This window comes from Psilocybe cubensis, chromosome 1 (assembly GCF_017499595.1).
Source record: "Psilocybe cubensis strain MGC-MH-2018 chromosome 1, whole genome shotgun sequence".
Lineage (NCBI taxonomy): Eukaryota > Fungi > Basidiomycota > Agaricomycetes > Agaricales > Agrocybaceae > Psilocybe > Psilocybe cubensis.
In genome coordinates, this window is record NC_062999.1 from 16154 (window position 1) to 259946 (window position 243793).

Genomic DNA, 243793 nt, shown 5'->3' on the forward strand with positions numbered 1-243793 from the left:
TCTTCAATGGGTATGGACATCAGGTGAGAGTACACTGGGGGTTGTCAGGACCAGCTCTGCTGGATACGCTCCTGGCAAGTCGGTTGCAGCCGGCGACACTACCGAATTGCTGGGACGTCCTAAAGCTTGTGGGTACCGCCGACCGCTGGAAACAGCCTAGGCACCGGTGGCGACCGGGTATGGTAACAATCCCCAAGATTCAGCGAAAGCTGGAATGGATAATCAGCAGCGAATCCGTAACGGTCACGCCGACGGAAGCGTTCAACGACTAGGTGGTAGTGGGGTCTTCGGATCTTAAGATATAGTCTTGGGAGTGGGGAAACCCACATCTGGTATCTAAACCGCGCCTCGCTGCTTACGAGGACGGCCCGAAGTCCAGAACCGCTTAAAACGCGGGTGACCCGGCCTCCCCTTAGTAAAGGGAGTTAACACAAGGATGGACAAATAGTTCGTCGCCGGAAATGAACCTGTGGCTGTAATGGCTGATGTGGCGCCCCTTGGTAAAGGGCTTAAAGGGTATTAGCCTGCCATGTCCAATGGCATGAGAGTGTCCCTTGGTAAAGGACTTAATAGGCAATAGCCTGCTCTTTTGTCATGAGCGGTATGTAGTGATCGTTTGCCTGTACGGTAGCGCCCATTGCTTGCACTGGTCCACGCCCGTAAAAAATCACGAGCCGCTGGCCTTCTTTCCATTTAACTCACAGTTTAAACAAGTCGCTCGCACCTCGCTTCGCTCGGTGCTCGCTCCCCCCCTAAACCCAACGACTTTGCTATTACCCAACAGCTACTATGTCTTCCACTTACTCTGCTGCCTTCTCTCGTGCCATGTCCCCCACCCTGGACGCACTCACCCAGGCTGTCGTCAACAACACAGTTTTTGGCGTCAACGACGAAGCTGGCCGCCACAACGCCCTCATCGACGAGTTGGCCACTGTCGTCATCAAGAAAATAGCTGAGTGCCGCTCCATTGACCAGATTGTAGACTGCGTCTTTTTTGACTATCGTGCTACCCTTAGGGAGTTTCTCCTCAACCTCGCATCGTGGTGCGATAAGAGGGAAACAGTCAAGGCTAGCCTCGAGCGCCTTGAACTTGCCGTTAGCGCAGGCAACACCCCCAATCGCCTTCGGGTAAAGGCTCCCGAGTTCCAACTTACGAAGGAATTCGCGGATGCCGGGTCAGCGGAAGCTCTTCGAGTTTCCTCTACGTTCTCCACCGCTCGTGATGTCTTCCAAAAGGCAATCAACGACGGCGCCATTCAGGCGAAAAAGGACGAACTGGCCTTTTGGGATGATAAATGCGCACTCAATAACTGTTATGAAGCTGCTGCCCTCATCGTTAAGACAACTTACGATGATCGCAAATCCAGCTATAAGCTCCCCGTTTTCTCTACAGACAACAAGGGAGTTCGTCGAATAACAGATTGGGTAGTGTCACCGCAGAAGAAGGCTGAATGCAGCGCATTGCAAACCATTTTGCCAGCCATCTTCTCTCATATCAAACAGATTGTCAACTTGCGCCACCGCGCTTTGGCAATCAAGATTGAGAAAAAGCGGTCGACTGCGGCAACAGCCGATGTCGAGATGGCCGATGCGACCAAACCAGGTCCATCGATTCAATCCCTTATTGATAAGGGCTTGAATGCACGTCTCAAGAAGCTCAACCTTGGATCTGTGGGCAAGAAGGCAAGTTCTCGTAACCCTTCACCCATAATTCTGGATACTAATTACTATTCTAATTACCCAGACTTTGTCTGGCCAGAATTCGTCCAAGGCTCCTCAACCTCAGGCCAAGAAAGCTGGCCCTTCGAAATTCAAACCCTCGTCGACGCCTTCGCAGAAGAAGCCCCAAACCAAGGCTTCCAACAAGGTCGACAACAAGAAGAAAGGGAAGGGGAGAGCTCCCGTCAAGAACGATCCAAAGGGAAAGGGAAAGGCAAGAGCCTAGACGCGCGGTCTAATGTAGTACCTTTTACGTCGGTAAGACCCGCCTTCCCCAACTCTATTCCTGACGATATACTCACCATGACTAAAACAGACGCAGTTTCTTTTGTACACTTACATACGCCGATCTCATTCTTGTTGGCTGGCCAGTATCGTAGTAGTGTACACTGTAGTCCTGGTGTGGTGGTCCCTGTAGATATAGCAAATGATTTGTCACTCGGACTCAATTATATGTTTTTTACTCTGCCTTCTCAAAGTCTGATCATGCAAGCATGGAATGATTTTCAACGAAGAATAAGATGGCGTATCTATTTTTTGTTTAAGGAAGGCATGAACAAACCTTTTGATCCAGATTACGGAGTAAGCTCAAAAAAGAAAGAGAAACCTCCAGTATTACCGCAATACATGGAACTTGGCCTTTCGATGGGACGTCGGTACGTGCAACGCACGATCGCAAGTATCCCGGAAGAAGCCCTTACGGAGATGCGAAAGCACGCGTTCTCTCCTAAAAGGGACAAGATCCGTAAGTTTCTTATCGATAACAACTATGTTATTACGATGACAGATAAGAATCTTGGCCTCGCGGTGTCTGAACGCGACTGGATATTAAGGAATGAGCTCAATCTTCTTGAAGATGAACGTAACTATGAAGAGTTAGAATTCGAAGTTGCGCAAGAAGTAATGAAGAGCAAAATGATCCAGATGCAAACTCTTGCACGTACCGTCGAAGATGAACATCTGTTTCTATTTGAACTTGGGTTGTCTCGATTCTTTCTATCGAATGTACCGGAAGACGGATCATCGTTCAAGTATCCTCAATTTCATGGTATACCTAAAATCCACAAAAAACCTACTGGATTTAGGCCCATAATTCCGTGTCACTCTGTAGTATTTAATCCTGCAGCCAAGTTTGTATCAAAAGAGCTTAAGCCGATTATTAAATCGACTCCTTCAATCATTCACGGAACGAAGGATCTCTTTACGAGATTAAGCCAATTGCGTATAGACCCCAAACGACAATGGTATTTTGTCACCGGGGATGTAGTTGCTTTCTATCCCAATATTCCGTTGGACTTGTGCATCGAAATCGTTTGTAATATGTACGAGGAATGGTTACTCAACGCTTCGGAAGAAAACACTGCATTAGCCCATATTAATCCAAATTCGTTAGAGAATAACTTGGTTAAATTGGGCATCTTTAAACGTGCTATCGAGATTGGCAATACGCAATTGATAACACAACATGGGTCTAGATATTTTAGACAAAAAAATGGCCTCGCAATGGGCGTCGCGGATTCTCCGGACCTTGCTAACCTCTTTGGAGCCCATTTTGAAATAAAGTCAAAAATCTTAGACCACCCAAACGTGGCCTTCTATGGAAGGTACATCGACGATTGTTTCGCAATTGTTTACGCCGAGTCCGAAGCACTTGCACTTAATCTTATTAAAGAAACAATAAAGTTCGATGGTTGTGTTATCGAATGGGCTGTTTCCTCGTCGGGATGTCAATTTCTCGATGCTTTCATATTCAAGGAGTCTGGAAAACTTCATTGGAAGCCATTTGTCAAGACAGGAAACAACCGAGAACGAGTTCCATGGGTATCACATCATCCTTTGGACGTCAAACGTGGCGTCTACATTGGAGAGTTATCCAGGTTAGCCGTGCTATGTAGTACCAAGGAAATCTACATCGGAGCAATTAGAGACCTTAACGCTCTCTATTTGATGCGCGGTTATCCCGAAAACCTAGTCATGTCTTGGTGTAAGAAGAATATACAAGAACGTTGGGAAAAGCGATTCGCTTTACGAGTCGCAGAGCACGACGAATCCATTCTTGTACTTAAAACCAGATTTGATCAGGTATGGAATTGGTTTTCAGCTGCTGAACTTGGAAAAACTGTTACCGAGTACTGGTCGGCATGGTATGAACATGCCGAGAAAGGTTTGTATAGTGCAGACTCGTCCAGACCCCTTATCAAACCAGATCCAAATTACGTTCACGACCTCGATGATGTTCGCCCGGAGCTGTTCACACAGATCCTCGTGGACGGAGAAACTGAGTTCGTACCGGATTTGAGGAAGATAGGACTACTCGGAAGTCGTTGGATAGTATCGCGAAAACGCAATACTAATCTTTTCGACCTTGCAAATGTGTGGAAGAAAACAGTCTTTCGTAAACTGGATGAAGACATCGCTGAAAAAGGTGGTGTTGTTCCCGAAACTCAAAACGTTAATGAAACTTATCATTCTGCTTTAGTTGAAGCTGCTGAACAGATAAGTATCGAAAGTGATAACGAGATAATACTTCATAGACGTTCAATCTCACAAGAGAGGGAACATCCAGAATTCGGCAGAATATCCAAATCTTACAACCGATGAAAAGAATACTAGCGCGTAAGGCGTAAAGCATTAGAAAAAAACCCTAACCGTAAGTATTCCTTGCTACAAAGTAACAAACATCTACTTACAAGCAACACATTGGATTAAATAGCTAAACCTAAACCTAAACCCTAAACCCTAAACCCTAAGCCCTAACCTAACCCCAACCCTAAGCTAACTAAGTCTAACCTTAGTAGGAAGTAAGGTAGGCGTGTGAACTTCCGAAAGGCATGTGATTGTGAAGGGCCGGATCTAATTTAGTACATGGGAAAAGTTACTTAGTACCTCGGGAAAAGTTCCTTAGTACCGTGGAAACATTTTTGATGGACCGGATCATGAACTGTCCAATTAAGATTCACAACAATCAATCAATTGATTGTTAGGTAAGGACCCAGGTAAGCTATTTATACTCTTGACATGAGAATATTCCCATGTCACGGTTACTCGGAGCCACGTAACCAGAGTATTTTATATCCATGTGATTCACATCACAGTCAATAACCCACGATGTCAAAGAACAAAAGTGTTGGATCCACTTTTGACAGGTTACCATGTGCCACATCGACCCGTGACACTCTGTTCATCAGAGATCTGTCTAACTTGACAATAAACATTGACAGATTTGTGATAGTCGGTAAGATACATGACAGCTGCGCAGCATCACTTCACGCGCTGTCATCGGATGTTCCAGAACATTCCTTTTAAGAATAGCCACTGAAGAGTCTATAAAGACGAAAGGGCTGGCTGCTGATAACAATCAACAGCCCTCTGGCCTTCTTTCCATTTAACTCACAGTTTAAACAAGTCGCTCGCACCTCGCTTCGCTCGGTGCTCGCTCCCCCCCTAAACCCTAAACCCTAAACCCTAAACCCTAAACCCTAAACCCTAAACCCTAAACCCTAAACCCTAACCCCTAAACCCTAAACCCTAAAACGCTAACTAAGTCTAACCTTAGTAGGAAGTAAGGTAGGCGTGTGAACTTCCGAACGGCATGTGATTGTGAAGGGCCGGATCTAATTTAGTACATGGGAAAAGTTACTTAGTACTTCGGGAAAAGTTCCTTAGTACCGTGGAAACATTTTTGATGGACCGGATCATGAACTGTCCAATTAAGATTCACAACAATCAATCATTCTATTGTTTGATTGTTAGGTAAGGACCCAGGTAAGTTATTTATACTCTAGACATGTGAATATTCCCATGTCGCGGTTACTCGGAGCCACGTAACCAGAGTAATCTATATCCATGTGATTCACATCACAGTCAATAACCCACGATGTCAAAGAACAAAAGTGTTGGATCCACTTTTGACAGGTTACCATGTGCCACATCGACCCGTGACACTCTGTTCATCAGAGACCTGTCTAACTTGACAATAAACATTGACAGATTTGTGATAGTCGGTAAGATACATGACAGCTGCGCAGCATCACTTCACGCGCTGTCATCGGATGTCTAGAACATTCCTTCTAAGAATAGCCACTGAAGAGTCTATAAAGACGAAAGGGCTGGTTGTTGGGATCCCCCAACAGCCCTCTGGCTACTTTCCATTTAACTCCCAGTTTAAACTAGTCGCTCGCACCTCGCTTCGCTCGGTGCTCGCTCCCACCCTAAACCCTAAACCCTAAACCCTAACCCTAAACCCTAAACCCTAAGCCCTAACCTAACCCCAACCCTAAGCTAACTAAGTCTAACCTTAGTAGGAAGTAAGGTAGGCGTGTGAACTTCCGAACGGCATGTGATTGTGAAGGGCCGGATCTAATTTAGTACATGGGAAAAGTTACTTAGTACTTCGGGAAAAGTTCCTTAGTACCGTGGAAACATTTTTGATGGACCGGATCATGAACTGTCCAATTAAGATTCACAACAATCAATCATTCTATTGTTTGATTGTTAGGTAAGGACCCAGGTAAGTTATTTATACTCTAGACATGTGAATATTCCCATGTCGCGGTTACTCGGAGCCACGTAACCAGAGTAATCTATATCCATGTGATTCACATCACAGTCAATAACCCACGATGTCAAAGAACAAAAGTGTTGGATCCACTTTTGACAGGTTACCATGTGCCACATCGACCCGTGACACTCTGTTCATCAGAGACCTGTCTAACTTGACAATAAACATTGACAGATTTGTGATAGTCGGTAAGATACATGACAGCTGCGCAGCATCACTTCACGCGCTGTCATCGGATGTCTAGAACATTCCTTCTAAGAATAGCCACTGAAGAGTCTATAAAGACGAAAGGGCTGGTTGTTGGGATCCCCCAACAGCCCTCAAGTACTCGTCCTCTCCCAAACTCCTGCCGCTTGTGCCTTCCCAACTCATCCGGGAGCCCTTTCGTCACTGATCTTGCCCTTGACTCGGGGACGTTTCATCGACATGTTGGCTGCCTCACGGCAAGCGGGGCCCTTTTTCTTTCACTCGCTCACGCCTTCTATGTTGGGTTACGGAGGTCATACAAACTCGTTTTAGTCTAGCTGCGGGGATATCCAGCTATGATGACTTTGTAATTCGAGGGCGCGCAGTTCTTCAATGGGTATGGACATCAGGTGAGAGTACACTGGGGGTTGTCAGGACCAGCTCTGCTGGATACGCTCCTGGCAAGTCGGTTGCAGCCGGCGACACTACCGAATTGCTGGGACGTCCTAAAGCTTGTGGGTACCGCCGACCGCTGGAAACAGCCTAGGCACCGGTGGCGACCGGGTATGGTAACAATCCCCAAGATTCAGCGAAAGCTGGAATGGATAATCAGCAGCGAATCCGTAACGGTCACGCCGACGGAAGCGTTCAACGACTAGGTGGTAGTGGGGTCTTCGGATCTTAAGATATAGTCTTGGGAGTGGGGAAACCCACATCTGGTATCTAAACCGCGCCTCGCTGCTTACGAGGACGGCCCGAAGTCCAGAACCGCTTAAAACGCGGGTGACCCGGCCTCCCCTTAGTAAAGGGAGTTAACACAAGGATGGACAAATAGTTCGTCGCCGGAAATGAACCTGTGGCTGTAATGGCTGATGTGGCGCCCCTTGGTAAAGGGCTTAAAGGGTATTAGCCTGCCATGTCCAATGGCATGAGAGTGTCCCTTGGTAAAGGACTTAATAGGCAATAGCCTGCTCTTTTGTCATGAGCGGTATGTAGTGATCGTTTGCCTGTACGGTAGCGCCCATTGCTTGCACTGGTCCACGCCCGTAAAAAATCACGAGCCGCTGGCTACTTTCCATTTAACTCCCAGTTTAAACTAGTCGCTCGCACCTCGCTTCGCTCGGTGCTCGCTCCCCCCCTAAACCCAACGACTTTGCTATTATCCATCAGCCACTATGTCATCTCAATACTCTGCTGCTTTCTCTCGTGCCATGTCCCCCACCCTGGACGCACTCACCCAGGCCGTCGTCAACAACACCGTTTTCGGCGTCAACGATGAAGCAGGCCGCCATAACGCTCTGATCGACGAGCTGGCCACTGTGGTCATCAAAAAAATAGCTGAGTGCCGCTCCGTTGACCAAGTCATAGACTGCGTCTTTTTTGACTATCGTGCTGCCCTTAGGGAGTTTCTCCTCAACCTCGCATCGTGGTGCGATAAGAGGGAAACAGTCAAGGCTAGCCTCGAGCGCCTTGAATCTGCCGTTAGCGCAGGCAACACGCCCAATCGCCTTAAGGTGAAGGCACCCGAGTTCCAACTTACGAAGGAATTCGCGGATGCCGGGTCAGCGGAGGCTCTTCGAGTCTCCACTACGTTCTCTACCGCTCGTGACGCCTTCCAAAAGGCAATTAACGACGGCGCCATTCAGGCGAAAAAGGACGAGCTGACTTTTTGGGATGATAAATGCGCACTCAACTCTTGCTACGAAGCTGCTGCCCTCATCGTTAAGGCAACTTACGATGATCGCAAATCCAGCTACAAGCTCCCTGTTTTCTCTACAGATAACAAGGGAGTTCGACGTATAGCAGAGTGGGTAGTGTCTCCGCAAAAGAAAGCCGAATGCAGTGCGCTGCAAACCATACTGCCGGCGATCTTTTCTCACATCAAACAAATTGTCAACATGCGCCACCGCGCTTTGGCAATTAAGATTGAGAAAAAGCGGACGACTGCGGCAACAGCCGATGTCGAGATGGCCGACGCGACCAAACCAGGTCCGTCGATTCAATCCCTTATTGATAAGGGCTTGAATGCACGTCTCAAGAAGCTCAACCTTGGATCTGTGGGCAAGAAGGCAAGTTTTCGTAACCCTTCACCCATAATTCTGGATACTAATTACTACTCTAATTACCCAGACTTTGTCTGGCCAGAATTCGTCCAAGGCTCCTCAACCTCAGGCCAAGAAAGCTGGCCCTTCGAAACCCAAGTCGTCGTCGACGCCTTCGCAACGCAAGCCTCAAACCAAGGCTTCCAACAAGGTCGACAACAAGAAGAAAGGGAAGGGGAGAGCTCCCGTCAAGAACGATCCAAAGGGAAAGGGAAAGGCAAGAGCCTAGATGCGCGGTCTAATGTAGTACCTTTTACGTCGGTGAGACCCGCCTTCCCCAACTCTATTCCTGACGATATACTCACCATGACTAAAACAGACGCAGTTTCTTTCGTACACTTACATACTCCAATATCATTCTTGTTGGCTGGCCAGTATCGTAGTAGTGTACATTGTAGTCCTGGTGTTTCTGTCCCTGTTGATGTAGCAAACGATCTCTCTCTCGGACTTAATTATATGTTTTTCACTCTGCCTTCTAAAAGTCTGATCATGCAAGCATGGAATGATTTCCAACGAAGAATAAGATGGCGTATCTATTTTTTGTTTAAGGAAGGCATGAATAAACCTTTTGATCCAGATTATGGAGTAAGCTCAAAAAAGAAAGAGAAACCTCCTGTATTACCGCAATATATGGAACTTGGCCTTTCGATGGGACGTCGGTACGTGCAACGCACGATCGCAAGTATCCCGGAAGAAGCCCTTACGGAGATGCGAAAGCACGCGTTCTCTCCTAAAAGGGACAAGATCCGTAAGTTTCTTATCGATAACAACTATGTTATTACGATGACAGATAAGAATCTTGGCCTCGCGGTGTCTGAACGCGACTGGATATTAAGGAATGAGCTCAATCTTCTTGAAGATGAACGTAATTACGAAGAGTTAGAATTCGAAGTTGCGCAAGAAGTTATGAAGAGCAAAATGATTCAGATGCAAACGCTCGCACGTACTGTCGAAGATGAACATCTGTTTCTATTTGAACTTGGGTTGTCTCGATTCTTTCTATCGAATGTACCGGAAGACGGATCATCGTTCAAGTATCCTCAATTTCATGGTATACCTAAAATCCACAAGAAACCTACTGGATTTAGGCCCATAATTCCGTGTCACTCTGTAGTATTTAATCCTGCAGCCAAGTTTGTATCAAAAGAGCTTAAGCCGATTATTAAATCGACTCCTTCAATCATACACGGAACGAAGGATCTCTTTACGAGATTAAGCCAATTGCGTATAGACTCCAAAAGACAATGGTATTTTGTCACTGGAGATGTAGTTGCTTTCTATCCCAATATTCCGTTGGACTTGTGCATCGAAATCGTTTGTAGTATGTACGAGGAATGGTTACTCAACGCTTCGGAAGAAAACACTGCATTAGCCCATATTAATCCAAATTCGTTAGAGAATAACTTGGTTAAATTGGGCATCTTTAAACGTGCTATCGAGATTGGCAATACGCAATTGATAACACAACATGGGTCTAGATATTTTAGACAAAAAAATGGCCTCGCAATGGGCGTCGCGGATTCTCCGGACCTTGCTAACCTCTTTGGAGCCCATTTTGAAATAAAGTCAAAAATCTTAGACCACCCAAACGTGGCCTTCTATGGAAGGTACATCGACGATTGTTTCGCAATTGTTTACGCCGAGTCCGAAGCACTTGCACTTAATCTTATTAAAGAAACAATAAAGTTCGATGGTTGTGTTATCGAATGGGCTGTTTCCTCGTCGGGATGTCAATTTCTCGATGCTTTCATATTCAAGGAGTCTGGAAAACTTCATTGGAAGCCTTTTGTCAAGACAGGAAACAACCGAGAACGAGTTCCATGGGTATCACATCATCCTTTGGACGTCAAACGTGGCGTCTACATTGGAGAGTTATCCAGGTTAGCCGTGCTATGTAGTACCAAGGAAATCTACATCGGAGCAATTAGAGACCTTAACGCTCTCTATTTGATGCGCGGTTATCCCGAAAACCTAGTCATATCTTGGTGTAAGAAGAATATACAAGAACGTTGGGAAAAGCGATTCGCTTTACGAGTCGCAGAGCACGACGAATCCATTCTTGTACTTAAAACCAGATTTGATCAGGTATGGAATTGGTTTTCAGCTGCTGAACTTGGAAAAACTGTTACCGAGTACTGGTCGGCATGGTATGAACATGCCGAGAAAGGTTTGTATAGTGCAGACTCGTCCAGACCCCTTATCAAACCAGATCCAAATTACGTTCACGACCTCGATGATGTTCGCCCGGAGCTGTTCACACAGATCCTCGTGGACGGAGAAACTGAGTTCGTACCGGATTTGAGGAAGATAGGACTACTCGGAAGTCGTTGGATAGTATCGCGAAAACGCAATACTAATCTTTTCGACCTTGCAAATGTGTGGAAGAAAACAGTCTTTCGTAAACTGGATGAAGACATCGCTGAAAAAGGTGGTGTTGTTCCCGAAACTCAAAACGTTAATGAAACTTATCATTCTGCTTTAGTTGAAGCTGCTGAGCAGATAAGTATCGAAAGTGATAACGAGATAATACTTCATAGACGTTCAATCTCACAAGAGAGGGAACATCCAGAATTTGGCAGAATATCCAAATCTTACAACCGATGAAAAGAATACTAGCGCTTAAGGCGTAAAGCATTAGAAAAAAACCCTAACCGTAAGTATTCCTTGCTATAAAGTAACAAACATCTACTTACAAGCAACACATTGGATTGAATAGCTAAACCTAAACCTAAACCCTAAACCCTAAACCCTAAACCCTAACCTAACCCCAACCCTAAGCTAACTAAGTCTAACCTTAGTAGGAAGTAAGGTAGGCGTGTGAACTTCCGAACGGCATGTGATTGTGAAGGGCCGGATCTAATTTAGTACATGGGAAAAGTTACTTAGTACTTCGGGAAAAGTTCCTTAGTACCGTGGAAACATTTTTGATGGACCGGATCATGAACTGTCCAATTAAGATTCACAACAATCAATCATTCTATTGTTTGATTGTTAGGTAAGGACCCAGGTAAGTTATTTATACTCTAGACATGTGAATATTCCCATGTCGCGGTTACTCGGAGCCACGTAACCAGAGTAATCTATATCCATGTGATTCACATCACAGTCAATAACCCACGATGTCAAAGAACAAAAGTGTTGGATCCACTTTTGACAGGTTACCATGTGCCACATCGACCCGTGACACTCTGTTCATCAGAGACCTGTCTAACTTGACAATAAACATTGACAGATTTGTGATAGTCGGTAAGATACATGACAGCTGCGCAGCATCACTTCACGCGCTGTCATCGGATGTCTAGAACATTCCTTCTAAGAATAGCCACTGAAGAGTCTATAAAGACGAAAGGGCTGGTTGTTGGGATCCCCCAACAGCCCTCTGGCTACTTTCCATTTAACTCCCAGTTTAAACTAGTCGCTCGCACCTCGCTTCGCTCGGTGCTCGCTCCCACCCTAAACCCTAAACCCTAAACCCTAACCCTAAACCCTAAACCCTAAGCCCTAACCTAACCCCAACCCTAAGCTAACTAAGTCTAACCTTAGTAGGAAGTAAGGTAGGCGTGTGAACTTCCGAACGGCATGTGATTGTGAAGGGCCGGATCTAATTTAGTACATGGGAAAAGTTACTTAGTACTTCGGGAAAAGTTCCTTAGTACCGTGGAAACATTTTTGATGGACCAGATCATGAACTGTCCAATTAAGATTCACAACAATCAATCAGTCTATTGTTTGATTGTTAGGTAAGGACCCAGGTAAGCTATTTATACTCTAGACATGTGAATATTCCCATGTCGCGGTTACTCGGAGCCACGTAACCAGAGTTTTCTATATCCATGTGATTCACATCACAGTCAATAACCCACGATGTCAAAGAACAAAAGTGTTGGATCCACTTTTGACAGGTTACCATATGCCACATTGACCCGTGACACTCTGTTCATCAGAGATCTGTCTAACTTGACAATAAACATTGACAGATTTGTGATAGTCGGTAAGATACATGACAGCTGCGCAGCATCACTTCACGCGCTGTCATCGGATGTTCCAGAACATTCCTTCTAAGAATAGCCACTGAAGAGTCTATAAAGACGAAAGGGCTGGCTGCTGATAACAATCAACAGCCCTCTGGCTTCTTTCCATTTTAACTCCCAGTTTAAACTAGTCGCTCGCACCTCGCTTCGCTCGGTGCTCGCTCCCCCCCTAAACCCAACGACTTTGCTATCACCCATCAGCCACTATGTCATCCCAATACTCTGCTGCTTTCTCTCGTGCCATGTCCCCCACCCTGGACGCACTCACCCAGGCCGTCGTCAACAACACCGTCTTCGGCGTCAACGATGAAGCAGGCCGCCATAACGCTCTGATCGACGAGCTGGCCACTGTGGTCATCAAAAAAATAGCTGAGTGCCGCTCCGTTGACCAAGTCATAGACTGCGTCTTTTTTGACTATCGTGCTGCCCTCAGGGAGTTTCTTCTCAACCTCGCATCGTGGTGCGATAAGAGAGAAACAGTCAAGGCTAGCCTCGAGCGCCTTGAATCTGCCGTTAGCGCAGGCAACACGCCCAATCGCCTTAAGGTGAAGGCGCCCGAGTTCCAACTCACGAAGGAATTCGCGGATGCCGGGTCAGCGGAGGCTCTTCGAGTCTCCACTACGTTCTCTACCGCTCGTGACGTCTTCCAAAAGGCGATTAACGACGGCGCCATTCAGGCGAAAAAGGATGAGCTGGCCTTTTGGGATGATAAATGCGCACTCAACTCTTGCTACGAAGCTGCTGCCCTCATCGTTAAGGCAACTTACGATGATCGCAAATCCAGCTACAAGCTCCCTGTTTTCTCTACAGACAACAAGGGAGTCCGACGTATAGCAGAGTGGGTAGTGTCTCCGCAAAAGAAAGCCGAATGCAGTGCGCTGCAAACTATACTGCCGGCGATCTTTTCTCATATCAAACAAATTGTCAACATGCGCCACCGCGCCTTGGCAATTAAGATTGAGAAAAAGCGGACGACTGCGGCAACAGCCGATGTCGAGATGGCCGACGCGACCAAACCAGGTCCGTCGATTCAATCCCTTATTGATAAGGGCTTGAATGCACGTCTCAAAAAGCTCAACCTTGGATCTGTGGGCAAGAAGGCAAGTTTTCGTAACCCTTCACCCATAATTCTGGACACTAATTATTACTCTAATTACCCAGACTTTGTCTGGCCAGAATTCGTCCAAGGCTCCTCAACCTCAGGCCAGGAAAGCTGGCCCTTCGAAACCCAAGTCGTCGTCGATGCCTTCGCAGAGGAAGCCCCAAACCAAGGTTTCCAACAAGGTCGACAACAAGAAGAAAGGGAAGGGGAGAGCTCCCGTCAAGAACAACGATCCAAAGGGAAAGGGAAAGGCAAGAGCCTAGACGCGCGGTCTACTGTAGCATCATTTACGTCGGTGAGACCCGCCTTCCCCAACTCTATTCCTGACGATATACTCACCATGACTAAAACAGACGCGGTTTCTTTCGTACACTTACATACTCCAATTTCATTCTTGTTGGCTGGCCAGTATCGTAGTAGTGTACATTGTAGTCCTGGTGTTTCTGTCCCTGTTGATGTAGCAAACGATCTCTCTCTCGGACTAAATTATATGTTTTTCACACTGCCTTCTAAAAGTCTGATCATGCAAGCATGGAATGATTTTCAACGAAGAATAAGATGGCGTATCTATTTTTTGTTTAAGGAAGGCATGAATAAACCTTTTGATCCAGATTATGGAGTAAGTTCTAAGAAAAAAGAAAAACCTCCTGTATTACCGCAATATATGGAACTTGGCCTTTCGATGGGACGTCGGTACGTGCAACGCACGATCGCAAGTATCCCGGAAGAAGCCCTCACGGAGATGCGAAAGCACGCGTTCTCTCCTAAAAGGGACAAGATCCGTAAGTTTCTTATCGATAACAACTATGTTATTACGATGACAGATAAGAATCTTGGCCTCGCGGTGTCTGAACGCGACTGGATAATAAGGAATGAGCTCAATCTTCTTGAAGATGAACGCAACTACGAAGAGTTAGAATTCGAAGTTGCTCAAGAAGTTATGAAGAGCAAAATGATTCAGATGCAAACGCTCGCACGTACTGTCGAAGATGAACATCTGTTTCTATTTGAACTTGGGTTGTCTCGATTTTTTCTATCAAATGTACCGGAAGACGGATCATCGTTCAAGTATCCTCAATTTCATGGTATACCTAAAATCCATAAAAAACCTACTGGATTTAGGCCCATAATTCCGTGTCACTCTGTAGTATTTAATCCTGCAGCCAAGTTCGTATCAAAAGAGCTTAAGCCGAGTATTAAATCGACTCCTTCAATCATACACGGAACGAAGGATCTCTTTACGAGATTAAGCCAATTGCGTATAGACTCCAATAGACAATGGTATTTTGTCACTGGAGATGTAGTTGCTTTCTATCCCAATATTCCGTTGGACTCGTGCATCGAAATCGTTTGTAGTATGTACGAGGAATGGTTACTCAACGCTTCGGAAGAAAACACTGCATTAGCCCATATTAATCCAAATTCGTTAGAAAATAACTTGGTTAAATTGGGCATCTTTAAACGTGCTATCGAGATTGGCAATACGCAATTAATAACACAACATGGGTCTAGATATTTTAGACAAAAAAATGGCCTCGCAATGGGCGTCGCGGATTCTCCGGACCTTGCTAACCTCTTTGGAGCCCATTTTGAAATAAAGTCAAAAATCTTGGACCACCCAAACGTGGCCTTCTATGGAAGGTACATCGACGATTGTTTCGCAATTGTTTACGCCGAGTCCGAAGCACTTGCACTTAATCTTATTAAAGAAACAATAAAGTTCGATGGTTGTGTTATCGAATGGGCTGTTTCCTCGTCGGGATGTCAATTTCTCGATGCTTTCATATTCAAGGAGTCTGGAAAACTTCATTGGAAGCCTTTTGTCAAGACAGGAAACAACCGAGAACGAGTTCCATGGGTATCACATCATCCTTTGGACGTCAAACGTGGCGTCTACATTGGAGAGTTATCCAGGTTAGCCGTGCTATGTAGTACCAAGGAAATCTACATCGGAGCAATTAGAGACCTTAACGCTCTCTATTTGATGCGCGGTTATCCCGAAAACCTAGTCATATCTTGGTGTAAGAAGAATATACAAGAACGTTGGGAAAAGCGATTCGCTTTACGAGTCGCAGAGCACGACGAATCCATTCTTGTACTTAAAACCAGATTTGATCAGGTATGGAATTGGTTTTCAGCTGCTGAACTTGGAAAAACTGTTACCGAGTACTGGTCGGCATGGTATGAACATGCCGAGAAAGGTTTGTATAGTGCAGACTCGTCCAGACCCCTTATCAAACCAGATCCAAATTACGTTCACGACCTCGATGATGTTCGCCCGGAGCTGTTCACACAGATCCTCGTGGACGGAGAAACTGAGTTCGTACCGGATTTGAGGAAGATAGGACTACTCGGAAGTCGTTGGATAGTATCGCGAAAACGCAATACTAATCTTTTCGACCTTGCAAATGTGTGGAAGAAAACAGTCTTTCGTAAACTGGATGAAGACATCGCTGAAAAAGGTGGTGTTGTTCCCGAAACTCAAAACGTTAATGAAACTTATCATTCTGCTTTAGTTGAAGCTGCTGAGCAGATAAGTATCGAAAGTGATAACGAGATAATACTTCATAGACGTTCAATCTCACAAGAGAGGGAACATCCAGAATTCGGCAGAATATCCAAATCTTACAACCGATGAAAAGAATACTAGCGCTTAAGGCGTAAAGCATTAGAAAAAAACCCTAACCGTAAGTATTCCTTGCTATAAAGTAACAAACATCTACTTACAAGCAACACATTGGATTGAATAGCTAAACCTAAACCTAAACCCTAAACCCTAAACCCTAAGCCCTAACCTAACCCCAACCCTAAGCTAACTAAGTCTAACCTTAGTAGGAAGTAAGGTAGGCGTGTGAACTTCCGAACGGCATGTGATTGTGAAGGGCCGGATCTAATTTAGTACATGGGAAAAGTTACTTAGTACTTCGGGAAAAGTTCCTTAGTACCGTGGAAACATTTTTGATGGACCGGATCATGAACTGTCCAATTAAGATTCACAACAATCAATCAATTGATTGTTAGGTAAGGACCCAGGTAAGCTATTTATACTCTTGACATGTGAATATTCCCATGTCGCGGTTACTCGGAGCCACGTAACCAGAGTAATCTATATCCATGTGATTCACATCACAGTCAATAACCCACGATGTCAAAGAACAAAAGTGTTGGATCCACTTTTGACAGGTTACCATGTGCCACATTGACCCGTGACACTCTGTTCATCAGAGACCTGTCTAACTTGACAATAAACATTGACAGATTTGTGATAGTCGGTAAGATACATGACAGCTGCACAGCATCACTTCACGCGCTGTCATCGGATGTCTAGAACATTCCTTCTAAGAATAGCCACTGAAGAGTCTATAAAGACGAAAGGGCTGGTTGTTGGTACCCCCCAACAGCCCTCTGGCCTTCTTTCCATTTAACTCACAGTTTAAACAAGTCGCTCGCACCTCGCTTCGCTCGGTGCTCGCTCCCCCCCTAAACCCTAATAACCCCTAAACCCTAAACCCTATGTACGAGGAATGGTTACTCAACGCTTCGGAAGAAAACACTGCATTAGCCCATATTAATCCAAATTCGTTAGAGAATAACTTGGTTAAATTGGGCATCTTTAAACGTGCTATCGAGATTGGCAATACGCAATTGATAACACAACATGGGTCTAGATATTTTAGACAAAAAAATGGCCTCGCAATGGGCGTCGCGGATTCTCCGGACCTTGCTAACCTCTTTGGAGCCCATTTTGAAATAAAGTCAAAAATCTTAGACCACCCAAACGTGGCCTTCTATGGAAGGTACATCGACGATTGTTTCGCAATTGTTTACGCCGAGTCCGAAGCACTTGCACTTAATCTTATTAAAGAAACAATAAAGTTCGATGGTTGTGTTATCGAATGGGCTGTTTCCTCGTCGGGATGTCAATTTCTCGATGCTTTCATATTCAAGGAGTCTGGAAAACTTCATTGGAAGCCATTTGTCAAGACAGGAAACAACCGAGAACGAGTTCCATGGGTATCACATCATCCTTTGGACGTCAAACGTGGCGTCTACATTGGAGAGTTATCCAGGTTAGCCGTACTATGTAGTACCAAGGAAATCTACATCGGAGCAATTAGAGACCTTAACGCTCTCTATTTGATGCGCGGTTATCCCGAAAACCTAGTCATGTCTTGGTGTAAGAAGAATATACAAGAACGTTGGGAAAAGCGATTCGCTTTACGAGTCGCAGAGCACGACGAATCCATTCTTGTACTTAAAACCAGATTTGATCAGGTATGGAATTGGTTTTCAGCTGCTGAACTTGGAAAGACTGTTACCGAGTACTGGTCGGCATGGTATGAACATGCCGAGAAAGGTCTGTATAGTGCAGACTCGTCCAGACCCCTTATCAAACCAGATCCAAATTACGTTCACGACCTCGATGATGTTCGCCCGGAGCTGTTCACACAGATCCTCGTGGACGGAGAAACTGAGTTCGTACCGGATTTGAGGAAGATAGGACTACTCGGAAGTCGTTGGATAGTATCGCGAAAGCGCAATACTAATCTTTTCGACCTTGCAAATGTGTGGAAGAAAACAGTCTTTCGTAAACTGGATGAAAACATCGCTGAAAAAGGTGGTGTTGTTCCCGAAACTCAAAACGTTAATGAAACTTATCATTCTGCTCTAGTTGAAGCTGCTGAACAGATAAGTATCGAAAGTGATAACGAGATAATACTTCATAGACGTTCAACCTCACAAGAGAGGGAACATCCAGAATTCGGCAGAATATCCAAATCTTACAACCGATGAAAAGAATACTAGCGCGTAAGGCGTAAAGCATTAGAAAAAAAAACCCTAACCGTAAGTATTCCTTGCTATAAAGTAACAAACATCTACTTACAAGCAACACTTTGGATTAAATAGCTAAACCTAAACCCTAAACCCTAAACCCTAAACCCTAACCTAACCCCAACCCTAAGCTAACTAAGTCTAACCTTAGTAGGAAGTAAGGTAGGCGTGTGAACTTCCGAACGGCATGTGATTGTGAAGGGCCGGATCTAATTTAGTACATGGGAAAAGTTACTTAGTACTTCGGGAAAAGTTCCTTAGTACCGTGGAAACATTTTTGATGGACCGGATCATGAACTGTCCAATTAAGATTCACAACAATCAATCATTCTATTGTTTGATTGTTAGGTAAGGACCCAGGTAAGCTATTTATACTCTAGACATGTGAATATTCCCATGTCGCGGTTACTCGGAGCCACGTAACCAGAGTAATCTATATCCATGTGATTCACATCACAGTCAATAACCCACGATGTCAAAGAACAAAAGTGTTGGATCCACTTTTGACAGGTTACCATGTGCCACATCGACCCGTGGCACTCTGTTCATCAGAGACCTGTCTAACTTGACAATAAACATTGACAGATTTGTGATAGTCGGTAAGATACATGACAGCTGCGCAGCATCACTTCACGCGCTGTCATCGGATGTCTAGAACATTCCTTCTAAGAATAGCCACTGAAGAGTCTATAAAGACGAAAGGGCTGGTTGTTGGGATCCCCCAACAGCCCTCTGGCTTCTTTCCATTTTAACTCCCAGTTTAAACTAGTCGCTCGCACCTCGCTTCGCTCGGTGCTCGCTCCCCCCCTAAACCCTAAACCCTAAACCCTAAACCCTAAACCCTAAACCCTAAAAACCGTAAAGCCAACAAGTCACTACTCAAAATACGTATTCCTGGTAGGAAGACATTGTAATTAGTACTTATCTCTTTCTCTCAATGTGTATTATTGTTAAAAACGGCGTGGAGAAATGTGCTGCCCCGCAGGGAGAAAATTTCCTAATTTGGAAGGACCCTGAGGAGGTCTGTCCGGTTTCGCGGATTTGAGGCCCCAAATCTCGCGGATTTGAGGGCCAAATTCGGGGTCGAGGCCGGACAAGGCCTTAGGGGAGCTTCCCGGGTCCTGGAAATACTGAACAAAGATGTCACTTCAGGGCCTGATTCCGACCGCTATGGTTCTACGCCTGGTGCTTACTGGAATACGTACTTCCTCTTGATGTCAGTCGATACATAATACGCCTGTATTCGCACGTAAGCCGTAAAACACAAAATCCATTCTCTGCCCGCCCCCTGTACTGAGGCGTGAGAATTGTATCATATGATGTGTGGGACTTCACCGAATGCCGTCGGTATCTCTTCGACCGTCCTCCATTCCATTCCGTCACCCAAAGAAGTACCATTTTACCACTCATAGCCCCCTTGCGCTTCTGTGTCGACACGTAAAGTAAGATACAAAAGCAGTTCACTCGATACACCACTTGGAGCACTATTAGAAGGGATATATGTGTTATGGAAGTAGCACTACAGTGTGTATCTGAATCAGTATATCAAAACGTTTACATGATCCTGAAAAGACCCAGATCATTGACGGATAGACCGTTAAACGCTCTCCAAGCTTATCCGGCCGCTAAACAAAATCTAGCAACTCTACCAACCACTCATATCCGTACGAATTACCTCGTCCAAACCGTGCGCGCGCTTATAATAGCGCTTCGATGTTAAACTCCTAAAGCCTGAAGCTGAAGTCGTCCGTCTGTGCATCACATACCGCTTTCTCTCTCGCTTACTTCGACTTCGACCTCGCCTCGCCACTTCAATCCACTCGTCTTTTCTCGTTTCGTCTCGTCTCGTTCATTGAACCCGTCTCATCACGGCGTACGCGCCGTCTCGTCTCATCTCGCGCCTTCCATCTCGCCTCGCCTCATTTAAAAAATTCATCGAGGTTTGATCCTGAGACATTTACACAGCACAGCACTCGACTCTCGTCTCGTCTCGTCTCGTCTAGTTAGACTAGTGGCGACAAATTGACCTGAACGTGTTGGTTAGCACGTCCACTGTCAAGAGTCGAGAGTCGGGACTCGATAGTCGACCACCTATCCTGATCGTCTTGCCGTGCTTGCGTAGAACATTGTGGTGTTCGAACTAAAGCCATGTTCAGATTCAAATTCAGAGAGTCAGAGTCAGAGAGTGGGAGAGTCAGAGAGTCGGAGAGTCAGAGAGTCAGAGAGTCAGAGAGTCAGATGGCACAGGGGTCACAACTGGGAACGGCATCCTAAACACAATTGGATAGAATTGGATAGATAGATAGAATCGGATAGATAGATAGAATTGGATAAAATAAAATAAAATAAAATAGCGATGAAACAGACCAAACCAAACGTCACTCACTCACTAACTAACTAACTAACTAAGTATGCAAGTATATACACAAAAACGGAGTAATGAGACCTTTAACAACTAGATAAGCGTGTAGATCGACCATACGACCGACCGACGGGCGCATATATGTACAGTATACACGTATACTCGTCGCACAAGTGTGCTGGGATCACGACAACTGAACAACATAATTCAGCACAAGAACAGGTGGGAGGGGGGAGGGGGAGAAAGGGGGGAGGGGGAGAAGTGGGAAAGGGGAAGGGGAACAGGAAGGGACGTACGAAATCGGCGTTTTTGAGGTAGTCCCGCAATATACTGTCTTTGACTATACATAAAACCGCACGTCAGCTTAGTAGCATAAGGTGGATGGAGGAGAGTGGTGCTTACCAGCTTTTATAGTCGTCGCTGTCGCTTTTTTGTCCTGCAAATTAATCCATCAGGGATGAGAGAGAGAAGGGGGGAGAGAGAGGGAGGGAAGGACGTACGACGACGGACGTAGCGTAAAAGTAGCTCGCGCGCTGTGTAGGCAAGTGTTCCTTCAACTGCTCTTTAAACTTTTCTCTCAAATCTACCAACACCATCAGCAATCAAAAATCCAAAAAACGGCTCCAACGCACATTTCACAACAGTATTCACATCATTCGCACGTTCACCATAACTAGGCAGATACTTGCGCACCTGCACCCCCGCTTTCAGCTTCCTCTTCAGGAGATCGCATTTGTTAAGGAAGAGGATCATGGTCGTGCTGGCGAGGAGCTTGGAGGAGCAGACGGTGCGCCAGAGGAGGAAGGAGTCTTCGAGGCGGTTGACGCGTGCGTCTTCGGTGAGACGCTCGTCGAAGCATGATACAGGCGCCACTGGGTGTATTAGCTGTGTTAACGAATGGGAAAGGAGGGGGGGAGGGAAGGGGACGCACGGAATATGATAGCTTGGACATTATCAAAATACGGCAACCACGCGTGGCGCTGTGACTATGTGAGCCAGGGTCAAAACAAGTCGGGAGAGGGGGACATACCACAGTCCGCGATCCACCTACGTCGTACAAGATCCACTCTTTACCTGCGTCTCCGCCGATACCGCCCGCAAAGATGCTAGTCGGGCCGTCATCCAGTCTGATGCGGTACTCTTGCACGCCAAGAGTTCGGAGTCGTGCGCGGACGACGTCATCGTCTGACGGCGAGTAATCGCGCTGGGCGATGCGGTCGAGGTCGTCCAGGAAACTATGCGTCTATTAGCACACGGGTATGCAGAGAGAAAGAGCGGACGTACAAGCCAGCTGTATCCTCGATCCTTATCCTCCGCTTTTTGAGCACGGCACGTACGACATCGTCCGTCCACAGCGCCTTCATATCCTCCAAACAACTAGCCAGAATCTCCGTCGCATCGTCCACCATCTCCCCTTCCCCCTCCCCATCCTCACCAACGGGCGTCGCACGCCCACTCCCCACCCTCCCCTGCCTCCTCACACTCTGCGCCGAGCCCTTCCGCACTAAGCGCTGCCCGCGCTGCAACGCCTCCTGCAACCGCGTCACTCCAAACTCGCGTTGCGCTGACGCAGCACCAAGCGGGCGCGCCAGACCCTGCGGTTCCGTTTCGAGACTTAACGGGCCGAGACTCGTTCCGCCTAACACATTCGTCGCTGCGCTATCACCCGTCGCAGCAGCAGCAGCAGCAGGCGCTGGCGATGGCAAGGGCAACCCCATATCCTCATCCGACCCCGCACCAAGCCGCCTCTTCAGATCCGTCTCCACACGGCGTAACGGCCCAAGCCGCATCTTCAGCACCTGGTGTTTACCCGTCAACAGCGTCGACAACTGTTTACTCCCTTCCCTCCCCGTGCCTCCTCCCACACCACTCCCACTCCCACTCGCTTCCCCCCCGCCACCTGCACTGCTACTCCCCCCAGGACTAACAGACTGCTGCAGATCGCCCTCGCCCTCGGGCTCCCCGTCCATCTCAGCCTGCAGCGCCTCTACGATCGTAATGATCGAGCGGATCACGTTGAGCTGGATCACAGCGCGCCACGACGCGCGCTCGGCGTCCCAGTCTGCGCGTGCGTATTTCATGCGAAAGTCTGTGTCGGTGGGTGGGTGTGTCGCGTGGGTAGGTGGGTGGATTGAGTTGGGAAGGGAGGAGAGAGGGACGGAAAGTCAGTATAAGAACACGGGTAAGATAATACAACGCACTTTTCAACGTCGTCGATTTGCCTAACCATCACAACCCACGTCCACGAGCACGAGCGCGCATTGAATCCCAAGTCCCAAGTCCCAATTCCAATCCCAATCCCAATCCCAGTCGCAATCGCACACCATATCCAAAAAATTCCCAAAAAACACAAATCAAAGAAAAACGTCAGCTTCCCCTCCCCCAAAACCCCCCAACCCAAAACCCCCCTCAAAAAACCCAAAAAACACTCACCACTCTCACTCTGCCCCAACAAAAGCACCCTCACAACCCCCCTCTCCCTCCGTCTCCTCTCAGCCCTCTCAACCTTCAACTCCTCATCAATCATCTCACTCACTCTCCTTGCCGCCGCCTCTGCTTCCAGGCGGGTGGTGCGTTCAGTGGGAGTTTCGTTGGGTGGGGGGAGGAGGAGGGTTGATAGGGGGTCGTCGGATTGGGATGTGGTGGTTGTGGTTGTGGTTGTGGATGAGGTTGTGGATGTTGGGAGACCCATTTTTGGTTTGTGGGTTGGGTGGGTTTTTTGGTGGGATTGGGTGCGGGTGGAAAGCGCTGGTGCTTTGTTTGGTGTAGATCTATAAGCAGAAACGTCAGCTACGTTCAAATCCAGCTATGATACGATGGGGGTGTGGGGTGAATGGAACAGTGCAATGTCAAATGAGTGCACGAACGAACACAAAACAAGAAAAAAAAATAAAGATTGAAAGATTGAGAGATTGAATCCAATAAAGATACGTGAAAGGTAAAGGAAAAGGAAAAAGTGAGCGTAACAGTGGAAAGGTATAACCGACCGACCAACCGATGCTCGAGCAAACTCAACCTAACTCTACCAACCAACCAACCAACCTAACTCAACCAACTCAACCCAACCAACGGCTAGCGGCCAACGATGGACGATGAACGATGAACGATGCAGACCGAAGACCACTACCGATACACGACTGATGTTGTATGATGCGTCCTCCATACATCCCCGCACGTCTGCATGCTGACCCGCTTCCAAAATGACACGTTCTTCCGACGTCGAAGGGACTAGAGAAGGTCAGTGATCCGTCAAGTTGATGTTGATGTCATACTCACCAACGTTGCGAGCATTGAACAAGGTCTACTGACGCGTGCACCATACAATCCCGCATACTCGCCTGTGTACCGCCTCCAAAACAACATGATGGAATCCCTTTGAACCTTTTCACACACCATCCCGCCTCGACAGCGACCCGGTTCCAACGTTGAAGAGACTAGAGAAGGTCAGTTAGCTGTCAAGTTGATGTTGATGCCATACTCACCAATGTTGCCAGCATACCCCGCTGCCCTATGCCAGCACTGAGCACGCTCCCATCCCACTTGCATCATCATACTCCCGCATACTGTCCCGCCTCAACAGTGACGTGTAGCCTAGACACTGTCAGTGGGCTATCAACATCACTTGATGCCGTACTCACCGACGTGGCCAGCGCACTCGCCTCATCGGGTGTCGCACACACTCCAATGACACATCCCCCGCGATTCCCCACGTGTCGTGCGCGAAACACCATGCTTGCTAGATGTCAAAGGGTCTGGAGGAGAGAGGGATATGATTTTGAAGCCGTACTCACCCTAACACTTCCAGCATAGCCACTGTGAGACTATACGCACCCCCTTGCGCATCAACGCTGTCCGGCAAATGTATGCAAGTTGGATGGGCTGCGCGTCGCCATCTCTGTGCAGCTTGATTGAGTGCGGGGTGGTGCTGGAACATGGATACATAAGTCAACGTGCTGGTTACTATGATTCAGGCAGAACTAACCTTGACACGCAGATTCTCTGCACTAGACTGCGGCACATAGTCGCCGCCACGTCGATGTCATCTGTGTGCTAATGCACGGCATGGATGGCAAAGGGAGGGGGAGGGGGTTATGGATGATTTGATTCCAACCACTAGAACGCACAGATTCACATTAAACAGCTCACCAAAGCGTTCCCCATCCTCCAAGACACCTTAATGGATGATTATCGACACCCTGGATCCTCTCCCCGCGTTTACGCAATTCCAGCCTTGCGATTCATACAGCACGTTGCTTGGTTTAGGGACCTATGGGGAGAGCGTAAAGATGGCCAAGCGGGGGGTGTTGTACTACTTGCAGGTACGCATCTGCTTCTTTCATGGCCCCCGAAGTTGTGTCTTAGCACATGAATATTTTTATCCTCGACAAGCAGAGACAACGTAGAGAATATGTGTGTGTAGAATTGTGAATTAGCCATCAAGCCGATTGAAAACATCAATGACGATAAGGCAGAGTGCGGGAGCGGCGCTGATGTCAAGTATGTGCCAGTGTAATGGGAAATTGAGGGTGATAGCGGTAGAGAGGGTTGGGTTGTGGGTGACCTCGAGTTGCGAAAAAACATTTAAAAAATCAAGTGCGAACCACTCGCCTAGATTTTCCAACTCCTCTGTGCATCTACCTTACTAGCCTGCATCCCCTCTCAACAGTCACGTACTCCTGGAGTCCCACAATGTTTGTGTTGCCGTTCATGTGGTTGGGAAAGAGTCTAGAGATGGTAGTGGAAGACAACAAATGTCGCGTTGTTTGTCCCTGCTGTTGTCAGGGACATTCAAACTCCGCGCATGGCAATGAAGATGGAGAGCGACAGACCGAACACAACCACTCACACTCTCATGATCACCGACAAACACGCGTACTCCGCCTATCATTATCCACGAGATTGAAAACATGACTCATCGGTATGTCTACATTTTTAGCTTTGCCGATACTATACACTAACACACGATTAATATAATCTTCAAGTGTCTTTGGATCGTTGAATCCATCGTGAAGACAGCCCCGCACCTTGTGTGAGATTGCACTGGCAGGACGGACACTACGAGCGTGTACCAACCACCAGGTGAGCTATCTTACATTATTGACATCCTTAAGTGGTCTCTAAGAAAATAGCAATTCAGCATTTCAGGGACAGGAACTCGCCGGTTTGAACAGACGGTCATGACGTGTTGTGTATGTCCTTTTGATTTTGCTTTCAGACAACATTTAGCTTATACACATGAGATCGTATGTACGTCCGCGCGAATGGAATGTCAATTTGTTCTCCAGATTCAAATCAATCCGAACAGGCATTGGAGAACAACAAACAGAAGCAACTTTACCATGCCAATTTCGCGACGGAGCGTTTATCAAATCAATATGCCGCTCCTCGTCTCCCCATCCGTTTTTATACCACTTCTCAAATGTATGTATTCAGCTTGATTCTATATATGGACTAGTGCTAATTAGCTGCGTAGCGTTGCCTTGAGAAACTACTTGGATTATGGAGGATGTCTTGTTTGAAGGAGATACGTGGAGGCTCTCCCGAGCCGTTTCACGCAATTTACGGGCTTTTGGAGAGTCAAAAGACGTTGAATTAGACACGCCCCTATGTCAGTATGTAATAAAAACTGATGTAATGTTCAGAACTTGTGTTATTGCTCGCGTTTTCATGCGGACGGACATGCAGGTACACACCCTTTAAATGTGTTTCTGTGTATGTATTTCCGTTTAAACGATCATGCTGTCCTTTGTAACCCTCTAGTTAGGTACTTGTGCACTTTTTAAGACGTGAGTGTTGCCTTGAGAAACTACTTGGATTGTGGAGAATGTCTTATTCGAAGGAGATACGTGGAGGCTCTCTTGGGCCATTTCAACACATTTTGGCGACTCAAAAGATGTCTAATTAGCCATGCCCGTATGTCAGTATGTAATAAAAACTAATGTAATGTTGAGAACCTTCTTTATCGTTCGCACGAAAACGCGAACGGACATGCAGGTACACACCTTTTAAACGTGTTTCTGTGTATGTATTACCATTTCAACGAACATACGGTCCTTTGCAACCGTTTAGATAGATGCTTGTGCACTTTTCAAAGCATAAACATATACAATTTAGTTGAAATTCTGCTAATGAAATGATAAGCGCCCAGATGCGTCCTGGGCTTTATATTTGACTTTCCAGGTATCAAAAGTGATAATACACTGCGATTGATGTCTTAAATCATACCATCACACTCCTATACATCCTTCAAAGATGCCCGATACCATCGATGTCCACCCACAATGGCCTAATCTCACCATAACGTATGCACACATCCTCCTCCCCAAATTCCGCATTTTGCACCCATTCCAGCCGCTTCCTTTTCTCTGCGGCACCCTTTCCCGATAACGTAAGACTAAGCGGCTCGGACACAGCCTACTTTGAGACCTAGAAGCACGCTGGAAATGAGCTGCGACGAGATGCTCTTCGACGGAGAATACTTACGTGGCGTGCGTTTCCGCCTTGTGGGAGCGTTTTTGACCGGGTTTGTTTGTATCTTTAGAGTTTACAGGGGTTAGATGGGATGTATCTGTTCTCATATGGTCACAATTTCAGGTGCTGGAATGCAATTTGTGAAACTGACGACATATTGCTGCTGCGACTTGTAGATATCAAAATACGTCGTTTGGGACAACTTCAGAGATGGATACGTTGAATATGGGTATGTGAGATGTAATTTCTACTAGTATGTATGTGAGTTCACTGTTCTGGATGCATCGAATTGAATGCAAGGACCCACAACGACGTTAAGCGCCTGACAAAGAAACAAGGAATAGGATTGAAAACCGTGAAATACAAAGACATAGTACAGGACAGGGTTACCCAATGAGTGCATGCTAATCCCTCTTTACAGTCAGATTGACCCACACGGGTCAATTTCTTCAAAAAGCTCACCAACAATTGCACCTATGCACCTATGCACATCCTCCCCGCCTCCCGATTCCCGATTCGAGCCATCCCAATCGCCTCCATTCCACACGGCACATCCCGCTCTTAGCACCTAACTACTCGGCTCCGCTAGCGAGCTTTAAATTTTTTTTCTTCAAATCCCTAGAAGATTTGTGAAATGAGAAACAACGACACTCATTGCAGCATGGTACGTACGTGGAATGTGGTTCTGCACTGTTCTAGGGGATTGGAGGGGTGGGGCGTTTTGGATGGTGCATTTGGGTGGGTGTGAATAGGAGATCTTGGTGTGGATGTGGGGTTAGTGTAGTGTAGAAGAGATGCAGGTGTCTTGTACGTGCCCTCATCGTCTAATCGACACTCTTACTCCAATATGCTGATGTTCAGGAGCCCCTGAGGGATGTTGTTTGCTTGATTCAGTCTGTGAGTGAGTGTTAAAGCTGTACTGCAGCTGCTAATCCGTTGTGGAAATCAATATCGTGGAGTTGCATGCAGTTAAGCGCCGAAATAAAGGAGTTCTATATACATATAATTGAATGCACAAATCTCGTATAAAGACGGTCCATATACCTACCAGCATACCAAAGATTTTCAAACACTCCAAGGCATCCACAAAGCACAACTGATTGTGCAATTCCATCCCATGTAACCGGATTCTCTCCTCCTCGCCCAAATCGCCGTTACACAACATTTCAATGCATTTTTTTTTTCGATTTTGATCCGATATGGTACTAGGCTCGGCTATTCATAATGTCAGAGCGCACTAGCGGGGACACTGTGTTCAATTTTCTGCATCCAGAAGATGGAATATGTACGCACTGCAACGAACACGAAATGTGCAAAGCATCAATTTCTGTTCGTAGTGTATGTACGTACATACGAGTCTTGAATGCGTGAATTGAATACCGCATTCCACAAATCGCAGTAAATCAAACATAGCAGTTTACCAACTGCACCAGAACGCCGTGAAATGCACATTGGATAAATTGGTACATACACACCAACCCTAACCTGCTACATATATAATTGTATTTACCAACCCTAACCAGCCTAATCTGTGCTTTTATGGTATTATCAAATCCCAACCAACCCTAAAACCTAAACCCTAAACCATCCTAATCTGTATTTTTGTGGTCATCACCAACCCTAACCAAGGCTAATATGTGCTTTGTGGTGTAGGTGTTACATTGTGTTAATTGTATGTTTGTGAATGTGAATATGGATAGTAGATAGATGACACTAAATACTTGAATATGTATTGACTGTGAATACGTGCATTGAATGCAACTATACAGACGGAGCGCATACTTTAATGCAAATGCAGTCTGTGATGTCATGCTATTGACCGCCATTTCAGAAGACTTGACGAGACGTACTTACTTCAAAAGTCACAATCTCGATGCTGGTCAACACCAAACAAAAGTAGAACCATCGAAATCTGCACTGTTCAAATCTCAACATTCGTGCACACGGAGGGTTTGCCGCAGTTGCGTAACGGTTGCAACTTGCGTATCGGGACTAGCAAAAGAGAAAAAAGAGGATGTATTTTCGAATGTTGGATGGTAGAGTGTGGCTATTATACGTAACACCCAGAAGGTATATAAAGGGTACTAGCCTTACTCTTACGACTTGCACTCCCATCTCATGCCACGGACGGTGTGTTGAGCCAAAAAGGTCAGTGGTGTTTCTGGTCAAGGACGGATACTGACAGCGCACACCACAGGCCCGTCTATGCGAGTGTAGCTGGAGAATGCACGGTGAGTGAGGCCAAGCATGCAAACAATGAGTGTAACTGTACTCACCGCCTTCTTTGCCAGACGAATACATGTGGTGTGTTGAACCTGTTTCTTAATGTGGGACGCGCTGCTGATGTGTGTTTATGCAGTCACTGACGCGGGTGTAAATGGTATGTTGAGTTTGCGCGCCTGAACAGGCCTCGTATGGCATCTGACTGTAAGCCGTGCAGCTGATATTGAAGTTGACGACGGCGCTGACGGTGTGCTCCACTGCACAGTCGTGAGGATGCGAAAAGGTGAGTGAACGTGCTCGTGCTGACTCCCCGCTCATCGTTGCACAGGGCTCAGCAACAGTGCAGCTGACGACGCACCGTGACATTGCTCCCTTGTTGGCAGAGTGCCCGCAGAACGCAAGGCTAAGGTGAGTGTTTGTTGATGATATGCGGGGTTTGAGTTGATGGTGGATGCGTAGAAAGGCGACACCCCAGCACGATTGCGACTGAGAAGAGGTAAGCAAAAACCTGATGTCTCATACAACAGCACTGATGCACCTTGCCAGGACACCCCCGGAGCGTGTCGCTCGTCGACCAGACCCTCGCGACCTGTCATTGATGGGGCAAACGATGGTAAGTAACGCACGAAAGAGAAAGAGTTTTACTCACGGAATGCTCCTGTCGCAGATTTCCCTCATCCCAACACGCTCAATCCAGCAAACGACCCAAAAGATATGGCGACTGGAAGACGGTGAGTAGCGGGGTGCGGAATGCTAGGTGTTTCGTGAGTGTTGGTTGCAACAAGAGATGTAGGGTTTGAGTTGACGGTGGACGCGCAGAAAGGCGGGCACAATTGCGACTGAGCAGACAACGGTGAGCAGAGACCTGATGTCTGATACCAACAGCACTGACGCACCTTTTCCAGGACATCCTCATGATGTGTCGCTCGTCGACTAGTGGAGTTGCTTGCCATTGCGACCTGCCATTGCTGGAAGGCAAATGTTGGTAAGTAAAGTACAAGGAATAAGTGGTTTACTCACGCAATGCTCATGTAACAGGTCTATCCTGTGTTTGCCTCAATCCAACACACTCGATCCAGCAAACGACCCAAGGGAGATGGCGACCGGATGACGGCGAGTAGCAGGGTGTAGGATGTTTGATGCTGGATGCGCAGAAAGGCGGAGACGCTGGCGCGAATGCGACTGAGCAGACAACGGTGAGCAGAGGCTCAATGTCTGGTATCAACATCACTGACACACCTTGCAAGCACACCCCAGGATGTGTTGCTTTCCATCAAGACCTGCCTCGCAGCACGCCCATCGGTCTTTAGTATACATACGAGATGTGGTGGACCTGTAGACCAGAAATGTTGGTAAGTAAAGGACAGAGGAGTAATAGAGTTACTCACGGAATCCGCTTTGCAGATCTATGCCGGGTTTACTTTGATCCAACAAGCGACAGGAGGGCAATGGGAGGAGACTGGAAGAGTGTGAGTAGCAGAGGGCAGGCTGTTAAAAAGACAGACCTCTTTGCTTGCAGTGGCTGTGACACGATGAAGTGAAAAAGGTGAGTTGAAAGTACAATATTATCTGTGTGTGCAACTTACAAGGAATTTGCCACGCGACAGCCTTTGTTGTTGATCCCGAAGAAGGAATGGAGGTGGTGAGGCTGAAGGTAAGTAAGTCAACACAATGATTACGACTGATAAACAATACTAATGCACCTTGGCAGGCCATTTTCAACACTGACGCAACCACTGGAATTGCAACGCACGCTCGCGGTTGCCCCAGCTGGACAGAGGGCGATAGTGGGGATTGAGGATACCGGGGTGAAGGAAAAAACATTACTGAGTGACAGGGAGCGAGGCAATCAGAGAAGTGGACGGGATGTAACAAGAGACGACAGGGAGGGTAGTCAAGTTGGGTATTATGGGTGAATGGCAGGGAGGACAGAGTGGGATGGTCCAAACGAGAGGAGAGGACGGTAACGGTAACGGTGGCGCACGCGGATACCCGACCAGGTACCGTGCGTGTTTGTGTTTGAGAATATTGAAGGGGCTTCAAACGGTGAGTAACTATGTGCACATCATATTAATATTCTACTCACCAATATGGCCAGCATACCCGGCTGATGTCGTGTTGGACACACTCCGCCGACACAGGCTGCATGCATCCCGGCACATCCGCATGCTGTTCCTCCTCAAAAACGTGTCGAACGTTGAAGGACCTTGAAAAGGTCAGTGACCTGTTAATGTTGTCATGATGCCGCACTCACCGATGTGGCCAGCGTACTCTCACCATGCGGTGCCGCCCACCCACTCATCCACACTACACCTTTCAAAATCGCCTAATATTTGCGCAGCCACATCTATCCCCCTGCTCGCCTTGGCTCTCGTTGCTCTCACCACTACAACTGCACTTAGCCTTGCAACACCAGTGAATCCACGGTAGGAGGATCTACCATCTCCATCATGTTCACGCACTGACATTGAACGTCCCAATCCGTCGCGTTTGTGATCATTTAGTGAGCATTGCTTGCCCACTGTAGGGGGTTTTTCATGTGTTACACCCGGTCAAGATGAGAGGTATCTGTGTTTACCTCTTCATTCCTCTGGTCATAGTACGCTTATGCCTATTTTGTCCAGTCTTTAGCCCGATGACAGTTATAGTGCGCTGTAAATTTGACATTGAAGGAGTAATGCGTACCTCTTGAACAATTAAACAGTTACATGATTAAATTGAACGAAAGCCATGCGAAAAAGATATTTCCAGTACACTCGTGTTAATGGGTGCTTCAGTTTCCACCCCACAACACGCAACAAGCCCACGTCTGCACTCCGTGAGTTAAAGCATACATAGATCAAATATTTTTAATCACTCAATGTATAACATTTTGATATGCTCTAGAAAACAGCAGTGAAGTGATAGCAATGCGCCGCCGTGTGTGTCAGAGCGGAGTTTGAATGTCCTTGACAACAGCAAGGACAAACAACTGGACACTTGTCATCTTCCACCACCGTGAACTCTCTGTTCCCCCAGCCACTTAAACAACAGCATGAGAATTGTAGTACGTGACTGGGCAGATGGGACGCAGGATAGCAAGGTCAAGGCACAGAGGAGCGAGGAGGGGCATCGAGGTGAGTGGTTTGCATTCAATGTTTGTTTTTTTTTGCTTTAGCGCCTGGAACCGACACTCGGAAATCCCTGAAAGCCTCCGCCTCCATCTCGATTACCTTTATCCCCCTCGCTTCCACACTACTGGAATACACTCTACATCGATGCCAGCACAGCTACACAGGGTCCATTTGACATTTTGTGTGCTGCCTGTGTCGTGTCGGATGATCGAGTCTGTAGTTGTACTCTCTAGTGCAGTGGAAATGTAGGTTTTGCTATATTACTTTCCCTATGTTATTTCCTGTACAAGTTTATAGAGACATTCATGCGTTATGTGCTACTCCTTTTGTATGACATCGAGCTTGACACGGACGCCAAGCATCTCTCATCCGGTTTCATCCATTTGCTGGAACCTGTGGGTGTCTCAGTGCCGTCGAGTCAGGTTGTACCAAAAACTTCACACCTGCACAATACAGCACCCTCACTCTCTCGACTACAATACTGTCGATATCAATGCGGATGCACTACCCTCAATTTCGTGTTTCCCCCCGGAAGGTCTCGGTCGAGCACACTGTACACCGTCATATGCCTCCCACATCTGCACTCTAGTGCTATTAGGACATGTAACCCCCAACTATTGTTTGCTTCATTGTGTGTTGTGCACTTTCCGTCACCTCTACCAGCATCTGTCCATCCCCGTCAGCGTCTCCATGCTCCTCTGTGATTGTTTTGCTCTTCACACCCTCTATACCGATTGTACATGTGTAGCATTGTCTTAAACGAGAACAAAATAATAGTATGGCTCGCAAAATCAATGCACAGGCACAAATACGGGTAAGATCACTGGCAATACCGCGCGGGGAGACGAGGGTACTATTCAAAAGACTCGCTTACCTCAAAATATGCGCATATATGCGCTTCAACATCAAGGGAAGTATATATACAATGATTCTTACGGGTTCGATTGACGTGGTCTGGTTTAAACGGAGGTGAGGCTGATCAATCCTGTCGAGAAGCTGGGTGTGCATCCAGGAGGGTTGTACAAAGGCTTTGCGAGTGAGTGGTTCGACTCGCATGCACATTATTGCTGGCCTTGAGGCACCCCTCTCGCCATATCATTCGCAGTTGTCATTTCCTGTGGTGCGATGCGTTTTTTTGTAAGGGCTGAACAACCCAAGGCCGCGAAGGAGGAGGATCGCACTTTTTGCAGTTCATTATCCTGCGTGCTTGTACATGTTCGCGCACCATCGTCCAATATACCCTAAAGCTCAATTCTGGATTACCCACTACAACTCTACAAAATCTGGACTGCAGTACTGTAACTATTTAACATGTAGCTTGCTCTGAGCGCCCAACCGCCGCTTTGTCAGGTCAGTTCCAGTGTGCGTTGCAACCTATTTGTTAAATATATGCGCGATTTGCTCGGTGTTTATCTCTAGACATGTAACCCCTGTAGAGTTATGGATATGAAACTAAATGTTAGAGCCAAACTGCAACAGGTGTATCAACATTTCCCTCGCTTAGAGCGCGAAGGTGACTTTAACAAGGTCAGCTCTAATGTACGTGGCAGCGGGGAGGCAGCGGCAGCGGCAGATGCGGCAGCAGGGAGGCAGTGGCAGCGGCAGAGGCAGCGGCTACGGGGGTGGCAGTGCAACGACATGCAGCAGAGTGCATGTCGTTGTTGGCGGCGAGCGAAGGTGGGTTATAATATTGTTGCTGTGGTGCGCGTCAGGAGTCAATGTAAAAGCGGAGTTTAAATGCAATGACCACAGCATGGACAAACAACTCTGCCGGCGGGGAGGCGGCAGTGGCAGCAGCGGCCAAGGGGTGGCAGTGCAACGACATGCAGCAGCGAGGGAAGGTGTCGGGGACAGCGAGCAAAGGCATTGGGGGCGGCGAGCAAAGGCGTTGGGCGTAGCAACAGGCGGGAGGCCGGCCTCCAGTGGCTGCCGCGTATAACGCATGTACAAATTGAGGCCGGCCTCAGGTGGCCTCGACGCCTTTATTTTTAGACGGAGGCCGGCCTCCAGTGCCTGTCACTGTTTATTTTTAGACGGAGGCCGGCCTCCAGTGACCTCCATCAATTTGGAGGCCGGCCTCCAGTGGCCTCCATCAATTTGGAGGCCAGCCTCCATAAATTACATGTTTAATTATGTAGCACCTCCGTATGTACAAAATAAAATATTTTGAAAATGGATTTGGGGGTTTTTGAGGTCAAGGAATCCGAATCTGGCATCAGATTTCAAGAATTCTGAACAGGAGGCCCAATGCAACGAAGCCCCCCCTTTGGGGGGGAATAAGCCTAGAACTACAGAGACAATGAAAATATGTGATGTACCCGAGTTCACATCTCAGCGTGAACATGTCCAATTTTCAACCATTATTTCTGCACCACGCACCGCCAAGTCTTCAAACGGACATCACAGCACCCAATTGTGTACACCGATGCCCTTCAAATGGCCAAAATGCATCAAACAGCCGCGGTACATACACCACGTCGTTCTTACGAGCCTGTGCTGTATGACATTGAAAACTTCTTGCAGCCGGCTTCTGGGTTCTGTAGCACCAAATCAAAGTTATCTTTGGTATCCGAGTAGTCTATAATAAGATATTTAGTGAATGGAAACGTTTGAAACATTGTAAATCAATGAATCAGGGGAGGAGGAAATCGGCATTGGTTTGAATATTATGTGAGTTCAATTGTGTTGGGATCAGTTCTGAAGATCAAAACAATATTATTACACTCTCGTAGGCTTATCTATCTGGTAGGTACACTGTCCAATAACGCAATGTGGAGAGCCAGGCTTCCGGGATGTATACTACGTTTAAATGTACTTAATCTGATTTCATTCAATTTGATTTTCGTAATGACAAATGCATTGACTAATATTATCTACCGTATACACTCTGTATTGATATCTACAGCTACTGAACCTCTAATGGAGGTCCAAACGTCTTGAATTTGCATGCCACGTCATTGTATTTTGTATAGTCGTCTCGCAGTTTTACCCCAAAATGAAGCTCTAGTGGCTCTGCATGGGCTTAAAATTGTTTACATTGAGGCCGGTTGCTTGTGCATTTATCTCAAAATCATGCCTATCGCAAGCTCTGTCTTGCACCTATCCATTCTGCATCTTACTCAATCCGCCGTGAAGTTGCCTGCCCACGTATTTATAGCTTATGTTCAATGTTTAAATGGTGTTAGACATGATATCATCAAACATAGCAATCTACCAACTACACCAGAACACTGTACTGTGACATCCAAATACATTAGTACATACACTCCAACCCTAACCAGCTAAATATTTACTTGTAATTACCAACCCTAACCGGCCTAATCTGTGCTTTTGTGGTATATCGAGTCCCAACCAACCCTAATGCTAAACCCTAAACCATCCTAATATGTATTTTTGTGGTCACCACCAACCCTAAACTATAAACCCTAACCAACGCTAATATGTGTTTTGTGATGTAGGTGAGCTCGAGCTGTTGAATAGCGCGCAGTCACTTACCACGTCGTTCTCAGCCACCCGACATTCTCCAAAGGTGAGTCGACACGCCCAGCGACCTCACCCTATTGTTCTAAACAACCCGCTATAGGTACAGACGCGAACGTAGTTTAGAACCGCGCCGAGGGTATAGGTGAGCATATTTTCCAACTTGAACCACTTACTGACGCGTGTTGTAGCCTCCTACACATGCGCCGGCTGATGATGGGTCACAACTTGTTGTGGACGGACGGATAAGTAAGCTTAGACTTTGGCATGGTGAGCAGAGACATACCACATCTCTCTATAACCACCCTGCCATTCTGTGTACGAGTTCTCCTGCTTGCTGACATGCCTAAGCACCGCACAGGTGAGCCCAAGCTGCTTCATAGCGTTAGGGTTTAAACCGCTGCGCTGAGCTCAAAGAAATTGGTCGAGATGATCTGTAATTCAATGAATTAGCTTGTTTCCATTGAGAATTTCATTATACGTACCTTTCTAACGCGATGGGAATAGTATACCATGTAGCAGAATGAAGTGGGTACTCTGACCAGAATTTCACGGTATGAGGAACTTAGTTATCATTGCATGAGCTGCCCAATTTTAACTCGAAACAAAACATCGAAATCAACATGAAATGAACAAACTCTGTGCTCAACAAAACATGAAAACATATCTATTCAAGATCTACAGACAGACAGGAGTGTAAGATACAGAAGCACGGTGTACATACACTCGGCTAACGCTCGGTTTGCGCTCAAATTGTCTGTTGATCCCAAAATTGGACCCTGAAAACAGCACGGTACAACCAAAAAATGGATAGCGTAGTGGGTGTATGTACAGCGGGACCGTGAATCGACTCACTTTTTCTCATCTCGCTCCTCCTCCTCTGCCCAGCTCAGAGGGTCTCTCCCCTCTCTCCTCTGCTCTCCAATTTTTTCCTCTTCGCTCCGCGTCCTCTGGCAACCAACATCATCATGTGAGCTGGGGGTTTGCCGCAGCGACTGACGACTTTTTTTTGTTTGAATGCCAGGTCATCACCTGTGAAGACCCAAGGTAAGCAAACCAACACAGACACGTCCAGCGACTCACCTTGACACCCACACAGACCCCTCGACACGACGATGACTTCACCCAAATGCGCCGTGTCGCCGTCGTTGGTGAGTCCTAGTCATAAGAAGTGCACACTCACCTCATCCTCACGTGTCTCTTCCAGTCAGCGGCATCTGTGTTGTCTGACACCCATTGGAGGTAAGTAATCGTGCACAGACGTGTCCAGCTACTCACATTGACAATCCCACGTTGACACATGCAAGCCTCTTTGAAACACACAAGACCCTTCACACGACACCTTGACTATTACCAACCGCGCTCGTTGGTGAAGATGCGCTGGGGCGCTGTTATTGGTGAGTCCAAGTCACAGTAAACCAAACATGCTGACTGACTCACCTCATCCGACGTGTCTGTTCCTCCCAGGGTCTTCTTGAATGCCAGGTCATTGTGTTGTATGAGGCCTAGAGGTGAGTAGTCCACGACAGTCGTATCCAACGCACACAAAACCCCTCGAAACAATGACCTCGACTATCACTGACCCGTGTTCGCTGTTGAAGATGCACTTCGACGGTGTCATTGGTGAGTGCCAGTCACAATCAAACGGACACGCTCACTGACTCACCTCATTCCAACGTGTTTCTTCAAGCCAGTCGTCATATTACTGAACCACAACACCCTTGACGTCTCCACCAGCCAGTCGCTATCGTCTGTTTTTTCAGCAGGTGAATCTTGAAAATGGTGAGTAGTCATATATCTCTGTCTACATTGGTACTCACAGCTTGCCTAGTTCCATTTCACTCAATGACATCCTCGGGACCCTCCACACTCATACCCTGTTGTGCTCATCGTCCATACTCCGTGTCATCGTCGAAAACCTGTCGGGGGTAGTCCGAAGCGAGTAGGGAGGGGGGGGGGGGAGGCGCAATCTTGTGGTGGACAAGGGGAAGCGGGGTTGAGCAGGATTGGATGGTGGGCTCAGGAACAGACACATCGCGATGAGGTGAGTTAGTGAGCGTGTTCCGTTTACTGTGACTTGGACTCACCATTAACAGCACCATGGCGCATCTTCGCCAGCAAACGTAGGTCAGCGTTGGCCAAGGTTGTCGTTTGAAGAGTCTTGTGTGCGTCGAAGGGCTTGGATGTGTCAACACGGGATCTGTGTGTTCAGGTAAGTAAATAGACGTGTCTGTGCTAGACTACTCACCTCTCAGCACATTTTGCCAGCGAACACGGGTCGGTAATAGTCTAGGTTGTCTTATCGAGGGGTCTTGTGTGTGTTGAGGGGCTTTTATGTGTTGACGTGGCGTTTGTGTGTCAAGGTGAGCAACAAGACATGTCTGTGCTGGACTACTAACCTCTAGGTGTCAGACAACACGTTTGTGTGGGCCTGTGAAGGGTGGGAACGTGGTGGTGCTGGGTGCGAGCGATGGAAGAGGGAAGAGAGTGTGTGGTCGTGGTTTATGTGGTTCCATGAGAGAACGGTGAAGAGAAAATTAGATCACTCACTGGACATTTGAACCCATCATCCCCTCCCCAACTGATCCTGCTTCGCTATCCACCAAGCAACCCACACATCTTAAGTGTTTCAAGCTTCTTTTGCCTTCTGTTTGAATTGTTGTATTCAAGGTAGAGTTGGGTTGAGATGGCTAAAGGGGAAGTGTGATGTTGGGGAACAGATTTGCTGTATTATTTGTGAACCCTGAAGCGCACGATTGACACGAGAGGTTCGGAGTTTGAATGTCCTTGACAACAGCAAGGACAAACAACGCGACTCTTGGGCAGCGAGTATTGGCGGCGGCAGCGGCAGCGACTGCGGCTGCATGGAGGTGGCGGCGGCAGCAGCGGCCCGGGGGTAGCGGCGCAATGATGCAAAGCGGCGAGCAAAGACGTCGGGCAGGTAGCAAGGGCATGCGTCGGGACGGCAAGCGCAGGCGTCGGGGGCAGTGAGACAGGCGGGAGGCCGGCCTCCAGTGGCTGGCGCGTACGAGTGGAGGCCGGCCTCCACTCACACGTACGACGCGCGTACAAATCGAGGCCGGCCTCAGGTGGCCTCGACACATTTATTTTTAGACAGAGGCCGGCCTCCAGTGCCTGTCAAAGTTATTTTTAGACGGAGGCCGGCCTCCAGTGACCTCCATCAATTTGGAGGCCGGCCTCCAGTGGCCTCCATCAATTTGGAGGCCGGCCTCGGTAAAATACACATTTAATTATGTAGCACCTCCGTATGTACAAAATAAAATATTTTGAAAGTGGATTTGGGGGTTTTTGGGGTCCAGAAATCCGAATCTGCCATCAGATTTTAGGAATTCTGAACAGGAGGCCCAATGCAACGAAGGCCCCCCCTTTGGGGGGGAATAAGCTTAGGGAAGTGACCTTTTCCTCCGTCGTCGTTGACTGCTTCTCCCTGCGCCGCGAGTCGTCAGTGCTTCAGCACCCATGGTTTGTCGTGGGCAAAGTAAGAGGTGACGCCATGTTTGTTCTTGTTGTGCAAGAAGTGGATGAGCGGATGCAAACACAGCGGCGTTGGTTCCTACACTCTACACTCATTGCGTCCATATCAGAACACATGTAGGAGAAGCGGGAAAACATACCAATTATCATATATATTTTGACGAAACTCGCCTTGATGTTCCCCGGACTGTGTGAATTTGGGCCATCAAGACAGTCAGAAAGTGGTAGTAATGCTGTGCGAGACAGAAAGTATGGTTAGTTATGACTTTGAGATGGATGTCAGCTGAGGGATAATCAGAACCGAGACACTTACCAATGGTGCGTTCTCCTCATCGACTTCATTTTCCCGGTTTGCGGTGCGATGGTGGTGGATCGGACTGCCCACACACCCTGATACAATTGTGAATGGTGTTGAACCGTTTTCTGCTGCCGGAGGTTGCTACCGACAGCACAATCGAGCGGGGACGGAATTCACTGAAGAACAATGATGTACCTCAAATCTTGGATTACTGTATAAGTGCACTCCTATCCGTTTACTGCAACAGATTTAGCGGTTATTGGTGAAGCTCCAGATACGTTTAAAATCATCGAGGCAGGGTTCATTGACCGCCAACTTCGACGATCGGTCAGTGTTTCTCCTTCAACTTTCTATCTTGTCGGCATTGTCTCCTTGATGCTTCCAGATAGCAACTACTCTTCGAAACCAATTATCTCAGCGTACATTCTGTGGGAGACGGGACCTCTCTATCAGGGTTAGTACCTCAGACGAGCGGCAGATGGATCATGGAGCTGTGTGAGCCTAGCTGTAGTGCTTTCACAAAGAAAGAGTAAGCAATTGACACATACATGCATATCCTCTTCTGTTCCCTCCAATATTCATGTCTCCCAACTTCATCGTTTGACTCTGCACACCTTCCCTCTTTGTGATCCCACTTTTTCTTGCTCTGTCAATCTCCCCCGTTCATCCAATTCCCACATAATTCACAAAGGTACCCATCATTGCATCCATCCCCCCGCACTCTCCCAAATCCAGATATGCAAATGTTAAACCTCAACTATTTCATCTAGACGAGTGATGGAATTATGACACGATTTTCCGTTGAAAAAGCAAACATTGAGAAATAGAGTTGTACTCACTAGTTTTGGGCCTTTCTTTATGTTGTAGTGCTTACATTCTGAGTGTGCGAACAGCCTATTGGATGACATTCTGATAAAATTAGCACAGACCGTGGTAAATTTAAACTCGTGTCGTGGTAAAGCTGTGGTCAAGTCGTGGTTTCATCAAAACCAATGGTGTACGTGTTGGTATTATCCTAGGGTGGTCTCTCTAAAGATGGTCTTCCGTAAAGCAGTTATTTCAACAGATGGTTAAGGGCGCAATTCTTCCAGATAATCTGAAATTTAACTGAGTTTATATCGGCCTATCACGGCAAAGCATATTTTGTCTTGCTGTGGGTGTTTCCAGCACCTTTACTTAGATTATTTTGATGCAGAAGGAGCCGAGATAAGTTGGAAACAAAAAAATCTGAGAAAAAATGACAAAAGTTGTTTGAAAGTGAACAGGACTTGGTATAGGTTCATATAAACCGGGTATTACTGTATCATTGATAAGAAAACCATTTGATACAGCAATGTATACCTAGGTCACAGTACGACCACACCAAAGTACGTTGTTCAACCAAGGGTGTATGTACTAATGACTAAGTCCTTCATTACAAAACCTGACATAAATGTACGTATCAAAGTTCTAGTCTTGCTATTTTTGTAGCGACCAAATCCTGAAGCCGGACACTTCGCATTTTCAACGGAAAATCGTGTCATATGGAATGGACATTCCACTGCGACTCCTCGTGAAGGTTTCGTTGCGGCGCAGATCAGATTCACCATCCCTTACTCCCCGTTCAAGCGATACACATATCACGATTATTTCAAGTCCGACGAGATCAGGTAGGCGTTTGTGTGCTCTCTGCCGAGGTCGCGGTATCTCCCGCTGCTTAGAAGCGCTTTTAATCTGTATTCATGTGTGTTGAAGCGCAGGTATCAATATGTACTTGTTATAATACTCGCTGCCTTGACAATTTGCGTTTTAAATTGTGCTCACTCTGTGCTATCACTTAGAACGAAAAATCTGGTTGCATGTCTCCTGTATTGCTCTCGAGGCAATGTCTCAACTATCTTGAGGCTAACTAAACAAACTGATTCCGGGCACGATATCGAGCGCTTGGATATCAGAATCAAGATCTACACTCTGCAAGCGGTCCAGCCTGAAAGCTACTCTGATACACGTGCCGCCTTGCAACGTTTCCATCACTTCAGCTCAATCTCGCTCTTATATTACAGTGTATTCTCGGACATGTCACATATCAGAGGGCCCTCTGCAGTGATATCAATTAAAACTCGACGAGACACACGGAGACTCGGCCCATCTCCCTCTCGTAATGCCTCTCCCAGGCGCAAACCCTGCACAAAAAACAAATTTCATTATTCGTGCTCCCCCAAAGCGATCCGAGAAAGTCAACGTAACACGTGTATATGGGTACGTGCTTTGTTTGTTGACTGCATCTCCTCATCCCCTCTCCGCTGTCCCCTCCTCTCCCCTCCTGTCCTCTGCACTGCTACAGCGCAACAGCATCCCAAGTCGTCGCTTTCCACCCTCAATTTGATGTCGCGGATCAGCTCCTTGTATGGTACGCAGTGGACTGCATGACGGATGGGTGAGTCGGGCAGGGTTGCATTTGACAGTGCGCTGACGGTGTGTTTTACAGATTCGGACGGGTCGGTGAGTCTTACACGGTCTTTTCTCGAACAACTCCAACATTGAATTTGACATAGAGTAACTCCAAACACATTGACAGCCTCCCAACATCTCCAAACCTCACACGACAACGACTCATTTTCATAAACCTTCCAAAGTTCGCAACCCTCTTTTACTTGTTTTCACCCGTTCACTGGATTTACTGATCATCTCAGTGCTGTGCACAGATTTATATCGGGCCTGTCCATCAAGCACCACTTGGCTCAGACCACCACCATGTACACGTTGATTGAAAAGCGACTCAATCCGGACGGTGAAAGACAGAAATGTGAAAGCTTCAGTGGGATAACCAAAGAGATATTTGTGGTTGGAGCATGTATACAAGTTCTCCTCGCAGGTTCCGTACTGATTTCCGAGAGCACAGCGACGGGTTCTTTTGCGAGACGAGCACGCCACTACACGGGACACACCTACATGTGCAGAGACGAGTCAGCAATACAACTCGCTAGGCATGTACAAGTTGGGTATGGTGAGTACAGCATTAGATAGAGGCTGTCAACGACACTAACCTTGACAGGAGCCCTACACACGGATCTGCGGGGAGGGATGGAGGACGCGTCGGCGCAGCGTGTTCAAGCTCTTCATGAGTAGCTCGCCATGAACAAGCTGGCCACGCTGGTGAGTATGTCAGTAAAAAGAGGTTTACGGGGTCACCAACCTTGAAAAGAGACCTCAACGGAGCGGCGTTTCGAAGCAGCAAGGGCGGCGACGACTTCACTTTGGGAGGTGGGACACATGTCGAGACGAGTCGGCAAAACGTGGTTGATGCGACTTGCTAGGCATGTACGAGTTGGGTATGGTGAGTGCAACATCAGATGGAGGCTGTCAGCAAAACTAACCTTGACAAGGGCCCTCAACAATATTCAAGCGCGTCGTTGTCGAGTCAGCAAAGCGTGTTCAATTCAACAATAACCCTCAACGTCACGCGAGCGCATCGTTTTCGAGGTGGGTTGCACACCGTTTAGTCTTGACAAGCGCATCGGAAACGCGTGTTCAACCCATTTTCTGGACGCGGATGTGTTGAGTCTGGTGAGTACACTGTCGAAAAGAGGCTGTGAAGGACACTAACACTTTGCAGGCCCGTCTACAACACGTCGTTTCGAGGGGGATGGCATGCGGAACCGCTGATGGAGGGTCCTTCAACGTCAGGCGAGGGCGTCGTTTCGAGCTGGGATGGACGGTGGGGCGTCCGCGTCATTGTTGGTGTGTGTTGATGAGTTGGAGCGCGCGGAAGACTACATACTTGGGGGTGAGTACCACACCCACCTTCAACGTAGCAAGCTCACTGACCTTCCCAATACTTTCAGCATGCAGTCACTGACCTTGTCGTGGTATACGCATGCTGTCGCAATGCGTGAGCAACATAGTCAGCAATTCCATTCCAAATGAACGCGTTGTGAGCCGCTTACCTTGCTTGCAAGGTGGATGGTCTGCCGCTCGTAGTGGTTGCGAGAACGCCCTGCTCGGCCTGGAAGAGGTGAGTGATAATGTGTGCACCAGCAACAAGGTACTTACCGCAATGCGTGCAATACGGCCACGTCAGTCCTAACCAACAGAGCGCGCTGGTGAGCTGGAGGCCGAGTGCGAATGGGAGAGGGGGATGAGGAAAACTCGGTCAGTCCCTACCCTCCTTTTATAAAGTCCGTACCTCCCTGTGTTGGCATGTATATCCGCATTCGTGTCTACGTTGAATAAAAAAATAAACGTGACGCCCATGTTTGAAAGGGTAAAGACGCGAACGAGACAACCGGGCGCTAAGCGAGAGGTTGCGCAACATGTTTGGTTCGACTTTCATTCGACTTGCATCTCCCCGTTCCTGTTTGTTAGATTTCCATATCAAACTCGCGTGCTTCCCTCTCAATCATTGTCCACAAGACTGAGAACGCCGAATAATGCCTTGTCGAGTTAAAAAAAAACACAAAACACAAACCAAATCACGTAAAACGCACCTGCTCTCAACACTCTGCCTCTCCTGTCCAACCTACTCCGCATGATACCCAAATTTGACGATGGAGTAGGGCTTGACAACGCGCTTGATGCTACCTTTGAGGAGCGCCTCGTACAGCTTGGGGAGGTGCATGGGGATTGTTGGGTCGGATTGGAGTTCTGTTGGTGGTGTTGTGGGAGGGGTGGTATATGGGTTTGGGTGTGTGACGTGGTATTGGAACGTGGGGTGTGTGTGGGATGTGTGGTGTGGGTGAGAGGATGAGAGGAACGACATGAGGAGTGGGGATGGACAAAAAAGAAAAGGTCTTCAGTAAGTGTACCGCATCATAGTCATAGAAGATGGAAGAAAAAAGCGAAGCAGCACCCAACCAACAAAGTACGACAAACCGCGAGAACACAATAGCACGATTACCTGCATCGAAGCACACACAGCATGTTCCACTGCGCATACAAGCATCCATGGGAACCATTAGTGGGTTAGGTGCATTGTGTTGCATGTTGCAATTGTGTGTTGCGCTGTGTACGTTGCATTGTGATTGTGTTTTATGCATCATTCACTGCACGCATAAACACACTGGATCTGCATGTATGATATGCTGTACGATACGCAACGGAGCAGCCTCATGGCGAGGGGTGTGATAGGGCCAATGATGACGATGGTGAGGAGATGTTACGTGAATGCCCCCAGAAAACGAAAGAAAAGGAAGCAATACACAACAAAAAGAAAGAAGAGAAGAGACGAAACGACGGACGTACCATTGCAATACACCCTCAACACCTCGCCAAACTCCTCAGATCTCATCCCTGATGCCCACGTGCTACGACGTGTATGGTGTTGACGAGTTTGAGCGTGAGGAGCGCGTTGACGTCTTCCGACTTTCATTTTCATGGGTGGGGTGAGCTGATAAAGACGTGAGGCGATGGAAAGAAGGGACTTACAAAGTTGAACATGACTGTTTAACATGTACTTCAACGCTGAACCAATTTATCCCTGCTCATTCTTCGTGTCCCCTCCAACCTCCTTCGCCCTAGCCTTCTCTTCTTTATCCTGAACTTTGCCACCAGCCGCGGAAGAATCTTTCATGCCCGCGGCGCTGAGATTCTTGAATGCCTCAAAGAAGGAGGAGGAGACGGTGCTGTAGTCTTTGCCTTTGGCGTGCAGGATGCAGGATTGCATGTCGGTTTGGGATTGGAGGTAGGGTGGGCCATAAATTGAGCTTGCGGCGGTGCTGAAGGAGGTTAGGGATACAGATATGTGCCTATGTGTGTGCGTGTGTGCGTCGGAGGGTGGATGAGGGAACGAGGGAGAAAGGCTGAGCTCTGTGAGAAGTGTCTTGATGAGCGCGAGTTGACTGTCATAGTTGGCTTTTATGTCGCGTCAGAGCCCTCTGGCTACACAAACGAGGTCAGAACGCATGAAAAATACCGCAAGTTGACGTACTTACCAACTCTCCTTTAATATCTTCTAACAGGTCACCTCGCGGGAAGTCGATACATTGCGTCCGAGCATTCAGACTATGGAATAAAGGTCAGAATGTGCCCAAAGCACTTACCATATTTTGATATACAAGTTGGGTAGATGGCAGTTTGCGGGAAATTGATACATTGCGTCGGAGCTATAAAATAGCAGATGGACCGCTCGCGGGAAGTCGATACGTTGCGCCAGAGTATTCAGACTATAAAGTAAACGTCAGAAAGTGACCAGAGCACTCAAAGTCAACTTACTTACCACTCAATGTACAAGTTGGGTAAGTCGGCAGCTCGCGGGAAGTCGATACGTTGCGTCGGAGTACTCAGACTATAAAGTAAACATCAGAAAGTGACCAGAGCACTCAAAGTCAATGTACTTGCCATATCTCGATGTACAAGTCGAGTAGATGGGCAACTCCCGGGAAATCAATACGTCGTGTTGGAGTATTCAGTCTTTAAAAGACCCGATGGACCGCTCGCGGGAAGTCGATACATTGCCTCTGAGCATTCTGGGCTGAAAAAAAAGGTCAGAACAACTCCCTAACCCTGCAAAGTGATGTGCTTACCAACAAGTCACCCTCAATACGACACCAGCTGTCCACACAAATGCAAAAGTCAGTACAGTGATCAACACCAGATGTAAACTACATACCTTTCAGTCACCAAGCCTCTTTGCTCAATGTTCACCGGCCGTCCAAATCTCAAATCGAACCCTGAAATGCATGGTCAGTACCGTGGAACTCTGATGACAACTGAAAAACTTACCCATGGTGGTGGTTCATAGTCAAAGTGTGATGCGACGGCAGTGTCCATGTTTGGCATGGCCAAACAACGGATAGCGGTGGTGGAACATTCGCCCAGCATCAGGGCATAATGCACGGCTGGAATTCAGCAAATGTACTCCCTCTTTATACATTTTTTTGCCAAGGGGTGTCGAAAGAACTGCGTTGAAATGGAGACATTGCACAAAAACTACGCAAAATACAATGACGTGGCACTTGAGTTCAGACAATTTGAACATCTACGAGGCGCCGACTGTACTGAAACCCTAAACTCTCTCACATTTCGAGCGGTGCTTGCTAGTTAATCTGACGCTTGCTAGGTTGATATCTACCGCAAGTGCGAGGGAGTACGATAAGAGATTGGGAAAAAGGCAAATGAGCTGATGCAAAAGATGGTGGGGGTAGAGGTGTAAGAGAGCGACGAACCGGTAGGAGCTGGTTCGACGTATTTGAAGGGTAATATCTCACACTCGTGTGCTTGATGCTCGCATTTCCGGTAGAATGCTAAAGTCTTGCAACAGGAGGAAAGTAACCTCTTCTTTCGTCGTGTGGCTGCTTTACCCTGTGTCCAGACTCGTTGTGGGTGGCCGTGGCGGTCTGGTGGAAAGGTAAGAGCTGACGTTGCGTTGTTGCCGAGTATAGATATGTGATTTCTGATTAAAGTGTTATTTGCGTTGTATGCAAAGATGTGCATTCTCGGTGCTTAACTGATGTTCATAGTCAATGTAAAGTTGAATATCGCACACCGGGCACAGTGAATCCCAAAGTCATACAGACAGTCCAGGTAACAATTCCACTTCCAATCAGGGGCTACTTTACATTGAAATAGACGTACACTAGGTAAAAGTGTTATTTGAATGAAGTGGGCATTCCAATCATGACTCCGCACAACGGTACGCGATGAGAACAAAATTTCCGACATACCAACCATTAATCCGGGCACAATCAGCAGTCCTGCACCACAACCAACGTACTCAGAAGCTCCAAAATCCAGGAAAGACACGGAAACGACGCAGAATGGCTCGCCACGTACGTCGAATCCTCCAAATGCAATGGGGCCGATGTCGTTTTCCCTCACTTCTTCTGACCTTGTAGGTCGTGTAACGGCACTGTAGCCGATCCGAGCAGGTCTCTGCTAGTGCCCGAGAAGACCCGTAACGAAAGGAAAAGTTGGAAACAGGCTGGAATTGCAAATTAGGGGAGGGAGAGGATGTGGACATGTACGTGAGTTGGAAATTTTGAAAAATTTGTTGTGATTGTTCACGGTACGAGTACCGAATGTTGTACTGCGTAGTCCAACTGTACAGGGGAGTCTGCGAAATGAGTTTAACGTTCAGGTATTTCTTCATTTTTGTTTGATTTCGTTGAGACTATATTCGGGCGCTTATCAGTTTTTGACACCTTCAACTTTGCTCAGCCGCACTCAACTTTAATGAGGCACCGATTCAGGTACATTACATACTTTTTTGCGCCTTTAAAACTCTAATAGTCCTATAGAACTACAGAGACAATGAAAATATGTGATGTACCCGAGTTCACATCTCAGCGTGAACATGTCCAATTTTCAACCATTATTTCTGCACCACGCACCGCCAAGTCTTCAAACGGACATCACAGCACCCAATTGTGTACACCGATGCCCTTCAAATGGCCAAAATGCATCAAACAGCCGCGGTACATACACCACGTCGTTCTTACGAGCCTGTGCTGTATGACATTGAAAACTTCTTGCAGCCGGCTTCTGGGTTCTGTAGCACCAAATCAAAGTTATCTTTGGTATCCGAGTAGTCTATAATAAGATATTTAGTGAATGGAAACGTTTGAAACATTGTAAATCAATGAATCAGGGGAGGAGGAAATCGGCATTGGTTTGAATATTATGTGAGTTCAATTGTGTTGGGATCAGTTCTGAAGATCAAAACAATATTATTACACTCTCGTAGGCTTATCTATCTGGTAGGTACACTGTCCAATAACGCAATGTGGAGAGCCAGGCTTCCGGGATGTATACTACGTTTAAATGTACTTAATCTGATTTCATTCAATTTGATTTTCGTAATGACAAATGCATTGACTAATATTATCTACCGTATACACTCTGTATTGATATCTACAGCTACTGAACCTCTAATGGAGGTCCAAACGTCTTGAATTTGCATGCCACGTCATTGTATTTTGTATAGTCGTCTCGCAGTTTTACCCCAAAATGAAGCTCTAGTGGCTCTGCATGGGCTTAAAATTGTTTACATTGAGGCCGGTTGCTTGTGCATTTATCTCAAAATCATGCCTATCGCAAGCTCTGTCTTGCACCTATCCATTCTGCATCTTACTCAATCCGCCGTGAAGTTGCCTGCCCACGTATTTATAGCTTATGTTCAATGTTTAAATGGTGTTAGACATGATATCATCAAACATAGCAATCTACCAACTACACCAGAACACTGTACTGTGACATCCAAATACATTAGTACATACACTCCAACCCTAACCAGCTAAATATTTACTTGTAATTACCAACCCTAACCGGCCTAATCTGTGCTTTTGTGGTATATCGAGTCCCAACCAACCCTAATGCTAAACCCTAAACCATCCTAATATGTATTTTTGTGGTCACCACCAACCCTAAACTATAAACCCTAACCAACGCTAATATGTGTTTTGTGATGTAGGTGAGCTCGAGCTGTTGAATAGCGCGCAGTCACTTACCACGTCGTTCTCAGCCACCCGACATTCTCCAAAGGTGAGTCGACACGCCCAGCGACCTCACCCTATTGTTCTAAACAACCCGCTATAGGTACAGACGCGAACGTAGTTTAGAACCGCGCCGAGGGTATAGGTGAGCATATTTTCCAACTTGAACCACTTACTGACGCGTGTTGTAGCCTCCTACACATGCGCCGGCTGATGATGGGTCACAACTTGTTGTGGACGGACGGATAAGTAAGCTTAGACTTTGGCATGGTGAGCAGAGACATACCACATCTCTCTATAACCACCCTGCCATTCTGTGTACGAGTTCTCCTGCTTGCTGACATGCCTAAGCACCGCACAGGTGAGCCCAAGCTGCTTCATAGCGTTAGGGTTTAAACCGCTGCGCTGAGCTCAAAGAAATTGGTCGAGATGATCTGTAATTCAATGAATTAGCTTGTTTCCATTGAGAATTTCATTATACGTACCTTTCTAACGCGATGGGAATAGTATACCATGTAGCAGAATGAAGTGGGTACTCTGACCAGAATTTCACGGTATGAGGAACTTAGTTATCATTGCATGAGCTGCCCAATTTTAACTCGAAACAAAACATCGAAATCAACATGAAATGAACAAACTCTGTGCTCAACAAAACATGAAAACATATCTATTCAAGATCTACAGACAGACAGGAGTGTAAGATACAGAAGCACGGTGTACATACACTCGGCTAACGCTCGGTTTGCGCTCAAATTGTCTGTTGATCCCAAAATTGGACCCTGAAAACAGCACGGTACAACCAAAAAATGGATAGCGTAGTGGGTGTATGTACAGCGGGACCGTGAATCGACTCACTTTTTCTCATCTCGCTCCTCCTCCTCTGCCCAGCTCAGAGGGTCTCTCCCCTCTCTCCTCTGCTCTCCAATTTTTTCCTCTTCGCTCCGCGTCCTCTGGCAACCAACATCATCATGTGAGCTGGGGGTTTGCCGCAGCGACTGACGACTTTTTTTTGTTTGAATGCCAGGTCATCACCTGTGAAGACCCAAGGTAAGCAAACCAACACAGACACGTCCAGCGACTCACCTTGACACCCACACAGACCCCTCGACACGACGATGACTTCACCCAAATGCGCCGTGTCGCCGTCGTTGGTGAGTCCTAGTCATAAGAAGTGCACACTCACCTCATCCTCACGTGTCTCTTCCAGTCAGCGGCATCTGTGTTGTCTGACACCCATTGGAGGTAAGTAATCGTGCACAGACGTGTCCAGCTACTCACATTGACAATCCCACGTTGACACATGCAAGCCTCTTTGAAACACACAAGACCCTTCACACGACACCTTGACTATTACCAACCGCGCTCGTTGGTGAAGATGCGCTGGGGCGCTGTTATTGGTGAGTCCAAGTCACAGTAAACCAAACATGCTGACTGACTCACCTCATCCGACGTGTCTGTTCCTCCCAGGGTCTTCTTGAATGCCAGGTCATTGTGTTGTATGAGGCCTAGAGGTGAGTAGTCCACGACAGTCGTATCCAACGCACACAAAACCCCTCGAAACAATGACCTCGACTATCACTGACCCGTGTTCGCTGTTGAAGATGCACTTCGACGGTGTCATTGGTGAGTGCCAGTCACAATCAAACGGACACGCTCACTGACTCACCTCATTCCAACGTGTTTCTTCAAGCCAGTCGTCATATTACTGAACCACAACACCCTTGACGTCTCCACCAGCCAGTCGCTATCGTCTGTTTTTTCAGCAGGTGAATCTTGAAAATGGTGAGTAGTCATATATCTCTGTCTACATTGGTACTCACAGCTTGCCTAGTTCCATTTCACTCAATGACATCCTCGGGACCCTCCACACTCATACCCTGTTGTGCTCATCGTCCATACTCCGTGTCATCGTCGAAAACCTGTCGGGGGTAGTCCGAAGCGAGTAGGGAGGGGGGGGGGGGAGGCGCAATCTTGTGGTGGACAAGGGGAAGCGGGGTTGAGCAGGATTGGATGGTGGGCTCAGGAACAGACACATCGCGATGAGGTGAGTTAGTGAGCGTGTTCCGTTTACTGTGACTTGGACTCACCATTAACAGCACCATGGCGCATCTTCGCCAGCAAACGTAGGTCAGCGTTGGCCAAGGTTGTCGTTTGAAGAGTCTTGTGTGCGTCGAAGGGCTTGGATGTGTCAACACGGGATCTGTGTGTTCAGGTAAGTAAATAGACGTGTCTGTGCTAGACTACTCACCTCTCAGCACATTTTGCCAGCGAACACGGGTCGGTAATAGTCTAGGTTGTCTTATCGAGGGGTCTTGTGTGTGTTGAGGGGCTTTTATGTGTTGACGTGGCGTTTGTGTGTCAAGGTGAGCAACAAGACATGTCTGTGCTGGACTACTAACCTCTAGGTGTCAGACAACACGTTTGTGTGGGCCTGTGAAGGGTGGGAACGTGGTGGTGCTGGGTGCGAGCGATGGAAGAGGGAAGAGAGTGTGTGGTCGTGGTTTATGTGGTTCCATGAGAGAACGGTGAAGAGAAAATTAGATCACTCACTGGACATTTGAACCCATCATCCCCTCCCCAACTGATCCTGCTTCGCTATCCACCAAGCAACCCACACATCTTAAGTGTTTCAAGCTTCTTTTGCCTTCTGTTTGAATTGTTGTATTCAAGGTAGAGTTGGGTTGAGATGGCTAAAGGGGAAGTGTGATGTTGGGGAACAGATTTGCTGTATTATTTGTGAACCCTGAAGCGCACGATTGACACGAGAGGTTCGGAGTTTGAATGTCCTTGACAACAGCAAGGACAAACAACGCGACTCTTGGGCAGCGAGTATTGGCGGCGGCAGCGGCAGCGACTGCGGCTGCATGGAGGTGGCGGCGGCAGCAGCGGCCCGGGGGTAGCGGCGCAATGATGCAAAGCGGCGAGCAAAGACGTCGGGCAGGTAGCAAGGGCATGCGTCGGGACGGCGAGCGCAGGCGTCGGGGGCAGTGAGACAGGCGGGAGGCCGGCCTCCAGTGGCTGGCGCGTACGAGTGGAGGCCGGCCTCCACTCACACGTACGACGCGCGTACAAATCGAGGCCGGCCTCAGGTGGCCTCGACACATTTATTTTTAGACAGAGGCCGGCCTCCAGTGCCTGTCAAAGTTATTTTTAGACGGAGGCCGGCCTCCAGTGACCTCCATCAATTTGGAGGCCGGCCTCCAGTGGCCTCCATCAATTTGGAGGCCGGCCTCGGTAAAATACACATTTAATTATGTAGCACCTCCGTATGTACAAAATAAAATATTTTGAAAGTGGATTTGGGGGTTTTTGGGGTCCAGAAATCCGAATCTGCCATCAGATTTTAGGAATTCTGAACAGGAGGCCCAATGCAACGAAGGCCCCCCCTTTGGGGGGGAATAAGCTTAGGGAAGTGACCTTTTCCTCCGTCGTCGTTGACTGCTTCTCCCTGCGCCGCGAGTCGTCAGTGCTTCAGCACCCATGGTTTGTCGTGGGCAAAGTAAGAGGTGACGCCATGTTTGTTCTTGTTGTGCAAGAAGTGGATGAGCGGATGCAAACACAGCGGCGTTGGTTCCTACACTCTACACTCATTGCGTCCATATCAGAACACATGTAGGAGAAGCGGGAAAACATACCAATTATCATATATATTTTGACGAAACTCGCCTTGATGTTCCCCGGACTGTGTGAATTTGGGCCATCAAGACAGTCAGAAAGTGGTAGTAATGCTGTGCGAGACAGAAAGTATGGTTAGTTATGACTTTGAGATGGATGTCAGCTGAGGGATAATCAGAACCGAGACACTTACCAATGGTGCGTTCTCCTCATCGACTTCATTTTCCCGGTTTGCGGTGCGATGGTGGTGGATCGGACTGCCCACACACCCTGATACAATTGTGAATGGTGTTGAACCGTTTTCTGCTGCCGGAGGTTGCTACCGACAGCACAATCGAGCGGGGACGGAATTCACTGAAGAACAATGATGTACCTCAAATCTTGGATTACTGTATAAGTGCACTCCTATCCGTTTACTGCAACAGATTTAGCGGTTATTGGTGAAGCTCCAGATACGTTTAAAATCATCGAGGCAGGGTTCATTGACCGCCAACTTCGACGATCGGTCAGTGTTTCTCCTTCAACTTTCTATCTTGTCGGCATTGTCTCCTTGATGCTTCCAGATAGCAACTACTCTTCGAAACCAATTATCTCAGCGTACATTCTGTGGGAGACGGGACCTCTCTATCAGGGTTAGTACCTCAGACGAGCGGCAGATGGATCATGGAGCTGTGTGAGCCTAGCTGTAGTGCTTTCACAAAGAAAGAGTAAGCAATTGACACATACATGCATATCCTCTTCTGTTCCCTCCAATATTCATGTCTCCCAACTTCATCGTTTGACTCTGCACACCTTCCCTCTTTGTGATCCCACTTTTTCTTGCTCTGTCAATCTCCCCCGTTCATCCAATTCCCACATAATTCACAAAGGTACCCATCATTGCATCCATCCCCCCGCACTCTCCCAAATCCAGATATGCAAATGTTAAACCTCAACTATTTCATCTAGACGAGTGATGGAATTATGACACGATTTTCCGTTGAAAAAGCAAACATTGAGAAATAGAGTTGTACTCACTAGTTTTGGGCCTTTCTTTATGTTGTAGTGCTTACATTCTGAGTGTGCGAACAGCCTATTGGATGACATTCTGATAAAATTAGCACAGACCGTGGTAAATTTAAACTCGTGTCGTGGTAAAGCTGTGGTCAAGTCGTGGTTTCATCAAAACCAATGGTGTACGTGTTGGTATTATCCTAGGGTGGTCTCTCTAAAGATGGTCTTCCGTAAAGCAGTTATTTCAACAGATGGTTAAGGGCGCAATTCTTCCAGATAATCTGAAATTTAACTGAGTTTATATCGGCCTATCACGGCAAAGCATATTTTGTCTTGCTGTGGGTGTTTCCGGCACCTTTACTTAGATTATTTTGATGCAGAAGGAGCCGAGATAAGTTGGAAACAAAAAAATCTGAGAAAAAATGACAAAAGTTGTTTGAAAGTGAACAGGACTTGGTATAGGTTCATATAAACCGGGTATTACTGTATCATTGATAAGAAAACCATTTGATACAGCAATGTATACCTAGGTCACAGTACGACCACACCAAAGTACGTTGTTCAACCAAGGGTGTATGTACTAATGACTAAGTCCTTCATTACAAAACCTGACATAAATGTACGTATCAAAGTTCTAGTCTTGCTATTTTTGTAGCGACCAAATCCTGAAGCCGGACACTTCGCATTTTCAACGGAAAATCGTGTCATATGGAATGGACATTCCACTGCGACTCCTCGTGAAGGTTTCGTTGCGGCGCAGATCAGATTCACCATCCCTTACTCCCCGTTCAAGCGATACACATATCACGATTATTTCAAGTCCGACGAGATCAGGTAGGCGTTTGTGTGCTCTCTGCCGAGGTCGCGGTATCTCCCGCTGCTTAGAAGCGCTTTTAATCTGTATTCATGTGTGTTGAAGCGCAGGTATCAATATGTACTTGTTATAATACTCGCTGCCTTGACAATTTGCGTTTTAAATTGTGCTCACTCTGTGCTATCACTTAGAACGAAAAATCTGGTTGCATGTCTCCTGTATTGCTCTCGAGGCAATGTCTCAACTATCTTGAGGCTAACTAAACAAACTGATTCCGGGCACGATATCGAGCGCTTGGATATCAGAATCAAGATCTACACTCTGCAAGCGGTCCAGCCTGAAAGCTACTCTGATACACGTGCCGCCTTGCAACGTTTCCATCACTTCAGCTCAATCTCGCTCTTATATTACAGTGTATTCTCGGACATGTCACATATCAGAGGGCCCTCTGCAGTGATATCAATTAAAACTCGACGAGACACACGGAGACTCGGCCCATCTCCCTCTCGTAATGCCTCTCCCAGGCGCAAACCCTGCACAAAAAACAAATTTCATTATTCGTGCTCCCCCAAAGCGATCCGAGAAAGTCAACGTAACACGTGTATATGGGTACGTGCTTTGTTTGTTGACTGCATCTCCTCATCCCCTCTCCGCTGTCCCCTCCTCTCCCCTCCTGTCCTCTGCACTGCTACAGCGCAACAGCATCCCAAGTCGTCGCTTTCCACCCTCAATTTGATGTCGCGGATCAGCTCCTTGTATGGTACGCAGTGGACTGCATGACGGATGGGTGAGTCGGGCAGGGTTGCATTTGACAGTGCGCTGACGGTGTGTTTTACAGATTCGGACGGGTCGGTGAGTCTTACACGGTCTTTTCTCGAACAACTCCAACATTGAATTTGACATAGAGTAACTCCAAACACATTGACAGCCTCCCAACATCTCCAAACCTCACACGACAACGACTCATTTTCATAAACCTTCCAAAGTTCGCAACCCTCTTTTACTTGTTTTCACCCGTTCACTGGATTTACTGATCATCTCAGTGCTGTGCACAGATTTATATCGGGCCTGTCCATCAAGCACCACTTGGCTCAGACCACCACCATGTACACGTTGATTGAAAAGCGACTCAATCCGGACGGTGAAAGACAGAAATGTGAAAGCTTCAGTGGGATAACCAAAGAGATATTTGTGGTTGGAGCATGTATACAAGTTCTCCTCGCAGGTTCCGTACTGATTTCCGAGAGCACAGCGACGGGTTCTTTTGCGAGACGAGCACGCCACTACACGGGACACACCTACATGTGCAGAGACGAGTCAGCAATACAACTCGCTAGGCATGTACAAGTTGGGTATGGTGAGTACAGCATTAGATAGAGGCTGTCAACGACACTAACCTTGACAGGAGCCCTACACACGGATCTGCGGGGAGGGATGGAGGACGCGTCGGCGCAGCGTGTTCAAGCTCTTCATGAGTAGCTCGCCATGAACAAGCTGGCCACGCTGGTGAGTATGTCAGTAAAAAGAGGTTTACGGGGTCACCAACCTTGAAAAGAGACCTCAACGGAGCGGCGTTTCGAAGCAGCAAGGGCGGCGACGACTTCACTTTGGGAGGTGGGACACATGTCGAGACGAGTCGGCAAAACGTGGTTGATGCGACTTGCTAGGCATGTACGAGTTGGGTATGGTGAGTGCAACATCAGATGGAGGCTGTCAGCAAAACTAACCTTGACAAGGGCCCTCAACAATATTCAAGCGCGTCGTTGTCGAGTCAGCAAAGCGTGTTCAATTCAACAATAACCCTCAACGTCACGCGAGCGCATCGTTTTCGAGGTGGGTTGCACACCGTTTAGTCTTGACAAGCGCATCGGAAACGCGTGTTCAACCCATTTTCTGGACGCGGATGTGTTGAGTCTGGTGAGTACACTGTCGAAAAGAGGCTGTGAAGGACACTAACACTTTGCAGGCCCGTCTACAACACGTCGTTTCGAGGGGGATGGCATGCGGAACCGCTGATGGAGGGTCCTTCAACGTCAGGCGAGGGCGTCGTTTCGAGCTGGGATGGACGGTGGGGCGTCCGCGTCATTGTTGGTGTGTGTTGATGAGTTGGAGCGCGCGGAAGACTACATACTTGGGGGTGAGTACCACACCCACCTTCAACGTAGCAAGCTCACTGACCTTCCCAATACTTTCAGCATGCAGTCACTGACCTTGTCGTGGTATACGCATGCTGTCGCAATGCGTGAGCAACATAGTCAGCAATTCCATTCCAAATGAACGCGTTGTGAGCCGCTTACCTTGCTTGCAAGGTGGATGGTCTGCCGCTCGTAGTGGTTGCGAGAACGCCCTGCTCGGCCTGGAAGAGGTGAGTGATAATGTGTGCACCAGCAACAAGGTACTTACCGCAATGCGTGCAATACGGCCACGTCAGTCCTAACCAACAGAGCGCGCTGGTGAGCTGGAGGCCGAGTGCGAATGGGAGAGGGGGATGAGGAAAACTCGGTCAGTCCCTACCCTCCTTTTATAAAGTCCGTACCTCCCTGTGTTGGCATGTATATCCGCATTCGTGTCTACGTTGAATAAAAAAATAAACGTGACGCCCATGTTTGAAAGGGTAAAGACGCGAACGAGACAACCGGGCGCTAAGCGAGAGGTTGCGCAACATGTTTGGTTCGACTTTCATTCGACTTGCATCTCCCCGTTCCTGTTTGTTAGATTTCCATATCAAACTCGCGTGCTTCCCTCTCAATCATTGTCCACAAGACTGAGAACGCCGAATAATGCCTTGTCGAGTTAAAAAAAAACACAAAACACAAACCAAATCACGTAAAACGCACCTGCTCTCAACACTCTGCCTCTCCTGTCCAACCTACTCCGCATGATACCCAAATTTGACGATGGAGTAGGGCTTGACAACGCGCTTGATGCTACCTTTGAGGAGCGCCTCGTACAGCTTGGGGAGGTGCATGGGGATTGTTGGGTCGGATTGGAGTTCTGTTGGTGGTGTTGTGGGAGGGGTGGTATATGGGTTTGGGTGTGTGACGTGGTATTGGAACGTGGGGTGTGTGTGGGATGTGTGGTGTGGGTGAGAGGATGAGAGGAACGACATGAGGAGTGGGGATGGACAAAAAAGAAAAGGTCTTCAGTAAGTGTACCGCATCATAGTCATAGAAGATGGAAGAAAAAAGCGAAGCAGCACCCAACCAACAAAGTACGACAAACCGCGAGAACACAATAGCACGATTACCTGCATCGAAGCACACACAGCATGTTCCACTGCGCATACAAGCATCCATGGGAACCATTAGTGGGTTAGGTGCATTGTGTTGCATGTTGCAATTGTGTGTTGCGCTGTGTACGTTGCATTGTGATTGTGTTTTATGCATCATTCACTGCACGCATAAACACACTGGATCTGCATGTATGATATGCTGTACGATACGCAACGGAGCAGCCTCATGGCGAGGGGTGTGATAGGGCCAATGATGACGATGGTGAGGAGATGTTACGTGAATGCCCCCAGAAAACGAAAGAAAAGGAAGCAATACACAACAAAAAGAAAGAAGAGAAGAGACGAAACGACGGACGTACCATTGCAATACACCCTCAACACCTCGCCAAACTCCTCAGATCTCATCCCTGATGCCCACGTGCTACGACGTGTATGGTGTTGACGAGTTTGAGCGTGAGGAGCGCGTTGACGTCTTCCGACTTTCATTTTCATGGGTGGGGTGAGCTGATAAAGACGTGAGGCGATGGAAAGAAGGGACTTACAAAGTTGAACATGACTGTTTAACATGTACTTCAACGCTGAACCAATTTATCCCTGCTCATTCTTCGTGTCCCCTCCAACCTCCTTCGCCCTAGCCTTCTCTTCTTTATCCTGAACTTTGCCACCAGCCGCGGAAGAATCTTTCATGCCCGCGGCGCTGAGATTCTTGAATGCCTCAAAGAAGGAGGAGGAGACGGTGCTGTAGTCTTTGCCTTTGGCGTGCAGGATGCAGGATTGCATGTCGGTTTGGGATTGGAGGTAGGGTGGGCCATAAATTGAGCTTGCGGCGGTGCTGAAGGAGGTTAGGGATACAGATATGTGCCTATGTGTGTGCGTGTGTGCGTCGGAGGGTGGATGAGGGAACGAGGGAGAAAGGCTGAGCTCTGTGAGAAGTGTCTTGATGAGCGCGAGTTGACTGTCATAGTTGGCTTTTATGTCGCGTCAGAGCCCTCTGGCTACACAAACGAGGTCAGAACGCATGAAAAATACCGCAAGTTGACGTACTTACCAACTCTCCTTTAATATCTTCTAACAGGTCACCTCGCGGGAAGTCGATACATTGCGTCCGAGCATTCAGACTATGGAATAAAGGTCAGAATGTGCCCAAAGCACTTACCATATTTTGATATACAAGTTGGGTAGATGGCAGTTTGCGGGAAATTGATACATTGCGTCGGAGCTATAAAATAGCAGATGGACCGCTCGCGGGAAGTCGATACGTTGCGCCAGAGTATTCAGACTATAAAGTAAACGTCAGAAAGTGACCAGAGCACTCAAAGTCAACTTACTTACCACTCAATGTACAAGTTGGGTAAGTCGGCAGCTCGCGGGAAGTCGATACGTTGCGTCGGAGTACTCAGACTATAAAGTAAACATCAGAAAGTGACCAGAGCACTCAAAGTCAATGTACTTGCCATATCTCGATGTACAAGTCGAGTAGATGGGCAACTCCCGGGAAATCAATACGTCGTGTTGGAGTATTCAGTCTTTAAAAGACCCGATGGACCGCTCGCGGGAAGTCGATACATTGCCTCTGAGCATTCTGGGCTGAAAAAAAAGGTCAGAACAACTCCCTAACCCTGCAAAGTGATGTGCTTACCAACAAGTCACCCTCAATACGACACCAGCTGTCCACACAAATGCAAAAGTCAGTACAGTGATCAACACCAGATGTAAACTACATACCTTTCAGTCACCAAGCCTCTTTGCTCAATGTTCACCGGCCGTCCAAATCTCAAATCGAACCCTGAAATGCATGGTCAGTACCGTGGAACTCTGATGACAACTGAAAAACTTACCCATGGTGGTGGTTCATAGTCAAAGTGTGATGCGACGGCAGTGTCCATGTTTGGCATGGCCAAACAACGGATAGCGGTGGTGGAACATTCGCCCAGCATCAGGGCATAATGCACGGCTGGAATTCAGCAAATGTACTCCCTCTTTATACATTTTTTTGCCAAGGGGTGTCGAAAGAACTGCGTTGAAATGGAGACATTGCACAAAAACTACGCAAAATACAATGACGTGGCACTTGAGTTCAGACAATTTGAACATCTACGAGGCGCCGACTGTACTGAAACCCTAAACTCTCTCACATTTCGAGCGGTGCTTGCTAGTTAATCTGACGCTTGCTAGGTTGATATCTACCGCAAGTGCGAGGGAGTACGATAAGAGATTGGGAAAAAGGCAAATGAGCTGATGCAAAAGATGGTGGGGGTAGAGGTGTAAGAGAGCGACGAACCGGTAGGAGCTGGTTCGACGTATTTGAAGGGTAATATCTCACACTCGTGTGCTTGATGCTCGCATTTCCGGTAGAATGCTAAAGTCTTGCAACAGGAGGAAAGTAACCTCTTCTTTCGTCGTGTGGCTGCTTTACCCTGTGTCCAGACTCGTTGTGGGTGGCCGTGGCGGTCTGGTGGAAAGGTAAGAGCTGACGTTGCGTTGTTGCCGAGTATAGATATGTGATTTCTGATTAAAGTGTTATTTGCGTTGTATGCAAAGATGTGCATTCTCGGTGCTTAACTGATGTTCATAGTCAATGTAAAGTTGAATATCGCACACCGGGCACAGTGAATCCCAAAGTCATACAGACAGTCCAGGTAACAATTCCACTTCCAATCAGGGGCTACTTTACATTGAAATAGACGTACACTAGGTAAAAGTGTTATTTGAATGAAGTGGGCATTCCAATCATGACTCCGCACAACGGTACGCGATGAGAACAAAATTTCCGACATACCAACCATTAATCCGGGCACAATCAGCAGTCCTGCACCACAACCAACGTACTCAGAAGCTCCAAAATCCAGGAAAGACACGGAAACGACGCAGAATGGCTCGCCACGTACGTCGAATCCTCCAAATGCAATGGGGCCGATGTCGTTTTCCCTCACTTCTTCTGACCTTGTAGGTCGTGTAACGGCACTGTAGCCGATCCGAGCAGGTCTCTGCTAGTGCCCGAGAAGACCCGTAACGAAAGGAAAAGTTGGAAACAGGCTGGAATTGCAAATTAGGGGAGGGAGAGGATGTGGACATGTACGTGAGTTGGAAATTTTGAAAAATTTGTTGTGATTGTTCACGGTACGAGTACCGAATGTTGTACTGCGTAGTCCAACTGTACAGGGGAGTCTGCGAAATGAGTTTAACGTTCAGGTATTTCTTCATTTTTGTTTGATTTCGTTGAGACTATATTCGGGCGCTTATCAGTTTTTGACACCTTCAACTTTGCTCAGCCGCACTCAACTTTAATGAGGCACCGATTCAGGTACATTACATACTTTTTTGCGCCTTTAAAACTCTAATAGTCCTATAGAACTACAGAGACAATGAAAATATGTGATGTACCCGAGTTCACATCTCAGCGTGAACATGTCCAATTTTCAACCATTATTTCTGCACCACGCACCGCCAAGTCTTCAAACGGACATCACAGCACCCAATTGTGTACACCGATGCCCTTCAAATGGCCAAAATGCATCAAACAGCCGCGGTACATACACCACGTCGTTCTTACGAGCCTGTGCTGTATGACATTGAAAACTTCTTGCAGCCGGCTTCTGGGTTCTGTAGCACCAAATCAAAGTTATCTTTGGTATCCGAGTAGTCTATAATAAGATATTTAGTGAATGGAAACGTTTGAAACATTGTAAATCAATGAATCAGGGGAGGAGGAAATCGGCATTGGTTTGAATATTATGTGAGTTCAATTGTGTTGGGATCAGTTCTGAAGATCAAAACAATATTATTACACTCTCGTAGGCTTATCTATCTGGTAGGTACACTGTCCAATAACGCAATGTGGAGAGCCAGGCTTCCGGGATGTATACTACGTTTAAATGTACTTAATCTGATTTCATTCAATTTGATTTTCGTAATGACAAATGCATTGACTAATATTATCTACCGTATACACTCTGTATTGATATCTACAGCTACTGAACCTCTAATGGAGGTCCAAACGTCTTGAATTTGCATGCCACGTCATTGTATTTTGTATAGTCGTCTCGCAGTTTTACCCCAAAATGAAGCTCTAGTGGCTCTGCATGGGCTTAAAATTGTTTACATTGAGGCCGGTTGCTTGTGCATTTATCTCAAAATCATGCCTATCGCAAGCTCTGTCTTGCACCTATCCATTCTGCATCTTACTCAATCCGCCGTGAAGTTGCCTGCCCACGTATTTATAGCTTATGTTCAATGTTTAAATGGTGTTAGACATGATATCATCAAACATAGCAATCTACCAACTACACCAGAACACTGTACTGTGACATCCAAATACATTAGTACATACACTCCAACCCTAACCAGCTAAATATTTACTTGTAATTACCAACCCTAACCGGCCTAATCTGTGCTTTTGTGGTATATCGAGTCCCAACCAACCCTAATGCTAAACCCTAAACCATCCTAATATGTATTTTTGTGGTCACCACCAACCCTAAACTATAAACCCTAACCAACGCTAATATGTGTTTTGTGATGTAGGTGAGCTCGAGCTGTTGAATAGCGCGCAGTCACTTACCACGTCGTTCTCAGCCACCCGACATTCTCCAAAGGTGAGTCGACACGCCCAGCGACCTCACCCTATTGTTCTAAACAACCCGCTATAGGTACAGACGCGAACGTAGTTTAGAACCGCGCCGAGGGTATAGGTGAGCATATTTTCCAACTTGAACCACTTACTGACGCGTGTTGTAGCCTCCTACACATGCGCCGGCTGATGATGGGTCACAACTTGTTGTGGACGGACGGATAAGTAAGCTTAGACTTTGGCATGGTGAGCAGAGACATACCACATCTCTCTATAACCACCCTGCCATTCTGTGTACGAGTTCTCCTGCTTGCTGACATGCCTAAGCACCGCACAGGTGAGCCCAAGCTGCTTCATAGCGTTAGGGTTTAAACCGCTGCGCTGAGCTCAAAGAAATTGGTCGAGATGATCTGTAATTCAATGAATTAGCTTGTTTCCATTGAGAATTTCATTATACGTACCTTTCTAACGCGATGGGAATAGTATACCATGTAGCAGAATGAAGTGGGTACTCTGACCAGAATTTCACGGTATGAGGAACTTAGTTATCATTGCATGAGCTGCCCAATTTTAACTCGAAACAAAACATCGAAATCAACATGAAATGAACAAACTCTGTGCTCAACAAAACATGAAAACATATCTATTCAAGATCTACAGACAGACAGGAGTGTAAGATACAGAAGCACGGTGTACATACACTCGGCTAACGCTCGGTTTGCGCTCAAATTGTCTGTTGATCCCAAAATTGGACCCTGAAAACAGCACGGTACAACCAAAAAATGGATAGCGTAGTGGGTGTATGTACAGCGGGACCGTGAATCGACTCACTTTTTCTCATCTCGCTCCTCCTCCTCTGCCCAGCTCAGAGGGTCTCTCCCCTCTCTCCTCTGCTCTCCAATTTTTTCCTCTTCGCTCCGCGTCCTCTGGCAACCAACATCATCATGTGAGCTGGGGGTTTGCCGCAGCGACTGACGACTTTTTTTTGTTTGAATGCCAGGTCATCACCTGTGAAGACCCAAGGTAAGCAAACCAACACAGACACGTCCAGCGACTCACCTTGACACCCACACAGACCCCTCGACACGACGATGACTTCACCCAAATGCGCCGTGTCGCCGTCGTTGGTGAGTCCTAGTCATAAGAAGTGCACACTCACCTCATCCTCACGTGTCTCTTCCAGTCAGCGGCATCTGTGTTGTCTGACACCCATTGGAGGTAAGTAATCGTGCACAGACGTGTCCAGCTACTCACATTGACAATCCCACGTTGACACATGCAAGCCTCTTTGAAACACACAAGACCCTTCACACGACACCTTGACTATTACCAACCGCGCTCGTTGGTGAAGATGCGCTGGGGCGCTGTTATTGGTGAGTCCAAGTCACAGTAAACCAAACATGCTGACTGACTCACCTCATCCGACGTGTCTGTTCCTCCCAGGGTCTTCTTGAATGCCAGGTCATTGTGTTGTATGAGGCCTAGAGGTGAGTAGTCCACGACAGTCGTATCCAACGCACACAAAACCCCTCGAAACAATGACCTCGACTATCACTGACCCGTGTTCGCTGTTGAAGATGCACTTCGACGGTGTCATTGGTGAGTGCCAGTCACAATCAAACGGACACGCTCACTGACTCACCTCATTCCAACGTGTTTCTTCAAGCCAGTCGTCATATTACTGAACCACAACACCCTTGACGTCTCCACCAGCCAGTCGCTATCGTCTGTTTTTTCAGCAGGTGAATCTTGAAAATGGTGAGTAGTCATATATCTCTGTCTACATTGGTACTCACAGCTTGCCTAGTTCCATTTCACTCAATGACATCCTCGGGACCCTCCACACTCATACCCTGTTGTGCTCATCGTCCATACTCCGTGTCATCGTCGAAAACCTGTCGGGGGTAGTCCGAAGCGAGTAGGGAGGGGGGGGGGGGGAGGCGCAATCTTGTGGTGGACAAGGGGAAGCGGGGTTGAGCAGGATTGGATGGTGGGCTCAGGAACAGACACATCGCGATGAGGTGAGTTAGTGAGCGTGTTCCGTTTACTGTGACTTGGACTCACCATTAACAGCACCATGGCGCATCTTCGCCAGCAAACGTAGGTCAGCGTTGGCCAAGGTTGTCGTTTGAAGAGTCTTGTGTGCGTCGAAGGGCTTGGATGTGTCAACACGGGATCTGTGTGTTCAGGTAAGTAAATAGACGTGTCTGTGCTAGACTACTCACCTCTCAGCACATTTTGCCAGCGAACACGGGTCGGTAATAGTCTAGGTTGTCTTATCGAGGGGTCTTGTGTGTGTTGAGGGGCTTTTATGTGTTGACGTGGCGTTTGTGTGTCAAGGTGAGCAACAAGACATGTCTGTGCTGGACTACTAACCTCTAGGTGTCAGACAACACGTTTGTGTGGGCCTGTGAAGGGTGGGAACGTGGTGGTGCTGGGTGCGAGCGATGGAAGAGGGAAGAGAGTGTGTGGTCGTGGTTTATGTGGTTCCATGAGAGAACGGTGAAGAGAAAATTAGATCACTCACTGGACATTTGAACCCATCATCCCCTCCCCAACTGATCCTGCTTCGCTATCCACCAAGCAACCCACACATCTTAAGTGTTTCAAGCTTCTTTTGCCTTCTGTTTGAATTGTTGTATTCAAGGTAGAGTTGGGTTGAGATGGCTAAAGGGGAAGTGTGATGTTGGGGAACAGATTTGCTGTATTATTTGTGAACCCTGAAGCGCACGATTGACACGAGAGGTTCGGAGTTTGAATGTCCTTGACAACAGCAAGGACAAACAACGCGACTCTTGGGCAGCGAGTATTGGCGGCGGCAGCGGCAGCGACTGCGGCTGCATGGAGGTGGCGGCGGCAGCAGCGGCCCGGGGGTAGCGGCGCAATGATGCAAAGCGGCGAGCAAAGACGTCGGGCAGGTAGCAAGGGCATGCGTCGGGACGGCGAGCGCAGGCGTCGGGGGCAGTGAGACAGGCGGGAGGCCGGCCTCCAGTGGCTGGCGCGTACGAGTGGAGGCCGGCCTCCACTCACACGTACGACGCGCGTACAAATCGAGGCCGGCCTCAGGTGGCCTCGACACATTTATTTTTAGACAGAGGCCGGCCTCCAGTGCCTGTCAAAGTTATTTTTAGACGGAGGCCGGCCTCCAGTGACCTCCATCAATTTGGAGGCCGGCCTCCAGTGGCCTCCATCAATTTGGAGGCCGGCCTCGGTAAAATACACATTTAATTATGTAGCACCTCCGTATGTACAAAATAAAATATTTTGAAAGTGGATTTGGGGGTTTTTGGGGTCCAGAAATCCGAATCTGCCATCAGATTTTAGGAATTCTGAACAGGAGGCCCAATGCAACCAAGGCCCCCCCTTTGGGGGGGAATAAGCTTAGGAAGTAAGGTAGGCGTGTGAACTTCCGAACGGCATGTGATTGTGAAGGGCCGGATCTAATTTAGTACATGGGAAAAGTTACTTAGTACCTTGGGAAAAGTTCCTTAGTACCGTGGAAACATTTTTGATGGACCGGATCATGAACTGTCCAATTAAGATTCACAACAATCAATCAATTGATTATTAGGTAAGGACCCAGGTAAGCTATTTATACTCTAGACATGTGAATATTCCCATGTCGCGGTTACTCGGAGCCACGTAACCAAAGTACTCTATATCCATGTGATTCACATCAGAGTCAATAACCCACGATGTCAAAGAACAAAAGTGTTGGATCCACTTTTGACAGGTTACCATGTGCCACATTGACCCGTGACACTCTGTACATCAGAGACCTGTCTAACTTGACAATAAACATTGACAGATTTGTGATAGTCGGTAAGATACATGACAGCTGCGCAGCATTACTTCACGCGCTGTCATCGGATGTCTAGAACATTCCTTCTAAGAATAGCCACTGAAGAGTCTATAAAGACGAAAGGGCTGGTTGTTGGGATCCCCCAACAGCCCTCTGGCTTCTTTCCATTTAACTCACAGTTTAAACAAGTCGCTCGCACCTCGCTTCGCTCGGTGCTCGCTCCCACCCTAAACCCTAAACCCTAAACCCTAAACCCTAAACCCTAAACCCTAACGCGCTGTCATCGGATGTTCCAGAACATTCCTTCTAAGAATAGCCACTGAAGAGTCTATAAAGACGAAAGGGCTGGCTGCTGATAACAATCAACAGCCCTCTGGCTTCTTTCATTTTAACTCACCAGTTTAAACTAGTCGCTCGCACCTCGCTTCGCTCGGTGCTCGCTCCCCCCCTAAACCCTAAACCCTAAACCCTAAACCCTAAACCCTAAAAAGCTTGAGGTGGACGGTCAATATCCCACGGTTTCAGCTCGTTCGTCTTCAGCGCGCATGCACCATCGGGGCCCCTGCGTATCCCTGTGCACTCACCTGTATCAAACCGCCTCGAAAGGAAACGCAGTGTTCATTTTTAACGGCTCTTTGTTGTCGGGAGAGTGGTGGGCGAATTGTCTTGAATAGCAGAAAGGGTGTTGTAAGGTTGGTGACGAGAAGCCTAAGAACGGCAGCGGGCAGCGTGTAGGTGCGTCAGAGCCGCGTAATCATGAGCCAGCACTAACTGCATTTTTGTGTCTTATATCACAACAGTCATGTGGCAAGGCGTATTTAACCACGTTCTGGTATTTCGCTGAATGTTTGAAACTTGCTCGAGGCCTACATACACGTTTAGGCCTGCCGTATTGGAGATCAACGCTGGCATAGCCTGGTTATGCATCGTCATTCTGAACAAACGATTGCTTTCAATCTCCGCTTGGTATAAGTTGCGACACAATCTGACAAGGTGCGTTGATCTTCTTCACGTGCAACTGCACCTGCATATCCAACGCCCATACACCATGCTCAACCCACCACTTTCCCGCTCATGATCAAAACTACCCCCTCCACCTCCCTTAGATTTGGCCATCGTTCCGCGCCGTTTATAATCCAAAGATTCCCGCAGCGGGCAGTGCGTAATGGGATCTCGATACTCTGTCTGATGCTGTCTTTGATGCCTCTTCGATGGATCTGGGATCGAGTACCGGCGTAACTGTGGGATCGAGGGATACGTAGAATATCGATGCCATCTCACCGCTGTCCAGTCGAAGGCCCTATGCAAACTTTTCTCGCTGCAACGGGCTGTAAGAGAGTGCGTCTAACAATGGTATACAAACTCACCGCCCCCCACCCTCTTCTACAAATTCCGCCTCCGCCAATGCAATTACTGACACGCTTGAGACGCACGGGAAAGCACCTGACGACGGTGGACAATAAAAGGCATTGTGGAAAGGTAGCCACACTGGTGCTGGAAGGGACGAAGGTGGGGGAGCTGGCCAGAGCTATGCGAGATCTGGCTCGCCAGGGCGAAGACCGAGATGTTGAGCAAGAGATCTACAAGATAAAGGGTATACCATCAAATTTGACAATGACGCTGAGCACGTCGACGATTCCTCAACCTTGCACACCGACAGCTGATCCCGCCCATTCCTTTATCGACCCCTTTAGTTCCTACAGTACCCTTCAAACAACTCGAACACAATATACCACGACCGCTCGTCGTCTGCGCCGCTCCCGAACGTGTGGAGTTCAACACACCAACGCTGCCACAATTTACATCCTTCTCTCACCGTGTCTCACGTGTAGGTTCAATCGTGCAGTTTAAGACGCAGTCCACAGACTCCCTATTCTCATTTTTCCACTCAGTGCATTAACGCGAATACGAACAATGGCGGCGTATCCCACAATTCATACTCGTTGGCCCCTCGCTCCCATACTCCTCCCTTATATCATCTCCCTTCCGCCTGGCGATCTCACATCACTACCATCCACACTCGTACACCCGTCCCCCCGCGCTCCTATTGAAAAACGTGCACTGAACTCAACTTTTCTCCACAGCCACAACATCAACGTCAAATTCACCATTCGCTCCCCGTTCATACTCCTCCCAATCACGGCTCAAACCATGCCTCGCTCCTCCCTTAGCTTGAGCCAGCACCCTGCGAGCTTCGCGCAGCATGTTTCTATATGCGCGTGAACTCCACTCTCGATGCAACCGTCAACGGGGGTGACGCAAAGCCTCCCCCAATTCACACTTTGCCTCGCTGTCAAGGATAAAGACATACCTCGTGTAACTGAGACCTTACCTTTCCACCACTTCCCTCAATACGACCTCCTCATTCATATTCTCATCTGCCGACACCTCCCAGATCATTATACAAGGTGCGTTGTCACACTCTTTGGTCGAATTGGCCTTGTGTAGTCGTCGTCCAGCGCGGTTAAACAAAAACGAGAAAAAAACATTATAATCCCTATCCAGCTTCGGATACCGATGCCCAACACAATGGCTTATATGCACATAGACATCGATGTAGAGGCAGTGTACGCGGGTGTCGATAAATTTTAGGATAGGTTCGAGGGGCATGGATATGTAGATGGAGATGTGGTTGCTTCATCTACGTCGAGAAGAAGAGCGGGGTTGAAGCATGTTTTCGAAAGGCGAAATTTCGAAGAGCACACGTGCGCACAAGCCGCGTGTCGAACGCGCTATGCTACCTCGGTGTCCTCCCCTTTTTGACCTCCCCTTATTTCGCTTCACCTGCCTTCATAAAATCTACATCTGGTCCCCTATTCCTCCTCGCTCGGTCCGTTTGTCAATAACGCGCGGTCGTACTTACAGAACTCTAGCCAATCAAATGTATAACATGCAATATTCTCGGTGCTTTCCACTGGAATCTACACATTGCCGTACTCTTATTCCTCGACCCACCTGACCCGTATGTCCTCGTCTTGTATAACTTTGGCACTGTTTGCATAAAGATTTGATTGATTCTTATCTTAAACCCGCAGCATTTAAATGGTCGAGGCTGTTCACATCTCGTTTACACAGAAACATCCTCCTATCGCAATCTCTGCACTACCCCGTACGTCTCTCGTACACATTCGCAACTTCAGTCCTGTTTCTTCTAACGGCAGTCTGCGTGTGCCAACTATCCGTTATCACTGTCCCATAGCATGCATGGATACAAATGCAAGCAGCCAATTATCACTCTCTAAATCATATCTCCCGATACCCATCGGTCTGATTGCTGATAGCGGATTGCAGATCGGGTGAACCTAAAGAACATTTATACCCCGCTGCGACTTGTTCGGGTGAATTGGACGTGAAAAGTCCATAGCGAGGTCGGTCATGCGCCAAAGCACGGGTGGTCAAGGGCCGACGTTGAGGAAGTTTATGATTTTTGGAAGATGGGATTTTGAGATGGGGAGAAAGGATACGTAGGAATATTGTCATAACATCCACCGCTCTCACTTACCTTTAAATGTTACGGACCAGCCAGCGCAATAAGATGTAATTGTTTACTCGCTAATTCTGACACCGTCCCACCCGTAGAAAGCACCCATAACACACCATTCGTGCAATAAAACCGCCACCTTAAATGGAAAAGTTAACAACCCCGCTCAGTAAAGCATAGATATACCTGTACATCAAATGTCAAGCAAACGTTACAAGTACAGGTATATTATCGTGAGCATCCCAACACAGGTTGCTAAATACGGTAATGTATTTATGGTTGTAACCGGTGCAGCGAGCAAACTACTTGAATGGCGACAAGGAAGCCTTCTCTCTGATCACCTCTTTGTGTAGACCTGAACGGGCAATACCTTTACTCTCCTGTCCAGCCTTTCCAAAATTCCAGAAACAAGCACCTTAGATAATTCGATGACTTCAACAGGTAGAGTTTTAACTGAGCACGCTGAAGGAATTTCGCACTTCTTACAGACTCCTCCTTTGCAGGCCATTCTGAAGTCAAACGCCTTTTAACCGTACCCGGCATACATGTCAATATAGGTAATGAACCCAGTTACACATTGATTAAAGTCACGTATACTGGTGGAATTAGCGACGATTCCAACTGCGAATTTTTTATTCAAAGAATTTATGTTTTGAGCATAGCCGAATCGCTTGCCTACGACGTCTGCTGCTGGTCACAGCTATATTGTCATACTAAAATATATTTTAACAGGTCCAGAATCAAATGTTAGCGGAACAGATTCCGCTGGATTTACAGCTCTCATACATGCCTCGCGAGATGGTAACCGTTCTACCGTGGAATCCATCCTCGGTTTGCCGGATGTGGATGTAAATGTTCAAACCAAATACGGAGAGACAGCACTCATATGGGCAGCTTTGAAAGGCCATCTTCACATTGTTAAGCGGCTTTTACTTGTCCCAGGAATCAAGGTTAATACACAAAGTAACGTCGGATTCACGGCTCTCATAACCGCCACGCGAGAGGGTCACTATTCTATTGTGGAGGCCATTCTCGGCTTCCCGGAGGTGGATGTCAATATCGAAACCCAATACGGTGAAACAGCACTCATATGGGCATCTTTGAAAGGCTACCTTCACATCGTTAAGCGTCTTTTGCTTATCCCAGGGATCGGGATTAATATACAAAACAACTCTGGATTCACTGCTCTCATATGCGCTTCACTACATGGTTACCTTTCTATTGTGGACGCCATCCTTGGATTTCCTGGAGTAGATGTGAATTTGCAAAACCACAAGGGCGAGACGGCACTCATGTCGGCAACTACGAAAAACCATCTTCACATCGTTAAGCGGCTCTTACTTGTCCCAGGCATCAAGGTTAATACACAAGATAACACCGGATTTACGGCTCTTATAATTGCCTCTGGAGGGGGTCTCCAGTCCATTGTGGACGCCATACTCGATTTTCCGGAGGTTGATGTCGGTATCCAAACCCAATATGGCGAGACCGCACTTTTATGGGCATCTTCTAAAGGCCACCTTGACATTGTCAAACGACTATTGCTTGTGCCAGGAATCGAGATCAATACGCAAAACAACTCCGGATTTACAGCTCTCATATCCGCTTCGCGACATGGTCACCTTTCTGTTGTAGACACCATCCTGCGGTTTCCGGGTGTGGATGTAAATATCGAAAATTATCAAGGCCACACAGCTCTTACATGCGCTTCTTCAAATGGTCATGTTGAAGTTGCTCAGCGACTTTTGTCTATCCCAGGGATTAATGGTAGAAGTGAGGCTGTCCTACCTGCACCCGATTCCCAGCGTTGGTGGTCTGCTAGTAATCTGCAGCTTGGATTCAGAGGGGGTAAAGGAGGATTATTCAATGCTATACGTAGGAATAATAAGTAAGGAATGAGCCCGTGTTCGTGTAGCAGCGGTCCATGATACATATGCGTAATATTTCGTAATGATGCAATCAAACAGAAAAAGAGACAGGTTATCTGGAATGTGAGCGCTCTCAGCAGAGTGGGGAAGCAGTAGCAAAATGAATTTTTCAAAAGTTCAATCGAGCAACGCTCTGCTTGAGGAGAAGTGTTTGAAGCCACATACAAAACTCCCATCATTGCTTCCGCCGTGTCCACAACACGGACAAACACGCCCACGGTACTTTTTCATTTCTCTCTTCCACCACCATCCTACGACGACGACAACGACTCGAAGCACGGATAGATGCAGCCGACAGTCGATGAGGAAGAGGAGGAGAGTGCGACAAGGTTGCATGTTGGGTTAGCTAGACCCGTTCGTCATCTCGACTGGCACATCACCCCCACTCGAACGCGGCCTCCCAGGCGAGTATGAATACATCCATCTTCTTCCTTTCATCACGACCTCCATTAACAATAAATTCGTTGACAGATGGGATGTCCCCATGCATCAGCTCTCGCTGCGTTCCGTGCGCGTTATCGCACTAACTGAAGGGCCTAAAATCATCGTCTACTCAAGCGTTACGCGCTGCGCACCAAGATGATTAATGGCGTGTTGGTCAACAAGGTCATTACCCACCCGCACATACCGTGGAACATCATCAGTATGACAAGATGAACGAATAAACCAATGAACTTGGATCTTACCAATGAGGAAGGGTGGGAGCGCGCGGACATTGGAGAGGATCAGGTTTGGAGGTTATGGCTTCTGGTTCGTTTTTTTTTTTTTTCTTTTTATTCCGTTCCTTTTTTCTCGCTCTCTCGCTGAACCATTTATTTTTTCATCCAGACTTGTTGCAGTATGTGCCGTTAAAAAACAAAATTACCATCTTGCTCCTCATGCGCAAGTCGAATAGCAACAAAACTCAACCCATTGTGCTGATCGTCAGCGCTTGTATTGTCAACCTCATCGAAGGCATCGGGGAGAGTGGCGTCGGAGATGGGTGCAGAATGTTCAATAGCTATGCGATCGACGATGAGTATGTTTCTTTTTTTTCTATTTCACGAATCAGTTGTCATTTACGCCCCCTTCTAGGTACGTCAACCGACTTCCATCGAATGCACTTCTTCGAAATTCTGCACCATCCTTTCGCGCATATCGTCCAAAAACATCCTGAACGAAACCGACAGGAACATCGCATGCCTGGTGGCGGCACAAGCAAAATGTCTGTCACCACCACCAAGCTTCACAAGCGCGCGAAGAGTGTGAGCGAGACTGGGAAGGGTCATAGCTCGACGGCGTTCCATAGGGTTGCAGAGGTGCTCGAGGTTATCCCATGTGTGTTGATGTAGAATACGGTTGGGAATATCGTCAGAGCGAAGGTGCGTCGGCGTTGTTTTTTTTTTCTCCCCTTTTTCCGTTGCACTGGATAAAACTTACAGGTTCGATAGGTAAAACACGCCACAGCAAAAATTATGGCTTGAAACGGTATGGATACACCAATGCCCCAGTATTGAAACTGAAGTTCGTTCCTTTAATTTCCCTTCTTCGCGTCTTACTATAGTTACCAAAGTGCATGCTCACCTCAGATATGATTGCGCAAAACTGAAGATGCGGGACTTGGTCGAGAAAGACGATCATGAGCGTGGGTTGATGGGGTTGGCAGCACGAGGGTACCCGTTAGAATGGGGATGGGATGGGATGATGAGTGTGCGAAAGGGGTTTTCGAGACCTCTGCTGTTCTTGGAGTTGGTACTCTTCTGCAAATTTACCGTTCAGCTCCTTTGCGCCTGTCTCTGACTGTAATTTCAAAACCTCTACTAGCACAACCTCCGTCTCTGCAATGTTCTCCCCATTTCTGGCATTGTCAGTTATATTTCCTTCCGAATCCTCGCACTTGCATCCGGCCTCATTATCGTTGTCGTGGTTTGTGCGGAGTTTACGTACTTCACGACCTAGCTTCCACCCGACTCTACACTATTCACCGCCCGCTGCCCCCATTCCTTGTCTGATATGTGCATAATCATCTTGACCAGCATCTCACTCGAATGCGCCTCCCAGACGAATATGAGTATGTACACAACGTTACTCCTCCGGTCTTCCACCTCTGCACCTTTGACGCCCGTGCACCAACCACAACTGATCCCGGCGCGAGCACATTCCAAGTCATATTAATACTTTCGTAAGTCATGACCTCTGAGTCTTGATTGCCATCAGGTTGATTCAGCGATCGTCTACTCTTCGATAGATCTAGTGGTACGTATCGGCCTAGGCATGGTCATGGGAATGTTCAAATGGATTGGAACCCTTTTTCCGAGGTTTTTTAATCAGGCCTCTTTCCACAGTTTCGTTTAGTGGCGTGTGTGTACAAACTTGAATAAATAGTATGGCGAGATATGGTGGAGCGAACCAGACGATGGAACAACGTATGTGTCCGAGATTCATTAATCGTTCAATATCGATTCCCAGAAGAGGAAGGCCAAGCTTAGGGGAATGCTATCTCCAGTTATAAATAGTTACTGAGCTAAAAGCAGCCTGCCTGAACCGCATTTTGAATAACGCCGGAGACAAATATGTGAAGGGTTTGTTTGATGGGTTATCGTGGGTGCACTATTTGTGGTATGTGTGGAGAGTTGAGAATTCAGCCTCATGAGCAAAAATACGCTGCTGCCCTGGTGTGTGTGGGGTTTTCTGCTCTCACATTGTACACCGCCAAGATTATTATCGGGTTCATTTAACGTATTTGTGCACTGATGTATCTAGGCTATGGTGTTGTTTATATTTACATACCAGCCATGTCGGTGGGTTATTGCTTTGCTTGAGAGGTATATAAGGAACATGAAGTGCCCGTTAGAAATGATCAGCCAACATCTGCTGAACTTCTCAACCTCCTTTGAACCTCCAACGTTTCAACGGTAGCTTCTCCCTTGCTCAAATAGTACAATGTCAGCACCTCCATACCTCAACCCAGGAAACTATGTCATCTTTGCAGAGAACACAACGGCTACAACCACCACCTCACCTCTGCAAAACGGACGATCCAACTTTGCAGTCACTTGCCCACTGGCTGCTGGAGCAAATTTGACAATCACGCCGCTCACGTCCGCGGCTAATGCGACACCTGCTCAGATTGTAAGTCATTAGCTTACTTGTTCAAAATCCTCTGCCTGGTAATAACATTGTCGCCGTTATTTTTCCGAATAGTGGCTTGTTACGGGGGATGGTATGATTTTGTCAAAGACTACGGCTACGGGCCAGTTGGCCCAGTCCCCGATCTTTTATGCGAGCTACACCAACAACGTTCCCAACATCGTCACGAGCAGCGGGTCTACTAACCCTGCCCCCAGCACCAAGTTTGTGTTCAATGTCTCGCAGTGAGTAGATAGTTTGATATGTGCAACATGATGAAGGGACATGCATTGATTTTTTTCTCTCTCTTTCACGATTAGGGTAGCTAAGACTGACCAGGGAGACGCGCTTTCATACCTTGCTACGGTTATGACTGCTGATAATGCCGACCAATTCTGGACCATCGATTCGGTGGTATGTAATTTCTTTGCTTTGCGGTGTGGTAAAGAATAGAGAATGCTCATCGCAGTTTTATGGCGGATTTTAGCGAACCGATAGTGTTGTACGTCAATTTCAACGATGATGGGGTTTGTGAGACTGATTTGGTGTTCTTTTAGGTCAAAGCAAATCTCAAGAGTACCTCGAAGAGGTTTGTCTTTGTTCCTGTTTGATTAGTATAAGCTATAGCTAGGTAGGGATGACCTAGAATGTGGTCAGGGGGCAGTTAAGCACAGTATGAATAAGTATCAAGATATTGAATTGTTTGTAACCCCTTGTAAACAGAGATTGTGTACTTTGAATACTCATTATTGAAAATCAACAATGATTTTGGTCGAATGAGGGGGATCTGTATCATTCTCTTATATCCGTAGTTTCTAAGACAAGCTTCATCTTTCTTCGATCACCTGCAAAATCAAACGAATAGGTTGGGCTCTGGTCAAATACCGGCATTTGCCGGAGATCACTGCACTTGGTTTGAATGTGAAAGAGGTGGACATAGTCCAGAGTGCACGTCCAAGTCAATGGAAGTCGTTATACATCTTCTGGAAGTATTAATAGACTTCTAGGCGACGTTTCTGAAGGCTAGACATGAATATTGCAACAAATATCGTGCTGTCCAACAACAAGAACAACACTGCTTTCTACGCTTATGAAGCTTAGATTTGGCATAGCGGCTGTATTGGATAATCTTGACATGTAGAAATTATCATCTTGGGTATAATAACATTCTGTATGGGAATCGTTTCCATGTCTATTCTTTCATTCACAAAAAGTGTCGTTTGTGCTCTGTTGCAAGTGTTGAACTTTCCAAACAAAACTGCCTTATCGCCACAACGAATTACGCCAGAAGGAGCACTATTTATTTAGACAATAGTAGCATTACAAAAGCATCATTTTTTATTGTACATGATTCAGAGCTTTCTCCCTAACAAGTTACTCTGTTCAAGGAAATAGCTTGACTATATACTAGCGACAGGATTCCGACAAGTAACCCTGCCATATCGAGATTTGGTCTGTGATGTGATTCGTCGTTGCAGAACGATATTGTTTGTTAAAACAATAAGTGTTTTTTTATACTCAGAGTATATAAGGCCCCATAGAATACTCAATAACCTCACAACCTACAACTTGAATCCTTCTCTTAGTGCGCCTCAATACAATGTCGGGACCAACTAGTCTTGTTCCAGGAAATTATGTAATCTTCGTAGAGGATCCCTCTGACACGGATTCAACGACCATTGGACGATCTAATTTTGCAGTAACGTGCCCGCTGTCAAACGGAGGCGCCTTTAGCATCACAACACTTATGACACCCACAAGCGCAAACCCCATGCAGATTGTATGTGTTGCTCGGAGTAAAACCCGAAAACGACTCACGTTGGACATTATAATAGTTCCTGATCACTGGAGATGGAATGATGCTCTCAAAGACGTCCAGCAATGGCTCTTTTGCTCAAACTCCTACCTTCTATGCAAGTTTCACCAACAACTCTCAGAGTATCGTGACAAGGAGCGCCCCGGCGCCGGCAGGGTCGGACACTAAATTTGTGATCCAAATTACTAGGTGTGAATCCATTGTACTCGATTCCACAGGAATAAAATCATGATCGTACCTATCTTCTTACAGGTCCGGCCCTTCAAGTCGTGGAGACGATATATGCTACCTTGCGAGTGTGATGACAGCCGACCTTACCGACCAATTCTGGACAGTCGATGATTTGGTATAGTATTTCACATATTGTTATGTCTATGGATACAACGAGCTTATAGAAACCTTTGTCAGCAAAATAATGACCACGTAATTCATATTGCAGTTAATCTGAGTTGAAGCTAACGGAAGTATTTTGCAGGTGAAAGCAGATACAATAAAGAGTGCAAAAAATTGGGTCTTCATCCCCTCTCCGCCGAATCCTGGGCCCCAAATCAAGGTCTTATCTACAGGGATTATGAATCTCATTGCGGGAAACTACGTCATCTTTGCAGAGGACCCTTCCGGAACAAACGCAGCATCCAATGGTCGATCCAACTTCGCCGTGACTTGCCCGTTGTCCAGTGGGGGAGACATCTCTATCACTACACTTTTGGCGGCTTCTAACCCGAGCCCCACACAGGTCGTAAGTCAGATGCGGTCCCCAGTGATCTCCGATTCTGAAAAGACACGTACTTTTTCAATTTTACTCGTAGTGGCTTGTCACAGGCGACGGTATGATACTGTCTAGGACCTCATCGACTGGCTCGTTAGCTCAGACGCCAACATACTACGCCAGCTTCACCGGCAATTCACAAAACATCGTCACAACTCTAGCCCCTGCTACACCTGCGCCAGACACTAAGTTTGTGATCCAAATTATGCAGTGAGTGGAAAGACGAGTCTGAAGTGATAGCGCCATGATAGAGCTAACAGTAGTTTGCTGATGCTCATAATATAGGGTTGCAGGATCTGATCACGGTGACACCCTCACTTACCTCGGGACGGTTATGACAGCCGATCTCACTGACCAATTTTGGACCGTCGACGACTTGGTATTGTTCTATCTTTCCTTCAATATGCATGAATCTTGGAAGCTGATGGCATATATCATGAACTGCAGAAAAACAATGATGCTGTACGTTGCAATGTATTAGCATCGGTAAAAGTGGATAGAAACTCATCCTTTACTTCTCAGGTTAAAGCAGACACCAGTAAGAGCGCCAAGAAATGGGTATTTGTACCCATTTAGTGGGATAAAGGACTGCATGCAGTGTGACATTGCAAAACGGAGATAGGGAAAATACCTGCGTGTGCATGACCGTCTTGGACATATTTATTGGCTATGGTCGTTTTTATCCGTGATATCAAATGCGGGAAGATGTTTTTATCTCATTGATATGAATTACGAAGTATCCCTACTTGATGTCATTATGAGGTTGCTTTTGAGATTTTTGTAGCGCAGAGCGTCAATGGTGTATCTTTTTCAAGATATGAATGGAACGCAGTCTAGATCTTTTGTCGGTCAATTTCGGACTTCATCAAACCATCTTCCTCCGATGTTTGCCGCAGTACGCCGTTTAATGGATTCGGAAATAACCGGGTGGCCTGTCAGTATGCGTCGCTCATGTGCGACTTTTACTCTTTACAACGTCCTTCATTTGTGAGTGAAGATTTTCTGGCGTTCATGTAATAACTTATCAATCTACTGAAATGTTAACTCAAGTCTAAACTTTATAGATGAGCAATCACCTGTGGAAAGTTGTTTCTGTCGCTGTGTATTTTACCAGCAAAATCGAAGACTTCATTCAGCCGTAATTATGGTCAAGTTCTGGGATCCAGGAGAAAGCAACAACCCCAAATTCGAAAATTTGGTATGTAGCAATATGTCATACTATGATTGTTCTTCAATGTACTACCAAATAAGTGATGCGAATGGAAGTCAGGTAAATTCTTGAAAGTTCTTGCCCCATGGAGGGCTGGCACTATAGCTGATGTTCAAGTCGCTCACTCTAGTACCTTTATTCTATAGATTGATAAACCGCATCTAACCTGATAAAAATAGATGATGCCGCTCCATGTGTGATTACACCAGCTTCCGGATTAGAGCACGGTTGAAGTGCGGAAGCGGCCCTTGGTTTATTATACTTAAGGAGCCGAGGCATGGGAATTACAAGAATCCACCGCAGTTGACAAACTCCGGAGACAAATACTGATGTGTTTTGACGTGGTGGGTTGATTTCGTTCTCACACCAAGATCTCCTCATTGATCTGGTCTGCCGCTACAAATGAATACATGCTTCTCTAGAGCAAAGAGGATGGGGCCTTGTGCATGATATATAAGGACGATGTAGATTTCGAATAAACACACAACCAGCATCGTCCAATACCTCACTTTTCGCACTTCAATACAATGTCTGCACCCGTCAGTCTCGTTCCAGGAAACTACGTGATCTTCGCAGAGGATCCCTCTGGCACGACCTCGAGCGTCGTAGGACGATCCAACTTTGCAGTAACATCCCCACTGTCGTCTGGAGCCTCCTTTACTCTTACCTCTCTTACGGCTGCCTCCAGTGCAGGCCCGACGCAACTTGTATGTCGTGCCTATTGTAGAAATGGAGTAGATGCTCATAATAGATCTTTAGGTCCTGGTAACTGGAGAAGGAATGATCTTATCGCAGGCCAACGGAAGCGGGCAACTCGGTCAATCCCCGACATTCTACGCTAGCTTCAGCAACAACTCTCAAAACATTGTCACGACCAATGCGCCTGCCTCTCCATCTCCCAGCACTAAATTCGTGATTCATGTTAATCAGTGAGTAGCGTGTTTATGTTTGGTATACTATCTGGTGCAGTAATAACATACCTTGTGTCTTGCAGGACCGGCCCCTCGAACCACAGTGATGCTCTCTGCTATCTTACAACTATCATGACGGCCGATCTCAGCGACCAATATTGGACTGTTGATGCTTTGGTAGGACCCTTCAATTTCTCATTAAATGAAAGGATCTGATTGGTATTTCCTTGTATCCTAGAGAGCCAATAATAATGTACGTCAAGTTGAGGCATATTTAGTTTATTGAAAACTAACAAGGTCAATTCAAGGTCGAAGCAGGAACCAAGCGAAGCGCCACTAACTGGGTCTTTGTCCCAGTTTAAGGGGATGAATAACTATTGCTTACTTGTAAAGCAACCAGTGTTTGAATCTTATCTACGATGATAATGTACTTTGAATTTGAATGAATGTTGTACACGTGAATTTGTGAAATGATGCATCGATCCTACCTTTCATTTAATCGCCTCTCTACACGAGATTCAAGGGAAGCATGTCCTCGTCAAAATACAAATGATATAATGGAAAAAATGTAGAGACTAAGCTGTTCCTTATCTGCCTGAATCTCCCTTGACGAATTTATCATTTGTCCCTTTACGCCCAGTTCCCAGGAGAGGTAAAAATTATTACAATGCATTTAAGCGTGTCTCCTTATCCGTTTATAGCTATAAACCTCGCAGAGTGCAACGAGTGCACAACGCATTGTAAGTCATTGTCAAACCTACCTCAATGTCCTTCCTCGGACAGATGCAGCAAAACTAGTTTTTACATTCAAAATATACAACTCGCAGGATTTCAGACATGTAATGAAATATCAAAAGAGTGAAGAGGCTTCCTCACCCATTATTGTCGCTCGTGGGTGTGTGAAAGGCGGAACGGACCTATCAACACATAAAATAAGCCGCTCATTGAGAAGAAATGGAAACGATAATGATGTCAGGGTCATAATTTCCCCATATCCTTTCCCCGTCTCGTAAGATTCCAATTTACTCATCTCACTAATTAAAGAGCCAAGCATTTTGAAGGTTTGATAAGATCTCGAACTTTCATAGGAGATAACATGAAATGACGAACGCAATGTAGTAAAGAAGAAGTTTAGCGATAAACTAAATACGCTATGCAGAATCTCACCGCTCTCTCCTGAGAGAATGGAGGTTGTGTGAGTTCTTCAATGAAACACCTGTTGAAATTGGAATTCATCCAAGCTTCGATGATCAGCTATCCGTGCTGTGCAATTATCTCCTCTATCTCGCACCGCAGAACTGGGCGACCCTTCACGCCGATGGAGCTGATAGAATCATCATCGTCCAAGCTGTATTATTTGGACAAGGAGAAAGATAATCCCGGCCCCACCACCCTGCTGATTCTCGAACTGTCCTTGATCGTAGCGCAGCCTTTGTCAGGTTAATTACCTACGAGATTCCGTATAGTTCCTTCCATGCATTCTCAATGGAATATAATGTTCACATCTTTCATCTAGGACAATGGAGCTGACGGGAGAAAACACGGAACAAAGTATCTCAATACATACCTGCAACAACATACATTAATGATTAATCGAAACCACACCGCCGTGCATGTTCTCTCCGACTCGTGGGAGATGATTAACACGCCAAGAATAAACGACTGTGTGTTTGTGTAAATATAGTCTGTTTGGCTATTTGTCTCCGGTGCTTTCAAGCAGCGGTAGGCGTTGTGTGTTGTGGATACCAGTTTTCATTTGATAAGCGGGTGATTAGCGTACAGAGTTGGGGGATTGATATATGGAATGCTAGGAATGACTATTGCAGGCTACGGTACCGAGGCAGACTTCGAAATCTCGAATTTGATGTGTATGTAAAGGTTTTTCAATTTTTTATGCTATGTTTCTCGACGATAAAATGAAGCTTTCAGAAAATATTATAAAGAAGTGTACGGTGGAGTAGAACCAAAACATGGAGAATCGCATGCGTACCTGATCCAAGTCTAGTTCGCCAATTCCCAGAAGCGGAATTCGAGGGCGAGCCGTCTGGTTATAAATAGTCACAGCTAAATGAGGCAGCTAAAATCAGCCTCTCCTCCGCATCTTCAAAATCGCCGGAGCCAAATATGTATGTATTGATCACAATGTATGTATTGAAAGCAAAAGCGTCTGATGAGATGCTGTGGTTGCAATGTTTGTTGTTTGTGGATTTGAAGGTGTTCAGTAAGATTTTGGGTGTCGGCACTCTGAGTCGGGTGTGTTTGCATCTTATCTCACATCTCACATGGTGCACCGCCCAGAAGATTTCGTTGTAATTGTGCTCGTGCGCCGAAGTACTCATCTAGATTATGGTACTGCTTACATACCAGAGATATCGAAAAAGTGACCTGCTTCAGAGGTATATAAAGCCTACAAAATTATCCCCAAAATTCACCAACCAGCTAACCAGCTAACCAGCTAACCACCTGAACACCTCTTCTACACACTCAACTTTCAACCTTCAAACACAATGTCAGGACCCACCGCTCTCGTCCCCGGAAACTACGTTATCTTTTCTGAGAACCCCTCTGGCACATCCACCACTGCGCCTGGAACCAATGGACGATCCAACTTTGCAGTCACCTGCCCCCTCTCCGCTGGAGGAAATTTCACCATTACGTCGCTTTCGTCGGCAGCCAGTGCGCAGCCTACCCAAATCGTAAGTCACCAGTGTAACTTTTGTAAACGTTTCGCAGTGATAACTTTGTTTTGCTTTTTTGGGGGGAATAGTGGCTTGTTACTGGGGACGGTATGATCTTGGCCAAAACCTCCGCTTCGGGCCAGTTGGCGCAGTCTCCCACGTTCTACGCGAACTACACCAACAACTCGGCCAACATCGTCACGATCAGCGCGCCAGCTACACCTGCACCCAACACCAAATTTGTGTTCCATGTTTCGCAGTGAGTAGACCTTCCGGATGTGTGCATTATGATGATGATGATGCAGGAATTGACTTTCTTTTGGTTCCTCTTTTCCGATTAGGGTAGCAAAGACTGACCAAGGAGACGCGCTTTCCTACCTCGCCACCGTCATGACCGCCGACCTCACGGACAGCTTCTGGACCGTCGACTCTGTGGTACGTCATTTTCCGGTTTGATTCGCGTTTAAAGATACAGAGAGCTGATGATCATGATGGTGTATACAGCAAAACAACACCATCGTACGTCGATTTCCACCAAGTGTGGTTTGCTTGTGAGACTGATTTGGTGTCGTTTTCTAGGTTAAAGCGAACGTTAAGAGCAGCGCAAAGAACTTTGTCTTTGTTCCTGTTTAAACACATAGCATAAGCAATGCTCACTAGCCGGGACGTAGCCCTGGGAGCTTGCGCGCGGGTGGATGTGTATGAAGATGTTGAATGTTTTTGTAATCGCTTGTAAATGGAGATTGTGTATCTTGGATATATTCATTGCGAAAAAAATCAACTTTTTGAATACTGATATTGATTGTATGAGGGAGTCTGCATCTTTACCTGATATCCGGAGTTCGAAGGAGATGGCAAAGGTGAAGAATAGGTTCGTGGCACAATGGATAGAATGTGAGGAGATGTAAGCAAGGTATGAGTAAAAGTGCTTGACTAGCCGAATATAAGGCGCTATAGCTAAGTGGTTAAAGCGACAGATTAGAATTGTAACAAGTTCTACAATCTGTTCCTCTTTGAGGGCGCAGGTTCAAATCCTGCTGGCGTCGTAGCTTTTTGCCTTTTATCCTACTCGGAGTTGTTTGTGCACATTGATTGTCAATGTTTCATTTATTTTTCTGATACTTTCCAAGCTCTGAAAGTCTGTGCAGACAAGGAGATAAGCAGTGGGTGCCCGTGGGAGAGGCAGATGGTTGACGCAACGGTGGGATCAATTTGTCGCGTACTGTCACCTGGTGACAAAGCGTGACATTCTTCCTTCCTTGGTCCCCAACCACAACACTTTTGTGCACCATGAGCGTACGTGCGGTACCTCTCCTGCTACTTTGGACACCAGACATGCTGATATCGTGATGAACTGTGTATAGGCATTCACCGTGGGCGAAGAGGATATCCTGAGCGATGTTGTTCCGAGCAACATTGTGTCGCGCCAGGTACGTATGCCGTGTTTGTGGAAGGTCATGTTCTGATGCGTAATATTTGGACATAGCCTAGTCAAGGAGCGGAGGCGGAGAGCGAGTACGACGAGGGCGCGGATGTGGAGGAGGAGGACGAGCTGATGAGCGAGGATGATACCGTACGTTGTCTTTTGGTTTTTGGCTTTTACGCATCCTTGACTGATGGTGTTCAGGCTGGCAATGCTGCGCGGGCGAAGAAGAAAAAGCAGGAGGCTACGGCGGACAGAAAGATGAAGCGTCAGAAGCGCAAAGCGGACGAGGGCCAGCTGCAGATAAAAAGGCAGGAGATGGACAAGGCAAAGGTCCCGTATCTTCTCTCTCTTTCTTTGGCTGGCTGACTTATCCTTGTTGTGATAGATTGCGGATGCTGTGAAGAGATATTCGTATCTACTTGGACAGACGGAGCTGTTCAAACATTTCGTGGATATCAAGGTGTGTTTCTTTTTCGTCTTTTTTGTTACTCTTTCACTCATTCTTTCCTTTAGAAAGCATCAGACCCTGAATATGCGGCTATCATGGACGCGGAACCCAAGCCCAAAGGCCGTGGGCGGAAGAAGCAGGTGTATGTATGCGCCTTGTAGTGCCATGATATGACGTGTCTGATCAGTTTTGTGGTCACAGCGACAGCAATGCCCGCCACCGCAAGTCTGAGAAGGAGGAAGACGAGGAGCTGCTCAAGGACGGCGAGGCTGGGTTGAGTGGCGACGACCAGCCGTTTGTCTTCGAGTCCTCGCCCAGCTGTGTGTTTTTTCTTTCATGTCAAGCTTGTGCCTGGTGGCTGATGTATGCGCATGTGCAGTTATTAACGGAACGATGCGGCCTTACCAGCTGCAGGGCCTCAACTGGATGGTCTCCCTACACCACAATGGGTTGAATGGTATCCTCGCCGATGAGATGGTACGTGTCGTCTCTCTATGCTCTCTACCTACTCCCCTCATTCACTTGCCAGGGTCTGGGCAAAACTCTGCAAACCATCTCCTTCCTTGCCTACCTCAAACACTATCGCTCCATCCCCGGCCCCCATCTCGTCGTCGTCCCAAAATCTACCCTCCAAAACTGGGCACGCGAGTTCCAACAATGGGCACCCTCTTTCAACGTCGTCGTCCTCACAGGATCCAAAGAAGAGCGCGCCGACCTCATCGCGACCCGCCTCATCCCGCAAGACTTCGAAGTCTGCATCACCTCCTACGAAATTTGCCTCATCGAGCAATCCGCGCTCAAAAAGTTCTCCTTCGCATACATCGTCATCGACGAAGCCCACCGCATCAAAAACGTCGACTCCATGCTCTCGCAGATCGTCAGAGCGTTCATGAGCAGAGGGAGGTTGTTGATCACCGGCACGCCGCTGCAGAACAATCTCAAGGAGCTCTTTGCCCTGTTGAATTTTATCTGTCCCGAGATTTTTGTGGATTATAAGGACTTGGATAGTTTTTTGCATAAGGATGATGCGAGTACCGGTGGCGAGGGTGGTAAGGTGGATGAACAGGAGGCAAACAAAAAGGTTGTCGAGGCATTGCATAAGATTTTGAGGCCGTTTTTGTTGAGGCGTGTCAAGGCGGATGTGGAGAAGAGTTTGTTGCCCAGTACGTCTTTGTTTTTTGTGGCATTGTTTTGCGTTATTGAATGTGTTGTTTTGCAGAGAAGGAAGTGAATATCTATGTCGGTCTCACGGAAATGCAGCGCAAGTGGTATCGCTCCGTGTTGGAGAAGGATATTGATGCTGTGAACGGGTTGACGGGCAAGAAAGAGGGAAAGACGAGGCTTATGAATATGGTCATGCAGGTTCGTTTTATTTCATTGCTACCTCTCTCTTTTCGATTGCTGTCCTGTGGCTAATTTTGGTTTGCTTGCTTTTGCCTGCTCCGTCGCGCATGCACACTCCCACCCATCCAGCTCCGCAAAGTGACCTGCCATCCCTACCTCTTCGACGGCGCAGAGCCCGGCCCGCCCTACACCACCGACGAGCACCTGATCCAAAACTCGGGCAAGATGATCATCCTCGACAAACTGCTAGCAAGTATGAAAGCTAAAGGCTCGCGCGTCCTCATCTTCAGCCAGATGAGTCGCGTGTTGGATATTTTGGAGGATTATTGTTTGTTCAGAGGGTACAGTGCGTGTTTTTCTTTCGTTCTATTGGTGTGGATTTGCACTGCAGATTCTGATGATGTGTAACAGAGTACTGCCGGATTGACGGAGGAACTGCGCATGAAGATCGAATCAGTGCCATAGACGAGTACAACAAACCCGGCTCCGAGAAATTCATCTTCCTCCTCACCACCCGCGCTGGAGGACTAGGCATCAACTTAACAACCGCCGACATCGTCGTGCTCTACGACTCGGACTGGAACCCCCAAGCCGACTTGCAAGCCATGGACCGCGCGCACCGTATCGGGCAGACGAAGCAAGTGTACGTTTTCCGGTTTATCACCGAGGGCAGTGTCGAAGAGCGCATGCTGGAGCGGGCGGCGCAGAAGTTGAGGCTTGATCAGTTGGTTATTCAGCAGGGAAGAGCGCAGATTCAGGCCAAGGCGGCTGCGAATAAGGAAGAGCTTTTGGAGATGATTACGCATGGGGCGGAGAAGATTATCAATAATGTGTCAGAGGAGTGAGTACTTTTTTACTTTTCTGATGCTACGGGGAAGTGGTTGACCGTTTGTCTCTTTATAGGCTGATGGTGAATGAAGATATCGATGCGATCATTCAGAGAGGAGAGGAGAGGACGATGGAGCTGAATAGTAAATACGAAGGGTTGAATCTGGAAGATCTGAATAATTTCAAATCGGACGCTTCAGTGCAACAGTGGGAAGGCGAGGATTTCCGGGCAGGGGTGCGTGCGGCTCCTCTTTCTCTCTTACGCCTCAGAGTTTATTAATGTTGCATTTGGATCTTTAACAGAAAAAAGCGCTTAATTTCAATTTACTGTCCCTGTCGAAGAGGGAGCGGAAGAGTAATTATTCGGTGGATAACTACTTCAAGGATACGCTCCGTGCTGGTCCGTCGAAAGTGGACAAGGCGCCCAAGATTCCAAGAGCGCCGAAGCAGATTGCTATGTGCGTCGTTTCCCCTTGTTTTCGCTGTGGATAGGCTGATTTGAGCTGACTTTGTGTGTATAGTCAGGACTTCCAGTTTTTCCCGGATGAGTTGGCGGCGTTGCAGGAGCGCGAGATGGCTGCTCACAAGGTACGCGTTTACCCCTTCAAGTTATATTATCTGAAGACTGAACAACAACAACCTACCACCTACAGCGACTGAACGGCATCCCAGCTGTGGCGCGCGAGCCCGCCGGCCCTGAAGATACTCCTGAGGTTCTCGAAGCCGAGCGACAGGCGGCGCAAGAGTTCATCGACGAGGCGGAGCCGCTGGACGACGATGATTTGGAGAGGAAGGAGGAGTGTATTAGGCAGGGCTTCCCGGAATGGAGTCGACGTGATTTCCAGCAGTTTGTGAGGGGGTTGGAAACGCATGGGTGGTATGTGTTCTTTTTTTGATTTTTAACCTTATTTGACGAGGGATGGCTTACTAATGTATGTATGCGTTGTAGGGGCGCGGATGCGACGTTGCTTGCTCAGGAAATTCAGGACAAGACGCCTGAAGAGGTGGAAAAGTATATGAAGGTGTTTAACAGAAAGTGCAAAACGCTTGCTGGTACGTCGTTATCACACACACACATCATCGAACGAAAATATCTAACGACCACACAGAGTACCCGCGCATCAAAGCGCGCATCGAAGAAGGCGAAGCTAAGCGCATCAAGCGCGAAAACCTCGAACTGCTGCTCTCCCGCAAAATCTCGTCGGTGCGGTACCCAATGCAAGAGCTCGAGCTCAACTACCCAACCACAAAGGGCAAAGTCTACAGCGAGGAAGAAGACAGGTATCTGCTCTGCCGGCTGTTCCACTACGGGATGCAGGCGGACGACGTGTATGAGCGGATCAAGAAGGATATCACCGAGTTTCCTGTGTTTAGGTTTGATTGGTTCTTCAAGAGTCGGAGTCCGCAGGAGTTGCAGAGGAGGTGTAATACGCTTTTGGGCATGATTGAGAAGGAGGAGGAGACGAGGGCGTCTGAGGAGGCAAAGTTGAAGCCGACGAAGGGAAAGGTCGGTATTTTTCTTTTAAAAATGACGTATGGGATGCGGTGCTGATGTGTTTTTTTTTTTTTTTTCTTTTTTTGCGTTTGGTAGAAGAGGGGTATTGAGGAGGTTGTTAAAGTTGAGAAGCAGGAGTCGAGGCCTGCCACACCCGTCGAGTCGGCATCTGCCAAGAGGTCGAAGAAGAAGAAAACATAGATGTTGCTCGTATCGAGTATGTGTGCGTGTGTTGGTGTGAGGGCGTTGTGTTGCTGTTGTTGTTGTTGCTGTGGGGAAGAGTCTGCTGTTGTATCTCTAGTTTCTTGTTTCCTCTATCTCTCTCTTTTTTTCTATGACTAGGTACAGGTGTCTCCTCTTTTTTGAATGTGTTAATAGAGTATATATATATATTCCTCCATCTCTCTCTCTCTCTTTCTCCTCCTCTCTGCTCGTAGATCGGGTTTTGTGTCCTTGGTGTGTATGTTGTTTCTTGGTTCTTTGATTTTGGGACCTGGGTTGTCAAGTTTTGTACTTGTTACGACTCGTTACAACAACGACGACGACGATGACTGACGTTGTTTGTGACGATGACATGCCTCTCATGATCAGGTAAATTCACCCTGACTATATTCCGAATCATAAGTACAGATTTCAGTTGTGCCGCTGCGGTGTTCGACAGGGTGTTGGTTAGTTCGTGTATGTGATGGTGGTGTCAGGTGTACATAATAACCCTATGAGATGATTCCAGATGTGCCACGTTCATAATTTTCTTACCTATTCAATTGAGCGGTGTTCGACGGTCACCTTCAGTTAAGCTTGTGGCGGTCCCGGGTCACGAATGGATTGTCTATGTTTAATTGCTCTGAACCAAGGTCCGGTGTCAACAATTGAATCTCTTTTTTTCTAAATCTACTACATTCTGTGCATTTCAAAAATGCGGGGGTAGATATGATTAAGTTAAAGGCTAATATAAACTTGTTCTGTTCGGTGTACGGAGTATTCTAAACGAAGGATAGTGTCGGACGGTGAATAAATAGTAATAGTGCTAGTTAGTAGTAGTACTAGTACAACAGCTTTTTACTGGTCGGTGGACGCGGCCGAGGTGAACTTTGAAGGTAGACCCAATTGAGAGAGCTGGAGGGAGCGCCGATGGCATGACGGAGAGACAAGGACAAGGGTGGGCTTTTACAGGTCGTCGTATTGTATGCTTCGTTCGACGTTGACTTCGAGCTGTGTATGTGGGTGATGGACGGGAATGTGGCGAGGCGGGTTGGTGGGTGATTAAAATTATTTGGAGTAACGAGGATGCGTTCCGCCGATGTCGGGGATATAAAAGGTAAAGAAGTGTGTTAAGGTTTGAAAAAAAAAGGTGAAAAAATAAAAGCATTAGGTTGTGAATGAAAGGGCACTACAAAGCGGCGAGACTAACCGGGATTCCTTTTGAGCTCATCTTTCCGTCAAAAGGGATAGAACCAGCGGAGACGAGCTATAGTAATGTAAAAATTATTCATGGCATTGGAAGAAGAAAAGAATAACGCCATGAAGTGGATTAAGGAATACGAAAAGTCGGGTTATGACCCGCAACAAGTTGTAAAGAAAACAAGGAATTTATGCAGGGGAAGAAAGGGAAGGGGAAGAAGACAGGTCGGTGACGGTGGCCGTTGTCAGCGCCTGTACATCATTCGGGGTGTTGGCAACATTGCGTACCGCGAAATGGTCATCGTTCCCAGATGCAGCGACGCTCCCGCGACGCCTCCGCGAGTCGAGGATGTGGCGCACATGCACGGGATTTTCTCCTGCAAGCGCGGCCTCTTTGGATCGCTGGGAACGTACCCGTCGAATCGTTTCACGCATGTTCAGTCTAGTGAATGATGGGTTTAGTTTGTAGCCCATGCATGATACAGAGTGCGGGTGTGTGGGAATGTGACCAGGGAAGATGGGGATGCTGCACTTACGTGACGAGCAAGGAGTTTGCGTAGACTAGAAAAGAAAGTTATGTATGGTCAGCTGAGTCTCATTGAACAAGAACGATGATATTTTTAGCGCCCGAAATGAACTTACATTTTCCAATAACAAAATGAAGACCCATGAAGATGAGGTTCGTGGGCATTGTCAACCACTACAATGTCGCGGATATATGTGTAAGATTAATTCACAATTCATGAAAGCGAACTTTGGTGCAATAATAAAAAGACATACGCAGATCATCGAGATGACAGTCCCCGCACTTTGAAATCCAGGAAGATTAGTAACTTCACTTATCGATCAAACGAACAACTCACCAGGTAAGCAAACCAGTTTCGAAAGAGTACTTGATCAAAGAGTCGATGACCGCGTTCAAGCTAAACACCATACTGAGTAACTGTACCCGACAAACTCCAAAAAAATAAAAAGCACCTCGCAGCCTCAGTCCTGCTAAGATGCAGAAGCGTAAAGAGAGACCCGGTAATGATGATGTCCACGGAGGTCGAAAGGGCCAATCCCGTCGTGAATATCCACTATACACACCACATGGCCGGAAATTTTAGCGTTAGCTTCTAGCTCTGATGGCAGAGGCACGTATGGAAGCTGAGAGTCCGTACCTTGATTTCGTCTCTGAAACGCGAAAAAGTCCCATAGTGAAGCCTATACGAGATGGAAAAAAGGAAGTGGGTGTTAGCATTGCAACTTTATTACCCTATAGCTTGGAGAACAATGGAGCATGCACATCCACGTTCGAGGCTCATGAGCCCAGTGTCTCGAATCTCGAGAGTATAATAAAAATAGACTCGGGGATGTGTGGGGAGAGGCGTGTGTGGGAGCGGAGAAAAGAAGTTACGTACATTTCTGCAGTCGTGACTGTGATGCATTGGACGTTGTTCAGTTGACATTATTCGAGAAAAGTGAAGGAAGAGCAAAAAAGAAAAGAAAAAAAAAGTCAAAAACATGCAATTCGGCATGTCAGCGACGAAGGGGTTCTCTTCGCGTCACCGACTGTCGAATTCAATGCCGATAACATACGAAAGTGGATGGCTGTGTAGTTTTTACTCACTGGATGCGGAGACTGTAATGAAAAGACAAAAAAAAAGCATGTCAGTGTCAATGTCAGAGGCGGTGATAGAAAAAGGTGAAGATTGTTCTATGAACTCAGTCCAAGTTTTTTGGATTGCCAAGAGGTAGTAGGAAGAAAGAATGTGTGAAATTTGACGGTTGAAAAAGTGGATAATCGAAGACCAAAAAAATTGATAGAGGCATACTGACCTAGGCGTAAAACGGCAAGAGCCACCTGTGATTTCGGAGCATCCGGATACCAAATTGGAAGGTGATGGGAAAATGAAGTTGGAAAAAGGCGGTCAGTTAGACTTTTCAAGCTGAAGACGAAAGGAGACACAAAGACAATTCAAATTCAAACAACCTTCTCGCCGCGAATTGATTTCGCGGCACGAACACTGCGGGCTCCGATACATGTTTGATGTCAAACATCGTCAATCAAACACATATTATGTAAGAAGACGATGTTTGATGTCAAACATAAGTTGTGTTTGCTGACAAACAAGCATCAAACATAAGTTATGTTTGATAGGCATGTGATATCAAACACAACGTATGTTTGACGCCTGTTTGTCAAAGAACACGGGCTTGACAGAAAATCTGTCAAGTTCGCTGTAAGATAACAAACGTACATTGTGTTTGATAAATAGTGTTTGATTCCAAATATAACTCCTGTTTGATAATTTGTGCATGAAATCATCCGTATATTCTGTATGTTATCGACCATAAACATCAAACATAAGTTGTGTAAGAAATCAAACATAATATCTGTTTGAAATCAAACAGATTGTCAAACAGACATCGACACGCTCATCGTGCCGCTCAGCGCGCGCCTCCTCGCGCGATCAGCGCGCGCTTGACGCGCGATCGGCGCGCGTTGAGCGACACGCCCAGCGATTTTACGGCTATTTTGGCGTCTCGGTGATAAGCGACACACCTCACCAACGCTACTTAGGCGCTTGTGTATTCAGCGACGAGAACACGCTCTTCATTCAATAACGCTGTATCAGTGACGCATGTTTATTCAGCGAGAAAAAACGTATTTTCGAGTGAAATATATGTATTTTTGGGGCTCGGGTGTGTCCTACTACCATACACATAAATTGACAAATGCTACACAGTCAAAGCTGCTTTTCTCCCTTCTTATTTCTAGAACCTGAGTCTCTATTTCACTGTAGTAGCAATGTATATACTCACATCAATGTATTTTATTCGTTTGCCATCGTTTGCCATTGCCTTCTATGAATTGATGTCTCTCAGAACAACTTTCTCGCAGTCTCTTATCACTCACCACACTCCCACTCACTCACCACACTCACTCACACTCACTCACCACACTCACCACACTCGCTCTCACTCGCTCAAACACATTCATTCATCGTCCTCGCTCATCACGCCCTCTATCAACATCGATATTCGTACCATGTCCACAATAGTCTCCAACATCTTTTCCACCATCGTTTCCTTCGTCAACGGCATCAAATACGGATTCGCGTCGGGATGCGAGATCGTGGAGTGGTTATGCACGTACGGAGGGCCCGCCTTCGGGGCGATAGCTCGCTACATCAACAAAAATAGCGAAGCGCCAGTTGTTCTGCGAAATCGTAGCGGTATGCCAGTGAGTATTTGTAGCTTTGAACAGCGTCTTACCGCTCCTTTCAGGAGGAAAGTTGATCAGCGACATGGAGGCTCAACACTCACCAGCCAACGACGCCGATTTCGAGGAACTCATCCGCGTTCGCCAGGAGATTAAAACCCTGAAAAAAATTCTCGACAATCGAAGCGCACGTACTCGGCCTGGTACATCGGAAGCGCACGAAATTCAGCTCGACCGCTTCGAACTTGAGCGCAAGAAAGTTCTCAACGATATCGCGATCGAGGCCCAAATACGTGCCACCTACCCTGCGCGAGCCCTGTATCTCGCAATGTGCGAGACATACGATGTCGCTCCTGTCCGCACCGACTAGGCGCCCCGGCGGGTTTTTCTTGTTGTTATCTTTTCTTCATTTTCTTGTTGCTTTCTTGTTGCTTTCTTGTTGCTTTCGGTTTATCGCTATCGCTTCGTATTATTGTACATATATCCCTGAATTTTACCATTTGATTCGCTATATTTGTATCATACTCATTGAAGACTCATAATCTCATTTCTGAATAATAAAACTCCTTAACATTCGCGGACATCTGTGGCCTATGTTATTTCATGAAGCTTGAAACAACATTTTTTTTATTACCAAACAAGCGTCGTCAGCACCTTTAGAGGCAAATTAACGCGCGTTTGCCGTTTGGATACCTGCTGCACCGGCACCTGCTGACTCAGTCCTGCCCTTGTCCCTGCTGCAGCTGACTCTGACTCTGTACCATGCGTATCGACGAGCTGCGCGACTGCGACGGCGCCGTGTTTGTCTCGTACCCTTCGCCATCCGTGCGGTCCGCGTCCGTCTGCGGCTTCTGGTAGGTATCCTGCTCCTGCTCGAGATCCTCCTCTGTGAACTCTCCCAGTACGGGTTCCGTGTCCAGGAAGGTATCCTATTGAAAAAAAAAAGACTGTCAATGTCAATAAAAACACGCACATAGAGAAAGAAGTAAAAAAAAGAAAAGGAAAAAAAAGAGATAAAACACGCACCATCACCAAAAACAAATTCTTCTTATCATGGAAACTCCACTCACAGCGGTCCTAACAGAAATCACACCACGCATGTCGTCAACACAAGCAACTCAGCAAGAAAGAGACGTCAATCTTACAGATGTTCTCCGGGGGCCACTACAATGCCAAAGAATTGAGCGTCTGCGGATGGGGCGAGAATGGATGCAGGACAATGGGCTAGCTATGGAACGTTTGGTATCAGTTACGCATGCCAGGAAAGCGAGACGCATCAGGCTCCGATTTCGGGTGTATGCGGATGCGCAGGACTTCAGGGCATACGCAAACAGCAGAGCGGCGATGACGGGTTCCACACATCGGGCACTGATAGAAACAAACAGCGCCAGATTCAGCGTAGCCTCCTGGAACTGCAACGGAGGACTCGCGGCATCAATCCATACGCCAATGTATAGGGATCTCGTACTATCTAATGATGTTACCTTCTTCCAGGAAACACACATGGCGCCAGGGCAAGAGGATATTCTGGATCTACCTCGCGGTTTTCATCCAGTGGCACGATCGCGACCATGGCGGCACCCCCTGGGCGGCGTCACTGTAATTATACGGGACACTGTAAAATATAGAATATGCGACGAGATCATGCACCCAGATATACTGGTCCTTGAGCTCCCATCCCTAATCCTAATCTGCTCGTATCTTGTGCCAGAGAACTCCAGATGGGAATCTTGGACGCATGTGGACCCTAAGACATGGCTGGGGGAGGCTATCGAATATTTGTGTCTTGCGATCCAAGGCATACATGATTATAGGCGACCTGAACGCGCGTATAGGCCTGCAACAAGCAGCGGGATCGCACTTAGTACGAGTGTCTCCAGATAATACCTGCATTGCTAGAGGGAATCGCCTACTGGAAATCATGGGGCAGAATTCTCTGCATGTCGTGAATGGGACACCAATCGACCGAACGCCGTTCCCACAGTGGACCTCCAGTCAGGCCAACGGAGGCCGCTCTGTCATTGACTACATCATCGTCTCGGAAGACGCGCTCCTGTCGTTGGAAGCCATGGAGATAACATGGGTTGGAGGAAGAGTGGATGACCATGCAGGGATACATGTGGAGATGAGATCTTCTCTCACTCTTGGGCTGATCGTCTCAATAACGCCGCTCACGCGTTCATAAACCGCGAACACGATCGCCTGCCCGGGTGCCACGCGCAGCACGCGGGGGTGATGCCCTTGTAGAATGACCGCACGCCCTCCATCTTCCACATATCTGCCGCGATCGCGAATATGCGCTGGAAGGAGGATTGGCCTGGAGTTGCTTTGGCTTTTTGTAGACCTGATATAATTGATTTGAGTAAGAGAGGCTAAGAAAGTGTAGTTAAAAAGGGACGTACGAGTTTTGATAGTGTCTATTGGTGCATTTGAGAACGGACCCATAGCTCCAGAGATAAGACCAATCATCATGTGTTGGTAGGATGGTAGCTCGACCAAGTCTGGCTGGTACTTATGCGCGAGCTTCTTGATTTCTTGGTACGCGGTGAAGTTGGCACCTAAGGTGGACACACAAGCCTTAAGAAAGGCGTTCTTCGGCTATTCACGAATGAAGACGTACCCTGATTCGTAGCTTGTCTCAGTGGCGTCAAAGAGACACCACGATACAATGTCGAGATTCCTTCCTCACGAATGATGGTGTACACAGCATGACCAGCATTACGGTACCGAGGCGCTTCAAGAGGATCGGCCAATGAATGTTGTTGAGCTTGCAGAGGAATCTTCACCACTTCCATGGGCGTCACGATGGCAACAGCTTCCGTCACTCCAGCCCCAAGACCGGCTATACGCAAGTAATTAAAAGATGACATCAGCTCAACACCTTCGCGGCAAGAGAAAAGAATTACATACCAATGAAGATATTCCCAATGCTCGTCTTCCCTGTTTGCTTATCGGCAAGCCGACGATGGTACATCTCCTCTCAACTTTTTAATAACCCTTGCAGTATGTTTTTCTCTGTCTATTATTTGGCAATACAATTAACACACGATAGACTTTGACGATGCCAGCGGGAACATCTGTGTCTATATCCTCCCCAAGTGGGATGATCAATCTTGACAAGGTACGGGGAATTCAGGCTCCAAGAAATGCTGAGGAAACGACACGACCCAGACATCGAGGAATGGTATGCCATTGACTACGAAAGTCTTGCAAATTACCCGCCTTAACTCAAGCATAGGTTTGGACGTCTTCGGCTGAAGGGCCCATGGGCTCATCCGATGCAGCGAGGTTGCACTGGTGGAACGCGCGCACCTGGTCAAGGGCATGCACCGACGACAGTGTGCAGAACTCCACGGTTGTGGAAGACCACAAAGTCATCTTCGCGCCAGTCGTGTGGATACACCAGCTGCTCCAAAATTCAGCTTCGAACAAAAAAGCGCAGACAATATGCGAACTTACAGAAGGAGCGATCGCAGGTCATTGCTACGACTCCTGGAACAGGTGCAGATCAAGTGTCTGCGACGAATACTGGGTTTGGGTCCGAGGTCGATAACGGCAGTTCTTTATTCTGAAACAGGAGTACTTCCCATTAAATATAGGCGGTTAATCCTAGTACTACGTTACGACATCCCTCCCCGGAGAGCGATAGTTAGGATGGTTGAGAGACCTAGTCCGGGCACTGGATCTACTTCCCTGCCCGGCGCAAGTAACAGCAAGAGAACTGTGGGAATCGGAGGGCACTGCGAAGGTGATCAACGCATCTACGCCCGCTCCTCCCGATCCGATCCCGATCCTCCCGCTCCAGCATCCGCAACCGCAACAGCATCCGCATCAGTGTCCGTATACACACTAATCACATTCTCTGCCTACACATATACACATTTCTTAATCAGATAAAATCAAACTCCCACAACGAAAGAGAAGTGACGTACCATCTTCATCTTCATCCCCACCTTCCCCTTCATCCGTCGAATTCGAATGCGAAACGGGAAACACCAGAAACAGAGCTCAAAGCAGGCGATGGCGCTCTCTCCCCTGCACCTCCTTGTTCGGAACCCTCACCCGAACCCTCAACGACCCAACTACGACTCACAGACCCGTTGTCCGATACAAACGACGACGATATCTCCTGCGTGTCGTGCGAGATGGAAATAGACTCTGACTCTGTCCCTGAAAGCGAAAGGTACGGCGAGTGCAAAGAAACAGGCGAACGGGTACAACGACGCGGAATGCAACGACGCGGCGCGCGGCACGAACACGGGTGCGGGCGGCGAGAGTGTGAACGGTGCGGGCGCTGGTGTGGGTGATGGTGAGCAGGTGCGTGAAGCGTTTGATGAGGCTGGGGCTGAGCCTGAGCCTGTTGTGGAGGCGTTTGACGAGGCTGGGGCGGAGGTGGAGTGGAAGGGTACGGTGCAAGTGGGTACACACTCCTCTTATTCGCCGGTGCTTGTGCTGGTGTATTCCCATTCCCAATCCCCAACACCTGCTGCTCCCTATTCCCTTTACCCACCCGCGACCGTGCCTGCAACTCCCGCTTCACCGCATCCACATCCATCGCGCGCAGCACCTGCTCCGAGAGCGTCGGGAGCAGCGCGAGGAGGATGTTGCGATGTCTTCGTGTGTTTGGGTGAATTGAGTGCGGAGGCTTGTAGGTTGTAGTAAGTTAAATAAGTGTAGGGGAAGGGAGGGAAAAGAGGAAAAGGGGTGTTAGTTGTGTTTAGAAAATTAGAGATAAGAATGGGAATAGAATAGGATAAAAAAGAATGGGATACAATAAAAGCAAAGAAAATAAAAGTAAAAGCAAAAGCCCATCCGACGGTTCTTCTATCCATCCTGCTATCCGTCCTGAACCATCTATCCACCCGTATCAATCAACCCGTACATGCATGCATCGGCCAAAACGATCTATGCGAAGATGAAGACGAAGGCGAAGGATACACCCTCGAACAAACAACAACATGAACAAGAACCAGAACCGTGCTCGTTCAAAGTACCTCTGCAAGATGGATGGAATAGAGAACCTCCGAAACTGGAATCTGTCCATTCCACCGAAATCTATCCAAATAAACCCACAAAAAAAACAATCCAAAAAACATACTCTCTAAAAACCACACTCCAAAAACAAAAAACCCCAAAAACCAGAAAAGAAAGAAAGAAAGAAATAAAAAAATAAAATAAAAAAACACTCACACATCCCTCGCCTGTTCCTCGGCGTCCATCTTCTGCCTCACCTCATCAAGCCGCACGCGCATGAACCCGCGCGCGTCCTATAGGCCGCCGATGATGGTGGTCGTTTTGAGTGCATTATTCAACTTTGCCAGATGTTGCTGACGTTGCGAGCTAACATTCTCCACCTCCATTTCATCCTCTTCGATAATACCGCCGGCCACACGACCATGAGCGTCCTCGCCTTCCGGGTGATCAATAGTCCTCTTTCTCTCTGTCTGTCGAGATGACCCCATCCCTATCAAGCGCGTCAGTGGACAACGCAGTCGACGCTAGATTCGTCATGGACGGCGCGGCAGACCACCCATTCACATCCCCTCCAATACTCCCACTAACACTCCAACTAAGCGTCATCGCACCAAACGAGCCAAACGGATCCGGGCCCTACTTGGCAGGAGCCATCACAAGCGGTGTATTCCCCCCTTTCTTCCCGATCCCAATGCCCATACTCATCCCCATCCCCTTGCCACCCCCAGGCGACGCCAGCCGCGAAAGCGTGTTCAAAAACGTCGACTTTCGTTTCTTCTCCTTCCCCTTCTTCTGCTGCGCGAGGGGCAGACCGGCGGGGTCGATGGGCAGCGATGGGATTTTGAGTCCCGGGTGCGTACTGCGCAGTTTCACGTCGAGTTCGATGAGCTCCGCGGCGGTGCGTATGAGCGTGAGGTTGTGTGTGGGTGCTGGTGTGTGCAGTGTCGTGTTTGTTATCACAGGTGATGGTGGTCGGTGCATGGGAGTAGGTGCGCGGCGGCCGTGGTGGTGGTGGTAGAGATAGAAAGATCGGCGCGGGTGGTGGTGGTGGTGGTGGTGGTGGTGGTGGTGGTGAGAGTCGACGAGCGGGGGTTGGATTCGACGATGTCGGCAGCGTGGATAGCGACGCGGACGATGCAGCGGATGAAGACGACGACGATGACGTCGGTGTGGGCGGGACGAAGTGAATGGTTAAAGTAGACGCAGACATCATACAGTGGGGAAAACCAAAAGCGCCACGATGAGATGATGAGATGATGGGAGTGTACAGGTTCGTGTCTAGTGCTTTCATTTCGTCTTGATTTCGTGTTTGGGTTTGGGTTTATAAGTCGGAATTCGAGTTTGTCTGGTGGGTGTTGTGTAAGATATGCTATGCTATGGTGTGATATGTGGTGTGTAACAGTGTAAGATGTTCAGAGCGTACTGCAAGTCGGTGTGAGGTAAGATGAGCTGAGGCGCTAGTGTCAGCGTCGGTGTAGGCGTAGGGTGTAACCGTAGAACACAAACTGGGTTGGCAAACCAAAAGCCAATGTGAAGGTCGATAGTCGATAAACGGTGTTGGTGTAGGTGTAAGTGGGCAGTGGGTATACCACGCCATTCTCCCCGCTTCAGATCGAAAGGCAAAGTCAAACAAAGAGTCAACAGTCGAATCGAAAACCCGCAAAAAGGGGTTGGTGGTGGTGGTAGCACCCCACTGCACAACTTTGCCTGGTCTTCCTCGTCGTCTTCGTCGTCTTTTTCTTCTTCGAAATGAGGCCGTCGGAGAGGATGTGGACGTCGATGTCTACGCCCGTTTCCATGCCCATGTCCCTCATTGTCGACTTCATCGTCTTCATGGAAATCGTCCTCATCATCCTCTGTATCGTCCGATTCGCTGGGACTTACTAACCCAGGCTCGTCCCCGTCCTGCGCCACTGTAACATGTTGGTTGAATTTTTTCTTCCTCGCTTGCTCTAATTCAAATTGTACATCCTCCTGGTCCGTTTCTCCCTGGTTTTCATCGCGTACCGTATGATGTGGGTTGAAGCTTTTGGCATTCATCTTTTTCTTCCTATCCCTAAGAGCGGCTATTTGGGCGTCTGCTCGCCATCTGTTGGGGTCCACGGCGATGTTTGTGTCCAGATTCTGACGCATTGCCTCCATACGTAGAGCCTCGATCTGACGCTCATTGAAAGCGGCGCGTTCCCTCCACGCTCAAGGTTCAGGCTGGCAGGGTCGAGCGGCGCAAAATGGCGGACGAGCCTGGGTTGATGTTGCAGTTGTGGTTGCGGTGGAGGCGCGTGAACGGGGGGCAGATCGGGGAGCTCTTCCTCTTCGAATACGCCCAGGCGAGCATTCTGCGACATCCATTCACGGAGGAGGAAGACGGCAACGAAGATGAGTACAATGAGCGATGCGATGATCAGGCCGGTGAATATGTCTGCCGAGGGCGCTAACCATGCCGGATGTGAAGAAACCTTGGAGAAAAAATGCTGTTGGATGGCGGCCCAGGGGCTTCGTAGCGAATTCTATCGATAGAGGAAGCTATCAGAAGTGGATATTAGATTGAGATCCCGGATGAGTACGTACGCGGATTCTCCCATGGAAAAGACGTCCACACTGTTATGCATGGCAATATTCCTAGCCAGATTGTAGCAACAGCTATAATACGAACAACAGGGAGAAAAATAATTGTTGTAAAAGCCGCCGAATTACCCGTCTAACGTCACTGTCCGCAGTCCCTAAGCCTAAGTCGTAAGTAAGAGGGAAAGGATACAAAAAATACCCTCGAAAAATCTCGCATGCCCGAGGCATGGTGTTCATGGTATCATCTGGAATACAACTTCCAGATCGCAGTTTGATGTAAGCCAATTGGACAGGAATGCTGCTTAAGCCGTCCGTTCGAGTAGTATTTGGCCAGATCACTGAGGAGACCATACGCCAACCTCACTAGAGAATCAGAGCGTTCCTCGTCGAAGGCAGCGGTGAACAAGCTCCAACTTAAGTAGTCGAGCACGCCAAAGATGTCGCTGAGCGTCCTAGTGAACTGCGTCGTGATGGGCACGACTTTTGCCTGGCGAGGTGACGCACATGGACGACAATGCTCTCGTCTTTTCTGTGCCGCTCCGCCGCGAAACGGAGGTGAAACAGTTGTAGAAGTAGCCTAAGTGAAGTGGCAGCCAACCAGAGATGTCAGTAGGAATCGTTAGTGTTCGGGATAGGAGATGGGCTATACTATGTAAGTTACTACAGAAAATTAGGTAGACAGAACGAAACATACCTGTGTAGAACAAGAGGAAGGAAATGGTGAAACGAACGACTTGAGTGAGAATCGTGTGCGTCTAATCGCATGGTTAGCAAACGGCGGGTACACTGGAGTTGCGACTTACCAGACATGCTTCGAAACTTTTGCGATGTCTTGTTCGCTGACCTGTATCTGCGCTGAATGACTGACCCAATATACAACACTGTGCAGAAAATTGTGTTACTTACGGCGAGCGTAGAGATCTCATACGTGCTTAACATCTGTGTTGGCACTTCGATTACACCTCACGCACAATATCATTCGGTCCCCATTTCGCTCCCTGTAGTAGTATTTGTATTATTTACATGGTACACTACGCTAGACTGCCTACATGGATAGCAGCACTACTCGGTCTATATGTGCTACTTCACCCGCTAGATGAGCATGGTTGGAACAGAAGAAGAAGAAAGCGTGAGAATATGGCCAGCACGCCAACAAGTACCGCAGAAGTTCGATGCCGCTCATGCCGTCGCCAAATTGGTGATGCGCGTGATTGGTGGCACGGCATCAGCGGCATCAAACTTCTGTCCTGTATCATGGCGATTTTGTGACGGTGTGACGCCTTTCCACCTCTCTCTCAACACTCACTCCTATGAAGCACGTCGTACGTAGAGATGGTTCGCATACGAGCTTACTGTAGTAGTAGCACTTTAGTGTAGACTCTAATACCATAAACTTAGCTAGCTGCGTACTCTAGTAATACAATTTTAGTTCAAGTGACATAGACCCGGCTTGGAAGGGCAGAGGAAATAGTCGGGTGAGCGACACAGAACGAGGAGAAACTACAATTCATTTGGATAGTGAATTACGCAGAAACATAGGTGCGAATAGTATTTGTATTTACTATCAGGCACAAAACACAAGCCAAAAACACATTCTACAGCACACCCGCCGCCTCTTCGCCTGCCAGACCCGTATTCGAGCGTCACAAACATAGGTGAGGAATCATCTTTGCTATCAGTGCAGGAAACATATTCTACAGCACATGTGCCGCCTCATTGCTTTACAGACCTCACTTATTCAACGACGCACCCACCTACATTCAAGAATTGAACGTTGAATGCTGCCATAACTTTATGTTTTGTACGACGCTGCCTACTGTAAGCACCCGATCTGCGAGGTACCCTCTTTGCAGGTTGCCGTTTTAATTTGGATTTCACGATATCGGGACTTGTGTAGGATGTGCACATGGCTTCCGTCGACTCTCCTGCTAATGCAACTATATGCAAGTCTATTCTCATCTGACACGAGTAACGTAAATATCTCATTTACCCCCCCCCCCCCCCCCCCGTTGCTCTATTGAACCCCACAATTGGGATGACAGCCAGCGCTTTCACATGTTATTTACAACATCCTGATTTAATCAGGGGCTGCTAGAATTTTCGCTCATTCCGCACCTCGACTCGAGCCATATTTTTGAGAAGTAAGTTCAACCTTACACGCGTGTAGGCAACGCTCGTGTCCTTTCTGCCTCCGTACTAGTCTCTTGTTTGGTAAAGACCAATTTTTCCATTGCTCCTCTTGCGTGTTATCATTCTGTCCTCGTTTCATAGGGACTACATCTAGTATGTAGACTACATGTTCGACGCCGCTCATGCCGTCGCTTGATTGGTGATTGCGCCAGCATCACATGTCGCCCAATTATCTTATCTTATCGCTGTCAGAATAGACAAAACAGCAAGAGATCCCTTAAGACTGCCGGCGCAGCGCGATGGCAGGCGCAGAGCGAGACCTGTACTCGGATAATCCAAGGTGGCTTTACAATACGGATTGGTTTAACGGGCAGCCTATGATCAGATCAGAGTGGTGAAAGTGTCAAAATGAGTGAAGGCGTTAACAGCCGTGATTCATACGAGTTCTGAGAACACACCCCCGAGATTGTGTGGTTCAGCAAAGAAACAAAAAGATGATTGAGATATCTGGATATGAAGAGCTGTTTGAATTGCACCAATGCTAACGGAAGGCCACAACATATGTGCTTGTGGGACTCGATGAGAGCCATGAGCAATTCACATAAGATAAACACAGTCCGGCTCGATATGGTGCAATCCAATTAAAACAGCACCTGCAAAGGGGGTACCTCCTAGACAGAATGCTTATCGTAAGAAGCATCGCAGAAAAAAATATGGCAGCGTTCTGTGAGTGTGGCGTCGTTTATTAAGTGACGTCTGTCAGGCGACGAGGCGGCGCATATAGAATATGTTTTCCATACTAGTGATAGCAAGATGATTCTCACCTATGTTTCTGTGTAATTATGTGACCTCGAATGAAGGACTGGTGGGAGAAGAGGCGGCGCGTATGCTAGAACATGTTTTTGGTTTATCTTCTCTGTACTGATAGCAAAAGATGATTCTCACCTATGCTTTTGCATAATTCACCAGCACATGAATTGTCATGTTCACCGGTCTTTGAATTAAAGTTATTATGGTGTTAAAATCTACGTTAAAGTATCCCTACCGCTAAGCTAAATATTTGAATCGAATTTACATTCGACCCGCCGCATTGGAGAGTGGGGGTTGTCAGAGAGGAAGAAAGGCGTCACACCGTCACAAAATCGCCCTGATACAGCACAGAAGTTCGATGCCGCTCAAGCCGTCGCAACATTGGTGATGTGCGTGATTGGTGGCACGGCATGAGCGGCATCGAACTTCTGCGGTACATGTTGGAGAGCTGGACATATTCCCACGGTTTTCCCTTCTTTCCTGCGCACCATCCTGGCCACGACGTTCGGCGGGGCTGGTGAACCTGAACCTGTCGAAGCAGCACGTTGAGATTGAGTAGCGTAGCAATTTATGTACATGGACTAGCGTAGTGTGCAATGTATATAGTACTAGATCAGAGGAAATATTCTGCTACGAGATGAGGACGGTGACGCGTCAGAGGCATGGGGATCATATAGACTCTACCACCCGGTGCGATGTCTAGCGTACGCCCTGGTTTTGTAGGAGGTATGATGCTGCACATTTGGTCAGTTATCCACACAGATCCACCTTTAGTGAACAGAACATCTCTTGGTTGGTGAGTCGCAACTCCAGTCTACCCTTCAATAGCAAAGCACACTGACTGCTTGCGGACCGTCCCGACCGTCCCAAGGAAAATTACAGACTGCTTGCTGAGCGTCCCTGGAAAAACTACACTCACTTATTTCTTACCGAAGGTGCTCGTTGCACCGTCTGCTTCGTCTTGCTTCACTTAGGTATATTCGGTACACTCTACATGCAATTTCTTACAACTATAAACTTAGATTGAGTGCGTCGCAGCAAAGGAGGCCACAGGGCAGCTCTTAGCACCCACAAGACAGCTCACCTCCTTCCTTATGTTTTTACTCCAAGGTAAGCGTTCATCTCATAGCCGTTTATTAGCTGAAATTTATCGTTTCCGTAACAGTACTGCCTAATCCCTACTGTCTATTCTGCATCATTGACTCCTGCGATGTTGGCAAGGGCAGCTCGAACCCGAGCGCTTTCCCTCCTCCCCTCGACACGACGATGTGCCTCCGCCCTATATTTCAGCTTCAACTTCAACACGCTATGAACTGGCCAACATTTATCGTAATCCCTGAGAACCGGCCAACGCCTAGTTGCCTACCACGTGTGTCAGCCTTGCTTTTGAGTAGTAAAACAAACTGGTAATTACCTCTTGACATATTGCTTCAATTTTTTCCTTTTTCTGAGATCTGTAGCTTTTACTCATATCCAGCGACCTCCTTGCTTCTCGGGTGATGTATCCCTACGGACAAAATCAAGGCATCAGTCAAGTATGGTGAGCCACTATTGATTTACATACCACCATATCTCCTATATCTTCCTCAGACCAGTGGAAGTCGTCCCTCAGGACTGTCTGGATATTAAACCCACCACTTCCCCGACGGCCAGGTTCTCCCTTTGGCTTCTTATACATTTCGCCTCCTGGGACCGGCGAAGTCACGCGAGGATGAGAAGGCCCCGCCACTTGGAGGATCATAGCGGGATCAATGGGTTGCCCAGGATCGACCTGCACATGAGTTGCTGGTGTTGCAATTGAAGGCCCGATTGGAGGGACAGGTACGGTGTCCTGGCCTGAAGGTCCCTCTGCCTGTATGAGCTCTTCAGGCCCTGGAGCTGCGACGGATGATGGCTGTGGCGCGGCTCCACGCGGAATGGCGTGTCGCTGTAGCAGCTCTGGAGTCCATTGGATACGAGGGGTAATCTTAGGTAGAGGTTCTTGACTGGGTAAGAGGAATTCGATCCGGGGAGTGATGAGGGGGAGATGACGAATGTATTCGTGTGAAGGATGCGAGGATGACATGGTATATGTCGAGGAAAGATTGTGCGTTTTTCTTTTCATTCACTATTTGTAGTTTCGTATTCGTCGCTCAATCATCCCCTTTGTTTATTCTATGTAACGTCTCGCTCTTCCGCAGACACTCATCCTCAGTGTGCACGTCAAATCTCAGTGCACGTCAAATACGCACCAATTGTTTCGCAAAGTCGCTCTGCTAGTGTCAAAGATTGTTTGATCGATATCTTCTCACCGTAGGGGTAACCATTGATCGCTACCTATCATTCTTTCATCAATATCTATTTCAGGGAGGGCTCAAGAAAGCATCATTTGTCTCTACAATGAGTGAAAACCCCAATGACAATATTATCAGACATTGAGCCTTAGTTATACTGAAAATGAGCCTTAGTTCCAATATGAATACGGTTTGGCGAAAACGTGACAAAAAGGCGACACGACTCAAAGGGAGATGTTATCTTTGACGAGTTATCTGTGACTCGTCAATGGCCAGTGCCAAGGGTGTCACAATGACTTCCGGCGGCGCTGGCGGTAAAGTACTTAAAGAGCAGGAGTTATCACCAGTCGTAAACGATTCAAACCATCAGCACCCGCCATGGCAAGTGTAAGCTTTGCATCCTGTAGTTGTCGCCCGCTGACATGTTCGATAGGAGAATTTCGCAATATTCAGAACATATAAGTTGCCATCCATTCTGCCTATCAACACTTTATTGTTCTCAGAGGACGCTAGACTCTTAATATCTGGCGGTGAGTCTTTTCCTATCGTCAGTGTTAGGTAATCTTTAATAAGAACAATATCATACTTAGGAGATGACGAGACGGTATATGTCTTGGACACAAAAACGGGGGAATGCATTCAAACTCTTGAGGATGACAACTGGGGACAAATCACCACAGTTGTCTGGGGACAACAGGAGTTACCCAACAGAGAAAACGGCGTTGTGTTATGCATTGGCACGGGGAGAGGGTGTTTGGCGTTGGTTGCGCTAGACTATGATGCCACCGAAGTACTTCTCTTTCTCGTTTCAACTTCCTGTGTCCTTACATTCTGTATATCATTCCTTAGCCATTCCCAGTAGGCGCGAACACATCTCCTGTATTTGCGTTCAATGACTCTGTCGAGAAAATGGCTTTCGACAAGCTCAACAATCGATTAGCCGTCACAAGTCACTCCGGTGAGATCAAGGTTTTTGCAGTAAACAACAGTAAGTACTCTTGTCAATCGCCCTAGCACTCAAACCACACGAATATGGTACTCCTAGCTTCCTTGAGGTTATTGTGGGCCGATAATATTGGCAAAGTGATCACCAGCGGCCTATTCTTTTTTGGGGGGTCGAATCAAAGCCTCTTGACCATCGGGTTGGAGACATCGGAAATGTGCGTTGATGTTTCTGTTTCCTTGCAATATATTCACGAATTTCTACCACAGGAAGTGCCTCGATGCTTCAAAGAGAGGTCCGCCATTATGGACGAAACATTTGATTGGTGGGATGTACGTGCTACTTTATGGAAACCCTCCATTATTTTGATAAATTTTTGAATATTTGACAGTGGAAGCGCGTCTCTGTCCAGCGATGAAACGTTGCTTCTTGTAGACAACCTTGCTACCGGTAACTTCGACGTCTATCAGATCGCCGACAACTCCCCTCTTCGTTCCCTGCCAATAGGCTCGACCCGTCGATTTTCCAAGCAATGCGCCTTCTTTGAAGGTTCGAAAATAGCAGTTTGCGGCAGTGACACCAATAAAGTTTTCATTGTGGATGTCGCAAACAACTATGTTGTTCAGACACTGACAACATGTCGAGGTTCGACTTTTCGCTTACCCCCGCATTTCAGTTTATTAATTTGTGGACTTAGGTACTTACATGACACAAACGGTCTGTGTTACTCCATCGTCATCGCGCAACGTCTTTGTCGCCGCCGCATGTCGTGGCTATGTATATATCTGGGAAAAATCAACTCCTCAAGTCCAGGTAAATGTTCGCGCAGATGACCCTCCCCCTTCGAGGTACCGTCGCGTTGGATCCGCTATTTTGCCTTACCTGGGATTTGCTGTCGCTGGTACTGTCGGCCATTGGTTACCACACGCCTGGAAGGTGAGCAGCTTACAATCCTTTTGGCATTTGACAAACTAATGATATTCAAGTTGGGCCAAGACATAATCATGAAGACTGCTGATTATCTCATCCAGAATGGCGCAGATAGGACGATGGAACTTCCAAGAGAAGCTGTTGACAAAATCTTCGAGATGGCGGCAGCGGCCTCGAGGGCTTTGGATATGTCGTCGGCACTGGTGTCGTCGAGGACTCTCGACATGGCTGCTATTGCTACAACAACATACACGGCTGCTACTGCGACTGCTACGATGACATCCCCTTCTGCTACCTCTCTTTTTGACATGGCAGCAGCAGCGGCTGGCCATTAGAATCTGCATCTGCGTATCCTTCTAATTTGAAACGTGCCCTAGATTTCTTTTGTACATTTATGATATCGGATAATGACATTTTGCTGAGTAACCTGACTACATGCATCGAAGCTATGATCTACACAGTTTTCCATTATGTTCTCAGTGGTCAAAGAATTTGCCTATCTACAGGTCGGAGTCGGGATAAAGATACACATACAGCGACGTCTCTATCTTCCCATGGGATGATACATTTGGCAAAGTGTCCTTCTACAGCTGAAAAAGGAAGGACTTCGAGGATATCTTGGACGTCGGTTCCCCATAGTTTGGCACGAAAATGAACCCACGGGATATAAGGATCGTATTTGACCCCCGCTTCTTGGTATCGATTAACCACAAACCATATATCATCCCTAAGTACTTTTTTAGGAAACTTGAGGACATTCTTGATACGGTAGGGCACATTTGACGCATTGAGGACCCCGCTATTGCCTTCATGTACGTCCCAAGATGTATAAGATATCCGACCAACGCGATAACGGTTTGTATACATTGCCCGCGCGGGCACGGTTGTCACACCATACCGTAAAAATGCCCGAGTAATGTCCATCTTTAACACCACCGCACGTCGATCATCGTATGGGATGGCTTCTTCTTGAAGATCTTCTTCGCTTTCCTCGTCGTCTGTCTCAGTGTCATCGTCGGCCTCAGCATTTGCGACATCGATTGTCTCTGCTTCTCCTGCGAGTATGTACCGTCCTTGGGGCATCACCAACTTGCGAAAGATCGGCCAACAGTCCCGAATAGCTTGTGGACATCCTGGTCTTTGAAAAATTGCCATAAGTTTGGACCTTCTGTGCCAGGAAGTCGCAATTGTTTCCTCGTACTCGCCTACTATAGATCAGTAACCATGAAAGAGCAGGCAACAGGTAAAGCAAATTACCTTGCTTGTAATTTGTGGGAATTCTTTGCAGCATCCCAATCATACGTTCGAAGGGAAACGTCCACCAACCATGAACAGGCCCATATTCGATGATAAACTCCCTCATATGCATAGCCATATGATGATTAGGAACACACTGGTAGCTTGGAAACAGCCTTGAAAGCTCGGAACGGTATTGTACCATCAAATTCAGGTATTCATTGGCCATAGCTGGTGATGCGACCCGGGAAGTGATGACAGATATGGCCTCAAAAAGAAGCATCGTGAGGCGCAAAAGTTCTCGACGTGTTTGGGCAGGTTTCGAATGGTCAATTCCCGACCATATTCGGATGAGGGTAACTGGGATGTAAAGTGCTGCCGCAATGCGCCATTGGTCTGATTTGAGTTTTCCACTCTTTGCGGACATCGACCAGGGTAACGACGAGACCCATGACGGTTTTACCATAGCTGCAATGTCTCGTCGGATGGATTTCATGTCTTCTGCTGTAAGTATCTTTCCCTGCTTGCCATCCACTTCTGAAGTAGCCTGGCTTGACTGTGACTGGCCGAAATTTTTAGTTGTTAGAAGAATTGAAAAATTTAACAACGTACGGATCTTTCTTTACGCTATTCACCGCGTATTAAACTATCAGATTGATGTTGAGGTAACGACGATGCAGACGTACCCATTGAACAAGCATTTGGGCCAGATCTTCTTTCTTGACTCGCATCATACCATTTAACGTGTCCCGGCCACGATTGGTGATGGTAGAGGGTATACACCCCAGATGTTTACCAACAAAAACAAGGGCTTCTGCTGCGGTCTTCTTTGCCAACTCGTTTGCTACGTCGGCATCTTCGATTGGAAGAGGCTCTGCCAACCATTTTCTGATGATGCGTATTCCTTTTTGACCAGACTCTGAGGTTGGCAAAGGATTACTTTCATTGCCCTCAATGTTTTGTAATATAAAGCTATCGCTCGATATAGGTGTTTGTTGTTTCTTCTTCTGCTTGGGTAAATCAGAACCGTCACCGAGAATGTGCTGAAAATGCTCTTTGATGAGTCCAAGAAAAAGGTTATGCATCGGGTCTACAACAAGGCTCATGGTTGGCCGATAATAGGGCAATCGATGAAATTCTGACGTGCGCAATCCGGATTTGTCGAAAAGGCTTGCAGCGGCCTTTTCGGAGGGGGCTGCCTGGTATTTCCAGGCACCATCTCGACATTCGTCATCGGTGCGCCATGTCCATTTTTCATAATCGAAGTTGTTGAATGTATGCACAGTTTTACTACACCAGCACATCGAACAGAAATATTCCTGATTGTATGAAGAAAATCCACCAGCCTTCCGTGCTGCAGGAAGATCGGCGATGATTGCAAGAAGAGCACAAAGAATAATGCGCCCCATAGCGTAAAGAGCGGTGCGCGTAAAAAAAACACCCACCCAAAACAGCAGGAAAGTGTCAACAATAGGGCGGAAGTATGGGTTTGCTGCTTCTAGACTGGGTTCATTGGGACCCGGAATAATACCCGCGAGAAAGATGTTTTCAGGTTTATATCGAGTAGTTATGGGAAGGTTGAGGCATGTTAATGCGATAACTCCAATTGAAATCTTCTTTCCAGCCGTAAGATTACGCAAAGGATTAAAGAAATCAAAGCCGAGTGAAAATAGATAACGTCCAGTAGTTTCATTTCCGGATACACCGAAAAATTTCTTATCGCATCCCTTGAAGTTACGGATGCTGGAAGACTGAAAAATATCGTCCATGCGCCCATTTTCTTGAACAGGTTCGAACGTTTTCTTCCAAGCACCGTCCATTGCTTCCTCGTATCCTCGACGCGATAACATGCCACCAAGCCAGTCCTGGAAATCGAATGATAGGAAGGGTTTGATGGGTACATTAATGGTCTTATTGCTGTATCTCTTTGGCAGGACAAGAAGTTCCCCACAACGATTACCGAACTTCCGGGCATTGCATCGTTCGCGATAGGTAGAAATATCGTCCTCTAGGGTTGGCTTGTAGATTTCATTGCACTTTGGACAAGCGGCATACACGATGAACTTCGAATCAATGTCAAAACGCTTGATTGCCGCTCGAACGTCTAGAGGAAACGAACGAAGAACTTGCTCGAGCCAACGAGGAAGGATTTTGTCGACAAAGATAGCCTCTCCCGTTCTTTGAGCGATATATTCGCACATGGAAAAGACAAAATAGCATCCACGTCGAGGAAACCTCAATATAGCGTAGCAAGAAACAACCATAAGGTTGATCATCTGCATCGCGTCAATTATCCATGGGGGTAGCCAAGGCATACTGTATGCATAGGGAAGGAAGGGAAGGAAGTGGTGCCCTAGGGTCGATAGTTGATAAATAGTTCATCGAATACAAAGTGAAAAATAAACATGCTCGCTCACTTGAATCGTATAAATTAGGTACGCTATCCTGAATAGAAACTCGCTGGCGAGATCTCTTCGTTTGCCTCTCCTTCCATGTTGCCTCTACACGGTCTACATCTTCATTAAGTCGCTCGATATTTTGGTGTGCATCATGTCGCAAAGATTTGATCGAGGCTTCCTTGCGCAAAGGACCGGATTTCGTAAAGTCTAAATCTCTCGATGCGTTGGAATTAAGAGCTCGTACTTCATGGCAAAGTTGAATTGCCTTATCAATTTCCCCATTGCTGAAATATTTCTCTCCTGAGATGTCAATGGTGTTGATTTGTTGGGCACGAAGTCTGGTATTGTCTAGAATATCTGCAATCAGAGCCACGATTTTTTTCTTCTGTTCGTGCTTGTACTGCACTTCCTTTTCCTTGATCGTCTCGGTGTCCGGGTCCTGAACAGATAAAAGTTGCATTGCTTTCTCCAAGGTGGTTTCGACCTTCTCCATGGCCCTTTGCTGCTCAAGGATCGCCCGTGATTCAAGATTCCTCTTCATCTGACCCACGCTTTCCTCGTGTTGGTGCTTTTTATATGTAGATGGCGACAATTGAACACCTGGCTGTCCTGTGACAGGATCGCGTTTCGCGCCGCACCCATGCACAGTGCACAGGCAAAACTTGGCTTTCCAAACCGGCATAGGTCTGTCGAATCAACCAGAATATCGATATCAATGTGGTAACGGTTAAGCAATGATAAGAGAAATTTTACCACATGAGAAATTATTATGCGATCACGCAGCTGCAGCTGCAGCGGAGGCAATGACCCGGAGGAACTCGATAAGGTGATGTCGCCGAAACGCCGAGGCATAACAAAGGGACTGAGCGATGAAAGACTAGCGTTTTCTTTTAAAGCGCTTGTTCAGGAACTTTCTTCATTACCCTCACCTTCCAAACACCCAGCACAACTGAGTCTAGTCGTCCAACTAAACTATGTCTCAACCTTCCAGGAGTCGTAGTAACAGCAAATCATCCGTAACAGGGGCTACCCCAATATATACCGCGATGCTTTCCCGCGAACACTATATAAAGGCTGTTAGCGCGAGATCAAGAAAGAACGCAGGGGTAAGTTGTCTAAGGATTGATTGAGGCGCATTTTTCAATGATACATTACCTTCTGTTAGAAGTCTGCTTCGAGGCAACGCCGGTCTCCTGAAGCAGGGGACGCTAGCATGGTGGCAGGGCCATCGAGATTCCAGGAAGTTGATGATGACGACATGGACCAATCCTTTGAATCCAATTCAACTGCGTTAGTCACCAACACCTTGACGTCCAACAAAACCCAGGCTGCGGTGCGCTTGAGTATAATGATTTATGTATTTCAATCTGACAGTACATACTTTCACCAGGGGAGTATTCAAAGGGCCTACACGGCCCCAATGGTCTCGTCCTTTGCCGAGAACCGTGAGGTTTCCACCGAAGGTCCATCGACAGAGATTGCGAATGTGTCGGTGGATGCTGGGAGAGACAATCTTATGACCAGACGTCCTCCTATACAGGTGGCCAACGTGAATGCTATATTAGCCATACTCCCAGGCCGGAATGAATTGTTTCCCGCCGTTCAACATAACCGATCTATTGCCAATGGATCGTATGCAGCATCCACCAATGTCCAGAATGATCGAGGCATAACCAATCAACAAAGCGGAGTGGATGCTGGGATAGACCAAGTGATCATTAGTCAAGTACGCCACGATCATACGCCGTCGACTTTAGCACTAATCAACTACTTTCGATGAACAGGATGAATATGACAGGCTGAAGTCCACTTCAAATGCTGCAAGGTTGAGAAGTGATGATATAATAGCGACCGTAAGAATAATGAAATGATTCATAAGGAGGCGACTTACATCTGCATCCATTTTCCAGGTTAGAGAAGTTCAAGCCGACAGGGAGCGCATTGCCGCCCTTGAGCGAGGTCTAACCGAGCAGGGAGAGACGTTTAAATGGGTTAGTTTGGTTTCTTCCCTCACATAACCTTATGACGTTTATCCGAGACCGTCACACTTTTTAAACAATTATATTATAGGAAATTGACAAAGCGAGCAAGATGTATACTGAGCTCTTGAAGGAGAAGGTGGCCCAGGAAAACCTGTACCTTGAAACGAAGAGGGTAAATTTACAATATGACCGATATCGATAATGTTAATGACAAATTTAAATAGGAAAATGACAGGTTGAAGGAGCTGGAAGAGACAGTACTTGGATTCGCAAAATGCACAATTTGCTATGAATTTATGGAGCAAATTTGCGTGTAAGCCTTTTCGAGAACTGTGTTTACAGATCAAAGTGACCTCAGAACATTATCACAGCTTTGCTTGTGGTCATGTTTGCTGCAACGATTGCAGGACAAAGCTCGAGTTATTTGACACACTGAGGTGCTGCTTTGTATGCCGCACATTTGTTCCAGATGAACAACCCCTCTCGCGTTACCATCCCCTCAGCCAGATTCTGTCCAATGTAAAGGATAAGGCTAATGCAGAGGGTGTTTAGAGTAATCCTACTCCCTCTGCACGCTGCAGCTTCTGTTCGAGGTGATCATATAAGTATATAGCAAATGAAGAATGTCATGTTTCATACCAGAATTTATATTATCTTCACAAGACGAGGTGATGGTAGAGAAATACCAAAAACAGGTCACAGTATCTTTTTCTTGTACTGGTCTTTTAACTGAGTCATAACATTGGAGTTGAGGTCTCTGTCTTTCTTGGACTCGGGAACTGAACACAGGAAATCCGTGCTGAGTATAAATCGCTCGCCAGTTAAAACGTCTACACGATCTTTAGATCGGGTGACTACAGCGACCAAGACAGTTGGATTATCCGAGGTGCCTTCATGATGAATGCGACGAACGAATTTCCCGCAATGTTCCCCCTTGATAACCACTAGAGGCCCATTGTCATGTATTCGATTTGCATACTTCGGAGTGACCCAAGCGGGGTCCACCATAGTCCATGAACTGTACTTTTTGCACCTGAGTACGAGGTTGTTTGCATCCCAAACCGTTGAGGCGACTAATGTTTTATTGCTGAACTGTCCGCCGTTGACTACCACATTCAGGCTGATGTCCACCAGTTTGGGGTTTAAGAGAACATGTTCGCACACAGAAGAGGAAGTCGTATGACAGTTTGTTTCAGATGAGGAGGAAACAGATGTAGAGACGTCTGATAACGCAAGACTTGTTGGCGAATGAGCAGTTGGGTCAGGTGTCCTTGAGGAGGGGTCCCAAGCTGGAGTGATAGATTGCGGTGTACCGATGGGTGTCCTTGAGGAAGGATCCCAGGCTGGAGTTGCAGTGGGTTCTGAGTACATCGGTGTGCCGCTCGCTGACGCAATCGTTTGCGGTACGCCAGGGAGAACGCGGACGTGCTTCATGGAAGACTTAGGTATAGGACGGAAAAATTTTGGCCCAGGATCAAGGAAAAGAACGAGCTCATTGAACGTCCTTGCGTACAAGTTAGACAGAGGGTACATGCAATGACAACACACTTACAAAAGTTCGACGACATCGTCATAGTCCACAACGATTGTTTGGAACGGTGCAAAGGGATTAAAACGGGTGAGTTGAATAACGAGCTGCAGTCCGGCGTTGTCTGTATGATGAAGGACGTCTTTGATTCGTCCAGTCTCACCCTTGCGTGGGTGAAGATGCTTCTGTATAATGACCTCTAAACCAGTCCATGGGTGTCTTAAAAACTTGGTGTGGACTGGGTCTGACTCCGACAATAATGTCACATCGACAAGAGGTAGGGGCTCAGTAAATGAAGTGTCCAAGAGATTGACGTGTACCGCAAAATGCTGTTGAAAGGTATAGCCACGTTAAGAGAAAAACCGGTGAATATGTCAAGCTGCAAATTTACTCACTTCCACAATCTCAACCTTGTTATCATCTCCTACCCCAGAATTAAACTGGTTAGATGCTGCTGTTGTACTGACCACAGCGCCCTGGTTGTACGACTCCTGAGCTGCTGTTGGTTTTCCTACTCCTGTGACACACGAACTCCCTCCCGGCATCGACATTTCTTCTTCATCTAACGTTGCTGCTGATTCATCCAAAGTTAGAGCGATATCCGAATGCACCATTATACCCCCTGGCATCATTTGCGCTTCTACCGCCGTCCCCAGATCTGTCTCCGCCGAACCTTTTCTCAGATCATCGTTCCCTGTCGGCACGGGATATTGTTCTTTTCCGTTGGTGGGCGTCGAAGATGTTTCAGCATTTGTTTCCACAATGGAAATGCGACCATGCACCGAACTTTTCGTTATTAGTGCATGGTCTCCATGGATTCCAACGACCCAACCTCTGTGATCGAAATAGGGGCCGCTCACAACTCGAACGAATTGCCCGATTTTTGGTGACTTGAGAATGTCTAGCCATGTTCCCCTAACACTGTAGCGGATTTCACGTTCACCTTCGATTGTTGATTGTTCTGCTTCAACGTCGTATGTGTCCAGCTTTTTCAGCACTGCAGGTTCCCACTTTGCAGACCGATTCGCAACGTCGGGTGTACGAAAAAGAACCTCCTCTTCCAGTCCTAAGCACCATTCCCGAGGACGTGGCATACGCGCTCGCATTATGTCGGGATGATTGGTGCTCCTAAACATGGAGAAGTGGGAATACGGAATATCCATGACGGAATTTGCGATGGAGGTATAGTCGAAATCCTTTTCCAACAGTCCATGGTCAAACTTGAGAAGTCCAAGCGTGTATGATCCATCCGCATTGCGAATAATGGGAGTAGAAATGAGTTTGCGGGCTTCTTCAGGGTCGAAAAGTTTTGCTGGGGGTACTAGTACCGATGACTTTCTCTTTTGTGACTTTGCAGATTGCGAATTTAGCCGAGGAATGAGAAGAACCTGAGCGCCCCAGGAAAAAGTCGCTGAAATCAGTCCAACGTCTCCTTTGTATATGCCTTTCTTAACCAAAACCCAGGTCCCAACCTCAAAATCCTTCTTGACATCCCTCATCGTAAGAAGTTCGTGCTGATGGTTCCGATCCACTATTTCGCGCTTGACTCCAAGGTGGTTACGAAGGATTCCGGGCGTGGACAAGAGCAGATTCACGAGGGCTGGATCCATGATACCTTCAACGTAGATACTTCCGCGTATAGAGCCGCGAGTAAATGCGGAACGAATATGGTGGATCTCCCTTGCGGTCTGGAGAAGGGATAGGACAGCTGCATCCTCAGAGCCGATCTGCAAAAGTTGATAGAAAAATAATCAAGGGATAGGTATTCAGACTTACCCGACATCCAACCCTCCAGAGAGGATAGTCATTCTCAAGCGGAAGACGCGCAATCTTCTCCTGGAGCATGGTTATCCTATCTTCCTCCTCCAAACGTATAACCGGACGTGGTTGACGAGGGCCCTTTGCTTGAGCCTCCAGGCGAGCCAGTAGTTGGTTAAATGAATCCTCCTCGCTGTCATCTTCTGGCCTATGGAACGCCATAGAGCCTATGTGATCTTCCCCGTCCACTTCCGCTCCGTCGTTAATGAAGGCATCTGTAAAGACAGTCAAATCAAGTCTATCGCAACATTCTGAACAGCTCGCCTTCAAGGTCCCGTTCTGCAGACGTAAGCTGCTCATCGTCAGAAAGCTCTCCATCATCAGCTACCTGTGCCTCCGTGTCCAGAAATTGGCGGACGTTCCTCATAACCTAGGGAGAAAAAATCATGAGTATCAAGATGCTTTGAACAGAAATCAAGCAAGCCTACCCGCTTCATCCTTTGGACTGTGTCGTTCGATGGAAATGAACAAATTTAATTAGATGATCAGTTACCACTCTGACTTAGGAATCGGAATCTATATGACGTTGGTGTGCTCAGTAAGTTTTTTTCATCTTCATTACGATGGTGATCTCATTTTCATTTTCCAACTATCCAAATCTATCACTGAACTACGTGTAATAGTACATATTCTCGTTCCGGTTCAACGCCAATGCAGAATCCGTGGCGTATCTTACCTGGAATGACAGCCCCTGAGCAACGAGGAGACAAAACGGTATGGTGGAGAGAAGAAGAAAAAGAGCGTGGGAATGGGTGGGGGGCTGTAGAAATGGCGCAGAAGTTCGATGCCGCAAATGCCAAAACATATCACGTGTTAATGTTCCTCGGGCATCCCGGGTGTGGATGAGGGTTCAAAACATTGAGAGCTGAGCGTCGTGCTGAAACTTATCAATGCGGAAGCGCTCATGTGAACACTTAAGCTCGTATCCTGTTAAAAATGCATGGTGAAACCTATTGTAGGGAACCTAGACGATGGAGCGACACGAAGTAGTCGGCTCGTCCTGAATGAAAAATTCATAGAAAATGGACATAATAAATTATTGACATGACCGTTGAGACAACTCATCCAGAATAAAATTTAGGGGCAGAACCAAGGGGCACACCGTTAGTTCCATCAAAAACCAAGGCACAAGTTATGTATGGCGTACCCAGGTCTATGCTACCGCGAAACTAAGTATTTCGTTGCTTGCATATTCAAAAGTACGTACTACAGTTTACAAACAGTGGGAAATCAGCTACTCTACAAGAGTCTCAGGTGTTTGTATTTCCGAAGGAAAATAAGCACATTCAAATAATCTTGTAGTGAGCGGCGACCTTAGCATTTTGTGAGCCCAATAATTCGAGTATCAACGGTAGATATATTTGCGTGGAAAACGGTAAAAACAGACGAGGCCGTACTTCCAAGGACCCGCAGAAATAAGTTAAGGAGAACATCCTGGTGCATTGATCCAATCATGTAGATAGGGTCACCATGACACTGTAATAGAAGAAGCGCGGTTGTAAAAATACAGGGCCAAGTCCTCAATAACGAATATGTGAAACATACAAATTAGGCACCTCGTCGTCGAAGTCGACAGATTTGCGGGCCACGTTGCGGTGTCTACCACAACCTTTGCGATAATAAACATGGATAAGCTCGTACAGTTAGTGAGCAATGCAGAGCGGTGATGAAGCTCTACACATAATATGTCACTGAACATCTCGTGTTCGGGAGAGTAAATTCGGCTTACAGTACGTGTAAAACAATACCTCACGGCGATTCGAGTTCGAGGGTGAAGTGGGCGCTGGGCAATGGCCGTGTTAGATTGTTGAACGAGATTTTAAACCACCCACTGGCAGGACAAAATGGGGTTGGAAAGTCACCGAAGATTATTATATCAAGTAGAGCTTGGGTTAATAAATTTAGTATATCAATTGCAGATATTGATGAAGCGACATACTTCATAGATTGAAGAGAATTATTAGACGGGAACATCTCGCGTGTTCGAGAGAGTAAATTTGGCTTACAGTACGTGTAAAACAATTGAGACTGGTGCCGCTCGAATACCTGATAGAAAAAAGACGGAGCCAATCTATAGTTGCATAAGCAGGAGACTCGACGGGAGCCATGTGCAAATCCTGTATATTCCAAGTCCCGATATCGTGAAATCCAAATTAAAACGGCAACCTGCAAAGAGGGTACCTCGCAGACCGGGTGCTTACAGTAGGCAGCGTCGTACAAAACATAAAGTTATGGCAGCATTCAACGTTCAATTCTTGAATGTAGGTGGGTGCGTCGTTGAATAAGTGAGGTCTGTAAAGCAATGAGGCGGCACATGTGCTGTAGAATATGTTTCCTGCACTGATAGCAAAGATGATTCCTCACCTATGTTTGTGACGCTCGAATACGGGTCTGGCAGGCGAAGAGGCGGCGGGTGTGCTGTAGAAGGTGTTCTTGGCTTGTGTTTCCTGCCTGATAGTAATAAAAATACGATTCGCACCTATGTTTCTGCGTAATTCACTATCCAAATGAATTGTAGTTCCTCCTCGTTCTGTGTCGCTCACCCGACTATTTCCTCTGCCCTTCCAAGCCGGGTCTATGTCACTTGAACTAAAATTGTATTACTAGAGTACGCAGCTAGCTAAGTTTATGGTATTAGAGTCTACACTAAAGTGCTACTACTACAGTAAGCTCGTATGCGAACCATCTCTACGTACGACGTGCTTCATAGGAGTGAGTGTTGAGAGAGAGGTGGAAAGGCGTCACACCGTCACAAAATCGCCATGATACAGGACAGAAGTTTGATGCCGCTGATGCCGTGCCACCAATCACGCGCATCACCAATTTGGCGACGGCATGAGCGGCATCGAACTTCTGCGGTACTTGTTGGCGTGCTGGCCATATTCTCACGCTTTCTTCTTCTTCTGTTCCAACCATGCTCATCTAGCGGGTGAAGTAGCACATATAGACCGAGTAGCGCTGCTATCCATGTAGGCAGTCTAGCGTAGTGTACCATGTAAATAATACAAATACTACTACAGGGAGCGAAATGGGGACCGAATGATATTGTGCGTGAGGTGTAATCGAAGTGCCAACACAGATGTTAAGCACGTATGAGATCTCTACGCTCGCCGTAAGTAACACAATTTTCTGCACAGTGTTGTATATTGGGTCAGTCATTCAGCGCAGATACAGGTCAGCGAACAAGACATCGCAAAAGTTTCGAAGCATGTCTGGTAAGTCGCAACTCCAGTGTACCCGCCGTTTGCTAACCATGCGATTAGACGCACACGATTCTCACTCAAGTCGTTCGTTTCACCATTTCCTTCCTCTTGTTCTACACAGGTATGTTTCGTTCTGTCTACCTAATTTTCTGTAGTAACTTACATAGTATAGCCCATCTCCTATCCCGAACACCAACGATCCGCACTATGCGCTATTAAGCAAACAAGATCCCGGACTTGTCATCGTTCGGATACCGGTGTTCCTTCCAACTCAACTCCACAACCCCTTTCGCACGGATAGGGCCCTCTGGATGGGAATAGGTTATCAGAATTGCATTGCATGATGTGTAGAGCGCGTATACGCAGACGTATGACTGGGTAAGTCTGTTTACGTCGCATGTCCCATGGCATTCGCTGATATACCTGACAGACCCTGATTCCCATATCCTCCATGCACATTGCGCAGGTGGATGACATTCGCATCCTTCTCTCTGTGCAGAACGAGCATCGCTGAGAGTGCACGATAAAATACCAATCAAGTAAGTAGCAGGTTCACTTACCTTGACGCTTCCACTGATTTGCCACATCCAAACTTTGGCTAGCAAGTCGTCGAACCTGGATGGCCAGCGAGGGGTCCATCGTCGCCCGACACGAACGCATGTACTTCAGTCGTGGAGACGTGTAGGCTCGAGCGGGAAACTGGGGCAACATTAATGTACGTGGCTGAACGAAGACGGCTGCGCACAGTACTCACTCCTCACACAGAGTTGCAACGCCCGTCCTTTGCTGTGTCCTCTCCATTCCATCGGTTGCATCAACGTTTTAGGGCAAACCATGACATATACAGAAGGTCATCATTTCGCGAGAGTACGTTTTTCGTCTTCTGTCTCTCTTTCTTAAGCACCAGGTTTTGATCTACAACTTCTCCTTAGCACGCTATACTTACGCCCGAGATACTAGCCATCATCCGCAAGGGCGGGCCCTCCGCAGAATGGACATCTGGAGGGTGAAGTACCACATACAGACCGAAAAAGCGCAGCAATAGTCTACCGTAGCGTACAACGTAAACAACAGTACTACGGGGGACTTTTCTGCTATGAAATGACGACCGAATGCTATCGTGCAAGTGTGACCGAAGATAACACGAAGTCTACTAACGCAGACAGTCTTTGTGCACCGCTGGTCTGTGGATTCGTTGTCGGTGCTTTCATGCAGGCTAATGCTTTACAAAAAACAGGTTTTTCGGGATTTTGAATGGCCTGGTTTGATTCACTGATTGAATGAAACTAGGGGTTGTTAGTGTCGTCAAACTTCATATTGGCATCCGGCCTCACCTTTTGGTCGCAAAATCAGCTAAAATTCTGTCGCGCCCCCCGAGGTTTACCAATTCTTGGTGTTTTCCTTTCTTAAAGACGACAATATCACCCTTCCAATTGCGCACTCTCCATCTCCGAATGCTTCTGTTAGGGGGGAGCCTGCAATGGTTCTTGACAAAGACATGAAACTGCGCAATCTTCCCTCTATTCGAAATTGAAACAATAGCATCGTGGATGTATGGCTGCAGGCGTTTCCCTCCCATGACCAGGTCGAGACGGGGGCTTCTGCCGCTTGTGTTCTGAAGGGTGTGTATCGCTTTGTTCACGGGTCTTTCTGCGTGCGCGCCATAGTAGCGCGCTCTTAATGATAGCGAGGTGTCCTGGAATCCTTAAGAAGAACGTCAAGTATCCTCGCGAAATTGCTCACCCTAGTCCGTGGGATATATTTAGCAAGTGCAGAAACCATAGTTTGGCGGGACTGAATGACGGTAGAGGGTGAATGTGGGTGTATAGGGTTGAAAGAGAGGTTGAAGGTACAGGACCAGTGAGTTTTAACATAATCATTCACGACGCCTTTGATACAAAGAAGTTGTTTGGCCCAGGTTTCCATCAAAAGCACTCGAATGGGCATGCGCTCGCTTCCTTCAATCCGCGCCGGTTCGGCGCGGCGCATTTAACAAAGGAAGATACGGTGTGTTCACTTGCTCGTCCTTTGACAAAGAACCTGGCATGGCTTATACTTGATCGTCAGTATTTCCATCTTGTAAGAGCGCCACTCCCAATCATCACACCAGATCCAAGCATGGACGACGCTTCGATGGAAAATCTCTCTCTGCCGGGAGCCTTCAACAGCTCCCCTACAGAGCAAATGGATATCACCTCCAGCGACGACGTCACCCGCAATCATCCAGGACCGTCCCAGACTCCCCAATCCCCTACAGAGCAAATGGATATCACCTCCAGCGACGACGACGCCCGCAATCATCCAGGACCGTCCCAGACTCCCCAATTACAGTCCCAGATTCTCAAACCACAAGAATCGGGCAAGCGAAAAAGGAGTGATCATGAAGAGATATCGTCGAGAAAGTTAATTGCAGTCGAGCCTGAGTATCTTCAAGAACTCGAGTTCGCGGTAACTCACTTCAATTGCCGTCTCAAATTTTAACTCAACATACCGTTGTATTCAAGGTTGATGAGTTGACTAAGAAGCTCAAATCGAAGGATAAAGAAATAAAGCGCCTTCAGAGCATAGAGCCGAGCGTCAACGATTTGAAAGATGCTGAAATTCGACACCTTCGCGTTGTAGAGCAAAAGGTTGAGACTTTGATTATTGGAAAGATATATGTACTAATAGTAATGTATCATCCAGATATCCAAAGAGAAATCGGCGTCTGATGGGGCATATAAGACCTTACAATCCCAATTCGAAGACTATAAACGAGTACGTTTCCCAGGCTTCATGTTATCGTACCTGCGTTTAAGCATCGAACAGGACGTGGATCGCCAACATAAAGAAGCATCCCGTGCTAAAGAGCACGAAATGTCTGAGGTATGTAGTCTACCAAAAATCAGAAGCATCAGCCTCTCATTGCTAGCTGTTTTCAAGCTGGAAGCAAAGTTCAAACAACAAATCGAAGAACTCCAAATTCATTATGACCGTACGGTGGAGGAATTAAACAAAAAGGTTGAATCCCAGTCTCTTCAGATTTCATCTCTGGTGGAAGACAGTCTTGAAGAATCAGAAACTGCGAAAATATTGCTAAATGAACCCGATGGAGAGGGGTCCAATATCTTGGAAGAGGACACGTCCCATATCAAGGAGCTCGAGGATTCGAATATGGCGTTTACGGAGCGAATAACTGCTTATGAGGCTCAGATAGCGAAGCTCAATGCTGATTTGGAGGAGCAGAAGGCGGAGTCGTCAAAGCTAACGCGTGCTGTTCAGGAGCTTGAGGGACAGTCTGTCGATGGTATCAGCAAGCAGGAGCGTATCACGGAACTTGAAGCTCTTGTGAGGGCGAAGACGACCGAACTTGAAGAGTTGAAGCACTCTACCTCTCACGCCCAAGACCTTGAAAATCGCATCAACGAACTACAGGCTCGTCTTGGGGAGTTCGAAAGAGAACGGGAGGGACAGTCTATTGATGGTATCAGCAAGCAGGAGCGTATCACGGAACTTGAAGCTCTTGTGAGGGCGAAGACGACCGAACTTGAAGAGTTGAAGCATTCTACCTCTCACGCCCAAGACCTTGAAAATCGCATCAACGAACTACAGGCTCGTCTCCAGGAGTCTGACAGCGAAAGGGAGAAATTGATTCAAGCACAACAATCATCAAGCCATCGCGAGAATGTTTTAGCTTCAGAACTCCAAACTGTGCGCGAAAAGCGCAGTGAGCAAATTAAAACGCTTACTGCCCAAGTGCGACTCCTCGAAAACGAATTGTCCGGAAATCAAACTGCACTTAAAGATCAAGGTCAGGAGCTGGAGAGACTGCGCGCGGCGTCTACCCAGCGTAGGACCGCTGACGAGGCTGAGATAGCGAAGCTCAATGCTGATTTGAAGGATCAGAAGGCGGAGTCGTCAAGGCTAACGCGTGCTGTTCAGGAGCTTGAGGGACAGTTAACTGATGGTATCGACAGAGAGAACCGTATCGTTCAACTCAACAACGATCTAGACGCGAAGACTGCAGAACTGAAGAAGTCCAGGGAGGAGTCAACCTCTCATGCCCAGCAACTTGAAAATCGCATTGGTGACTTACAGGCTCGTCTCCAGGAGTCTGACAGCAAAAGGGAGAAATTGATTCAAGCACAACAATTATCAAGCCATCGCGAGAATGTTTTCGCTTCAGAACTCCAAACTGTGCGTGAAAAGCGCAGTGAGCAAATTAAAACGCTTAACGCACGAGTTCGAGACCTCGAAAAGGAGTTGGAACAAGCCGCGACCAACTCTCGCGATTCACTTAGTAAAGAACGGGAGCGATACCAACAGATGTCCGTTGAGTTTCAAAAACAACAAGCAGCGCTATCTCAAACAACTGAAGATCTCAGTACTGTCAAGGCCGCTCTTGAAAAAGAATTTGAGGACCATGGTAATACCAAGTCACTGTTGGAGCTTTTACAAAGCGACCTTGTGGACTCTCAAAAAGCCATCTCAATTCTTAACAGTCAATTAGAGGCCACCATGGCTGACCACATCGAATTTGGAGAGGAAGCGCAAGATTCGGACTCGGTAATTACTTCTAATTGTATCTTTTGATGTATATCTAATGAAAACTCCATAGGCGATGGACCCGGATGCACCAGAAAGTACTCCGTCGGCGACTGGAAAATCTCAAAAAGCGGCGGGCAAACGTCGTCAAATGTCGATGATGCCGGATACCACCCTATATACGCTTGTAAGACAATTAGCGGTGTTGTAGCTTGGCCACATGTCGCTAACAATGTCCTGCAGATGAATGATATGCCCAAAGAATGGCCACAGCGTTCGCCCTTTTCAAGGTTATCAAAAAAACTACCAGGAAAGTGTTTCCAGCCAACACCGGATATCGTAGGCAGCACACCTGTCTATACGTTTGTAAGATACCGACTACCGCCACTTTATTTGGTATAACTGAAGTCAAATATCCTTTAGATGAACCATAGGAACGGCGACCTGCAGGTAAATATGGAGCCAGAAAATTCAGCAGAACGACCCACCTTTTCAAATTTTTTTAACCAAACGGAATTTACTCCCACTCTCTCTACCTCTGCGAACCGTTCTTCGCCCGTCCGAGACGGTGACCTGGCCTCTTCTTCCAATCCAGGGCCATCAATACCCAACAGATTTTCAAAGCCGGGTCACTATCGAAGAGGTAGAGCTACACATCAATCTCCACCTCCACCTTCCAGTGCTATACCCAGATCTGGTCGAGACGATGTGCGAGGAGTCGAGGCTTCGACAGCCTTCCATGCAGATACTCCGGCAACGGTCGCTGACCCCTCTGTGGTTCCACCTCACTCTGTATTCTCTTCGACGCCTCCTGTCACTCCTGTTCCTCCTGTTGCCTCAGTATCTGCTGCTGAACGTGCTTTTCAAGAAAGAATATTGAATACGCTAAGCACTCTGTCGAGTGATGTGAGAGGCGTCGTTTCGGACGTGCAAGAACTTCGGTCTAATGCAAATACACAACCTGCAACCCCTCGTAGGAGGATTCCAAACAGGAAACCTTACTCTCCTTACAAGCAAGCTGGTCCTGTTCGTCCCCGCTCAGCGGACAGAGTTCTTATTCTAGTAGTATTCTTTTCGCCTCCACATCATCCATTGACTGAATATGATTTTTTAGAATGCCAGCCGGCAGTTACAACAATATCTCCTCGGAATATCCGAAGATGACGACATCTTCATAATGGATTCCATTCACATTGCATCACCAGCCGAAGTAGATAAGTTCGAGAATTCGCTACGAGACCCCCCACCATTGGAACCTCTTCAACTTCACTTCGACCAAGTGAAAGTGAAATGGAACGCTTATCTTGCGGACCTCTTTGCTGAACAGTTCTTGCGATTACACAGCAATCTTAATGCTACTGCCGATCAAATCAAGGAACACTTCATGGCAAGAGTGCAAATGTTTCGTGAGAAATTGATTTCCATCGTTCCAAGGCCAGGAGAAACCAGCGAACAATGTTTCGATCGCGTAAGGGAGGAACGTCTAAATGCCAATCGCAGGAAGCGGCGCCGCACTAGGCAACGTAATGTATGTCAATATCTGTTTCCTTACACTTACACAATTTCTTTGCTAATGTCGGAGAAGTTGTATGTGGACCGTTATAGTAACTGCATAGATGCCGGTCGTCATGATATTGCAGATGTCGTCTTGACACTTGGCGAAGATGGAATGAGCGAAGACGAAACAGACGGAGAAGATTCCACAGTCGTCCTTTTGACGCAATGGCGCAACCCAAAGCTCCTGACTCCATTAAAGATCGCTGATAGCCTGCGACCGGCTACAAGCGTCAATGGAACCAGACGACCAGGTAGCCGACCCCTTAAACGCAGAAGACTACAATCCGCACGGGAAGGTTATCAACCAGCTCCAGATCAGCGTCCAGAAAATTATTACTATTCTTCTTGGCGGGCCTGCTTATCTCGTTATGATATAGCGCTCTTGAAAATGAAAGATGCAAAACCATTTTTCGGGGAGTAGGCGTAGAATCACTTTTTTAAATCAACTCGGATATTTCCTGTCACAAAGATTCTAGCTGTTAATCTCATGCTTCTATGTATGTACAAAGATATATTCACAATGCATCGCACGTTATTCAGTCCTTCGTCCAAAATGCGGTTAAACCAGAAAGATCTCCGCTTTCATAAGGACAGCCAGACAAACGGCTTCAACGGTTAATAATTGACTTTACGCTTATGTAGTCCGCGCGATACTCAGAAATATAATTGACCTGGAAAATGGGAATTACAGGGGGAAGATCATATTAACTAGCAAATGCGCAAACGACATCTATTTTTACATGCCAACTCTTAGGCTAGGATGGGCATTGCTCTCAACATCAAGGATCACAGTAGGTAAGCGTGCAGGCAGCATGCAAAGATCACTAAATAATAAATCAATAAGGGTTGCATCAGTTGTCTGCTCTGGGGTGTATCTTTTCTACGGAAATGGTGCTAGAACCAAATGGGATCGACCTGTAATAGGAAATGCACCGTTCTTGAGACAGATTGAAGGTCCTTCAAATATAACCAGGGCGTTGGTTATGGTAACGCATAGACTGAATAAAGAGGGGCTCACAATCTATAATCGCAGACTTGAATTCTGTCCTTGCCCGAAATTGGACTCGAAATAGCGTGCTAAGGAGAAGTTGTAGATCAAAACCTGGTGCTTAAGAAAGAGAGACAGAAGACGAAAAACGTACTCTCGCGAAATGATGACCTTCTGTATATGTCATGGTTTGCCCTAAAACGTTGATGCAACCGATGGAATGGAGAGGACACAGCAAAGGACGGGCGTTGCAACTCTGTGTGAGGAGTGAGTACTGTGCGCAGCCGTCTTCGTTCAGCCACGTACATTAATGTTGCCCCAGTTTCCCGCTCGAGCCTACACGTCTCCACGACTGAAGTACATGCGTTCGTGTCGGGCGACGATGGACCCCTCGCTGGCCATCCAGGTTCGACGACTTGCTAGCCAAAGTTTGGATGTGGCAAATCAGTGGAAGCGTCAAGGTAAGTGAACCTGCTACTTACTTGATTGGTATTTTATCGTGCACTCTCAGCGATGCTCGTTCTGCACAGAGAGAAGGATGCGAATGTCATCCACCTGCGCAATGTGCATGGAGGATATGGGAATCAGGGTCTGTCAGGTATATCAGCGAATGCCATGGGACATGCGACGTAAACAGACTTACCCAGTCATACGTCTGCGTATACGCGCTCTACACATCATGCAATGCAATTCTGATAACCTATTCCCATCCAGAGGGCCCTATCCGTGCGAAAGGGGTTGTGGAGTTGAGTTGGAAGGAACACCGGTATCCGAACGATGACAAGTCCGGGATCTTGTTTGCTTAATAGCGCATAGTGCGGATCGTTGGTGTTCGGGATAGGAGATGGGCTATACTATGTAAGTTACTACAGAAAATTAGGTAGACAGAACGAAACATACCTGTGTAGAACAAGAGGAAGGAAATGGTGAAACGAACGACTTGAGTGAGAATCGTGTGCGTCTAATCGCATGGTTAGCAAACGGCGGGTACACTGGAGTTGCGACTTACCAGACATGCTTCGAAACTTTTGCGATGTCTTGTTCGCTGACCTGTATCTGCGCTGAATGACTGACCCAATATACAACACTGTGCAGAAAATTGTGTTACTTACGGCGAGCGTAGAGATCTCATACGTGCTTAACATCTGTGTTGGCACTTCGATTACACCTCACGCACAATATCATTCGGTCCCCATTTCGCTCCCTGTAGTAGTATTTGTATTATTTACATGGTACACTACGCTAGACTGCCTACATGGATAGCAGCGCTACTCGGTCTATATGTGCTACTTCACCCGCTAGATGAGCATGGTTGGAACAGAAGAAGAAGAAAGCGTGAGAATATGGCCAGCACGCCAACAAGTACCGCAGAAGTTCGATGCCGCTCATGCCGTCGCCAAATTGGTGATGCGCGTGATTGGTGGCACGGCATCAGCGGCATCAAACTTCTGTCCTGTATCATGGCGATTTTGTGACGGTGTGACGCCTTTCCACCTCTCTCTCAACACTCACTCCTATGAAGCACGTCGTACGTAGAGATGGTTCGCATACGAGCTTACTGTAGTAGTAGCACTTTAGTGTAGACTCTAATACCATAAACTTAGCTAGCTGCGTACTCTAGTAATACAATTTTAGTTCAAGTGACATAGACCCGGCTTGGAAGGGCAGAGGAAATAGTCGGGTGAGCGACACAGAACGAGGAGGAACTACAATTCATTTGGATAGTGAATTACGCAGAAACATAGGTGCGAATCGTATTTTTATTACTATCAGGCAGGAAACACAAGCCAAGAACACCTTCTACAGCACACCCGCCGCCTCTTCGCCTGCCAGACCCGTATTCGAGCGTCACAAACATAGGTGAGGAATCATCTTTGCTATCAGTGCAGGAAACATATTCTACAGCACATGTGCCGCCTCATTGCTTTACAGACCTCACTTATTCAACGACGCACCCACCTACATTCAAGAATTGAACGTTGAATGCTGCCATAACTTTATGTTTTGTACGACGCTGCCTACTGTAAGCACCCGGTCTGCGAGGTACCCTCTTTGCAGGTTGCCGTTTTAATTTGGATTTCACGATATCGGGACTTGGAATATACAGGATTTGCACATGGCTCCCGTCGAGTCTCCTGCTTATGCAACTATAGATTGGCTCCGTCTTTTTTCTATCAGGTATTCGAGCGGCACCAGTCTCAATTGTTTTACACGTACTGTAAGCCAAATTTACTCTCTCGAACACGCGAGATGTTCCCGTCTAATAATTCTCTTCAATCTATGAAGTATGTCGCTTCATCAATATCTGCAATTGATATACTAAATTTATTAACCCAAGCTCTACTTGATATAATAATCTTCGGTGACTTTCCAACCCCATTTTGTCCTGCCAGTGGGTGGTTTAAAATCTCGTTCAACAGTCTAACACGGCCATTGCCCAGCGCACAACCCCATACCTCGTTGTCTGCCCACTAGTCGGAGTCGGACCCGCGGAGCTTGTTGGGAGAGCGCGAAGCACCCCTCATTCTGCGCCTGAAATTCCTTCGAGATCGCTTAGTTTTGCGCCCCAGCCGCCATTGAACGCGCCTTGAGCGTTTGCTGTTCGCCGGCCAAGGATCCAAGTCCTCGTCTTGCTCGTCTTGTTCACTATTTTTTCCGTCTTCATCGTCGTTTTCGCGTCTACCATGGGTGTCACAAAATACAGCCCGCATCATTGAAATCTGTCATCGCAAAGTTTTGTCATGATTTAATAAAATGATGTTCTAAAATACTTACTAGTTCTTTCAACTTTGCTTCGATCATTTGCTTCTGATTCTGATAGTCATTGTCATCACTGTGGTTATCGACCTGTAGGAATGATTAGTACGGATCAGCCACGAAACGATGACGATATGCTTCAGAATTACATCGTGGCCTTCCCTCGTCACGGGCATCATGAAGTTTCTTACAGCAGGAAATATCGTACTGAGTACATATTAACCTATCGACCTTTTAAATGTTTTCTGAACAAAGATCCATCTTATCTTGTTTCTCTTTGTCGAAGAGTTATGGGAAAGGGGATAAAGATGGCATTGTCGCAGGAGCGCTTTGACATAGCAAACAATTCCAATGTCGCTCATGCAGCCACGTAATCACGCCCTTTGGCGCCGTCATAATGACGATAAACGTTGTTATGGCGGTATGACCGACAGTGGATATTAAAACTATATATTATCCCATTGATCATTGATGATCTCCGCCAGTTGAAATCATGAAATCACCTTCCCAAAATCTCGCATTCCGGGGTAAGTGTGGGTATGTAGAAATACATGACCTTCTCTAGCTTCTATATATCTCATTGGTAGGTCATTTTCTATGTTCAGATGGGTGTTGAGCGAATAAAGCGCTCATTTAGTTAATACCTTTGTCAAGATTGGTCAGGATATTTTGTCGCGGAGATTGCCTTTGTTCTTGCTTCTTATAAAGCGTCGTGAATCCTTGATTGCATACACCTCCATCGCAACTTACAGACTGCCCCAAACCCAGTTGTGGCACCTCTCATAGCAAAAATGTTCAATAAAGCGCCACTTCCACTCATCACTCCGAGAATCGAATTTCGACTTTCTCAGCTCTCACCCCTATGTGTTCCGCGAAACCCTCCGGAAGAAATCAAGTTCATCCGACGCTCGCGGTTTCTTTCGCAACAGGGAGAACACTTGGAGGTGGATCACTCATTAATATTTTGGCCATACCTCGCTGTAAGTGTTTTTCTTGATTGTCCTTACAAGTATCGTGACGAACATTCTCGTAGGTCAAGGATGCGTTAAAGAATGTGCTCTTTTCGTTCAAAGAAAAGGGAAATGCGAGTCCGTCGGCTGGAAAATCTGGGGGAACTCCTAAGTGTACGCGGGGTCATATGCCTGGATATTTTGAAGTCGATTATTTGGATGGGATGCTGGAAGATTCAATACGGTATGAAAGCGGGGACTTATCTACCAGACTTCATTTTCTATTTTAAACTCATTTTCGGTGGATGGATCAATAACGTATCATGAATGGAAACACTATTTTCTCTCCGCTGATAGCAAATACAGTTCTGACCTACGCTTCCGTATAATACTAGCACATGAATTGTGTCCATCATTTAACCAATTTACATACGATACAACGCGCCGCATTTGAGGGACAGGATGAAAGGCGTCACACCGTCACAAAATCGCCATGATACAGGACAGAAGTTTGATGCCGCTGATGCCGTGCCACCAATCACGCGCATCACCAATTTGGCGACGGCATGAGCGGCATCGAACTTCTGCGGTACTTGTTGGCGTGCTGGCCATATTCTCACGCTTTCTTCTTCTTCTGTTCCAACCATGCTCATCTAGCGGGTGAAGTAGCACATATAGACCGAGTAGCGCTGCTATCCATGTAGGCAGTCTAGCGTAGTGTACCATGTAAATAATACAAATACTACTACAGGGAGCGAAATGGGGACCGAATGATATTGTGCGTGAGGTGTAATCGAAGTGCCAACACAGATGTTAAGCACGTATGAGATCTCTACGCTCGCCGTAAGTAACACAATTTTCTGCACAGTGTTGTATATTGGGTCAGTCATTCAGCGCAGATACAGGTCAGCGAACAAGACATCGCAAAAGTTTCGAAGCATGTCTGGTAAGTCGCAACTCCAGTGTACCCGCCGTTTGCTAACCATGCGATTAGACGCACACGATTCTCACTCAAGTCGTTCGTTTCACCATTTCCTTCCTCTTGTTCTACACAGGTATGTTTCGTTCTGTCTACCTAATTTTCTGTAGTAACTTACATAGTATAGCCCATCTCCTATCCCGAACACTAACGATTCCTACTGACATCTCTGGTTGGCTGCCACTTCACTTAGGCTACTTCTACAACTGTTTCACCTCCGTTTCGCGGCGGAGCGGCACAGAAAAGACGAGAGCATTGTCGTCCATGTGCGTCACCTCGCCAGGCAAAAGTCGTGCCCATCACGACGCAGTTCACTAGGACGCTCAGCGACATCTTTGGCGTGCTCGACTACTTAAGTTGGAGCTTGTTCACCGCTGCCTTCGACGAGGAACGCTCTGATTCTCTAGTGAGGTTGGCGTATGGTCTCCTCAGTGATCTGGCCAAATACTACTCGAACGGACGGCTTAAGCAGCATTCCTGTCCAATTGGCTTACATCAAACTGCGATCTGGAAGTTGTATTCCAGATGATACCATGAACACCATGCCTCGGGCATGCGAGATTTTTCGAGGGTATTTTTTGTATCCTTTCCCTCTTACTTACGACTTAGGCTTAGGGACTGCGGACAGTGACGTTAGACGGGTAATTCGGCGGCTTTTACAACAATTATTTTTCTCCCTGTTGTTCGTATTATAGCTGTTGCTACAATCTGGCTAGGAATATTGCCATGCATAACAGTGTGGACGTCTTTTCCATGGGAGAATCCGCGTACGTACTCATCCGGGATCTCAATCTAATATCCACTTCTGATAGCTTCCTCTATCGATAGAATTCGCTACGAAGCCCCTGGGCCGCCATCCAACAGCATTTTTTCTCCAAGGTTTCTTCACATCCGGCATGGTTAGCGCCCTCGGCAGACATATTCACCGGCCTGATCATCGCATCGCTCATTGTACTCATCTTCGTTGCCGTCTTCCTCCTCCGTGAATGGATGTCGCAGAATGCTCGCCTGGGCGTATTCGAAGAGGAAGAGCTCCCCGATCTGCCCCCCGTTCACGCGCCTCCACCGCAACCACAACTGCAACATCAACCCAGGCTCGTCCGCCATTTTGCGCCGCTCGACCCTGCCAGCCTGAACCTTGAGCGTGGAGGGAACGCGCCGCTTTCAATGAGCGTCAGATCGAGGCTCTACGTATGGAGGCAATGCGTCAGAATCTGGACACAAACATCGCCGTGGACCCCAACAGATGGCGAGCAGACGCCCAAATAGCCGCTCTTAGGGATAGGAAGAAAAAGATGAATGCCAAAAGCTTCAACCCACATCATACGGTACGCGATGAAAACCAGGGAGAAACGGACCAGGAGGATGTACAATTTGAATTAGAGCAAGCGAGGAAGAAAAAATTCAACCAACATGTTACAGTGGCGCAGGACGGGGACGAGCCTGGGTTAGTAAGTCCCAGCGAATCGGACGATACAGAGGATGATGAGGACGATTTCCATGAAGACGATGAAGTCGACAATGAGGGACATGGGCATGGAAACGGGCGTAGACATCGACGTCCACATCCTCTCCGACGGCCTCATTTCGAAGAAGAAAAAGACGACGAAGACGACGAGGAAGACCAGGCAAAGTTGTGCAGTGGGGTGCTACCACCACCACCAACCCCTTTTTGCGGGTTTTCGATTCAACTGTTGACTCTTTGTTTGACTTTGCCTTTCGATCTGAAGCGGGGAGAATGGCGTGGTATACCCACTGCCCACTTACACCTACACCAACACCGTTTATCGACTATCGACCTTCACATTGGCTTTTGGTTTGCCAACCCAGTTTGTGTTCTACGGTTACACCCTACGCCTACACCGACGCTGACACTAGCGCCTCAGCTCATCTTACCTCACACCGACTTGCAGTACGCTCTGAACATCTTACACTGTTACACACCACATATCACACCATAGCATAGCATATCTTACACAACACCCACCAGACAAACTCGAATTCCGACTTATAAACCCAAACCCAAACACGAAATCAAGACGAAATGAAAGCACTAGACACGAACCTGTACACTCCCATCATCTCATCATCTCATCGTGGCGCTTTTGGTTTTCCCCACTGTATGATGTCTGCGTCTACTTTAACCATTCACTTCGTCCCGCCCACACCGACGTCATCGTCGTCGTCTTCATCCGCTGCATCGTCCGCGTCGCTATCCACGCTGCCGACATCGTCGAATCCAACCCCCGCTCGTCGACTCTCACCACCACCACCACCACCACCACCACCACCACCACCCGCGCCGATCTTTCTATCTCTACCACCACCACCACGGCCGCCGCGCACCTACTCCCATGCACCGACCACCATCACCTGTGATAACAAACACGACACTGCACACACCAGCACCCACACACAACCTCACGCTCATACGCACCGCCGCGGAGCTCATCGAACTCGACGTGAAACTGCGCAGTACGCACCCGGGCCTCAAAATCCCATCGCTGCCCATCGACCCCGCCGGTCTGCCCCTCGCGCAGCAGAAGAAGGGGAAGGAGAAGAAACGAAAGTCGACGTTTTTGAACACGCTTTCGCGGCTGGCGTCGCCTGGGGGTGGCAAGGGGATGGGGATGAGTATGGGCATTGGGATCGGGAAGAAAGGGGGGAATACACCGCTTGTGATGGCTCCTGCCAAGTAGGGCCCGGATCCGTTTGGCTCGTTTGGTGCGATGACGCTTAGTTGGAGTGTTAGTGGGAGTATTGGAGGGGATGTGAATGGGTGGTCTGCCGCGCCGTCCATGACGAATCTAGCGTCGACTGCGTTGTCCACTGACGCGCTTGATAGGGATGGGGTCATCTCGACAGACAGAGAGAAAGAGGACTATTGATCACCCGGAAGGCGAGGACGCTCATGGTCGTGTGGCCGGCGGTATTATCGAAGAGGATGAAATGGAGGTGGAGAATGTTAGCTCGCAACGTCAGCAACATCTGGCAAAGTTGAATAATGCACTCAAAACGACCACCATCATCGGCGGCCTATAGGACGCGCGCGGGTTCATGCGCGTGCGGCTTGATGAGGTGAGGCAGAAGATGGACGCCGAGGAACAGGCGAGGGATGTGTGAGTGTTTTTTTATTTTATTTTTTTATTTCTTTCTTTCTTTCTTTTCTGGTTTTTGGGGTTTTTTGTTTTTGGAGTGTGGTTTTTAGAGAGTATGTTTTTTGGATTGTTTTTTTTGTGGGTTTATTTGGATAGATTTCGGTGGAATGGACAGATTCCAGTTTCGGAGGTTCTCTATTCCATCCATCTTGCAGAGGTACTTTGAACGAGCACGGTTCTGGTTCTTGTTCATGTTGTTGTTTGTTCGAGGGTGTATCCTTCGCCTTCGTCTTCATCTTCGCATAGATCGTTTTGGCCGATGCATGCATGTACGGGTTGATTGATACGGGTGGATAGATGGTTCAGGACGGATAGCAGGATGGATAGAAGAACCGTCGGATGGGCTTTTGCTTTTACTTTTATTTTCTTTGCTTTTATTGTATCCCATTCTTTTTTATCCTATTCTATTCCCATTCTTATCTCTAATTTTCTAAACACAACTAACACCCCTTTTCCTCTTTTCCCTCCCTTCCCCTACACTTATTTAACTTACTACAACCTACAAGCCTCCGCACTCAATTCACCCAAACACACGAAGACATCGCAACATCCTCCTCGCGCTGCTCCCGACGCTCTCGGAGCAGGTGCTGCGCGCGATGGATGTGGATGCGGTGAAGCGGGAGTTGCAGGCACGGTCGCGGGTGGGTAAAGGGAATAGGGAGCAGCAGGTGTTGGGGATTGGGAATGGGAATACACCAGCACAAGCACCGGCGAATAAGAGGAGTGTGTACCCACTTGCACCGTACCCTTCCACTCCACCTCCGCCCCAGCCTCGTCAAACGCCTCCACAACAGGCTCAGGCTCAGCCCCAGCCTCATCAAACGCTTCACGCACCTGCTCACCATCACCCACACCAGCGCCCGCACCGTTCACACTCTCGCCGCCCGCACCCGTGTTCGTGCCGCGCGCCGCGTCGTTGCATTCCGCGTCGTTGTACCCGTTCGCCTGTTTCTTTGCACTCGCCGTACCTTTCGCTTTCAGGGACAGAGTCAGAGTCTATTTCCATCTCGCACGACACGCAGGAGATATCGTCGTCGTTTGTATCGGACAACGGGTCTGTGAGTCGTAGTTGGGTCGTTGAGGGTTCGGGTGAGGGTTCCGAACAAGGAGGTGCAGGGGAGAGAGCGCCATCGCCTGCTTTGAGCTCTGTTTCTGGTGTTTCCCGTTTCGCATTCGAATTCGACGGATGAAGGGGAAGGTGGGGATGAAGATGAAGATGGTACGTCACTTCTCTTTCGTTGTGGGAGTTTGATTTTATCTGATTAAGAAATGTGTATATGTGTAGGCAGAGAATGTGATTAGTGTGTATACGGACACTGATGCGGATGCTGTTGCGGTTGCGGATGCTGGAGCGGGAGGATCGGGATCGGATCGGGAGGAGCGGGCGTAGATGCGTTGATCACCTTCGCAGTGCCCTCCGATTCCCACAGTTCTCTTGCTGTTACTTGCGCCGGGCAGGGAAGTAGATCCAGTGCCCGGACTAGGTCTCTCAACCATCCTAACTATCGCTCTCCGGGGAGGGATGTCGTAACGTAGTACTAGGATTAACCGCCTATATTTAATGGGAAGTACTCCTGTTTCAGAATAAAGAACTGCCGTTATCGACCTCGGACCCAAACCCAGTATTCGTCGCAGACACTTGATCTGCACCTGTTCCAGGAGTCGTAGCAATGACCTGCGATCGCTCCTTCTGTAAGTTCGCATATTGTCTGCGCTTTTTTGTTCGAAGCTGAATTTTGGAGCAGCTGGTGTATCCACACGACTGGCGCGAAGATGACTTTGTGGTCTTCCACAACCGTGGAGTTCTGCACACTGTCGTCGGTGCATGCCCTTGACCAGGTGCGCGCGTTCCACCAGTGCAACCTCGCTGCATCGGATGAGCCCATGGGCCCTTCAGCCGAAGACGTCCAAACCTATGCTTGAGTTAAGGCGGGTAATTTGCAAGACTTTCGTAGTCAATGGCATACCATTCCTCGATGTCTGGGTCGTGTCGTTTCCTCAGCATTTCTTGGAGCCTGAATTCCCCGTACCTTGTCAAGATTGATCATCCCACTTGGGGAGGATATAGACACAGATGTTCCCGCTGGCATCGTCAAAGTCTATCGTGTGTTAATTGTATTGCCAAATAATAGACAGAGAAAAACATACTGCAAGGGTTATTAAAAAGTTGAGAGGAGATGTACCATCGTCGGCTTGCCGATAAGCAAACAGGGAAGACGAGCATTGGGAATATCTTCATTGGTATGTAATTCTTTTCTCTTGCCGCGAAGGTGTTGAGCTGATGTCATCTTTTAATTACTTGCGTATAGCCGGTCTTGGGGCTGGAGTGACGGAAGCTGTTGCCATCGTGACGCCCATGGAAGTGGTGAAGATTCCTCTGCAAGCTCAACAACATTTATTGGCCGATCCTCTTGAAGCGCCTCGGTACCGTAATGCTGGTCATGCTGTGTACACCATCATTCGTGAGGAAGGAATCTCGACATTGTATCGTGGTGTCTCTTTGACGCCACTGAGACAAGCTACGAATCAGGGTACGTCTTCATTCGTGAATAGCCGAAGAACGCCTTTCTTAAGGCTTGTGTGTCCACCTTAGGTGCCAACTTCACCGCGTACCAAGAAATCAAGAAGCTCGCGCATAAGTACCAGCCAGACTTGGTCGAGCTACCATCCTACCAACACATGATGATTGGTCTTATCTCTGGAGCTATGGGTCCGTTCTCAAATGCACCAATAGACACTATCAAAACTCGTACGTCCCTTTTTAACTACACTTTCTTAGCCTCTCTTACTCAAATCAATTATATCAGGTCTACAAAAAGCCAAAGCAACTCCAGGCCAATCCTCCTTCCAGCGCATATTCGCGATCGCGGCAGATATGTGGAAGATGGAGGGCGTGCGGTCATTCTACAAGGGCATCACCCCCGCGTGCTGCGCGTGGCACCCGGGCAGGCGATCGTGTTCGCGGTTTATGAACGCGTGAGCGGCGTTATTGAGATGATCAGCCCAAGAGTGAGAGAAGATCTCATCTCCACATGTATCCCTGCATGGTCATCCACTCTTCCTCCAACCCATGTTATCTCCATGGCTTCCAACGACAGGAGCGCGTCTTCCGAGACGATGATGTAGTCAATGACAGAGCGGCCTCCGTTGGCCTGACTGGAGGTCCACTGTGGGAACGGCGTTCGGTCGATTGGTGTCCCATTCACGACATGCAGAGAATTCTGCCCCATGATTTCCAGTAGGCGATTCCCTCTAGCAATGCAGGTATTATCTGGAGACACTCGTACTAAGTGCGATCCCGCTGCTTGTTGCAGGCCTATACGCGCGTTCAGGTCGCCTATAATCATGTATGCCTTGGATCGCAAGACACAAATATTCGATAGCCTCCCCCAGCCATGTCTTAGGGTCCACATGCGTCCAAGATTCCCATCTGGAGTTCTCTGGCACAAGATACGAGCAGATTAGGATTAGGGATGGGAGCTCAAGGACCAGTATATCTGGGTGCATGATCTCGTCGCATATTCTATATTTTACAGTGTCCCGTATAATTACAGTGACGCCGCCCAGGGGGTGCCGCCATGGTCGCGATCGTGCCACTGGATGAAAACCGCGAGGTAGATCCAGAATATCCTCTTGCCCTGGCGCCATGTGTGTTTCCTGGAAGAAGGTAACATCATTAGATAGTACGAGATCCCTATACATTGGCGTATGGATTGATGCCGCGAGTCCTCCGTTGCAGTTCCAGGAGGCTACGCTGAATCTGGCGCTGTTTGTTTCTATCAGTGCCCGATGTGTGGAACCCGTCATCGCCGCTCTGCTGTTTGCGTATGCCCTGAAGTCCTGCGCATCCGCATACACCCGAAATCGGAGCCTGATGCGTCTCGCTTTCCTGGCATGCGTAACTGATACCAAACGTTCCATAGCTAGCCCATTGTCCTGCATCCATTCTCGCCCCATCCGCAGACGCTCAATTCTTTGGCATTGTAGTGGCCCCCGGAGAACATCTGTAAGATTGACGTCTCTTTCTTGCTGAGTTGCTTGTGTTGACGACATGCGTGGTGTGATTTCTGTTAGGACCGCTGTGAGTGGAGTTTCCATGATAAGAAGAATTTGTTTTTGGTGATGGTGCGTGTTTTATCTCTTTTTTTTTCCTTTTCTTTTTTTTACTTCTTTCTCTATGTGCGTGTTTTTATTGACATTGACAGTCTTTTTTTTTTCAATAGGATACCTTCCTGGACACGGAACCCGTACTGGGAGAGTTCACAGAGGAGGATCTCGAGCAGGAGCAGGATACCTACCAGAAGCCGCAGACGGACGCGGACCGCACGGATGGCGAAGGGTACGAGACAAACACGGCGCCGTCGCAGTCGCGCAGCTCGTCGATACGCATGGTACAGAGTCAGAGTCAGCTGCAGCAGGGACAAGGGCAGGACTGAGTCAGCAGGTGCCGGTGCAGCAGGTATCCAAACGGCAAACGCGCGTTAATTTGCCTCTAAAGGTGCTGACGACGCTTGTTTGGTAATAAAAAAAATGTTGTTTCAAGCTTCATGAAATAACATAGGCCACAGATGTCCGCGAATGTTAAGGAGTTTTATTATTCAGAAATGAGATTATGAGTCTTCAATGAGTATGATACAAATATAGCGAATCAAATGGTAAAATTCAGGGATATATGTACAATAATACGAAGCGATAGCGATAAACCGAAAGCAACAAGAAAGCAACAAGAAAGCAACAAGAAAATGAAGAAAAGATAACAACAAGAAAAACCCGCCGGGGCGCCTAGTCGGTGCGGACAGGAGCGACATCGTATGTCTCGCACATTGCGAGATACAGGGCTCGCGCAGGGTAGGTGGCACGTATTTGGGCCTCGATCGCGATATCGTTGAGAACTTTCTTGCGCTCAAGTTCGAAGCGGTCGAGCTGAATTTCGTGCGCTTCCGATGTACCAGGCCGAGTACGTGCGCTTCGATTGTCGAGAATTTTTTTCAGGGTTTTAATCTCCTGGCGAACGCGGATGAGTTCCTCGAAATCGGCGTCGTTGGCTGGTGAGTGTTGAGCCTCCATGTCGCTGATCAACTTTCCTCCTGAAAGGAGCGGTAAGACGCTGTTCAAAGCTACAAATACTCACTGGCATACCGCTACGATTTCGCAGAACAACTGGCGCTTCGCTATTTTTGTTGATGTAGCGAGCTATCGCCCCGAAGGCGGGCCCTCCGTACGTGCATAACCACTCCACGATCTCGCATCCCGACGCGAATCCGTATTTGATGCCGTTGACGAAGGAAACGATGGTGGAAAAGATGTTGGAGACTATTGTGGACATGGTACGAATATCGATGTTGATAGAGGGCGTGATGAGCGAGGACGATGAATGAATGTGTTTGAGCGAGTGAGAGCGAGTGTGGTGAGTGTGGTGAGTGAGTGTGAGTGAGTGTGGTGAGTGAGTGGGAGTGTGGTGAGTGATAAGAGACTGCGAGAAAGTTGTTCTGAGAGACATCAATTCATAGAAGGCAATGGCAAACGATGGCAAACGAATAAAATACATTGATGTGAGTATATACATTGCTACTACAGTGAAATAGAGACTCAGGTTCTAGAAATAAGAAGGGAGAAAAGCAGCTTTGACTGTGTAGCATTTGTCAATTTATGTGTATGGTAGTAGGACACACCCGAGCCCCAAAAATACATATATTTCACTCGAAAATACGTTTTTTCTCGCTGAATAAACATGCGTCACTGATACAGCGTTATTGAATGAAGAGCGTGTTCTCGTCGCTGAATACACAAGCGCCTAAGTAGCGTTGGTGAGGTGTGTCGCTTATCACCGAGACGCCAAAATAGCCGTAAAATCGCTGGGCGTGTCGCTCAACGCGCGCCGATCGCGCGTCAAGCGCGCGCTGATCGCGCGAGGAGGCGCGCGCTGAGCGGCACGATGAGCGTGTCGATGTCTGTTTGACAATCTGTTTGATTTCAAACAGATATTATGTTTGATTTCTTACACAACTTATGTTTGATGTTTATGGTCGATAACATACAGAATATACGGATGATTTCATGCACAAATTATCAAACAGGAGTTATATTTGGAATCAAACACTATTTATCAAACACAATGTACGTTTGTTATCTTACAGCGAACTTGACAGATTTTCTGTCAAGCCCGTGTTCTTTGACAAACAGGCGTCAAACATACGTTGTGTTTGATATCACATGCCTATCAAACATAACTTATGTTTGATGCTTGTTTGTCAGCAAACACAACTTATGTTTGACATCAAACATCGTCTTCTTACATAATATGTGTTTGATTGACGATGTTTGACATCAAACATGTATCGGAGCCCGCAGTGGAAGAAAATAGTCGTAGAAGAAACAGAAAGGAGTTAAGCTTACCACAGGTGTTGTAAGGAGATAATTCCTCTTGCTCACTACCCTCCCAAAGAGACGCATGGTGCAGTAGCCGGGCAGACGTTCGGTTAACGGGCGGGATGGATCAGCAGGTTGATGGTGGCGTTCGGTGGTACGGGGATGGAAATTAGGTATGAACAACTTAGCATCCAGTAGGGAAGTGATAAGATAGAAATCATCCACTTACGCATGAAGATGCGATGGGCGAAGAACCTAGTGGCAATTAGTGATACGGTCTCAAAAATATCAACAAGACTCACAAATGGACCATGAAAGTCAAGATGGCCTGAAGATCCACACATAGTCAATACGTTAGGTTCGGAGTTTTCTTATTGATAGTGGGAGATATGAAAGTAGAGTCAACTAACCGTCATCACAATTGTCAGCTGTAAGTATGCGAGCATAAAGAGATCAGATATTGGTCTTCTTCTTGCACGAATGGTGAACGAACCGCAATGTTCCTATGAATTTGAATAAAAAAAAAACACATAATTAGGTTAATCCAGCGAACACTCTCACCAGTGAATGATGTCTATCTGAGCAGGTTGGCCATAGCTGTCGATAAGGTAACTCCACAGCGCTGACCAGATAAATGCCGTATGCGATGTGTCCAGCAGCCTTCACATCCAGTTGGCATTATTCAAAAATTTATACGGACGGAACACAAAGGTACTGACCACACTATCAGGACCAGAGATTTTACTTGAGTGGTGTCCGATGGGTAAAGCTTGAAATACATGATTACTTGCACGACGACGATGCCCGAGAGCCTACAATGAAGTCCGGTAGTATACATTGACTGGTACATTGGCGCAGGCAAAACTCACAGCGAGGCATACAAGCCACCGAGAAGAATCGCCCCAAAGGTCCGTGGTACTTCGACTGTGGCCATTGATAATACAATTGGAAAGAGTGATGGGTTGGATCCACGGAGTCCGTACGCTGGGCAAGGGGGGGGACACGAAGAAAAGGGTTGCTCAGATACAATCCCGGGCTATATGTACCCAACTCTATTTCCTGCACAGGGTCCTACTCCACGGCGTTGATATACTACTATATGTTTATACCCTCTGGGAAGTTGCCAAACCGAGCACGCATGTAACCGAGCTCGAGAAGCCTGTCGGAACACGATCGGGGGTAAGAGAGTACGCAGGGGCCAAGAAATCGTGACGTAAATATCATGCCGGAAAATAAACTCTGCAAAGCCGTGCTGATCCTATACAACTCTGAGAAAAAGTAAAGTCAAATCACAACTTATACGGTCTAGCCTTGTTTCGGGGCCTTGGGTATGTCGGACGGCGGCACGACAGAGTGGTCGTTGGGCGGAGTTACTCATTCACGTTTTTCTAGGTTTATGTTACACCTCTGTAAAGTGTAGACATTTGACAAGTACATGAATTAAAGCATCCGGGGATGGTTGGGTATAATAAAATCTTCAAAGAGAGGCTGATAGGGCAGTGCAACCTTGTTTCTGGATTCGTATTGATGATTTGCCTCGTGGTGGATGATCGATTAAACGGTTTATTTTTAGGCCCGAGATTTGCGGGGAAGGTAATACCACTCCGAGTCCGGAGACGATTCAAAGATGGGGAAAAGAATCCTGCGACTTGAATTTGGGTGCATTGGAAGATGCAAGAGAAATATTGTCTGAGTGTAGTGAACAAGAAAAAACACGGCAAAAGTCTGCATGCTACATGTCAGTGAGCGCCAAATAGCTTAGATGATGTGATGGCTGGCGGATTAGCCTTGCAAGAACCTAAAATAGACAGTGTACCATCCAACGCAATTCCAGACCATTTAACATAGAAACACTCTGAGTATCATTCAAAAAAACAATTGTTGGACGTTTAAACCTCAAAGCTTCAAACGTTGATTTATGCCTAATGTTTTATGACGTTGAGCGAATTCTTGAATGTTCGGACAAGTTCTCATGACAAGATGAATTGTTCGTAGTACTATGGAAATCAGTACTTCTCTGAGTTCTATAAAAGTTAAAGTGCTATTCAGGAATATTGTTGCTGCATGAACCTTTCAATAAGTCGAAAGTGCAATCGGAGCTTTGTTGTGAACTTGTAAAGTACGGTGTAGATATACATATACATCACCCCTCCTTGTAATCTTGTCCAAATTACAGCATGCTACCCCACTGTTAATAATGAGAGAAGCAACTTATAATATCCTTTCAAGCAACCCGATGATGATCAATTCGAAAAATAGCACACAATTAGGCGCTAGTTTTTCAAACAACGACACTAGTCACACTTGTTTAGATTTACAATCAAGATTATGTTCTGATGCCGAAATCAGGTTCAGTGGTCGCTGGCCAGGGACTCTAGTGAAATTGCAGGAGGTGGCGTAGTTGAGGTCCCTTGGAAAAACCCGAATTTACCGGCGATTGTGTAGAGCACCTTCAACATCGACTCCTCTGAGCTGCAAGCACTCTACAATCTTGAATCTCAATGATATCAACTCTGCCCATACCGGCTTGAAGAGGCCTGTTGACACGAATTGTTTCCAATGACACCGCTCCTCGCAACCGTCGCAGAGTGGCGAGGTATGGATACGAGTGTACATGCCGTACGTCACAGAATCTAACTGTGCTACTGTTTCAAACTTGACGTAGGAAAATTTGAGTGATCCTGCGGCAACCATACAACACCGAGAATAAGTACAGCCAATCTACGTATCAGAGAATTAGAGCAGCAAGGTGATATTTTTGAAAAGAACTGAATGCGTTCAGGAAGCAGACTTGAGCTTGTCTTCATTGTTCAAAGAATCAGGAGTCCTGGAATCGGCGGTCCTTTGCGATGCTGTTATAAGTTTACCGCTTATGGAACTTGATATTCGACGGAGCCGAAAATTAGCGTTGAGATAACGATGACGTTCACATTATTGAATTATTTTTGCGTTTCAGCGTCAGAGACTAGAGCTTCGTAGGTAGTAATATTGGCATCAATGACCATAAATCCATCAACGGATAGCGGTTAAACACGTACTAGCTACATAACAAACAGTTGAAATTTCAGTAATGAAACTGAGTGGAGGACTTCGGGAAAATTGTACTTATGTAAATAATTGAAACCCTATGGTGTGTGAGATGAGCCATGTCTAGATCCAATATGCCTTTCATTTATCCTGGGGGCCATTCCTGATACTGGTGCGGATCCGAGTGGATACCCTCACTGTCTCGTCTTATCAAATTTGTCTGCGCGCTTCAGAATGGCGAAGGCGATATCCGATTGTTGAAAGAGTGGGCGCCTCGAAGCTTGTTATTAAAGTACAAATCTGGTTTGGCCTTGGTGGGTCCGTGCGTGTGAATTTAAACGGTCCGTGCGTACAATATTCTTTCCAAATCCGGCTCCGCATAATCTTATCATCACCTTTTACATCGACACAATCACTTTATCGCTTGACTATAATATCAATGCACCCACGGCATAGTGTATATCTGGTACCAACGCGTCAATCTTATCGTTATTTCCAAATTCAGTCCTCCTCACATTCACAGTAAATATTGATCAGTGATCAACGTGAACGACAAGCCAGTGATTAGCAAAAAGTCTCGAATACGATGTCTGGATTTGGACATGACGCGGACGATCAAGTCAGCTCGCGTTTAATCGCCACCAGTAGGTTTGTATATTCTTACTCGAGTCATGTTTCAAAGTGTTTACCACCTCTGACGGAGAACCACGTTGTAGTGCTCTCATGAAGAGCTTGAATTTGGACGAAGAGGTTGCCTACTGTCGCGATTTACTCGCTCAATATCCTCCTGGACATCCAGATCGATTCGATCCACTCAGGGATCTGGCAGGAGTCCTTTCTCTGCGATTTGAAGACTTAGGCGTTTTGAAGGACTTGGACGAAGCAATCATATGCTACGAAGATGCTCTCAATATTCTCCCACCTGATCACAGTGACGGTGGCGCTGTCATATTTGACGCTGCAACTGCTCTTCAATATCGGTATAACAAACTTGGCTTCATCGAGGACCTGGATCTTTCAATATCACGTTACCGCGATTGCGTCCGTTTATGCCCTAGTGGTCATCTATATCGTCCATGGTCTCTTCACAATCTTGCACTCGTTCTACAGAAACGCTACGAACGCCAAGGAGGCATAAATGATCTAGAGGAAGCGATCCTATATAATCGCGAAGCTCTTGAACTCCGACCACCTGGTCATCCATATCGTGAAAGGTCTCTCCATAACCTTTCTGTTGCTCTGCAGAACCGCTACGAGCAGAAGGGGTCCATGGATGATCTGGAAGATGGCATCAAATATAACCGTGAACTGCTTGGTCTTCTTCCTAATGGCCATCCAAACCAGCTAAGGTCTATCAATAATCTGGCTATCGCCTATGAAGCTCGTCATCACCATTTTGGGGCAGTAGACGACTTGCACGCAGCTATATTCTTGCACCGTGAGTCGCTTGCTCTCCGTCCTCCTGGACATGAACATAGGTCCACATCTCTCACGAACCTTGCCAATGTTCTTCGAACTCGTTATTTTGTCAATGGAAACGTGGAGGATTTAGAAAGTGCTATATCATATAATCGTGAATCGTTATATCTCCGTCCTACTGGTCACCCAGGTCGTGCAGCATCTCTCAATAATCTCGCTAATGTTCTTTGTACTCGTTATCAAATTCAGGGATCCATTGATGACTTGGAAGTGGCAATTTCATTGCACCGTGAATCACTTACTCTTCAGTCACCTGGTCATCCAGATCGTCCAAAGTGTTTATGCAATCTAGCCAATGCGTTGGAGACTCGCTACCTAAAGCGTGGAGCTGTTGAAGACCTAGAAGAGTGTATTTTGTGTCACCGTGAATCTCTTTCGCTGCGTCCCCTCGGTCACCCCGACAGGTCAGATTCTCTCCAGAACCTTGGTGCCGCTCTTCACAACCGTTATGAAAATGGAAATAAAGGATCTAAAGAAGACCTCGAAGAAGCTATCTTATTGAATCGCGAAGCACTCGCTCACTGTCCTCCGAGCCATTTTAGACGCTCCTCATCTCTCGGCAATTTAGCTATGACGCTTGAAACTCGATACGAGACAGAAGGTGCATTGACAGACCTGGAGGAGGCCATCGCACTGTATCGTGAATCACTTGGTATCCGTCCCCCTGGTCATCCAGATCGATCATCATCCCTGCTCCACCTTGCTTATTTCCTTGGGCGCAGATTCATCCACTCACAGAATCCAGACGACGTTCAAGAAAGCTTTCGGTTGTACGCAGAAGCAGCCACCGATGCTACATCTTTTCTGCCGCATCGACTTGAGTCCGCCATCGGTTGGATGGAACAAGCGCGTGTCTATCAACATGATTCGCTCCTTGAATCCTGCAGAGCTGCATTGCATCTCCTCAACCGCTCGCTAATTAATCGGGGAGATGTTGAATCTCAACAACGGTTCCTCGCCACTACCATTGTTCCAAAATATCTGGCTTCCGATGCAGCTGCGAGCGTAATCAGCATAGGAAACTTACAAGCAACGGTGGAACTTCTTGAACAAGGGCGTGCAATATTATGGTCCAAAGTCAGTGCCTACAAGGATCCACTGGAAGACCTCCGTCAAGTAGACGAGGGAATAGAGCTTGCTGATCGTCTGGAATCGATTAATTCCCAACTTGAAAGGCTTATTTTGAAGTCTCAGGGATCCACTTTGGAAACCCAAAACTCCTCTTGGGAAACCGTTTTGGACACTCAAATGCGAAGGCATCGCATTCTCTCGGAAGAATGGGAGCAAGTAGTGGATGAAATACGCCAACTCGAAGGATTTGAGAATTTTTTACAAACTCCTCCATACGCAACCCTTCAAACAGTGGCCTCAGAGGGCCCGGTAATACTGGTTAACATCAGCGTTCATCGTTGTGATGCAGTGATTCTCGTCCGTGGCGGTACTCCGGTTCTTGTTCCACTTCCGCATGTCGACCGTATGTACCTCATTGACCAGGCTGGCAAGCTTCGTTCCCCCACTGAGAATGTCAGGATGCTGCGGGAATTATGGGACACAATTGTTTCGCCTGTCATCGATCGATTAGGTGATTTAGGGGTTCCACATAAGTCGCGTATATGGTGGTGTCCAACTTCCGAGCTGTGTACTTTGCCTATTCACGCCGCGGGTTCATACAGGCGTGGAGCTAAAAATCTACCTGACATCTACATATCCTCATACACCTCCACATTGTTCTCACTGATAAAAGCAAGAATAAACATAGACCAGTTACCCCGAATTCCAAAGCTCCTCCTGGTCTGTAATCCTGGAAAAGATCTACTCAAAGTGTATGACGAAGTTGCAGTGATTCAACAGCACGGAGATCATATCAGCCTTTTACTGCAATCAAGAGCGACCTGTAGAAACGTTCTCTCGCGTCTGAAAGAGCACACATGGGTCCATTTTGCTTGTCACGGAAATCTAGGAGACGAAAATCAGCCATTCCGCGCTTCATTCAAGCTCTACGATAAGCGCCTCACACTTCTCGACTTGATGCGGGCAAAGTTACCCAATGCAGAACTGGCCTTTCTTTCTGCCTGTCATAGCGCAGCAGGCGACTCTCATACACCCAACGAGAACATTCACTTATCAGCGGCGCTGCAATTCTGCGGGTTCCGAAGTGTGGTGGGAACGCTATGGGAGATGCACGACGAGGATGGCCCTACCATATCAAAAGGGTTCTATGACTACATGTTCCGGAATGGACCCATGGCTGATTTCAAGGACTCAGCAGAAGCATTGAATGTCGCTGTTCGGACAATGCGGAAGAATGGGGTTCCACTTGAAAGATGGATAATGTTTGTGCACATTGGGGCATGAAAGCGTATCATATATCTGAAAGGCAAATTGTATGAGGAAGTTTACTGCCTCCTGCCGTTTATGTCTTCAGTCCTGCTGTGGGTCACAATCAGAGTCGATAGCCAAGCCTCCAAAGGGGGCTTAATACTTTAAGAAAGCTGTTTGCAGTAGGATACTGTGTAATAATGCCATTAACGATAAGGCGCTATAGCTAAGTGGTTAAAGCGACAGATTAGAATCTACTGCGAGTTCTTTGGAAATAACTATATCTGTTCCTCTTTGAGGGCGCAGGTTCAAATCCTGCTGGCGTCGTTCGACTTTTTTGTTGAGGACTTTTTGTCAATCCACGAGTTGCAATGAAGTAGTCTTGATCGTTTCTGTCAAACGCATGTTGCCGAGTAGAACAATAAGCAAAAAAGAAACATTCTATTCATTTTCCACTTTTGTCTCCTCCGCCATTAGCAATTCTATTCGTCCTCCCTACAAAGCACAGATGACACAACGCAACCGACACACGGTCCAATATTCTATGCAAAGATCTTTTTTGTTATTTTACTGCGCCTCCATCATCTCCTCTGGAACGGCACCTCCTCCACCGGCACCTGCGCCTCCACCTTCCTGGTCTTTGCGTACGGCTTGGACGACGTCGTCGACGCGGAGCAGCATGCGTGCGGCCTGGAAAGAAAAAAGAAAGGGATGGTTAGATGTGTATGTTTGAAAATGCAGAGGTTGGGAGGGTAGGCGTTACCTCGATGGCAGTTTTGAGGGTTTGGATCTAGAGATAATATGCGTTGGTAAAAGGGGGAAGAATACGAAGGTCAAGGCGTGAGACGGACCTTGACGCTGGCGGACTCGTATAGCCCGTATTCCTTCATATCAACGATCTTGCCTGTATCGCCGTTGACGCCCCACGAATGTTCGCCGTTCGCATGTTTAGCCTATCAAATAAACAAGTTAAACACATTTCCAGAGTAGAACATAGATGAAACAACGAAAAAACGCACCCTAAGCTCCGTCAACGCCCTCACAACATTGCCACCCGCATTCTGAATCAACACGCGCGGGATAACCTCCAGCGCCTCCGCCACCGCGCGGAACGCCGCCGCCTCCTGGCCCTTGCCCGTCCCGCCCACGCTCTTCGCGCGCTTATGCAGCTCAGCGCTGACCGCCATCTCCGTTGCCCCGCCTCCAGGGCACAGAATCGGGTTGAGGACAGCGTTACGAGCGACGGACATGGCGTCTGCCAGGTTCCTGTCGATTTCGTTGAGAATGTCTTTCGAGGGTCCGCGCAGGAGGACAGTGCATGCTTTTGGCGAGCGGCATTCCGTGAGGAATGTGAAGTACCTGGAAAGGGAGGGAAGGGAGGGTTAGATTAAAATGAGGTATTACTCTATGGATTGAAAGATACGTACTCGTCGCCGATCTTTTCGATTTTGAACAATCCGCATCCTTCGCCGACGTCGCTCTCCCTGATGTCCTCGATGCGGTTGACGATGGTGGCGCCGACAGCGAGGGCGATACGGTTATTGTCCGACTTGCGCACGCGGCGAAGGGCAGTAACGTTATTTTGCACAAACACATGCTGCGCGAGGTCTGCGCGAAAGGATGGCAACATTCAGACCTGGAACTCAAAACATTGAAGAAAAAAAAAAACACGCACCCGAAACACCCTTCTCCGTGATCACCAAATCCGGCTTGAGCTCAATCAAGCGTTCACACAACCTCTTAACCTGCTCCTCTTCAATCTCCTGCGCACGTGCCCAATCTCCCTCCTTCGAAAACTCCATATTCGTCTGCGACTCTCCCTTCTTATACTCAAGCGGACAATCAAGGAGAATGATCCTTGGGTTCACAATGTGCCGCCGCATGTGCGGGTGCGTGACGTCCTTGTTGAGCAGCACGCCATTAAGCACGCGCGAGTCCTCGATCTCGCCGCCCGGGATCTTCTCCACGCGCGCGTAGCGCTTGATGTCGACGATGGTGTTGGGCCCCTCGGTGAGAGTCACGGTGCGCACCGCTCGGAGCGCGAGCTGGCACATGAGGTCGCTCCATCGCTTGACGAATTTGGTGCCGATGGAGGTTTTGATCAGGGAGAGCATCTCGGTGTCGGAGGAGGTGGAGATGGGGATTGAGATGGATTTGATTGTGCTGAGGGCGGAGGAGAGGGCGGAGGAATAGGCGGAGATGATGACGACTGGGTGAATATCGCGCGTCAGGAGTGAAAGCGAGTGCGCGAGAATTTCTCCGGCTGTGAAGTGTATAAGTAAGTACAAAGTGTAGGTTTTTTATCAAATCCAACGCACCGAGGATGATCACACTCGTGGTACCGTCGCCACATTCCTCATCCTGCGTCCGACTCAGCTCGAGCATGTTCTTCGCAGCCGGGTGCGCGACGTCAATCTCGCGAAGGATAGCGTTACCGTCATTTGTCAGTCTGTGTAGAGTGTGATCATGCTGTTGTCAATGGATGGATAATGTAAAGGAAAAGAAATACGCACAGAATACCTCCCATCGGGTCGAGGATCATTTTGAGCATCGCTTTGGGCCCCAGACACGTCCTGATCACGTCGGCTACCGTCTACATTATGCATAGTCGTTGAGACCGTAAATTTTTCATCATATACATCCGTCAGCTGGCTTCCATTGAAGATGAAGAGAGTCAACGCACCTTGGCCGCGGTGATATTCGATATCTGTGCTTTGCGACCCGACTGGCGTTCGGGCGCGGTATCTGGGGTTGGTGAAGTTCATACACCACGGTGCATCGCAATATCGTGGATTGAATGTTTGGATTTATAATGTGGATGTTCATGTCGAGTGTTGGAGAAGCAAATTGCATGCACGACCGCGGTGGATTAGATACGTGATTTTGGTGATTTGCGAAAAGAGGAGGCAACAAAGTGCAATACAATGTCGTGTAAATAGTTGAATTGGGGCGTGTAAAGAGTACTAGTCAGACAAGATAAAGCAGAAAAAGAGAAACAAAACGCACTCATAACGAATACGGGGGTCTGCGACATCTTGGAGAACTACGATCTAATTCGATCTTTTCTTCCTTCTTCCTTGATTCGTTGATTTTCTTCTTAATTCAGGGTGCTATGTGTCAGCGTTCCAATTCGCAACGCTTCCTGTAGGCGCGACCCGAAAGCAAAGCTGTAGGGAGACGAGACGAGACAAGAATCAGAATCAGAATCTTTGCAGCCAGTGCGACGCGTTTTGCGTATTAGTCAGCCAGTGACGCCGATGAGATTACGTCCAGATTTGGAAGGTTGTTCGCGCGCTCGGGCCATGCAACTCAGCGCTTGCGATGGAACTCCCATGAGGCCCCGGCGGGAGCTCACCCATAGGTATATCCGCCTGGCATCCAACTCGTGTCATTCATTCCGGAGTAATATGTGCTGCATTGCTACTATCTTGATTGCGCTTCTCGGATGGCACTAGACCGATGTCATCTAAATTAATCGCACAAAAACGACAATGCAACGTGTTGGTGAAACGAGAGCTGCCTGGACGAATGCCTACACAACGGAGCCCACTCCAAAGCTACTTGGCTAGCCAGTACATACTAATTCTACGTTTCTGATTGTTATATACGTCTGTGAACAACATACGTAAAGTTGAGCATCCGACTGTCGTCCTTCAGTTATCCAGACAATGGCACCCGAAAAATCATCTACATATGTTATACTGTCAGTAACGCATCATTAGTACCATTGAGCTTGGACTAACCGCGACATCTTTTTCAGCGTAATGGGGTCTACTGGCGCAGGAAAAAGCACTGTAAACTTTGTGCCTGATTCAACATATTTGATTGATGAATTAAACAGTTCGCCAGTTTGTAAACGCCGTTAGCGGGAAAGCCCAAGCGACCGTAGGCCATGAAATCGACGCCTGTACAAAAAATGTTCAAGAAGTCACAATCGATGATCCAGATATATTGAAATCAATGTACCCGCAGAATGCGCGCCTACACATCGTCGATACGCCTGGGTTTGATAGCTGCACGAAGGATGACGAGGAAAATCTCAAAACGATTGAAAAATGGCTGAAAGAATCGTAAGCTTTCACTGATCTACTTCGATAGAGAAGTTAATTGTTTCAAGGTACGGTCTGGATGCCTTACTCGGTATCATATATCTTCAGGACATTTCCCTCGCCCGCTGTAACGGGACCGCGAAACGAAACTTGCAGATGTTTAAAAATCTCTGTGGCAAAAAAGCTCTCCGAAATGTCGTATTCGGATTGACGAAGGGAGGTCGCGTCAATGATCCAGAGCTGCTGAAGACGCGTACGGAGTCCTTCAAGCACACAGAAGGTCGCCACACAAAAGGCGAAGGGGTCGAAGCTGAAGTCTTCCATGTTCCAGATGTCAATTCCACAGAGCACTCCAGGAAGGTCGTTACACATTTGCTAACCTGCTATTGCAGGAGCATTGTTCTGCATATACAGAACGAGTTCATCCAGAAGAGAATACCTGTCCCTAACATCAAGGCAGGTCAAGAGCTTTCCATGACCATTAAACAACTTCTCGATGCCCAAAAACGATACTCACAATTCTCGACTGCAACTAACCTTGAAGAAGCTAGGCAGGCGACAAATAGCTTATCCACGCAGTTGAAGAAATTAAAAGTTCCCCTCAGCAAACGCATTCTTCGATTTTTTGGATTTTGAACTGTCGTCGAGTACTATAACTTTATTCGAATAGAAACTTTTGCTATACCCACCTAAGTAAAAGCAATCTTCCTTTTTTCCGTGCCTTGGATCTCTTCTATACAATCAGGTTTATTACTGCCGATTTTTTCGACCTATGTTTAACCGTCTATCCTCTCAATACTGGTGTGCTCAACCACGTTGTCAGTGACATCCGATTAGATCCCACCTCACTATCGGTGAGTCTCCCCGGTCCATCCTCAATGCAATCGCGTGTCGTGACATCTTCGATACGATCTCATTGGCTTTAATTACAAGCTGCTTCATACATATCACCCATCTATTCCATATGTTTCTGATAAAGACTCCACTTCATTGAATCCGCTCATCGAACCCTTTTCTCAACACACTTGGCCTACCTGTGCAGTGACGTCCTTGGAGATGGATATTCTAATACTGTTGGTGTAACTCCGCTATATTTCTTCATGGATACACTAACAGAGAAGATCCAGCGTTGTCGGTGAAACTGGTTGCGGAAAAAGCACTGTGAGTCTATCCACTCTGTCAGAATCGCGAACCTTTGTCTCACATACAACATATAGCTTATCAATTTAATCACCGGGACTGATACCATGGAAGTCGATGACTGCCCCGAATCTTGCACCATGATAATCAAGAAAGTCGTGGTCAACGCGACCATCATGAAACAATTTCCACAATTTAATGGACACCGCGTCCTTCTGGTCGACACGCCTGGTTTCAACAGAACGGAAGCAAGCGATAGCGAGACGTTAGTGCAAATAAAAGACTGGTTTACAGGTCTGTGAGTACTCTGCAACTCCGGAACGCAGTAAACTCACTCCTTTCAAGGCCTAATGGTTGCGAGCTTGGAGGAGTTATATTCCTGCACGACATATCAAACGATCGAGTCACAGGGATTAATTTCGTAGGAGACTCCATAAGCAGGGAATTTGCAACCCTTAGCGTCGTCCTAGGGTTTACCAAAGGGGCAAAGATTTCATCACAGAAGATTACGCATAGAATCGATAACTTAAAAGAAGGATATTGGAAGGATGTGATTGTTAACGGGGCGATTGTCGAGAGGATCGATCACCGCAACGACTCGGAGAGTGCGAGAGCTGTGATACAAGCAATATTGAGAGCATACCGTAGGTTTTTGTTTGACCCCTGCGAAGTTGAGCATAATCGGCTAACTTGTATTAAATTAATAGTCGACAAGTGTGCCCGAAAGATAGTAATACCGTGAGTGGATTTTGTGTGCATTCTTGGCCTGAATCGCTTCCATGATGTACATTAACTTTTTCGTTTAGAGTTGTAGGCATGGCAGGCGCTGGAAAAAGTACCGTGAGCTCTCTCATTCTATTGTCGACCTACATCTCTCGCGATGGTTCTAAAATATATATTACTAGCTTATCAACACAATTCTTGAAACACAGAATGCGGAGGTCAGACGCGACAATGGTAAAACATGTACAAGGGAAACCAAAGATTATACGAGCAATAATATCTTCTGGTACCACAGAAGCTGTATAATTCACAGTGTGGTTTTTGTGGACACTCCTGGTTTTGTTGACCCCATCGCCTTTGATGCGACTGTACACAGCAAAAGCACAGAACATGCTGACAAATTGTACGTCTCCGACCCATTGTCTTCTTTACTGTCTTAATTGATACCAAAAAAAATTAGAGCCGCTGCTGGGTTTGATTTCGGGGGCGTTATATACGTCCATGACCTCACTTCGGAAAACGTTCCAGATGCCTGGAGCATTTTCCTCTACTTATTCGAGAAGTATAAATCCAGGGGCGCGAGTAATATTGCGATCGTAGCCACAAAAGGAGGAAACTTGCGCGATACTGCGACTTCAACACAGCGGTTGAAGACGTTGGAGAAAAATCAATGGAAACAATTCATTCTGCGAAATAGCCAGGTTTTTGAGGTAGAGAAACTAGGCCACCCTTCAATCCAGGCGCGCGAAATAGTCGATGCAATTCTGGAGCGCTACCAGCCCACTAGGAAAAGTAGTACGGATAATGGGTCCACAAGTCTATGGGCTTGGTTAGTAAGCCTTCTGATGATTAAAATTTAGAGAAATACGTTTCTGTAGGTCAGGTTGATGCACCGTTAATTTTCATTATACCGCGCTGGATGCGAGTCTATTTTGAACATGGTTCGTTGGTATAGGATATTTTGATATTCAGCATCTATGCTTTGCGGCCTTTCTGACGTTCGGGCGCTCACGCTGAGTTTCGTGGATGCAAATTGTAAGCGCGACCGCGATTGATTAGAAGCGGGATATTGGTGAGTTGCAAGAAGAGGAGGCGAGTTGCCGTACATTGTCGTGTGAATAGTTGGATTGGGAGTGTAGAGAATACTAGGCAGTCAGGGTAAAGCAGAAAAATAAAAGTGAAACACACTCATAACGAATACGACGAGTCGATTCGATCTTTTCTTCTTTCTTTCCAGATTCAGTGATTTCTTCTGGATTAAGGGTGCCAGGTGTCAGCCAGGAAGCAAAGCTGAAGGGAGACGAGACAAGAATCAGAATCGGAATCTTTGCGCTGTACAGCCAGTGCGACGCGTTTTGCGTATTACTATTAGTCAGCCAGTGACGACGTTGAGATTACGTCCGGATTTAGTATGTTGCTCTCGGGCTCGGGCCATGCAATGGTAAAGCGTTTGCAACTCCAAACGTCTCTTGGTCTCGAATCCAAACATTCTATCTCTCAGCGCGGGTTTTGATCTAACTGGGTTGCTCCAGTTTATAGTATCTTCCCTTTTGGTTCTCGGTTCACGCTTCCGGCCAAACGCATTGTGACAGTGGCACGGTGATTGACACAGATTTAGGCCACTGCAGCGTACAACTCTCTATATCTGAGATATACAAACTTCTTCTGCCTAAATAGCATGGTAAGGCTCAAGGGGCCGGTGGTCTAGGCATAACTGACACAGCGACTCGTGTTATTCATTCCGGACTAGCATGTGTTGTATTAATATCCTCTTCACAGATGAATCGATTGCGGATTATGCATGTTGACATCCAATTGAATCGCAAAAACGATGCCGCATCGTGTTTCTGAAATGGGACCAATGCTTACACCGCGGCGACCACCCCAAAGTCGTTTCTCCAGCTGTCACACCACAGTCGCGTCTTTTGTCATTATATACGTCTGTGGAAAGCACTATACTGTTCGCACATCATCTTTAACTGTCTGAACAATGACATCCAACCAATCGCGCACACTTGTCATACTGTTAGTAAGAATTCATTGACGCCATTGGGTTTGGACTGACCACTCAATCTCAGAGTGATGGGGTCGACTGGGGCGGGGAAAAGCACCGTAAGAGTTTTGCCTCATTCACATTATCTGACCGAATAAATCAACATTTTTCAAGTTCATTAACGCTGTCAGCGGAAAGACCAATGCTACCGTAGGGCATGATATGCAATCATGTACTGTGCATATTCAGGAAGTACAAATTACGGACCCCGAAATAACGGGTATCGTTGCTATACCCAATCCATCCTTGCTTATCATCGATACGCCTGGTTTTGATGACACCAAAAAGGACGACGTGGTAATTCTCACCAGGATTGCGAAATGGCTCAAAAAATCGTAAGCTTTGAACTCACCGCGCTCCTATCAAAATTCTGATTATTTCAAGGCACGGTATACACTCTTTAGTCGGCGTTATATATCTTCACGACATTTCCCTCGACCGCTTCACCGGCACAGCGAAACGAAACTTGGACATGTTTCAAAAGCTCTGTGGAAAAAAAGCCTTCAAAAATGTCGCAATCGGAATGACGAAAGGAAGTCGCGTCAACGATTCTGGGGCATTGCAAAGACGCACCGAATCGCTGAAGCGCACACAGTGGAACCATATGATAGCAGAAGGCGTTACAGTTTTTTCTATTCCTGAAAAGGACTCTAGGGAGGACTCCAGGAAGGTCGTAAAACATTTGCTGTCCAATTACAGTCAGAGCACCGTGCTCCAGATACAGGACGAGTTGATCAAGAAGAAGTTACTTGTACCTAATACCGAAGCTGGCCTAGAGCTTTCCGCTACCATCAAGCGACTCATTGACGCCCACAAGCAGTACACTCAATTTAGTACTGCATCTAACCTCGAAGAGGCTAAACGGGAAATCGAGAGGTTATCCAAGCAGCTGAAGGAATTGAAAATTCCCCTCTCCAAGCGCATTATGAGGTTTTTTGGGTTTTGAGGTATTTTACCCTTCATTTCGGTTTCGTAAGATCTGCACGTGTAGCAAAGCCTTCATTAAAATATTACTATAGTTTGTAAGAAAAACCTGCATACATTTTCATATCTTTATCCAACCTCGTTCAGCTACAGGCCACTTGATAAATACTCAAATTGGATATATTTGGCAGGTAATCGATCTGTTTTTGATGTTCGCCATCGGTCGGAGAAACGCGTTAATCCACATGCTAAATCAGTAGTTGAGGCGTTGAGAATCCTCAAAGGAGGTAGGTCTGTTTCACTCACCCTTTCCTGACAAGATTACCCCAGCTGGTAAATACAAACTAGAGACTATCTCGTGGTATCACCGTTAAACCTCGAGATTTGACCACATGCCCTTCGATGCGAAGTAACGAAGAGTATTATTGGCGTTTGATTGTAACACTCATCATCCTGAGGTAGCCGTGAATTTAAAATGGCGGTAGCAGTGCTTTGATGAAATCATTCGCTCTTCATCGTCTCCCGTCGACCTATAATAGGTGTCTACCTCTGCAAACCCGCCTCCAGCATTCGGAAAACATTTATCGCTACTTTTGTCTACTTGTAGCCTTCTTGCGAGATGGATATTATGATACTGTTGGTGGGATTTTATGGTTATAATATTTAGACTAGCTGACGAAAAAAAACTAGCGTTGTTGGTGAAACTGGTTCAGGAAAAAGCACAGTATATCCAGCCAAATTTTCGGGTTTATGGACGTATTCTCATGCGTATCATGCAGCTTATCAATTTAATCACTGGCACTGACACCATGGTAATCGGTGACACTACCGACTCTTGCACGACGATAATCAAGAAAGTTATGGTCGACCCCAAATTGATCAGCGACTTTCCACACCTCAACGGACACAGCGTCTTTCTGGTCGACACCCCCGGATTCAACAGGGTGGAAGCAACCAATGAAGAAACAATACGACAAATTAAGGCCTGGTTTAGTAGTCTGTGAGTACACCATGACTGGGAAGACGTAAGCATTGAACAACCACACAGGCCTGGCCACTGCGAACTGGGAGGGATTATCTTCCTTCATGACATATCAAATGATAGAGTTATAGGAGCCAATTATCTAGCAGATGCTACTTGCAAGGAGTTTTCGCCCGTCAGTGTCGTCCTAGGATTCACAAAAGGGAAAAGCGTTTTATCACAGTTCGAAGAACGAGTTCGCATATTAAAAGATGGATATTGGAGGAACATTGTCTCTAATGGTGCAATCATCGAGAAGATCCATAGTTCTGACGATATCGGAGGTGCCAGTGCAGTACTACAAACAGTACTGAAAACATACAGTAAGCAACCTTTAAAATTTCTATAACCTAAAATCCATCTAAACTCTGCATCAGTAAGCAAATGTGCGCGTAGAATCGTAATACCGTAGGCGTCTTTTTTCGTTTTCTATTTGCGCCTCGCTTCCATACAGTATAGCTAATTGACTGTAGAGTCGTGGGTATGGCAGGTGCTGGAAAAAGTACCGTAAGTAATGGTACCACATCTATCCTCTGTAAATGTACTAAATCTTCAAATAAAAGCTTATCAACACCATACTAGAAACCACAGACGCAGTGGTTGGGCACGACCAGGCGATATGTACACGGAGAATCAGAGAACACACCAATCGAAATCTTTTCTGGTACCACAGAAGCTGCATAATCCACAGTGTCGTGCTTGTGGATACTCCGGGATTCGATAATCCCGTCGTTAGCGATACGACCGTACGTCGACAAATTGAAGAACATGTTGGGAATTTGTGAGTCATGGTGATAAATATATGAGAACCTTTGTTAAAATTTGACACACGTAGATCAGCCCCTGAATGCGATTTTGGGGGAGTAATATACGTGCAAGATCTTACATCTGACTACGACTGGAGAAATGCCCTTCACAACCTCTTGATATCCAAACGCAATATCCAGGAAAACGTTGCAATAGTAGCAACCAAAGGAGGGAGGTGGGGAAACAACGTCGAACTGACACAACGTTTGGAATCTTTGAAGAAATATCAGTGCAAATATCTCATTCTTCAGAATTGCCAGGTCTTTGAAATTGGAAGCACCCTCCACCCCCCAATCGAGGCGCGAAGAATAGTTGATGCAGTTCTGGAACGTTACAAACCAACCACAAAGGTTAGCAGTGTTGAGGCGGACACTAGCCTGAGGACCTGGTTCGCCAATCTTCTGAGGATTACATATAGCAACTGAGGCGATATTGTAAGCCTGCCCTCATCACAGACCCACCCCTTTTACACATACACCTGACGCGTCGAGATCACGCTTCATAATTCCCACGTCACATGATTCGCTACACACAAAATTTCGCTTCACTTCGTTCCTTGTCTCTTACCACATCGAACGAAGGTATGTAGTTTACCGTATGCACAAATGATCTCTTGCCACACGGGGATATAAATTTTTTTCATTTTATTTCCTGTTTTACTGTGTACAACCTACTGCCAGTTAACCTGCTCAGGAAACCGGGGCGACCTTCCACGTACCAACGCACTGGCGACAAACATCAAGTGATCTAATGATTGGATTCCATCGTAAGATACACTTATGAACCTGCTTTATGCGTTACTGGTCATCTTCCATCGTGCATTGCCATGTCAATGCCACGTTCATTGGGTGCGGAAGCAGAGCGTAGACCTAGACAGATTTAGATCTACGCATCCGGGAAGGTATGACATCGAACCAAACTTACCCAAATCTTCCGGTCATCTTGCAGATAATGAGCAAGCCAATATCGACGTCGTATCTGGAAAACATGCGGATGTCGCGAGCTTCCTTCCAAAAGGGGCGCATGTGACTAGCGGCCGGATTATGCCCTGGATTCAATATTCTGTGTAACACGAGGATCGAATCTGGCACAGAACACATTGACCTTTGTATGTTGCTATATCATTCTGTACACCACCGTTTACAGCTCACTCTTTACGAATCTTTAGGCAAACTATGCCCCGTTTTTTCATCCGAAATCTTTTTTCTTCACTCTTAACCAATCAAAACAAAAGGACCAACGAAAACACCCCTGAGGTCAGTGATGGCACAAATGTATTTTTCGTTGTTCTGATAGACTATAGTGTCTAAATGTCACTGAACCATTCGACGCCAATAACGCACAGAAAATTGTAATTCCGTACGTTCAGCGCTCTACAAGCTCGTTGGCTTATTGTGAACACTTTTGCGTGATAACAGCGTGATGGGACCAACAGGCGCAGGAAAAAGTACAGTGCGTACATGCTTTGATATATCGGTGGTTCCTCTGCACTCACGAGTATTTTGGCATCCCTCAGTTAATCAATATGGTTTGCGGCGACGAAAAGGTGGTCGTTGGGCATGATATTCAATCATGTACCAGCGTTGTCACACCAGTAGAAATCGACGTCAATCCGTTCCTACATCAGTTTCCTTGGCTAAAAAATCGAACATTATTGTTGGTTGACACTCCAGGCTTCGATGACACCTACCTAGGAGATATGGAGATTCTTACCATTATTGCGGATTGGCTAAAATCTGCGTCAGTTTCGTTAGTTAGTTCGATTTTATGGAACACTTACATTCGTATTAGCTACAAAGACCACGTCCTTGGAGGTGTCCTATACCTCTACGATGTGACTAATGATCGATATACAGGCAGTGCGCGGAAAAACTTGGACATTTTTCGTGGTATTTGCGGACAAGACGCCTTTGATATCGTTGTGCTTGGGGCTTCGAAGGGGGGTAGAATCTCTCCAGAACTGGGACAACAACGTTTAAAAGCGTTGAAGGACACTCATTGGAAAGAATTCATTTCCGAAGGCGCAGAAATTGTAACCATTGACGACACTAGGCAATCTGCTAAAAATGCAGTCGCTCAGGTCCTTCACAGCTTCACCAAGAAAAGGGAGGAGTCGAAAAAGCAGGCCGCTATCAAGACACCAGCCGTTACGCGGAAAGAACAGAAGGTAGTTTGTAAACTTCACTATGACTGTTCTTCTCACTGCATATTTATTCCATTCAAGGGTATTTTAAACTCGGAGGATCATATAACGGCACTCGCCATTCAAGAAGAACTCGTTGACAAAAAATTCATCGTTCCAGAAACATCGGCAGGGAAGGAACTACGGGTCACCCTTCGTGAAGTTCTTGAATACGAAAAGAAATACTTGGAATTGGCCAAAAGGGACGGTGATGAGGATGAAGAAACAAAACAGGAACTCCAGAACGCCTTGGAGCAGATAAGAAAACTCTCTAAGCAGCTGGAACAGCTAAAAGTTCCATTGGGTCGCAGATTATTATCCATCTTACGCTGAGCAGTGAGTATCTCCAGGACATTCTTGTCTCTGTTGAATAGCTTGCCTTCTCAGGGATAGCGATATATTACCATGGCTTCAATTCGCGTTTAGAAAAGATTTTTTCTTCATCTTGTACTCTTTTGTAATTATTTGTTCAACCGAAATCTGGGAGCATAAGTAATTCTTTCGAGGTCGATGTCTACGGAATTGGTTTCTGACTCGATAAATATCTTATTCTAAAGAAAGACCAGATTTAGCTTTCATGCAATGCTACCGTTCAACCTCGTGCAGCCAACCATCATATGTTAGCTTTATATACAATGCAAGCGCAAGGCAGACTCGTGGCATAGTCCAATATTTGATGATCGTGTAATTCAGATACACTGCACTCTGATTCGCAATTATGTGATCTCACTGAAACCGTAATACGGAATCTCCGGAAATATACTACTGAACTGGTTTTAGTGAACGACAATTGGTACCGAGGGTTGCAATGTGTTCGATGAATCGATCCTTACTTAAGTTTCTAAGCATCATGATTCCATGCAACGTTTAATTGAGCAGCATATTTAGGTGGATCTCCGCGCTTTGTTTGCAGCGTCGCACATTGTGTTCAGACACGCCGTTGGTCTCCTCCTTTCCTTCTGCAATTTCTCTCAACAATATCTTTAAAGCAGGCCTCGAAGACAAGGACTACAATGCAGAAACCTTCCATCTTCAAGTCCATGATACGAGCGATTAAAATCTTTACCTTCTTAGGCAAGGTCTGCGTTTAGAATTTCGTGTATTCAAACTTGCTCTGAATCGTAACCTATAGGATTCAACGCATGATTCCTCAAGTTTTCCAGCAATAATGTGCGTCTGCACTATTCTGATATACACAAAGGTCACTCACGGTATCGGATGATATCCATTGTGCAGTGTCCTGGGAATACAGGGAAGCGGGAAAAGCTATGTATGCAATAAAATTGCACAATTACTGCATTTCTCCAATCGCTGACCTATCTGAGGTCTGTTTTTCAGTTTATAAATAAACTCACCTGCGATACCAATGTCGTCGACATTTCCGATGATATCAACCATCGTCAACTACAACCGTCAAAGACTCCCGTTAACGCTCCATCACTCAAGCAATATCCAAACATCCCAGAGCCCCTCTACATTGTTGAGGTTCCAGGGCTAGACGATTATACGAGGAGTGATGAAGACATTCTGTCTGAGCTCCAGACATGGCTTGAGACGGAAAAGTAAGCAGCAAAAGCTTACCACGTAAAAATAATGACTGATTATATATGTGTGTAATTACGGGAATTAGGTGCGTATTGAAAGGGGCAATATACCTTTACGACATATCTCGAGACCGATATCCGGTTTCTACCAAAAGAGCCGTCGATGACTTCTTTAGAAAATGGATCGGCCAAGACGCGCGTGGAAAGGTTGTCCTTGGAATCACGAAGTCCGATATAGTCACCGACGAAACACTCAAAAACAAACGTCTGGAAGCCCTCAGAACCAATTTTTGGAAGGGAATAATGAAACGATACGAGATCAGAGAGATTATCGACACATCCTCCCCCAAGGCGTCAGCTGACATTGTGAAGATTCTTCTCAGGTCGTAATTTGATTTGGGAAACTTGCAAAACGACGTTTTACATGCCAGTTAATTCAGCAATCTCAACTTCAGATTGGAGTTAAATACATTGATAATTCCAGGCTTTATTTAAAGTGAGAATGCAGCGGAAGTACCTCTGTTTGTTTCCGGCTCGCCGCGAACATGTTGGCGATACTTGGTTAAACTACCTAATTCGTGCCATTATTGGTAACGATGCACCAAAATATTATGCTCATATTACCATTAGAGAAACGAGTTGGGGTGCACGCAAACGTGTTACTGTATACCCTAATTGAATTCGTCATTACCGCTTCGTGGGGATATGTAAGTGTGGATGACGGAACTAAGATTCAGAAGAATATATATTGGTGTGAGCTCTTGGTGACCTCCCCATTTTTATTCCTTTATAATTACAACGTGCGTATGTGCAAATGATTGAATTGTCCATCGTCCCCATTACTCATCAAAGTACCATTGTCGATGTAAAAGAGCGGCATTACGGCACAGCTCAGAGTCAGAGTTGACGGAGTTTGAACTTTAAAATCGCATCGTTGAACGTGCAAGGCCTCGTCGTTTGATGTCGTGCACATAGGTCAGTGTATATCGAGTGCTTGAGATTGTGACATGGGAAGCTGATAAGGTCAAAAAAGCTAGATTATTTCGGAGTTCTCCACACCAATTGAGAAGCCTACTCATCAAGCGACAGCACCCCCTACACGATGCTTTGCCCAACGTGTCAAGGCTGATGGTGAGGCACTTATCTAGGTCCGAGAACTCAGCGAAGAGCTTACGGTACATTTTCTCGAATCTTGTCTTTGCCAGAGACAAGCAGTCGATGCTAGACATTGTTTCCTCAGGCACAGTGTGCCAGAAGTCACCACGTTGAAGACAAGACCGGAAAACATCCCTCCGCTACCTCACATGTCCACAGCGAAACTAAATCCACAAAGAAGGGATACGTACTTTCCTGGAGCGACTTGCGTCAAGTTTTCAGGGTTTAATATTGTCCCTGATGCCTGATGATATGTGCTCTGAACATGCATGTTGCATGAGATGCCATGTACATCGCTAGAACCATTTCCCGCTGCTTCCCGAATCTCAGTGACGTTCGGAACCGTTGGCACGATGATTCTTAACAAATATCCCCCACATATACATGAACACTGTCACCCCCGTGCCACTTCCTACTATCTGCTCCGATGGAAAAAACGGAGGAGCTTGGGCACTGGAATACCGCCTGTGAGCAATCTTCCGAGCAGTCATGAGTACTAAAACCGCCATTTGTACTGATTATGACGTTCTAGCTTGTGTCCACGATACAGCAAGTACTGGGAGAAACCTTATTGTATGTATTGATGGAACGGACAATCAATTCGGAGACAAGGTATATAGTATAACTCTTACTACTCCAGAATTCTTCAGTTTGATGTTATTATCCGCGCCTAGAACACCAATGTTATCGAACTATATAATTTGATCCTAAAAGGAGTGGAGCATAATCAACGGACATGGTACAATAGTGGTATCGGTACCTATGTACGCCCATCATCATGGCTACGATCGCTGGGGAAGTATATATCTCATAAGATTGATTCTGCTGTGGCATGGTGTGTTGTTTTGATTAATGCGTTTGTCGATTTTACAATTTTATTCCCAGGAATTTTGAAAAGACAATACTAGGTGCTTACCGATGGTTATCAGATAACTATGAACCTGGTGATCGCATATTTCTCTTTGGTGAGATTTTCCAATCCATCAGGCCGCCATTCAACAGCATTAAAATTGCGTCTATTACTACTAGGATTCTCCCGTGGGGCGTTTCAGGTTCGAGCCCTATCAGCCATGATTAACAAGGTGTGATACAATATGCTATTAAATGAAGTAAAACCGAACCACTTGAACAGGTTGGCTTGATACATAAGGGGAACGAAATGCAAATCCCATTGTCAGTGTTAGTCCAACGAGCTATTATGGCGCGCGTTAAATAGTTTACCTTTCAGTGCATACGAGCTCTACAGGAATAGCGACAGCGGAACTACGACTGACATAGGTTTGCGCGACGCTTCTAAAACAACTAGGGCTGCCCGGTTCAAAAAAGCATTCTCGGTCGACGGCGTTAAAGTTCACTTTGTCGGGGCATGGTGAGTGTTTACCTGACTGATATCAACCATCATATACTCACTGTGACGAACATAAGGGACACTGTTTCATCCATAGGTTTTACGCGAAGAAAAAAAAACCTTCCTGAGACTGTTGACGGAATGAAACATGTTTGTTTTTTTCGCCATGCACTAGCACTCGATGAAAGACGTGTTAAGTTTTTACCGGAATACGCTCACAGTGGTATGATTTCAGTTTGGACCAATGAATTGATTGTTGAGCTTGAATCTTCACAGGGAGATCCCCTAACAACATCCCCCAATCTGACGACGGCAAATGTGCTCCGCATGTATTGGAAGTATGGTTTGCTGGAACACACTCTGATATGTGAGGCCACTGTGCATCACCATAAGACGTCTACTAATTAGCTTCTCAGAGGGGGAGGCAGCGTTGAGAACCCAGAACTGGACCGCAGCAGACCGCCGCTTCGATGGATGGTGTTCGAAGCTGGAAAGTTTGGCCTCCGTACCTCTGTATTTGATCAAGAGTTATCCCCACACCAATTAACTGAAGTCAAAGAGTCTTTAACATTGAACTGGTGGCCTCTCGAGCTTTTGTGTTGTATGCAGACGTCACACTGGTGGAGGCATGTATCGTATATTTTGAACTTGACTTTAAGCTCATTGAATTTAGGCCGCATTTGGGGTCAGCACGCGTAATTCACGCCGGCCAGAAGATTCACAATACAGTCATTTTGACGGACAAGTCCGACTATGTTCCGAAGGCTCTCCCCGAAGGCAAGGATTCTCAATTTTGGCAGCAACTTCGCAACGATTCAACCACCCAGTCTGATTGGCTGGAACAAGACTTGTACAAGTACGCTGAGGGTTTAGTGCGTAAATATAGAGATACCCAAGACAAAGTCATATTAGTCATGTTGCGGCAAATCGCTGTATCGGGTGCGTTTCTTTTTCTACGAAGGCTCTTCGAAATTCATCAAGTTATCCAAAGGGGATGGCATTCAGGCAGTCTGTAAAAGTCTCTACCAATCGACATGCTCGGACTCCGCTATTGAAGCGAGTTGCAAAGTTCTACTTGCTACACGAAACATACTTGATATGTGCCCTCGTGACTTGAAGAAATCCTACTCACCACAAATTCGTTCGCTCGTTTCAAACATGCTGTTGCGTGGATTAGTTTCTATAAAGGAGGCAAGGCAAATAATAGACAGTTGCGCTGACCGTGAGTCGGATTCATATTTTCAACCATTTATGCAGCTGATATGTTCGTCTTAATCTCCTAGCTTGTGTTCATGTGCTATCGGGACATGAAGGATCTGTATGCTCCGTGGCATTTTCTCCGGACGGTGACGTCGTAGCTTCCTCCTCGCTTGATCGCTCGATTCGACTCTGGGACATTGAAACGGGGAATGAACTACGCTGTCTCAGTGATCCCGCAACTTATATGACATCAGTCGCCTTTTTAGACGATGGAATTCGGCTAGTATCCGGGTCGTATAATGCAAAGATTTTCACCTGGAATACGAAGACAGGCACTATCAAAGGAGACCCGTTCGAAAAACATGCTGAGCCCGTCACATCTATATCTGCTTCCCCTGTCGGCACTCATTTGGTCTCAGGGTCTGACGATCAAACAATCCGTATCTGGGATATGGCCACGGGGAAAACAAATTCAGATCCTTTTCAGCATTGCGACGGGAAAATTTTGTCTATAGCTTTCTCGCCTGATGGTCGGAGCATAGTTGCTGGTTCATCTAGCGGATCAGTTCAGATATGGGATATCAAAACTGGCAAATCTCTTACAGGGCAAATGACAGGACACACAGGCCCTGTCTGGTCCGTTGCTTTCAGCTTCGATGGAAACTTGGTGATATCTGGGTCCTCCGATAAATCAATCCGAATATGGAATGCGATAACAGGCCAAGGAGTAGGCAACCCGCTATACGGCCATAAAGGTTGGGTGAGCGCAGTGGCATGTTCTCCGTCGGATGAACGTGCCGTGTCCGCCTCCAGTGACTGTACAGCTCTTGTATGGGATACAAAACAGATGCATCGTGTTGGAAAATTGATCGGACATAAAGGAAAGATAAACTCTGTTGCGTTTGGGAGCAATGGAAGAAGACTAGCCACTGGATCAAGCGACAGGACTGTTCGAATATGGGATGTGACAAAGACTGGATTATAGATAGCGATAACGTAGTTTCAACAACCCTACCGCTGGAAACGTTGAGATGATAAGGAATGCAACATGTGGCAACGTGCTGCTAATCGAATCTATTCTTACCATCCACATTTTCTGTCAATGAAACTATGGAAAGCAGCATCTTTATTGAATAGCCGATAATTCCTAAAGTTATTGTTTATGTTAATGACAAGTAGCCTTGAGGTTTCCACGAATCTGACGCATTCTACCAAAACACAATACAACAAACCCCCAGGTCAACGAACGCACCTTTGGGCGGTAAACTTGCTTGCCTCACGCTGTCCCTTTTGCTCATTCAGCACTCTGGCTGGAGTTGACTGAGTATCGCTACTCCTACTGTTGTACCCACGCCATCCCAAAATCTCTCGTAACCATGCCAAGGAAGCCAACGATAGAACCATACAAAATAATGATACCGTAGGCATTACTCATTCTTCCTTCAGTGCTTAAAAAACGTGTCATTCAGTGTTATGGGTGCTACGGGCGCCGGTAAAAGCAGCGTATGTGGGATGCAAAGGCCTAGCGGTGAAGGCTCCTTGCTCATATATCTATGACCAACAGTTTATCAACACGGTCTTGGGAACGGACTTCTTGAAGGTCGGGCATAAAATTGAATCATGTACCACCGAGGTTACAGCTGTCGAGGTACCTTCCGAGAAGCTTCAAGACATCCCTTTGCTATCAAATAAGGGAATCTATCTGGTAGACACTCCAGGATTTGACGACACTTATAAGGATGACGTGGAGATATTGAAGAAAATTTCGAAATGGTTGAAAGCTTCGTAAGTGATTCTATACACATTTAGTGTTTCTGGAGCTTTTACACTTAAACTAGATACAATGAATACGCCTTGGGGGGCGTAATCTATCTCCACGATATCTCTGTGGATCGGTATACAGGCACAGCGAAGCGAAACTTGCAATTATTCAACAAGCTTTGCGGAGAGTCCGAAAGCGTCCTCGACCGCGTTATTATTGGACTCACCAAAGGCGACCGTATTCAACCGGACGAGGAGATTAGGAGACGAGAGGGATTGAAGCAGCGTCAGTTTAACTATATGATGGCCAAAGGAGTGGAAGTCCTTCGTGTCTCCAGAGGTGACTCGAAAAGTGGTCATCCTAACACAATTCTTCGGAATCTTCTGCACAAACAGCAAACTCGTTTGATCTTAAGGATACAAGAAGAGATGGCGGTCATGAAAAAAGTTGTTTCCCAAACCGATGCCGCGCAGGAGCTTCGCCTGACTCTTGCTCAGGTTTTAAAACTCCAGAAGCAACGCTCTGAAGTCTCTGTCGCACCGACAGACCTCGAAGAAGCAAGGAGGCAAATACAAAATTTATCAGATCAGCTCAAGGCTTTACAGATTCCATTCTCTCGTCGACTAAGAATGCTCCTTGGATTTTGACGATGCTATCCCACTAATTTTTTCATACTCTTACGTTTTGTAGGGTAGTAGTCATTACTTACACGCAGTTAGTGAATGACTCGCTATGATTACCAGAATATCACACATATCGACATTGAACTAACCAATCCTGTCTTCTATCCTACTCTTCGGATAATTACCCATGTGGTTTTGGAAACGATGCCGAAATTTCCTTGACTTTGGCCTGGTGATTTTGATCTAATTTTGCAGCGCAAATGGCACATGCGTAATAAGCATGTTTTTTTAAATACGACTCAAAATCCCAAAAGGTTCACTGGCGATCTTGAGATTGATACATCTCAGATATGGTATTTTATGATGCTATATTCGCTGCAGTCACCCTCTCCTACTTGTCTTTCTACTTAGCGCTCAACAACGCTACGCTGTGTGGGCATGATTAAATAACTCTCTTTATGAGCACATAGCACCCGAATAATTGCTTCTACTAGTAGTACCTGCCCTCCGAGGTAGACATACGAGTCGCCGTCCACATCACCAAATTCTTGACTTCCACAATCTATCTGAACCAACCGATGGCGATGCCGTATGATCCCACTACTTCGACGAATGGTTCAAACCGTTCTAGCTGGGTATACGATTATGATACCCCAATATCTACCCAAAGCCCATGGTGCGATATTGTAATTCCGTATGCATTTATTCTAGTATTACCGAAGACTATGTAATCAATTTTCGCAGTGTTATTGGACCTACTGGTTCCGGGAAAAGTACAGTACGTTGCTTTCTATATGTTAAACGAACTGATACGGATTTATAAAAAATATCCGACTAGTTTATCAACATGATTTTAGGTCAAGAAAGAATGAAAGTCGGCCATGAACAGGAATCTTGTACCTCTGTAGTCTCCGCTATTCCCGTCCTTCCGAGCAAGGCGTCAGTCTGCAACCGCATCGGAAACCGAAAAGTTCTCTTAGTTGATACCCCTGGATTTGACAACACTGAAGTCGACGACATGAAGGTTTTGGGTGAAATTACCAATTGTCTAGAGGACTTGTAAGTTCTGGAGCACATACTGTCCCAACCTTTACGCGTGCATTGAAATGATATTAGATACCGCCATCATCACACCATGGGAGGGATCATATACCTCCAAGATATCTCCCTTGACCGCGTATCTGCATCTACCATGATGTGCATCGACCTTGTTAACAAGGCATGCGGTATTCTTGGGCTGCGACATGTCGTCCTTGGAGCAACGAAATGCAACAGACTATCTGCTGCCGAGGTGGAAAACCGAATGATCCAGTTAAAAGGCGTTCACTGGAAAGGAATGATGGATATGGGAGCACAGGCATTTCCATTAGCTTACGACCCTCTGTCTGATGCCCAATCACTCCTCGACGCTGTTTTGGAACGTTTTGAACCTGGCGTCCTTCTAGATATTCAACGGGAATTTCGGCGCACTAAAGACATCAGAAATACAAGCGTAGGCAAGCGCCTCATACAGTACATTAGCCGTTGGAAAAGGGCGTTTCAAAGAATATTCCAGTTTGATTTCTTTTAGATATTGGAATTCTGGGATTATTTTGTATCGCTTAGGGAAATGATGAAAAGAGTGGAAATAAATTGAAGTTTTAGCATCATGTTGCCGTATGTCTTACGGTCGCTTCCAAAACAACCCTGAATTTTCTGCCCCAAAACGATAATCTTTTACAATGAGCGAATCAAATCTCCTACACCTCGCGGTGGCCTCAAGAAGGATACTGGGTCAATCTTGTACAGCTTGCGGTGGCCTCGTGTCCGAATCACTGCTACGAAGCGAACATAAAGCCTCGAGGTTGTGATCAACCGGATGTGACAGATATAGAACAGATCATAGAACATGGAAAAGCACATCTTCCAGCAATAGAGTTCTTGTTCTGCTTACACGCTTCTGAGGCTCCGGCGTGTGGGGTGCAGTTTCAATGTGTTTTTTTACACCCATCGTAGAAATCAATTACGCCTGAACAACAAATTGCAAACCACCTCAATTAAAAGGAGTTAGCCGTAGTGATAAGGAGTGTGATTGAATCTGAGGACATTTGACAGAATGGAAGGAGTGCAAACGACTGTCGCGATCAGGATACAGACACGCGTTCACGGTTTTGGGGTGCAACGGAGTTCATTAAACTACGACTACTGTCTCGGCAGCCCTGTTGTGTTCTCTACACATGGCGTTTCAAATGTCCCATATTCCCCTGGTCCTGGTCATGGATCGCTACCGCTATAGGAGGAGAGCTTCAGAAAAGCTTAACAACAAATGCCTCTCGGAGCTCATGCCTCAAAAGGTGGAACCAAAGAAAACTGGATGTCGAAAAAGTTGTTTATATCAGATTGATCATGACCATATGCTGATTGCGACAACGGCCTTCATAAAAGCTTCGTCACACATCATTTACCAAGGCACTCATTCAATCGGACTTTTTATCAAATGGTAGTGGAAAGAGTGTAGAAGATCTTCGAAGACGCACCTTGAATACTACATACCCCGTTCGGGTAACAGTGAGAGTTTTGCCACGACCACCGTTAGTTGTTGAATTATAATGGACCAGATGCGAAAGGCGGCGATGTCTGCTATTTGACCCATCCACCGTCAAAATCGCCACTCTCGAAAAACTACCATCACCACCTCCAATGGCCCCAAACAAGATATCCGACCCTCTGAAGATAATGATTCCGTAAGTCTTGGACAGTATTTTTATGTTCCTGGGATCAATACAAAATATTAAAACAGCATCATGGGAGCAACAGGCGCAGGCAAAAGTAGTGTACGTATCTGTAAAACATGTCATAGTCCTAAACGCCGTCTCACAACATCAGTTCATCAACATGGCTATAGGAACGGAGAGCAGAAAGGTCGGGCACAACATCCAGTCTTGCACTTTCGAGGTTGCCGCTGTTGAGGTCCCTCCGTCGAAGCTCCAAGACATCCCATTGATATCAAATAGAAAGGTTTACCTCGTCGATACGCCCGGTTTCGATAACACCTACCACCACGACGTCGAAATCTTGGATAAAATTGCAACATGGCTAAAAGAGTCGTAAGATAGTTTATTTATGTTCGAAGCGCACAAAGTGCTTACCACAGGCTCCAAAGATACAAAGAATTCACAATATGTGGCGTAATATACCTTCACGACATCTCTGCGGATCGCTATACCGGGACAGCAAAGCGTAACTTGCAGATTTTCAGTAAACTCTGCGGGGACTCTGATGGCGTTCTTGATCACGTCATCATTGGATTGACCAAAGGCAGCCGCATCCCATCAGATGAGGCCTTGAGGCGAGAAGAAGGATTGAAGGAGCGTCAATGGGGACATATGCTCTCCAAAGGCGTGGAGGTTTATCGCGTTTCGGAAGACGGCACGGAGATCCATCCAATAGACCTTCTTCGTAAGATATTCCAAAAGCATCAGGAGCACCTAACTCTCAGGATTCAAGAGGAGATGACCATACAGAGAAAAATCGTTCCGCAGACGGATGCAGGCTTGGAAGTACGCCTGACCCTGGAACAGATACTGACACTTTATAAAAAGCAATCAGAATATGCAGAAACCTCTGCAGATCGTAAGGCGATCGAAAAGAAAATCGAAATTTTGTCAAACCAGATCAATACCTTGGAAATCCCTCTTTCGCGTCGACTGCGAATGCTCCTCGGAATCTAGAGTGCGAAGTACGAGGATTTGGGAATTAGAGAGATAAGGGAGGTTGCCGATACGGTGGAAGGGGTTTGAGATGAGTGAACAGAGGCATTTGACGCCCTTGATTGCCATTCCCTACAGAAAAGGTACCCTTGTACGGACAAGATTAGATTAGATTATCTATCCACTGTCAATCTCTTCAAACCCAAATTGATTGACAACAGGATGATCCAAAGAACAAAGAGTTGGGTGTAGGCAAGAGAGAATAGGGAATTAATAGACCAGGCGATAGCGGCACAATTTTGGACGAAATGACGTCGCAGAGGATCGTAGTTAGAGGCGTCACAGACCAAACAAGACAGTGAGTAACTCTGTAATCTCTCAGGAAGAATACGGTAGCGCGTAGCGGTAATCCAGGGAGGAGTCAGCAGCGGATGGATGCTGTAGTTCACGTCATCCATGTAAATCGGGACTCCTTAGGCTTAGATCTTTGGGATAAAGATAGGAGGCGAAGATTGGTAGTCCAACACAATCAGTTGTCGTCTGCTGGTCCTGTAGTAATCTTGAAACAACATATTCCTGCAGATAAATTTGGCCAAACGAAGGGGTAAGAATACACACCTCAACCTGCCCCATTTATATCAACCATCTTTCCTCTCCTTGAACTCGTGTAGCCTGGTAACCGCGATATATGTTCCACTTTTGAATTCTCGTATCTTGCTTTTGGGATGCAGTAGGTAACGTAGAAGGGCTAAGCTATATCGGAATTGGAAGAACCTCTTCAAGATGATGACAGAATGAACTTTAAGCTGACAGAAACAGAACGAAAGATGGGTGACGATTGCGCCCCGTGAATCTTTAATCTCCGTCCGAATTATGCATTGTGCCTCCGACTGATCCGAGATGTCCCGGGGGTGCTTATCAATCACAACGTGGAAAGATAAGATAGTGTTCAACATCCATAGCCAGAGAAATGAAATCCCAATTAATTGTCCTGTACAAGCTGTCTGGTTCCAATACCCACCACTCTTACTCCGTTCCTTATAATAACCATGACCGGTAGTCACAAACACTTGGGTATTGCAGGTCTAATGGGGCTGAAAAGGTAGAAGTTAGGTGGAAGAACACACCGGTGTCACCCCAAAAAATTACCCGCCATTCATTCTCGCGCTGTCAAATTAAACTGTGTACCGATGCACTGCCTGCCCGATTCGGCCCCCACCTGTCAACTTTAAAGTCTCTTAATTTTCAGTAATCTTTGAGAAATGTCCTGTGAAGTATCCTTCCCCACATCGCACTAAATACGCGACGTTGCTTGGCAGGATTTACGAGATACATTTTCATGGAATATGCAACCCCACATACTACATCAACTGTTATTTTGAATGGAACCTTGGTCTTGTTTATAGTATAATTTTATCTGCCGGCTCCTGTTCGTCGCACTTTCGAATACCCTATTTGTACCAGTCCATCTCTGATTTCTATCTTATTTTCTCTGACTCTCCGAGTGCCCTATAACTGAATTGCACCGATGATAACGATCTGTACTATACGCCTACATGTGTCTTTAAATCACAAAATCCGCAAATAGAGGTCGATATTCATTTATCAATTCGACTATGAATCTCAGAAATATTCGAGAAAGTGGAACTAAAATCGAATGCATTGAAATTCTGGATTGACGGGAAGATGTCAAACGTATGTTGTGGGCAGTATGCTCATCTCGGTTATTTTACCCGATATACCATAGAAAAATGGTTAGGAAAAAGTGGATTTTCCTTCTATGAAGGTTCCTATTTACATAAAAAAGCCTACTGGCGGCTGAGAATTTATTACCTAAGGCATTATTAGCCTCGTGAATGCGCCCAAGTGCAGTCGTCTTTTTCAAGTCCCTTCACTGGCACCCTAACTAGTTGAATGTCCATCATTCTACTCGCAATTTTCCGAAATGTCTTGTTGGTCTATACTTGAGATTAACCCGTTCACTCCGCATCATAACTCCGTTTTACGCCAGATATTTCTTCTGGATAGCGCTCGCTCGTAAAGGTAAGAAATATGAACTCGTATGAACTTTCTGACGTCGTCACGACGGCAGACTTTGGCTGTGTCCATTCCGCCGAAACACCAACACCACTTGTAGCGCACTGAAAAAGCAGACTTTGATCTGCTCTCACCACTATGTAACTGTGCCTGCCACAGATTTATTTTAGGATGTAGTCAATCATGAAACCGACGTGACGCACACACACCGTTCAAGACCGTCCGCCAATCCAATTGCACATCCCAAACCTGCTTGCCCGTCAATGGCCGGACACCCAGCCATTTGAAGCGTCGTTATAATTGTCCCTACTCATTGCGCAAGCTATACTTGCAACTTGTACGTTATCCGTCAACGCACTGCATGTCTGTTCCTGACGCCGTTTCCCATTTTCAGTATGCATTCCTCTGCTTTGATGGTCAGCTGGGTCTAGATATCGGAGGGTGTAGCGACTATGTGACTGGAGAAGCCCCCATGGGGACCATAGGTGTTCGCTCTTTTCTTCTCAAGCGCCAATCACGGCGGACAAATTCTCGATTCGTTAGGTTTCTACAAGTACGTCAACCCCCACACCCCTGCGACATCTGAGACAGACAGGCACCATGTTGACCAAACCTTTAGCCATCCACCATAGGACACTAACCCTCCCTTCAATCCAAAAACCACTCGACCGTACCCTAACTAGTATCTGCTTTCTTCAGGTGATCATGAGCCCGGCAGCTTTCCCTCTCCCAAAGGCAAAGCGCCAACTCATCCGCCTGGAGTCTGAGCGACGCCCGCCACAATCCAGGGTTGCTCGTATCCGTACTGCCCACCGCATCACTCCGTCACACATTTACGTCTTTGTCTACACCGGATTTCCAAACGGCGAAAGCTATGTGCTCAGCTGTCACGACCGACCCAGCCATTTATAAACCGTTCCACTTCTCTCGGAGCTCGAAGGGAGCTTGACCTTGTTGGTCGCCTAAAATATCGAATATAACGGGGGCTTAATTGACTTCACCGTGCTTCCCTTGATCCCTCCTGGGCCGTAACAATCACTATCATTGGTGCCATCGGGGTCAAGCAGCACTCAGCCGCTACACCACAGCAAAGAGAAGCACTAACAAGAATGGTCGACATCGGGCGTACTTTTGGAGCACTCATGATCGGTGGGATCATTGCTGCCGTGTAGGTCGAGTCCGGTTACTCTTTGCACAATTTGCAGCTCAATGCTTCTTTTTCTCCCTCCATTCAAAATCGGCTGTCATGTTGTGCTGTAATACTGACACGATATCTCTTATGAACATAGCTTCTCGGGTATGGTTACATCTCAAGCATTTTCCTACTTCAAATACTACACCAATGATCCACGTGCCCTTAGAGGACTTGTTGCTCTCGTCTGGTATGTATCGGCTTTTCTAGTCCAGACCACTGCAAAATGAGATTAACCATGACTTGTACATGTCTTTGAACAGGTTCCTCGACTTCTGTCACACAATATTCATCACTACGGCGTTATGGGACCACCTCATTGCTCACTTCGGGGATGCAGCGAGGATAGATTTTATTCCCTGGTATTTAGAGACTTCTACTACAAATGATGACATTGCTCATTACTTTCTCTGAACCCTTAGGTCGCTAGCGGTGCGCTCTTCGCATGCTCAGTACTACGCCTGATATCACTAAACATGTATTTCATTATAGATCACCATTGCCTTCACGGTATGCTTAACTGTATACCACTGACCACCCCTACTCGGGCTAACGTTACTTTTACAGGCTGTATTGACATTCCTTGTCCACCTGTAAGTGTCTCTTTGCCCATTCCGCATTTTGGATATATGAATATCAAGTATTGTTCAGCTTCTTCGTCTACCGGATTTTCAAATGTATATCAAAGTCGGCTTTTTGGCGTTCATTTCTCATTATTTCTCGTATCTAGTAAGCAAGAACAACTACATCGTGGCTGTGCCTCTGGTATGTTCCGCTTCTATGTCTGCCTCTTAATTCAGCGCTAACTGACTTGCAGGCTATTTTGGCTTGTGCGCGTCTTGGTGAGTTTCCTATTGCACAATATGCAATATAACATGTGAAACTTACAATGATTCCAAAGGCTTTGCCTGTTGTAAGTGGAGATGCCTGAATATCTCTCGTAGCTATTACTTATGCTGCCTCGCCTATCAGTGACCACAGCTAAAATGTCTGTCTACACCACAATCTCTCATGTACGGTCGGCTGACTGATTCTCGCGTCTTATAGGATCCGACTGAAAAGCCTGAAGACCTTTGTAAAGTTATATACGGTACTAGAATTTTGTCTTCTCAGACCTCATAATGCTTACATTGCTCTATTTAAAGTGGTCATTCTCACTGGGGCTTGCTATATCTTCACTTTTGGACGTCTTGATTACAATCTCTCTGTGTTATCTTCTCCAAAAGAAGCACAAAAAGAATTCAAGGTAATCTGCTTGGTAATATGATCACGACTTTCACTAAGAACAATTTACGCCTGATTATCAGTCTAAACCACATACTGGACTCGTTGATGCTATACACATTCGAAACTGGGTCGATAACTTGGTACGTGTGTACCGAATATCGTTACTCGGCCCTGTTGAATGACTAATCTGTCGTCAGCGCTGCAACTGTAACATCGCTGATTTGTGTGAGTCGACGTATGGACGTCTCATTATCAAAGACACAACTCACTCATCCTGTAGTGGCTTACCATGCATACCAATCTCATCTTCATGGGCATCCATTTTGTGATTAGTAAATGTATGATTACATCCTTCCTTCCGATACTATCATGTTCTGATGAAGATTATTAGTCTATGCCAACTCGCTCCTTGCGACGTAAGCTATTGATGTACCCCTGATTCATACTACCACTCATTCGTTTATTCCAGTCTAAATGCTCGGAAGACTTTGCACCCCACAAGCCACCGTGCTCAAGGCTCATACGACCGCAATATGCCAATCATGTTCCCAAACAACTCTTTCGGTCTCTCGAGCAATAACACGCCTTCTGTAAGTCCTCTTCGTACAGAATCAGGAGGAACGTGAAAACGGTACTCACGGCACCTGAAGTTGAAAATTAAAATCGACGAAACGAAAATGTCCAGGTCTGATGGAACCTCTTCAGGCTCTGGAAGCCGAAATCCCTCAACTGTCGAGGACCATGATGTTAAATCCAGAGGAGAAATGGATGTTTGTTGAAGGGTCTTATCCTTTTCACTGTTGTTCTGTTCTTTGGCTTCTTAATCCAAATATGTACTAATCGGTATATTATCCTATGTGCTGGCTATTTTTCATGCATCGTTAATAGCCTTTAGATGCCCAAATGTTAAATATGTACCTCTGAGATGCTTTTAATTCAAAATAGCTTTGTCTACGAGGGCGAAATATCAGGATATGGATTGGTGATGTAGTCATTTGAATTTGACCTCGGACTTTACCTTCCGGAGAGGGGTTCGGAAGCAGGGCCGGAGGCTGCGTTATTCGAGCGGAGATGGAAGCACGGCAAAGGCCGCTGTTCGCACTCGCGTAATCAAAAGAGTCCAGAACCTGGACAGGCCGCCCGCGCCAACTCTCTTCTGTGCTAATCTTCTGATGCAGTGTGCACTCGCTTAATACAGCTATACTTCATCTGTCCTACCCATCCATTCCGGAAAGGTCGCCAACTGAACATGACGAACTTCAAAATTAAGCGTATGCGCCGCTACATGCCCAGCAAATCTGTTACCTATGAGTGTGCAGAAACGAGCTATCATACTTTTATCGTCGCGCACTTCTGATCTACTTATACCAAACTACTGCTAATAACATTAATTCATTGTGAATACATAAATCACACGCGATAAGAACGCAAGTCGCTGGAAACAATACCATATTCTTTCCACCTACAATGAAACTATATTAATTACCACGCTAGATTGAATTCATCTTATTAGACTCTTAAAGTCCTGTTTTTCCCAGTGCTACCACTGGCAGATAATGTATACTGCTCTGTATTAACAGATTCGCAAATTTCAATGACTTTTCATCTCCGATTGTGGGGCAACTCTACGTTATTTTTATCGATCAGGAATCAAGTGCCACATTTGTTGTTCGCGCTCTCCGGCTTTTTGAGGTGCCTAGCTTAACTCACCGATACTAAATTCAGGCGCTCGACGTAGGGATTGAACCAGAGCTGCAAATTTTGGCCAAAAAATCTGAAGCATGCACTCGTACGGTAGCGCCGGCGAGGTATGAAAGCTTTAGAAGCCTCGGAGTTTCAGTTGCCGAGATTCCGGCGGCGTTTTTCATCTTGTCCATGCCATGTTTGTGTTGAGTCTAATTACGACAAACGGGGAAAGTGCTTGATTTGCGGTCCAAGTCGCTCAGATGGTAACATCTCCACCTATTAAACTGTCGAGAAATAGTGAATGCATGGCAAATTGATGAGAACCTCACTGGAGAAATTTTAATTGTAACAGGACGAAAACTTCTACATATCCACACAAAGCTCCAACGTCTTCCTACGACTGTCCATAAAATTTTGTGAAGTCGAAGACATCATAAGTCTTAGCATAGTCTCAGCGCATTTCATATTCATATTCCGCACGCCATTTACGTATCATTAAACTTGTCTTTGCCCACCCCCCCAGACAGCCTTCCAGAACCTGTCCTCGACGCCTGCTTAGTCCTTCTTCGATTTCAGCAGTACCCTATGGACACAAGCTTGGAACACTGTACTATCCTTCAAGCGTGTTGATTTTGGAACTTTAAAATTTTATGATGTGTACTCGTCAGTGGGTATTTCACCGACATCTTTATACAGTATAACCGGAGAAGTACTTTTAGTGCGCCTCGTGTGAAGACCAGGTACGTCCCTAGCCTCCTTTTAAATTGCACCTACTGGGCGTTGACCATTCTCGTCATGAGCAACTTGGAGGCAACTTGATCTGAACGCCCCAGCAATCTTTTCTATGTCAGCTATATATCGTTCGCAGATTGACATGTAAGTGAGCTGCTTATCACTGAGATGGCATCATTAATAGGAATAGCTTCATACCGTCTGCTGGCAGCCAAAATTGCGACATACGCCTAAATTCAACGCATGTACGTGACCTCATCTATAATTATAATCACCGATCAGACGTACGTTACCTCAACTTGTACGATACCCCATTCAGTGGGTCTTGCACAATTGGGGAGGAAGAATTTGAAATATACATCGTAATGCGATCACTACCACAAAGCCATGCCAGAGAAAGCGCCTCTAGATTTTGAGTGTACATCCACAGTGCACACTTACATGGATAAATTCATCCCACTGATACTTCCAAATGTGAGGTATTCAACTATCCAGATTTGTCCTGGAGTCAAAAGAAGATGACATGGCGTGGAAGCAGACACACAGTCATGACCGACTGCTGGAGTACGTGAATGTGTGCTTCTTCTGGCACCTAAAAATGTCATATGTTGGTATCGTCCTCATCGGACCTCTCGGACCCTTCCTAACGAAACGGACGGAGGCAATCTCCTTTGTGGCGGTAATCCACTTCATAAATACCCCTGCCAAATCCGTGGGGCATGTTTCGCCTTCGTCGCTCCCTCGCTCATTCAACCAGCTCATCATGGTCGTCGACGTCGAACGCACATTTGGCGCGCTCTTAATAGGGGGTATTGTAGCCTTCAAGTGAGTAACAAATCATTCGTCAAACATCGCTATCTGATACGTTCACCATGAAGCTTATCTGGCTTAGTGACCGCCCAGGCCGTCGCGTACTTCAAGCGCTATCCTAAGGATTTCAGATTCCTGAAGCTGATGGTACGATGGAAATTGGTTGTAATACCTTGTTCAGTTGTGTTTACGTGTCGCTCCATAGATCGTCGGTGTTTGGTAAGAAACTCATTTCCATAAGCATGCTCTGTATCTGATAGAGTCTGAATAGGTTCCTTGACTTCCTGCATACAATCTTTGTCTCCATCGCTCTCTGGGATCATTTAATCGTTCATTTTGGTGATGTTTCTCGCATCGACTTTATTCCATGGTCACTGGGGGTATGTGTTTGTATATTATGCGTTCACAAACCTGCTAACTTTCTTTGTATAGGCAACGGTAGCATTAACGGTAAGCTTCAGCATATCATCACCGACTTGCAACCAAGAATTTATGAACATCTTATCTCAAGGGGATATTGACAATCTTTGTGCACATGTAAGGTTTTATAATTTACGCAAGTTATCGTCCATTAACCCTTGCCTTTAGATTCTTTGTTCACCGTATCTATCTATGTAAGCAAACTCGATTTGATGTTCGCATTTACTGAGTTCTATATAGTGAGTCACGGCAACTTCTTCGTCGTCATACCCATGGCCATGCTATCCGCCCTTCGCCTCTGTAAGTGGAGGATATACATCTCATTTTCACATGTCTCATGTCCTTTATAGCTCTCGCCTTCCGTACGTAATATAATGCTCTGAAAACAGCATGAAATGAAAGACTTATTATGTTTACTAATACTACAGTAACCACGATCAAAATGTAAGTCAGATTTTTTTCGTTTTATTTCCCTAATTAATCCTGCGCTTCAGGATTCAAATCCAGAGCCTTTCAAGGTTCACCCACCTATGGAAAGTATGTATCCGTGTTTCTTTTCGTGACCCCTGAATTAACGTCGATGTAGTGGTCATTCACTTTCGGTCTTTCCCTGTGTTCAATACTCGACATGCTGTTTGCCGGTTTACTCTGCTTCTTCCTACGGCAAAACCAGAAGAAGAACTCCAGGTGTGAACAATTCTTCACTATGAGTAAGAGTAGGTTGATGACCGTTTAACTTTAGCATGAACAATATTATTAACAGCCTCATGCTGTACACATTCGAGACCGGCATGGTTAACTGGTATGAGTTCACGTTTTTTTTGTGTGGTAATTGGCTGATTCATCCTTTTAAAGTGCCGCCTCCATTGCAACTCTCATATGCGTAAGCAGAGTATCCATCCTTCGCTTTCTCATTTGACGTGCTATTTGGTGGTAGTGGGTGACTATGAAAGACAACCTGATCTTCCTCGGAATTCACTTCGCCATCGGCAAATGTTTGTCAATATTTCTCTTCTGTGCGAACTTCAACTGATGTTTCTGGTTCAGTGTATGCCAACTCAGTCATGGCAACGTAAGTGTGTGCGCGGTTTCAGTAAACTGATTAGCTTACACAGTATTATAATACCCCAGTTTGAATGCACGAAAGGATCTACGCCAAACCGGCGGTCGCCCCTCTCAATTTTCTGGCTCTGGGACAAACCCACAAGCCATAATGTATCCCGATAGCTTTACTGTATCCAAAGGTTCGACGGTAAGATGTTGTGTAAGTGCGAATGGTTCTTTCACTGACTAGTAAAACCTGTGGTTGTAGGTTAAAATCATGGTCGACCAAACAAAGGTTTCGACGTTTGAATGAAGTAGTCATCGTAAGGACATCAAGCTATCGGACATGAAAGTTGTGTACCGCACACTTTCACCCACAGTATGAACCGCCAGAATGCGCCAAACACTCTTTTGTTCCATACCTCTCATACCTAGCCATAATAAACGGGTAAATTCTAAATGTGTGTACACTGAGTTGTCAGTGACTCAACTGTCCACTCCTTTGTATTTCGTTATCTGCATAAGTAGACGCTGAACTATTCACTTACGTTCACTATTCCTAATTTATTTTATCGAATCGCTTTTAAGTTTTACACGCTCCGACAGAGAGAATAAACCTGCTTGCCCAATTGAATTTCTTGATTTTGAAGGTTGTCAACTGAAGACCTTTGCGGTACTAGCTTCTGGTTTGAGGATGGACTGTGACCGGAATACATTGGTGTCATCTTTCCACTGTTTAAGCATCCCATGTCCAGTGCCAACATTGAACTGACTAACAAATATCGATGACAGTAACGACTTTGTCCGTCTGCTTCTTCCGATTATGACTGTACTATATGGCATGACTCAGTTTGACTATCTGCGGCGCCCACCTGATTTTACTTTTCATGCTCCTCAGGTGCCAACGACAGCGTATCCCACGTAATTTGCTGTTCAGCATCGATTAAGTAGGCATTCTTTCCGTTGTGAGTCGAAAGGATAATCGCAACTACAACACTATGGCAGGATATAAGCGTATTCACCCCCTTTTTCGAGGGCCTAGCAGGTACGCGATGAAACGTCATCAGTAAAGTATTTAGACATCTGGAATAAAATGAACTCACCCTTTTATACGCAGGCCTACTCACTTACAGGTCATTATGGTCCTCTAAGGTTACACTGTAATGGCAAAACACACCTTGCCTGCATCCGGCGAACGTATTCAATAGTCTTGGGGCCAGCAACCTCCGGAGCACGATTTACGAGTATCTCAAGGGTAAATCCCATCATGTAATCCGAAGCAGTTGGATTGTCGCCACCAGCAAACCACACTTTATTCTTCTCTAGGTGTTTCTCAATCTATGCATTTCATGCCGTCAGATCCATACAGGGCGAAATTTAAAGCATACATACCAGATCTCCATGCTTTCTAAGGTCTGGACCATTCATCAAACTGTCGGCTTTGGTAAGTACGTTTTTGACAATAGGCCGAATGAGCGCTGGAACACGCTGGGGAAGCAGCCTAAACACTAGTCGGCGGACAAGCAGAGGTTGCACAGATCCCTCGGAATAGTGGGTAACTAAACAAAAATAATAGAAATAAGTTATCAGAAAACGGCCAAAAAAAGACGGAGATTACGCACAATACAGGTCGTCTATCCACCCCGATTCGCTCACGTCTACCTTTCCAGCCCCATATTTCTTGATGAGATATTCTGTAAAACACAAAGAATAAAAGCTAATTCACGAGCAAGCGAAACAAACCCTGACCTACGATAGCACCGCTCTCTGCCAGTGTCACTGCACCATCGGTAATGACGGGAGACTTTCCAAGGGGGTGCACATCAAGAAGTTCCTTGGGGGCGAGCCTCTGAGGCGTCCTTTTATACTTCTTTACCTCATATGGTACATTCAACTCTTCCTGAAAACTCCCCTAAGGTTAGAAATTTCTTATCAGGATGAACAGAAGCTCCTCACTAATAGCCATAATACTCGTTGAGACCGAGAGTCTTCCAAGTGGTGCACAACCACAGTAGGTGTCGAAGCTGCCACAACGGCGTCGGACGGCGTTGGTGCATCCATCGGTCAGGTTACTGTCTAGCAGCAGGATTCATATATATTCTCCAAATTGAGACGAATCTGTGACGTACAGATTGAAGCAAAAAAGATACACGGATGCGGCCACTGAGTCGATGGTGGTAGTTGGGAATCAAGAATGTTAATATTTTTTAGGTCACGCAATGATTGCAGAGTCGAGACTGTTATTTCCGGTGTGACTCATTTTCTGCCTTCGGTATGTATAGCTTATTCAATCATTGATGATAAATTGCCTTAAATTGCCCTTCAGTAAAAGGAAACAAATGTATAAATATGTAGGCTAGGAGGACTGGAATATGGATAGACACAACTTCTAATTGACAAGAAAATGGCAGCCGGGGGATGTTAGGGCCTTCAAAAGGCAATCTACTCTGGATGATAAAACAGGCGTGGATTGTGTGAAGTGATATGCACTTCAATAGTCTCCGAGCTGATCCCCTGATATGCACGAAGGGAATGATGAACATATGCCAATACCTGTTCATCTTCCTCAACTGATAAATTAAGTCGAGATATCCTGCGGATCGGAGTTGAGGCCTCTGTTGATGAATGCCTTCCACTCGCACCCATCGCGGATGTTTCCCCGAGAACTGGGGAACACAATAGGGTGTTTTCTACAAGATAGTTTCTTCTGTGTATCATCTCCACGATGTGCTCTCCATGAAGCGAACCAAGCTCCAAGGTCTCGAGCAGTGGTATATAGCACCCACGTGCTAACTCTTCGACAACAAAGGCATTGATGTTGATTGCGAGTGGGAGGCGTAGGCATACTACACTTGGTATAGCCTTCAAAAATCTTGTCATCTCTCTGTCTGGAACTGCTCTGTGTTTTAAACCATGACGTGGTGGAGCACCAATGAGAGGAATTCGGCTGCGATAAGTGGAAAGCGTTAAAAATTGCAAAAGAGGAGCCTGTCGAAGGATGGGTAGATATATGTCCAGTTTCCACCCTTGCTTAAAATCCTCATTCTCCAATCGCAGGCCCTCAAGATTGGGAAGCTTGATGCGTTTAAACATCTCTGGCTGGCTGGCTGGATCGGTGCAAAGGAGGTTAAGAACTCGTAGCTTTACTTGAGTTATACTTTTAGGCATTTTGGGACGAGCGTTGGTTTGAGTGATCCGTGAAGAGCACTTTACAAGAAAGCAAGCCTCTACCAGGGATATTGAGCTGCTGAGTATGTACCGAAAGACGTCGGGCGGTATGGCTCTTGTGCCGAGGTCCAGAACCGTGAGTTGTGTCCACGGAATTTGGAGGCAAAGCGGATGAATACCATTCAGTAGATGGATGATCAAAATGCGCAAACTGCTCAAATTTCGAAAGACGGTGAATGTCGCCAATTCGTCAGCGGTAAATCCAGAAATCCACTCTGTGTATTGATTAACCAATAGGACGTCCATATGCTCTAGGACCGGCAAGCTTCCAGAGGGGATGCAAAAAAATGCCCGAATGGTGTCGTTGGTGGCTACCGTACATGTGAGAGAGGTGATTCGATGAGCGCAGGGCATGACTATTCGTTGTATGAAGCAGAAGTTTCCGGAGCCGTACATCAACTGTCTTGTTTCGGTGGGAGACGATCCCTGGTTGGCGGATTGATAGTCGCTATCAAATTTGACTGACACAAGCGATCCTTCCGTCCGTTGGATCCATTGCTGGGCATTATTCAATAACTGGATGTGATGTACTGAGGAGTCGGGAAGGAAGCAAACGCTCCTCCAAAGTACTGCAGATTCCTTTATAACCCGTTTCCACCGCTGACATACAGCCATTAAATTTTGCCTTGGGCTGATTGTGTCGCTGGGTTTTGGTATGAGAACCGGAAGGTCTATGGATAGAAGTATGATATGTTCCAAAATGCTGTCGGTTAATCGGTTCATTGGCGCTGCGGACTACCTAGTCAGCAACAGTCAACACTGTAGAGGATGGAGGAATTTCCTCCAATAATTTAATGCACCTTATTTGTTACAATTTCTGATGTGTAAGCCGTATCTTGAAAGGGAATTGTAGAGGCCTTGATGAGGTGAATTTCTGAAGATGAGTACAGTATAATAGAGGTTGGATTGTAGGGTTTGCTAACCAGTGTCACTGGTACAGTTCCTGTATATTTTCACTCCTTGAAGGCAATGAATTGAAGTTTTGAATGCCGAACACGTTGATATTCTCTCACGAATGAAAATTTAATAGCTCCGAAGTACCTCTGGAAAATTGCAATAGCACCAAGGGTTCAATAAAATCTCGTGCTTTTCTCGTAGAGACCCGACTCTTCTGGTGGTACCCTGAATGACATTGCGAGTCCTTACTCCCTTCATTTAATGTCATATCTGCGTTGCAAAGCATGCCTAGAATATTCGTGAAAACGTGTCGATTAGCATTGGATCCTCTAGTCTCCGCTGAAATGCGGGCAAAGATTTATCCTAAAGAAGACGACGTGAGCTTTACCAACCGTTGGCCTCGATGTAAAAATTAAAAATTAGAACCCTATTTTTGCGCGGTCAACCGCGTTTATCGGTTCTAAACAAAAAAGGGAAAACATCCCGAGGCTATACCGCTCACGAAACATCTCCACTGAATACAAAGGAATCGATGCTGCACTTCCTTTTACACTCCCCGGCACACGCCGTCATAGTAACCTCCTGTTCGCATTTCGTTCTGTCTCCTTTTTTTCTCTATTCTTTCTTCCCTCCCCTAGTTCTTTTTCTCCATTTGTTCTTAATTTCATTCTCCCCACCTTTTGCATACATTGGGCAACTCAACCATGGCATCAGATGAATAAACTTAATCTTACAAAGCGATCCCCAAATGGATTCAGAAATGCGGTTTCTATTGGACTGTTCTCCCGATGCATCCAACCACTTATGCCTCAAGTCCTTGATCCAGGTAAAGTTTGAGGCTCAAACTGGCAAAAGTCTCACCGCTCTTGGACTCTTGGATCACCGGAGGCATGCAGCACAGTTGTAAGTTCAATTCAAGTACCTCACGGCTAAACCCGCCGGCATCAAGACCCGTAAAATTTCCTTGCTGTTACCTACATCTCACCCACAGAATGCCTTCAGAAACAGCAGGCCTGAAGCTTGAAGCTCAAGCTCCATCCATCCCAATCCTCCCCTCGACTAGGACGATCGTTGTGTCGAATGACCAATCCCATTCATCCCCGGTCGATAATCGGCGACTCAGAGGATCATTTTCGCGCTTGCTGATTTCTTCAGTCAATACCATGCCCTTGGGAGACACGACACGTTTGTTCCGTACTGGATTTTGTTTGACAGATACCATTCAGTGAATGGTGTGTACATTCCATGAACCACGCGTGCGTCAATATCTTTTTTCTCGTCAAGTATTGACCGGTGTATCACAGGGTATCTGGATGACAAACAAATCAAGGCGCTCCTGCAGCTGTATAAGTGCTGCGTGGAATAGCCTCTCTTCTCAGAAATACTGGGAAGCTATCTACCATGTTTTTGAGAGCCATGAACTACACTGGTCGTCTAGCCGTGTTGATTTTGCTTGCAATCCCGCTGTCCGTATTGGGACAGTCCAATCTATATGGCCAGTGTGCGTTTCCATTTTCCGACTCTTTACACTTGCAAAATACTAAAATGAGGTACATTAGGCGGAGGTATTACATGGCCAGGACCGACTACCTGTGTTCCAAAGCACGTACTAGTTTTTGAATAAAATCCCACACATCAAGTCTAAAGCTCTACCTCTAGCGCAGTTTGTGTATACCAGAATCCATGTATGCTGTTCATTCCCTTTCCAACTGGCTTTAAAGTATAACATATGTTCAATAACAGGGTTTAGCCAGTGCCTCTCCGGTACACCTCCACCAGCAGGCCCACCCAACATTTGGTTCAACTTGTCCGTCCAACCCTCTCCAATCCCTCTTACAAGCTTACGAAAACCCCATATAGCGGAGACTCACTCTCAACCACCGGGTTCAACATCACAGGTCCTCTTCCCAACACACTTAACCCGCTAGGAAACCCACCATTTCCAGGAGTCACAGAGGTCGGTGGGGAGAACTGGGTCGGCTTCGCAACAGCTTCATTCAACAACACCGTGGTGTTGACGTACAACTTCGCCAACAGCAATGCGACAATCGCCCGTGCAACTCTCACTCCCACTTCCAGTTCTGCCCAACCCTATGTCACCAGTTTAGTGGACCAAGTCGACCTATTTCTCAGCTCTGTGGGTAATGCATCGGAGAGTGCACCATGGACAAGTGCAAACGCGTTGTTTTCCATTTGGATGGGAAGCCAGGATATCAGTCTCGGGTTTAACACTCAACAGGATCAGTCCAGGTTAGTATTACTCGTATTTCCATCAGAGCAATGACTGATTCTAGCATCAGCTCCTCAGATACATTGATTGCCACATACTGTACCCAAGTAGAACGACTCGTGAGTCCACAGATTTTATTGCATTCGATGCATGCCATGAATGACATCTCATTCAATTACAATGTCCTATTCATCCATCACAGTACAACTCCGGTGCCCGCAACTTCCTTTTCGCCAACATACCACCCCTCGACCGGTCTCCAGCGGTTCTTTCTTTCACTAAAAAACACAGCAATAACCAACTAATTATTCAATATTTTGTTGTAGATGCTCAACCAATCATCCACCACCCAGTCCCTATTCAAATCATCCATTGACACCTTCAACCTCAACCTCCAAGCCCGACTGGCCTCATTCCAATCTGCCCACAACGATGTACGTGTCTCTCACATCTCGCAACATTGCACTGCTATGCTCGGCACGGCACCAATGTCATCATGCCCAGATACAAACATTTCTCTGGGACACCAATGCTCAAATCGCCAATATCCTCGACAACCCACTATACTTTGAAATCCAAGACATAACATCGTACGGACCAGGCGACTACACATTCTGGGCGTACGTCAAACCCCTCTTTCTCCAGCTCATAAAAATCATGCATTGCAAAACACTTACATTTTCCATTTTCCATTTTCCATTTTCCATTTTTCTAGTACTGAGGATCTTCCAGGAGGCAAGTACATCCAACCAATCAACCACGCTCACTGCAAACCCATAGTGTCCTCACAGTGTCTGCGCATAAACTCCTCGGGCGGTACGTAGGGCTGACAGTTCTCAATGGTACCATTTGGTGAATGAACTCCAACTCCAAACAACCCTTCACGAGGAACAATCAATAAATGAAGCATAACGGAAATTGGGAAGAGATATGATAGTTTGGGTGTGCAGATGAAGTCCAAGGGGCGATAGTAAAGTCACAAGTCAAATTTGCACAAGGCTCATTTAATTGGTTTCTAGGATAAGAGGGTGGTGGGTTATACTTGGTAGTAACACAACCAAATGCAATATTCGAAAATAAAATAAAATAAAACACATTCCATTCGAAAGAAACCTAAACAAATATCATACATCCAAAGGAAAGGGAAAGGGACAGAAAGCACACTGTAATCAACCAAAACACCAATTATACCACCAAAAAAAAAAAAAAAGGAAATGGAACACATCAACACTAGCCCTAGCGCTCAATGTTCAAGCTCAACGCTAGCGCTCATATGCAGGCGGAGGAACATCATCTCCATCTCCATCTCCATCTCCATCGCGATCAGCAACATCTGAAGACACTACGTCCGCCCGAGCACGCTGAGCATGATCATCCAGCATCAAATTATTCCCCCCTGATCCCGCACCCGCACCCGCACCCGCACCCACTCCTGTTCCTGTTCCCAATGCAGACACTGATCCCTCACCAACCCCCCGTCCCCGCCCCGCCCCAGCCCCAGCCCCAGCGCCGGAGTTAGCAAACGCCTCTCTCTCCTTCTCCAAATACGACGCCGACGGGGTCGGGGTGTTGTGCATCATCGACAACGACTGTGCTTCAGTTTCGCTTCGACTTCGATTTCGATTTTGACTTTGGGTGGGCGGAGGACTGAGGTGGATTAAATGAGGGGCCGTATGGCTATAGCTATGGGTGTGGATATGGCTATAGTCCGCACGAGCAGATCCTCCCGAGACAATCGATCCCGTATTCATCGACGGAGTCGAGGTCGACGTTGACAGATGGGAGAGCATTGCACTCTGTACATCCGACCCCACCCCCGACCCCGACCCGACGTGGTGCTGCGCTAATGCTAACCCAGCCCCAGCATATGGATCATATACGCTAGCGTTGGCGTGCGTACCACTTACGCTGGGTGTAGCGGCCGGGACAGGGACGGGGAGAGGGACGGGGACGGGGACGGGCATATACATCGATGCATTCGACGACGACAGTGGAAGTAGAGCGGATGACTCTGCATGTGAAGGTGTCCTTAACAACGAGCTATAATGTCCCCCTTGTCCATACCCCTGCCCTTGCCCGAAACTCGATAACGGCGGCGGCGAATGCGAATGGTACCCAGAAACACCGGTAGCCTCGTCGTCGAGCAATACAGGCTTTGATATTTTCTCCTTCCTCGTCTTCTCTCCGCGCAGCACTGCACCCTCTCGTCTACTGTAACCCCCCGACCTCGACTTCCCGCGCGCCCAGATCCATATGAGAAATAAGACGAACAGGCCCAGCGCGGATCCTGCTACACCTGCATACCCCGAGTTCAATGTATTTCAATTTATTTCAAGTGATTTTATTTTATTCAATGTTAATTGCGTTTCATCAGCGCAGTGCATTGGATTTGGAACGCACATAACTTATAAAACTTACCTGCGATAATTCCAATTGGCGGTCCGCTCTTTCGGCGCTGGGGGACTCCGCTGGTGGGCGGCGAGTCACCGTTTCCTGTGTTTGCATTCGAGTTGGTTCCGGCATTGCCATTGCCTCCTGTCCCTGTCGTCGAGGTAGCTGTAACATTAACACTACAACCACATTCCTCTCATAAGTTATCCAGCACAACATCATCTAAAAGCAAAGAAAAAGAAAAAAGAAAGCCAGACTAACACGAATCGGTCGACCTCACACACATTCGGATACGCCGGGTCCACAACGCGCACCTGCAGCTCGTGCATGCCAAGCGTGAGATTGCTCTTCGCAAAGAGCATAATCGGGTACCCGTCCGCTGGTGCATGCGAGTTGATGGTGGTCATTTCCTGCCCGTCGACGCTGATGATACATGGTCCGTGGTACGGTCCTTGGTTGCCCCAGTACTCTACTGCGTCCTGGATAGGTAAAGTAGTGTTAGTTTAGACATCGACATCGATATAACATTGAGGGTGATGTGAGGTCGCAATAATTACGCACCCCGTAGAACTTGAGAGTAGCTGTTGCGTTCTGGATATCGGAGAAGGTGTCCGTGTTATTCCATAGATGATATATCGACTCGACATTAACTTGAGAAACACGAGAGAAGTCAATGATAATTGCTATAAGACGTCGAGTCTCGACGCAGGAAAGAGAACAAGCGCACCGTGGACTGTCCACCTGTCCGGAACATACGTCACGTTCGCATGGCGGTCGTCAACTGAGATGGAGCTCAAAGTCACGGGCGCCGACATCGTGAACCTTCAAATTCTGAAAGGAAGGAACGGGTGAAGGTCGCAGAAGAAAAGCAGGTGGGAGGAAGGAGGGCAAGTACACCATCGAGTCAAAGTCTGGACCACGCACGTCGTCCCTGCCCTGAACTCTGCACTGGTTTCCGACGCCCTGAACGCGTAACGCCCTACCCGCTGTCGTTCATTTCAATCGCATACTTATGTGACTGGGTTGCGTTGAATTGACAAAGGTACGTTAACCTCCAGCGCCAAGAGATGAAAATGTCATCACACAGCGCCGGCCGGATGAATTGACAGGGATTTTTCCACGATCACGAGGTAGGAGGGAAAACGTGATTTTAACGCGACATTGACGCGAAGTGAGGTAGGCTCGTACACCAGTCGTTTCTGACTCAGCATATTTCGAGCTCCGCTCGGTTTCGTCAGAAACGGCTGGGCCAAACGGTTCGGTTTTGGCAGAGTCACGCTTTGTCACGTCGGACTTAGTGAAATTCGAACAACTACGTTACCAACTACCCCGCGTCGTACTCGATTGCGACCACTACCCGTCCCCTTCCCCCTCGAATTCTGAATCCTCTGAATCCTCAATAACATCGTACTCCTCCTCTATTTCCTCAAGATCCATGTCAAGGTCCACATCCCTTTCTGTGGCACGAGGTAAGGTTTCTTCCACTTCTTCACTGTTGTCCGCCTCCTCAGCTGACTCTTCTACTTCCATGTCATCTCCAAAACCCTGCATGCTAGACTCGCCCATACTGTCTGAAGCTGAAGCATGATTTGAATATACAGAGGATGTAGAGACTGCATTTGGGACAATCTGGATATCCAGAGGTTCACTTTTGATGGAGGTGGGATGTGCAGGTATGTCCCTTTCATTGTCTGTTTCATCTGCAGAGACTGGGTTCATTTTTCGTCGTTTTTGAAGCTTTTTAAAGGAGTTGTTGTAGTCGGAAAGGGGGTTCTTGCTGCCTGTAGTAAGATTTTGCAATCCCACTGAAATGACATCCTTTACCATCTCATCGTCGTTGAGTGATCTTCCTTTTTTGATAGTGTACACCTCGTGGTCAGAAAGACTTTCCATTAAACTGCGAATGTCGTTGGTTAGGTCGGGCGGTGCATGTTTGGTACCTTGGTCTGATCCGAGTGTGTCGTTTAACATCTTCTGTAGGTCGGATAGTGCAACAACGCATGGTGATATAATTTCAAGCCATTCCCATGAAGCATTTGATCCCTTGGCTTTATAAAGAACCTAGAATATGAAGTGAGTCGCCTGTTTCTTTTTGTGAGAACAAGAGCTTACCTTTATCCGAAAATTGAGGTGTTCTTGAACGAGATCCATCTCGACAAATCGATTAGGCTCTCCCGAAGGATTGAGTACCCAATTCTTCAATACAATATCGCTGACAAACACTCTTTATGAATATAGTATTTGTACCACACTAAAAGCTCACGTACCGAATTGCTTTTGGCCAAACGTGAGTTAGATTATGAATAAGGTGAAGCATTTCATGTGCATATTTTGTTCTGCCGCTTCCTCGGAAACTAAGTGCCCAGGTTTTTAGAACCAAGATAATTCTTCCCGAGTCTCCAGATTTAATCGCGTCATTAAACTCGCGAGTAATCAAGGCATCACGTAGAAACAGTGATGCGTTTTCAAACACCATATCACCTTGGGTAGGTTTTTTGTTTTCCTCGTCCGACATATCCATCTCTTCATTTCGCTGATCGCGTAATTCTTCAACTATTAGAGAGTTGGCGTACTTCTCGAGTATCATTTCAGCGTGATGATAAAGAGCTTGCCAAGTTGTGACATTGGCACAATACTTGTCTAGTGACGAATAATTTGAGACTAGAAGTAAGCAATGCAGCACGCGAGAGTAAAGTGATACAAATACTAAGTCACGGCATGTTCGAAAGGTTGGCAAGCTTGTTAGGGTTATAGGAAGCCTATCAAGGCAAGTGTTGTGAAACCATAAGGAGCCAGGATTTTGTGCTCCAGTATCCGGGCGTCCAAAGTGGTTTAATAGCATGCCGTGTGAGTCTGCAATTTTCGCGTGAAAGAGACCTGGTATCCAAACGCCCCAGAAATAGCCCTCCAAGCCACTTTCTTGACCAGCGCGGATGTATTCTAATGCTCGGAGGCGTGCAAGAGATAGCTGGTCACCGCCTAAAAAGCGAACCTGGTTTGAAGCATCAGGATTTTTGGGTTTTCCCTGGCTGTCAACTAAATCTAGCTCTTGCATAATGGCTGTGACAACATCTGCATTTCCGGTGATGGTTGATTCATCAATGGGCCATGTAGGAAGAGGATGAAGATTGGTTTTATGCAGTGGAATAATGTCAGGTGTCTGCGGTTGAGATTTTGCTAGCTCTTTTGTAAACCGTTGAAATCCCGGACCACCATGATTAATGATAATACGCAAGATGGTGTGAACCAGATTAGCTTTTAAGGATTTTTGCTCGTCACTGTTGAGTAGAATTTCTTGAATCTGAAGGATTGGTGCTTCCAAAAATGATAACTGGAACTTCTGAAGATTAAGATCTTCTATCTTGGCATCAAAGAGTGGTATTAACGTGGCACATGTTCCATTTTCTTGTGAATCTACGTGTGTGGATTAAGCGCCCAAAAGATGACTGGAAATACATTTACTTACCGTGTCGACCAATTATTTGTTCCGTATTATGCATTCGCATATTCACATTATCATAGTCGGTGGAAAATAGACCAGTTGCAGCAATTTTACGAGCCAATAAGCGTGCACTTTCAGAAAGCTGATAAAGAGTTCCAGTTCGCTTTTTGACAACTACAACCTTGTTGGATGTGTCAGGGTCCAGAAACGGATTGCTATCAGTCCGTGATGATAATTTGGGCTTTCTCATTCGGACCAGATTTTTTGTCGTCAGATTTGTGTAACTTTCCGATAGTCCTAGTGATGAGAGTACACTGATACATTGCCTTTGAGCCCCAGAAGAATACAGATATAGCCCCAGCATCCGTTTTGGAAGATTGTTGGAGTGACTATACTCCCCTAGACAAGTAAGCGCCGTAGATGTAATGATCTAGTTAGAGAAGGATTAGTAATTTGCACTAGCATGAAGAGTATTGGTTGCCTTTTTGGTGCGCTCTTTTCTTGCAATAGTATGGGTGTTGGCACGATGGGATGTTGAAAATGCTTCCAACATTTGCATGGCAACTGGAGCGAGTTCTGTGCAAAAAACATTGTAGAGTTGGTTATAGCTAAATTGATTTGCGAGATTGGGATCAATGGTTTTGTTCATCGTCAACAGAATTCTTGATCGAGTAATGACCAAGGCTTCTCGAGCTATTTTCCGGGCACAATAGGTTGTAATCCATTCGTCAATCTTCTTTTTGGCAATTTTAGACTGGTTATCGGGTGATAGCCACCAGTCAAGAAGCATGATGGGATTTTCAGGCTTGGAAAAGAAGTGTTGATATCGGATAACACCTTTTTTGTGTATAGGATTAAACACATATTCCATGAGATCCCATACACGCAAGTTGGCATTTTCTAGGGCAGACAGAATACCGTCCAAATGTTTAGATTTGCTCACTATATCTTTCCACTGCTTTGCTACTTCTCTAGACCTTAAAGCAGCTGCGCGTTTCTTGTGTCCCTTTCTACGTCGCTTTTGCTTTTTGGTTTCAGGTGATCCTGTAATGTTGCTACTTGGAGTTGCAAGCGAGACACGGCTAATACTTGATGGGGGTAGACTTGACCGCACTTTAGCGCGAGGTGTACTAAATGGATCACCGTCTGATTCTGATTCTTCATCAGTAGTTGTCCATAATTCATCGTTGTCGGACATTGCAATAGAATACAGTAGACTGCAGTGACAATGAAAGGTAAAACATGGTTGAACAGATATTAGACAATGATTGGTCCCCCATCAGCAAAAGTGACCAGACCCCCAAATGCCTTGGGAGCCTTATAAGGCATGCCAATGTTTTACGTGACACAGTAATGTCACGCAAAACATTTGGGCAACATTTGGGAACACTCAAATCATTTGGTGGTCATTTGGAGGCCCCACCAACATTTTTGAAGCACAAAACAAGCACCAAATAATTTCTAGTAACTACAATTTACAAAAAAAAATTTGTACACTGTGCAACCTTGAAGGAATCATTTAACAAAATTAAAAGAGGTCACAAAACATTTGGTTTTACACTTCGGTTATGAGAAATGTTTACAGGACTTTCAAATGCTGATGAAATAATTCATCCACACCAAAATTTACTGGCTATACAGCCACATTAGTTCTAATTAGAATTCTGTACAGTTGGTCACCCGGTCTGTACAATTTCTCGACTGTCAACGAAGTCACAATGCGATCAGCGTGAATCGGAGTGAATCGGAGATCAAATATTTGTTTGTTTGTGCATAATAATCTCTTTCAACCCCCGTTTCTTTCTTTCCACATACTCTCATGTTCACTACTCCGGCGACGCTTGGTGGGACTTGGGCTTGGACTTTTCAACTCTAAGTCTTCGTATATCATAGCTGAATCTAACTCACAGGTAATTCTGCCACTTCCTTTCTGATTAGATCATCCTCAACTGACCATGTATCTGCCTTTCCGTAGACCGTTCTCCTTCTGCCTTAGATCTACTGGATATCCGGCTTGGTATATAATCATTCACTAGTTCCCAAACTTTTAGGTGAGTATATGCGCACTTCTGCACACACACCTTGCTTACATCATGCAACCAAAGTAGCTCCTATAATTCATGGGTACCATCTATTGATGACATTGTCTCAGCATCATTTTGTTATTTAACCACTTTCTCGCTTCTCTGTACCTTTTGGAGTCATGTTGTAGTATAAGTTTTCTTAATGCAACAAGTTCTTTTTACTTGCTATGATAATCTGAGGGATCCACTAAATAATGAACCATGTGAACTGTGTAAAACATTTAAACACTGGCAAATGTTTGCCAAATGTTTTTGGGACTCCCAAATGTTGCCTAAATGTTACGGACACTCTCAAATTTTAACCAAATGATTTGGCTATATTTAGTACTACCTAAATCATTTGCTTGGAATAAATAATTCGAAGCCTTTCAGTCTTCGGAGTCTCTCGTTACGAACCGCACAATGCCTTTCGGGCATTGGGGCCTTTGGACGCCTCCAAATGCCTTGTCAAGGCATTTGGGGATCCGAGCACTTTTGCTGATGCCCTATTCCCAATTAGGCTTCAAGTCGATCAAATTGACAAAGCTCGAGAGTCGAATAATTTTTCAAGCCTTCAATTTCGATTTCTCACCACATTTTATCATGCTGCATCCTCGTATCATTAAGCAAAAAAAGAAGGCACCAAAGTCTACACGTTCCTTTGCAACACAACGCTCACAACGCCTAAAAGCATTCACAGCAGAAGATCTCAATGGTCTTGCAGACAAGATTAAAAAATACTTTAAATGGAGCCATACGCCGCGCGACTTCCAACTTGAAGCAATCAAAGCACAACTGCAGAATCGTGATGTACTTATTCATGCTGGGACGGGCAGTGGAAAAACCTTTATTGCCGCAGGCCCACATGCTTATGAAAAAACAGAGGGAATGGTAACAATAATGGTGTCTCCATTAATTGCTCTTCAAGACGAGCAGGTAAGTATATATGTGTATGTGCGCCAACGGCGATAAGTAATTTACAGATACTTACAAACAGCTATAGGCAGAAAATTTCACAAAGGAATACGGACTCTCTGCAATCGCAATCAATAGCGCTCATGGAGGGTGCACAGTGGAAGTTATGAAGGCATGCCACTCATTTTATTTTGGCTTGAAGTTTTATTAATCAATAAGAAGAATATATGCGCAGGAAAATGGCGGATTATAGTAATCTCACCTGAGATGATACTTTCAAAACGCTTTATCAACAATGTTTTACGAAAGCCTGAAATGCGAAACCGTCTTCTATCAGTGGTGGTTGATGAGGCCCATGTTGTGTCGCATTGGGGTTCTGGCTTTCGAAAAAAATACGGAACATTGGGAATTCTCCGCGCTCTACTGCCAAAAGACATTCCAATGGTTGCTATGTCAGCTACCCTTCCTGCGCGAGTTCGTCACGACGTCCTAAACAAGCTGCAATTTGACCATAACAACTACCTCTACCTTAACATTGGCAACGATCGACTGAATGTCTCTCTTGTTGTTCGTGCTATACAGAATCCAATCAACTCTTACAGTGATCTCAACTTTGTGGTACCTGCCGATGTTAAAGAGCCAGATGACATCAAAAAAACATTCATTTACGCCGACAATATCACTACTGGAATTGAAATAATGGAATACCTCTACGAGTCATCAGGTGCTCCGGATTCATTTCGACAGGCTGGAATTATACGTACATATAGTGCAGCATTTTCATCGGACTATCGTCGAACAGTCATGGAACTTTTCCGAAAGGGTGAAATCCGTATTCTTATTTGTACGGATGCGGCGGGAATGGTATGTTCTCTATAGCTCAATGTACAGTTAAAAATTCACATGCAGAATTAAACAGGGATGTAACATACTAGACATCGACATGGTTGTGCAATGGAAGCTTCCATCCACAGTCTCATCATTTGTCCAGCGCGCAGGAAGAGCAGCACGAGGCCTTGGAAGAGTTGGTTTGGCCGTTCTTCTAGTTGAAAAATCAGCATACGAGTGCGACTTGACAAAGATAGGATCATCAGTCACATCAACTGTTAAAGCCAAAAAAACAAAGAACATACGTGAGGCTACAACATATCCCAAAGCAACCGACAAAGACTATGCAATAAACCATGGATCTCGCCGTGGAGCGCATGGTGCACACAATACTACCCTTGACTCTAATTGCGATGTTCCTGTGGACTTGCATGCCATTGACGAAGGTCTGTACAGTTTGGTACAGACAACAGTATGTCGACGGAAGGTTTTGAGGATAATATATGGAAATGTTCAATCAGGTACGTGCCAGTTTGTTTCTTAAACAAATAGAAACTCACTTATATCAAAGAGCCAACTGTTCCGTGCTGTGATCTATGCACTCCTTCTCTTCTCGATCTAACCCGCCCTGCACCGGCTGCCCCAAAAACACAAAAAAAAACGTCTACAGAAGGTGCAGTAGACCCAGAACTGCGAAAAGTTATTCTGGAATGGCGCAAATCTTTGTGGCATCGTGATTTTGGAGATTCAATGTTTGGACCATCTGGTATACTGTCAAATAATGCTGTCAATAAGCTGGCTTCGTATGGTGCAATTTTGCGACTAACCGAGCTCGATGAAATACTAGGAGGAAATTGGCCCTGGTTTGGTAAGTATGGTGATGAACTTCTAGCACTGTTCAGAACAACAGTAATCGCACCTGCTAAACCCAAGCCCTCGAGGGCTCGAACGACCGCTAAACGAACATTGGATGGAATCATGGGGGAAAGTGAGGGTGAGAACGGTGAGGAAAGAAAGCGACCGCGTCTCACTTCAACAGACATGCCATCGACGGCTACCAGTGCCGTGGCTTCTAATTCCCGCGCCACTCTGCCACCTGCAACTCCTGCGAGATTTGTGCCACCAATTCAATATCCGTATTATTATCCAACCATCTCTCCACATACTCCGCAGAACACGAGGCATGTTATGCAGGGAAACCCTTATGCTGGCTATCTGCAAACACCAGCATCTTCAGCTGGAAGCTATATTCCTTCTAGTCCTATTCTTTTTAATTCCCCACATTACTATCCTTACTTCGGTCCTGCTGTCCAAATGTCGAACCGCCCGGACCTGCCATCTAATCTTAGAAGCAGTTCACCTGCGCCATAATATATGATTTTTCGGCTCAAATTACAAGTCATTTTTTTCTCAAAAATTTTTTTTTTCGTGACCTTGTAAAAATGAATTTTATTATAAAAGAAACCTATCTAAATGATTCTGTAGACAACTTTTTTTTAAGTTGTGGAAGGTTGTTGTTGAGGCAAATCGCGTTTTTTTCACTAAGTCCGAGTCACAAAACGAGGATTCCCTCAAATCCGAACCGTTTGTCCCAGGCCTTCTGTGAATCTCTCTCTTTTCGCACTCCGATCAATGTTTGACGACATAAACAAAGACAACATTTGTACAAACATATCACTCGGTACCTGCCTTATCTAGAAAAGAGACGAGATTCACAGAAGGCCTGGCTCGCGAGGCTAGAAGTGAGGTTGCAGTTTTTGTTTCTCGATCGTGACATCTGACATCCCACAATGTAAGTAAGATGGGTACATTGACCGCTAGCGAAAAGTAAGGATTTTAAGAGTAAATGACACTACCCTGCAGCAGAGCATGTGGGAGAGGCCAACGGAATGGGAGTATACAGTTGATAGGGGGTGGCAGTCGCGACAGATCTGATAAAATTGTTGAGCTAACATTCCAAAATCGAGACTAGAACAATAGATGGTCAGTCGATTTTCTGCACCGCTGTCTGCGTCGCCGATGATGATCGATGAAATTGCAGTTACTGAATGACATTGAGTTTTCATCCGACTGTAGCCGAGTCCATCTCTGAGCTTATGCAAGTACATACGCTACTTTGCCTCCTCCAAGTCGTATCTGGCAGTTCAAGTCTAACTGACCATCTCCGTCCGTGCGTCTTGGCTTTGTTTCGCTCCTCCCTTTACGGCCTACTCGGTGCATCGCTAAATGTATATAATGCAGCCCCGACCCCATCCCATCCTATCCACCAGTAAAATTTTTCAATCATGGCTAAATACACCTCCTTCGACGATATCCTCAACGTAAGCCACCTCTCCCGTCCACCTCACCTCTTCCTCACCCACCTACCAGATCCACACCGAATTGCACACAACATTCCGCAGCGGCAAAACCAAGCCCTACGCATGGAGACACCACCAACTCCTCCAGCTCGCGCGCTTCGCACAGGACAACGCCGCCGCGCTCGCAGAGTGTCTGCGCCTTGACCTCGGGCGCGCCAAGCAGGAAGTGTTAATGGGCGACGTGATCCCCGTCATCAGCCGCTCTTTGCTTGCTGCTGAACAGCTCGAGGCGTGGATGGCGCCTGAGAAGGTGCAGCTTTGCGCGCCTTGGGAGGAGGGATACAGTGCGTCCGTGGAGCGGCATCCAAAGGGCGTTGTACTCATCATATCGTGCGTGTCCTCATTCCATGCCCACGCCCATCGTCACACCATCCTCACCCTCATCCTCATATCCACTCTCCGCCCCCCGATGTAGTCCGTGGAACTTCCCCATCATCCTCTCCCTACAGCCTCTCTACACCGCGATCGCCGCAGGGTGCTGCGCACTCATCAAGCCCTCCGAGCTCTCACACCACACCTCATCCTTCCTCGCCCAAACCCTGCACAAATACATCGATCCGTCCGCATACCGCGTCGTCCTCGGCGGCATCCCCGAAACGACCATGGTCCTCGAGTTGAAATGTGCGTCTTCCACTGTCTACTCCATTTGTCCCTGTGCTAAATTCAGCTAAATGACGACTTGTGTATTGTGCGTTTGTGATCAGGGGACCACATATGCTACACAGGCAACGCGCGCGTCGCGCGCATCGTCTCTGCAGCAGCAGCCAAACACCTCACCCCGCTCACCCTCGAACTCGGCGGGAAATCGCCTGTCATTATCGACGCTACGGTCTCCTCTTCCACCACCACCACCACCACCACCACCACTTCCTCCTCCTCCTCCTCCAATACCACCTCTCCCTCGCCCTCTTCATCTCCGCCGCGCTCGTCCTCTCCCTCACCCCCGCCCTCACCCAAGAACCCACCCAAGAACCCACCCAAGAACCCACCCAAAACCTCGCCCCCACCCTCCCCAATAACCCTCCCCCTCGCCGCCCGGCGCATCCTCTTGGGCAAAACACTCAACGCAGGCCAAATCTGCATCGCACCGGACTACATCCTTGCACCGCGCGCTATCATCCCCGAGCTCGTGCGTGCGCTGAGGGAGGCGTATACCGCATTTTATCCTCTTCGACCTTCTCGTGGTGCTGCGAATGTGGGTGTGGGTGAGGGTGGTGGAGGAGAAGAACAGGGTGAAGAAGAAGGAGAAGAGGGTGGGGGAGAGGGAGGAGCACTAAAGACGGATTCGTTGGGGAGTATTATCTCCGATACGCATTTCGAAAGACTCAAAGCGCTTCTGCGCGCAACTAGAGGAACCATTGTTCTTGGAGGAAATTGGGACGGTAAGACGAGGTGGATGGAACCGACGGTGGTGGTGGATGTAGAGGAGGGGGATGTGTTGTTGGATGAGTGCGTTCTTCCTTCTTCTTTCCCTCGTTCTCTTCTTTTTTTCCCGCGTTTTGTGCACATTTCACTCGTTATTAATTTGTGATTTTGTTCTTTTCATTGGTGCTGGTGCTGGTGTCGGTATAGAGAGATCTTCGGGCCCATCCTTCCAATCGTCGCTGTAGATTCCATGGACGATGCTATTGCGTTTGTTAATAGACGGTGCGTTCGCCTTTCTCCCATCCCCATCCCCTTTCCCATCCCCTTCCCCTTCCCCTTCGCATCTCCTTCGCATCTACACCTACATCCACATCCACGCATCCACGCAATCCAGCACGCATCTACCTTCCCATCCCTCCATATTTCCATATTTCCATATTTCCATATTTCCATATTTCCATGTTTCCATGTTTCCATCTTGCATTAACCTTCAGAAGAACTACATACTGATTAAATTTAAATTGTCTGAGAACAGGGAGCACCCACTTGTATCGTACATCTTTTCGAATGATGAGGAGTTTAAACGGAAGTGTACGTCCTACCATTGTTCCGCCATTTTTTTGTTTTTGTATCATATCATCATATCCTATCATATCATATCATATCATATCATATCATATCATATCATTGTATCTCATTTTCGAATCTCAAGTTTATCGATTCATCGTTACTGACGCATACTGCATACACTTGTAGTTATATCCAGTACGACGAGCGGGAGTGTCTGGATTGGGGATACGTTCCAGCAAGTTGGCGGTGAGTGAGGGTTTAGAATTACATTTGCACTTGCATTTACATTTACATTTACACTTATATTTCCACTTACACTTACACTAACACTAACACTCAAACTCATTCCAACTCCAACTCCAACTCCAACTCCAACTCCCACTCCAACTCAAACTCCAACTCCAACTCAATCTCATTTCACCTCAATCTCATCTTCATCCCTCATCCTCAAACTCATTTCAACTCATCCTTAAACTCATCCTCATCCTCATCCTCATCCTCATCTCATTCTCACCTCCAACTCCAACTCATCCTCACAATTACATTGTAACGTGTTGGACGTTGATGACGCGAATCAAAGTGAGCCAAGTCCCTTTTGGCGGTATTGGTGAATCCGGGCGTGAGTTTCTCCTTCTCCTTCTCCTTCTCCTTCTCCTTCTCCTTCTCCTTCTCCTTCTCCTTCTCCTTCTCCTTCTCCTTCTCCTTCTCCTTCTCCTTCTCCTTCTCCTTCTCCTTCTCCTTCTCCTTCTCCTTCTCCTTCTCCTTCTCCTTCTCCTTCTCCTTCTCCTTCTCCTTCTCCTTCTCCTTCTCCTTCTCCTTCTCCTTCTCCTTCTCCTTCTCCTTCTCCTTCTCCTTCTCCTTCTCCTTCTCCTTCTCCTTCTCCTTCTCCCTCTCTCCTTCTCTCTTCATTCTCCCTCTCTCGTTTCCCCCCTCTCCTCTTCATCTTTCGTCGCTTTAGACTGTAGACAATAGACCGAGCTGAGCTGACCTAACCCCCCATTCCATTCCATTCCATCCACTCATCCACTGATCCTTCTTCCCATCCATCTCCCCACCCCACCCATCCACCCCCACAACAGACGGCAGGCAAAGTATGAAAGCAGGCTTTGATGAATTCACGTACGCGCGTGGGGTTGTTGATATTCCGCCTGAGTGAGTGCCTTTTACACCACCCAATATATACAATACACACACACACACACACACACTAACTCTCAGCTCTCACTTTAAACTTACAGATCCGAGCCGTTTTTGGCGGGGAGATATCCGCCTTATACGGCTGAATCGACTGGGAGGTTCGAGGGGATTGTTAGGGGGTTCGTTATTCCTCCGTCTTCTGCTGCCGCTGCTTCGTCGACGCCGACGTCGTCGTCGTAGTTGTAGTTTTCGACGTAGTTGTCAGGATTTGCTTGAGGGATGGAGGGAGAGGGGGAGTCGGTTGGTGTATCATGATATGTTATGCTATAATATCATTCACCTGTACTTCCCTCAATCTCAATCTCAAACCTTGGCCACCTATCCACTTCTCCGTCATCCCGCGCGCAATGTGCGTGTGTATCGCCTATTTGTTAAATCCTTTATCTTTATATTTAGCTTTATCTTTGTTTTTATTTTTCCAGTCAAGTGAAAGCGACACGTCACTAGACTTGCACTACGCCCATTGCACTGTCTACTTAAATGCCAATCAGGATTCAAATGGATAGCGCGGGAATGGGACCGAGAAACATCGTGCTCAGGGGAACGAAATATATAAAGAATGAGTAATGAGTAATGTACTGTCAACTGCTCTTTTGTGTTATATTATGTTGTGTTATATTATATTATCTTGTCTTGTCTTGTTCCGCGTGGACGTGATGTTCCGACGTCTAACGTCCAATGTCCAATGTTGAGTGTTTGACAGAAAACCCAAATTCCGAAATGAAACGACTTGACTTCCGGAGCTTCATAAGATGCACGATGGGAAGTTATTTATTGGCTATGTGCTATGAATTTTGTGGCTTTATTGTATTGTTTGTCTATTATCTATTATGTTCGGTGTCGACTGTGTCGATGCACCGGGTATGGGTATGGGTATGATGGGCATTGGCATGGTGCTTTTCGCACTCACTCTTCAACTCGTCATCGAAAATGAAGCACAACACCTTCTTAAACGCCCAGTTCAAGCAAGGGATGCAGACAAGACAAACGTCTTGTCTCGTCTCCTCTCCGTGCTCCTGTACAGTATACCCCTTTCCATCCTCTCGTATATGTGCTCCGGAGTTGTTCTCCTTGTATCCTTGTGTCCTTGTTGCCTTTATCTTTGTTCGTGTCCGTGTCTGTGTCTGTGTCTGTGCAGATGCTTAGCTGCTCATAACTGATTAACTGATTAACTGATTGTACCTCTCTCGTTCGCCTACTGTGCTCTTCCCGCCTACGCCTAGATCCTGAGGTCCGAGTCCTGGATCATCGGACACTTCCCATGTCATACAACATGCTCACCAATTCAAGTCGATTCTCTCAATGCACAAATCCACCTCGTTCAGCTCTCCTACCCTGAACAAGATCTCTTCATAGTCTTTGTCATACTCTTGCATGGCATCGGGCTATATGAATTCTACCCGCAATCAACTTATGCGCGCTTTCTTTTCTTAAAGTTTACGACTCTATTTATATGCTAAGATTCACTGTTAATTATAGTCGACAGGCAAATGCACGCGTACTTCTAGACACGACATAGACATCGACAACGACACCGACTCAAATGCATCCCATAAATGATACCCCGAGGCGGTTATTTCTGTATTCTATCACACGATGAACGCCAAAAGCGGTTTTCACTTTGTTAGAAAGTATAAAGAGTGCGGTTGTGTTCGGTGAATGGACGGCGTACATAGTTAATTTTCACTTGCTCTGTACTTTCTCTAGATCGTTACGGTATACGGTATGGATCGCTTGAAGCATTTGAAGCAGCTGATTGTCCTCTCAGCGATTATTGTACGTTACAAAATATACTTTCATCATCAAATATTCACTCTAACACCATTGATTTCTCGATTTCTTACAGGTCTCTACGACCGCATCGCCATCTGGGGTGCATGAAGCCAGGCAAGCCACATCCAGCCTTCCAAGCGGATGGTCCGCCATAGGATGCTTCAGGTATGCCTACTCATCACACTCATCTCCAATCCCACTGCTGTATCACTTCTGAATAACAACAATCCCGAAAAACTAGTGACTCCACCGATGCACGCACGCTGCGCACCGCTGCGTTCACAGATGTAACTGGTATGACCATTGAGTCGTGTCTTGCATTTTGCGTACCGGCTGGGTACAAGTACGCCGGTGTCGAGTTCTCCAGGGTGAGATTTCATTTATTCCCTGGCTGCCGACGCGACGAAGATGATCGAATTTGCGTTTCAATCAGGAATGCTGTAAGCTTATCCCTAGCCACCGTTTAGTTAATAATAACGGTAATTTATAATCTATGGGTTGACTAGACTGCGACAACAACATCGAATCTCCCGGTGCGCCAATCGACGCCTCGGCATGCTCCATGCCGTGTACAGGCAACTCTGGCGAAATATGCGGAGGCTCCAACGCAATAAACATTTTCCAAAGGTGTGTGTTTACAGCCATTTCTCCAACCAACACAATACACATCCTAACATGCCAATTTCTTCAGCACACCGGCGCCACCGCTTCCGTCTGGATGGGAGGCCGTGGGCTGTTTCAGGTATATATCTCCTGCACTGTTTGTATACTTGCGAGAGCGGAATGTGCTGACACAAAAGCTAGTGATTCCACGGACTCGAGGACTTTACGTGTAGCCTCGTTCACGGATGTAACTGGTATGACCATCGAATCGTGCCTTGAATTTTGCACCCCAGCCGGATACAAATACGCCGGGCTCGAGTTTGCTAGGGTACGTCCAAGTGCGCCGATTCCCCAGAGCTACAAACATTCTGATTATCTGTGAAATGTATATAGGAGTGCTGTGAGTGTCCATTGTTTACAAAGACGCAGAGTCAGCGTTGAGTATGTATGTTTCTGTGTTAATGCTTCTCATAGACTGCGATAACGTTATCGAGTCCCCCGGAGCGCCAATTGCCGCATCATCCTGCTCGACACTTTGTACAGGTAGCGGTGTCGAGATATGCGGTGGATCCAATGCACTAAGTGTATTCCAGACGTATGTGATCGAAAATCCAACATCTATCAGACGACTGCACTTTGCTAACATCATCAAATCAGTACCGAGGTTACCCCTCCTCCGCCTCCCCCAGCAAGCATCAAGCAAACAGCTGGAACCTTCAACTATGTTGGCTGCTTCACGTGCGTTAACCCCTCACTCTGCGTTGAAGAGTTGAAGATATTTAATTTTATCTGAAGTGATGCTGTTAATGGAGTGCCACGGTCTCTGGCTACAAAGGTCATGGGTGGAGACGCAACCGCTGAGACATGCACCGCGGCGTGCAAAACTGCCGGATTCGCACTCGCCGGATTGGAATTCGGTGGAGAATGCTGTATGTTTTCTACACTATACATTTCTATCTCATTGTCCTATTCTGACGAGTCGCGGCTTCATTGTTGTTGGCTAGGGTGCGACCACTACATGGCAAGGGCAAACCACGTTCCAGACTCTGACTGTAACTCTGTATGCGATGCCGACCACACCGAGCTCTGCGGTGCTGGAAACCGCCTCGCGGTATACCAAGACACGACAGCTACACAACTCAGCTTCCAAAATTGCATCCCAAGCTCGTTGATTACCCCCAACAGTCAAACGCCCTACGATTTCACGTTTATCATGAGCCCCGGTCCAGCAGGAGGTAGCCCAGTACCGTTGGCCCTCATTCCCAACGGCGATCCATTCCCCATCCACGCAGGTGCGACTACGGAGCAGTTCTGGCAGCTCAGTGTAAGATTATCCCCTTACTCAACTGTGTAATATAACCGAAACTCATTGTGTTTAATCTAGGGAAGGACGTTTGTACCTACCACACTTACACCGAAGCAGCCCGTAGAGTTTGCCCTCAACGGAGGCTTCATTGACCCAGATCAAGTTACTCAACAGTTCAACCAGCCCATTCAGCCCGAACCCGGTAGCCCCATGCAATTTGAAGCAACGGGAATAGCTGTGGACGATTTCTCCGGCTACTGTGCTATGGTACGACCCATCATAAACACACTCTCCTTCCTAACCGCTAAGGCTGCCATTTTTTTTTGCTAGCCAAACCCGTCGATCACATTTGGGTCGCTATTTGGACCACCAGTTCTCGGTGTCACAGCGGACGGAGGGATTACAGGACAATCTAACATCTGGTCATCGTGCCAAAGTTCCCCGGGACCTTTGGACCCCATCTTCCAAGCTTCTGCACCGAGGAATGTTAACTGCACCAGCGTATTTTTAGAGATGCCTCCCATTTAGATTGAAAAGAGGTGTTTATTTCGAATTTTGCATTCCCATTTATCTATATTTCACATTGTGGAACGTTGAAAATGGTGCAAAGAGCAAATATATTTTGTAAATTATGGATCTGTTGAACGAAAATTTGTGGTCAAATAACCTTAGAAACTCAGAACTTCGACCCTGTGCGCAGCAGGTGCCGTATCTGTGCGTGTGAATACCTGTAAATTGCGGGCCACAAGGAAAGAAAGTAATTAATAGACAGCGCCCAACTTAAGTAAGAAGGGACCACTGACTCTCATTCTTTCAAATGACGTTTTAGACGGATGATCTTCTTCTCGATGGACAATCCGTTATTCGGATTATTTTTATAGAATTCTAAAAGAATACTCTCCGAAAATCGTGCTCACTCCTCATCAGGTCAACGAGATAAACTTTATGCCATTCAATGCATGTTAAAATAGAAAACCTAGTTAATCCCGTCTCTGTCAAGTATCTGTCATGAGAATTATTTAGACGCCCGGCGCTCATGTTATGAGAACGAGGCAAGGCTTGCAAAAATCTATAAAAAAGATTAGATGTTTCCGTTATCACCATTTCTTAGATCCAAACATCATTCCATATCATTCAATGTCGTCCATATTCAAGATATGGAAGGATTACTGTGACTCGACGAAATTATCTTAAACTAGGTCCTGAAGAAGACTATCATGTCTCCCTCACATCGTTACAAGTCAGAGAGATGTATGCCAAGACAATTCTCAACGTCATTCAAGGACATGTTAACCAACTCGATGTTCCGCTGATAACGTCCTGAATACATCCCTGCTTCTGATTAGATAAAGTTCGAATTCCGTAGATAATCGATGACGTATTACGTGTAACAGCGTCTATTCATCACATTCCGTGTGGTATGCTTTCTCATGAAAAATTCTCATTCCCAGTATCCCCAGTGCTAGACTTTTCTAAGTTTATACATAGAAAGATATTCATTCGTAATTCTTTCAGCTTTTTGATTGGCCACTTTGATGTCTATGGCGATCCGGGAAATAAATGGGAGTTCAGCAAGATTTGATAGGTGCTATAAAAATAAAAGGAAAGACTCACTCAGGATATACACTTCTCTGAAAGCCTCAAACTACACGACAATGTACGACGACACTCTCCCTGTTGTCTCGGAGGACATGCGGAGGGATAGGTTCCTAACAAACCCTGCTATCGTCATTATCAACAAATTGAAACTGTTTTGCAAAGACTGTAGTCATTTCATTGTGCTTGAAACACCGTACAGCATCGAAGGATATACCAGACATGTACAGAAATGCAACCAGCTTGCTGCACAGGCGAGTTTCTACATTCGTGTATCCCTTATAATCTATCTCACCACATATCGGACGAGAACAGCTTCATACAGGTGCCAAGGCAGACCCAAGGAGTCGTCGGGACCTGAGTCGAAGAGGTCGCGGAGGGGGAGTGTCAGCTAATATATCAGGTACGTTGGAAAGCTTCCGTAGGGGATACAAATAGCTTACATGGCTCATACAGCAGCGTCAATCCAAGACTCAGCACTCCATTGGCATAGTTCAACATTCACCTATCCGAATACTCTGTCACGTCATCCAGACCCTTTGCATCCTCGTTCAGAATATCCACATTCACATCCAAATAACTCGTCACTTGGACATCATTATAACATTGTGAATCAGCCGAATTATAGTCAAATTGGTTGCCCGTATCTCAATGAGACTTATTGCCCTACCGATGGACTACAAGGAACTTTCATGCCCCAATTTTTTGGGTTTGTTCCACTAAGGCCCCCCCAAGGTTTCTCCAATACCTATCCATTGTCGACCAACTGACATCTTACACTGTCTAGCGCCTCCATACGCACCCACTAATGGAACATCAAGCTTATCTGCAACAGCACCAGGTACATCCACATTGCATCAGGTCCAAATATTATGCCAAATAACAGTGCTTAGATTACGACGGTACAATTCAGACTGCTGCTGCAGTAAAGGCTTTGACGACGCCCGTCGCAACTTCATGTGCAGCACCACCAAAACAACCAACCCCAGTGGCTTTACCTCCGCAAACGGAAAAAGTCATACTACCTTCAATCAACTCATGGTTTCCTTCACGCATCGATTCTGGCCGCACTACGTCTTCCACTTGCATTACAGACCCTTCAACTGTATGCAAATCCCATCTACCTGCATGTCTATCGAAACACTCTCTCGATAGCGCTAATTAAAGTGATTCAAGTAACCTAGCTTTGTATTTTGGTAAATGATGTTCAGAATTATCAAATGATCTTCTTTGGACCTTGAAGCAAAGCGCGCCTAATGAGTATTAAACCGTTACACTCCGTGCTGCCAGAATTTAATTTATAGGTCACGGTGAAAGTCAGTGATTGTTCAATGTGGCTTTAATTATCCCATGGCTATGGAGAGGACGGACAAAAATTAAACGACAGTGTCTATCAGCGCATTCTAAAGTAGGCCCGTTAGATCGTAGATTGTCAAGCAAAAAGGGTTTACGTCGCGCTGCAGAAATTAGAACCTGAAGATCGAAAGGCTTGGAACAAATAAAATGTGATTCGACCCAGGCTCGAACTGAGGACCTTCTGTGTGTTAGACAGATGCGATAACCAACTACGCCATCGAACCTCTGCTGAGGCTCATCCGTCAAGCACTCCGTCCTTTATGACTACGGTTGATGAGAGGAGTTGAACCGCTGCGTATGTTCTGATAAATCTCACCGAAAAGTTCTGGATTCATGAATTCGTGATGGCACATATCCCTCCAAAACTAAAAGACATGGAGCAAGGTAGTTCTAGTAAATGACAATGAAATAACATTTCCGTTTGTTATATAAAATATAGTTTCGACGATATATACTGTCCTGAAAATAATTCATATATGTAAGGAGGCCGGGAGATGTAATAGGATGTTATTTCTGAATCGGAATCGATCTTATCAGGTTGGAACCCAAAGGACACTGCGACCATTTTCATCTTGGGAAACTATGCAGGTTTTAACTCCATCAGAGCGTCCATCAGAGTCGTTCGCGCGCTTAGGGAGACGGTCCCTGTGGTGTTTACGCCGGTGAGCAGAAGTAGATGTCCCTGGAGCATCACGCGACTCTGTACGCAGGCCCGGGGTCCTCCTTGTTCGATCCGGCGACACAACTGCAGTAGTCGTAGTGTACCTACCCCTCTTCACCACCGTGCGGGTGAACTCACCACCGAAAATAGTAACGTTCTTCGCGCCCACGAAAAAAGATGGTGCACCCTCCGTGTCGGAATCGGCGAAAGGGGCCGAATCGGAGCTTGATTGTGAACTTTGTTCAACGTCTATCCCAGGAGTGGCCCGAACAGACTGAGGAGCTTCCGAGGTACTATTGATTACTACATCCCCCGATGTCTCGATGAAGGTGCAGTTTCGTAAATCGACAGTCGCACCCCCAAAAAACGAAGCAAGATGGTTCTTTATCTTATCAGTTCTCAAAGGAGGTGTATCGCCTTCTGGCCTTGCCCTTGTGGACGCGACATCGGGGAGATTGTCGAAATTGCGGGGCATTCTCTTCGGGTGGGTACAGGTTGTGTTACAGAGAAATAACCGAAAATCAGGTGTATTTATATTCTTCATACGGTGCCACTGGTCCCATATTCATTTTTGTTTCTTAATGGCCGTGGGCCACCAAGGCTGTAACCCCTTTCAGTGTCCATGTCCATTGTTTGTCGGGCCTTCAGATACTTTTTTTTTGAAAATTACCCCAGTCGTTTCATTCAGGCGTTTCATTCAGGCATTCACTCCGTTTCTTGTGAGAATCGAGAGCATCATACGTACTCGACTCCCATCACGGAGTGGCGTATTCACGGATTTTAGATCGATTACGCTCTTACCCTTGCACATCGATTTAATACACGCAAATGGATCAGATCCACCGCACTCGTAGGTATAAATAGACCCACATCGCTCAGCGCTTGGGCAGTGTTTGCCTTTAATACTTAGGGTGTGGATCGGTGTGAATGTTTGTCATTGTTCTATTTAACTTATTCCTTCTGAGATCACTGTCATATCTGATGGAATGCACTATACTCGATGAACCCTGCGAAAGGTTTGTATGGAGCAGTTAAGCAACTTGAAGCCATAAGAGTTCGGATAATTTGAGCCGAGAAACGACGGCAATGATGGTTTTGAAGGAGAGTAAGAGACACTGAAGATCGTTCTCACCGTGATTGTTATCTTTTGTAGACATAGTCGTGGGAAATAAGTGGCGATGATTGCGGATGTTGTTGGTCCGTGCACTTTCCTAGTCTTCGTTGTACTCGACCAGCATAACCACTACCTGCTCAAACATCTCCGGATCGATTAATCACATTGACTTAATCTTGTTTTCAGGTTCTCAATGATGTAGTATACAAAAAGTATACTAATACGGTTGACCTGGCAGTCCTTGCAGAAACTGTACACGCTAATACTTATTTTATTGAGAAATTCTTTCAACAGATTTTGATCATATTCACAGTGGCACTTGCATTCGGTGAGCTACAATTTGTACGGATTCCCTCTGCTACAGTTCGTCTACTATGTTCCCTGAGCATCTGCTCCGAACACGCATAAAGTTCAGCAAATATCCATGGATCCAATCTACGTAAACCCGTATCTCACAACACTTTATCTCTTATAAAAGGTAATGTTGTCCATGTTCATGACGGGTCCGCGAATGACCTTCTCAACACTCCCACTAGGACCATAACGAATGGTGTTTCCAGCAACGTATGAGAAATCGCCCGAAAGCGACACGTTGCTCAGGTTCCTTCCGATGTGGACACCGTCCTCATCGAATTCGACCTTGATGTCTTGATCCATTCCACTTGTTCCGGCAGATTGACTAGAAGATGGGTAACCACCGAATGTCGTCTGGGCTGCGTCCGCCCCTTGCTGAGGAACGCGCTCGAAAGCCTGTATAGGTGACTCGTAGTCATCCTCGGCAGCTTGTCTAAGTCTGTGCCTACGAGGGGCACGCCTTAGATTACGCGAGGAACCGGAGGTTTGTCGAATTTCATTTCCACCGCCTCTGTATTCCATTCTGTCCATGACGGCACTGTTTGCGAGGGGACGAATCTCATCAACTTGAGTGTTCAAATCGCGAGGAGCGGCAGCGGGATGGGGAACTGGTTGAGCGATGTTTCGGGATTCTCTGGTCACATCGACTCCCATAACCACTGGTTGTGTGTTTGGGTCAAAGGGCCCTTGAATCGCGATAAGCCTTATTTCAGACCCCTCTTCGCTTTCATCCTTCAATTTATACAAAGACTGCGATTCACGGGACTGGTACCCCGTCAGCTTTCCAAAATAACGTTTCTGGCTTTCTGGGTGATTGATGATTTCCCTCCCGGCCAGTTCAATGAAGGCAGTCGGAATCCAGTCTGGAACTACATCTCCTTCCTCGTAGCTAGTGCTCAAGTCAAATTGTCTCCAGATGGTGCTCATGATGATGGTATGGGGTTGAAAGAAGGTACACAGTCTGCGCATCGTCTTGAATGTTTATATACACTCCAAGGGCCCCGTGCCACTCAAACGAACACACGCTGAAGATGGTGGCCCATGGGCTGTACCTTACGCGGGTTTCCATGATGATGGGCCGTATACTTTTGTAGGGAACCTAGCCTCTCGGAGAACAATGCTATTTTGAGTTTATGGAATGGTCCGTCGACTTACATACCCCACATTAGAGCAAATAATTTTCTACTTCCAAGAAATCGTTTTCATAGATGAAGCTACGAACCGTAGCTAATTCTGATTTGTGCCTCCTGAGCCACTGCACAAGCGCTGGTCAATGTGACAATCAGGTCACAACTGTATAGCACTTCCACGCCACTCGTTGTCACAACATCAGCATCGGTCACACAAATTCGGCCAAGCCGTCGCGGTAACCACCAACTCCTCCTCCAAAAAAGATAAGCATGAGGTACGTCTCGACGCTATACGTCCCATCGAGCACCCAGAATACTGATAAATGTACACAGTTCCAGCAAACTCTCAGTGTCCAGCGTGCGGGGCTCCATCAAGGAACTCCTGGCCGATGCCAATGGCGAGAAGAAGAGGAACTTCGTCGAGACCATTGAGCTCCAAATCGGCTTGAAAAACTACGATCCCCAGAGAGATAAACGTTTCTCTGGAACTGTCAAGTGCGTATTCGATGTGTCATTCAAATGAAGCAGCCGTTCTAAACCTCATTATTTACCGGCCTTTAGGCTCCCCCATGTCCCCCGTCCCCGCATGTCCATCTGCATTCTCGCTGATGCTGCCGACATCGATCGTGCTAAGCAGATTGAGCTCGAATACATGTCCGTTGATGACTTGAAGAAGTGAGTACCGAAAGTGATTGTAGGGCAAACTAGCCATATTGACTGATTGCATTTTTTGAAAGGCTGAACAAGAACAAGAAGCTCGTTAAGAAGCTCGCCAAGAAGTACGATGCTTTCCTTGCTTCCGAAGCCCTCATCAAGCAGATCCCCCGTCTCCTTGGTCCCGGTCTCTCCAAGGGTCAGTCTCGCTCCAATCTGTTCATACGTCCACAGTTGCTGACATATCCATTAAAGCTGGAAAGTTCCCCACCCCTGTCTCCCACGCTGAGGATCTTACCAACAAGCTCACTGAGGTTCGCTCCACCATCAAGTTCCAGCTCAAGAAGGTTCTTTGCTTGGGTGTTGCTGTTGGCCACGTCCAGATGAACGACGACCAGGTCCTCGGAAACGTCATGCTCAGTGAGTCACCCTGTACTTTTTCAATCGAAATTATTTTAATCGTCCTTCTTTCTACCTAAGGCATCAACTTCCTCGTTTCGCTGCTCAAGAAGAACTGGCAGAACGTCAAGTCCCTTCACATCAAGACCACCATGGGCAAGCCCGTCCGCCTCTACTAAGCATATCACTTCGTCATCATTTTTCCGACAACATGCGTCGGCGATGTAGGCGTGATATAGGGAGTAGCATCGTTGAGTGTTGAAGAATGGCGTGCCGGATGGTAGAGGGAAAGGAGGAGGGATGAATATGACGGATCTTCGATGACGATGATAGCACCACGTTGAATGGGGGACAAGAAGCGATCAAGGAGGAGGAGCAGGAGAGAGGGGGGTTGCAATGCACAACACGAAGCCCCGCACGCTTGTACCAACGGTTTCATGAGGAGGGAGCCGATTGGGAGCTGATGTTGCCCCTCTCTTTTCTTATCCATTTCCTCTCTTTATTTCCTGTTCGCTTGTATCGTCTTTTCTGTCTCTCATGTGGTTGTTTGAGTCACTTGGAGTTTCTGAGTATTTCATTTATATTTGTTATCCCTTTGTATCTTTCGGTGTTGTCACTATTCAATTGCTTTGCGTTGCTCCATCGTCTCTTGAGTGCTGCATTCCTTATAGTGAAATACAATAATTCTTGTACGTGTACGTCCATTGTGCTCGTAAGGTGGTAATATCTCATAGATTTGTTCACACAGCGAAGGACAATTTAAATGAAGAGGATTCAGATGAAGACGTAATTTACACCTATTGCTTGGTCCGATGTAATTCAGAAAGAATTCCTAGCCTTCTGACCACGGGTCTTCAGTGCTATTGACAGAGGGCAGACTTTCTGGGGGTTTCTGGGGGATATGGAATCCCCCTGTTGGTGTGTGTACGAAGTTATGGTTATTTCAGTTTTAAGATCTTACGAACAACACTGCTGCCTCATTTATTCAGATTTAATAATCCTCTCTAAGGTAGCTGATTCATGAACGAAATACGAACAGATTAAACTTGCAAGACTGTTGAACGATATATATGTGAAAGGTCTCAGATCAAAGATAATTATTTTCTTGGTCAAATATAAAATATCAAGCTCTTAGTCTACGGGAGTTTGGGGACAATGGAGGAGATAGGGATGGGGCTTGAGAGAATGGAGGTGATAGGGATAACGACTGTCGAGGCAGTGGCAGTAACAGTCGTACCGGTCTTCACGCTGGTGCTGGTCGGAGCGGCCGAGATCGAGGAGATGGCGACTGTAGACGCGGACACCGTGGGCGCGACGCTCGTCGACGAGCTACTGTGTGGGACAGCGGCGGAGGAGCTGCTGACGACGGGGGGCACGGTGTACACGGACAGTCTGTTAGCGGCACCGCAGAGCTCTGTGTGGTCCGCCTCGCAGGCGCGCGAGCAGTCGGTCAGGGCGGCGGTGACGTTCCCGGCAAGTGGGTTGAATTGGTTGCCACACCCTATAAACCGATTAAAGAAACATTCGTCAGTATATACATTTGTATCTGAGGCCGAAGACAAAATGCGCACAGCACTCTTGGCCAAACTCTAAGCCGGCCATGGTAAACCCAGAGGCTCCGCAAGCGGTTGTGCAGCGCTCGATAGTAACTCCTGGGATGGGGATAGACTGAATCAGCGTGCGCTGGCTGGTTCCGACGACATCCCTATCAAATCCAACCAAAATCATCAGCTACTCTACTCTGGGGTAACAACACAATCTCATCACGTACTTGAAGCAGCCGCTGAACACAAAGTTTCCGACCTTGGCCTTGTTGGTCGGGATAGGCCCAACGCCGGTGTTGCTGTTCTGGTACACGCTGATCAACGACGCGCCTCCACAGTCGATGGTGCTGTCTCCTCCACAAGGGAAGTTGCACTGCGTGTCGTTAACCTTGACTGCGGTACCTTGGATGTTAAAGTCGCAGTCTACACCAATGCCGCGCGTCAATGGTCTATCACCAGCGATGTAAGAAGCGAGACGTACAGCACTCGTCCGTGAACTCGGTTCCTGCAAAGTTGAGGGGTGTGGAGAAGTTGCCGCAGAATTCAGTGCAGAGGGCAGGGGTCATGCCCGGATTGACGATGTTGTGCTCCTGGAGAGTGCGTTGCTGAGGGACAGCATCCCTGTCATCAAAGAAAGAAGAATCAGTGATCCTCATAAGCATGCCATTGACGCTGAGTCTTGCGAAGGCTTGTCTACTTACGTGAAGCAGCCAACAAAGGTCCATCCTGGAAGAGGCGCGTTCGGATTTGGCGCTGCCGCGGTTTGCCTGCTGTTGAGATCGGAGGGCAGAGCAAATGAGGACTGCAAAGAATCGGTAAGCTCCAAAAATCGTTGAACATATGTACAAGAGATTAACGCACAGACAGGACGGTCGCGAGGAAGACGAAGCTGGACAGAGACATTTCAACCAAAAGTAATCTGCAGTGAGGATGTCGATCCCTCTTTTCAACGACGAGATTTTATACCTGCTGGGTCGGTCAGGGGAGGCTGCTCTCAAGAACATCAAGATTCTCGATTCCATTGGATGCATACCGAAACTGCATTGCACTCGTCCAAAATGGACGAGCCGCACCAATTGGCACTCGATCAGAGGTTCCACCAGACCATCCGCGTCCATTAGCGAAGGTGACCTGCGTAGGTACATCCGTCTGCACAGACGGAATGATGCGCACAGTCAGATATAAGGCCCAGGGACCATAATCCCGCCCTCGGCTGGCATACATTTCTCCCTATAACATGCTTTCTTCCCTCCTCTGTCCTTCACCCGTCAAACAATATAACATCGAAGCACAGGGGCCAATTGACTCAGGAGAATACAAGCAGACTGAGCGGAACCAGAGCTGTTGATTTATGATGACCTAGTATAGCTTGTTCCTGTGCAGAGTTCGGCATCGTGTTAATTTTTCGTTCGAACTTCGGAGGACAAGGACGTGGGTGTGAAGTCGGAACCGGTGTCAGTCGTCTAAAAATAACCGTCGACGTGAAATGGGCCCGTGGGGCGCCCAGGGGTTTAGGAGGCGGGGCTTTTTTTAGACTAGAGGTCGACGTTGTCGACAAAATGCATTGCTGTGCTTATACCGCATTGGCTATGGCCAATAATGGTTGAGTGGTACTACCCTGCTATTTCTGGGTTCATTTCTGTTTCCACAATAATGATCCAATGGACAGTGTGTCCAAGTAAAACAGCGACAAGAAAAGCTTTGCAGTTTAGACGGTGGGGATCCTAGCTTACAGCAAGGCAATTAAAAACTAATCGCATCAGAACATATTGAAGCCACTTCATATATCAACCTCGTAAGATTAAGTAACATAAGCTTGAGAAGGACATCATACAATGAACGGTTAAATCTTTGAAGGCAAAGGTTTGGAGCATACCTTCCGTTCTTTTCCTTTAGAGGCAAATGTGTGGATTGCAGACGGAATTTTTGACTCCTCCATTTTCTCTGTGAAGCTTTTAAAAATCTGACAGACTGCATTTCTAGCAGACTGCATGGTGTATTTAATATTGCTATTGTCATCCCTTCCGATATCAATGACTTCCTATGAGACTTCGTTATCTTTTTGAAAAGCTTTTCTGCTAGTTCCTGTGAAATTCTCCCGGTCTTTGTAGCCCCAAGCACAGTAACATCAAAGAGTTTTCGTCTGCCACTATATCCAAAGAGATCCAAATGTTTCGCGTCATCCTCTGTATATTGCGTAAAGATAGATTTACTCCTCTAAGGACGTAGCCGCTGCAGCTACGGCCAAAATGGGTTTGCCAGTTGATAATTGGATAGTAGATAAGACTGACGTGGAGTTTATCCAATCACAAATAGTAGTAAGGATCCGGATAGCGTCCTTGAGATACTCGTTCCCAATGCCTGGAGTGCCAACCAAAAATACGAGCAGGCCGCCCTAGACTTCCTGCTGTGCCCTTCACCAGATCAAAAGGATATTTTTCATGCCAACTTAGTCCAAATAAATAGAAATAGGGAATCCACACTTGTATGCTTCAATCTTGCGTTCATTATACTTTCTGACACAAATTAGTCAGTGTTCACTGTTGACGCGTTGACGCCCCGTAGGGCAGAAAAACTTCCATATTTGGAAGTACCCCTGAAAAGGTTTTTCCAGTTTAGCGGATTCGAGGGCGAAAATCAGCAAAAATGCGGACAAACCCCAGAAGAGCCTCCAGGGCCATGATTGAGCATAACTGATAGAACCTCTTGTGTATTCCTAGCAGACGCCGTGTTTTATTATTACCCATGTGAAATATTAGGAATTCCTCTCATGTTGGCTTACAGTAAACTTAATGACTTCCCATCATTTCAAGCCTTTTTATTGTTCCGTCGATCTGTGGGGATACGGTGTTACTATTTCGTTCAGTCCCATGCTCTGTCAACCTTACTTCCAAATTATCATTTCAAAAACATTATCCACCACGCGATGACATTCCGGGCATCCTCGCATCATAATGGATTCCGCATGTTCCGGTGAACTAACATTCAAGATTCAAACATTGGAAGCTTCGGCATTGTTTGGCAGCGGGAAGCGTACCCGTGATACCGAATTGCGGCGGACAAGAGTACTGAGCCTGTGAGTCGATTTTGCAAGTGGTGTACCTGGTATATATCAGTCTGTGGTGAATACGAGTCGATTGAGCCAGCTTACTGCCCGTCAGCAAAGGCTCATACCCGCTTATTTGTATTAAAAGGAGATTCTCTCCACCATTCAAATATTCGAATGAAGTATACAAGATCAGTCCAGCACACATGTGTAATGTGCCCGAAACACCGAGTGTGATAATTGATAACAAGGGATAAAATTGTTCAAACCAATTAAGCTTCATAACTATTGCATATCTTCAATCACACGTAATAAACACGAAATTGCTAAGAAAATTGATGTATTAAATATCTAGCATTCTCCACGATGCCCGTAGGAACAATTTTACATAAAAAATAATATGGGGCAACAGATCAGCTCTCAAAGGCCGGTAACGGTGGAACCAGAAAGCTTAAGCTGCCTTGGTGGTGGTGGTTGGTGGGGCAGAAGTTGCAGTGGTCTTGGCCGTAGTCGATGTTGTGGGTGGTGGAGCAGTTGTTGTGGGTGGTTTCGAGGTGGTGCTGGTGGTAGGAGGGACAGCAGTAGTACTCGGCTTCGCAGTTGTGCTGGTAGTAGGAGGGGGAGCACTCGTGGTTGGTGGGGCGGAGCTGCTAACGACGGGGGGTGGGATGGAGTATACGGACAACCTGTTTGCAGCCCCGCAAAGCTCTGTGGGGTTTGCTTCACAAGCTCTGGAGCAATCTCCGAGGGGGGCGGTGATATTGGCTAGAGGAAGGTTGAATCCGTTGCCACACCCTATAGAATATCACCGTTGGTATCAGACTTCATCGTGGTAAGACGGCAAGACGTACAGCATTCTTCGCCGAATTCCAAACCAGCGAATGTGAATCCGTTCGCGAGGCAGGTCCCAGTGCAACCCTCAATAGTCACTCCACCCTGAACGGTGAAGGATTCAAGCAAGGTTCGTGTATCTGTACCATCGACATCCCTGTAGAATAATGGATGAATCAGTAAAGGTCCGTTAGCAAGCAAGATTTGCACTCACTTGAAGCATCCATCAAAGGTAAAGTTTCCGACCTTAGCTTTGTTAGTCGGAAGTGGGCCAACGCCAGTGTTGTTATTTTGGAATATGCTGATCAACGAAGCTCCTCCACAGGTGAGAGTGCTATCACCCCCACATGGGAAATTGCACAACGTGTCGTTGACCTTGACAGCCGTTCCTTGAATGTTGAAGTCACAGACTAAAAAGGCACAAACCGTCAACAACTTCCCTGAGTTGATTCTGGGGTATTTATATACGTACAACACTCATCGGTGAACTCTGTTCCAGCGAAGTTGAGCGGTGTGGTGAAGTTACCACAGAACTCGGTGCACAACAGGGGAGTCATGCCTGGGTTGGTGATGGTGTGTTCCTGGAGAGTACGGGTTGCAGGAGCAGCATCGCTAGTCGTCACTGTCAGCGATTGTAAATGGCCAGGAGTACAAGAACTCACGTGAAGCAACCAACAAAAGTCCACCCAGGAAGTGCCGCGTTAGGATTTGTCGCGGCAGCTTGCCTCTGGCTCAGCTCGGATGGAAGTGCAAGGGACCCCTGTTTACGCATATCAGCGTTTCATGAATTGAAGCAAACGTGATTGTATGAAAGCGAAATTACCGAAAGGAATGAAGCGAAAAGAGCTAGGCGTGCAAAAGACATTGGCAAGGCTATCTGGATTTTAGAGCTTTGTGTGGGGGATGATGTCCTAACTGAAGAGGATGCGCATCTCAGTTTTTTGGCTCTACTTTTATACTCGAGGTAGCCGATAACCTTTGCTATCAAATGAAAATTTCCTTCCCACAACTCAGTAAAAATGAAGGAGAAGACACCACATGAAAATTGCAGACCTCCAGGTCTATGGATCAATCAGCTAATAGAATGCATGCCGTGCTGTTTTCCCTTCGTTCTCCTGTCGCTTCTGTTTCTCCGATCCGAAAGAATTCGAAAATCGAAGGTGTCCAACAGACAGCGAAGCTATCAGTCAAACAGAGAGGCAGTATATCCTTGGACAGCGGGCGAATCGAAGTTGATGTTGATGTTGAAACTACTGGGTGCGTTCCTGTGCAAGACCTCGGCATGGAAGTATAAGGAACAAAAAGGCGGTGGGACAATCAACCGTTACAGAAATAGGTCTGAACGTGGGTATCCAGTACTATGATCAGCGCATGAGTGTAATGATAGAATGTCAACGTATCAAGACTGGGGGAACCTTAATGAGCGACCTTGACTGAAAGAAAATTCTTCATCAGGTAAATTTGGCTCGAATTGCTATTACACTCACTTACATCGCCAAATTGAACCCCATATTCACTCCAATCATGGCTTGAATACGTCCAAATAAGAATATTTGAGGCTACATCGGCTGTAACAACATTTCCGCCAATCAAATTGATATTGAAAACGAAAATCGAGAGGCTCATTCATCCCCAAAAACGCGGGTGAAATGTATGAGGCTTTGATATGTAACTTACGTTCGAGGGAAACTAGCGGACGTACTAGGTCAAAGTACGCCGGGTCGGGATCATGTCACTTCAGGTCATGCCACGTCAAAATGCACGGATTGTTGGGGTCAAGGGTGGAACAACGAGCCGTCTAAGTGCTACAATGGAACAGTGGCCTAGCAATGGCACGATATAGAGGGCTGGAGCCAATGGTATCTTTCAAGAGATATCTTGAGGTGTTGACTGAAAAAATGATAGATGTGAGAATGAGAAGGCTAAGAATAAGGTTGTATAGCAGTCCTCACGTCGGTCTGGAAGCCAACACCGAAATCTAGCCATCCTTTGAGACATGTCGGTGATGGATAACAAAGAAAATACTGTTGATACAAGACAGAATGTGGGTAAAACCATTCATAAACGACCCCTTTTGAGGATATATAGGTATGTTCACGCATACCTAATCATTCATTGGAATGCTAAAGGCTCACAGTTGTTTCTAATCGGGAAATCCATGTGAGTCAACCATGCCGTCGAAGTGAGGTAGGTGCTAAGTAGTGCCAACGCATCAGAGCGTCCGCGAGTCTGACAAAAACATCAAGGTACCCATGCGCTAGTGAGAAAGAGTATTTCTTGTAGAACAGTATGAGTCCCAATTGATGGAAATGGGAGTATATAGGTGGAAGGGGTTTTGAAAACTAAGACTGAGTGTGATCGAGCTACTGTAGTGTGCCCCGCCGGTAAAGAACGCGATGCTGCTCCGACTCAAAAATAGAGGTGAATGAAGACAGCGGTGATTGCAAGGTGCACAATGCCTGACTTGACAGCTCAGAGGGCATTGTCCATATGGTGCGGAGGTGGCCGAATCCGATATCTATCTGCCTGGGTGAGAGAAACACGGCAGTGTTTGGCATGCGCATCAACGGAAGATCACATCCATGAGAGCATGTTCAATATTGGAGCATTACGTCCGATTGGCCTGTATAAATAGCTAACAATATCTCACCATTACTTTGAAACATAAGCTCAGAGAGAAAATGTGACATACAAGATTGTAGAACCCGTGAAATGAACAAAAACTTGTACGTTGCTCCGTTTGAAACCATCTGATTAACTCCTATACAGTTAAAACGAGTGTGTATGAGTAGAGATAAACGTAGTATTGATGTAATAGCTTAGTGGGGTCCAGGAGAGTTTCATGCAGGTTACATGCTCGATTCGCTTGAGTTGGTTGAAAGGCAAGTTGCGATTACGCGTCACCCAGTGTTCCATCACTCACGTGAGTCTTCAAGCGGAGTTATATCGGAGATTGAACAATTTGGAACAAATTTAAGAGTTCTGAGTACGAGTTTTTGTGTAATATAAGAAAGATCATTAGAAAGTTGTTTTATGAACCTCAATAATGCAGTTTGAACTTGGCGGCTTCAATTAAAGGGCATTTGAGGAATACAATTGTTCCAAATTTGTTATTGCGTAGATAATACGCTTTACGCAGGTGCACTGAATCGAGACACCTATAGTAACCTACACACGTTGTAATGAATGACTGGGGATTAAGAAACAAGCGCAATCGTTCAGCTTTTATGAAGAATGCGGATGTTTCCGTCAGTATCCCATGAGTATCGGTTTAAACCAACAAGGATAAATAGTGGGTCCATAACTTTTATCATCCTAAATGGGAATAAAAGACTGGCCCGGCTTACTTAGCACACACTTCCGCAGTGGCATGGTCATCCCTTCATTCTTTGCGGAGGGTAGAGAGGTATTGAATAACAATGCGTTGTGCCTCGCGTCTGGGCCACATATCATTATTTCTTTGTAGCATATATAAGAACAATAGCAGTAGCAGCATCCGCCATTTCATTCCCTTCAATCAGTTCTCAGGATCGACGCCTAATAATTTTCAACCAGTTCACAGTTCAAAATGCGACATATAACTTCCCAAATCTCCAGAAAAACCGAACAAAAAAATGAACCCGATGTCATGAAATTGGAGGTAGAACACAGAGGGCCAAAACATATCATACTCACGGAGGTTAAAAATTTACCAAACGACGAGCAACGTCGCATAGACGTTAGCATTCAACACTTCAATCTAAAGCACTATTTTATCATCTTCTCTGAGTCAACGGTTGGAAGCTCCAGAGCAGGGGTGGTTATTGCTGAAGTCAAATGGGATCTCGAAGTTGCCCCAATCACCAATACGTACCTCGCGCAGCTCCCCCCTCACAGTCGTCTCATCTATAAAAATGGGAAGCTGAGATTTGAGCAAGAAATGATATGTGGCAGTCTTAGTTCCTTCATTCAAAAGTGTGTGTTTTTTCTGAACGTGAATGACATGCTGATGGTTAGTGCTACAGGGATCCAGTAATCAGGGACAGAGAACGGTGAGCAAGTTTATAGTCCCCTCCAGCCTCACGATAAATCCAACAGAGCTAATTCACCGTGTAATATTCCAGTATTTCTGCTACCACAGGTGTTCGCGAGAGGTTCACTAGACGGCTCTCCGCACAACGCGGGGCACAAAGCCATCCACGCCCAATCTTTTGCGAGTTTCATTCGACATGCCTACGGAAACTTCCCAAGAAGGAACTGAACTCGTATACAGGGCATGGGTAACTGTTGTTTTCTAATTCTCTTGATCAAACTAAAATTGATCAATTACTCTTTATCACGCTATTCATCCTACAGGGATACCATGACTCTGAGCTGAAGGACGGCTTCCAGATAATCATGACACTACGGAGGTGCAACATATCCTCGACTAGCCCAACGACTCATAAAGGACTGCTTTCTTTAGAAAATCTATCTCCTCAAGGATCCGGAAGGGCATATAGAAACGCAGAGAACTTCTACAGATTACTTGTTCCGTTCCTGCTGATTAGCCATGGATCGGCCGACGCTGAATTTAGAAATTATGATTAAACACCACCAGTCGTCTTGTGTATCCTTGCTGCAGCTGTATAATTTCAAGACTAAACGAGGTGCAAGTGTAATAATTAGGTATAATATGGGAAGCGCTGTCAGGAAGTTATACGGAAATTAGATATTTGTAGTCAACATAAATTCAAGAAGCATAATCAGCCTGTCGACAAATGTCGACAAAAGATGAATAATTCCATGTAAGTATCTGTACGGTAAGATTTTTCATTGACTTACAGCAGTAATCAGCAACATAATCTTAATCTTCAATGTCACTGAGACGGTGAACATGACATGGGTATTCGTGCAGTTCGGCGGAAGTTCTAACGAGCATATCAAAGATCATCAAAGTACATATATTTTTTATTGTTACAAGAACGTGTGTTTTGTACGGTGATAGCAAAGCCAGAAAATGAACATCACAAGGTTTTTTTAAATGTTAATTTGCAGAGAAAACATCTTAGAATTGTAGATGGACCATGGATAGAAGTTCAACTAATCATGAAACCAAGTCTCTGAACCCACTACATGGACCACCTTTGGTATAACTGGCAGCTTCTCCCCTTTACCGGGCCAGGGGTTGATACCAATATCTTTGAAGCGATGGCCAAGATATCCAATATGAGTCTTACTGCCATCTGCTTTGTTTTCAAGTCCTGGGTGATGTATACCAACGCTGAAAGGCCAATTGTATGCCTCTTCAGGAAGGGTTTTAGTGGCCATGTTTGGATTTACGGGTACTCTAGAAAAGTCGTGTAAGTCGCTTGGATATTCAACAAAATCCAGCTTACACTGTGTCTGGGACGATGACGAGATCGACACCAAGGATCATGTTATTTGGAGTATCCTTGCCCTCGGAGAACCATTGTAAAACAACCTGGAATTTTGTACCACTGAAAGGAATTCCACTAAAGCCACATCCTTTAATCTAGAAAATTAATAATACACTCAGTTATTCAATAGGAGGAATATATTTAAAAGAATACTGACACTGTGGGCCTTGGCCTATATAGTCATCCACGGAAACTTCGATTATTTGGCGAATAAATTTAATATATCTTCGAAGTTTGAGTCTCGATTACATGAATGTGTATATTTCAAAGATCATCTTCTGTTTCAAACACTACCTTAACCACCGATTCCACTTGAAAGAGAGTCCGGGAATGAAAGACCGCTTATATTTTAAATGTCGTCCAGACCAAATGTAGGATTATCAGTCACATTGCCCTCTGCTATGTTATAATTATGTGTTTCATGCTAAACACCAATCTCATCGGCGCTCGAAGTGCGAATCTCATTGTGACGTAGCCGAGAGCCGGCAAGTGGTTAATATAAGCCCTCGATGTCCCCTCGATGTCCCAGTGCTGAAACGTAGCTTCCCATCTGAATAATACCTCCTTTTCAATATGGGACTTAATGTGTACGATTCTACGGCACTAGTAATCTATTGCAACTTCAAACGGAGAAAATTGACTGTGTAGCGAAAGTGATTTGTGACTGGCATTCAACTCCTGCTGCTCGCGCCTCTAAAAACGTGCGTATATATCTAGATCGAAATTCAGTACCAAATTACACACCAAATGCAAGACAGTAGCATTTACTTACACCCCTATAGCCTTTTGTGTAAAAATCCGGCCTATTGGACGGGAAAGAACTCGAGTTCGGCGACCAAGGGAAAATACAACAAGCTCCCCATACCAGGGTGCGTGTGAAAACACTTCATTCAGATTCAGGTTCTGAGGGAGTAGAGGGTCATAGTAGCCCAGAATTAAGAAGCGGTTACGGTCAACCGTAACGACTGTGGATGTTGTTGGAACATTGTTGGGGTTTGAGAGCTTGCCCGACAAGTCAAATACAGGAAGGTCGTTGGGTCGGCCTGCATCAATGATCGGAGTACAATGCAGAAGCACAGGGTTTCCAGTGGTCAATGGATAGTGTAGGCCCTTGCGTACGACGGCCTTGCAATTCTTTTAGCGTGAAATTCTCAAATGTAAGTGACAACTTACGATGTCCCTTAATCGTCGAGACCTGATCACTGCTTGGCCTCTATTAAGGTTGGTAAACTCGGCAACCAGTTCGGTCTCGTGGCGCGTCAGCTGCGACAAGCAAAAATTCTCGTAAGATTCACGATGTAGACCAATGGAAGTCAAGACGCTCACCATTATTGTTGAGTACAAGCAACTGGGTAGTTCAAATGGCGATTGATGCGTATTCGGTTCTCATAGCACTTTTATTCCTTCATATGTGACCGTTTTAATCGAAAGTCGTGTTGACATCGTGTTTTTCCTGGATCTTTTTCACTCAAGGCGGAGATTTTTCAAAAGTTATCCAGTGAAAATTGATCAATGAAACTGCATTGAAATCGACGATTCCAACAGATTACCTTTGAAAATGATTGTCGATCGGTTAGGTGATAACTTGAACAGCTTCTGAAGTAATCCGTCGCCGAAATAGTGCCAAGCCATCCTGGTAAATTGTCACAATGTCCGTGTGCTGTTTATAGACCAGGTGGATGCGAATCATGCGGTCAGTTAACAAGTTGGTAGATTCTCCTCATAATATAATTGACAATCACTGGCACTCTATATAACTTCAGAGAGCATATCCAGGGAGACAACCATTGAGTGTACCCGTCTTTCAACACCATGAGCTCTTTGCGCATATTCTACGGAAGCTCCCACGTACAGCTGAATGGTATCGTCACCACGCATGGATCGAACCCTGCCTATTCTCTCAAGCTGTCACCGGACGGCCGGTTTTTGGCGATAGGAAACGATGTCGGCTTACTCGAAGTATGTGACTTTGTGGCCGTACTTTTGTCTGGTATCACTGATGCCGTCTAATAGATTTACGCTCACCGAACTGAATCATCTTGGGGCCGGATTTGCATGTATGAGAGCGGAGCACCAATACGTGCTCTTGTATGGCATCCTGTACAACCAGCCACAATCTTCTGTGGATCAGCAAACGGGTGCTTGCATAGAATCACTATCATACCAAACGGTGTAAGATTTTTTCATTTGTTGAGGTTTTTTCACTGATTTGATGCTGTGGTACAGATCAACAATGTAGACACGGCAGAGATCTCGGGATATATACACCTTCTGCAGTTCAGCCCAGATGGTGGAAGTCTTGCTATTGGCCATGGACAGTCGCTTTCCATTGTTAAGGACCCTTTTATGTGTAAGATACCTTTATTTTTGTTCAATGACGCCACTCAAATATCTTAATAGTCTCAGACGATCTCGGGACATTGGAAAAATTAAATCTGCCATTGCAGAGCGATATTCAAAACTTCACCGAATATCAGCTTGCGCGTGGTGTGTTTTTTGCTTCCAAACGAATAGTTATTGTCACATTTTTAGGACGAAAGGGGATCATGTATGTTTTCCTAATATTTCTACGAGTGATCGAAGTTGAATATGTTAAACAGGGCATTCAGCCTGAGGGACTTCAACCCGAAGTGGTCCATACAATTGAGGGACAATACTTTGTGGGTGCTGTTTATCTCATTGGTTGACGGTGTGTACTAACGCTACTTAATACTATTAGCTTGGGCTCAGCTGCAATCTCTCCCTCTGGAGAGCGCTTGGCTGTCATGAATCTTACCGATGGAATTGACTTTTATTCCACTACCCATCGGCGTCTACTCAGTACAACACGCTATGGCCTCTCGACGAGAAACCCTCCGCGAAATCTGATTGTTGATATTATTTTTATTGACGAGGATACAGTTGCCTTTGGCCATTCTGATGGGTACGTAGCATTTGCGACATTCGGAATTGGGGAGATATCCAGAACCTTTAGCATTGACGGGCATCGTTTCAGAGGTTAGTACAATTGTGTTGAAAGTTTGGATACCTACACATGCTGATTGTGTCTACAGCCCCAATTCAAACAATAACATTTGGCTTTGTGGAACGCCGACCATTTGTCTTTGCTATTGTTCACCCCTTCGATCCGTGGATTCCTTCGCGCGACCCTCGTGCTATTAATATCCATATCGGGCTCATAGATAACGAGGGAGAATCGGGCATTGGGTCAGATGTACTAGTAAGTGCATTGGTATCCCTTGACGCAGCCCGGTCCATTACTGACTCACTGTTTTACTAGCCTATGAGCCCGCAGTTCATCCAGTGGATTCGACGTCCAGTGCCAATATCCTTCACTTGACACCTACTCAAGCAATCATCCTAATTCTTGTTACAATTGGAACAACAATTTACGGCCAAGCCCAGCTTGAGTGGCAAACATCGACTTCCAGCTCAGTAGCGATGATTTCAACAGTCTTGGATCCTACCGAAACAACCCAGATTACTTCATCCTCTACCGCCCTTATGGGATCGCCGCCAACTTCTCCCGGTCATTCTTTGTACGCGTTCACACTATCCGGTATAGTCACAGGTTCTGGAGCCCTCGCGCTACCTGCTACTAGAACCGATGGTGTACAGTAATATCTAGATTGATGTAGAACCTCTTCCTTTGTCAATTATATTTTTCCCTTCAATGTCCACACTGTTTGTTGTCATACTGCTCTTGGTCAGCGGTTTCTGGCAGTATATAAAGGGCAGTGAATAACGATTGCTTTATTAATACGTGTTATCATGGCTACCTTTCCCGAACTCGTCGACGATTTCTTAATCTCCCTCGCAGAACTCCCTCTAGATGCCAGTCGGGAGGATGTAAATGTCGCACTTTTCGATTGCTTTCGATCTGAGCAACAGCTGCGCCATTGGTTTGCGCAGTTCCGGCAGCACCCAAAGCTCACTGCAGACCCTTATTTAGGTCTGATTGATATTTTTGAGCTCCACGACAATGTCCTTCGATCCCGCCCACGCTCAGAGACGGAAGCTGTCTATGTTTGGTCATTTTCCGACGGGAGTACTGAGGAATTTCCGACCCGCCATCTTCTGCCACTGGGTCCCGACATGCTGAGGCCCCGTGGTAGCCGTGCTATTGTTCCAACACTCGAAATGTTTCAAAGAAACTTTGAAGTCTTTACTCATGGCGCCTTATCAAGATTACCTAACTGGGACAATATGGCTGTAGCTGGGGGTTCGGTTTTGGGCTGTTTATCACCTCCTCTGAGCTCTTCTACCACCAATTTTGAATTAAATGAGCTATATCAGTCATCCGCTTACCAAGGCTCCGACATTGACCTGTTCCTGTACGGGATCACTCACAGCGAGGTTTGTCTACATCGTTTGCCTTGAAACACATAATTTGATTTGTTATCTATTCTTGGTGTCAGGCTCTTCAAAAAATGGAGGAGATATACAATTCCATCCGACGCACCCTTCCTTTTCACATGACTTGCGTTCGGCGAGCAAATACTATAACCATCTACAGTACGTTTTTCGCCCATTTGTCTTTGAATGGGTTTATTAACACCTTCCAAGCTACATGGCCAATACGTCCTATACAAATCATAATGCGGCTTTATGTTTCCCCCTCCGAAATCCTAGCAGGTTTTGATGTGGATAGCTCATGTTGCTTATACAACGGTAACTCCAAAACTCATTATGACAAATACCACAACAATCTGATATAAAGAATCGTAGGTCAAAAGGTCTATGTCAATCCACGGGCGCTTGTAGCAATTGTGTGCCAATCTAATACAATAAACATGACCCGACGGTCACCTTCGTATGAAATCCGATTGTTGAAGTACAATCTCCGTGGGTTTGAGGTTTACTGGCCAAGACTACGTCGCGAGATAGTTGATTGGGATACAGTGATTATTTACTTATATTCTCATAATAATGCGTTTACCCAATTCTTCACCCAGATCTATGATCCAGACCTTCCCAGCTATCCGCAGGGCCTCTCACTTCTCTTAGTTGGTGAGCTAGAGATTAAAAGGCCTGCACACTACGTCAATCTTCATCAGAAGGCTCCCAGAGTTCCAAGGTCAAGACGTCTACCTGGGCCTGTTACTATACAGACGGCGGATTTGAAGGAGCTACTTTATTCTAATAATTATGAATATTTCCGGGTGCCATACTTTGAAGGAATTAACGCTCTCAAAATTCACCAGATGGTTCAAAGTTTTGTAAGTTTTATGACCGTGTATCGCTCGTTTGTTTGTGTCTCACTATCTGCTATACAGGACAAAAAAGCGAATTCGAAATACAACAAGGCCAACGAACATCGAAATTTACACAGACATGCCGTGTTCAGCAGAAATATGATGGAATGCTTGGGCGATTTCTGTGTGGTACATCCCATTCTCTAATCAAAAATATTGAGTCTGATTTCAATGTCAACAGAACTGTCCTAGTCCTCAAAATGCCGACGAAGAGAGGATGATACAGAACGAAGTGATGTATATCCGCGGACCAGCACGGTAACAATTTAATTGGTCAGATTGTGATTTACCCAAGTAACATTTACTCTTCAGGTTCATTGAGTCCGACCCAGGACGACAGATGATAGGAAGCTTTAATCCAATCACTATCGACGACTGGACGGAGGGGGCGTACAGGGTTGCACACGAGTTGTCCCAGGCTAGCGAGGAAGATGTTCCAATGGAGGAGTCTAACTAACTAAAAACAGTCCAGAAGATAAGATTTAATAACATGAATTTTTGTTGTGAACGCGCTGCCTATTATGGACGAGCCCAGCGTGATTTTTACATGCACAACGGAGTTCTGGGATGGTACTAAATTAACTGTGTATCACTAAGCAAGCCAAGCGACTTTGAAATTCCCAAGTGCATGTCGGAAACTCCCCAGGTGCATGATCAGGCCGATAATGCCGTTGATGCTAAATTTGTATGATAATGCCTGATCAGAATTGTAGTCGCATGATCATTAAGCACCAACGTGATCAGGTAGGCCATGATCAGGCAACAAACACCTGATAAGATGCATTAGACAAGATTAGGCGACCCGTAAAATGAGAAGAGTCAAACATGATCAAAAGAAGATAGGAGCATTGTTTGCCTTTATCGCGTACCTTTAAACCAGATTTGTAATTGGAGAGTGTTAATTAGGAGGATGCACTTACCGGGATTCGAACGCATTACCTTGAAAGTCGTTGTATACACACTGCTTACCTTTATAACCACTGAGCCATTTCGCTGGACAGTAAACTGTTAAGAAAGGTTAACTCGTACCTTCGTCAACATTTGACTCTTGAAGGTGTCACTCTTTGCCTCGCAAGTCGGATGCGCCTTGCAAATCGGATACACCTCACAAATCAAATATGCCTCACATATCGGATTAGATCAACTTTTGCTTTTACAGTAACCACAATTTTCAAGGGACTAATAGCAGTCAGATAATGACAGTAAGTTCAATTTAAAATTCACACTGGATGTCATTACTAATATTATCAACGGGACATCGACAGTAATAAGTTATTTCCGTCCTCTTTTTCCAGAACCCCGGGACCGTGTTGAAGACTTTCCACCTCGTTGTGTGCCTGGGTCATGATTGGTGGGAGAGGAATTATTGGCATTGTCATCGGAATGATGGGAGGTATGGATTGTGTGAAAAGAATTCTGGGCTGGAAATCTTTCTTCCACGGCTAGACGAGATGCTATAGCTCTAGATTCGGTGCGTGTTAACCGTTTTGTCAATGTTGCAACGGGTTCTGATGGATTGGCTTGAGAAGGCAGGGATTCTGTCAAGGGGTCGTCGGCAAGTGTCAATGGACTGTTCTGCATAGCATTGATAATCGTCGGGTTGACATTGATATCAGAATCTAATAAAGTTAGATTGTTGCAAGGCTGTTCATCAATGAGTGGATGTGCATCGTCGTGATGTGTTTCTTCCTCAAAGTTATCGAAGTACTCTGCTTCTGTAGTCCTATGGATAGGAACAAGTACTATAAGCCGGATAAATTAGTGCAGTATTAACAAACATAATCACAAAAAATAATGATAGAACCCCAGTTAAATTTATGACTTACACGCGCGTGTATTTTGACCTTCAATGTCGTTGTTTGCATCCTCCGTTTCATCAAAATCCTCTCCATCAAATGTGTCAGAATGTGAAGACACAGCAAATTCAGATTCTGCTTCAAGACGCAGACGCTCCATGTCTCGCTCAATTTCGGCAGCTTGATCTAACTCAATAACCTCTCCATCCCCGTCCTGTCCGGATTGTCCATGTGCCGAAATATTGACAGCAAATACTTCACTGTCCCACTCTTTGAGAAGTCGAACAACATACGCTGTAGTTGCCGGATTTGCATGAAGTTGGGTGAGGTACATTTTGTAATAATTGATTTCGGCATTGTAGTCAATTTTTGTATCGGGTCCAATTCCTGATCCGCCAAAGGATTTGTCGCTAGATAAAATATATCTGCACTGATAATAGATGAACGTATATAACAAATAAGGTAGATGGTCTAACAACTTACAAATCCGCAAATATTTGCAATTAAACCAAATGTTGTCTTTGCAGGCTTGTCCGACCCTAGATAAAAGCTTGAGGCCCGAGAAACAGCATTGTCCTTGTCCATAGCGGATGTCTTTCCAAAAAGCGTAGCACGAGCAGTCTACAACGTGCCCCCATAGTTAGTGTGAGCCTGGTAATTAAAAAGCATAAGTAAATAAGTGTTCATACCATATATAAAGACTCGTTTCGAAATCTATGGTCAACACGCGAAGTATCACCATTTTTACACAAAATAGGTGGAAAGCGAGCATAAGCCTTTTCGGGTGAGGCCTTTCCTGCTTCCGAGTTAGCAAATGCGACATCAAATCCCAAAAGCTTCTGAATTTCCGGCATCTTGATTCGTTGGGATGTAAATTTGGGATCAAAGTAATGTGTCGGAAGGCCAAAAATACTGGCTGCACAAGACATTCGAAGCATCGATAATGAAGTGGACCGACCAGCACTGAGTCCTTCCCTGAACTGTCAATGTAATTTGCAACCATTCAACAAAATATTAGCATTCTATTGACAGCTTGTTTAATTTAAAATATCAATGACTTACCAATCGGAGAAATGTTTTACCCTTTGAGCTAGACGCCAACCGCATAATTGGATGATACTTGGAGGGAATGTGCTCGTAAAGCTCTAGAGTTGCTCCAATAGCCTCATTAGCTGGCGATTTGTAACGCTCAATGCTGTCCAAGGCAAATGATGCAGTAGGTAATGTTGGAGAAAACATGGCAGGTGTAACAAAGAGATTGTAAAAAAGTCCAAAATACCGCCCCCATTTTTTAACGTCCAGTGCCATATCTGTAACAGCAGGGTCTACTTCGGATGAAATTGGGTCTACAACAGTGCCTGGAATACTTGCATTTTTAGCATTCTGCACACGCTTTGGTTGACGTGTGAGCTGGAGCTTTAGATCTGCAACCTCCGCTTTAAGCTGTGAGTTTGCAGTCTGTAGAGACGAGTAGTCCTTTTGCAGTGTACAGTAGGCCTAGAATATGTCAAAATAATTCATTTTCTGTTATAACATACAGAAATGCGAATGAACCACACCTTATAGAGCTGTGTCATGTCTAGAAATTGGGGAACAGCAAAAGATTCTGAAGGATTATTTGGTGGCAAGGAAGCGCTGGAAGAAGAGGTATCTAGTGAGAATAATGTTCCTGGATCTGCAGCAAGTCCTGGCATTGAATCCACAATAAGAGGAGGAGTGCTAGTGCGTGATAGCATTGGGTTACTGCCAGATATACTTCTAGCAGAGCTTGGACCTTGGATACGACGACGGGCCATTGCTTTAATGTAGGTAGATTATGTCTACATAGACCTTTGGCTTGTTTTTTTATAAGAATCTCCCTTCTGCCTGCTTCCAAATTAACTAATAAACAATGTCTTCTATCTACTGATAACAAGGTAGATGTGAAAGTATTGTATTTTAGGCATCATTTTTCTTATAATTCATTGACATAGAATAGTCTGAGACTCATGCTGCTTGGAAGCGCATGCAATATGATTAGCAGATAAGCCTGTTGTAGCCACATGCCACTTTGATCAATGCACCCGGTTGATGGTAAAGGGATTCTCAATTTATTAATTCATCGCTAATGCACATGAAATTACACTGATACCACATGAGCAACTATCTATTGAGACCTCCACCTGATATGTGAGTGCATTCTAACATGATGGAGTGCTATTCTATACTACAAATTAATTGTATCTATGTTTAAGTCGTTGAATTTAGCCATGCCGCTCTCCAAACGCCTGTTACCATGTGCGATTGATTTGTTCTAAGTCAACTTTCTCACGGCTGTGAACTTTCTCACGATGTCGCATTCTTCTTTACTTGCATTTTAGGATGTGCCGATGTGTTACCGTTGGGCCGAAATTAAGTCTTTTAGTTTGATATGCCTAAGTATATATGAAAGCGCAGCAGTTCTTAAGAAAATACCTTTATTTTGGGTGACTGAGTACAAAGACAAGTACAATTAATAGCAAGGCTAACAGTATATTACACATTTGCATGATTAATCAATTCTACATGACCTAAATCTGGATTTAAGCGCTCCCACATATCCTGATCAATGAGATCATTGACCAAAAATTCTAATCCAGTGACATCTGTGCTGTGATTTTTGGATAAAAGTGCACCCCAAATGATTGTATCAGCATGTATAAAAACAGCTGATGATCTTGGCCGAGACCGAACCCTGATTAATCCCAAGTCTATGTCGCGTCGGCGAGCCAATAAGGATCGGGGAACGTCCATAGGCAAGGCTAGTGCCATATAATATGTTTGATTATGTAGCTCAATACCAAATAGATACAAAAGCTGCACAAAAATGCATTGCTTTTGATCAACCTTGATAAGAGCAAAATCATATCGTTCTTTATGATGGAATTTAGGATTGGTTCGGAGTATATTGCTTTCTACCCGCCAGTCAATGAGTGATTCATAGAATACCTCAATAGACTGATAGGGTGTGATCTGAATATTGAGAAATTTGATGTTAGTTCAATGCTTCAAATTGCATGCAGAAGTCTAAGTCTGATAAAGGTTAATCACTTACTGGATGATCTGTACTCAACAAAACTCTACTTCCAACAGTTTGTGAGAGTGATTGACCCAGCCTTCGTCGGAATAAATTAAATGCAGCATCTTGTGAGTGGATAGTTTCCAGCTCAAGTTCAGATAATGTAATGGAAGGGAGCTTTGATCCAAGATGTATATGGTCATTCCCAGGCTTAGATTTTGCTGGCAGGTCTAGGCCGTCTCGTTCTTCTGCATCTTCTGTATTTTTCTCCATAGAAACATCGAGTAAGTCTATTCCCTCACGTACAATATTTGACACAAGATCCATTTTGTTAACTTGGAGAATCTGATGAGTTAAAAAGATGTAGTGATTCAGTTATGTATCAGATACTGCTCACATAACATAATGTAATTCATGGCTTACTTGTGGTGCTACATTCTTGAAATTGGTATGGTTCTGATAAAACTTTTTCAATGGTCCATTTGCCTTCTCATATGGCTTTGTATTATAGTTGCGAGTTACACCTTTATTAAGAATGTCATCAAATATATGCTGGTGCGTGTGTGCCTTGGGAAAATTCCAAGACTTCTCCGGACTTTCAGATGCATACAACTATTTTGTTAAAATTTGTGACAAAGTAAGCCACAACCCAATATTTATAAAAGAAGCACACCTGAAGAGTTTTGCTGAATATTTCAAGATATTTCCGGCCATTACTGATTGATGTTTCCGTTTGCAGAGTTAGTGAAGCAAACATTCGAAGGTTTAGGTAGCTCCGAATTAGCCGTAGTAGTAAATATCCACGTGGAGAAGCTTCAGCAGTCAACACATGTTGAGCAGCAAAAATGATAACCTTGGATAGGTGTTCAAACTTTCGTCCATCAGACATTTCTCCGGTTTTGTTTAGTGCATCAAAGTGGTTGAGTGAAGGCCATGGGGGGATACTTTGCAGACCAAGATCTACACCAACCTCAGCATCCCTACCTAGATCCCTGAGCACAGCTTTCAGCTCCACCAACATATGTGATTTGAATAGTCCCCCATCATAAGCATGTAGCACATCAAAGGAGAGTGCTTTGTATATATCGGTTCGGCTTATATCCCAGAACACATTCTAAAAACATGAAATATAATTTCAGCACCAGAGTAAACAATCACCCTGCTAATGGGCGCTTATTTGAAATATACCATAACATCCGTAATCCCATACGATTTAAGCAGCTCTTCGCTCTCTGTTGCATTTAAACTCTGGGAACGAATGTAAATTTGACGCATTTGAGAGGTTGTGCGTCGAGGATACACAGTTGAAATGTTGGAGAGCTTGGAATTTGGAACTAAACAAATTGGGCAAGGAAACAGTCCTGTTCGACCTCGTGTCAATGCCATCATTGTCCTGTCAATAAAAACAAAAGTTAGTTATGCTATAGAACTCTACTTTAATAACATAGCTTACTGTTCTTCGTAGTCAGCAGATATTGAGAGAATATGAGGGAAAATATTTCGAATTTTTCCATCTCCGCATTTGATTGCAGCTCCAAAGGTTGCTGGCGCTTCAATTGATTGTAGAATTTTGTGTACGGCCTTGTGCCAAATTAACCGTTTGAGGTCAACGTAGCTGGCTTTGTGAGTATGGGCTGAATCCTCGTCTGGCTAATATAATGAGAGAAATTCAAATATTATTAGCAAAGGTATGGGCTATTTGAGAGATATTGAATCTTTAATAAAATAGAGACATACAATGGGTAACCAGCCAATGAGTCGACCTCCTCCAACTCCAGTTCCATTCCGAATATCAACAGGAAGGTTTGCACATCTTACCATGACAGGATAGCCTTTGACTGTTCCGAAGGATGATAATTGGGATTTATCTGCCCAAGGATTGATGAACATCAAACTAGCGTCATTTGGAATATCTGGCCGTGACTTTAACATATTAAACATTTTGTGAGTACATAGACTTGATTCTCAATGAAGTATTAAAATTGTGATACCTGGATGTCCCACCAAGTGTTTGCAGTCCATGGCTCATCAATTATGCGCTCAAACCTCTCTCCTTTATACATAAACAACTGTTCTGCATTCCAGTGAAACCTTTGGACAAGTGCTGGATCCAGAAGAAGTTCACGGCACCATTCCCATAGGGGACGGTACCACACATTGTAGGTAAGGCTTTCACCCTTGTAATCGACCGAAATGGGAGTCTTGATAAACTAATCCAGTTGCCAACAGCTATCTGGTGAATAATAAATTGTTAAATCAAGTTGTAGTGCGCACGTACTCCCTGTGCACGGGTTTCCCGTGCAAAAGTCCATATTTGAGTTAAATTGGCATCAGTTTTCAGAGTGAATTCATTCGGTGATGCGATGGCTTGATGAATTAGGGCAATAAGTACCTCTAACTGATCATGACTCAGATGGGCGCTGAGAAATATCTCCGCAAACTCGAAGTCAAGACGTGTACGGAATGGGCGCCAAGGCCTCTGGTCCACATTGACAGATTTTAACGGTGAATCGCCTTCGCTGTCAAGCTCGCAGTATTCGTCAAAAGTATAATTTGCATCCGGAATTTGGGAGCTTGGGTGATACTTAATGTGTATGTCTTGAAATTGGGGCGTGGTACTTCGAGCTTGCTCAAAATGGACATCTGATTCGGAATCCTCTTGCATTTCTAAATTACAACATCATGAGTAGCTTTTTATCTGTTTTTCTATCAATTAAATGGTGCTTACCTTCGGAGAATATATTTGGAAAGTTTGGTACTTCTGGTAATATACTGGCCTCATGATAATTGTTTGGATGTTGTTGTTGAGCAATTCGGATTGCATTGTCAACTATTAGAAATACAAGCATTAGAAATATGTATGCACAGAAGTAGGTACCATCTTTCCATTTCTGCCCTCTTGCTCAGCAAGAGCAACAAATTCTGTGTCAATTTCCGGTGTGTGATGGTTTGAATTGGCTGGATTGAGTACGCATCGTCGTTCATGAGCTCCAATTCCACGAGGAAGGTACATGTTTGTGCACCAGGTGCACTCAACACGACCCGGATCTGCATGAGACGTCATGTACCCTTTTGACTGAGCTGTTTTACGAGGAGGCATATTTGGTGAGAGGCTTGTAAGAGAGAAGATAAGGGCGCTATTTGTTCATTTAAGAAAGCACAACTTCCACTGTAATTTATACTTTTCTATGTCTTAAGAAATCAAGTAATATTAAGCTAGAAGAGTTCTATACCTTTTCTAGAAGTTTACATATCTACTTTCTTGTGGAACTAAGTGTCCTAAGCATGCTAAACTTGGTAAATGACAAAAAATCGAAGCCATTAAAGGCATTTAAAGTGTTCTATTGTCTCTTTTATTTGTGTTTAGTATCACGATATACAGTCTAATCATACAACTTAGTGCACAGATTGCCCGTAGAAGCATAATGTGTGGTGCTATCAGTGTTTTTGGTATGCTTAAACAACTCCAAAGCCTCTATCAATTGTTTCCTCACGTCGTCTATGACAAGTCTGAATCCCTAGTGTACGTTATCTTATCTTAAGGTCATTTATAATATCACACTGCCCTTAGCATTAACAGGAGGCGGTCTCGCTTATCATACCACGTTGTGCATTTTAGCCCATTAACAATGATCTGATCAGTAAAATCGGGGCAATGATCAGACTAACGCCTGAAAAGGCGATCTAGAGGTTACCGACACACGTTGACGAAGCATGCTGCGTGTGTCAGCTGAAAAAATATGTGGAACTTCCTTCACTTCAGAATATTTATAGACTCTATGAACAAAGAAAAGAAGTGGGCCTGTGATAGTCTTCTATGATCAAGACAAAGTACGTCAATCACACGCGTAAGTTAAGTCTTCTATGATCAAGACAAAGGATGTCAAAGTCTTCTCTGATCAGGACAAAGGATGTCAATCACACCGTGTGACTGGCAACTGCCCTTCTAGAACTGTCAAAGCGTTTCAGCCATTCATACGTCGATTATACACCAGCCGATACGAAGGTGAGAGTGACGTTTTGTGGCTCTGTCAAAGAAAGTGGCACTGTAGTACTATTAATAAATACAAGCAGAATGTGTGGACCTCATTGGCTTCGACTCATTCGTTAGACAAAGAAAGTCCACCAGTGTGTGTCAAGCACATTGCGGTCCGCTGTATGAAATTTCAGAGGCTTGATTAAGATGTGCGGCATGAATCATCAAGATAAACAGATAATTCTAAACGTTCTCTGTCAGCTGATACCTAGATTTGGAAGATACAATTCGCTTTTCAGAGTAAAATTTTACCATCCGATTTGAAGGTACGTTTCCCGAAACAGGATACTCTGACTTGATTAACTTTTGGTGTGAAGAAAAAAATGGCTTGAGCCATTAATTTTACATTTTTGTGTCATTGGATCCCAAATCAATGTGAAAAGAGCGTCGTATGTATTATACCGCCACCTCATGTACCCATATCTCTCTCCTAGAAGACGGGGAGTTCATGGTCAAAGAAATGTGTCTCAACATGAGGCAGATTGAAGAGAATTGCTCATTGAATTGCCCGATGGTAAGCCCATCGTTGGAAGATATAAAAGACGTCTGGTTTGTCAATTATGTTTTCCCTCAGTGCTCAGTATCTAGTGCTTGGACCAGCACAAGTCAAGATGTCCTTCAGAAGTTTCTACACCAGCGACAACGCACACCTTACATCCCCCACGGCCAGTTACCGCGAGCGTACGTGATTTTGAACCCATGACATGTTTAATTTGATCTCTGACATTAAACACGGTATCAGCCTTGTCCGATAGCTCGTTCACGTCGTTCCCTCCATCGATTTCGTCTTCAAATTGCAGTGAGGACAGCTTTCAAACGGCATATCAAGGCACCTTTTCCCCCCAGTTGGAGGATACCTTTGTTAATCATTTCGGGTTTTACGACGAGGTTGATTCTGACGAGAACACCTTTGCAACTCCTTCGGTGTCATCCGATGGCTCATTCAAAGCTGCAGACCCGGGGCATGGCATGGTGACTATGGTAAGGCTGAATTGTAGTGATTAATATCATATACTAATATTCTTTCAAACACACCAGGACTTGAATGTTGGCAACACCAGTGAAGAAGCGCATATTGGCAACACTGGTGAAGACGCACATGTTCGTATAGTGATTTGTATAGTCAATATTTGACATTTTAACTCTCTTAAAATAGATGGATCAAACCCTTGATGTATCCGAGACTGATGACGATTCTGACGACGAGTACATGCCCTCTAATGACGAGCATGAGATGGTATGTAGTATGCAAAACAACTTTTCCGCTACTTACTAATTGTGATATCATTTTCAGATGATGACTGACGCCACAAATGTGCGCCTTACACGCTTGGAGGCAAATATTGGTGCCATTCTGGCTGCCATAAAGTCTCTGACAGCACAGGTTGAGGCGCAAAACAATGCCGCTACTCGAGTTAATCAAGAAGCCCCATGCTCACGTCGGGAAAGGCCATCAGACCCGCCCAGTGGACCCCGACGACGTTCTTCTGACCACATCGCACTTATGGTGAGTATTTTTCCCCAAATTTGCAATATTCAACATTAAAAGGAAATACAGCGCCGTATCCGTGCAGAACTTACTCGGCTTCTGGGTAACGATTTCATGGAAATGCAAAACTTACCCAGTAAAGACGAACTTGACGCGTTTGCATCCATGTGGAACTCCTCTATTGAGGAGGTCCGTCCACTATGCTGTGATATCTCTGCCTTCAGGATTGACTTGACTGGCTCTCCAAAGAGTCCCTGGAACCAGTCCGCCTCAAGGGTCTTTGCTAAGCATTTTATCAACTCAACATCGATGGGGTACAGTTACTTTCCCCTTGTCCAGAATTTCTTCTTCCGGCATATGAAGTCACTCCAGGCAGCATTTCGTAGAAAGAACGCCGATGATGCTGATAGAAGAACCGAGACTACTGCCAAGCGCCGCTGGCAGAGGAAGCAGAACGTGTGTGACTTAAACCCTTTCCCCAGAGACTTCTACTAACACTGCTGAATCTTGTAGCTTTACCATAAGCGCTTGGGCATTGCACAAGAGCATCCACTCCTCCAGCCCCATGTCGCTATGCTTCAGCGTTTGGGAATTGGTGGCATGAGTAGTGACGAAAGCGATTATGAGGATGAAGTTGAACACGGTGCTGTACCCAGCAGCGGCCCGGCTCCGAGGTATATCGTACATCAGCCTGCCTGGCGTGCTGCTTCCCTTTCGTTTTGGTTGCAAACCATCGACTCTGTTCAGATCATTCTTCGAAAGATCACTGGAAGGCACCGGGGTGCATTCCCTCGTCTTCGCGTCGCCTCGGAGATTGAGAGCTCTAGCAGAAGTTTTGTCCCGGACCTCCCCATCAATGCGTACAACCCTGTTTGGTTGGCCTCACGTCCGTTTTTCCAATTCGAGGTTCGTCCAACAGATGAGACCTATAGCTTCAATCACGATAACCGTTTATTTACGTGAGTCCACTTTTACTGTTGGCACACTCACACTGCTAAACGAGTCATTGTCTACAGGTATTTCTCCATTTAACTTTGTAGCTGCTGAATCCAATGGCAGTCACGTTGTCCATTCCTACCATAGAGGTCCCGAAAGAGGGATGGAGCGTAATATGTGTATTCTAGTACACACTCTCGTTACCTATTTCAGTTACAATGTACATTTTTTGACAATTTAACAAATTGACTTGCGCCCACTTTATGTGTTATTAAAGTCTGCATTTCGTGAATGCAATTACATGCGACAAGGACCAGTACTCTAACTTGTAATCACTTTTTCCGACTCACCTTCAATAATTATAGAGACGGTCGTGACGTGACTTAGGGACCGGTTGGATGTGAGAGCGTGTGAAGACATATAAGTCTGAAAAATCAGTTCTAATTAAGTTTTTCTGGGACCGTTGTACATGTATGACTACTATGGTATCAGAAATTAACATGCCAGTGAGGCATAAACACATTCCATAAATCCATCTTTGACGCGCCTCGTTCAGCCTGCTCGTCAAGGGTGTGATCCGCGTGTTCGGCCTTTCGGCAAAACCTCGTGACCGTCTGCCAAATTTGGCAGGCGGTCACGAAAAATTGTTGACCGCACCTGTGAGAATGCCAGGCACTGTCCGCCACCTTTTGCCTTTACCACCACCTCAACTTTTTTGCCACCATCCCCCTCCTCGTTACCGACGCTGACCCACGCGACACAAGGAGAGGAAGGGTACGAGTATGGTAATGACAACACGGGTAGGGTTTAGGTACGTACTCCCCCTCATTTGTTCTTGCAGCACGCCTGTCAACAACATCGCCCACGCCACCCACTTGCTCGTCAACGCCGCCCACGTCCCACACATGTTAATGACCCACACTGCTGTCAACGCCGCCTACACCTCACCCACCCGCTCGCTTGTCAACGCCGCTTACACCTTCACCCACCCAGTTATCAATGATGGCCATCATGCATCCAACCACTCGCTCGTCAATGTCCCTCCGCTCACACCTGACACCCACCCCCTCGTCAACGCCGCCGTACCTCGCACCATCCACACCTTCCGCACCGCACCCATCCCGCGCCTCCGTCCAGTCCATCACCCCCCCCCCCCCCAATGGTCATACCACCGCCCTTGACGACCGCGTGCGAGTGTCCCACATCCGCCGCACGTCCCTCCACCAACCGTCGCCAACAAACGCATATCGATACAAACCTCCCCATCCACGTCGATTTGGCCATGGAGCCGGTTGGTAGAGACCCACAGACTGGTGTGTAGCGTGCAGTACAGTGGGTGCGGCGTGGAGCTGCCAATCAATGTGAGTTTTTACCGTTTATTTTATCGGTGACAATTCTCTCGAGAGACACACGATATACATGTACAGCGTCGTAATGCATTAACTCAACCACTTGATCTCATCTACACCGAATGCCTAGAAATTTTCGGGTACGGAAATACGCCAGCGCATCCGGTGTAGTTGAATCGCTCATCTCTCCCCTCCCAGTCCCCTCCCCATTATCTACAAAGACCACTGGCAACTACCCCGTGAGACGTAAAGCTGGTTTCATTTGTGTAATAATTGAGTTGTTGAACTCGAATGCACATATGCAAACCACTCTCTCAGATTAACCACGCTGTTCAGTAGACGCAAATATACATGTCTCACGTAGATTGCCGTGGCTTAGCTAAAGTAGTATTGTAGGTATATGTACACCTTATGAGCCCCACCATGTCGCATTGCCCGCAACGAGTTCAATGAGGCACACGTGTGGGAAGACAGAGTGCAAGGTGAATTTACACTTAAGCCCGGTAAGCCATTGTTGGATTTGTAGCACTGCGAGTATTTTTTAGTGCAAATTGAAATTGTATGCAGAATGGAGAAACACAGTTAATCCGAGGACTTCGCAAAGTCTCCCACAATCGATTGAACCACAAGGCCGATTGATCACGTCGAAGGTTTAGAACCTGGAGCCTGAGTAAATTTTACTGTTACCGAGGTCTGTGTCTTCGATGTGATTGAAATCAGTGTGCTTGATTGCTAGATCTTTCTTCGATCTTGAAATGGGCATTTGTTCGTTATCAGAAATTCTTAAGTATGATTGTTGCAAACACGATTCGGAGCCCTTTCTAATTTTCACAGTCGATACCATGGAGTCTGTAATTGAGGACTTTGACTCGTCCGATGCTTCAGATGACATCAAACAACTACCCAACCACAGCAGACGACCCTTTCCTCAGATTGAGAACTTTCCGGATATTGATGTTGGTATCGTTCAACATGCATAATTTAAAGATTACACTCAATTTCCGCCTTTTTTTTACAGTTATTCACTCATGATTTCGGGGAGTTGAACGTGACAAGGTTTGCATTAAGCTCTATAACCTTTGTACTATACATTTACCTTCATTTAACAGTCCTGTGTATCACCCTCATGTGGACGAACACTCCTCCAGTAGACACCACCGTTATTCCGCCATCGATAGGCAGCAACATGAACTCTCTGCAAATAATGAAGGGAATAGCGCCCAGCGGTTCCCGCAGAATATCCCGCATCAGACGCAGCAGAACTGGTCCCACGACGTCGAACACGAGCTAAGGCGGATATCTGGATCGAGTGTACGACGTTTGGAAGCTCAAGATAGGTCTGAACACCGCCATAATGAGTCACTGAGCAGTGGACGCCGTGAAATGAGTCTCCCCTTTATGAAAGCACCCTATTGATTGGAACTAGAGGAGAAGAAAGCCCAGGTCCGTAGAGTGGTGGCATATTTTTTTAGATCCTCCACCGCTACTCCAGAAATTATTCAGCAGTTTGTGAGCGTCATGACTGGCACTAAGGACGACTATGGCGCTTTACTCGGGCATATGGATATCTTGGGCCCACTTACTAGCCATGGAGTCATTGGAGAGGTTTACAACCACCTGCACTTCATTGTTTTTGGGTACGAACGAGACGCCTACCCCCCGTACGTAACTATATTGATACACCGACCATACTAAGTCTCTAACACAATGAATCATTTTACAGAACATCGCTCTCGTATACTCCGGTTAATGGCATCATCCAAGGCGAAAGGACTGAGAACGTAGTTGGACCATTCAACGACAACGACCCAGGATCAATTTCAGCGCCCAATAGTCCTAGAGACCATGTATCAAATCAAACATCCATAAGGGTGCCAATAGCTCGTGCAGCTTACGATCCTCCGCCCCCGTCCACTC

At 46.4% G+C, this 243793-nt stretch overlaps 61 protein-coding genes and 3 non-coding genes across 64 annotated transcripts; 39 read left to right on the forward strand and 25 right to left on the reverse strand.

Annotated features, from left to right (window-relative positions):
* Positions 1-17214: 17214 nt before the first annotated feature.
* JR316_0000001 (uncharacterized protein) lies at positions 17215-18495 on the forward strand (the record flags this gene model as incomplete). Its single annotated transcript, XM_047885820.1, has 1 exon — positions 17215-18495. One exon carries the CDS (start codon positions 17215-17217, stop codon positions 18493-18495), a length of 1281 nt encoding a protein of 426 aa, XP_047753566.1.
* Positions 18496-21080: 2585 nt separating this feature from the next.
* On the reverse strand, positions 21081-23588 carry JR316_0000002 (Guanine nucleotide-binding protein alpha-4 subunit; the record flags this gene model as incomplete). The annotated part of the gene is made up of 9 exons (XM_047885821.1): positions 21081-21089; positions 21193-21236; positions 21299-21332; positions 21397-21479; positions 21529-21768; positions 21828-21876; positions 21927-22131; positions 22181-22985; positions 23330-23588. 9 exons carry the CDS (start codon positions 23586-23588, stop codon positions 21081-21083), a joined length of 1728 nt encoding a protein of 575 aa, XP_047753567.1.
* A 21837-nt stretch (positions 23589-45425) lies between these two features.
* On the reverse strand, positions 45426-46679 carry JR316_0000003 (26S proteasome non-ATPase regulatory subunit 11-like protein; the record flags this gene model as incomplete). The annotated part of the gene is made up of 6 exons (XM_047885822.1): positions 45426-45805; positions 45882-45955; positions 45994-46116; positions 46170-46238; positions 46563-46623; positions 46676-46679. 6 exons carry the CDS (start codon positions 46677-46679, stop codon positions 45426-45428), a joined length of 711 nt encoding a protein of 236 aa, XP_047753568.1.
* An 11946-nt stretch (positions 46680-58625) lies between these two features.
* Positions 58626-59879, reverse strand: JR316_0000004 (26S proteasome non-ATPase regulatory subunit 11-like protein; the record flags this gene model as incomplete). Its single annotated transcript, XM_047885823.1, has 6 exons — positions 58626-58973; positions 59086-59155; positions 59194-59316; positions 59370-59438; positions 59763-59823; positions 59876-59879. 6 exons carry the CDS (start codon positions 59877-59879, stop codon positions 58626-58628), a joined length of 675 nt encoding a protein of 224 aa, XP_047753569.1.
* Positions 59880-70087: 10208 nt separating this feature from the next.
* JR316_0000005 (uncharacterized protein) lies at positions 70088-71782 on the forward strand (the record flags this gene model as incomplete). The annotated part of the gene is made up of 2 exons (XM_047885824.1): positions 70088-70154; positions 70623-71782. The coding sequence occupies 2 exons, from the start codon at positions 70088-70090 to the stop codon at positions 71780-71782; spliced, it is 1227 nt and encodes a 408-aa protein (XP_047753570.1).
* Positions 71783-72487: 705 nt separating this feature from the next.
* Positions 72488-73983, forward strand: JR316_0000006 (uncharacterized protein; the record flags this gene model as incomplete). The annotated part of the gene is made up of 7 exons (XM_047885825.1): positions 72488-72568; positions 72658-72741; positions 72773-72836; positions 72893-73135; positions 73362-73549; positions 73622-73723; positions 73834-73983. The coding sequence occupies 7 exons, from the start codon at positions 72488-72490 to the stop codon at positions 73981-73983; spliced, it is 912 nt and encodes a 303-aa protein (XP_047753571.1).
* Positions 73984-74740: 757 nt separating this feature from the next.
* On the forward strand, positions 74741-75537 carry JR316_0000007 (uncharacterized protein; the record flags this gene model as incomplete). The annotated part of the gene is made up of 4 exons (XM_047885826.1): positions 74741-74929; positions 75002-75171; positions 75247-75340; positions 75484-75537. The coding sequence occupies 4 exons, from the start codon at positions 74741-74743 to the stop codon at positions 75535-75537; spliced, it is 507 nt and encodes a 168-aa protein (XP_047753572.1).
* Positions 75538-79248: 3711 nt separating this feature from the next.
* JR316_0000008 (uncharacterized protein) lies at positions 79249-79994 on the forward strand (the record flags this gene model as incomplete). The annotated part of the gene is made up of 5 exons (XM_047885827.1): positions 79249-79428; positions 79481-79650; positions 79716-79809; positions 79871-79885; positions 79941-79994. The coding sequence occupies 5 exons, from the start codon at positions 79249-79251 to the stop codon at positions 79992-79994; spliced, it is 513 nt and encodes a 170-aa protein (XP_047753573.1).
* Positions 79995-82139: 2145 nt separating this feature from the next.
* On the forward strand, positions 82140-82943 carry JR316_0000009 (uncharacterized protein; the record flags this gene model as incomplete). The annotated part of the gene is made up of 5 exons (XM_047885828.1): positions 82140-82328; positions 82400-82569; positions 82652-82745; positions 82815-82829; positions 82890-82943. The coding sequence occupies 5 exons, from the start codon at positions 82140-82142 to the stop codon at positions 82941-82943; spliced, it is 522 nt and encodes a 173-aa protein (XP_047753574.1).
* Positions 82944-83257: 314 nt separating this feature from the next.
* JR316_0000010 lies at positions 83258-83356 on the forward strand. The gene has a single exon. It is a non-coding gene; the product is annotated as a tRNA-Ser (tRNA).
* Positions 83357-83600: 244 nt separating this feature from the next.
* Positions 83601-88052, forward strand: JR316_0000011 (ISWI chromatin-remodeling complex ATPase ISW2; the record flags this gene model as incomplete). The annotated part of the gene is made up of 19 exons (XM_047885829.1): positions 83601-83606; positions 83675-83740; positions 83797-83883; positions 83938-84066; positions 84122-84196; positions 84250-84326; positions 84386-84504; positions 84564-84661; positions 84714-85347; positions 85404-85546; positions 85658-85874; positions 85940-86369; positions 86432-86591; positions 86660-86814; positions 86878-86944; positions 87010-87233; positions 87306-87409; positions 87466-87863; positions 87948-88052. 19 exons carry the CDS (start codon positions 83601-83603, stop codon positions 88050-88052), a joined length of 3294 nt encoding a protein of 1097 aa, XP_047753575.1.
* Positions 88053-89441: 1389 nt separating this feature from the next.
* JR316_0000012 (uncharacterized protein) lies at positions 89442-90450 on the reverse strand (the record flags this gene model as incomplete). The annotated part of the gene is made up of 7 exons (XM_047885830.1): positions 89442-89694; positions 89789-89813; positions 89895-89952; positions 90033-90060; positions 90116-90175; positions 90231-90248; positions 90416-90450. The coding sequence occupies 7 exons, from the start codon at positions 90448-90450 to the stop codon at positions 89442-89444; spliced, it is 477 nt and encodes a 158-aa protein (XP_047753576.1).
* Positions 90451-92286: 1836 nt separating this feature from the next.
* Positions 92287-92830, forward strand: JR316_0000013 (uncharacterized protein; the record flags this gene model as incomplete). The annotated part of the gene is made up of 2 exons (XM_047885831.1): positions 92287-92473; positions 92526-92830. 2 exons carry the CDS (start codon positions 92287-92289, stop codon positions 92828-92830), a joined length of 492 nt encoding a protein of 163 aa, XP_047753577.1.
* A 346-nt stretch (positions 92831-93176) lies between these two features.
* Positions 93177-93489, reverse strand: JR316_0000014 (uncharacterized protein; the record flags this gene model as incomplete). Its single annotated transcript, XM_047885832.1, has 2 exons — positions 93177-93389; positions 93487-93489. 2 exons carry the CDS (start codon positions 93487-93489, stop codon positions 93177-93179), a joined length of 216 nt encoding a protein of 71 aa, XP_047753578.1.
* Positions 93490-94631: 1142 nt separating this feature from the next.
* Positions 94632-95434, reverse strand: JR316_0000015 (Succinate/fumarate mitochondrial transporter; the record flags this gene model as incomplete). The annotated part of the gene is made up of 4 exons (XM_047885833.1): positions 94632-94804; positions 94863-95018; positions 95081-95302; positions 95371-95434. The coding sequence occupies 4 exons, from the start codon at positions 95432-95434 to the stop codon at positions 94632-94634; spliced, it is 615 nt and encodes a 204-aa protein (XP_047753579.1).
* Positions 95435-96421: 987 nt separating this feature from the next.
* JR316_0000016 (uncharacterized protein) lies at positions 96422-97922 on the reverse strand (the record flags this gene model as incomplete). The annotated part of the gene is made up of 4 exons (XM_047885834.1): positions 96422-97105; positions 97455-97515; positions 97651-97727; positions 97806-97922. The coding sequence occupies 4 exons, from the start codon at positions 97920-97922 to the stop codon at positions 96422-96424; spliced, it is 939 nt and encodes a 312-aa protein (XP_047753580.1).
* A 148-nt stretch (positions 97923-98070) lies between these two features.
* On the reverse strand, positions 98071-98644 carry JR316_0000017 (uncharacterized protein; the record flags this gene model as incomplete). The annotated part of the gene is made up of 2 exons (XM_047885835.1): positions 98071-98363; positions 98395-98644. 2 exons carry the CDS (start codon positions 98642-98644, stop codon positions 98071-98073), a joined length of 543 nt encoding a protein of 180 aa, XP_047753581.1.
* A 5480-nt stretch (positions 98645-104124) lies between these two features.
* On the reverse strand, positions 104125-105004 carry JR316_0000018 (uncharacterized protein; the record flags this gene model as incomplete). Its single annotated transcript, XM_047885836.1, has 3 exons — positions 104125-104301; positions 104354-104446; positions 104504-105004. The coding sequence occupies 3 exons, from the start codon at positions 105002-105004 to the stop codon at positions 104125-104127; spliced, it is 771 nt and encodes a 256-aa protein (XP_047753582.1).
* A 476-nt stretch (positions 105005-105480) lies between these two features.
* JR316_0000019 (uncharacterized protein) lies at positions 105481-107420 on the forward strand (the record flags this gene model as incomplete). Its single annotated transcript, XM_047885837.1, has 9 exons — positions 105481-105599; positions 105666-105742; positions 105803-106002; positions 106062-106200; positions 106258-106372; positions 106425-106487; positions 106547-106800; positions 106853-107091; positions 107142-107420. 9 exons carry the CDS (start codon positions 105481-105483, stop codon positions 107418-107420), a joined length of 1485 nt encoding a protein of 494 aa, XP_047753583.1.
* Positions 107421-111694: 4274 nt separating this feature from the next.
* JR316_0000020 (uncharacterized protein) lies at positions 111695-113019 on the forward strand (the record flags this gene model as incomplete). The annotated part of the gene is made up of 6 exons (XM_047885838.1): positions 111695-111826; positions 111886-112053; positions 112111-112446; positions 112631-112711; positions 112791-112874; positions 112927-113019. The coding sequence occupies 6 exons, from the start codon at positions 111695-111697 to the stop codon at positions 113017-113019; spliced, it is 894 nt and encodes a 297-aa protein (XP_047753584.1).
* A 379-nt stretch (positions 113020-113398) lies between these two features.
* JR316_0000021 (Transcription elongation factor SPT5) lies at positions 113399-116485 on the reverse strand (the record flags this gene model as incomplete). The annotated part of the gene is made up of 6 exons (XM_047885839.1): positions 113399-114206; positions 114255-114559; positions 114626-115957; positions 116007-116327; positions 116377-116418; positions 116477-116485. 6 exons carry the CDS (start codon positions 116483-116485, stop codon positions 113399-113401), a joined length of 2817 nt encoding a protein of 938 aa, XP_047753585.1.
* Positions 116486-119639: 3154 nt separating this feature from the next.
* Positions 119640-119890, reverse strand: JR316_0000022 (uncharacterized protein; the record flags this gene model as incomplete). The annotated part of the gene is made up of 2 exons (XM_047885840.1): positions 119640-119761; positions 119812-119890. The coding sequence occupies 2 exons, from the start codon at positions 119888-119890 to the stop codon at positions 119640-119642; spliced, it is 201 nt and encodes a 66-aa protein (XP_047753586.1).
* Positions 119891-121369: 1479 nt separating this feature from the next.
* JR316_0000023 (uncharacterized protein) lies at positions 121370-125753 on the forward strand (the record flags this gene model as incomplete). Its single annotated transcript, XM_047885841.1, has 8 exons — positions 121370-121699; positions 121756-121911; positions 121937-122116; positions 122174-123796; positions 123849-123962; positions 124199-124801; positions 124890-125303; positions 125358-125753. 8 exons carry the CDS (start codon positions 121370-121372, stop codon positions 125751-125753), a joined length of 3816 nt encoding a protein of 1271 aa, XP_047753587.1.
* Positions 125754-128791: 3038 nt separating this feature from the next.
* JR316_0000024 (uncharacterized protein) lies at positions 128792-129253 on the reverse strand (the record flags this gene model as incomplete). Its single annotated transcript, XM_047885842.1, has 3 exons — positions 128792-129040; positions 129096-129167; positions 129227-129253. 3 exons carry the CDS (start codon positions 129251-129253, stop codon positions 128792-128794), a joined length of 348 nt encoding a protein of 115 aa, XP_047753588.1.
* A 615-nt stretch (positions 129254-129868) lies between these two features.
* JR316_0000025 (uncharacterized protein) lies at positions 129869-132275 on the forward strand (the record flags this gene model as incomplete). The annotated part of the gene is made up of 8 exons (XM_047885843.1): positions 129869-130057; positions 130111-130271; positions 130922-130973; positions 131022-131082; positions 131134-131272; positions 131325-131417; positions 131723-131773; positions 131849-132275. The coding sequence occupies 8 exons, from the start codon at positions 129869-129871 to the stop codon at positions 132273-132275; spliced, it is 1173 nt and encodes a 390-aa protein (XP_047753589.1).
* Positions 132276-133131: 856 nt separating this feature from the next.
* On the forward strand, positions 133132-133746 carry JR316_0000026 (uncharacterized protein; the record flags this gene model as incomplete). The annotated part of the gene is made up of 1 exon (XM_047885844.1): positions 133132-133746. The coding sequence occupies one exon, from the start codon at positions 133132-133134 to the stop codon at positions 133744-133746; it is 615 nt and encodes a 204-aa protein (XP_047753590.1).
* Positions 133747-134063: 317 nt separating this feature from the next.
* On the forward strand, positions 134064-135354 carry JR316_0000027 (uncharacterized protein; the record flags this gene model as incomplete). Its single annotated transcript, XM_047885845.1, has 2 exons — positions 134064-134125; positions 134703-135354. 2 exons carry the CDS (start codon positions 134064-134066, stop codon positions 135352-135354), a joined length of 714 nt encoding a protein of 237 aa, XP_047753591.1.
* Positions 135355-136341: 987 nt separating this feature from the next.
* On the forward strand, positions 136342-137144 carry JR316_0000028 (Succinate/fumarate mitochondrial transporter; the record flags this gene model as incomplete). Its single annotated transcript, XM_047885846.1, has 4 exons — positions 136342-136405; positions 136474-136695; positions 136758-136913; positions 136972-137144. 4 exons carry the CDS (start codon positions 136342-136344, stop codon positions 137142-137144), a joined length of 615 nt encoding a protein of 204 aa, XP_047753592.1.
* Positions 137145-138286: 1142 nt separating this feature from the next.
* Positions 138287-138600, forward strand: JR316_0000029 (uncharacterized protein; the record flags this gene model as incomplete). Its single annotated transcript, XM_047885847.1, has 2 exons — positions 138287-138289; positions 138388-138600. The coding sequence occupies 2 exons, from the start codon at positions 138287-138289 to the stop codon at positions 138598-138600; spliced, it is 216 nt and encodes a 71-aa protein (XP_047753593.1).
* A 346-nt stretch (positions 138601-138946) lies between these two features.
* On the reverse strand, positions 138947-139490 carry JR316_0000030 (uncharacterized protein; the record flags this gene model as incomplete). Its single annotated transcript, XM_047885848.1, has 2 exons — positions 138947-139251; positions 139304-139490. 2 exons carry the CDS (start codon positions 139488-139490, stop codon positions 138947-138949), a joined length of 492 nt encoding a protein of 163 aa, XP_047753594.1.
* Positions 139491-144283: 4793 nt separating this feature from the next.
* Positions 144284-147394, forward strand: JR316_0000031 (uncharacterized protein; the record flags this gene model as incomplete). Its single annotated transcript, XM_047885849.1, has 1 exon — positions 144284-147394. The coding sequence occupies one exon, from the start codon at positions 144284-144286 to the stop codon at positions 147392-147394; it is 3111 nt and encodes a 1036-aa protein (XP_047753595.1).
* A 180-nt stretch (positions 147395-147574) lies between these two features.
* On the forward strand, positions 147575-147685 carry JR316_0000032. The gene has a single exon. It is a non-coding gene; the product is annotated as a tRNA-Ser (tRNA).
* Positions 147686-147925: 240 nt separating this feature from the next.
* JR316_0000033 (T-complex protein 1 subunit gamma) lies at positions 147926-150392 on the reverse strand (the record flags this gene model as incomplete). The annotated part of the gene is made up of 10 exons (XM_047885850.1): positions 147926-148048; positions 148122-148148; positions 148210-148311; positions 148378-148717; positions 148786-148966; positions 149034-149621; positions 149677-149807; positions 149872-149951; positions 150042-150103; positions 150365-150392. 10 exons carry the CDS (start codon positions 150390-150392, stop codon positions 147926-147928), a joined length of 1662 nt encoding a protein of 553 aa, XP_047753596.1.
* A 730-nt stretch (positions 150393-151122) lies between these two features.
* JR316_0000034 (uncharacterized protein) lies at positions 151123-152043 on the forward strand (the record flags this gene model as incomplete). The annotated part of the gene is made up of 3 exons (XM_047885851.1): positions 151123-151152; positions 151208-151428; positions 151476-152043. 3 exons carry the CDS (start codon positions 151123-151125, stop codon positions 152041-152043), a joined length of 819 nt encoding a protein of 272 aa, XP_047753597.1.
* A 611-nt stretch (positions 152044-152654) lies between these two features.
* Positions 152655-154158, forward strand: JR316_0000035 (uncharacterized protein; the record flags this gene model as incomplete). The annotated part of the gene is made up of 7 exons (XM_047885852.1): positions 152655-152812; positions 152893-153191; positions 153255-153285; positions 153354-153387; positions 153453-153673; positions 153731-154099; positions 154149-154158. The coding sequence occupies 7 exons, from the start codon at positions 152655-152657 to the stop codon at positions 154156-154158; spliced, it is 1122 nt and encodes a 373-aa protein (XP_047753598.1).
* Positions 154159-155260: 1102 nt separating this feature from the next.
* On the forward strand, positions 155261-156349 carry JR316_0000036 (uncharacterized protein; the record flags this gene model as incomplete). The annotated part of the gene is made up of 4 exons (XM_047885853.1): positions 155261-155295; positions 155455-155658; positions 155708-156253; positions 156343-156349. The coding sequence occupies 4 exons, from the start codon at positions 155261-155263 to the stop codon at positions 156347-156349; spliced, it is 792 nt and encodes a 263-aa protein (XP_047753599.1).
* A 1124-nt stretch (positions 156350-157473) lies between these two features.
* Positions 157474-158038, reverse strand: JR316_0000037 (uncharacterized protein; the record flags this gene model as incomplete). Its single annotated transcript, XM_047885854.1, has 3 exons — positions 157474-157566; positions 157676-157761; positions 157915-158038. 3 exons carry the CDS (start codon positions 158036-158038, stop codon positions 157474-157476), a joined length of 303 nt encoding a protein of 100 aa, XP_047753600.1.
* Positions 158039-159600: 1562 nt separating this feature from the next.
* JR316_0000038 (uncharacterized protein) lies at positions 159601-160590 on the forward strand (the record flags this gene model as incomplete). Its single annotated transcript, XM_047885855.1, has 3 exons — positions 159601-159815; positions 159867-160242; positions 160300-160590. The coding sequence occupies 3 exons, from the start codon at positions 159601-159603 to the stop codon at positions 160588-160590; spliced, it is 882 nt and encodes a 293-aa protein (XP_047753601.1).
* A 707-nt stretch (positions 160591-161297) lies between these two features.
* Positions 161298-162191, forward strand: JR316_0000039 (uncharacterized protein; the record flags this gene model as incomplete). Its single annotated transcript, XM_047885856.1, has 5 exons — positions 161298-161336; positions 161390-161427; positions 161494-161527; positions 161596-161819; positions 161888-162191. 5 exons carry the CDS (start codon positions 161298-161300, stop codon positions 162189-162191), a joined length of 639 nt encoding a protein of 212 aa, XP_047753602.1.
* Positions 162192-163383: 1192 nt separating this feature from the next.
* On the forward strand, positions 163384-166489 carry JR316_0000040 (uncharacterized protein; the record flags this gene model as incomplete). Its single annotated transcript, XM_047885857.1, has 13 exons — positions 163384-163423; positions 163507-163568; positions 163631-163720; positions 163757-163791; positions 163842-163921; positions 163986-164038; positions 164089-164129; positions 164185-164325; positions 164382-164527; positions 164581-164671; positions 164721-164900; positions 164978-165243; positions 165588-166489. 13 exons carry the CDS (start codon positions 163384-163386, stop codon positions 166487-166489), a joined length of 2127 nt encoding a protein of 708 aa, XP_047753603.1.
* Positions 166490-166977: 488 nt separating this feature from the next.
* On the forward strand, positions 166978-167913 carry JR316_0000041 (uncharacterized protein; the record flags this gene model as incomplete). The annotated part of the gene is made up of 3 exons (XM_047885858.1): positions 166978-167007; positions 167069-167289; positions 167343-167913. 3 exons carry the CDS (start codon positions 166978-166980, stop codon positions 167911-167913), a joined length of 822 nt encoding a protein of 273 aa, XP_047753604.1.
* Positions 167914-168467: 554 nt separating this feature from the next.
* Positions 168468-169459, forward strand: JR316_0000042 (uncharacterized protein; the record flags this gene model as incomplete). Its single annotated transcript, XM_047885859.1, has 4 exons — positions 168468-168565; positions 168634-168667; positions 168728-168948; positions 169006-169459. The coding sequence occupies 4 exons, from the start codon at positions 168468-168470 to the stop codon at positions 169457-169459; spliced, it is 807 nt and encodes a 268-aa protein (XP_047753605.1).
* A 1109-nt stretch (positions 169460-170568) lies between these two features.
* JR316_0000043 (uncharacterized protein) lies at positions 170569-171599 on the forward strand (the record flags this gene model as incomplete). The annotated part of the gene is made up of 4 exons (XM_047885860.1): positions 170569-170612; positions 170669-170702; positions 170755-170975; positions 171032-171599. 4 exons carry the CDS (start codon positions 170569-170571, stop codon positions 171597-171599), a joined length of 867 nt encoding a protein of 288 aa, XP_047753606.1.
* Positions 171600-174724: 3125 nt separating this feature from the next.
* JR316_0000044 (uncharacterized protein) lies at positions 174725-176813 on the forward strand (the record flags this gene model as incomplete). Its single annotated transcript, XM_047885861.1, has 15 exons — positions 174725-174783; positions 174905-174997; positions 175071-175169; positions 175230-175239; positions 175300-175317; positions 175375-175400; positions 175459-175484; positions 175538-175572; positions 175625-175649; positions 175953-176053; positions 176115-176174; positions 176315-176372; positions 176426-176450; positions 176504-176624; positions 176685-176813. The coding sequence occupies 15 exons, from the start codon at positions 174725-174727 to the stop codon at positions 176811-176813; spliced, it is 885 nt and encodes a 294-aa protein (XP_047753607.1).
* Positions 176814-179050: 2237 nt separating this feature from the next.
* Positions 179051-181039, forward strand: JR316_0000045 (uncharacterized protein; the record flags this gene model as incomplete). Its single annotated transcript, XM_047885862.1, has 17 exons — positions 179051-179277; positions 179331-179409; positions 179523-179642; positions 179695-179712; positions 179774-179799; positions 179851-179876; positions 179923-179982; positions 180033-180044; positions 180111-180126; positions 180177-180219; positions 180269-180369; positions 180425-180484; positions 180538-180565; positions 180620-180677; positions 180730-180754; positions 180814-180934; positions 180995-181039. 17 exons carry the CDS (start codon positions 179051-179053, stop codon positions 181037-181039), a joined length of 1065 nt encoding a protein of 354 aa, XP_047753608.1.
* A 683-nt stretch (positions 181040-181722) lies between these two features.
* JR316_0000046 (Glutathione S-transferase 3) lies at positions 181723-182787 on the reverse strand (the record flags this gene model as incomplete). Its single annotated transcript, XM_047885863.1, has 7 exons — positions 181723-181764; positions 181830-181845; positions 181904-182064; positions 182119-182285; positions 182349-182420; positions 182476-182626; positions 182683-182787. 7 exons carry the CDS (start codon positions 182785-182787, stop codon positions 181723-181725), a joined length of 714 nt encoding a protein of 237 aa, XP_047753609.1.
* Positions 182788-183168: 381 nt separating this feature from the next.
* Positions 183169-183894, reverse strand: JR316_0000047 (uncharacterized protein; the record flags this gene model as incomplete). Its single annotated transcript, XM_047885864.1, has 1 exon — positions 183169-183894. One exon carries the CDS (start codon positions 183892-183894, stop codon positions 183169-183171), a length of 726 nt encoding a protein of 241 aa, XP_047753610.1.
* A 2449-nt stretch (positions 183895-186343) lies between these two features.
* JR316_0000048 (Acetylesterase) lies at positions 186344-187733 on the forward strand (the record flags this gene model as incomplete). Its single annotated transcript, XM_047885865.1, has 7 exons — positions 186344-186352; positions 186602-187101; positions 187152-187200; positions 187284-187346; positions 187408-187515; positions 187586-187671; positions 187727-187733. 7 exons carry the CDS (start codon positions 186344-186346, stop codon positions 187731-187733), a joined length of 822 nt encoding a protein of 273 aa, XP_047753611.1.
* A 3092-nt stretch (positions 187734-190825) lies between these two features.
* On the reverse strand, positions 190826-194112 carry JR316_0000049 (uncharacterized protein; the record flags this gene model as incomplete). Its single annotated transcript, XM_047885866.1, has 6 exons — positions 190826-191533; positions 191585-191684; positions 191740-192133; positions 192350-192886; positions 192939-193211; positions 193374-194112. The coding sequence occupies 6 exons, from the start codon at positions 194110-194112 to the stop codon at positions 190826-190828; spliced, it is 2751 nt and encodes a 916-aa protein (XP_047753612.1).
* Positions 194113-199005: 4893 nt separating this feature from the next.
* On the forward strand, positions 199006-202392 carry JR316_0000050 (Aldehyde dehydrogenase family 3 member B1; the record flags this gene model as incomplete). The annotated part of the gene is made up of 11 exons (XM_047885867.1): positions 199006-199041; positions 199091-199410; positions 199496-199701; positions 199785-199909; positions 200063-200529; positions 200653-200727; positions 200981-201036; positions 201202-201261; positions 201596-201634; positions 202095-202167; positions 202254-202392. 11 exons carry the CDS (start codon positions 199006-199008, stop codon positions 202390-202392), a joined length of 1596 nt encoding a protein of 531 aa, XP_047753613.1.
* A 1545-nt stretch (positions 202393-203937) lies between these two features.
* JR316_0000051 (WSC domain-containing protein) lies at positions 203938-206422 on the forward strand (the record flags this gene model as incomplete). The annotated part of the gene is made up of 14 exons (XM_047885868.1): positions 203938-203988; positions 204059-204150; positions 204227-204353; positions 204419-204425; positions 204492-204612; positions 204677-204727; positions 204790-204916; positions 204982-204988; positions 205063-205183; positions 205246-205326; positions 205384-205517; positions 205593-205912; positions 205973-206161; positions 206225-206422. 14 exons carry the CDS (start codon positions 203938-203940, stop codon positions 206420-206422), a joined length of 1626 nt encoding a protein of 541 aa, XP_047753614.1.
* Positions 206423-207549: 1127 nt separating this feature from the next.
* On the forward strand, positions 207550-208655 carry JR316_0000052 (uncharacterized protein; the record flags this gene model as incomplete). Its single annotated transcript, XM_047885869.1, has 5 exons — positions 207550-207760; positions 207816-207893; positions 207947-208225; positions 208278-208331; positions 208384-208655. The coding sequence occupies 5 exons, from the start codon at positions 207550-207552 to the stop codon at positions 208653-208655; spliced, it is 894 nt and encodes a 297-aa protein (XP_047753615.1).
* A 341-nt stretch (positions 208656-208996) lies between these two features.
* On the reverse strand, positions 208997-209070 carry JR316_0000053. Its single transcript has one exon. It is a non-coding gene; the product is annotated as a tRNA-Val (tRNA).
* Positions 209071-209379: 309 nt separating this feature from the next.
* Positions 209380-209982, reverse strand: JR316_0000054 (uncharacterized protein; the record flags this gene model as incomplete). Its single annotated transcript, XM_047885870.1, has 1 exon — positions 209380-209982. One exon carries the CDS (start codon positions 209980-209982, stop codon positions 209380-209382), a length of 603 nt encoding a protein of 200 aa, XP_047753616.1.
* Positions 209983-211083: 1101 nt separating this feature from the next.
* Positions 211084-211902, reverse strand: JR316_0000055 (uncharacterized protein; the record flags this gene model as incomplete). The annotated part of the gene is made up of 1 exon (XM_047885871.1): positions 211084-211902. One exon carries the CDS (start codon positions 211900-211902, stop codon positions 211084-211086), a length of 819 nt encoding a protein of 272 aa, XP_047753617.1.
* A 473-nt stretch (positions 211903-212375) lies between these two features.
* Positions 212376-213337, forward strand: JR316_0000056 (60S ribosomal protein L1-B; the record flags this gene model as incomplete). The annotated part of the gene is made up of 6 exons (XM_047885872.1): positions 212376-212380; positions 212439-212600; positions 212667-212780; positions 212843-212958; positions 213015-213179; positions 213240-213337. The coding sequence occupies 6 exons, from the start codon at positions 212376-212378 to the stop codon at positions 213335-213337; spliced, it is 660 nt and encodes a 219-aa protein (XP_047753618.1).
* A 957-nt stretch (positions 213338-214294) lies between these two features.
* On the reverse strand, positions 214295-215605 carry JR316_0000057 (WSC domain-containing protein; the record flags this gene model as incomplete). Its single annotated transcript, XM_047885873.1, has 6 exons — positions 214295-214659; positions 214730-214863; positions 214930-215125; positions 215184-215323; positions 215404-215504; positions 215564-215605. 6 exons carry the CDS (start codon positions 215603-215605, stop codon positions 214295-214297), a joined length of 978 nt encoding a protein of 325 aa, XP_047753619.1.
* A 2594-nt stretch (positions 215606-218199) lies between these two features.
* JR316_0000058 (WSC domain-containing protein) lies at positions 218200-219444 on the reverse strand (the record flags this gene model as incomplete). Its single annotated transcript, XM_047885874.1, has 6 exons — positions 218200-218543; positions 218600-218736; positions 218794-218989; positions 219052-219191; positions 219242-219339; positions 219403-219444. The coding sequence occupies 6 exons, from the start codon at positions 219442-219444 to the stop codon at positions 218200-218202; spliced, it is 957 nt and encodes a 318-aa protein (XP_047753620.1).
* Positions 219445-222147: 2703 nt separating this feature from the next.
* Positions 222148-222936, forward strand: JR316_0000059 (uncharacterized protein; the record flags this gene model as incomplete). Its single annotated transcript, XM_047885875.1, has 4 exons — positions 222148-222533; positions 222584-222610; positions 222683-222838; positions 222915-222936. The coding sequence occupies 4 exons, from the start codon at positions 222148-222150 to the stop codon at positions 222934-222936; spliced, it is 591 nt and encodes a 196-aa protein (XP_047753621.1).
* Positions 222937-225790: 2854 nt separating this feature from the next.
* Positions 225791-227599, forward strand: JR316_0000060 (uncharacterized protein; the record flags this gene model as incomplete). The annotated part of the gene is made up of 6 exons (XM_047885876.1): positions 225791-225937; positions 226205-226328; positions 226379-226526; positions 226698-226975; positions 227032-227202; positions 227259-227599. The coding sequence occupies 6 exons, from the start codon at positions 225791-225793 to the stop codon at positions 227597-227599; spliced, it is 1209 nt and encodes a 402-aa protein (XP_047753622.1).
* A 150-nt stretch (positions 227600-227749) lies between these two features.
* JR316_0000061 (uncharacterized protein) lies at positions 227750-229690 on the forward strand (the record flags this gene model as incomplete). The annotated part of the gene is made up of 5 exons (XM_047885877.1): positions 227750-228334; positions 228934-229197; positions 229255-229362; positions 229415-229491; positions 229546-229690. The coding sequence occupies 5 exons, from the start codon at positions 227750-227752 to the stop codon at positions 229688-229690; spliced, it is 1179 nt and encodes a 392-aa protein (XP_047753623.1).
* An 815-nt stretch (positions 229691-230505) lies between these two features.
* Positions 230506-232825, reverse strand: JR316_0000062 (uncharacterized protein; the record flags this gene model as incomplete). Its single annotated transcript, XM_047885878.1, has 6 exons — positions 230506-230975; positions 231060-231459; positions 231513-231650; positions 231719-232009; positions 232092-232526; positions 232589-232825. 6 exons carry the CDS (start codon positions 232823-232825, stop codon positions 230506-230508), a joined length of 1971 nt encoding a protein of 656 aa, XP_047753624.1.
* A 718-nt stretch (positions 232826-233543) lies between these two features.
* On the reverse strand, positions 233544-237166 carry JR316_0000063 (uncharacterized protein; the record flags this gene model as incomplete). Its single annotated transcript, XM_047885879.1, has 12 exons — positions 233544-234020; positions 234103-234411; positions 234490-234678; positions 234740-235180; positions 235255-235459; positions 235520-235716; positions 235804-235989; positions 236058-236276; positions 236345-236545; positions 236599-236733; positions 236795-236896; positions 236945-237166. The coding sequence occupies 12 exons, from the start codon at positions 237164-237166 to the stop codon at positions 233544-233546; spliced, it is 2883 nt and encodes a 960-aa protein (XP_047753625.1).
* A 1547-nt stretch (positions 237167-238713) lies between these two features.
* Positions 238714-240623, forward strand: JR316_0000064 (uncharacterized protein; the record flags this gene model as incomplete). Its single annotated transcript, XM_047885880.1, has 9 exons — positions 238714-238783; positions 238845-239083; positions 239141-239203; positions 239259-239339; positions 239397-239609; positions 239661-239780; positions 239931-240047; positions 240105-240550; positions 240608-240623. The coding sequence occupies 9 exons, from the start codon at positions 238714-238716 to the stop codon at positions 240621-240623; spliced, it is 1365 nt and encodes a 454-aa protein (XP_047753626.1).
* Positions 240624-243793: the final 3170 nt, after the last annotated feature.